At 47.2% G+C, this 262,720-nt stretch overlaps 11 protein-coding genes across 30 annotated transcripts; 7 read left to right on the forward strand and 4 right to left on the reverse strand.

Annotated features, from left to right (window-relative positions):
• Positions 1 to 1,101: 1,101 nt before the first annotated feature.
• Positions 1,102 to 61,974, reverse strand: STX1B (syntaxin 1B). Its single transcript, XM_083472225.1, has 10 exons — positions 61,626 to 61,974; positions 21,201 to 21,275; positions 16,585 to 16,684; positions 16,278 to 16,352; positions 15,146 to 15,219; positions 14,597 to 14,705; positions 10,713 to 10,786; positions 9,721 to 9,858; positions 8,180 to 8,290; positions 1,102 to 5,296 (listed from the first exon to the last, which is right to left on the reverse strand). The coding sequence occupies exons 1-10, from the start codon at positions 61,653 to 61,655 to the stop codon at positions 5,216 to 5,218; spliced, it is 867 nt and encodes a 288-aa protein (XP_083328351.1). The 5' UTR covers positions 61,656 to 61,974; the 3' UTR covers positions 1,102 to 5,215.
• Positions 61,975 to 77,981: 16,007 nt separating this feature from the next.
• STX4 (syntaxin 4) lies at positions 77,982 to 95,159 on the forward strand. 2 transcript variants are annotated; one of them, XM_083470807.1, is made up of 11 exons: positions 77,982 to 78,113; positions 85,029 to 85,139; positions 86,314 to 86,413; positions 87,965 to 88,039; positions 88,227 to 88,297; positions 88,391 to 88,499; positions 91,601 to 91,677; positions 91,766 to 91,903; positions 92,579 to 92,689; positions 93,100 to 93,235; positions 93,694 to 95,159. In XM_083470807.1, exons 1-10 carry the CDS (start codon positions 78,084 to 78,086, stop codon positions 93,181 to 93,183), a joined length of 906 nt encoding a protein of 301 aa, XP_083326933.1. In that variant the 5' UTR covers positions 77,982 to 78,083; the 3' UTR covers positions 93,184 to 93,235; positions 93,694 to 95,159. The 2 variants fall into 2 exon arrangements, with proteins under 2 accessions (XP_083326933.1, XP_083326934.1); XM_083470808.1 differs by lacking the exon at positions 77,982 to 78,113 and adding an exon at positions 81,830 to 81,866.
• A 2,621-nt stretch (positions 95,160 to 97,780) lies between these two features.
• PRF1 (perforin 1) lies at positions 97,781 to 103,833 on the reverse strand. Of its 2 annotated transcripts, none has more exons than XM_083472199.1 (3): positions 102,992 to 103,833; positions 100,092 to 100,661; positions 97,781 to 99,070 (listed from the first exon to the last, which is right to left on the reverse strand). In XM_083472199.1, the coding sequence occupies exons 2-3, from the start codon at positions 100,637 to 100,639 to the stop codon at positions 97,951 to 97,953; spliced, it is 1,668 nt and encodes a 555-aa protein (XP_083328325.1). In that variant the 5' UTR covers positions 100,640 to 100,661; positions 102,992 to 103,833; the 3' UTR covers positions 97,781 to 97,950. The 2 variants fall into 2 exon arrangements, with proteins under 2 accessions (XP_083328325.1, XP_083328326.1); XM_083472200.1 differs by lacking the exon at positions 102,992 to 103,833 and adding an exon at positions 101,446 to 101,521.
• A 3,539-nt stretch (positions 103,834 to 107,372) lies between these two features.
• On the reverse strand, positions 107,373 to 113,701 carry ZNF668 (zinc finger protein 668). Its single transcript, XM_083470773.1, has 2 exons — positions 113,400 to 113,701; positions 107,373 to 109,308 (listed from the first exon to the last, which is right to left on the reverse strand). The coding sequence occupies exons 1-2, from the start codon at positions 113,445 to 113,447 to the stop codon at positions 107,521 to 107,523; spliced, it is 1,836 nt and encodes a 611-aa protein (XP_083326899.1). The 5' UTR covers positions 113,448 to 113,701; the 3' UTR covers positions 107,373 to 107,520.
• Positions 113,702 to 113,816: 115 nt separating this feature from the next.
• Positions 113,817 to 130,640, forward strand: ZNF646 (zinc finger protein 646). The gene is made up of 2 exons (XM_083470731.1): positions 113,817 to 115,770; positions 120,000 to 130,640. Exon 2 carries the CDS (start codon positions 120,129 to 120,131, stop codon positions 125,079 to 125,081), a length of 4,953 nt encoding a protein of 1,650 aa, XP_083326857.1. The 5' UTR covers positions 113,817 to 115,770; positions 120,000 to 120,128; the 3' UTR covers positions 125,082 to 130,640.
• Positions 130,641 to 131,785: 1,145 nt separating this feature from the next.
• On the reverse strand, positions 131,786 to 150,053 carry PRSS53 (serine protease 53). Its single transcript, XM_083470768.1, has 10 exons — positions 149,812 to 150,053; positions 143,635 to 143,661; positions 142,707 to 142,875; positions 140,945 to 141,225; positions 139,723 to 139,889; positions 138,268 to 138,484; positions 137,896 to 138,046; positions 136,876 to 137,135; positions 135,258 to 135,415; positions 131,786 to 132,952 (listed from the first exon to the last, which is right to left on the reverse strand). The coding sequence occupies exons 1-10, from the start codon at positions 150,032 to 150,034 to the stop codon at positions 132,707 to 132,709; spliced, it is 1,899 nt and encodes a 632-aa protein (XP_083326894.1). The 5' UTR covers positions 150,035 to 150,053; the 3' UTR covers positions 131,786 to 132,706.
• A 3,619-nt stretch (positions 150,054 to 153,672) lies between these two features.
• Positions 153,673 to 179,069, forward strand: LOC310691174 (uncharacterized protein; the record flags this gene model as incomplete). Of its 8 annotated transcripts, none has more annotated exons than XM_083470823.1 (6): positions 153,673 to 153,910; positions 160,083 to 160,250; positions 162,622 to 162,800; positions 165,113 to 165,241; positions 166,185 to 166,256; positions 174,578 to 176,101. In XM_083470823.1, the coding sequence occupies exons 1-5, from the start codon at positions 153,776 to 153,778 to the stop codon at positions 166,204 to 166,206; spliced, it is 633 nt and encodes a 210-aa protein (XP_083326949.1). In that variant the 5' UTR covers positions 153,673 to 153,775. The 8 variants fall into 8 exon arrangements, 5 of the variants coding, with proteins under 5 accessions (XP_083326949.1, XP_083326950.1, XP_083326951.1 ...); XM_083470824.1 differs by having other exon boundaries at positions 174,971 to 176,101; XR_014518366.1 differs by lacking the exons at positions 162,622 to 162,800; positions 165,113 to 165,241 and adding an exon at positions 157,256 to 157,337 and having other exon boundaries at positions 160,083 to 160,368; positions 174,971 to 176,101.
• A 130-nt stretch (positions 179,070 to 179,199) lies between these two features.
• On the forward strand, positions 179,200 to 183,303 carry VKORC1 (vitamin K epoxide reductase complex subunit 1; the record flags this gene model as incomplete). Its single annotated transcript, XM_083470842.1, has 3 exons — positions 179,200 to 179,369; positions 180,152 to 180,261; positions 181,104 to 183,303. 3 exons carry the CDS (start codon positions 179,200 to 179,202, stop codon positions 181,331 to 181,333), a joined length of 510 nt encoding a protein of 169 aa, XP_083326968.1. The 3' UTR covers positions 181,334 to 183,303.
• Positions 183,304 to 186,256: 2,953 nt separating this feature from the next.
• On the forward strand, positions 186,257 to 210,080 carry BCKDK (branched chain keto acid dehydrogenase kinase). Of its 4 annotated transcripts, none has more exons than XM_083470784.1 (13): positions 186,257 to 186,387; positions 193,234 to 193,300; positions 196,666 to 196,881; positions 198,631 to 198,699; positions 199,714 to 199,824; positions 201,079 to 201,126; positions 202,015 to 202,134; positions 203,763 to 203,861; positions 204,308 to 204,381; positions 206,006 to 206,134; positions 207,423 to 207,512; positions 207,789 to 207,950; positions 208,998 to 210,080. In XM_083470784.1, the coding sequence occupies exons 3-13, from the start codon at positions 196,684 to 196,686 to the stop codon at positions 209,140 to 209,142; spliced, it is 1,245 nt and encodes a 414-aa protein (XP_083326910.1). In that variant the 5' UTR covers positions 186,257 to 186,387; positions 193,234 to 193,300; positions 196,666 to 196,683; the 3' UTR covers positions 209,143 to 210,080. The 4 variants fall into 4 exon arrangements, with proteins under 4 accessions (XP_083326910.1, XP_083326912.1, XP_083326911.1 ...); XM_083470786.1 differs by lacking the exon at positions 186,257 to 186,387 and adding an exon at positions 186,594 to 186,688; XM_083470785.1 differs by lacking the exon at positions 186,257 to 186,387 and adding an exon at positions 189,477 to 190,293.
• A 3,805-nt stretch (positions 210,081 to 213,885) lies between these two features.
• LOC310691129 (interferon-induced very large GTPase 1-like) lies at positions 213,886 to 242,069 on the forward strand. 6 transcript variants are annotated; one of them, XM_083470719.1, is made up of 9 exons: positions 213,886 to 214,180; positions 216,696 to 217,114; positions 218,543 to 219,157; positions 220,171 to 220,315; positions 232,520 to 232,815; positions 234,426 to 234,491; positions 235,324 to 235,395; positions 235,790 to 235,861; positions 236,877 to 242,069. In XM_083470719.1, exons 2-9 carry the CDS (start codon positions 216,814 to 216,816, stop codon positions 241,583 to 241,585), a joined length of 6,276 nt encoding a protein of 2,091 aa, XP_083326845.1. In that variant the 5' UTR covers positions 213,886 to 214,180; positions 216,696 to 216,813; the 3' UTR covers positions 241,586 to 242,069. The 6 variants fall into 6 exon arrangements, with proteins under 6 accessions (XP_083326845.1, XP_083326846.1, XP_083326848.1 ...); XM_083470720.1 differs by lacking the exon at positions 235,790 to 235,861; XM_083470722.1 differs by lacking the exons at positions 216,696 to 217,114; positions 218,543 to 219,157; positions 220,171 to 220,315 and having other exon boundaries at positions 213,889 to 214,180.
• A 3,525-nt stretch (positions 242,070 to 245,594) lies between these two features.
• Positions 245,595 to 261,544, forward strand: LOC310691146 (receptor-interacting serine/threonine-protein kinase 2-like). Of its 3 annotated transcripts, none has more exons than XM_083470766.1 (14): positions 245,595 to 246,540; positions 247,108 to 247,404; positions 247,768 to 247,921; positions 248,690 to 248,980; positions 249,345 to 249,653; positions 251,210 to 251,357; positions 252,205 to 252,411; positions 253,720 to 254,044; positions 255,738 to 255,889; positions 256,375 to 256,424; positions 257,234 to 257,404; positions 257,852 to 257,941; positions 259,655 to 259,808; positions 260,737 to 261,544. In XM_083470766.1, the coding sequence occupies exons 4-14, from the start codon at positions 248,884 to 248,886 to the stop codon at positions 261,014 to 261,016; spliced, it is 1,983 nt and encodes a 660-aa protein (XP_083326892.1). In that variant the 5' UTR covers positions 245,595 to 246,540; positions 247,108 to 247,404; positions 247,768 to 247,921; positions 248,690 to 248,883; the 3' UTR covers positions 261,017 to 261,544. The 3 variants fall into 3 exon arrangements, with proteins under 3 accessions (XP_083326892.1, XP_083326893.1, XP_083326891.1); XM_083470765.1 differs by having other exon boundaries at positions 245,596 to 246,540; positions 251,207 to 251,357; XM_083470767.1 differs by lacking the exon at positions 257,852 to 257,941 and having other exon boundaries at positions 251,207 to 251,357.
• Positions 261,545 to 262,720: the final 1,176 nt, after the last annotated feature.

Here is a 262,720-nt window from a genome sequence, read left to right on the forward strand (position 1 = left end):
GGGGTAGCCCATGAAAGGTTGTTGGTGGGGGGCTTTGTGCTTCCCTGACCTCTGTCCCTCACAATCTAGGGAGACCATCAAATGTAGAGTCCACTTCACTTTACACCATGGGAAACGGAAGACGCTTCCAGCGAAGAACAGGTCCATATGGACCTTGCCATCTTTGATAACTGGTGTGTTGAGGAATTCCTCAACACGCCAGGAATTCCACACTGAGAACAGGAGCACAAGAAAGAAAGAAGTGCCCTTTTGTCGGCCCAAATGACCCAGCCGAAAAGGAGGCTGCCCAGTGCATCTCTGTATGCTCACTACTCGGGCTTTGTCAAATCAACCAGGAATGGGGCATTTCTGCTGAGTCTCTGCATTGGGAGGGACTGGATGATGCAATGACGGTCAAGACAGAGACTTAGTAAACTGGCTTCCGCTCAAAGGAGGCAGAACAGGGATTTATGCAAAAACACTGGGTTGGGGTGGGGAACACTTCTTACACGCTCTCAAACATCTCAGACGTAAGAATGCTCCCGAACTTTGAAAAACACTGCCCTACATGTTCCTAGAGAAATGTTACATTCTGGAGAAATTTTTTTTCATGCTATTCTTTTAAAAAATAATACTACTATTTCCCCCCCAGAATGGTAACTCCACAACACAATCTACTCATAATATTATAATTGGATCGTTGGTACTCACTCCAGGTAATTCCAGATCTACAAAAGCCTACCAAGAAGCAGCTAATGTTCTACTACAAAATCTAATCATTGGGTGTGCTTTTTCTCTCTCTTCTTCTCCTTTTAAATAGAGATGCCATTTAAAGGAGCAAACGTCAACCGAGTGCTCCTGAAAAGGATGCATAGTTTGGGTGCTAAGGTTGCTGGCGGAGTTTGCATTGCTCGTTTTATTTTCTCGGAAAGGCAGAAAGCTATTTCACTAAACTCGACACAGGGGCACAGTATTACCTTACTCCGGAATACTGCACCACCTTTGGTAAGTGGGTTCTTAAATACTGCAGCACATTTGGCAAGGGTCAGAGTGTGGCTTCTTCTAATCGCATCAGGTGCTGTTGTTGTTTTCTGCTAAGGATACAGCATCGTTAGGATACTCTAGCAATGGAGTACTGTTACACAGGGGCGTGCATTTTAACACAAATAGGCCAATGGGATAATAATACTTTGCCAGTTTTTAAGAGCTGGGTAATGCGACTGTAGCATGGCCAAAGTATGTTTTCAGGGCGATCAGTACCTTAGCACTGCTTCTTATTTCACAGGCACTGATACAACCGACAGCTAAGCTATACACTGTGCATAATTAGTTCTGTGCATGGAGTTTTGATATGGATATGCCTTTGCTTTTGCATTCAGGTGGGTTTGGGCTTTGGGTCTCTTTCCGCATGAGCGACGCTTTGTGCATGCAGAAATTGACCTAAAGATCCTCCCAGGACTTCCGTCTTCCTAGCCTGCGGTAGGTTCTCGTGCTGGTCTTCATGCACAGAAGGCAGAGCGAGGGATCACCTCTCGTTTATGGCAGCCAGCGAGATCCCACAGCAGCCTAGCTGCTCGGTGTAGATAATGGAAGGTCACGAAAGATGATCACTGGGTCAAGGCAATGCGGCTGAGGGAACAGGGCAGAGGAATCAAAACAAGTAAAAAAAGCAACAATCCAGATCCAAAGGCTGTGATCCCAAGTACATGTACCTGAAAGCAAGAACCGCTTCACACATTCAGCAGAACCATGTGGTAAAGCACTTTGCGTGCCAAGCTGGGCTGTGGGTGGGGGGCAACTGGAGTTTTCAGCGCTCCAAAACTTCTTGCCAAAGAGAAAACAAGAATGTTTCAGGGAGACAGCTAGGTTGACTCTTTACGAGGATTCCGGACTTGAGAAGAAGGGTTTGTTATCAAACACACAACCCCCTATCTCTAATTTGAAATGGTCCAATGAAAGCTTTCCCTCCTGATTCTGCTGAAATGTAGAGACTGCCCTTAAGAGCCACTATAGGCGGGGGAACAACACACTCCGCAAATGTCTCAGAAAAACCAAGGCATCCCTTTTTTTTTCTCATGAGAGAATGGCAGCCATTTTGGGTGCCATGGTCTCGCACAATTTTGCGCCATGATTTCCCCCTGAAAAGAAAGCACAATCTCAGCGGCAACCCAAAATGCAAGGTTTTGGCCACCATGCCCAAAGAAAGCACAGGGGGCGGGGGGGGGATCATGGTGCGAGATCACGACGCCCAAAATGGCGGCCATTCTCTCACAAAAAAATATGGGAAGATGGGTGTCCTTGTTTTGCCTTCAAGGTGTTGGAAGGTATGGGCCAAATGATGTTGCATGGAATGCTATCAAATGCCTGCTGTATGAATTAAGCCTGTTCTAGCTGATGCATTTGGGATCACCCTTCAAGGGAACCAATTGCCATATAAGTAAGTCTACACTACTGGAGCATCAGCTGACAACTTTAGTATAGTTGAGGCTATTTTCTTCTATTTTGCTACTGATGGTAGCAACAACCTTACTATTTTATTTTATTTTAGTTCCACGTTGAGCTGCAGGGAAGAAACCCTGACAGTCCTTCTCCATCAAGTCTGGAAAACTGGAATGTTATTAGAAAAATGAACAAGCCTTCTACTGTTGCCCGTGCCCCTTTCGTTAACGGCTGATTTCTGGCAGTGGATTACTAAGACAGGCGTCTCCATTTCTGATTCGAAATCGCTCAGAGCTGAACTGCATGTTCAAAACCACCACATCCAGCAAGACCCCCCTGGAGCCATACCATCCATGTCAGCATGCAAGTGAGGGGGCTAGGTTCTAGAAGGTTCTCCTCCTGTCAGAATCTCTCTGAAAACAGAACACGAGCACACCCAGGAGGAGATGAGGTTAAGCTGAAACCTATAAACTAGTTTTCCACTGGCAGGGAGAGTTCTTTGGGTTTTGTTTTTTAAATGAAGAAGAATTCAAAATGTGAGAACTCCCCTGCAGTCTGACATGGTACACTCTGCATTTTGTGGGACATTTCTAAACAAGCACTGCAGCCCCGAAGGTGGCATTTTTGGCCAACGAAGGGCCAAGGCAGATGCGACATTAGTCATGTGGCAAGCCATGGCGTGGATGATATTTGAAAATAAACATAAATACTCACTGGACCAAATAAGGACTGTGGCAATGGTTTTGAGTGGATCTGCCCTGCTCCCCACGTGTCTGCAGTGGGAGGGAAGCACCCACTGGTTATGGGCTTTCGTCCCACTGCAGAGAGCAGGCCTTCAAGACACCTGATTCCAGTGGAGATGGTGGCAGCAGCAAATGGTTAAAGCTCCTACTCCACAGCCCCGATCATCCTCCGACACCCCCCTTCCTACTAATAGCTATTTATGATTTTTTAAAACATCATGCACACCAGGACAAAGTGTACGGCTAACGTCACCTCTAGTTGTGGTCCTAATTCGAAGCCCAGAAGAGCGTTGTTTGCTCTGGTTTTCTTTTATTGCCAGATACAAATGAACGGAATTAATAATCCAGTCCTATGTGCAATTAATAATCCAGTCCTATGTGGGAGAATGGCAGAGTGGCTGGTCACAGTCATGAGCTAGCAGTAGTTCAGAATTCTATTTTCTGGTGCATGTTGAAACAGGGCGACTGGACGCCACAGTCTCTGTTTTCTAGTCTTGGGTACATTCGCATCACAAGCTTTGAGGTAAGAGAGGAGCAAAATCTGCGGCTTTCCTGACGGCTCGACGTGGGAGCATTCCCTTTCCTAGCGCCCCTAAAGCAGATTCCTGGCTGCTGCAAATATTGCTTGATAATACTGTGCTGATATGTGAGCTTTGACACGTTGCTTGCTCCCCGCTGATATGGCAATCTTTTAAAAAGGCGGTCGTTATCAACGCACCAATTTAACGTGGCCGTAGTCCACACTGAGTCTCTTTGGAAGCTAGAGCAGCAGGAACTTTTGGATGCAACGATTCGATTTACTGCTACCCAAGTGACCTGGAGCGCCATGATAATCCTTGAAATCTGAGGGGCTGATCCAGTTAGTCTCTTACACATGCTGCCAGGCATGGGCAGCTCTCTGACAGCGGCAAGGGATGGGGTTGGGGCCTGAGGCAGGAAAGTTCTGCCTGTGGAGCCACACACAAGGTGGGGAAGACGGACGGACAAGGAAGAAGATGCAGCAGATGAACAGATTGTGCCCTGAGAATTGACTCAATTTTTCCAGGTACCTAAGAATGAAAACTTCAGGGTTGTTGTTGTTGTTGTTTGTGTGTCTCTGTGTCTTTTGGAATACAGTCAAACTTAATCCATTCTGGGAGTCGAAACGGTTCAAAACCCAAGGTGCGGCTTCTGATTGGCTGCAGGAGTTCCTGCAGCCAATCGGAAGCTGTGGAAGCCACGACGGACGTTCGGCTTCTGAAAAGCATTTGCAAACCGGAACACTCACTTCTGGGTTTGCGGCGTTCAGGAGCCAAAATGTCCGAGTACCAAGGCGTTCGAGAACCAAGGCACGACTGTACTTGCAACGAATGCTACTTTTGGAAACGCCTGTTTTCCCCAAGGTTTCCCATTGCCAGATATGAAAAGGGAGTGTCTGTCAGTTGCGCAAGGTGTACCGTTCACCATTCCCTTTCTACAGGCAATGAGGGGGAACCTGAACACAGACCCTACCCCTGCGTGCAACAGAGTATGTTCCAAACAGCTGTGCGCTAGATCGCGGCCCTCGCTAGTGCCTAGTACTCCAGCATTAATGCTTCCACCTATTTCCCCCCCTCTCCCTTTCAGGTATCTCTCCTGTCCTAGCACTTTAAACAACGGCCCGTTTAGAGATGACTGCCCGATTCGTGGCCGGGTCCTTTCCCACGCTGAGACGGGAAAAGAGCTCCACGAACCATTTCTTCCCTCAGGGTTAACCATTGATATGAAGGGGGAAATCGCCGGGGTGGGCAGGAATTACACGTTTTGGACCATGGTGGAGGGGAGGGGGAGAAGAGGTGCGGTTACGAGACACCCGGTTGAGGCCCAGAATCTCTGGAAATTCTGGGCAGAACCCTGGTGTCCAGCAAATGAGTAAAAATGGATGAGAAAGATGATGCTGAACAACAAACTTAGATTTGCTGACCCGATAAAGTTGTTTTTATCTATAGGTAGCTGGAACATGTGCTGTTATATCCACTGCATGTACAATTTTTAAATTATTATTATAATATTATTATTATTTTTTTTGCTTTAATTTACAACCCAAGCGTGCCCCCAATGGAGGAGGCCAGTACTATACCGAGAACCACACAACAAATTATAATCATAATTTTCTTCTACATTACCCAAGAAAATCCATGGAGCAATACGGAAAAGGAGAGAGAGGAGGGAGGGGAGGAAAGAAAGACAAACGAGCATTAGTAACAGGCTGTGGTAGGCCAGGCGTTGAGTCTCAAACTGTGGGCCGCCATGTTGTGCACTCCTGCACAGTACACAATCGAAGCAACACATTTCCAGCAAGATTCGAGTGGCTGTGATGCAAGGGAAGCCCAGGAACTGACTGGTGGCTGTAGACCCACCAAACCAGCCTTCCCTGACCTGTCATCCTCCAACTGTTTTGGACTACAACATCCAGGCTGGCTGTGGCTGATGGGAGTTGTAGTCCGAAATCATCAGGTTCGGAAAGGCCTACACCAGGCCATGCATGTGAGTTTGAGTGGCAGCCACCAGAGAATGGACCAGGGCAGAGCTATCCATCACAAATGGTGTTTGATATCACCAACCAACACAGCAACCAAGAAGTAGACTCCCTCCCTCCCTTCCTCTCTTTGAATGCCTCCTCAAAATATTTAATTTCCATCTTGGCCTTTGGCCATCCTGACTGTGGCGCAATGGGTCAGTGCATCTGGCTATTAACCAGAAGGTTGGTGGTTCGCGCCCACCCAAGGATGGCTGTGGACAGGATTCCTGCATTGCAAGGAGTTGGACTAGATGACCCTCAGGGTCCCTTCGAGCTCTATGACTATCCCCTTTGTCCTCATTCCCAACCACCATCAGGTTTTCAGTACTTGCCACTGCGTTCCTCCATAGGCCAGCCTCCCTTCTCTCTGCACTTGTCAGCTTCCCCCTTGCCTATTTTAGAATGAAAGTTCGTTCCCACCTCTCAGGCTCTGTAAGATGCCATCAAGGCTGATGGCTTGGTATCAGACATGGGCCTGGGGAGGGTGGGGAAGATCTGGCTGGTGAGCAAATTCCTTATCTCCCTCACTCTGCATAGGACAAGTTTTATGGGTGGGTGGGGCTGCCCACCTGTCAATCACCTGATATAACAATGATGTCAGCTGACCTCTTTTGACACACATGGTCTGAAACCAAGGTGTGCAAACAAAGGCTGTGATTGCTGGGGTTTGCAAAGCGTCACCAACACAGCTAGGCAAGCCTTGGCGATTGGCCGGTTGGTACCTCCAATCTCAACACTGCCTGCTACCCCCGTTTTCTGACTTTGTTGTCTAAAACATCTGGAGAGTCGCAGGTTGTGATCCACAGGCTGACATTTCTGATAAATGTGTGATTTAGCATGAATATGCAGATTTTAATCAAGGGCTCATTGCAAGAGCCCTTGTTGATAGCTTTATTGTAAAAGGACCATATTCATAGATTCCTTTAAAAACAACCTTAATCCCTGTTCTGTCCCTATGATAATTGTTAACTGTTTTAATTCTCCGGTGTCTGTGTGCATAAAATTTGATTGCAAATAAAAACTCCTGCAAGGAAGGTCAATCAAGTTGCAGGACGCAAGGGAGAGGACTTTCCTAATGCTGGCCACAAATTTATGAAACTCTTCACCTGTTTATACATGACCAGCCCTTTCTATTTAGGTTTCTAAATTTGCTTTTTCTTCTTGTAAAAAAAAACTTACTCATTCCAACATGCGTTTCCTTGATGATTTCAGGTTGATGCTGTGGAAATGTATTTTTAAATCTTTCGGCCGAGAGCTATAATAAGCTCTTAACTGCTGTCAGTTTGTGGTGTTTAAAATAGTTGCTCGATTTTATAAACAGTTATGCTATGTACTGTCAGATGACTTGCAAGAGAGGCAACCTAACAATATTATAAGGAATAAATAAGGAACAGAGGGGAAAGAAAGCCATTTGTTTCAGTTACCACAGGGGTGGGGAAGCTATAGAAATTTAATTTTAAAAAACCAAATAAATAAATTTCAGGCTGAAGGCCACATTTCCTCATGGACAGGCTTCTGGGGGCCACCCGTCAGCAGTGGGAGGGGCTAGAGGCAGAAGTGGGAGGAGCAAGACCTACAACTCTTACCTGTCTACAATCGCCTACATGCCATAAGCCAAAGTTTTCTACACAACATGGACACACAACTCACTCCATCGAGGGAAGCAAGAAACAATTGTCACAGTTCAATGACACATTCCAGGCTGGCAGAAGCAGTCAAGGAGAGAGTGGTGCATGGTGAGTGAGGGGCATGGGTGGCCTTGCGAGACTCCTGAGGGCCAGGGCAGATAGGCCTGGAGGGAATTCTCCACCCCTGAGTCACCATCATTTCCATTTAAAAGGGTTTCGGTTAGTATGGCTGTGAAACTCTTCCTTCTGAAGCGTTGGAGTCAGAGGAGATAGTACCAAAAGAGAAGAAGAAAAGGTCTGGTTCCAAGTAAGGCAGTTTCACTTAGGTTCAAAATTATAGTCATACCTTGGAAGTCGAATGGAATCCATTCTGGAAGTCCATTCGACTTCCAAAACCAAATTGCGGCTTCTGATTGGTTGCAGGAAGCTCCTGCAGCCAATCAGAAGCTGTGGAAGCCCCATCAGATGTTTGGGTTCCAAAAGAATGTTCGAAAACCGAAACAGTCACTTCTGGGTTTGTGGCGTTTAGGAGCCAAAAAGTCCGAGTTCCAGGGAGTTTGGGATCCAAGGTACGACTGTATGTGGCAAATATGCCACAGAAGCCACCGTGCCCACTTTATTTTTCGCTCCCAAAGAATGTGGAATCCATAGATAATTTCCTAATTGTGGAGATTTTCTCTTAGATCTCCCCTTCTTCTGAACTCGGCTTGACTCCTCAGTTTTACGATCTCAGCCCTGCCTTCTCCAACGCATTTTACTCATTCCAGGTTCCTGACTGCCTCTTGCGCCTAGAGGGGAACATTAGCCCCTCTCTGCCTTCCTTGCCCCGTGTCCCAACCGCTCCTACTTACCCTACGAGCCTTGCTCTGGTATTTTACAGCTTTCTTGGTGTCAGAGACGGCTCTTTCCACGTAATCAACGGAGTGCTCGACATTGTATTCAATGCGGTCAATCATCTCCCCCTGAAATGGTAGAAAGCGGCGGCTTGTGAAGGTAAGGCGAGTTAATTCAGTCAGCGGCTATGGCTGATAATCTGATCATCCTGACTCTTTCCTCCAAGGTTAACATATCCACAACAACCCTGCGAGGCTCAGGACAACAACTAGCCAGAAACAATTCAATGGGTTTTTATGGCTCCATGGGTTTTGAACCCAAGTCTTTCATGTGAAGTACTCCACACACAAAATAACTCCCACAAAATAACTTGAGCAAAGGGATACAAACATGAAATCCTAGTTGGGGGCAGGGGGGGGGGTTGGCTGTCAGAGCTCAGCTTGGAAAATGTGCTTCTGAACATGTACAAAGTTTTCTTTCTTAGCAAAGAGGAGCCACTCACCTGAGAATACAGGGCAAGGTGTGTGTGTGTGTGTGTGTGTGTGTGTGTGTGAGAGAGAGAGAGAGAGAGAGAGAGAGAGAGAGAGAGAGAGAGAAGTTTCCAGGTAACTGAGCCCTGAGACTTCTCATTTTAGAATTTTAGAATTACAGATACTGAAGCTATTATACTGAATCACCGAGATCCCTCTGCACTGACTTCTGAGGGGTGTGTGTGATGAAGTCTGTAGTCCCCAATGAAACTATTTTATTTATTTACTTATAAGCAAGACCTAGAACTGCTGTGTGGAGTGCTCCTGTTCAAGATTCCAGATTTTTATTTTTGCCTTTTTTATTATCACTGCCAGCCATTTTGCTTCCCATGGACGAGCCTCATATGGAGACCCCAGAAACACAGGTGGGTCAATGCTGGAGAATGTACCGGGGTCCTAAGCCATGCAGGGTGTTAAAGGTAAGGAATAGGACGTAATTTTATAGCCTTAGCCTCAACCGGTGATAACCACCTCGGGGTCTTACTTTCAAGTAAGTCCTTGTATTTAGTCCAGACGATAAGTAGAGCTTTCCTGACAATATGGTTTTTAAACAGTTTGTGAGACTTTGCCTTGTCGTACCAGAGATATGCATGCCACCCAAAAGCATTGCTAAACCCTTCCAGATCTAGGACATCAGTGTTTTCTAGCAGGAACCAATCTTTCATCCAGCAGAGAGATGCAGCTTCATAATACAGTCTTAGATCCGGCAGGGCAAACCCCCCTCTTTCTTTTGCATCTGTTAAAATCTTAAATTTTATTCGGGGCTTTTTGCCCTGCCAGACAAACTTCGTGATATCTCTCTGCCACTTTCCAAAACATTCCACTCTGTCCACAATCTGAAGGGTTTGAAACAAAAACAGCATTCTTGGCAATACATTCATTTTTACTGCAGCAATTCTTCCTGACAAGGTAAGTTTCAATCTTGACCAAATTTCCAAATCCTCTCCGTTGTCTCGCTGCTGCGTTGTGAACTGACTGACTCACACAGCGTCTTCAAGGACAGCTCCACATTGACCCTGCGGCCGTACCTGGCTCTCCACCAACATAGCCATGTCCACAAACATGTCATGAAGCTCCCGGATGCTGGTTTCCAGTTTGATAATCTCGTTGTGCCGGGTTTCGATCTCGTTCAGGGCCTGCTTCGTCATCTGTGAGTCCATTTTGATCTGAAGGAAACAACACGAGTCAAGACGAAAGAAAGACAGACAGACAGACAGGCAGACAGAATTCTGCACTAAGGAAAACTCCTGCGCTCCAATGTCCCCACAACCCTCTGGGGAAGCCTCCATCCCACATTTTGAATAAACAATGTAAATTGACAAGCAGTGATACAGATTGAAAGGCAGAACCACATAGACTTGTTAAATGTGGCTGTTGTCCTAAGAACCACAGCTTCTGTTGTTGTTGTTGTTGTTAAAAGTTGTATACCACCCTATACCTGTAGGTCTCAGGGTGGTTCACAACATAAAGTTACAATATAAAAGCACAAAATACATGATAGAAATAATTAAAACAATTAACAGTACTATAATGTATACAAACTAATAAAAAGTACACTCCCAACAAAAGCCCCTAAATACCCCAGTACACAAATACAAATACAAAGTAACATATAACATTTGAAAACAATTTAAAAGAACCCCATCCCCAAATAAAACAGCACCCACCCAAGTTACAGCCCCATCCCTGTTAGAACAATGGACCAAAGAGGTTAAGAGGAGGAACCCGGAGAGCCTGCTTCTTATATGTTAAGAAATGTTGGCAAACTTCTATTCCCTATGACTATGAAGGGAAGCAGGGAAGAACAGGGCATTGTAATATCAGTGGTTGGGGTTTCAGCATCCTGCCTGACATTCTGCCCCTCCTTGAACCTGCTTACTTCATTCCCAGTCCGACCCACAAATTCCAAGGACCCGCAGCGCAGTTTCCTAGCAGAGCACCCCAACCTTGTCTTTTCCTAAGCTTGGAACCACAAGACAGCCATGTCTGACATGCTTGTGAGTGCTTCTGGGATACGTACGTCATCGGTGAAGATTGCCAGCTTTCCGCTCTCCAGCATGTCTTCTAGCTCCTCGTTAGTTGTTGTCCTGCCAGCTGCAAAAAGGGAAGACCGGAGCCATGATGAATTGCCACACTTTATAATACAGTCCCCACCTGCGGCATCACTTTATCGCTTCAACAAAGCATTCGCACCCTGGCCTCCCAATGAGGAAACTGGCATATTATTTGTTTTGATCTCCTTGTTTCCAGTTCATGTAAAAGTGAGCAGGCTCCTGTCCACCAGTGAAGCGTGCAACTACCGGCAAGAGGGTGGCAGGAGAATATGCTTTTAGGACAGCCCAGTGGTGTAGCGTGGGTTGCTAGCGCTGGGGTTGCGTGGAAGGGAGGGAAACGGACTGAGTACGGATGTGCATTCAACTGCCTAATGGTGTCCGTGTCACTCAGGAGATCGCAGTCTCAGAGATAAGAAAAGAAGAGTCGCTCTGTTGTCTGGAGAGGTCACTTCCTGGTTTGCATGGAGAAGCTGTTTTCAACAGAGCCCAGCGATGGAAGCAGGAAGCTGCATCAGACCTTCCACGTATCTTTATTTTCCAGGGACAGTCCCGGATTTACAGAAGCCGTCCCAGTTTCTGATTTGACCCCAGAATGTTCCTATTTTCATCAGAGAAATGTTGAAGGGTATGGACTTATGCAATCCCCGAGCCAAGGAGATAAGTAGCTGTGCAACCTTTAGAAAACATCTGAAAGCAGCCCTCTATCGGGACGTTTTTAGGGCAACCCAGTTAGATGGATGAAGTATAGATAATGAAATAATAATAATAATAATAATAATAATTGAATAGGATGAAAGCACCTAGCTATAGACAGCAGCTCTGCCTTTAAAAAACCCACAGTGGCTACTTGCCCCTTTGAGGCAAAGGCAGCTGCTACAAAAAAACAGCCGCAACAAAGTATAACTGAGGATGGGTTGGTGTGTGGCAGCTCCTCGCACTTCAGTGTTCACGCCTGCTCGGGGTTGTCGGGCGAGCCCAGCCCCCTGATCTCAGATAATAAGAGGCCAGCGGCCATCACAAGGCAGTGAGGAAAAGCTACTCTGCACATGCTCGGTAACACTCTCATCTTCATCATGGAGACCAAAGCTATCAGTGGCTACTATATGTTCTGCCTCCACTGTTGGAGGCAAGATACCTCAGAATGCTAGTTGTCAGGAATCGCAAGTGTGGAGAGTTGTCCTCAGGCCCTACCATAGGGTAAAGGTAAAGGGACCCCTGACCATTAGGTCCAGTCGTGGCCGACTCTGGGGTTGCGGCGCTCATCTCGCTTTATTGGCCAAGGGAGCCACCGTACAGCTTCCGGGTCATGTGGCCAGCATGACTAAGTCGCTTCTGGCAAACCAGAGCAGCGCACGGAAATGCTGTTTACCTTCCCGCCGGAGCGGTACCTATTTATCTACTTTGCACTTTGACATGCTTTGAACTGCTAGGTTGGCAGGAGCAGGGACTGAGCAACGGGAGCTCACCCCGTCATGGGGATTTGAACCGCCGACCTTCTGATCGGCAAGTCCTAGGCTCTGTGATTTAACCCATAGCTCCACCCGTGTCCCAACATAAGGTAGGGTTGCAATATTCCAAAAAGTGAATATCCGGACAGAAAAGTTGTTGAGCTTTTTTTTTTGCCGTACGTCCAGATTTTTCTGGACATTTTGCCAAGATCCCAAAGGACCAGAGGGAAGTGTTTGGCCGCTCGGATGCTACTAGCCCAGAGATGAAACGAAGAGATAACCCCGACCAGAGAAGAATGGCAAATCAAGTTGATGGAATATGCTGAAATGGCAAAACTTAACCGGGAAGCTCGGGAATCAAGAAGACAAGAAATTTTAAAAAGAATGGGAAATGTTTATAATGTATATACAAAATCATTGTAAACAGGTCAAAGCATTAGCAGGATTTTAAAGACACATGTAATGTAACAGAACGTATAGATAATTTAGGAAGATGAAAAATGGGAGAAGTATTGATATGCAGTTGAAAATAGAATCAATAGGATGGGATGAGGGGGCGGAGTCAGGAGATTCAGAGTAATCTTGATAATTAGTAGATTGGGAATTGTTTTTCTTGTATGTTTATATTTTGGAAAAACCAAATAAAAATTTGTTTCAGGGAGAGAAGGAGGGGGGCAGGCCTTTGGCCTTATCCTCAGGACTCTTCTTATGTCCTTATCGTTAACGTCATATATTTCAGCTCTTTCCTCACTAGTTACTGGATGAATGCAATTGTAGGATCACAGAACTGCAAATAATCCCTGACGGAAAGCTACCCGACATGAAGGAGAGTCCTCCACCTTCCTAGATCGCTGGAGAGTTCAATATTTAGGGGAAAACGTACCTAACAGGCCAGACCTAAGGAGGGAAGGCAGGAAATACCGTATTTTTCCTTCTATAACGTGCAGATTTTTTCTCCTAAAAAGTAAGGGGAAATGTCTATGCGTGTTATTGAGCGAATGTGTGGTCCCTGGAGCCGACTGGCCCGAGTGCATCACACATTTTCTTTGAGGGTCGTCTTCGTTGCGGTCAGCAGAAGCCAGGGAAGTGCTTGCTAGGAGGTTTGGCCACTCTGATCGCTTGATTGTGTGTGCACTGAGACTGTGTGTTTGCTAGTGTGTGTGCTTTGTGAGTGTGTGGTTGCCTGTGTGTTTGTTCGCTAGCGTGGGTGCTTGGAGGGAGTGAGAGAGAGAGTGACTGACTGCTGCATCTTCTCCTGCAATTTGCCTTTTAAGAGATTGGAAGCAGCGGGGCAGTAAAAACCACCTCCGAAAGCCCCATTTTCCCCTTCTAAGGCTGCAGCTCGGCTTCGGGAGCCCTGAACCCCTGCCATGTTCTTGAGGGATCTTTGAGGTTTTCCCTTTAGCTTTAACCCAGCCCCCTTATTTTATCAGTTTATCTTCATTCTCGGTGTGGTAAACTGATTGCAGGCAGCCACACGTGTGTTCGAGCCTCCCGAGAGAGAAAGCTGTTGCTTTCCTGCATTCTGCCTCAGGGTCTTACTGCCCACCCTCTTCTGTTTCGTTACTGTGTTTGCTCAAACGGAACAAAGAGCAGAGAAAAACCCTCCCCTCCAGGCAAGCAGAGGGGAAAGCAGAGCGCCCTTCCTTCTAATTCCTCTCCGCGCTCCGGTGCTGCTGCTGCGTCTAGGGACTCGCAGGCAACATGCAGGTGGGGGAGAGAGAGAGAGAGAGCTGGCTGGCTTGGGTGGGTGGGTGGGGGAACTTTTGCCTTCCTTTCCTCCCTCTGGTAAAATCCCTCTCCTGCATTCTTAGCCAGCTGCTTCTCCGCACACCCCTCTTGGTGCTCCTTGTCCCTTCTGTTTTTCCTTCCCTCCCCACTTAAAATGTGGTTACAAAGCACAGATCCACATGGTTCCTCAGGATCTTTGCATTGGGTCACCCCAAATTCACCATCAGATCACATAGCAATGATCTGATGCAAAAACAGGGCTACAATGGTGCAAAAACGTGGTTACAAAGCATGGATCCACATGGATCCTCAGGATCTTTGCATTGGGTCACCCCAAATTCACCATCAGATCACATAGCATATCCATGGCTACAGCCTGCACCAAAAAAAATCACGCACCCACTGTTGCCTGGGGCTGCAATGATGCAAAAATGTGGTTACAAAGCACAGATCCACATGGATTCTCAGGATTTTCGCATTGGGCTACCCCAAACTCACCGTCAAATCACATGTCTGTGGCCACAGCATGGAGCACAAAAATGATACATCCACTGTTTCATTCAGAATTTTTTTTTCTTGTTTTCCTCCTCTAAAAACTATGTGCGTGTTATGGTCAGGTGCGTGTTATCGAGTGAAAAATACGGTATATACAAGAGAGAGAATTAACGTACTTATCTCCAGCTGCCTCTGGATACGGTCCTTGCATCGGTCTCGATATTTGGACTGGGTTGTGTTGTATTCCGTCATCACCTCCACGAACTTGCGGGAAAGGGTCGAGTGCTAGGCAGTGAAATGGGAAGTCAGTCATGTTGGGGCAGAGAGGAAGTCACCAAAGAGAGCGGGCCGTACCCCTCATTCCCTCCACTCCCCTGTTTCAATTTAAGACCCATACCTATTGATCACAGACCTTTGGAATGGTGCGTGGGGGGGGGAGGGGAAATTGTTACACAAATGAGCTAAAGCTTCTGGCTGGCTACTGTGAGAACAGAATGCTGGCCTGGATGGGCCATTGGCCTGATCCTGCAGGTCTCCCCCCAGGGTTTAGATGCATGGATTTAAAAACAATTTGGTCAGCTAAATGGGCGCCCCCAATTAACCAGAAAGTTTTTAAAAAAACAAAGCATGCAATTTATTTTAAATATAGGTACTTTGGGGATGAGGGTGGGGGAAGAAGAAGGAGAAATAAGGCAAAATCCAATATATGTGACGAAGACAAGTACCTGCGTTTTCCGGATTCGCAAGTCAGCCGAGGATCGGTTCTGCACCTCTTCCTGCTCAATTCCCTGCTCAATCGCTGTAGAGAGGACAAGGGCAAAGAGATCAGGGCAGCTTTAGCAGAGAATGAAGAACTGTCTGGGTCAGAGCCTGGAGTTTCTGGGTTCTTCTGCTGCTGCCTCTAGTGGTGAGCTGCCAAGTTGCAGGTTCAAAGCTACCTAAGGGCTAGGACAGGAGCCGGCAACCTAAGGCCCATGGGCCACAAGCGGCCCATGGAGGTCGTTTAACCGACCCATGGACCCCCACCGCCCGCTCGGTCAGCTCCTGTGCACCACGCGAAAACAGCACGGAGCAGAGCAGGGACCACCTTCTGGAATGCTGTCCGGCTTCCCATTGGCTTGCGATGGTTTGACCTCTTTTCTGTTTTAACAGTACAAATTCTACAAACGCCCTCCATATCTCCTCAGAATCATTTCTCCTGCATATTCCCTGACCTACTCTATTCCGAACTTAAAAATGGAAAGCGTAATGCTGGTGGTCGACAAAAGAGGTTTAAAGATTGTCTCAAGGCAAATCTGTAGTATAAACCCTGACAATTGGGAAACACTGGCCTGCAAGCGCTCCAGTTGGAGAACAGCCTTTACCAAAGGTGTCATGGGCTTTGAAGACACTCGAACTCAAGACGCAAGGGAGAAACGTGCTAAGAGGAAGGCACAGTTTGCAAATCCACACCTTGATCAACTCCCGCCCAGAAACCAATGTACCCACTGTGGAAGGACGTGTGGGTCCAGAATTGGCCTCCACAGTTACTTACGGACTCATTGTTAAAACCGTGTTTAAGGAAGACAATCTTACTCGGCTACGAGTGATCGCCAAAGATGAAAGAAAAAGAAGAATGGCATGTGTTAATTAATAGCTATATCCCACACCTCTTTATACCATTCTTCTATTATATATTCTGCTTGCCCCTTCCACTTCTTGGCTATAATAATTCGTGCAGCTGTCAATAAGTTTGTGAGCAAGTCCTCCATAGCCTGCGAACCTTCCACTCCATTGTAAATGGGTTACAATGCTACCTCTGGACTTTTGGTCATATAGATATATAATAACTCTATGTTGGGGAGACCCAGCTCTTACCTTTCAACTTGGAGCGCACCTTGTTGGCAGTCTTCTTGATGTCAGCTGTGAGATCCTCCAGTTCCTGCTTGGTCTCTGCAAGGAAAATGCAAAAATAAATAAATGGAGGGAGTGTTTTGACAGCAGACCCGGGAGATGATTGAACTGTGTCCGTTCCCCCACATGCATTGTTTGCCTTCATCCTTGCGCAGGATCTAGAGAGAGAGCCTTGCGCACCCATCTTGGGCAAAATCACGTGTGGCACGGGGCGTGTGCAAGCGCCAGGGGACAGCATCACTAGACGTGGGCCTCTGGGTGTTCCACTCACTCTCATCTGGGTTGGGGGCAGCCAAGATGGCACTGTGCTGCTTCTTCACCAGTTCCACATCTTCCGAGAGTTTCTCAATGCAGCCGCGGATCTCCTCCACCTGGGGAAAGACAGGGAGGCAAGAAGCGAGCATGGGACCTCTCTCCTGTTGCGGTTCCTTGAATGCCCACCACTAAGTAATTGATACGGTGACCCAGGGCTGCCACGGTCAATATGGGTCCTCTGTGCTGCATTTAGCCAATCGTGGAGCCACAGAACTCTTAAGGTTGGAGGAGATTCCATGAAGGAGCCACAGAGGCGGGAAAAGGAGAGGGCGATACACAGGCCTTGTTTCCACATTCCGCCTGAATGTTGCCATGTGCAGAGCGAGAGCATCAGGCAGGAGGGGAAGGCACCTCTGGCACCATCAATGCCCTGATCAACTTAGGTCCAGGGTACCTCAGGGACTGCTTGAACCCTATATCTCAGCTCAACCACTGAGATCATCTGCAGTAGTGTCAATGGTTGTTCCCTGAGTTGGTGAGGCTTATTTCACAACAAGGAACTGAGATTTTGGTGCCATAGGGCCAGGATCGTGGAATAATCTGCCAATACAGTGGGCAACTTCTGCTTAATTTTTTAAAATAATTAATAATATAACTGTCCATAATATTTAACTGATTTAAAGTTTTTTTTAAAAAAATGCTCTTTATTGCATTGTTTTATGTAAAACCGCTCTGATTTTTTAAATTAATGAACAACAGTATATAAATATTTTTTATAAATGAATAAAAACAAATATTTCTTTGCACTGACAGTTTTGCTACAGTTCACTGAGACTATGATCTCTTTGTCAGACCGTAATACAATAACATGCAATATAAAAGATAAACAAATCAGCCAATTAAAAAAGCAATAGGAATATTTAATGCAGACATGTCACAGAGCAGCTGAATGAAGCTTGGGGACTTCTGGCGGTCCATGAACTACAGTTTGGGAAACTCTGACTTAAATGTTCCCTAAATACCTTTTTGTCGGTCTGATAGAGTAGTTTTCCTCAGTTAAATGACTGTAAGGCCTCAGCATGGCCACCAGGGAGCACTGTGCTGAAGAAAGGAGTTGAAATACGGGGCCCGGAGGCAAACTACCAGGAGACGCTCTCCAAGGTCCTGAAATCTGCAGCCGACTCGCCCACGACAGACAATAGCTTTGCTGGCGCCCCTCAATCAAGCATCACAAATCCTGGGGCCCCCCTGCTTCCCTCATGCAGCGGAATCACAGTGTCAGGTTCTATGGAACAGCTTCATATTCCTCAGGGTCCCTTCCAAGTCGACACTTCTGTGATTCTATGTTGGAACAGAGTGCAGCTTTCGAACTCAGGTCTGCCTCAGTCGTGTATAAAGAGGGGTGTGAACTAAGAGGATTTGTAGGACATATGGAGTTCATGGGTATAAGAATACCCACCCATTGTTTAACTCCCCCAGAGTTTCTCCCCCTGTGGTCTTTTCCTCCCGCACAGATCTACTTACAGAGCTAGAGCACAGCTGAGGGAAAATGACTTCATAAATGAGGTATCAGGAAGGCAGCCACCAGTTTAGCAGCTCTCTTTGGGGGAAGCTGCCAGTCTAAGCAGGAGTCGGCCAGGCCCAGGTCTTAAATAGATGGGTCTTCCACTATCATATGTAACCTGAGTCCAAATGTCCACAAATTGATCCAGTGTGGTGTAGTGGTTAGAGGCTCAGACTAGGACCTGGGAGGCCAGGGTTCGAATCACCACTCTGCCATGCAGCTCGCTGGGTGACCTCGGGCCAGTCACTGCCTGTCAGCCTAATCTATCTCTCAGGGTTGTTGTGGGGATTAAATGAGGGGGGGGGGACACACATGTACACCGCCTGGAGCTGACTGGAGAGAAAAGGGGGGCCACAAAAGCAATAAATAAGATTGGATCGTTAATTACGGGTCTCACTGGTAACTAACTCCCTGATGAGTGCTGAGGCTGATAAGAATCCAGGCACCCACCGGAAAAGACTGCAAGAATGTTTACAATCTTGGGTCAAAGCTACGCAACAACATTTGCTAATTTTGCATGAAATGATGCAATCTGTATGCTTTATTTGAGAGAGGGAGGGTGAGTGGGCTGTAGGTGGTTTTTTATTTTTAATAGAACTTGGAATTCAAAGGAAAGAGAGGCAAGAGCTGTCTGAGGCATGGATTTCCTGCAAGCAGCCACAGCACGCTGCGGAATTGCTTCAGAGAAACGGCAAGATTTCTCCGGGGTGTAGTGCGATGATCTCAGCCATGAGTTGCGACTTGTGAACAAGACCCAACAAGCGAGCGTGGATTTCACAGTTGTGGGTGGCTGCCATCCCAGTGGCATCTCTCTGCCTCCCCCCCTCCAATCCTTCCACCTCTGACGCCTGCGCATCGCAGAGGCTGCATAGAATCATTAACAAGATGCACTTGCATACTAAAAGCCATGCTGCTTGAATATTAATGCGCTCCGCTCTCGTGCAGATCCCAGGCACGTGTCGAAGCAGGAGTTAATTCAGGGCATGGGGGCTCGTAGGCTCCGTCTCCTATGCAAAAGCAGTCTGCGAAGAAGTGGGAAGGAGAGGACCTGGAACAAGGGTGGCCACCTTCTCTAATCCTGGCAGCCATTTGGTTTCCGCACAGCGGTCTGGGAGCTGGAAGTATGTATTGCTGCACAAAACCGACCTCTTTACGGGTTCTCAGACTCTATAATGAAGCAAGAGCTCTCCAGCGTGAAAGGACCTCATTGTTCAGAGGCAAATAGGCTCAGGCACGGCTGAGGAATGACGTACCAAACCCAAAACAAGAGGAAACATTAAACTGTAGAATCTCTCCCTCCCTCCCTCCCTCACACAGACACCCCTTTCAAAAACTATTTCTTTCCCTTATGCTTTGAAACCCAGGGTTGTATCCAATGCTACTCAAGAGTAGACCCATTGAAATGCATAAACACAACTAACTGAGGTTCGTTAATTTCAGTAAGTCTACTCTGAGCATAGGAGCCAACTCCGAGGGGCCGAGGTCCCTTTGGCCCTCCCAATAAAATATCTGAGGGGACCAGGGCCCCCCAAAATTGATGGGCCATTCAAATAGTGACACATCTTGTGATTGATTATGCAGGTCAGGGCTTACCTCCCCCCCAATATTTTATTCAAGTTGGCACCCCTGAATCTGAGGAAATTTAAGTTGGAGATAACCCCTAGATGGTCGCCAGCTGGTCTCCTTAAATCTGTGTCTGCCCTGATCATTAAATAATGTGTTTTGAGTGAGGGGGTTTAGTTTTCAGAGGGGGTGTAAGCTTCCCTGCTCACCGTTGACTCCCTTGTGGTCTGTCTCTTTGATCAAGGGGGAAATGCTTCAGACGAGGGGCTGGGGGGAAGAAGAAGCAGGCAAGGGGGGAGGTTTAGCTCCCCTCCCCTCATTCCCCCTCTTTTGCTTTTGTGTGAGAGAGAGATTGGGTGAAGCCTAGGTTTAAAGAGGCTGCTATCGTGCCCTTTACAGACCTCAGATAACTTGTTTTTTAAAAGAAATAAATGTGTTTGCTGATTGCCTCATGAACGAGACAACAGTATTTACTAGTATAGTCGTACCTTGGTTGATGAACGACTTGCGAGTCAAACGTTTTGGCTCCTAAAGGCCCCAAACCCAAACATGAGTGTTCCAGTTTGCAAACGTTCTTTTGGAACCCAAACATCTGGCGCAGCTTCCTGCAGCCAATTGGAAGCCACACCTTGGTTTCCGAACATTTCAGAAGTCGAATGGACTTCCAGAACAGGTTCTGTTTGGCTTCCAAGGTACGACTGTAGTAGACATCAAGTGTTAAAACAAGTGACAAGTATAGCCTGCAATATGCCAAATCAGCCACCCCAGTGCCATCCAGATGTTCTGTACTACAACTCCCATTAGTCCTGGACATGATGGGAGTTGTAGTTCAGAAAAACTGGAGGGTACCGGGTTTGCAAAGGCTAGCCTATAGAGCCATGGATTCTTAAGCTATATTTCAGTGCAACCTCCCTTAGGCATGGCTCAAGAAGTTAAGCTTCTACAGAAAGGGGAGAGGGACCCTTTGCCCTCCAGATGTTGTTGGGCTTCATTTCTCATCAGTCCAGGCCAGCACAGCCAAAGGGCAAGGATGATGGGAACTGTAGTCCAGCATCATCTGGAGTTGCCACAGGTTCTCTGCCACTGGTCAAGATCTCATGACTGTTGAGATAAGCTTCAAAATATATGGGCAAAACCTGGGGAGATGTCAGAAGCCGGAAAGGAGTATGATTACTCAAGGGGTAGGACTTGGTACAATATGTAGTGCAGCCTTCACCCCTCCGAGTGTCTTCCAGTTGCTTTGGACTACAACTCCCATCAGCCCCAGCCCTTATGGGAGTTGTAGTCCAAAAAAGCAGGAAGGCACCAGGTTGGCGAACGCTGTTGTAATTCAAGCAGAGCACCAGACAAATGAGAGCAGAACAACAGACCAAAGAAGAGCCCACACCAAGGTTCATGCCAGGGATGGGGGACCTGCAGCCTTCCAGATGTTAGACCACAACTCTCAGCATCCCTGACCACTGACCATGCTGCTGTGACACCTTCAAGGCTGTTCTTCCTCTTACCTGTTCGAAGAACTCATCCATGAAATGGTCCCGGTCCACGTGCACCACCTCTTCCTCATCGTCGCTGTCTTTGGCCTGCCCAAGAGACAACATTTCCACAGGTTAGGACACCCTCCTGGCTCTGTCCTCAAAGATACCCTCATGCTCTCCTCTTCTGTGTGTTTCCAAGCACACATATCATGTAGCCAATTGCCATTTTTTCACTACACAGTGAAAAGTGGGAGGGGGAACCATTTGGGGGAAAGCAGCAAGCTTTTAACCTTTCCCAATTGCCCCTTCTCCCCTATTTAAGCAGATGCACACAGACACTTAGCAGACTCCCCCAACCAGTATTTCAGGCCCTTGTTTCTGTTGCAAATATCCATATTCCTTCCTAGGCCTCATTCTTTCCCACCCTCTTTCTCTCTGATTTGCCTCTTGCATTTACTTCTTGATTCTTTATCTGTATTTCGGTAGAGCAGAGCAGCAGTTTCGTCCTAGCCCATACGGCATCATAAAAAGTAAAGATGCTTGGGATGAATCCCCTCTTCCTAGCCCAAGAAAGAGATGTTGCCAACCATCAGAAAGGAAGAATTAGATAGCCCTGGTTTCTGAAAGGCGCCATTGCTATGAATCTCGTAACACGAAATCGCCGTCCTCAGCAGAAAACAAGCCAAGAAAACATGATTGAAAGGGCAAGTGTGAGCCTTCACACTTCACACCCTTCAGCAATAGTTTGTTAGGGAGAAAGGGAATGACCAGGGGAGCCAGGAAAATGCCATATATTCAGTGAGAAGGAAGAGATGGAGGAGTGTTTGTGGTTGCTACATGCTTTGGGTTCATTCCACCTCGTTTTTAATTCTGAGGCTCAGCCCTGGAATAAGCGAAGCAATAATGAAGAGTTTACTGTAGCTGACCACATGCAGAGACGTCTGCTTTGCTATGGGTTAACCACAACCAGCCCCTATTCATTTATTTAAGAAATATTGCTAACCACCCTTCGTCAACTGATTCCTGTGGAATATACAAAAGTGTGGATAAGGTCCCTAGACATCTGGGATTAAAAACAGGGTGATTGGGGAACATAGAACACGCTCCCACTAGGCAAACTTGAAATGTCACAACTCACATTTTAAAAATTAAGAACTGTCTAAAACCCCAAGAGGGAGAAGTAACAGATTAATCTTCTCAAACTGGCAATGAAATCCAGGAATCTTGCCTTCTTGCTCTAAGAAGCTACACCCATTTCCGGCTCCTAGAGCTGAGGAGAAAACTTGAGGGCCTGTTTTCTAGAAATGCAAGCAGTTTCCTTTTGGATCTACAAGGAAAACCCAGGAGACCCAGCTCCCCACACTTCCATCCCACAAGGCCTCATTTCCGTTCCAGAGCGAAGAGTCGGGTTAGAGAACCCAAAAGAAATACCACAAACAGTTGCCTAATGCGGGGGGGGGGGGGCGATGACTATTTGTGGACTAGGCAGGCCCAGCCTCCAAGGTTCCTTTTAATTGTGTGGTCATGATGACTTGTGTTCATGATGGCATGGGGTGGTTATTCACAATCTCACTTTCATGGCTGGTTTGCAGGTGCAACAGTTTGAGGGCATACATATTGCTTTGTTTCCGGTCTCATAACTTCCTCCTGAAATCCCGCAACGTTTTATTATACCGCTATATTCCGGGAAGTGTGTGTTTGTTATGTCCTGCTTTGCCCCTCCAAATCATGACAATGTGACAGCTCCCAGCAAAGACTAAGGTAAAGGTAAAGGGACCCCTGACCATTAGGTCCAGTTGTGGCCGACTCTGGGGTTGTGGCGCTCATCTCACTTTATTGGCCGAGGGAGCTGGCATACAGCTTCCGGGTCATGTGGCCAACATGACTAAACCGCTTCTGGCAAACCAGAGCAGTGCACGGAAACGCCATTTACCTTCCCGCCGGAGCGGTACCTATTCATCTACTTGATCTTTTTGGCATGCTTTTGAACTACTAGGTTGGCAGGAGCAGGGACCGAGCAACAGGAGCTCACCCTGTCAAGGAGATTCGAACTGCCGACCTTCTGATTGTCAAGTCCTAGGCTCTGTGGTTTAACCCACAGCGCCACCTGCATCCCCCCAGCAAAGACTACAGGACCACTAATGAATGTATCCTGCCACATGCCATTGATGCATGAGTTGTTCATTGGTGATGAATGGTCCAAACACCAGTCTGCTTCATTAGTGGTCTAGCAAAGACCCCCCAGCAAAGACTACAGGACCACTAATGAAGTGGACTGGTGTTTGGACCGCCGGGTATAAATTCACCACCAATGAACAACTCATGCATCAATGGCATGTGGCAGGATACATTTGCAACACACACACACACACACACACACACCAGTCTGGAGGGGCTTTGGATGATCTGAGGGCATCTTCGGGTTGAACATTTCCACATGAGAAAGAAAGAAAAAACCCCTCACACAGAAAACTTCCTTATCAACGAAATCTAGACAATAGCCTTTCTTAACAGCTGGCTTTCTAGGAGCAGAGCATTTCAGGTTTTTTTAGTTTAGGAAAGAAAGTCAATCATGGGTGCTCCACGTAAAGTCCATGTGAACGGCAGCTTAGAACTAAGAGTTAAATTGTGGTCTGTCTGTCCGTCTCCCCCACCCTTACCTCCCATTCCATATCCCATAGTTCCTTGTAGCAGTTGTCAAGGCCAAAAAAAGCCCTGCCTTCTCAGCCGAGATGCCACATTTCTTCTTATATAAGTGCAACCCCCCAAAACTCGATTTAACCTGAGGCGACAAGTCAGAGGGAGATGGGCTCAGCCACTTGGAAGGCAGCACACACACACACACCGGTTCCCTGCCACTTGCGCTGCTCCACAAGGCAGGAGAAAGCTGGCGATCAGGGCAGCGGGGAAGGAATAGCGATGGAGAAGGCTCTCTGGCCTGGCACCACGGGGAAAGGAATTGGAGAGAGGGATTTGGAGGGAGAAGCTGTGTTTTGGACCAGTGCCTGGCTCCGTCTCCTGGAGGGCAGTTTGTGACGAAGCTCTCTCATCGCATTCTCCTTTCGTCCAAGGTCACAGCTAAGCGAGCTGGAACAGTGACATAATAACACATGCACACAAACAGCCGCTTGCGCTTCCAGTGTGCTGGGAACACGTGTGCACACAGAGACCGGGCGGGGTGGCTTGGGGGCAGCGCCACATCACCTCGGCAGACTATCCGATTCCTTTTCTCCTTCCAGGAAAACCATCATCCCCAAAATAACCAGCCTGGTCACGGAGGACAAAATAAAATATATAAATAAGAATAATAACCCTCGCCTCTTCCCTCCCCTCTCCTTTCTTTCCGCAGTAGAAGGTTCTGTGATGGTTTTAAAGGGTTGGTTTTCCTCAGAAGATGCAACACCGGCCCACGGATGTCAAACCAATCGTGGTCCCTTCTCATATCCCATTCCTCCCCCCCCCCAACTTCTGAGTAAGGGGCAGGCGGGGGCAGGGGGCGGGAAGGAACACGCACAAACAGAGAGAGGTGGCGTTGTGGCGGGATTGGTGCTTGTCTGCTTGTCTGCGGGCCACAGGGAGAATATTTTCCCTTTCCCACTTCTAAATCCATTTAAAGAGTAACAGCTGCCCACCTCATCCTCTCAACTAGGAATGTAAAGAGTGACAGCAAAGCACTGGCAACATTGCCCACTGATTATTAACATTTTCTTCTATGGTCATGAGGGCTAGCAGCTTTTTAAGAAGGAGCAGAAGGAAAAGAAGTCAGAATCACAGCAGGTCCACTGGGGAAATACTACAGGGGAGGTTAGGAGACCACAGTGGGTAAGCATGTTACCGAAACGCTGCTAAAGTTTAATTTTACTTCACATTTATTTACTTTTCTGCAACTGTAGATCCCCAAGGCGGCTGGAGAGGGCCTTCTCGGTGGCTGCTCCCAGACTTTGAAACTCCCTCCCTAGAGAAGTTAGACTTTTAATGAAAGGGCTAGTGCCGTGCTGTTTTTATTGTGATTATCTGTATGTTTTAAATAGATCATATATAGTGTGTGTGTTGACTTTATTAGTGTTTAAATTATTTTTAATTATTCCCCCTCTGTTTAGCTGTTTTTATTTTATCTGTAAGATGCCTTGAGCCCATGTAAAGGAAAAAGACAGGGAATATAATATAATATAATATAATATAATATAATATAATATAATATAATTACTAAACATAGGGTTTCATAATAATAATGCACAGGGTTTGAAACCATCCCCTATCCAGGCATGACTAGACCTATTTAGTTTCAGCAAGGTTGCTGTATCATGTGCCTTTACCTCATAGTCCAAGTACAACCAATCACCTCTCCTTTTGTCCTCTTTTATTTGAATATAAGGATTCTATAGTGAGCCTATTGGCTCCTCTAGCCATCTTCCTGTTGGACCATGTGGCTGGATGCTGGGCGCATGACTGGCTCCTCTCCAGAGCCATTTGCATTGATGTTCTGTGTCATTCCTGGCTGGCTCAGGCAATTAACCTACCTTAGCTTTGGATGCTTGGCACCCCCATATATTCTCAAACGCTGCTCAGGTTGCTAATTTGCATGACGAAAGGAGACGCAGGCCAAGGTCATCTCCTGGCAAGAATGGGCAAAGGGTCCTATCAGGCCAGGCAAATGGTTCGTCCCTCTGCAATAGTGGCAAGATCTGGATGATTCAGAAGCAGCCACAGGGCACTTCAGAGGCAATCTTGATTCAGAAGGCAGGCTCAAAGTTTGGGAACATTCTGCTCCCTCTGTTTTCAAGGAGTCCTAGGCATGTCGATGGGGGGAAAGATACCCAAGCGATGGAAGGAATGGAATCTATTTATTTAGCCATCACAGCTGTAACCCTGTTTAATTCCAAAACTGGTCCTGCGCTGAGGCTACGTTGTGATTTAGAATGTCATAACCATAGAGTTGGAAGGGACCCTGAGAGTCATCTAGTCCAACCCCTAAGGAAAGAGAGTCTACAGCCTCCCAAGGGAGACTGTTCCATGCAGTGGCGTAGCGTGGGTTGTCAGCACCCGGGGCAAGGCAAGTAATTTGTGCCCCCTAACCCGTGGATTTGCACCCCTAACCCGTGGGTTTGCCTCCCCTAACCCGTGGATTTGCGCCCCCTAACCCTAACCCCCAGATGTTGCGCCCGGTGCGGCCGGCCACCCCTGCACCCCCCACGCTACGCCACTGGTTCCATGGTCAAACACCTCTTACTGTCAGAAAGTTCTTCCTGATGTTTAGTCAGAATCTCCTTTCTTGTAACTTGAAGCCATGGATTCAAGTCCTACCCTCCAGAGCAGGAAGAAACAAGCTCGTTCCCTCTTCCATGTGGCAGCCCTTGAGATATTTGAAGACGACTTGCCCAAGGTGACCCAGTGAGCAAAGGATTCAAACCTAGGTCTCCTCTGAATGAAGGAGACGCTCAGAAGGACTCAGCTTTTGTTGGTGCCTGCAGCTAACAGACATATATATTTATCTGTTACATACTCAGCAGGGCTTAGCACAGGGCTACCTAAGCATTTTCCCATCCAGGCCTGCGGAAGCCAAGACTTGCTCAGGTGTGTGTGTGGGGGTGTTTTAATGTGCCTTTAGAGTCCGTATTCTTTGCTAGGCATGTCTTTGAGGGTCATCGTACATTTAAACGGACGTCAAGGTTATCAAAAGCTTAAAAGGCAGGCAGGAAAATATCACTGTAAACCAGACTATAAAGATAAGCATACACACATCAAAAACAGGACCTGGAGGTGAAAAGTCAGATCCCTAGCAAGATCAGACCTCCTCACCAGAACGAAGGAATGATTTAGCCTTTTATATTGCTTGTCTGCAGGCTACTCAGATTTGATTGGCAGTCCTCCACCCTCTACCAGGTCTCTTGCAAGCCTGCGTTCACAGCAGATTGGGCGACTGCTTCCCCTTGCTTAAAAGATCAGGATTCTCATAGGCTGGCCCTTCCAGCGTGATTGGCTGCTTCTGATACCTTTGTTTGCATGCCTGAAAAGCTCACACCACCAGCCTCCTTCAAGTGTGATTGGCTCTTTGGCCATCAGGCTCGCTCTATCCAGAGTGACTAAGCTGCTTTCTAGCCAATGAGATTGCAGTAGCAGAGGGCAGAGACCAGATTGGCTGCAAAGCTGGCCAAAATGGGTTTCATCAACTTAAACATATATATTATGGGGTAAGGTTGTGTGTGTGTATCCGACTTCCCATCTGAGGTTTGAACAATGACACTACAGGTAAAAAGGTCAACAGGTGAAGCTTTTCTTCTTCATCACCTGCACTTATTGGGAGTCACCTGTCATGCAGCTGTTCAAAATGGTGGCAACACTAAAGTCGTCCCACCCCAGATCCATAACTTTTTTTATGAAAGACAAGATTTATACGCTGGTAGGGAGTGTCTCTCATCTGCTCAGGATACGGATGAAAAATAAGAACGCAAGCTTCAGAGGCTCTCTGTCTGCATAAATATCATTCCAGAGAGTGATAAGGGTGCAGGATTCTGTCCCTGTTCAGCCTTAGTGGGGGTTGCTGGATTCAAAACCAAACCAAACAGGGCTTTTTCTAGAAACCAGAGGTTACAATCAGGGAAACCAGGGCTCTTGGTTTCTTTGTGCGATGGCAAATTCTCAGAAAGCAGGGGGAAGGGTTAAGAGGGGGAAGCTGAGCTGTGAGCCAGTGATCTACCCTCCCCATCTCTCTTATTTAAGCGCGGTCTGGTTTGTTAAGAGGCAGAATGGCTAGGAGCCAGGGCACCAGGTTTAGAGCCTCAGCTGGAAGGACTGGAGTCCAATAAAATCAACAAGAAGGGGGGGGGAGAGCTCCCCTGAGTTCCGGCAAACAACCCTCAAATACAGAGCGACACCAGCAGACGTGGAATCTGGCGAGATTATTATAATGAACATTATTCTTGAACACACACACACACAGAGCGCAGACTACTGGCAAGTGCCACGTTCAGCGTCCCCGGCTTCCACTCCGCTCCCCTGGCCGAGGAAAACACGGCGCAACAGCGTCAAAATAATGGGCTAAAAAAAGACACAGCTGCCCAAATACAGAGCCACTTAGTTTAATGGCTTACGCATGCATCCTTCCCAGCCTCTCCCCGTGGGCCTAACTCGTCCCTCACCCTCTGGCCTTCACAGGTCTCGCTGCTTGCTCCCCTTCCTGCAACTGCAAAGGCATTCAAGGGATTTGTTGCCCACCGATGAAAGGCCTCTTGCTGTCCACACTTGGCCTCTTTTTGTAACCCTCCCCCCTTGTTTGCAGTCATAAGGAACGTGAGGAGACTGCAATCGGAGCAGGGCTTTGCTTTCCCCAAACCGCACATTTGGGCTTCTAGATAAATAAGTAAATCTCCCCCCACCCCCCACAGCCATTTAGACAGGCAGAATAGCCTCATTAAGGCAGGGCTACAGTGCAGCAAAGGGGGTGGCGCGTTCTCCTGACAGGTTTCCTGACAGCAAGTGCACATAACTATTTTTATTTTGGGTTTTTTTAAAAAAAGAGAGAGAGAGACAGAGAGAGAAAGAGCAAAAGATGCAAAGTGATGAGAACAACAGTGGAATGAGAAATGGGAATGGGTGGCGGTGGTAGGAGGCGGAGATTGCGCTCTAGCCAAGAGGTTGAGAAATGAGTTTGGCTGCTTGCGACAGAGGAGCTTGCACCTGTCTCCATCGCTTGTTCCTGGACCGCAGTGACACCTTCCTGTGACCTCCTGGAGGCAGGCAGGCACAGAGGCTACGTGCCTGGTTCCGTCGGCCACCAAAGTACCTCAGTCAAGGTGAGGGAGAAACTTTCACAAAAATAGACTGCTCTAAGGCCACTGCAAACCACCAAGAGGCAAGCCCATTTCAGTTTGATCTGAAATGGCTGCAGGGATTGGGTCTCAAGGCCACCAGCGTCTGAATGGAAGATTTCCTGGAAACCACAGGGTTCTATGATGGATGGAAGGAAGGTAAGATGTAAGGGTAAGGAAATTAGTAAATGAGTAAATTTCTGGACCCAAGGTGGAAAAATCTAACTGGCACCCTGCAGGGGAGGGGTGGTGGTCAGCAGTCCCTCCAAGTGCCCTATTTTCCATGGACAGTCTCAGATTTACACAAGCCACCCCGGTTTCTGATTTGATCCCTGAATGTCCCACTTTTCCTTAAAAAGGTAAAGGTACCCCTGCCCATACGGGCCAGTCGTGTCCGACTCTAGGGTTGTGCACCCATCTCACTTAAGAGGCCGAGGGCCAGCGCTGTCCGGAGACACTTCCGGGTCACGTGGCCAGCGTGACGAAGCTGCTCTGGCGAGCCGGCACCAGCGCAGCACACGGAAACGCCGTTTACCTTCCCGCTAGAAAGCGGTACCTATTTATCTACTTGCACTTTAGGGGTGCTTTCGAACTGCTAGGTGGGCAGGAGCTGGGACCGAAGACGGGAGCTCACCCCGCCGTGGGGATTCGAACCGCCAACCATGCGATCGGCAAGCCCTAGGTGCTGAGGTTTTACCCACAGCGCTTAGGACGTCCCTATTTTCATTGGAGAAATGTTGGAGGCAACATCTTTGTTTTCATCAAAGAAATGTTGGAGGGTATGGAACAGCCAGAGATTTGCCTGTCTTTAATGGAACATAGGCAGCTGCCTTATGACAAGTGAGATCATTGGTTCATCTAGTTCAGTGCTGTCTACACTGACTGGCAGTGGGACTCCAAAGTTTCAGGCAGAAGTCTCTCCCAGTCCTAGGCCTTTCTCCAGGCAAAGAAGAGCTTTGGCCCTTCCACAACAGTGTCCCAAAGCAGGAAGTTGAAGCTACTCATGATAAGACCTGGTGCCCACTGGTAAAGTCTACTCTCAATGCTAGAAAACAGTTCCTGTTATACAGCTGACTGTTTAGCCATTTAAAAACAAAGAAGCCTTCCTGCCTTCCTTCCTTCCACCCACTTTCAAACTGTCTTTTAGGATAGTTAGGGGTTTTTCAGTGTGGGAGTTTTTGCAGTCAAAGCTAACAATGCACATCTATGCTAGTTAGTATGTGAAGGGGTTAAAGACCACAGAGTTCTAAACTACTAGATTAGACTGTGATGTCACATCCCCTCTTTTCCAAGGGGAGAGGAAGTAAGGGATGTTTCCTGCTCAGCTCTCTCTCTCTCTCTCTCTCTCTCTCTCTCCCTCCCTCCCTCCCTCCCCCATTTGAACCATGTAAGCTGAGCAGACACATGAGATGGGTGTGCTCCATGCCCAGACTCCATGTTTGAAGATACTTTCTGTATTTCGCAACCAATAATACCTGGCCTGTGTTGTTTCAGCTGCAGCATTGAACAATGCATGAGATCTGTAAGTAAAGCATTTAAACTTACTTAAGTTTGTGGTCTATTCACTCCAAGAGAGGTAGAGGGAACACATTTTAAGAGCTTAATACTGGGACATTTTGACATCTAGCAACCTATATTTCCCACACGTTGCAAACACCGCAAAGAACAGTGTTTTAAACTCTGCTGGGGGCTGTTTCGGCTAAAGGGGAGTCAGGCCCTGAACATACTTTTTTGAATTCAGGCAGTTAGCCATTTTTTTTCATAGTTCCCCACACATGTGGGACTTCAGGATTAACTGGTTTTCTCCATTTATTTCCCAACATTCAGGAGTGCACCAGAATTTCCTCAATGAGCGGATCAGCAAGATCCCTGAAAGACACATTGCATGGACAATCACACTGGGGGGGGGGAATATTTTTGCTATGTTTTGGAATAATAAAACACAGGGTAATCTTCAGCCATGTGCTCTTTTAAGAATGTTAGACAGTGTGGAATGAGATAAAGATGATAAGCTTGGTTCTTATGAGGAATTATATGATTACATAGAATTAATTTGTATGTACTTGCTAATTTTGATGTAAGCAACACAACAGAAGCCATCCTGCAGGAGCTAACCCTGTAATATGCTTGAGATTTCTTTGCACTGTTTCAGTGTCCTACAGAAAGCGGTTTCTGGAAAGGCAAAGGACTCCCCAAAGTCTGAAAGTTGCTGCTTAAACAAAAAGGAGGTGGAACTTGCCTAGGAATATACTATGAAGGCGATACTGAGGAGACTGTGTTATAAAGAAATTATTTAGCCATCTCTTGCCAACCAGCATCAGGTCAAAAGGTGATGAAGTGGTGTTTTTCTCCTCTGGGTTATATTGAGGCATTTACCTTTTATTGCATAGTGTCCCCTTTGATCGCTGTTCTCTGTGAGGGCATTTCTGGAGATGTGACCCATTTGTGTGTGGTGGGGGGAGATTTCCGCTTTAGCCACTGTCCTCCCAGATACGTTATCATGCATTGCCAGTTTTCTGCAAGCAACCCCATGTGGGATCTGATATAACACTAGATCAAAGCAGCTCTTGTGGCAAGATTGCGCATGCCAGAGTGCGTGGCAGCGCACTTGCGGAGCGTGCAGTCACACGCTTCCCCTTCGCATGTCCCTTCAAAAAGAACAGGGCTGTGTCTGGGTGCGAGATGGGGCATTCGGAGATGGTGCAGTTGCAGAAAAGACCCGTTTTTGTTCTTCTCAAAATGGCAGCATAACAACAGGAGAGGGGGAATTGGGTGTGTTTTGGCAGTTGTTCCTCGTATCCACCGGTGTGTCCAGTGCTTGATATCCAAAGTGAGAGGTTCTGGGGCGCAAGCCTAGATTGGGTGTGATACCCTTTAACCCAGAAGCCTTCCAGATAACCCCAGATGCATGTAGAGCTAGATGGGCTAGGTGGCACTACAGTGGTACCTTGGGTTACAGACGCTTCAGGTTACAGACTCCGCTAACCCAGAAATAGTGCCTCAGGTTAAGAACTTTGCTTCAGGATAAGAACAGAAATCGCGTGGCGGTGGTGCGGGAGGCCCCATTAGCTAAAGTGGTACCTCAGGTTAAGAACAGCTTCAGGTTAAGAACGGACCTCCATAACGAATTAAGTTCTTAACCCGAGGTACCACTGTATTTCATTCTAGCAAAATGTCTGGTAAAAGGCAGTGTGTATGGATATGCGGCCACAAAGACAAATGTTGAGCAAGCAAGCAAATGCTAATCATTCTGTACCTCTGTATATACCCCTTTGTTATTGTTGTTGTTGTATTTATACCCAGTGCTTTTTTTCATTTAAAAATTGTTTAGGGGTACTCTCATTTTGACTCTAGAAAACCACCATTTTGTAGTTCAAATTGGGGGGGGGGTACAGTAATTGGGCAAAAGTACAAAGATTCAGAAACTGTTTAGGGGTCTACGTCCCCCCAGAAAAAAATACAGGGCTACGTCCCCCCAATACAGGGCTGCCTTCAGATGTCTTCTAAAAGTCAGATAGTTGTTTATTTCCTTGACATCTGAAGAGAGGGTCTGCCACAGGGTGGGTGCCACTACAGAGAAGGCCCTCTGCCAGGTTCCCTTTAACCTCACTTCTCGCAGTGAGGGAACTGCCAGAAGGACCTCGGCACTGGACCTCAGTGTCCAGGCTGAACGGGGGGGGGGGGGGGCGAGGAGAGATGCTCCTTCTCAACCCTTTGCTTCCAGGCCCATTAAACCACAGCAGATTTTGCCCCTGGGTTGCTAGACATTCAAATAGGTGTGAGGGGAGGACGGGGATTGGGTGAACAGCTACTGACGTCCCAAAGGCACAATGGATTCCTAAAGTTGTGGCATTTCCCAGTATAGTTCCTAGGAGAAAAGGGTACTGAGAGGTAAGAGGAGAGAATTCCCACTCGGGTGGAAGATTATTTGTTATTATTTATTACATTTATACCGTACCTTTCCTCAAGGTAGCACACATGCTTCTCTTCCTCCCCATTTCATCTCCACAACAACCGTGTGGGGTAGGTTAGGCTGAGGGGCCGTGGCTGGCTCCAGGTCACTCACTGAGCTTAATGCAGGGACTTGAGCCCTCATCTCCTAGTTTCTAGACCAGCACTAACCACTAGACCTCACTGGCTCTGGTTGCCACAGCCCCTAACATCATTTGCCACTATGGTTGCCAGGTCAGGAGCATCCCAGACCCTGAGATTTCAGGGCCAAACCAGCCCCTAGTGATGTCACATGGGGGGGTGTCCTGGTGACGGAGGTTAATTGGGAGAGGGGAGCAGAGGAAGGCAGACAGCCCACTCCCCAGAGTTTCTACGCTATTATGTGCAGCCAGCTCCTGTTGGGCTGCAGCTTGCAAGCTGCATGTATTATTATTATTATTATTATTATTATTATTATTATTATTATTATACCTCTTGCCCTGGAGACTTCAGCTCAGACCTGGAGGTCTGGCAACCCTTTCTGTCACCTGCCTCTCCTTCCCAGCTTCCAGTGGTAACTCTCCAACCCATACCGACAGGCAGGCAGACTTGCAGGGAGGTGCAGGACATTACGCTTGCAATTAATCATAACTAATAACATTTTTTCTTGTTTCCTGACAGAGTCCAAGCACAGATAACTTGGTTGCAGATATTTATATATATCCTGGTTTCACATAAACCATGAGAGAGAGAGAGAGAGAGAGAGAGAGAGAGAGAGAGAGATCTAGCATTCTTAAGCCAGCACTTCAGAGCCCCACGTCACCTCTCACCCCACTGCAGCCCAGCCTCCCGCCTGCAGCCCATAAACCACCCTGGCTGACATGAGTTATAGCATTTGCTGGAAATTGGAAGAAAAAAAGAACCAGGGAGCGAACGAGAGACACGGCGAGCAAAGCCCACGTCCGTCTCCACCACTCACACAATCATTCCTGCATTGCAGCTGTTTTTGGGGAAGGGAAATGCAGGTATTGGAGCCCTAGGAATACATCCACGCCCCGTGCAAATACGGGCTCCCCCTATATTGCGAGAGGAGGAACCTCTGATCTGACTAGCTCAGGGGGGAGGGAGGGAGGGAGGAATCCCAACAGAATGCTTAATCTTTAGGATGCAGGTGGAGGAAAGTAAGGGAGAGGAGGAGACCATCAGACTCAGTAGGGTGTGTGTGTGTTTGTGTGTGTGTGTGTGTGTGTGTGTGTGTGTGTGTTCATGGGGCTGCGGAGACAAAGGAGTATTTATGGGGACAGGTTTGGGCAGAGAGATATTTGCTAGGAGACTGATGGATAGATGGAGCTGGAGACAGACAGGGATGAGAGAGATGAATAAATGAGCTGGCAAGCAATATTTCAACAATGCCGAGAAAGAAGGGGGTAGCGCCAGGGAGAACAATTGCGGGTGGCTGCAGTCCTAAACACACTTGCTACTGAAGAAACCCCACAGAACGCAGCAGGGCACAAGTGACTCCTGCAGCAAAATGTTGCAGTGTGGCAAGCTCCCTGTCAGAATTCCAGCCGGCCATGCCCTCCTGTGGGAGATTCCATTCCGTACCCCACCCTGGTTTTCTGTACCATTTCATGCCCACGGAGCATGCCCAGACTTCACTGAGCTGTGTGCGTGTTTGTGTTAAGGCAGCCTTCACAAACTTGGTGACCTCCAAATGTTCCAGGCCCTGGTAGCTGAGGCTGATGGGAATTGTAGTCCAGAACATGTGGAGAGTACCAGTCGGATGAAAACCACCCTTATGGGTTTTATTCTCGAAGCTTTCTGTAGCGCTGGAAACTTCAGGGATCCCCCCCCCCACCCCAATTGTGCTAAGCCCCTTTGGTGTGAATGGCGCCATTTTGACAGCAAAGGGGATCCACGCTCAGAGAACCTTTGCTATTAATATATAAGACAGGAAGGGTAGGATTGGTGCACCTAAGTGAGATGCGAGAGACCCCCTTCTTGCTGAACCTCAGACTCATGACAAAGGCGCCTTTATTCCAGAAGGCATTTTAAGGTCATGTTTGGGTTTCTGTTTTCATTTTAGGATAATGTTGTTGGTTTATTCTGCGTGGTTTATTTTATGCACACAGCACAGAAATGCAAATGATGGAACACAGGATTGTATATAACGGCAGAGGGATGAATGGAAGGAGAGCAGGTGAGGGGAAGGACAGATAGACGTGTATGTACAAAACAGAAGTGATTGACAACAACAACAACAACAATATATCCCAAAGGAGCCCAGGGTCAAACAATAAGTGATAAAACAATAAAAGCAACTGAAAAACACATCTTAAACTGAGCCACAGCTTTTGTCGAGAGCTTAATCGTGGCTCCACAATTGTTTCTAAAGTCAGGAGTCAGCCCTGAATATTCATGTTCTCATAAAGAGGAAAAATTCTCTGAGCATGGGCAGAGGGCCTTCTTCTTATGACCAGACCTTGCTGGGGCCCCTCAGTCTTAACAGTATCACTTCCAGGCATCCTTGAACCCTGGTTCCCCTTTCTTTGTTGGGGGAAGGAAGCATCCTATATACAGTGGTACCTCAGGTTACATACGCTTCAGGTTACATACGCTTCAGGTTACAGACTCCACTAACCCAGAAATAGTGCTTCAGGTTAAGAACTTTGCTTTAGGATGAGAACAGAAATTGTGCACTTGCGGCGCGACGGCAGCAGGAGGCTTCAGGTTAAGAACAGTTTGTTAAGAACGGACCTCTGGAACGAATTAAGTACTTAACCCCAGGTACCACTGCATTTATATTTTGATGTTAGCCGCCCTGAGCCAGGTTCTGGCCTGGGAAGACGGGTGGCGGAATGACCGATGAATGCAGGAACTGGGGTCTGAGCAGTAAAGCAAGAGTTTTTAAAGGGAAACGGAGGGGCACATTTGGCCACTTCAGGAAGGAAGATAACTTCGGTCACACTTGCCATTAACCACTGGAAAGCCTGTTGGTCTAAGTCAGTGCCCATTTTCTACCATATTTGATCAGACTGGAATCAAGAATTGTTCTCTCTCTCCCCCCCCCCCCTTCCAACAAATCAGAACTTCATTTTAAAAAATTCCATATAATCAGCGCTGTCACTGAGAAGAATCTGTAGTGGTTGAATCAACAGAACTGGCAAATTTGCCCAAGAAAAGTAAATCAGCATATCACTTGCAATCAATTCAGTATGGTTATCAGCTCAATCGTAAACAGAAGTCACAACTCACGGGGGCCATTTTCGCCTTCGCTATTTCATTCATTGGGCAGGGAAGCCCAAGTACCACACAGCTTTCAAAAACAAACGCATCTGCTCCCAAGTCCAACCACTTAAAATTTACCATCGCTGAATAATCGGGTGGGGGGCAGTTTTAATCAACTAAAGCAGGAGTTGATTAATCTGCCAATTAAGCAGAGTAAAGCTTGAATCCCCAGAGATAATGCTATTATACGCAGCTCTCCAGAGGAAGCTTCCACAGCCTCTCTTTCTCTCTGAAACAACCATTATTATGGAAAAAAATGTCTGTTCTGGTGTTCTGAAATATTATTTCCCAGTCATCTTGCCTTGCCTTTCAAGGGGAGAAAGCTCTTCCTCTCCCCAGACACCCAGAGGGTATCAAATCTAGTCCCCTATGGAAGGTTGTCTAGAGAGCAAAGAGTTATTAGAGGGCAGTGGAGAACCAGGGGAAAAGGGGGAATCAGATTTCAATTTCATTTTCAAGACACCTGGGTAAAAGAATCTATTTCAACGGGAGATCAACAGAAGGACTTTGTCAACGTATTTTGCAATTTACAAACCTGGAATGCATTGCTGATTTTCATTTGAAATGCACCCACCTATCTTTGGTATGTTTGCTGCTCAAAGCAGGGCTAATGGCATACTAAAAAATGCATTGTATTGTAGCTACACTGCCCTATTAGGAATGGTAGAACATTGGCTCCGTGGTGAACAATATGCTTCACATGCAGAAGGCTGCAGGTTCAATCCCTGATCTCTTCGATTCGAAATACTTGCAAGCAGAAGGGCTGAGAAAGGCACATTTCTAAAACTCTGGAGAGCCACTGCCAGTCAAGATTAGATAGTAGTGGGCTCGATGACTCAGCATGAAGCAAACGTCATCTGCACACCTCCCTGGCCCTGATGAGTCTTAGTCACTTGGAGTGGTCATTGATGGGCCGTTAGGCTGCTGAAAAAGCTACTTTGAAATATGACTCACACCCACCTGCCTGAGCACGGGCTGGAAACAATTTGGGTTAAAGTGGGCACAGGAGACACCTGGATTTGAGCAGAGTGAGGATGGAGGTGGTTGGCAAAACTGCTAGAAGGTATCTAGAGGGGGAAAGCCAGTTCTGAGACTTCGGGGGACCTTCGGTGATGATCTCTCAGTGAACAAGCAAGCCTGTGTGCTTTGCCCCACCCCCCTGCACACCTGTAATACCTGGTCAACACGTACATTTAAAATCAATAGCTTTAGCCGATGGATCTCAAACCCTTGGCATGTTAGGGACTCTGCACGTGCTGTAGAGGGAAGTGAGGAGCATATGGGCTCGTCCACCTGGGAAAGTAGCCCATCTAGGAGAAGGGAAGCTCTGATCCTAAACCTCTGCTGCCTTGTGGGATATCTTCAGGAGAAGAAAAGTCTCAGGAGTAAACCCTACAAAAATCAGGAGTGGAGTCCCTAAGATGGTTGGATGGTGCCTTGTATAATAATAATAATAATAATAATAATAATAATAATAATAATAATAATAATTTTTATTATTTGTACCCCGCCCATCTGGCTGGGTTTCCCCAGCCACTCTGGGTGGCTTCCAACAAGGTTTAAAAATACATCAAAATGTCACACATTAAAAACTTCCCTGAACAGGGCTGCCTTCAGATGTCTTCTAAATGTCAGGCAGTTGTTTATCTCTTTGACATCTGATGGGAGGGCGTTGGACGGTGCCTTGTATGCCTCCTTCTGTCCATTCCAGCAGTCAAGCTGGTGCCAAACCTATTGCTCTGGGCTGCTTTGGGCCACATCAGCGAGACTGGTGGGAGAGGGTCATTTGGGCAGCCCAGGACCTCCATACACACTGCCCATGCTTGTACCCCAGACAGGTCACTTCAGTGCTGCTAAGGACTTCAACCCTGGAGGCACACTCCATTGTCTCTAGAGACAAACAGATGCCAACAGAGATGCTAGGTCAGGTGTAGGGAACCTTTGGCCCTCCAGTTGTTGATGAGCTGCCACTCCCATGAGTGGCCAACAGCCAGGGACAATGGGAGTTGCAGTTCAGCAACATCTGGAGGGCCAAAAGATTCCTGCACTAGGTTGCATCCAATGTAGACTCACTGAAAGGAATGGATGTGACTAACAAGGCCATTAATTTTAATGGATGTACTTTGGATACAACCCACTATAAGTTTCATAATCTTCTCCAAAAGAGCCTAATTTTGTAAAGGCTGTTCCAGACATTCTACCACTTTTGGGCAGTGGAAGCACATGTCTCTGAGTCAGCCTGTCCAGGAAGTGGCCTCCTAGCTTTTTCCCTTGAAGGGGCTACAATCCAGATATTTAACTGATCATGCAGGAGGCCTCGATGGAGTTTGGATTTGGATTTGATATCCCGCTTTATCACTCCCCTTAAGGAGTCTCAAAGCGGCTAACAAGCTCCTTTCCCTTCCTCCCCCACAACAAACACTCTGTGAGGTGAGTGGGGCTGAGAGACTTCAGAGAAGTGTGACTGGCCCAAGGTCACCCAGCAGCTGCAGGTGGAGGAGCAGGGAATTGAACCTGGTTCACCAGATTACAAATCTACCGCTCTTAACCACTACACCACACTGGCTGTCAAGGCCATCTCTCGATGGCTAGGAGGGTGTTTTTCCAGTTCTGATTGGTTTGCCAGCTACAGCCCCTTTGTGACAGAAATGACTCTGCCACTGTAGTCCATGCTCTGGTTACTTCCATATTGGTTTACTGCAAGGCACTCTACATGGGGCTTCCCTTGAATATAACTCAAAACTTCAATTGGTCCCAATTAAGCAGCCAGATTACTAGCTGGGTTTCCATTTAGATCACATATAACCCCTGTTTTAAAACAGCCACATTCCTTGCCAGTTTGTTTCTGGGCCCATTCAAGGTGTTAATGTGAATATTTTAAAGTCCTAAGGCATGCATAAGCAAACTCGGCCCTCCAGATGTTCTGGAACTACAACTCCCATTATTCCTAGCTAACAGGACCAGTGGTCAGGGATGGTGGGAATAGTAGTCTCGAAACATCTGGAGGGCTGAGTTTGCCTATGCTTGTCCTAAGGACTCTGGCCCCAAATATCTGTAAGACTGCCTCCTTCCCTACAGACCCTCTCAGGTGCTAAGGTCAACAGAGGGGTTCCTATTGGTGGTTCAGAAACTTGGGTGGCAGAAGCCTGGGAGAGGGCATTCTCTGCGACTAGCCCCTAAGCTGTTGAGCTCCCCACCTGCAGAGGTGGATCTAGTACAGGCATAGGCAAACGCGGCCCTCCAGATGTTTTGGGACTACAATTCCCATCATCCCTGACAACTGGCCATAGGGATCATGGGAGCTGTAGTCCCAAAACATCTGGAGGGCCGAGTTTATGTATGCCTGATCTAGTAACTTCATTATACAATTTTCAGTGAATATTGAAGACACACCGCTTTACACTGGTCTTCAACACCTGAGATGCATATATATTTTAGTGATTGTATTATTCAGGTGTCTGTATAGGGAGCCAGTGTGGTGTAGTGGTTAAGAGTGGTAGTCTTTTAATCTGGGGAACCGGGTTCGCGTCTCCGCTCCTCCACATGCAGCTGCTGGGTGACCTTGGGCCAGTCACACTTCTCTGAAGTCTCTCAGCCCCACTCACCCCACAGAGTGTTTGTTGTGGGGGAGGAAGGGAAAGGAGAATGTTAGCCGCTTTGAGACTCCTTTGGGTAGTGATAAAGCGGAATATCAAATCCAAACTCCTCTTCTTCAGGATTTTAAGTTTTTAACGTTGTTTTAAATGTTGCTTTTTCAGTGGTTATGACCTGCTATGAGACCTCAGAGAGAAGGACAGGTAGGTAACTAACTAACTAACTAACTAACTAACTAATAAATAAATTACAGCCAGTCACCCAGTATCACCAAAGGGTTATGTGTTACCACTGTTAATTCCCATGTTTCAAGGACTGAGCCCTAGAATGGATGCCTTCTCTCTCTCTCTTTCTCTCTCTCTCTCTCTCTCTTACACACACACACACATTGATATTTCCTTGTTAATCAGTTCAAATTGTTGTGCTCATAAATTCTTACAATAACAAACAAACAAATATTTACAATCTAAAGAAACCCAATACGTTAAAAAACTAAGAGGAGAAAGGAAGGGAAAAAGAGGAAGCAAATATTCAAGTCCATTTGCGTTCTTGATGATAAACATTGCAGCAGAGCTGGCTCTTACAAATAAAGACATGTTGCGTGTAAGACTGCCAGAAAAATAAGGTTCTTTTGCTTTCAGGCCAGTTGCCAGAAAGGGGGCTAGGCCATTTTCCTCTTTTCTCAGTTGCGATTTGATTATATATCAAAAATACCAGATCGCCTCAGGAGGTGGGAAATCACTTTGTATTGCCCTTGCTATGTATAAGAAAAGGATGCTGTGAGTCAACAACAGAGTCAGAGAAATAATGGTACAAGAGCAACAGACTTTGCTTCCTGCTCACATCTTAATATTGCCATTTGAGTGGCAGGATAGAATCATAGAATCGTTGGAAGAGACCCCAAGGGTCATCTAGTCCAACTTCCTGCAATGCAGGAATCACAACTAGATCATACATGACAGATGGCCACCCAACCTCTGCTTAAAAACCTCCAAGGGAGTTCGCCACCGCTTGCGGGAGTCTATTCCACTGTCAAACAGCTCTTACTGTCAGAAAGTTCTTCCTGGTGTTTAGTTGGAATCTCCTTTCTTGTAACATGAATCGATTGGTCCTAACCTCTGAAGCAGAAGTAAACAAGCTTGCTCCATCCTCCAGATGTTTGAAGATGGCTATCATTGAAAGATGGAGGACACAAGGAGAAGGGGACGACAGAGGACAAGATGGTTGGACAGTGTTCTCGAAGTGAGCAGCATGAGTTTGACCAAACTGCGGGAGGCAGTGGAAGACAGGAGTGCCTGGCGTGATCTGGTTCATGGGGTCACGAAGCGTCGGACACGACTAAACAACTAAACAACAACAACAATCCTCTCATTCTCCTTTTTTTACAGGCTAAACATAGTTCCCTCAACCATTCCTCATAAAGCTTGGTTTCCACATCTTTGATCATCTTGGTCGCTCCCCTCTGCACACATTCCAGCTTATCAATATTCTTCTTAAATTGTAGTGCTCAGAACTGGACACAGTTGTAGTCTGACCAAGACAGTAGAAAGCGGGACTATTACTCCTTTGGATCAGGACACTAGACTTGACACAGCCCAGCCTAGAATAGCATTCACTTTTTTTGCTACTATATCACAGTTGACTCATGTCACACTACTAAGACTCCTAGATCCTTTTCACGTGTACTAATGGCAAGCCATGGGTCCCCATCTTATATTTGTGCCATTAGTTCTTCCTACCTAAGTGTAGAACCTGGCATTTGTGTCAATTAACATTCTTTTTGTTAATTTTGGCCCAGTTCTCCAATCTGTTAAGATCATCTTGAATCCCAATTCAAGCAGTGGCTACCTATCCTAGCTTGGTGTCATCTGCAAATCCCCTCAATACCTTCATCCAAGTTGTTGAACAATGAAGGCCCAGGACTGAATCCAGCGACACCCCACATTTTCACTTTTCCCCCAGGATGATAAGGAACCGTTAGTGAGCGCTCTCTGGGTTTGGTTAGTCAACCAGCTGCAAATCCACCTAACAGTTATCTCATCCAGCCCACATTTTACCAGCTTCTCCACAAGAATACCATGGGGGACTTTACTGAAATCAAGATACACTACATCCACAGCATTCCCCTGATCCACCAAGCTTGTAACTCTTTCAAAAAAAGAAATGAGACTTGTCTGGCATGACTTGTTTTTGAGAAATCGAAGCATCCTTTTCTAAGTGCTCATAGACCCATTGTTTAATTATCTGTTCTAGGACCTTTCCTGGTCAGGACAGAAATTTGAGATACTCCACACCTGGCATTATTTGCCAGGTTCACCAGTTGCCACCCAAACGCGCACCGCGTTTGAATGGAAACCAGGAGTGCTGATGAAACGGCACTGGGGTTGGGAACTCTTGGAATCCATCCTGTAGAACATGGTTTGAAAGCTTGCACCCTGTTCCAGGAACACCTAGTGGTCAAGATTGGTTACACTGACTGGACTGATGGCATAACTTGATATAAAGATCAGTTCATACAGGCAAGAAGGCCCCCACCATTCTTGGGTACTTGTTTGCATGGCTGGAGGTATCTCAGCAGAGGCAGATGATCGTTGTCAGGTATGCCTACCAATTGCAAGATTCCTAAGTTACACTACCAGTCTTTTATTGCTGTTGTATGGAATAACACATGAACCTGACCTTTGAAGCATCTGTAAGTAACCCATTTTTAACATACTACACGTGGGCTCTCTTCGTATGCTAAAGGAAGTGAGGAACTTTGGAAGCAACTTAGAAAGGGATATTTAAATGTCTAGCAGCCCCTATTTACACATTTTACTTTGCTGACTGTTTTGTGATTTTAAATCTCTGCTGGGGGACTCTCACTAAAGAGTACTTGCCCCAAACCTGGATCTAGGCACCCGGGGATTTTTCCTTTTATTCTACCATGTCTTTTTCTTTTTCTTTTACCAAATTAAACCAACAAATAATTGGTCCACCTAGCTCAATATTGTCTACACTGATTGGCAGTGGCTCTACAAGTTTCCAGGGCTGGAGACTGTCCAATCCCTACCTGGAGATGCTGGGGATTGAACCTGAGACCTTCTCTGTGCAAGGCAGATGCTCAGTCACTGAGCTACAGCCCTTCCTCAAAGAGGGATCATGCAGAGATGTGCCCTAAGCATAGTTGTGGTTGGGAAAGTGCCGTGTTATAGAAAGTCTTGTACTTTAAGTTCAGGTCATAGCCCTTATTCCAGTTCTGCTGTTAAACAACACCTAGAAAGGCTTTAAACACACACACACAAACACACAGAGGGAGGGAGAGAGTGCAACATACAGGTGGATGTGTCTTGATATTGTACCTAATTTCTTTCTTTTTTTAAAAGAAAGACGTGTCAGGGCTCCGGCTTGACCTAGAAGCTGCATTCCCAAATCCCAGGTGCACAATGGGCAGATGTAGTTACTCGGCTGCAAGGGAGGGAGGGAGGGAAAGGGGGGTGATCTGTATGCCTGCATTCCCTTCTTGAATATTATTCTGTGTGTTCCTTGGCATTTGACCTTTTGTTTCTGGGTCTGACAGGAATCAGGCTCAAATTAAATCCTTTCCTTTATCACTAGGAATTCAGAGAAGGTGCGGATCTATCTATCTATCTATCTATCTATCTATCTATCTATCTATCTATCTATCATCTATCTATCTTTCTATATCTCACCCAGTGAGATAGATAGATGGAGTATGAGATTGGCCTGTAAGCACCACAAGTGGTGTCCAGAGAATACCTCAGGCTGAATCCGTTGTCACCACCAATTATAAAGGTGTCTTAGCCAACAGGTGCCGGGAAAGTCCTTTGCCTCTGAGGGCATGCCAACAACATGGAACTAACATAGCCTTCACCAACTGGGTGCCCTCCACATGTTTCATACTACAACTCCCATTAGCTCTAGCCAGTTGGACACTAGAGGGACAAATCATCTGACTGTATATTGGGGAGGGAAAGGGAATCTTCTTATGTTCAAAGGGGCAAAGTTGCCTTTGGCTCCCAATCCCATTTTTAAAGGCATTTTAGGCCACAGCCTACGATTTCCAGAAAGCAGAGCTTTGCAGATCACAGCAGCTCATTACTTTAGGTAACCCCATCTCTCTGTCTCTTTAGAAATGGTCACATGAGAGACGGGCCTTTCCACAAAGATCCAGATTTCTCTAAACACACAAGGCAACACAGAGACCGACAGATAGGGGTTTTATATAATTCTGCCTCTCCGGCTAGCTCTATTGTTTGGAGCACGCAGTGACAGCGCTATCACCGGTTATATAAAAATCTATCTGCCTCTACGGCTCTCTTACCCAGATAGCAGGCTGAGATTTCTCTCTCTTTCTCCCTGTGTGTGGGTTCCTCAACCAGCTTCTCCTCCCCCCCACCCCTCGGAAAAACATTGCAAATTCTATGCAGTTGCACCTCCAGACTCCTATCGACAAAAATAAGTCTCCACCACCACTACCCCACATACAATCCACATTCTTATTTTAGGAAGCGTGATCCTAAATCCCAGATAAAGTCCCTGAATCCTAGATGAAGCTAGACTGTAAGCAGTACAATGACGTCTTTAGGATGCCATAAAGGGCAGCAGAGTAGAAGGGGTGACCCAGGGAGACTGGATCCACCAGGAAAGCCCCCTGCTCTTGCATAGATCTCATTCATTTCAACAAGTCTTGGGCAGGAGAACTTCCATGGTGGATCGTGTCCCCGAGACAGGATTTAAAGCCTCAATGAGGGGAGGAAAGAGATTTCAGGCAGGGGAAGGCAACAAAGGTGAAGATTTGAATTGCAAAATAAACAAACTGATAGATACCCATGACCCACTGCATTTTAAGAGTGTTTGGCACGGCTATAATAAAAATCCGAGACAGGGATGCTGCTGCAGAATAATCACATTGTATGGTCTAAAACAGGTGTGGCCAATGTGCTGCCCTCCATAAGGTGTTGGGTTATAACACCCATCAGCCCCAGCCAACATGGCCAACGTTGGCTAAAACATGGCTAGGAGGAATCAGTGGCATACTGTGGGTTGCCAGTGCCCAGGGCCACACAGAGGGGATGAGTGGGAGGGAGGGAAACAGACATAGAGTACATATTCAATAGCCTAATGGCGTCTGTGTCAACAAGGAGATCGCAGCTTGCAGAGATAAAAGAAAAAGAGTTGTTCTGTTGTCTGGAGAGGTCACTTCCAGGCTCGCATGGAGAAGCCGTGATACATGTGAGTTACCTTTGCATTCACATTCATGTCAAAGTTTTATTACCTTTTAGAGCAGGGCTGGGCAACCTGTGGCTCCCCACATGCTGCAGGACTCCCATCAGTCCCTACCAGCACAGCCAATCATTAGGAGTGATGGGAGTTGTAGTCCATCAGTATCTGGAGGGCCAGAGGTTCCCCATCCCTCTTTCAGAGAAATGTTTATGTAACAGATGTAAATGAGTGAAGGACCAAAGAGAGGTAACTTGAAGTCTTTACAGCTACACATTTCTGTTTCCGCCTTCCTCAGCAGCACAGTCTGGATTTTGAAATCCCAAATAGAAAAGGTGGAAGCTGAAACATTTAACTGAAGTCTATCTCTCTGTCATTTATTTGCATATATTAATATTTAGTATTTGTCCTTCAAGGATCCAGGGGCTACTTGTTTGCAGTGCTATTTAGCTGCTTTCAAGATCCATGTGCTTCTTCTCCCAGGGCTTTCTTCCTGCCCTCTACAGTGGTGCCTCGCAAGACGAAAAGAATCCGTTCTGTGATTCTCTTCGTCTAGCGGTTTTTTCCTCTTGCGAAGCAAGCCCATTGACGGATTAGCGCTATTAACGCTATTAGAGGCTTTTAGCAGCTTATCTGCTGATCGGATCAGCTGATAAGCGGCTTAGCGGCTTAGAAAAGGGGGGAGGGGAAAAAACCAGCAGGAACTCGCAAGACATTGTCGTCTTGCGAAGCAAGCCCATGGGAGATTCGTTTTGCGAAGCACCTCCAAAACAGAAAACTCTTTCGTCTAGCGAGTTTTCCGTCTTGCGAGGCATTCGTCTTGCGGGGCACCACTGTATATGGGGCTGCCTTTGACATGCATTCGGAAGATGCCATTGGTCTGAAATGCAGCAGCCAGACTTGCAGCTGGGTGTTACTACACATTCTGATATTCTTCCATCTTGGCATTGGTTATCGATTCATTTTGGAGCACAATTCAAAGTGTTGGTTTTGAGCTTTTAAAGGCCTAAAGGAGGCCATGCAATTGGGATGACCAAAGCTCTAAATCAGGGGTCACCAACCTAAGGCCCATGGGCCGGAAGTGGCCTGTGGAGGTCGTTTGATCAGCCCACGAGCCACCCCCAAACTGAGCCATGCGCTGCACTAAACCGGCGCAGCGCAGCCCAGGGACTCGCTTCCGCGGTGCCGGAAATCGCATCTGCTCAACGCAGACACCGGAAATTGCGGGTGTGGGCACAATCCAGCCCATGGAGGGATCTCAGCGGGACCAATCCAGCCCAGGCAAGATAAACCTTGCTGACCCCTGCTCTAAATCATGGTGGTGATTAAGGCTCTAAATGGGGATGCCTAAATAACTGCCTCATCCTACCTGCAGTTACCTGTACGCTCAGGTCGACACCTGAGCCACGATCTCCTGCCCTCAGTGGGCGCATCGTAGCAGCATGAACATGGGATTCCTCCCCAATGGAAGTGTCTCTCACTGAACAGGGAGCCATTTTCAGTGCGCAAGGAACCACAAAGACATCGGGGGGAGGGGTACGAAGGTTTTTGTGGCCACTCGATTTTATGCCAGTGTTTGAAACAGTAATTCCTAAAATGGCAGGGTTTTGTTTTAGATGCTGATATTTCACGCTGGTACCCATCTCTTGATGAAAGTGCCATGGGTTCTAGCACAAAATGGCTGTCATGGGCAACAGAGAAAGAGGTGACAGTACCCCGTACCGTCACAAATATATGTCCAAATTTTGCGTTTCTGAAAGGGAACCTTAGCACCCACCACAACACTGGCTTTGGTGGGTCCTTAAAACCCACTCCCATTCCTAAGGTAAGGTATAGCATGCCCCCTAAAATTGCCTGGGAACTTCAGTGACTGATCGTTTCCTTGAATAATGATCTCAAGCACTGAATGGGAAACAAAAAAGGGGGTATCAGCAGGGGCCCCCAAAGCTTGCAGAAGTCTTCTAAAAAAAATATTTACGAACAACCTAAGGAAGACTGTGCATGCTGAGTGTGTGTGGCACTGGGGGAGGGATACAAGGAAACTCAGGGGAATGGAGTATCCTGGAAGAGAACGTGGTTGGCTCAATGGAACCCCGAACAGGAGCATTTTGCAGTGCAAGGCTCCTCCACGCTACTACAGTACACAGTTGTTTTTTTCACCTGTTGAGGCCCTCCTGCCGCCCCAATGTCTGGAGGGCACCACACTGGCTACTCCTGGGCTACAGGTTTCATGCCTGGATCCACCCCTGGTGCGGGGGCAGGGGGAAAGGGAAAAGTCCCTGCATGTGGAGATATAGCCTGCCAGCGAGAAGGCTAGACTGAGCATTTCTCCTTTCAGTACTAATTTTCTGCATGCGGGGAGAATTTCAAGGCAAGGGAATGTTCCAACGTACAGCGTCCTGCCGCGTGGACTGGCAAAGCCTGGCAAAAACATCCCCGTTTCATATCACTGCCACGTAGGAACTGGGCCTTGGTAAGAAAGGCTCGTATAACTGGCCACATGGAAATTTAATACAGTACATTAATTATTTTAAAATTTAAAAAGATTCACAGGTTCTTAGCAAGGAAAGATGAGCTCCTTTCCTTGAATACCCCCCACCCAAAAAACAACAACGATGCCATCCCTTGCCATTCCTTTTTCTTTTTTCCACTCTTTCTTTTAAAAGCATTTTAATTTGAATTATCGTTTTCTCATTTCTGTCTGCAGACCAGGTTGAGGGAGACCTGTGTCTCTTTTTGCAACCTCTCGAGGCTGGTCTGGGAGCAGTGGGGTGAAGAGTGAAAGAAGTACAATTATATTTAAAATGTCATGATGGCGCCTTGTTTTTGTAACTTCCTTCACTGTAACACAACCTAAGTTTCTCTCTCTCTCTCTCTCTGTGTGTGTGTGTGTGTGTGTGGGGAGGGAGGGAGGGAGGGAGAGAGAGGGAGAGGGAGAGGTAGAGAGAGAGAGAGAGAGTTTAAGGAGACAGGCAAAAAAGGAAAGCACATAGACCCAGCATTTTTGCTTCCTAGCTGAAGAGACAGGCTTGGGTGGAAAGACCGCAGTGTGTGCCCCGAAGGCACAGAAACCATAAAAAGAAATAAAAGCAGCCTTTGCGCTGGCTTTTCCAGTCTCCTCTGCTGGAACAAGACGAAGAGAGTGCAGTGTGTCTCTCCTTTCCCTTAAGAATAGGAAGCTCCCAATTTCGCTGACAGGCTGGACAGATGCCACCTTATAAAGGTAGACATGAGGACAGGGCAGGATAGGATAGATAAAAAACGATTGGGCTACATTGAAGGAGAGGCAGAGGAGAAGAGGAAGGAAGGTGAAAGGAAGCAGTAGGATGGGCAAGATTATACGCAGGGTCTTCCCTGCTAGATTCCTCTGCTGAGGGAAATGCTGGGATTATGCAACCTGCATTAATTATGCAAATGTGCTCATTTTGCATAATTTATCTTCCTCCTCCTCCTCCATGGCCTCAGTTATGCAAGGGCATGGAAACTCCTCTCCTCGACCTGAGCTTCCTCAAGTTGGCTGCCCTTGCTGACTTCCCCTGTTGATCTTTCTGGAGTGGCATGGCATATCTTGCTTCTAAACCCCTGAGCCTCCTGTAGATCAGAAGGTCAGCGGTTCGAATCCCCGTGACAGGGTGAGCTCCATTGCTCTGTCCCAGCTCCTGCCAACCCAGCAGTTTGAAAGCACGCCAGCGCAAGTAGATAAATAGGTACCACTGCGGCAGGAAGGTAAATGGCATTTCCATGTGCTCTGGCTTCTGTCACGGTGTTCCGTTGCTCCAGAAGCTGTTTAGTCATGCTGGCTACGTGACCTGGAAAGCTGTCTGCAGACAAACACCGGCTCCCTCGGCCTGAAAGCGAGGTGAGCGTCGCAACCCCATAGTTGCCTTTGACTGGACTTAATCATCCAGGGGTCCTTTACCTTTACCTTACTTCTCACACAGTTCCATCACACAGAAGGTACCCATGGTGTGGCTCCTTCCCACAGTTGCACTGCCTCAGCTCCCAGAAAGAGGGGCAGTGGCTTGGGGAGAAGCCAGTTTTATGAACTGCTCATATGTAACCTGGTTGTTTCAACACAATTGAGGCCGGAGGTTTCCTACATTACAGAGGTAGCACAGGAACACCACACATACAGCAATAGCTTCAGCACCACTGAGGAAATGCCCTCAGACATCACCCAGCATTGCCCCCGAACTTCCAGATCTGTTTCTGCAACCCTACGAACTATGAAACTGCTTGTTTGAAACATGGACACTTGGATTCAAGGACGCTGAACTCAGCCTTTGATGTGTAGTAGGTCTTCAAGTAAGCTGGAAAGCTCAAGTCACTAGAGCAAGAGACTCTTCATCTCACGGTTGTGAGTTTGAGCCTCACGTTGGGCAAAAGATTCCTGCGTTGCAGGGGTTTGGACCTCATGGTCCCTTCCAACTCTACAATTCTGTGATTCTGAAGAAGAAGAAGAAGAGTTTGGATTTGATACCCCGCCTTTCACTCCCCTTCAGGAGTCTCAAAGCGGCTAACATTCTCCTTTCCCTTCCTCCCCCACAACAAACACTCTGTGAGGTGAGTGGGGCTGAGAGACTTCAGAGAAGTGTGACTGGCCCAAGGTCACCCAGCAGCTGCATGTGGAGGAGCGGAGACACGAACCCGGTTCACCAGATTATGAGACTACCGCTCTTAACCACTACACCACACTGGCTCTCTGTAAAAAGAGATGGAGCAACTCTGTAAAAGATGGAGCAACTTCTTGGAAGGTTCTCCAGTATAATTCAAAATCTCACAGGGAAATGCTTCGCTGCTGCTGGAGAGAGCTTCCAAACAAGGCAGAACACTGGAACTGCAGAGGGAGAGACCTGGGATCAGCCTTGATCTTTGTGGGGTGATCATAGGGCTCAACCAGACTTCCAGCGCTTTCCCCCAGGAAAACACAATCTTTACCGCTGAATCAGAGCAAATGTCCATTGGGTTTTCTGTGGACTGATGTTTGCTCTGATCCAGCACCAAAGAATGGGATTTCCCGAGGGAAAGCAGTAGGGCAATTGGAAAAGTGCTTGGACTGGAGCCTAGAAAGCATGGCATAAGCGGAAATGTGGAAGTGCCCCAGGCCTGCCACTGTCTCTCAGCTGGTCCCCTACCTCACAGGATTGCAAAGACGAAACAGGGACGAGGGGGCACACCCTGAACTTTTTGGGAGGGCGGCGTATCAATGAAATAAATCAAAACTACAACTAAGTAGTAGCTCGGAGCTACAAGATGAGTCATTCCGTTTGCTTAAGGCAAATAGCGCCTCTGATATCTGGCAGTGTTTCCTTCTACCAGCCAAGTATTCCAGTCCTCAGTCTGGAAAGCTGTCCTTCCCCCAACCCCCACCAGCCCCAACACACACACACACACACACACACACACACACACACACACACACCAGACACCACAACTGTAGACCTCTAAGGCTAGCAGAGGCTCGGCAGTCCTCACAACACATTCTGGTTGCATAACTTGCCACGCTGAATCTTTTCGATGTTTGGTGGGGAATAGCTGAATGGGAGGGCAGAGGGATTGGACAAGTTTGTAAGCAATGCTCTTGAGGGCTAGAAACTTGACTGGAATGCATTTTTTTTAATGTGCTAAATTGCACATAAACTACAGAATTAGCACATATAAGCAGAAGTTCCAAAGAGGAAGCCATGTTAGTCTCTTGCAGCAAAAACGGCATAATTTAGTGGCACCTTAAGCCTAAGAAAATGACTATGGCATGATATATTTGTTAAGTCTTTAAGGTGCTTTGAGGTTCTTTGTTGTTTCTCTACACACAGGAAAGCTGCAGGCGCTTAGCATGGCTTCAGACACTACACAAAAGTCTAGAAAGATGGTGCCTAGTTATCTGTGCAGCTAGGTTTAGGCTACGGCCACTTTCTTAAACACAGTGGGACTTACATCAGTGTAGACATGCCTAGGATCCCACTGCTAACTGCTTCAAGGTAACCAGCCAGAGAGCTTTGATTAAAATTCTGCCCCTCCTGGAAGTGCTTGCAGATATGACTGAAGTAGGCCCAGGAGGCCTGGAAATTAAAGCAAACTAGACAGAATGAACTCATGACCACTTTAACGTCTCGTGTTGTTTAAGTGAGTCTTGTGACAATTCGAGCCAGCTGCCTGATCTAAGACCTCAGAGGAAAGGCAGAAGGAAGGCAAATGTGGGGATGGAAATATCGAAAGTATGGAATGCGCAACATGGTTATACAAATAGCACACACTACCACCCTTAAAAACAATAACAACAGCACCCTCCTTTCCTAGTCTTCTCTAGATCACAAGCAGGGTTGCGTGTCTATGTGTATACCTGCCACTGCATTGCTCTAATATGTCATTGGGTGCTTGGTACAGCATTGGGGGGGGGGGGGATAGCTTCCATTAGAAAGGAAATATTGGTTCTAGTCCTTAAGTGGCATCAGGCTTCAGACTGTAAGGGTGATAGTCCAGAAACCAGGAGGAGAGGAAGAGACTACGTAGATAGATGTTTCATAACCAGTGGAGGGACACAAATTCATGTGGAACTTGAAAACAGAAGTCCATTGTCATCATTCTGACATAGTGCAAAATTCATCTTTTCTCGGGGCCCAGTATGGCTGGGGTATGACAGCTCAGGGTCCTTTCTCTAGGAGAGATGACCACGAGGCCAAATCTGCCCCTCCCCCCCAAAAAACCCCACAAGTTAATTTGGTTCCTTGGAAGCTTAACCAAATTTTGATCAGGGCTTGGCAAAACACTGCCCAACACTTCAAGCAGACATGGCCTGAAGGCAGTTGGGTCCTGCAGCTTTGGTGAAGCTAAGCAGATGGGGGCAAGTCAGTGCCAGAATGGGAACCCAATAGAGGTTGGCCATACAAATAAGGCAAATAAGCTTCCAGGATATCTCAAGGACCACCTAATCCCTTATATCCCCGATCATTGAGCCATGCATTTCGTATTATGGGTCCATTTTTACAGAATTCTCTTCCAGTTGAGGTCAGACCGGGCCCCTCACTACTGAACTTCCAGTGCCTACTGATACCCCCAGCAGGCATTTTTATTAAAAGTTTGATTTTATAGTTTTAACTGATTTTTATTCTTTGTATTGTATCTTTGTAAACCGCTTAGAGACTGTGGTAGTTAAGCAGTACAGTGGTACCTCTGGTTATGAACTTAATTTGTTCCGGAGGTCCGTTCTTAACCAGCAACCGTTCTTAACCTGAGGTACCACTTTAGCTAATGAGGCCTCCCGCTGCCGCCGGTGCGTGATTTCTGTTCTCATCCTGAGGTAAAGTTCTTAGCCCGAGGTACTACTTCCAGGTTAGCAGAGTCTGTAACCCGAAGTGTTTGTAACCTGAGGTGTTTGTAACCCGAGGTACCACTGTATATAAATCAATTCAAGAAGGAAATTGATACAACAAATAAAACTTCCTAGCTGGCAAAATTATTTCACTAGCCTGTTGAGGGCTGGGGCAGAAAAGGGATGGAGGGGGGCTATGTCTATGCTGCACCTGGAAGATGGGGCCTCCCGTCTCTAGAAGCCCAGTTGGTTTCTAGATGGGGTCCAGGATGGATGTGTGTTCCATCCTTTTCTGACAGTCCACTCTCCAATTCCTGGACTCCTTCGGGTACTAGGTGAGTATTTAAATGCAAGGCTGCTGTACATTGCTGAAAGTTCCATCACGGACAAAAGATGGGATATAAATGTAACAAACTGGTGGAAAACAATTGTCAAAGTTGGTTCTGTGAACCTGCCTTGAACCTAGTCAACCATTTAGCACAGTCCTGACTAAGTGTGAAAGTCTTTATCAGTTTCAATTCTGTTTCTCACATTTCCAACCTTAAACTTTTCTTTTAAAAAAAATCAAATTACTCCAGAAAAAGACTCATGAAAATTCCTCGTCATTTCAGAATCTCTCCTAACACACTCAATTTTGTATGTAGTACACAGACTCTTGATCATCTTGGTCACCCTCCTCTTCACACATTTCAGCTTGTCAATATCCTTACTAAATTGTGAGGCCCAGAACTGGAGACGGTACTCCAGCTGTGATCTGACCAAGGCAAAACTGTTAGTGAGCACTCTTTGGGTTCAGTCAGTCAACCAGCTACAAATCCACCTAGCAGTTATCTCATCCAGTCCACATTTTACCAACTTCTCTGAAAGAATATCAAGGGGGGAATTTGTCAAAAATCTTATTGAAATCAAGATACACTACATCCACAGCATTCCTCTGATCCACCAAGCTTGATACTCTATCAAAAAAAGAAATGAGATCCAACTGGCATGACTTGTTTTTTGAGAAACTCATGCTGCATCTTCGTAATCACAGCAACCTTGTCTAAGTGCTCGCAGACCAACTGTTTAGTTATCTGTTACAGGAATTTTCCTGGTATTGATGTCAAGTTCACCGATTGGAAGTTCCCTGGATCTTCTTTTTGCCCCTTTTTGAACATGGGGACAACATTTGAAGAAGAAGAGGAGTTTGGATTTGATATCCCGCTTTATCATTTACCCGAAGGAGTCTCAAAGCGGCTAATATTCTCCTTTCCCTTCCTCCCCCCCAACAAACACTCTTTGAGGTCAGTGGGGCTGAGAGACTTCAGAGAAGTGTGACTGGCCCAAGGTCACCCAGCAGCTGCATGTGGAGGAGCGGGGACGCGAACCCGGTTCACCAGATTATGAGTTTACCGCTCTTAACCACTACACCACACTGGCTCCAGTCCACAGGACTCTGAGATTACATCCACAAGCTCGTTTAGTACCCTTGGGTGCAGATCATCAGGCCCTGGAAATTTGAATTCATTTAAAGTAAGTGTTCCCCTACCACTTCTTTCCTATCTTGGACTGCATCTTCCTCCTTGCATTGTTTATTCTGTTATTACCAGGTGGGGTAAACAGAGAAAGAATAGCTGCTTTACCGCAGCTCCGGTTCCAAGAAATACAAATACCCCACACTTATAACATTTAATCTTGTTTGCATGTAGGGTGATTGCATGTGTGTATAAGTGGCTGGTTTTCAGGTTAAAATCCCCCCTGCCACACTCTGAAGCACACACACACACACACACACAAAATATAGGACTCTGGCTAATGACACAACACCTAGAAGTGTTTTTTGTATGAACTGGACAAATGCTCAGTAGTAGGAACAGCTGAATGAATCAACAGGCAGGATAACACAGCAGTCACCAACTTTTTCTGAACTGGGGGCATCACATTTAAGCCAAAGTAACAACAACACAAGACACACTTTTGTTTTATGCATTTTTTTATCCTCCCACCAGCCTCTCCCATGGGTGCTTCTCCTCACTGGCTTTTCTTTCTCTATCCCCTCTTCTTGTTTTATTTCTCTGTTGCCCCCCACAACTTTATCCTTTCATCTTTTTCTTCTTCAAAATCTTTATTAGAGAGAAAGAGAGAATAGGATGATGGTGATGCCCCAATTGTGACCCACCTGAGGTCAAGGCCCACCATTTGACGACTAATGAGAGAGCACCAACAGCTGTAAGTCTACCTTTTCTCTATGGATACACAGCAAAGGCCCAGTGTGTCGGATCAGGTTTGTCGCCATACTGGTGGTCACTTGTGCGAAGGGGACTTTAGATGACTAGGAAGTCACCAGCTTAGATGGCTTTAAGAGGGGATGAGACAACTTCATAGGGGATGAAGACTATCAGTGACTACTAGTCATGATAGCTACACCTACCTTGAGGTTCTGAGGTAAAGTTCAACTGAATGTAACTAGTAGGAGCAAAAACACAAGTGGACTATTGACCTCAAGTCCTCTTTGGGGGCTTCCAGAGATACCTGGTGGCTGGCCACCGTGGGACTTGATGGACTCTTGGTCTGGTCCGGCAGGTCTTTTTGTCATTTGTTGGGCTAGTAACTTGTGTGTACGAAACTGCAGGGCTGTGATCGATGGATTTAACTGTAGATGGATCTCACTGAAGGTTTAGCCCTAGATCCTGCCTGGTCTCAGGCCTAGAACATGGAAAGAGTTAACAAAGAAGTTGATGCTTTCTCCCCCTACTACAACTAGCTCTCTGCAAGTCTGGGGTTAGCGATAAGGGCTTCCAAAGTTGCAGCTTTCTTCCCCAAAGTGGGTCCTTCCAACCTAAGTCACCTCTCTCTGACATAACAGCTCTTACTGGAATAACCTAAGACGTTCTGCAACAGTCAAGCAGAGGGGTTCTTGAGATGTTGCCATTCCTTGTAAAGTTTACAGAAAGCAGGGGGCGTCAAATGATGTGTGAGGAGTTCAGTTCTGCTTAGGTGCTATCTCCCCCCACAAGTCAAATCTGACAGGCAGGTGGGATGGCCCACTTGTCAATCACTTGACATCAGGTGACAGACAGGTGGGTAGCGTCAAAATTGGGTGGAGGAGGAAGATAAAGAACTGGCCCACAGGGCCAAAAATGTCCCCCACCCCTGTTGTAAACTCTTCCTCTCCTCACTCCCTGTAACAAGATCCCCAGCCCAGCAACCCTTCTTAGCACCAAGTCCTCCTCACCTTTTCCCCATAGCAAGAAAAATCAAGCATCGCTCAAGCCTACGCATCTCTCAAGCCTTCTTTCCTCCTAGCTGGAAAGTGGAACAGCTAATCTGGTGCATGTCCTTCCTTAAGGCACATCTGTACAGCAAATTTACATGGTTTTTAAATCAGCAGGAGCGCTGTGGGTTCTCCTTCCTTGTGCCCACAAAACAGCTCTGGAAACTGTAGCTTTTGTGAAGTGCTGAGAACACGCCGTTGTCCACCTCTTAACACACTGCATCTCCCAACATTATGCCGACCTGCTTTCAGTTTGTACGGCAGTTGCGCCGTTAAGAAGTGTGATCCTAAGAATATTTACTAAGAAGCAGATTCCCACTGGGCTCAATGTTTTAGGATTGCACTTTTGAGCTCGCTCCGAATGGTGCCTTTGAGGATGTGAGGGTTTCACGAAAACGTCTCTTCTGCCCTTGAGTTGAGGGTGAAAGAGACAGACAGAGGGAAGCGAGAGCAATCATATCTCCCCACCTTAACTCTACAACATGCAACTTAGTATAGCAAACTGAGCAGTATATTTCACATCCCGCAAAGGCTCTGCTGCATTTAGCCTTTCTCAGTTCAAGCCTTTCTCAGTTCAAGACTTCCAAACCTCAGTAAAGTAGAAACTGTGAAGTGTAGTAGGGGGGTGGGGAGAACACCTCTGGGCTTGGACTGGTGGGACCGAGTTCAAATCCTCCCCTTGGATTTTTTTTTAAAGTACCAGTCAAGAAGAATTAAGGAATTATAGCGCATTGTGCTGTGATCTCAACAATCGTTACAACAACCCTGTAAGGAAAGCCAATATTATTATCTCCATATAGTATAAGGGTGGCTGGAGGGTGAGTGGCTTGCTTAAGACTGTCAAGTAAATTCATGACAGAGGTGAGCTCTCATTTTAGATGCCGAAGAACACATGAATACACACACACACAGAGATATGCTTATGTCCTACCCTGTACACGCTATTCAGCTGTTAAGCCAAATGCACAAAACAAACCTCAAGCAATTACAGGGAGAACTTCCATGTCCCCTGTCCCTTTATATGGGAACAAATAGTTATGTACTAACTCATTGCTGTGGCTTACATCTTACCTCTGGTTCATCAAAGCTACTAGTCCTCATTTTAACAGCTCAGCCAGAACACCCTAGAGATTAGCAATCTGCTGTATGAACCGGGAGGCCAGGATTCCAATATGGGAGGTGGCAATGGTGAACTTTTTTCACCAGCTTCAGCTGGCAAGCTAGCCATGGCCATTCCCTTCTAAGTCAGACCTTGCCACAGCCATTCATGCCCAAGGAACAAGACCACTGTAATAATACGTCATATGTGGGACTGCCTTTAAAAAAATATTTGGAAACTTCAGCTGGTGCGAAAAAAATGCCTCTGCCAGCTTATTGAACAGAGCTGGCCAGTTGCAGCCTGTAATATTAATCTAATATTATCCACCTGCCTGTTTGTTTCCAGGCTCAGTTGTAGATACAGTACAGGTACTGTACTGGCTTTGATTTTTAAAGCCCCAACCAGCTTGGGACCTGGGCTGCTTAAAGGACCACTTTTGTCTGCATACATGCGTTCCGTTCAGCATCCGAGGCCTTGCTCTGGTACTGCTTTCAGAGGAAGTTTCACATGCACCAATCAGGGATTGTGCCTTTTTGGTAGTGGTGCCACATTTATAGAACACCCCCCCCCCGGCAATATCCCAGGCTGCATCCTTTTAGACAGCAGGTAAAAAAACCTGCCTTTAAAAAAGAATGTTATCTGGCTAGCCTATCCCCACCATGCGGCTATAGACTAATAATCATTAATGCTACTGTGATTGGTTTCTCTCTCCCCCCCCCCCCTTTGTTGAGTCGGGACTTCGCTCTTTTATTGCCGCCTGTTTACTATTTATTTATTAATTTGCACAGTGAGTTGCTTTTGTGTTTTTAATTGCAGGCTGCTTTTGAGTTCACAATCAGTCAAGAAAAGTGGGGTATAAATTGATTTCACGTAAAAGAGGCACAAAGAACCGTATTCCGCCGCTGACTCCTTATGCTCCCCTTCTCATTTGTCTCAGTTCTGAACATCTTCACCTGCAGTCAGGCCCTCTTTGCCCCCTCCCTCCATGCCTTTCTCCCAAATCTTCTGCTATGCTCCAGAATAACCCCCCTGGCTCTCCTCCTCTTCAAGTCCTTCAACAGAATCTCAGCTTACCTGTGTCTCCACCTGCCGCCTGAGTTCTCTCAGCCTCCTCAAGCCTCATATTTCAGCCCCTCCAGCCCTGTCCTGCCCGTTTAATGCACACACAGCCAGCCCCTCTGGATATGCTCCCTGAACACGGCCGGCAATTAATAAACTGTTCGGACGGAGGGAGCTGTGTCTGTGGAGTCTGTTTTATGGGCCTCTAGGGAATCAAATGCAGAATCGGGAGGGGTGTCCATCCTTCCTCTCTGGCCCCAGCCGCTATCAGCTCCCATTCATTACAATCCAACCCATTTTAAGTACAACCAGCCTGTCTCACAACTCCTTCTTCAGAGACACTCCAGAGTCTGAACCTGAGCATCTTTTAAGGAGTATTGAAGACCTTTCCTCCTCCTCCTTAAAAAACAAAACCCAAACAAACAAACCAAAAGCAAATCTCAGTTTGGCTTTTAATTGGCTGGGGTCCGCTGTGTGCGGTGTAAAGGAGGGAGGGAGGGAAGTTCAGCAGCGGGTTAGACTTCCCCATTTGATTTGTTTCACTGTGATGTTTCCCCCCTGCTGGAGACTGGATGGGTTTAAACAGCGAAGAGATAAACAAATAGGCTTGAGACAACGGGGCCACAGTCCCTCGCCTGTGCGCCTCCGGTGCATATCATCATTGCAAAGCAATCTTGCCCTTCTCTATGTCTGTGTGGGCTTATTAACCCGGCTCTAGACTGCAGGATTTTGCAAAGCTTGCAACAACACCCCCCCCCCACACACACACTCCAACACACTGCCTCGGGGCTGCGGGTTCCTCGCCCCCATCAAGATCGACTGCCGCCGCCGCCACCACACTTGGTGTCGATGCCAGCACCACCATCCTGCTCCTTCCTGCCAACACACCTGCTTTTATAATCTCCCCCACATCTCTCTTTATTGTGTGCCTATCTTCTCTTCTGCTGCATTCAGCAAGTAACACTATCAACACTGGGGTGGGGTGAGGGGGGGGGGGAGAGAGAGCAGCAAGAGAGAGAGAGAGACACGCTCAGAGAGACACAGACACATACATACAAGCCTTTGGCTCCTGCAGCAAAACCGTCTCCTCCATCATACCCCCCCCCCCAAACGCACAATGCGCCAACGATAAAGCAAATGCCATTTTCTCCCTTGCCTGGGCAGGAGGATAGGAAGCGATGCTGGAACCCAGTCTCTCTCCCCCCACTGGCAAAGAATTTTTTTTTGCAGGGGGCATCGGGAGGGGGGGGGGAAGAGAGATGGAGATGGAGATGGCATTTTTAAAGAAATCTGTCTTGAGCCGATCTGATGGGGCACATCACCAGCATCCTGTATAAGCAGCCACTAAAGCTATTCCCAGATCGGGAGCCTGCACAATTTTTCAACAATTTTTCTATCTGGTCCGTCGTCGCCCCCCCCCCCCGGTAATCCATGCAGAATAAAGGGGAGGCAGAGGGGAGGAGCTGCTGAATAAATATATATATGTTAAAACACACACTCTTTCTCTCTTTCACATACACATACAGGCACAGATTCCTTTACTGTCACTGCATCTGCTCCCCCCCATTGTTTAAAAGGGAATAGCTCGATTTTGTTGCTACTGCAGATGGAAGCATATGGAATGGTGATTATAACCGTTTTCTCTCTGCTCCACTCGGATAAGAAAAACAGAAACTGAGGTTGGGGTTGGAGGGGGGGGGGAGAGAGAAATCCTCCCAACGCTTGAAAAGGTCACTGAATTATTTCTTCGGGGTTGCAATTCAATTGTGGAATTGGGATGGAAGGAGATGGCTGAATTTCTGTTCTCTGTCGCTGGGTGATAGTGTCACATATTCCTTCCGCAAAGATGATTTGGCCAAGGAGCCCCTTATCCTGCTTCCCACAAATGCACACAAGCCATTGGGGAGAAAGGGGTCCAGAGAGGATGTGCAACTCCAGCAATTCCAACCTTTGCACACACACAAACATAATGTTTGTTCTGTCGGAGAAGGGTGAGCGTTGAAAACCCAGAGAGATGAATATGTAACAAAAGCCCTGTCCCTATACACATAGGGACGCGCACACCGTGATATTCTGTCACACACAGAGAGATACTAAAAAGCGCACATTTCCTCGTTTTCACACAAAAGACCCTGAAACTGTCCAGAAAAGCAACAACAGCACAGGTGCTAAAATTGAACAGACCGGACCATGTAACATCAGGAACTGTTTAAAAAAAAAAGTAAATCTCATTTGGAGGAGAGAAGGAGATGGCGAGTTTGTTGTGATTCTTGTTTTGGTCCAAATAAAACAAAACGGATCTTGTTTTATTTTTGCCAGATCGCGGACAATCCCAACTTAAAAAAGAACTACGAGAAATTAGATGGATGTGAGAAAAGTAGATCACTCCAATTCCATCAGCCCACTTGGCATAGCGAGATCACAGAAAGCCTCTTCCTTACTTCTTGTTGCTTTACATACAGACTGAAAACATTTTGTATGAATGACTCCATCCCCTTGTGGGGTGGGGGACGGGAGGGAGGGAAAGGAGCGGAGTGGGGGGAGGGAGGGAGGGAGAGAGGAGCCAAAGATTTGCTGTGTGTCTCCAGGCTTAAATGGAAATGAGAGTCACATCCTATCTCAGCAAACCAGAAAACGGATGGGGGGGGAGGCAGGTTGGAGCACAGCAGTTCGTGTGTAAGGGGCGGTCTTAGAAAAAGTGGAGGAGGGGGTTCTTAGAAATTATTTCGGTGATCTCCCCTTAGACCCCTCTCTTAACATATCGATGCGTGAGTGCTTTGTGCTAATCAAGGAATTGACATTAACACACCGGGCTATAAAACACGCATGCACCCCACAACACTTCTTTGCCTCCCAATGCCTCTTCACTTGAGACAGAATCTGTCACATCCAATTTGGCTCAACCTTCAGCCATCCCCCACCCTCCCCCCCACCCCAAAAATGCAAAGAGGTGAAAGGAGAAAAACCATCCATCACAGTCCTTCTCCCAACAAGCTGGTGGAAGCGGGAGGGGGGAGAAAGTTCCTCCTCCTCCTCCCCTTCTCCCCCCCCAGCCACCCCCTCCATTCTCACACTTCCTGAAATATTTGACGCCTTGAGGGCTATTCCTTTCTCTCCAACCCACCCCCCTTCCTCTTTGGGGAGGGGAGGAATGGGATGACCTATAAAAATTGACTGTGTCTTCCCACACACAAATTTCTGTAGACATACACTGGCTAGGATAAGAGACTTAAAATGAGATATTTAAACACCCTCTCCCCTGACTCGGAAAGAAAATCGCCTTAATATACGCACGGACATGTACATTAACAGAATGCATTCCCCAATTCCTCCCCATACTTCTGGGGGAATGGAACAACCTCACAAAACCTTCTCCCCGCTCCCCCACATTCAGATACATGGCTGTGTAATTCTTCGCTGGAGAGATTTCAACCCTCTTGACATGCAACCAGGCAGCCTTTTCCCTTGTCTTGCAGAGAGACGAGCCCCTCTTCTCCCCATGCCAAGTCCAACCCTCCCCCATCTTGGAAACCTGAGACATCCTTCTCGACAGATCCCGCAGTGGATCGCTTCTCTCCCCCCCTCCTCAATAATCTGACCGCCACCTTCTCTTCCCCCCCCCGCGCGCTCAAAAAACACACACACACCACAATTTAGATATACAGAGTGTTCCTCCTACCATTAAATCCTTGCCTATTAGTGACTGCTGAATAAAATAATTGTTATGTGCCATTTGGAGAGTTGGAGGAAGGGAATATAAGAAATACATCTCCCCACTTGCCTCTCTACAGGGTTGGGGGCTGGGTGGCGGGGAGACAGAGACAAGGCCCCCAGGCATTAAATCAAGGTTGTGGGAGGGTGGGGGAAGGGAAGACAGAAAATTTCATCTTACACTTCTCAACTCCTGGGTGCGATCCTTCATTGCGCTTGCTTCCTGGCGAGGCTGTGGGTCCTCAGTGGGTCTTCTCCCCCACCCTCCGTGTGGCTCAACAGACAGACACGGTGGCTGGCGAAGACCCCTCTTCTTTGGGGTGGAGGAGGAGGAGGAGGAGGGCGGGAAGGAAGGTTACTGGTAATTGCAGTAATGGATAAACTGAGCCTTCCCTGCTCAGCCAAGCTGGGAGGAGGAAGATGCTCTAAGGATGGAGAGAGGTTGGTGCTGATGCAGCAGAGCAGGGTGGGAAGATGCAGGAGAGGGAGAGAGAGGGAGAGAGAGAGATGCGGGGAGGGGAGGGGGGAGCAGAGCAGGGAAGCTGAGCATGCTCGCTGCACCCCCTCCCACCCGAGGGGCCATGGGAGTTGTAGTCTGCCAGAGAGAGGGGGCATCCTAGGCGAGGGCTGCTTTCTAAGGCGGTAGGCACCGCATCACCTATAAGATCGCGCGGCCTGGGCTCTACATTAATTCTTCTGCAATAGCTGCTGCCTCCTGGGGAATTCACTTGAGATTGCGAAGCACAGATTTATTTCCTGAGGCAGAGCGGCAAGCGGGTGGGGGGACTGGGGAGACGACAAGGGATGGTCTGGGAGCAGCTGAGGTTGCTGCAGTACTACTGAAGATAAGCAGGCATATAACCAGGCGGAAAATGGGATGGGAGATCACGGGAGCCACATACAGAAGTGGGATGTAAGTAATATGAACACACAGAGAGATGACTTCCCCTTTAATAACTTCCAGAGGGATGATACCCTCGTTCTTCTGCAGCTGCTGAAGTGGAGTCTATGAAAGTGCATGCCAGAACACATTTCTTAGTCTCCGAGGGGCTATTGGACTCTTTGTGGTTTCCTCCCCTTTAACATCACATTCTGCTGCTCATAACCAGGGCCGGTCCTACTATTGGGCAGTGTGAGGTGGCTGTCTCAGGCAGCAAGTTGTCTGAAAAGGAAGTTATGGCCGTTATTTTATTTTTACCGCTAGATGGGGAGGGGGAAAAGTGCTTGTGGGATTTTGTGTCTCGGATGCCAAAAAAAAGGTAAAGGACCCCTGGATAGTTAAGTCCAGTCAAAGGCGACTGTGGGGTTGCGGCGCTCATCTCGCTTTCAGGCCGAGGAAGCCAGTGTTTGTCCACAGACAGCTTTCTGGGTCATGAGGCCAGCATGACTAAGCCGCTTCTAGTGCAACGGAAACCAGAGCGCACGGAAACACTGTTTGCCTTCCCGCCACCTATTTATCTACTTGCACTGGTGTGCTTTCGAACTGCTAGGTTGGCAGAAGCTGGGACAGAGCAACAGGAGCTCACTCCGTCACAGGGATTCGAACTGCCAACCTTCTGATCAGCAAGCCCAAGAGGCTCAGTGGTTTAGACCATAGCACCACCCACCCAAATTATAATAATTGGTCTCGGATGTGATGCCAGCCCTGCTCACAACCAGGGTGGATAAAGAGTGAGTGATAAGGAATGGTCAGTTCTTTCAACATGGACTTATGGGAGGGATTCCGAACCATTTCTGACGGCAGTGTTGGCCACCAACTTGGATGGTGTTAAAAGAGGATCTGTCCAATTCACGGAGGACAAATGCTATCAGTGGCTGCTAGCCCTGATGGCTCCAGCTCTGCCTCCATGGTCAGAGGCAGTGATGCTGCTGAATACCATTTTCTGGGAACCGCAGGAGTCTTGCTTGTGGGCTTCCCAAGGGTAGCTGGTTAGCTGCCGTGAGAACAGAATGCTGAACTAGATGGGCGGCTCTAGAAAGGCTCTTTTTATGTTCTTTATGTTTTTACATGGGGAGGGGAGGCCAGTTATTCTGGGTTAATTAATACAGAGCACAAGGCTGTGATCTGTATGTGGCATCCTCCTCCATACTCACAACCGCTCATGCTGATTTGAACTTCACTCACAAGCGTAGTGTAGGAAAACACAGCCCACCCTTTAGCCACTGAGGCTGTGGATGCAACCAAGTAGAGGCTTTTAAGCTTTGCTTTTGGTGGGGCCTTGGACATCCCTCCAAAGCTTATTAGGGAATTCCTCGATCGGGAGATCAATGGCAGGCAAGCTTCCCAGAAGGACAGATTGCCCGATCCTACCAGCGTTCACCTCCAAATGAGCTTGTTCCAGGGCACAGGGCTTCTGGGCACATGCTCAGTTTCCACAAGAAGCTGGTGATGGCCAACGAATCTTGTGAAAGCCACCCATGAAAGGTGGTGGATTGTTCCAGTGTGCAGTGACCCCCACAAATTCACACAACTTCCTCAGTGGACAGGTTGGCGAAGAGATGCTTCGCTGAAGCTAGAAAGTCTGAAAAACATAGCAGAATGATTAAAAGGCTGATTGGGTCACGCTGTGGCCTCTAGATTATGTGCCCAGTAATTGTTTCAGGCTCGTTATTTGTGTGTCTAAAAGGGGTGTGGGTTTGTGTATGGGGCACCATATAGTGACTGACACAGATCAAAAATCCCCCAACTGTGAACATGAGCCACATGCTAAAGGGGTTGGGGAACAATCCTGTCATTTTTAATGAACCTGATTATGAGTAGAAAGGTGTGTTTAAAGCATGCTGGTGATTAACTAGGTCTACAGCCGCACTGTACATTTTAAAGCACTATTGAACCACTTTAAGTGTCATGGCTTCCCATGAAGAATTCTGGGAACTGTACTTAAGGGTGCTCAGAGTAAAGTTCCCAGAGTTTCTGGGGAATGTAAACTGATTGCCAAACCACTCTGGAAACAGTAGCTATTTGAGAGGAATATGCAGTCTCCTAACATCCCTCAGGACCCTTAACAAACTGCAGTTCCCAGAATTCTTTGGGTGTAACCCTGAGTGCTTTCAGTGACCTAGATAGCCCTAAGTACAAGCCCAGTGATGGGAGTGTTTTCTAAGCATTTGTCACGGTTTCCTGTTTCAGTGTGGGAACGCCTTTAAAAAAATCAGTAACGTCACCATACACACGGCAGCTCCGCAGAGACAGATGTTCTGGGCCAGTTCATCCATCTGACAGACAGGGCATCAGCCGCAGGCTCTGGACGGCATGCCCAGCTGCCCAAGAGGCCCGATGCCAAGCATAGCAGCAACTTAAAAGTCTAGGGCCAATTTTGCACCTATATTAGACTGACTGCCCCCCCCCCGGCGTGACAGCCTATGGCAGCACTTTTGTCAAGAGCCAGGCATTGCGAAAGGGACATGCTTCTGCTAATGAACACATTTCTGTTGCTCAGGGGCAGCCGGGAGCAGAAAGCAACGATGGGTTCACTGCCATCGGAAGGAACAGGTAGTCTTCGACGGCGATCAAAACTAAGCCTGAGCCAAATGCATTTTGCTCTCACCTCCCTCTGTTGGCTCCATGTGTCAAATTTTTGATCAGCATCCCAGATGTTTTGGAGTACAGCTGTGCTGGCTGAGGCACTCCAGAACATCTGGAAGACACCAGATGGGGGGAGACTGTTGTAGACAGTGTGTTAGAGTCCTGTCCATTGGCTTCTTCTTCTTCTTCTTCTGTAAAGAGCCGTGCATAACTGACAGCATGACATTAACAATAATAAATTTTGGAAAGGGCTAGTTGGGCTGCCAGCTCCTGTCCATAACATATATAACAAGACAGAGCCTTTATTAATAATTACAACCAGGGCCTATGTGTATTTGGCAGGGGCACAGCACAGGCTGACATGTGGGTACAGAAGTCTGCATTCTGAGAGTCTCGACTTTTTAAAAAGAGGGGGAACCCAGCAAGTTTCTAGCCATTAAGGATAGAAAGGTTTGTAGCGTGCAGGCAGTGTCTGGTGAAAAACGCAAAAAAGATGTTGGGGGCAGAATGTCAATAGGTTACATTCCTTTTCTTGTGACTAACAGAAACAAAGCATATTTTCCTAAATAAGTGTGGTAGGTTTAGGGTTGGGGCAGAACTCGGTTAAGCTTTGAAAGGAGGTTTTTTTTTTTAAGAATCATGTTTGCTGTCGCTGTTAACATTGTCAACATCGCAAAGCATAGAATATGCTGAGCAGCCCTGGCTATAGCTGGATGGAAGACCATGATTAAAGCTGGCGACGTACACCACTAGAACTATGCGGGAAATGCCATATAAAGCTACCTATTAGTAGCTGATAAGGCTGTCGATGTCTACAAGTCATTATGGCTGGGCTGGGCCTCCAGGATCGGAGGCGGTGATGCTTCTGAATATGTCACTAGAAACTGCAGGAAGGAAGGGGGCTCTTGTGTTCGGATTCTGTTTGCCAGTTTCCTGCAGGCATCCGGCTGGCCAGTGTGAGAACAGGATGCTGGCCTAGAGGGGCCACTGGTCTGATCCAGCAGAATCTTCTAATGGGATGTGGGTTGTTGACATCCAATCCCCTTTTAAAATGTGCTGAGGTAGGGTTATTGGGTTGTTTTTATTATTTTGATTATGTATTTTGTATTTTTCTATTGTAATTTTTATCTTGTGAATTGCCCTGAGACCTGAAGGTATAGGGCAGTATACAAATTTAATTAATTAATTAATAAGAAGAAGAAGAAGAGTTTGGATTTGATATCCCGCCTTTCACTCCCTTTAAGGAGTCTCAAAGCGGCTAACATTCTCCTTTCCCTTCTTCCCCCACAACAAACACTCTGTGAGGTGAGTGGGGCTGAGAGACTTCAAAGGAGTGTGACTGGCCCAAGGTCACCCAGCAGCTGCATATGGAGGAGCGGAGACGCGAACCCGGTTCCCCAGATTACGAGACTACCGCTCTTAACCACTACACCACACTGGCTCCCATAATGTTCTATAATGTTCTATAATGGGAGCGGGTGGTGTCTACAAGGACAGCAGTTGTCTTAGGCTGCACCAATCAGGCAGTGTGGAGCATGATTCGGACTTAAGACTGAGAAAACAGGAGTTCATATCCTTCACTCTGTCATTTAAGCTCATCGGGTGACCAGCCCACTATCTCTCAGCCTTACCTAATTTATAGCATTGCAAATGAGCAACAAAACAAAACAGAGCTCCCCTTGGAATTATGGAGGAATAATAATAATAATAATGAAATAAAAATCACTCAACTGGGCTACATTTGGTCTCTTCTGTCCCACCAGGGGTAAGGGGGGGGAGAGAGCTGGTATGGAGGCTGTGGCAATAGGGTTAAGCTTTCCACTACTTTGGAGAACAGATCTAGGCTGGGGGGGGGGGTGTCCCAATGATCTCTCTCCCCCTCCTCAAAGTAGTAAGCACGGACTAGGTCAGGTATACACAGAGCAGCCAAGTGAGGCAATGAAGTGGAAGAGCGAGACAGAAGAACATACCGCACCTCTTCGAGTGGCAGATGGCTGACCGCATTTCCAGATGCTCCTCCTTGCATGTAGAAAGCCAGCACAGAAAGGCTGAGAGCTGGGGCTTGACTTTTTCCTCCACGCTATGCTTGTTTTCTGTCTGCAGGGAGGATTTGTATGTGGTCAAGCACGTGAAGCTAGAATCCATCACCTAAGAAAACCCTGTAGCTGCATCGAGTCAAAGGCCCCATCTTCGTTCAGCATCTTGTTCTCTCATAGTGTCCAATTGGATGCCCAGGGGAATTCCGGAAGCAGTACCCGAGTGCAGCAGCACTGCCCCAGTTGTGATTCCCAGCCAATAGTGCAGTTATAGATGGAAGAAGCAAGCTCAGTGGGAAAGCATCTGTCTCATGTACACGAGGTCCCAGGCTCGATCCTGGCATCAGATGATACCCAGCTCTACCTCTCTTTCAAATCAGAACCAGTGAAGGCGGTGAAGGTCCTGTGTGAGTGTCTGGAGGCAGTTGGAGGATGGATGGCAGCTAACAGATTGAGGTTGAATCCTGACAAGACAGAAGTACTTTTTGGGGGGACAGGAGGCGGGCAGATGTGGGGATTCCCTGGTCCTGAATGGGGTAAATGTGCCTCTGAAGGACCAGGTGCGCAGCCTGGGAGTCATTCTGGACTCACAGATGTCCATGGAGGTGCAGGTTAATTCTGTGTCCAGGGCAGCTGTTTACCAGCTCCATCTGGTATGCAGGCTGAGACCCAACTGCCCGTGGACTGTCTCACCAGAGTGGTGCATGCTCTAGTTATCTCTCGCTTGGACTACTGCAATGCAATGCGCTCTCTGTGGGGCTACCTTTGAAGGTGACCCAGAAACTACAACTAATCCAGAATGCAACAGCTACACTGGTGACTGGGAGCGGCCGCCAAGACCATATAACACTGGTCTTGAAAGACCTACACTGGCTCTCAGCACGTTTCTGAGCACAATTCAAAGTGTTGGTGCTGACCTTTAAAGCCCTAAACGGCCTCGGCCCAGTATACCTGAAGGAGCGTCTCCACCTCCATCGTTCTGCCCGGACACTGAGGTCCAGTGCCAAGGGCCTTCTGGCGGTTCCCTCACTGCGAGAAGCCAAGTTACAGGGAACCAGGCAGAGGGCCTTCTCGGTAGTGGCACCCGCCTTGTGGAACGCCCTCCCACCAGATGTCAAAGAGAAAAACAACTCCCAGACTTTTAGAAGACATCTGAAGGCAGCCCTGTTTAGGGAAGCTTTTAATGTTTAATAGGTTATTGTATTTTAGTGTTCTGTTGGAAGCCGCCCAGAGTGGCTGGGGAAACCCAGCCAGATGGGCGGGGTATAAATAAATTATTATTATTATTATTATTATTATTATTATTATTATTATTATTATTATTATTATTATATCATCTCCATGTAAGGCTGGGGAAAATGTTTGCCAGTGTGGGCAATACAGAACTCGAAATGACCAATGGTCTGAGCCAGCAGATTCCTGTATCCCATCTCTGACGTCTTCATGGAGCTATAATCACTGCCTTATACATATGGAAGTATATACAGAACCCAGCATATTCCATAATGCCACTGTAATATGCATTTGAGCATATACAGAGCCTGGGGGGGGCGTGTATGTGTGACAGAATTCGGAAGTGCTTTCCGGTCCACCCAAGCACGTTTTGCCAGCATACCAGGGGATTTGTGCTGCTGGTTATGCGCTGCCTGCGAGCCTACTCGGTACGATGATGTTCCCTGGTCAATGCGTGCGCCTGCCTTGGATGCGTCCCCGCTGCATGACAGAATGCAGTGTTGCGAGGGATAAGGATCAGCCAGACGCAGCAATGGAGAATAAGAAGGTGAAGTTTATTGCCAGGCAATAAGGACCCAGTTGGAATCTCTTCCAAAGAACTGGGACCCCGATTGACAGAAATACAGGGGTCTTTATACCTGAGCAAATCACAGCAAATCATAGATCATAAGACAATCATGAAGGACTCATAACTTGGTCAGCAAAATATCAGCCAATCAGCAAGCAGTTGTCACGCTCCTAGCTACTGGTATAGCACTGGTCCAGCACAGGGTTCAAGTTCCGCTTTCCAATGCTCCCAGTGACGCTCAGTCTAACCTTTCCCCTAGTTATGACAGGACAGGGAGCTTGGACATTTTGTGGTTTTGCTCTTCCTGTTCTGTGGATTAATTTAGCCTGTTCCTGATGGGGAATTTGTACCAGAATCTCTGATTCATGTCTTGTCCGGGGTTCACAGATGTTTCTAGGGGAAAGGTCGGTTCCTACTTGCTGTTCCAAGCAGTTTGCATTTTTAGCTAAGGCACAGCTTCCCTTTTGATTCAAGTGGATTTATAAAATACTGTAATCCTTGATTCGTGTAAGCATATATATTGAATATATTGATTATTGATAACTGGTTATATGAATAGTGTAGGGGTAGCCCTTCCTTCCTTGCCTCAGCAGCACTGCCCCCTGCTGGGCACAACAACAACAAAAATGCAATCGAAGCGAACGAGCTTGTTACAACATGAGATCGTGCAGCTGTGAAATTGGGGGTGGGGGAGAAGGCCGCTGGTTGCACAGTTGTGCGCACAGGCGTGCGAACGGGAGCGCGACATAACAAAGGGGTCGTGTGTAAAAACAAGGCGGCAAATTGGGAAAGGGGGAGGCTGGAGAAAGACTTAACTGGGCGGCTTTCTCCGCGGGATCAGCTCCAGAATCTATTTTCAGCAGGTGGAAGGGAGGGCAATAGCCGCACTTGATTGAGAAACAGATCCTCGGGAGAGGGGGAAGTGATGGATTGGACTTACAATCTTCCAGATCCTACCTGATGTGTGGAATCACCAGCTCTACCATTTTTACAGGGTAGTTTATTTTTTGCATGTTCTGTAAAGAAGTGGCAAGGATAATGTCCAAGGCGAATGCAAAAGAACCGCATAATTTATATGTAGAGGAATAACAACTTCTATGTTCTAAGTTGTACTTGGGTCTTATATACTGTACAATAGATAGGTTGACAAAGACAGGTTTGTTTTTTTTTTAAAAAAAAAGATCTTCAAAAGATAATTAATGTCATCAGTTTCAATGGCCCAGTTCAGACATAATCGTAAATCATGGTTTCCCATTACCTGAACAAGCCATGGTGAACCCTGGGTTCACACATTCACATCTCCTCTCACCTCCTTCTACATGCCGGAAATTAAGAGATTAATTTCTGCTTACAGTTTTCAACAGATCACAGTTCCTGTTCAGAGCAGAAGTGTGGTCCGCTTAAACTCTAATTACTAAGAACAAACTAGGATCGGACAGGGAGGGATTGGTCCTTTAAGAATCCAGCAGGAGACAGGCAGAGCCTGGAAGAGACACAGGCTTGAAAAGGCTCAGTCTGCTCTCAAACTTCGGCTGTGGATACACCATACATTTCCAGCACATTTACAAACGCACACACCAAATCATGGGAACTGTAGTTTGATAAGGGTCCTTGGAATTTCAGCAGTGTAAGAGGTAAACTACAGTTCCCATGATTCTTTGGGGCGGGGAAATGTGCTTTAAATGTATGGCTTGCATGCAGCCATTGTCAAAGCCCATCGCTTTCTTGGAGCTATCCGTGGTCCTGCAGAACTCCTGACCTGCCTTGGCCCATGGGAGCTGGCATAAGACCACCATGTAATACGAAGGGATGATGGGAGTTGTAGTCCAAAAAAACAGCTGGAGACCCAAGTTTGGAAAACCCTGGACTAGGTGATCCTCAGGGTCCGTTCCAACTCTACAATTCTATGATTTCTATTATTTCTGTCCCTCTGGGCTCCACCCAATTGCTTGAAATTAGGCAAATGGCTGCAGGAGGTCCTTCAGTCATAGGCTGCCGATAGCTACGTACTTGGGATCAGGAACTGTTCTCCACTTGGCTAGGCTTCTTCCCTGCCCTGCTGCACCCCTACCCACCCCAGCAGCCAACTCATAGCTGTGTGGAGGGAGCAGCGAACAGGAATCAAGGACTACACCAATAGCCCACTTAGGTCTTGCCCATTTCAGCAAAATGACCCACAATCCTTTAATTCCAGTCCTATAGCCTGCCTTCCGCCTCCCCTTTCCCATGTCTTTTACAGACCAGCCCCTCCCTATGTTGCACTTGTCTCTTTCCTGAACCTGATTTGCTTGGATCCGACCCACACAAACACTTCTTCAGATATCAAGCCCCGAATCCTTTTTTCTTGGGGTATGACATTCTTTGTAATCCACAGGGCTGTAATTTAAAACAAAGGAAATCTATAAATAAAGTGTTGGAGAAAACAACAACAAGCATCTTTGCCTAGAGCTGGGTGGGAGGTGCATGTCACACAGGCTAGGAGAACCCAGCAGGGTGCAGTCACTGCAGAGCAGCCTTGCTAGGAAGTCCACCAAGGTCACCGGTCTACCAGAATTTTTTGTAGCCTGCTATCCCCACACACTTGTGTTATAGATTCGCGGCACATCAGTGGCTTGGAAGAAGATGGGGAGGGGGAAGCTCTCAGCTATCTTCCAGTTTGCAAAATCTCCATAGCCAGACAAGTGCCTGTTTGCAGTGCTAGAGAGCTCTTGGGTTGAAATCTATCCACATAAGCTACCTAACTAGGTTGTTAGGAGGATAAAATGGAGTCTACACTCGCCCCCACTTCCATCAAGCTCCACCCCTTAAGCACAGGCACTGTCACTCTTGGCACTAACTAAATGCCACTAGGGGGTTCCGTGCATACCACACCAAGCTCTACCCACTGACAGACACTGCCTCTTAGCTCCCCTCAGCTGAGTTCCTAGTTCTAAGCCACAGGAGAGTGACCCAGCACCCCTCACCCTGCGTTCCTTAAGGAATCCATGTGTGCTTCATGTGCTCCATGTGTGCTGGGATCCATGTGTGCTTCATGGCAAATGCATCCCACAAACTACCTAAAAAAGAACATTTGACATCTCAGCTCCTGTTACTTTTGAAATTATGTTTTCGGCTTCCGCAAGCAGGACGCCGAGTTTGGAAACTTATGGTGGCAGCATGTCCCTGTACTGTTCTCAGTCCACAAAGCTGGTCCAAAGAAACATGCACAAATCTCTTGCAGAGTTCAAATCTGGTGATTTCGAAGCATGTCTTACATTTTTCCACTTTGTATGTGTGTGTGTTGGGGAGACTGGATCACGATTCCAAGTCTGCTGGGAGTCGAGCACTTTCAGGCCTACCCTAGTTGGCAGGAAGATTCCACTGCCGAGCAAAAAACGTGTCACAGCTCCCAACTTGCCAGGAATAGTTTCCTGAAAATGAAACAGCACGCAGGGCTTGGCGCCAGAAATGCATAACTTATGCAGAGGGACTGCAGTCGGACACCGGAAGGAGGTCGCCCCCCCCGTTGGACAACAAGATCAGTCGGCCTCAGGCATCAGATTTGGGGGTGGGTGGGAGTGGGGGTGGGAATAAAGGTGTTTCACAGGTAACAATAAGGGCAATACTGAACTGTCAAATATTTTTTTAAAAAATAAATAGAATATTAAACACATGGCAGGATCTGATTTCCTCATATTATTTTGATCTACACCAGTAGGGTGCCTCCTGGTTTTGGTGAGGATAACTAATAAAAAGGGAACAGAGAAATGGTGTGCAGTTGAGTGTAAGGATGTCTGATTTTTCACTTCAGTGTTTTCTTTGAAATGTCGAATGTTGAATTCTTCTTTTTTAAAGCACATGCTGAATCTGCCTATTAGGTAATCCAGCACCGCTTATAGGGCACGACCTTCAACCAGGTACAAAGGTTCTCCTATGCAAGCACTACTAAAGTGAACCAGAACATAAGAACACAAGAGCCCTGCAGGAACAGGTCCATGCGCCAACTACTCCAGCATCCTGCTCTCACAGCAGCCAACCAGAGGCTTATGGGAAACCTGAAGGCAGGACCTGAGTGGAACAGCAACTCTCCTCACCCCTTCCTTGTGCTCTCTAGCAACTTGAACCTGTACAAGAGCATCACAGCTTGTTCCACTAATGCTCACATAACGAAACTTCCCAGTGGGGTGTCGCCCTCCAACAATTTTGTGAGAGCAGGGGTACAACCTGGTACTTTTCACCCCATGGATGGAAATATATTGGCTGTCTCTTAGTGCAGACCCAGGTCATCGAGCCTGAGCTTCCGCAGCTGCAGCCTGCCATGATTGGCAAGATTGGCAGCAACAGCAGCTGACAGGTTCCTATCCTTAAGTTGTATTTTATTCCCTTGTTAATTATGCTGTTTTAAATGTGCACTTTATATTTGACTTCCTTTAGCAATCTTTTCTTTCGACGTGTTTGATATAATTGTCGTTGTTAACTGTGATAAATGTTGCACGTTCTGTAGTTGACCTCGTCTGTGATGTTTTATTCTGAAATCTTTAAGATAATTTTTTAGTTCCCTGTTAATTGTGTTGCTTTGAATGTATAGTTTGACTTTCTACAGTAATTTTTTTATTCCGGGTTGTTTAATTTGAGGTTTTCATGTGCTCTAAACCGCTTTGAGATTGCTTTCTGAAAAATATAAAGCGGTATCGAAATGAAATGAATAATAATAATAATAATCTCACCAACACCAACACACACTAACAAAAGCTAGAGCCAGACATAAGCCGCCATGCAGCTGTGTCACACCATTTCCCCCATTTTAACAGTACAAGTACATGTGCATTTGCTCAGAAAGTATTCCCATTGTGTTCAATGGGACTTTCTCATTTATGTGTTTAGGACTGCAACCTTAGTAGACATTGGGTCCCTTACTGCAGGAGACAGTTCCTCCTATCCTGCCTCTCTGAACCACACTAATTCCCCCCCCCCACACACACACACCTCCTCCGCCTTGGCTGCAGGGATCAGTTCATCCCTGTTCCCGTCACGGAGCTTTGCAACCTCCTGAGTCACCGGCTGCGCTATTGACACAGACAGCCAGGGCAAGCTGCCAAGGCAGCCAGCAAGGGGACTGGCCTGACGCACGGTGGCTCCAGCTCCGTCGGTCCTCCAAGCAACAACAAGCCAAAGCCCCTCCACCTGCAAAGCAGCAAAAACAACAACACCCCACCCACAATCTACCAAGCCCTTTCACACAGAGAGAGACCCCAGTAAACCTAGACATTACCACAAAAATGAAAGCATCTCGGCTCACTCCCCTGATAGAAAGGATAGGAGGTTTGCCTCTCTACGGAGTCTGTTTCCTTGCGATATGAAAGGGAGGGAGCTCTGGAGACTCTGCTTATTTACAAATCTATAAGCAGACCCCCACCCCCCAACAGCAGGCAGAACAACTGCTCATCTTGCAGCAGATTTTCAAAGAGGAATAGTTGCAGTGCAAATACATGCAGACACTCCAAGGCTATGGCACACACCCCAGGTGTTTGCTAGAACTCATAAAGCTCCTGGTTTCTCCATCTGCCCAAAGTCAAACTGCTTATTTTTTTGGCCCATGTCCCAGCACCAAGAGAACACTCTTCTTAGATCCCACACTGCAGGTAGACTGCTAATTAAGGAAACATCGCCTAGTCATTAGTTCTCGTTGAAGAAATAGCAGCTGATCCTCCTGGATCATCAGCTCAATGAAAGGAGGCAAACCTATCTCTGGTTTATTTAAAACGGAAAGGAGGACAGTGCCACTTTTAAGAGCAGCATAGATGAAGAAATTTCAGCCGATACAGATTTTATAAGCCTAGCTTGATAAACCTGCACCTGTCAGTATGTATGCCACACAGCTAGCCAAAGGACAATGAACCTTTGTGTTTCTTTACACCTGCTCACCCTCTTTACTGATGAGCACGGGGAAGGGCCATGGCTCAGCGCTACGGCATTCTCTTTGCAGGAAGAAGGTCCCAGCTCCAATCTCCAACTTCTTTAGGTAAGGCTAGGTATGTACCCTGTTTGAAACCCTGGAGAGCCACTGCTAGCCAGTGTAGACAATGGTGAACTAGATGGACCAATGGCCTTACTTAATATAAGGGATCAGCCTTTTTACAAGAAGCTGGCATAAAACAAACTGATGTAAATTAAGCTGGTGCAAAGTACAGCAGATCCATTCAGGAGCAGGGCTATTTCTGACTGAGCTGGCGCAAGCCTGACAGAGGGAAAATGAGGCTTTAAAAGAGTGTTTGGGTGACACCACCCTTTTTTGCTGGCTTAACTTACGCTGGGTTGCCAAGCCAACACGTTTAGGACCCAGCCTATGTCACCACTCTGGTTCCGCCACCCAACGCCCCTTTTCCAGGGCTTATGCCAGTTTAAGATATGCCAGACTTTGGCTGAGCCAGGTATCTCCAGCTGAGCCAAGGATGACGAGCTATGCTGGTGTAGCCCAGTTGTGCTGGGAACCTCCCAGCTCAGCCAGAGATCCACTGGATCCTAACCCTACTCAACCCAGTGGATATCGCTATAGGATTGCTCTTAAGGCAGTCATCCCCAAACTCGGCCCTCCAGCTGTTTTGGGACTACAACTCCCATCATCCCTAGGTAACAGGACCAGTGGTCAGGGATGATGGGAAATGTAGTCCCAAAACAGCTGGAGGGCCGAGTTTGGGGATGCCTGTCTTAAGGCAACACCACTGATTCTACAACAGAAAACAATTAATTCAAAATGAAACATACAAATCTGCCATGGCAAACAAATCTGAGTCAGGGTTACAAGTCCTGCAGATATTAAATCCCAAAATTAAATAGGGTTTATTTTATGGAATACCTGTACACTTTACTGAAGTGCAGAAGCCAATATAAATTGACATTGGACTATAGAAGCACGCTATGCCCAGGGCTGTTCTGAAGACTCCCACAAATTATTTCATTAACCTGAAGGTTGTGCAAGCTGCTCTGAAAAATATCTGAAGGGTAGATGTAACTCTGTTACTAATGAAGCACACTCTGTAAGAAGGGATCTGGTGTATCAAACCCAAGGTCCATTTACATCTACTCCATCTTTTATCCCACAGTGGCCAACCAGATGCAGCTGGTAGTCAATGTAGTACTATCTCAGAGCATAAAGGTTGCACATATTCAATAGGGAATATTCTCTCATATTTTTAATACTAATCTATTCCAATCTTTCAGAGCATAATTAACAAGTGATTCTGCTATTTACTACCATTGCCACAGGAAACCCTGGTGTTCATTTTACAGCTTACGTTCTAAAAGGAGAATTTCGGGACACATCTTGACACTGTCCATTCTTCCCTCTCCTGAATCTACTGCAAGGCCAACCAGTTTCATTCACTGGGTGATCCCAAGTTCTAACATTACAGCAGCAGGAGAAAAGCTTCTTTCTAGCTGCATCCTCTACAGTATGCACCACTTAATAAGTGTTTTTTAAAAATATTTCTTACTTTTAATCATCTTTTTTTCTTAAACTAAAAGCCTCAATGTGTTTAGGCTTTCCTCAAAAGCAAAGTGCCCTGATCATTTTGGGTGCCCTTTTCAGGTCTACAATGTCCTTTTGGAGATGGGATGAACAGAACATACATTATTAGTAATTTATAGTACATTGACAGGAAAATGAACAAAGCAACTTTCTTCCAAATTACCAATGGAGACAAAGAGTTGCCAACTTTTTTTCTGGCAAAGGTTCATGTAGTAGCTTTGACAGCCAGAAATTCAGTGGGCAAAGATTTATTTCCCATTACAGCCCCTGCATTTTGGGCTTCACCAGCTGAATTTTTGTGAACTAAAGATGGTGGACGTGGTGGTGGATTAAACCACAGAGCCTAGGACTTGTCGATCAGAAGGTCAGCGGTTCGAATCCCCGCGACGGGGTGAGCTCCCGTTGCTCCGTCCCTGCTCCTGCCAACCTAGCATTTCAGAAGCACGTCAAAGTGCAAGTAATAATAATAATAATTTTTATTTATACCCTGCCCTCCCCAGCCAAGGCCGGGCTCAGGGCGGCTTACAAGCAATAATAAAAACAAGTTGAATGATTACAACTTAAAAACCAAATTAAAATACATTAAAATAATGAAACATTAAAATGTAGCCTCATCGCAGGAGGAGAAGGAAAAGGAAAAAGAGAGGGAGGGAATCAAATTGGCTCCAAGCCAAAGGCCAGGTGGAACAACTCAGTCTTACAGGCCCTGCAGGGATAAATAGGTACCGTTCCAGCGGGAAGAGAAACAGCGTTTCCATGCGCTGCTCTGGTTCACCAGAAGCGGCTTAGTCATGCTGGCCACGTGACCCAGAAGCTGTACGCCGGCTCCCTCGGCCAATAAAGCGAGATGAGCGCTGCAACCCCAGAATCGGCCATGACTGGGCCTAATGGTCAGGGGTTCCTTTACCTTTAAAGGTGGTGGTGTGTGAGGAAAGTCTAGCATTTTCCATAGGTGAGAAGGGGAACCTGTTGCCTATTGGCCCGTTTTAATTCATTTAAAATTTGTGCGAAATTTAAATAGTCTGTATCCCAAAACTGGCGGTTACATTAAAAACAAATTCGGAGCTGCACATTCCAAATCATTTCCACACGACACTGCTTTTTTAGCAAAGGACTACTGTATTAATTGAGCATTGGCCAGAATTAGTGGGACACTCTACGCATACATGTAGCTCTATGGTTCTCAATGACAGCCGATGTCCAGCCGATGAAAAACGACATCCGGTAGAGGCAGAAGAACTTCCGGCAGCGGCCATATTGAAGTCATTATGGACATTCATTATGGGCGTCCCAAGTCGCCGCCTCCTCCTGTTGCTTTTTTTAAAAAAAATAAAAATCCTCCGCTGTAATGATTCCGAATGACAGAAAAAAGCGGGTCCCGGGTAGACTCTGTAATAGCAATAAACATACTAAATCAATCCCTGGTGTCTGCCTTCCTCTTCCGTTGCTTCTCCACTAGCTGAGGGGTTGAGGTTGAAAACCGCCGTGCCGAGCGGCGGGGCCAGAAGGCGCATGCGCAGTACGAGCTAGGTGGCGACAGAGCGTGTTTCTCTCTCTCCCCCCCTTCTTTTTGCCTCTCAAGCAACCTACCCGCGAGGAAGAAAGAGGCGGGGGAGGGGGAGGCGGCGGCGAAGGAAGAGGAGGAGGAGGGACCTCCAGCGCGCGTGCGCAGTCTCCTCCTGCCCCTCCATTCTGATTCCCCCCCTCCTCCCCCGCGCCACTTCGTCCCCGGGAGTGCGAAAAAGAAAAAAAAGGAGGGGGAAGCAGCTATGAGGGACCGAACGGACGAGATCAGAGGGGTGAGATTCCTCGCGCGGCTGGCCACGCCCACAACGGTCGCCTTTGCTCCTCCCCTTTCCGTGCCGCCTTTGCGCCTCACGCTCTCCCCCCGCGCGCCGCTTTCCCCTCGCCTTTTATAGGCTGTTCGTTCTCTCTGCCTCCTCGTCCTCCCCTCCCCCCCGCAGTCCCTTTTGCTCTTCTCATCCCCCCTAAACCTCATCCCAAATTTTAGGTCTCCTAAACCTCACCCCAAATTTGGCCCCTCGACCTCTGAAGGCCGATTTCCACCTCCCCTCACTGACCCCGACGGCATCGAGGGGCCCCATTGCTCCCCCCCCCCGCAGGGTGTCAGGTGCGCACCTCCCCCACCCCAAAAACACAGCCAGGAGTTGCCATTTTCGTTTCTGTTATTCGCTGTCTGGATTTCATAAATTTCAAACTTCCCCACCCCTTGACAGTCAAAAGCTTTCCTTTCCAAATGCGCGTTTTCCTCTCAGGCTCCTGTGGGGGGCGCTGTTTTCCGTCCCTCCCGTTATCATGGTCTCCCACTTTCCTACTCGCCACTCCCAACCCCCAGCCCAGTTCTGGGTTTGATTATCTGCTCTCTTCATCCCTGTATCCTCCTCCTGCTGCCTCCGGTTATTTCCCCTTCTCTGTCACCCTCATTATTCCATCCACTCTTTGGGTTGCCCTCCTGAGAGTATCCTCATCTCTGCCCTCCCTTTTCCATAGTCTGCCTCCCAGCATTTTTATATTTCTTCCCCGCACCCCATTTGTCCTCACACTGTGCTCCTTTCGTCCCCCATATTCACGTAACACTCCCTTGTTCCTTCTTGCATTGGTTCCCTCTTCACTCATCTTCTCATTTGCTCTCTTCATAGGCTTTCTCTTAGCTACTACTCCACCCCAATGTTTTAGTGGAAACACCATGGAAAGGAGTTGGGGTAGAACACATTAGGGCCCCAGGAATTTCCAGAGATCAAAAGAAGTTGGAGATGTTAACTCATTTGGGCAAGGCAATATTGCACACCAAAGCGATACCCAGCCCCAAATAACGCCACTGGATGTTGCATTGGTCTGTCGTCTTGGGAGGCAGCAACTGGTGGTGGATAGTGCCAGACTTTTGGTTGGGAAAATGTGTACAATCCAACTCAGCCATGCATCTTACCAGGTGACCTTAGGTCGTCAACTCTCAGCCTTTCGGACCTCATAGGATCATTGTGGCTGTTGCCCTGATATCTTTGGAGGAAGGGTAGGATAGAAATATAAAAGAACCAGAATATAACTGATGATACATTAGGACAGTGTTTCCCAACCGGTGTTCCGCGGCACAGTAGTGTGCCGTGAGATGTTGCCTGGTGTGCCGCGGCGGCGGCGGCTGCTACTGCAAAGCAGGGAGAGAAGGAGGCGGCGGCGGCGGCGGGGAGCCGGGCAGGGAAGTTGCTGCTGGGGATGAAGAGGCGGCGGCAGCGGGAGGCGGACTTCTCTCCCTCTCTGGTGCTGCTGCTGTGAGGCGCTTGCCAGCCCACCGGCCCCTCCTGAGCGGGATATGGGTGGGCGGACGGGGTGGGTGGGGGAGAGGCGCCGGGCCCGCCTCGTGCCCTGACAGGAGCTGCCGCTGCGCCCGCCGGCGCCCTTGACGCGGCGCCCCTCATGCCGCCTCGAGAGGCGTTGGGGGGCAGCGAGACTCTGCCGGGCCCCGCCCCTCACTCTGCGCTCGGCTTCAGGGCTGTCTTGCGAGGGGGCGGCGGGAAAAGGCTCTGAGGAGAACCTCGCTCGCTGTCCCGCGTCGCTTTTCCTCACGTCGTTTCCCCTTTCCCTTGAGGGGACGGGGAGGTGAAGGGAGCCCGCCTTCCTCCTCGCACGTGGCGAGTCGTCGGTGGAGGTAGAGAAACCACGCACATTAGATATTCATAATAATAATAATGGTTTGAAATTTAAGACCCCCCCCCAAGGAAAAGGCACTTTCTTGCCCTGCCCGTGGACCAGGAGGTCGCGGCGGGCGAGGCCTTCAGCAGCGGGGCCCTTATTTGCACTGCCAGCCTGACCTTCACCCTCTTACATATAGAGAGGAAAGGAGACACGGAGGTGCAAAGGCTTGCGGGGCAGAAGTAAGCCCCGCTGAGTTCATCAGGGGTGCCAATGTGAATACAGTATGATATTGGGGGGGGGGAGGCAAGTAAACCCCGCCCTGCATAGTTGATCACATTGGCAATGCCCATCAACTGGGGGACTGGCCCCCTCAAATGTTTTATTGGGGGACCTGAAGCAGTGGCGTAGCGTGGGGGTGCAGGGGGGCCGGGCGCAACATCTTGGGGGGGGCGCGCTCGCACTCGAGTGCTAAAATCCACGGGTTAGGGGGCACAAATTATTTGCCTTGCCCCGGGTGCTGACAACCCACGCTACGCCACTGGTCATCGGCTCCGGTTGTTGCCTTTCTCCGCCGAGGTCGGTGGACCTTGCGCCCGGTGGACATGAGCCAACAGTGTGACGCGGCAGCTAAAAAAGCCAATGCAATTCTGGGCTGCATCAATAGGAGTATAGCATCTAGATCAAGGGAAGTAATAGTGCCACTGTATTCTGCTCTGGTCAGACCTCACCTGGAGTACTGTGTCCAGTTCTGGGCACCACAATTCAAGAAGGATACTGACAAACTGGAACGTGTCCAGAGGAGGGCAACCAAAATGATCAAAGGCCTGGAAACGATGCCTTATGAGGAACGGCTAAGGGAGCTGGGCATGTTTAGCCTGGAGAAGAGGAGGTTAAGGGGTGATATGATAGCCATGTTCAAATATATAAAAGGATGTCACATAGAGGAGGGAGAAAGGTTGTTTTCTGCTGCTCCAGAGAAGCGGACACGGAGCAATGGATCCAAACTACAAGAAAGAAGATTCCACCTAAACATTAGGAAGAACTTCCTGACAGTAAGAGCTGTTTGACAGTGGAATTTGCTGCCAAGGAGTGTGGTGGAGTCTCCTATGAGAGCCAGTGTGGTGTAGTGGTTAAGAGCGGTAGTCACGTAATCTGGGAAACCGGGTTCGTGTCTCCGCTCCTCCACATGCAGCTGCTGGGTGACCTTGGGCCAGTCACACTTCTGTGAAGTCTCTCAGCCCCACTCACCTCACAGAGTGTTTGTTGTGGGGGAGGAAGGGAAAGGAGAATGTTAGCCGCTTTGAGACTCCTGAAGGGGAGTGAAAGGCGGGATATCAAATCCAAACTCTTCTTCCTCTTCTTCTTCCTACTTTGGAGGTCTTTAAGCAGAGGCTTGACAACCATATGTCAGGAGTGCTCTGATGGTGTTTCCTGCTTGGCAGGGGGTTGGACTCGATGGCCCTTGTGGTCTCTTCCAACTCTATGATTCTATGATTCTATGACCCCGAGCCTAGGCTTCCTTCCCGCACCCCGCTTTCCGAAGACCGCACACCAGTTGGGCCAGTACATATTCCCCTCCCGTGACTGGAGCGGAATAGCCCTTTCTCTTCTTCCCCAACCCTTGTCGTTGGAGGAGTCCCTCAGTCCCTCGCTTTGCTGCCTCCTCCCCCCCACCCCCAAAGCTTGGAGGTTCCCCGGCAAAGGGGAGGGGAAAAAATTGAAAGTTACACTTTCGTGCGTCCCTCCCGGCGTGACGCTGCGCGCTGACGTCACGGGGCTGTAATGGTGGTGTGCCTCGAGATTTTTTTCATCAAACAAGTGTGCCTTTGCCCAAAAAAGGTTGGGAAACACTGCATTAGGAAGTTACATTTGGGACTCACTTGTTACAAGATTCCAAAATGGTAAGTGGTTTGAGAGGGAGAGATAGAGGGACCAAGTTTGATTCTGTCTCAGGGTTTGAACAGTGTTTGCAGATGGCTTAATGCAAAAGTCACCTTCCACTTAGTTATGCATTACATTTAAGATGCTTTTCGGTGTCAGCAAACAACACTATGGCTGTATTCCCGTTGCCTTTCTTGTCCTCCAGAATGCTTCAGCTCCAGTGTATAAACATGAAATTTCTAGGCTTTGCTTTGTTAAGATTTCAGTATCTCTGCCCTGACTGTTCGTCCCTTTGTCTCTCCATCTTTATCAGTAGCAAGAAAATACAGATTTAGGAAACATATTACTGACTTCTCATGTCAGTTTCAGATGTTTGTCGTTCTTACTAGAAAGGAAACCAGGGTGGTTTCACACTAATATACAAAATAGCTGCTAGTTTTGTTTTTTCCTTTCAAGTCCGTTGTCAAATTTGACACAGGAAGGGAGTGAGCTGGCACATCTGCACCATGCACAATGGTATATTCCAATTAAGCAGGGGCTGAATCATAATCTGTGGTTAAAGTTTAATTGGCTAAAGCTTGCAGCCCTAATTAAAGAGTAGTAATGTTCCTACTACCTATATAGATTACCTTGATAAAGAAGATTGTTGGCCTTTGAAAGCTTATGCCACAATTAAAATGAATTAGTTTTAAAGATGCCACCATAGTTCTTCTGGAGTCATCTACTTTTTGGAATATATAGTTGGTTCTTTTCATAACAGTTCTGTTTGGGAAAGTGTCTCACAAGCAGGGTTATCTTTATTCTTTTTTTAAAAAAGCAAACTAAATGGAATTCTGCACAAAGGTAATTCAAATGACAATGCTGTCACTGCCTTGTAACTACAGTGCAGCATTAGAAAGAGCTTCAGCCAGCATGGATCTCTAGCACAGGAAAGTGCACATTTGCATAAATATTTTGCATGAAATAGAGGGACATGGAATTATGGAGGGTGCTGAAGCCTTGTCCCCAGCTGCTAGAAACTTTGATCAACCATTGTTTGGCTATTGACATTTCACCTGGTGTTGAACATGTACATTCAAGCATTTCTTATCAACCATGAGAGCTAGAAACTAGCTAGTGATGTTGCGCTTTTAAAGTTTATTCAAATGAAAGGTTTTTTGGAACTGGATTCTATACCCTAGGTCACATTCTTGAGGTTTGATTTGCTCCCACAGAACCCTGGCCTATATGCATATTACTAATAAGACCTGTGTTGTGCATCTTCTCAACTGGGGGCAAAAGTTGCCATTGCTACTTACACAAAGAAATTTGAGGTCCAAGTGAGCTGGAGCAGAATTCAGCCAAAGTACACAGAGGCACATCCCAGCCCCGCTGGTTGAGGTTTTCATCCCAAATCCTTCATGAGTAGTACAGTGGTACTTCGGGTTACATACGCTTCAGGTTACATATGCTTCAGGTTATAGACTCTGCTAACCCAGAAATGGTACCTCGGGTTAAGAACTTTGCTTCAGGATGAGAACAGAAATCGTCTCCGGTGGCAGCAGGAGGCCCCATTAGCTAAAGTGGTGCTTCAGGTTAAGAACAGTTTCAGGTTAAGAACAGACCTCCGGAACAAATTAAGTACTTAACCTGAGGTAACACTGTATGTGTCATAGCAAATTTCCAATCTAGGAGCAAAACACTTTTTTTTTGTTATGTTGAATTAAAGACTGAGGCAAGAGTGTTCTCCAACAGAGGAAGCCCTCAGTGTCCAACTTGTTTTCCCAGTTACAGATTTTTCTCACTTTTGTACAAGATTACATGTTTAAAAATTGGTCAGATTTATTGTGCAGCAAAATGTAGTGACCAGGTTGGCATCCACACAGTGAAATGTGTGTTACATTATATGCAGTGTTTGAAACTCTCATTGTTCTAGGCCAGGGGTCGGCAACCCGCAGCTCTGGAGCCGCATGTGGCTCTTTTACACCTTTGCCGTGGCTCCGGGGCAGATACTAGCGAGGGGAGGCGCATTGTGCGCCCCGACACTCCCCACTGTGGCGGGCGCTGTACTGGCTGTGACGTCGCATGGGGGCGGTGCGTGCATTAGTCACGCACCGTCCCGACGTCACCTTCCCGCCCGCTGTCAGATCGGAGGGCAGTGGCGCGCATGCAGGTCTACGACTGCGAGGAGGAAGATGACGTCCCTGTTTTGGACCCCTGGTAGGCCAATGGTTTTGCGGCTCCCAGTTTTTTTTTCTTCGGAAACGGGTCCAAGTGGCTCTTTTTGTCTTAAAGGTTGCAGACCCCTGTTCTAGGCACATCTTGCGACAAGGAATTTCATTAGTGCAAGCAGTTTCTGAGCTCTGGGCGTAGTACTGCGCCTAAGATTTCAGATTAAAACTGCAGAGTGGAAGGAAAGGAGGACCTTTTTCTGCTTCCGCACTTCTAGCTACTCACTGGAGAAGAGTCTTAAGAATATTAAGGGGGTGGGCAGGAGAAGGACTAAGCCATGTGAAAAATGAACATAAAATTTTAGCTGCAGTTCACTCATATTCAGCTTTGTATCCTTGTTATAAAAAGTGCGCCTAGACATTCCGTTGTTGCACCCATAATCTAGGTTTAAGGTACCATTTAACTCCTAGCTTTCATATCTCAGTTTCTAACACTGGTTATATGTCTACAACGTTGTTATGCATCTCATCCAGCAATAGAAGCAGGTACCTGATCTACATGCCAGTTTTCCACATGCAGTTATGGGCAGATGAACATCCAGTGCCAATTGCACATCTTCTCACAGATGCCCATAGCTCTCAAAAGTTCTGTATTAGTCTAAGAGTACAACAGTGTGTGTTGATAGAGAATAGGGAGAAAAACAGAATACACAAGACTGTTCTTCACAGCTGACTGGTGCCAAGTCAGCCTTTTAAGCAACCATGGAATGTTAGATTCTATTCACTCTTAGAACATGTGTCTTCTGTACTATGCAAAAGGGAATGAAAAAATTGTTTGAAAATATTGGTTTTAAATTGTTAGCTGATTTGGAAGTTGATTTGGATAGAAATGTTTGTAAATGAATGAAAATGAATCTTGTCTAAGAGCAGTGTGGGATTTTTTGTCTGTGTTTCCCCCCCGTCATCTGCAACACGTGTGCAGTGAGTGCTTTGGTGCATCTGATCTCTTCCCTCTACATCTCTCTTTAACAGAAGGATGTCGACTCGGACTGTGAAGAGACTGAACTCGATACTCTGGTCCCACAGCCAGGATCAGCAAGACCCAATGGCTCTCCAGATCCAACTGACGAATTCTTCCGAACGGTACCACAATCTTTTCTTTCTAAGCATGTGCGGAGTTGACTTGAAAACTGTCTTCCTTTGTGTGTGTGTGCATTCCAAGGCGCTGTGTGCATTGGTGGGACACGCATAAGCCTGTCCCATCCCGCATCTACCAACGTCCCATCTACCAATGGCATCTATCAGCATGATCATCTTTGTTTTCACTATCCCATGGAAACTCTTCCACAATCACTTGACTTTTTTCTTGCTACAGTTGCTATTGCATGCTATTGGTTTGTTGCTATAATGTGTCAGAGGAGTTGGAGATCTTTTGGCTGCACATCTGAAGAACAATAAGACCGTGCTTACCTCCCTGTCCTCCTTTCCTTATGTTAAGCTCTGGAGACCATCCTCCCGCTTCCACCACCCAATGAGGTGAGGCAGGTGGCAACAGGAGAAAGAGAGAGCACCTTCGCTTTGGTGGTGCCCTGGCTGTGGAAGATTTGCCCATTGCCTGCCTTGTTCTCTTTCCAGTGCCAGACAAAAAACTTCTATTTTCCCAATCATTTAATAGTTTCATTCCCTCTGAAATTGGTTTTATGCTGAATTTCTGTGTTCTTTTTATATATCATGCAGTTTTAATGTTCCTGTTTTTATGAATAGTATTTTATTTTTAATGTGCTGTGAGCTGTATGGGAGGAAATGTTTTAAATAAAATAAGAGGAGATAATTTGAATTCTGGCATCCGTGAACAGTTTTTGGTAAGCTGAAGCTGCATCAGTATTGCCCGCACACAGTAGTGTTTTGGTGTGATTTCTTGAGGGTTCAAATCACGTGAGCATTTTCTAGAACCCTATGGAGCAGACACATTATGCTTTCTGCTTACGTAAATAGATCTAGTCAGCCAGTTCCCTGTGCTGGTGGCTTGTAGTTATACGCAGTGAGATATGAGTGGGTTTCATACTATGGAGATACCTCTTCATTGGCAACCCGCTGAATTGATGGAGATTTGGGGGTCATTGACAATGAAAAGGAAATGTGTTTCTTCTTCTTCTTCTGGGGTGTTATCATTAACCATCCCCAAAGAAAAGTGGAAAAGGGGAGGGTAGGAGACTGACAGCACTTCTATAACCGAATGTTGCTCCAAGATGAGGTCAGGGTTCAGCTGGTTAGAATTGGCTCCTTCTCATTGTATCATTTTTTATTGCCTTCTCAGACACGTGGGATCCGTGAAGCCTTGAAGACTCTGGGAAGCAAAGTAAAAGATCTAGAGAAACATCAAACTACCATTTTGGCCACACCCCTCCCTGAGGATAGTAAGTCTGTAGTGGGGGAATGCGGGTGGTGAAGCAGAAGATATGGGCTGGGGGAAAACTGGACAAAGTAGCTCTTGGAGGTAAGTGGCCAAGAAAAGTTGGCGAAAATAGTAAAATTTAGGGGCAGAGTTTAGTGGTATTTAAATTTCATGATTTAAAGTAGTGCATAATTAGAATTGCCTTGTTGCAAAGTGCACATTGCTGTTTACTCCTAGCAGCCTCATATCTTGCTTTTCTTATGAATTATAGTTTGAAAAGATTCTGTGTACCGTATTGATTCAAAATGAAATCCAGTTGTATCTAAACAAAAACCTGCTTCTTGGTTTCAATTGCCATCATGCAAAAATTGGTTATGATATTTTAAGAGGTGTCCAAATGCATAGAAATTAAGCAAATTTCCAAAATATAATTGATGTATACCCCCACCTTTGTTCTGTAGAACTCACGTTAATGTACATAGTATTCCTAGGCAGCCTCCAATCAAAGCACCGACCAGACTAGACCTGATTAGGTTTAGCAAGGATACTGCATTATGTGCCTTCAGGCCAAATTATGGATTGCGACAGTTTATACTGTTCCATCAGTGTGTGCATGAGCACAGTAGACAGATTCATGCTTCAAAGTTGCTTACAGCCTAAAATAGACAGCAAGGGAACAACAGTAGGATGGAAAGGCAGACAAGGGTAGGAAGGAGTGAATAGGGGCAAGTGCTATTCTGCATTGTTAAAAACTTGGTTAAATTAGGAATGAGGATTCGGATGGGTGGTTCAGCCGTCAGTTCCCAGTCAAAAGATGTAGCTGCACAGTGCCAATTGTTAGAACATTAGAAAACCGGGGGGTGGGGGGTGGGATTGAAATACATTGTAAGCAGCCTTGAGAACTTTGATTGGTTGGCAGAATAGAAATACTCTAAAGTAAATAAGAGGAAAAGCCAAAGTCCATGCACACAGGAGAAGGGGTGAGGAGAGAGTTGAATGAGCATGTTGTGCCAAGTTCACAGAAGAAGGGCCCTCTTGAAGAGGGCAGCAGGGGAAATGGGTGGAGTTGTTGGTGGGATATATTGAAGAACAAAAGCTGAAAGATAGCAGAGCAAGACCATGGATAGCTTTAAAAGTAAAGGCAAAGGTTTTGTTCTATATATACAGGTAGAATGGACTGGAAAGCCAGTGAAAGGATCAGAAGATAGGCATCAATGTGGTCAGAGAAACAGGATAAATGAGTAATATCGACAAAGGAGTTTTGCATTGAGGTGAGGAGACTTGAGGTTGTAGTTCAGGTGGAAGCATGGCGCTTTAGCCAAAGCAATATGGAGAAACAGCCATTTTTGCAGTGTTCTTCAAGAAGAAATGATTTGGCCTAGCAGTGGATTGAATGCGGGCAGAGCAACTGTAGTCCGTGTTCCCTTCAGTTGACCAAATGGCCTGCGGGAAAGGGATGTGGCAAAGAAGCACCTACATACATAACACCTTAGCAAAAGCCACATGCAGATGTCATCTAATTCTTCTCTGGCACAATCCCAGCTGTTGACTTTTTAACCTTGGTGTTTTCTAGGCATGAAGCAAGACCTGCAAAAGCTACGTGAGGAAATCAAGGAGCTGGCAAAAGACATTCGGACCCGCCTGAAAAGTGAGTTTGGGAGGAGGATTGGGCCTTAATGCATAAAAGGGAAGAGTGCTGGATGTCGGACCTCCTAGCTTCTGCTCTCCAGCTTTGTCTGTGTGCTCATTGTACTGAAACCAGGAGGAGGCCTTCTCTCGGTCTCCAGTAGAAAGTGGCGTGGCTTGATTGCAGCCCTGTTTATTTTTTAATACAGAAATTGAGCCCAAGAAGGATGGGGAAGATGAGAACAAAAACTCCATCAACGTTCGAATGAAGAGAACCCAGGTCAGATGCGGCCCAGCTAGCTCGCTTGGGTGCTGGTGAGGAGGAGGAGGCCACAGAAGTGTCCTTAACCCTTTCTTTCCATTTCTGCCTCAGCATGGGATCCTGTCCCAACAGTTCTTGGACCTGATCAACCAGTGCAATGCAACGCAGTCTGACTACCGAGACAAGAATCTGGAGCGCATCAGGAGACAGCTGCAGATCAGTGAGTGTCTGCTCTTTCTTCCCACTGGCTCCAGAGATAACTGCATTTCAGTGCCAAATCAGGTGCCAGGTTCCTACTTACTAGAAAAGTCATGGTGCCAGCCCTAAGGTAGCTGGGAAGATTGTGATTTGCCCAAAGTCATCTGGGTTGCCTGGTGGCTAAGATGAGTATCCTAAGCTTGGACATGGTGCCCTATTCTTATCACAATGCTGCTGTTAGAGATGTCCCAGAAACGCATGAGCTGTTGTGTTTGTGATGCTGGTCAGGGACACGTGGGTTTTATTTCTTTGCAATCTCTCTGTATAAGTGGATTCTGGCAGTTTTGTTGATTTTGTTTATAAAGCAAGTTCCTAGATCTTAGGAAGTGGGCATTGAAAACATGTAACATTTCCACTGGTCAGATGATGTGTCTTTAAGGCCTGTTCTTTACACTATCTTTCCATCGGCTAGCAGAAGTGGAAAACATGCAAAATAAACAAGCATGCAAACTTGATTTGCATTGCACATTTTAGATGCAGAGTCATTTTACAGAGCAGGGGATACGTTACATTGGCTTTAAAAAGAGAAAGCCTGTGACCATGGCACAGGCAACTTCCAAGCTCATAGCTGCTGTTTTTTGCACACATTCTTTCCCATCCATGCAAGTGTGTGTTCAGGCCCGTGCTCCTGAGAAAGACAAGCGGAACTGAGCAGTTCAAGGATACAGCTGCAGTGATTCCTAGCATGGCGAAGTCTGCCCAAGTTGTCTTATCAGAGTGACTTCAGGCTGTAGCCAGATGAGGCTTTCATTTTTCCTCCTGTGTGTTTGCAGGCATGTCTCTGGCCCAAAGGCAAGCTATAGCTCTTTATGCTTTGGAGAAAATGACTATGCATATTGGTCTTGAGAGCACTTTTTTGTGGAGCCTAGGCTCAGCTACCACGCTGCACGGGGACTATTAAAATTTCCAAAACTTGGGACACAGGGCAGGGGAGCACTGGCAACATTACTAGTTTGGGGGAAGTTGAGAACACTGGTGGTCTTTGCGAGGAGGAGATTTGTCCCATTTCCTCCCTTCTGTGACTAATTTCAGGTACAGGGTTAACAAAGCAGCGGACAAACACCTGCCGGTAATGAGATGCGTTGTAGGTTGTGAATTGGGAAGGCATTGGGCCCAGAAGAGGAGGGTAGATAAGATGCGCATTTTAAAAAAATCAGTACTAGAAGACCTGGTTTTGCTAAAGTCTGGCTGTCTTCCAACAGGCAAGTTTTTCTTCCTGAAGCAGTTTCAAAGGTATCCTGTTGTGGGGGTGGGGGGTGGGGAAGGGTTAGTACAACCCTGGCTCCTAACTGAACCCTCCACCTCGCAGGTATTGTAAAATCTTGAAAGCCCTTTTGCTTTCAAACTGTTTTATATATATATATATATAAAGCTTCAGTGACATGCTGCTACTTGTACGTGGGCCAAGTCATCTTCCTGTGGAGACGGATAGCGTCTGTCTGTTGTCCTCTAAAGGAAGATGACCTTGAAAGGCAGAAGAGTTGGAAGGGTAAGCTGCACAAAGCACGCTTGGCCTGGGGTTTCACAGCCAAATGAGGGGAGGGAATGGGAGGAAGGTTTTTCAGCATTCCTTTCATTTCAGATAGGCCAGATCACACAAACCAGAACGTTGTCTGAAATTCCTGATGTAAAGGCTCTCCTAGTCTCCAACAGCAAATAAAGATGGTTTGTCAAGAAATATCCTTTAATCCAGCTGCCCCATCCTTCAGATGAATTTGAAAGCTAAAGAGGTACCAATTGTGCAGAGTGCTGAATAGGAGTAGGGGCAGCTGGAAGATCCCCATTCTGAAATCCCTCACAGGAGTGTGTGTGATGCTAAGATTTAATAACAATCTTCAGGAAAGCGTGAGCTGTATCAGGGATCCCCCTTAACAATTTTCTAGCGAATGTGCACCAAAGGCACCACTAATATTTAAGCAGGGCTTGAAACAAACTCTGAAGAGCTGGGTCCTCGCTACCAGCCCTGTGGAAGGAGGTGTGAAGGCGGTGTGGGAAGAAGTGTGAACTCTTACCCTGGAAGCCCCCAAGCCTGCCCTACTCCAGTATTCTGCCTGCAGAGAGTAGGCTGTTTCATATTTCACCATAAAACTGTCTGCATCTCACTGTAGAGGAGGAAAGCTTGCAAATATGTGAACAGTTTGCAGAAAAGCTTAGGAGCTAGAGAGGCACTTTTAGGACAGCTTTTAATAACTGGTCAGTGACGGCCCATCACTCAGCATCAGCCCAATCCCTCCTTGTAAAGTCTAGATTTTGGTTTGGTCCTCACCATCAGTGTCTATGGTGTCTCATTTCATCTATACTCGACTTTAACATAAAGCTGAGGCAAAAATCTAAATATAGAGGGGGAAAGGGAAGAGAAGATACCAAACTGTCTAACAAGATTAGTGTTTTTCCAGAGCTCCACAAAACCTTGGAAGCTTTATTTTTATTTATAAATGTATATTCTCTTTCTACTGAATCATATCCACAGTGGGTTTTGTTAAAGTTGCGTTAATCTTTTAGTTCAGGATTGCGCTAAGCCTGCAATCCTGTATACATTTACCTGGGAATAAGCCCCACCGAGCTCACTGGGAATTATTTCTGAGCCAGCATGCATAGGATTGCACTGTAAAAAATGAAGGAAGATTTAATGCTTTTTAGGCCTGTTGATGTGGAATCAGTTCCCCGAAGGTAAAAAGTTTTGAAAACCTCCTCAGTAACCTAGAATAAAGCAAAGCAAATATTTAAACCACCATTGAAGAATGCAGCATGTTGGAGTTTAGAAGCACAAAATGTCAAGCCCCTGACAGTAGACTTCAGGCAGAGAGCTTCACTTCCCTTCAGCTAGGCAGTACATCATGATAGAAGGCTTAGTGGCACCACAGCCAAGTAACAGGCATAGTGGTGCTGTGTGGCCCTTGAGTTCCGATTTTGGAGGTGTGTGGGATTTAGTGCCTTTAGGCAGGAGGGGTAGTGGAAGGGTTCAAGGTAGGCTGCCGAGAGTGAGGGAGTCTGGCTTTGCTTCTTATTTTGGGCAGGAAACCTTGCTTTGGTGCTGAGCCTGCTTTCTTCATTCCCCTTCAGCTAACAGCGGGGCAGTTTCCGATGAAGAGCTGGACCAGATGCTGGAGAGTGGTCAGACGGAGGTGTTTGTTTCCAATGTGAGTACCAGAAGGCGAGGCCTTGGGAGAGCATCAGCTAGAAAAGGGGCCCTCGGCTAACTTATCCGGCCGCACTTGCTCCCCGCAGATCATGAAGGACACGCAAGTGACAAAGCAGGCTCTGAACGAAATCGAGACACGGCACAGTGAAATCCTCAAGCTGGAGCGCAGCATCCAGGAACTCCACGAAATGTTCCTGTACCTGGCCACTGAAGTGGAGCTGCAGGTATGGCAGTGGGGGAGGAGAAAGAAGGTACTTGGGATCCAGGTGCTCTTGGGAATACAGGAAGCTGCCTTAAGCCAAGTTAGACCATTGGTCCAACTAGCTCGGCGTTCTCTGCACTGACTGGCAACAGACACATGTCGTTCCCAGCCCTACCGGAAGATACAGGTGCTGTCTGCAGGCACCGAGTCCTTCCTCATTCTTCCTTCCCTGGTGGGAAGGGGTCAACTCACAATTCCATCTTGTTTCTGCTTTGGCTTCTTACCAGCCTTCAAGCTCCTTTCCGTCACTCCTCTTGCCAAATACACTTCCCATCCGTGCCTCCTAGGAGTTTTTACACAGATTTAATATGGGCTTAGTTATTATGATGAGGTTGCTAGAATTTGAGGTGTGCTCACCTTTGTTTTTTTCCTGGCCTGTACTGGATGATTTCTTATGTACTCTCACTGTTTTGTTTGACCTTGTTCTCTCTCTCTATCCCTAGTGGCCCCATGCAGACCCAGACCCACCTCTTACCTACCCAGGGGAAGCTTCTTTGCCCCCCTCACATATTTTCCCTGGCCACCCGCCCTTGCCCCAGCGCTAGTTGTCTGTTGTCTCTTCTCCCCACCCCACCCCTCTCCCATTCAACTCAGAGGTTTCTTCATACCTCACCCCCACCCCTTTGACTGCATTTAGGGAGAGATGATTGACAGGATAGAGAAGAACATCCTGGATTCAGAGGACTACGTCAAGAAAGGGCAGGTCCACCTCCATATGGCTCAAGAGAACCAAAAGAAAGCTCGCAAGGTAAATTGACTGTGTTCACTGGAGAAATTTGGGTTGTATCTCCTTTAAAATGAATAGACCTCATTTGTATCATGCTTACATGCAACTGTTCTGTGCAAATGGCAAAAGTTGGCAACCTGGGAACATCTGCTTTGACTTAAGGAGGGAGAGCACTTGCAAGCCTTTATTGTTCCAAATAGATGTTTGAGATGATGGGCAATGCCTGATGAAATCTCGGAAGAAGGGAGGGGAGGAGGCTTGTTGAGCAAGGCTTCCCGTGACCAAAGTGTTTTGGTGCTTTGTCAGAGTGCCTTGTTCTTCCTCCCTGTGGCTAGCAGATGAACGAAAAATATAGCAGGAGCTGAGACCTCTCTCCCTGGCCATCTGCCTTAACACCTTTTTTGCCTGTTCTCTGCTTTGGGGCTCTGCAGAAGAAGTTCATGATTGCCATCTGCCTGACAGTCACGGTGCTCATCATCATCGTCATCATTGGTGTATCCATTGCAGTTGGCTAGGAGGGCTCCCAGTTCTGCCTCTCCCTTCGTGCTGCGTTGCTGGAGCCCGATGGTGCGTATAGGGGACAAAGATGCGAGGAACGGTTGCACGTTTGAGGGCAGAGGCATGGTCAATATCTGGGCTTCTAGAGGCTCATGCTCAGAGGTGCCTTATCTCATGCCAAGGCAGGTTCTTCCCTCTGGGTTACAACAGGCTTGATGCAGTTCCAGTGCACTTTTGCAACAGTCTCTTGCTGCTGTTATACATGGGTGGGCCGTAGTCATTTCCAGCTCTTTCTGACCTGGTCTGCGCCACATGACAGAGCTAGAGGTGCTGCCTGCAACTAGTGATGGCTGAGGAATAAGTCACTGCATTTCAAATGCCTTATGCCTCTTGCAATGGCACCTAGACAGGCTAGGTAGGAGGAGGGAGTGGTGGGAGAGCTATTTTGCTAGGTGAAGGGCTTCAGTTGGGAACTGCAGTGAAGAGTTCTTTCCTTTCTTGTGAATTTTGGAATTTTCCCTCCTCAGGGCTCCATCTCTGGCTTCATCATGGTTCTGGAACGTCTGCCCTCTCCTGGGAGGCCTTTGCACTGATAGATGGCTGGAGGAGATGCATCCTGCCTTTCGCCCAGTCCTGAAAGCACATGCTGCCTATGGCTGCCTCCTTTCCTGTTGCCCAGAAACAAGAAGCCCCTGATTTCCCTGCATCCAAAACCGTTTCCAGATGCCTGTAACTCTCAAGATCTATTCTAGAGCAAAGTCTCTGCTGCGTTTATTTTGGACTTCCTAGTTTGTTTTGTTTCGTGGCTTGCGTTTGGGTCCTGTGTTTCTCCCCCAATGCATTCTGTGGCCTTGACCCACAAGCAAATGGTCAGTTCCTGTCTTGGCCTCCTCCTTAACAGTATCCTTCCTTGCAATGAATTCTAGATGGCTCCTCATCTTGAGGAACCCCAATTCTCCCATTCTGATCATGACAGCTGTGAGTTTTCCTTACCCTTTTTGTAGTTCCTGCCTTCTAAAATCTCCTCTGCCTGTCGTAGTTCTTTATCATGCATCTTGCTACAAGCCATGTCAGTTTTTTAAAGCTTTCCCCCTTATCACACAGTATATTGTACATCTTTACAAGGATATTGTACAGAACTTGGTGGTGATATGTCTGGTCTTTCATACCCACAAACTCAACACTGTTAGATGTGCCTATGAGGGAAGCAGCATGCAGCTCTGTTACTTTTTTCTAACCTACTGCCTTCATCCTGACCTTGTTTGTTGGATTTTTAGAGGCCTCTAGTAAGTACATGGGGCCTGTTTCAGCTGAAGCAAAGGGCAGCAAGCCAAGACCTCCGGGTTCACATGGCTAAAATGCCTTCTATTGGTTTCTACCAAGCTGTTTGCCTTCTGCTTTCAGTTTTAAAGTTGACATTTTTTCCATGCCTCCTTCATCTGTGTGGCCCTCCTCCCAGCCGCCAGGTCCCTGGTGCCTTAGGGGTTGTTTGCCCTTCTGAGCCCTGTGTATTATCTTAATCTTTTCTTTGGGTCTCTCTTCTCTCTTTGTACAATGAAATGAGAGATAATCCCAGTGCCAACCTTAAAAAGTATTGGGACAAAACCACACAAACAATATTTTTTGCTCCCTCAGGAAACCCGATCACAGGCCTTGACTTAGCCACCTGGAAAACTTGCCCAAGGGGCTAGGGGGGATCCAGATCTTGAAAGGAGGGTTATAGGAAGGAGTAGGAGTCAGAGCCCCTTGGGTTTGTCTGTCTGCAAATCTAGCTGAATTGGGTTGGGAAATCATGGAGAAAATGGAAGCCAGGACCTTTTGGCCTTGTTCCTGAAAATTTGATATTTTTCTACTTTGGAAAAAGAGGACTTGTCCAGATCAAAGCATTTAGCAAACTGTTCCAGTTGCCTTGGAGATTGAATGTAAAGAAAAGAAAAGCAGCCTGCCTCAAATTATTTTGTAATATAAAAATAAAAGCACTTTCTAGAATGTCTGCAAAGGTGTGGTTTCATTGTTGTCCCCAATGCGAGAAGCTCCTTCCCACCATTCTGTCAGTCTTGGATGCTGTGGGAATAACTTGGCAAGGAGTAAGAGTTACGCTTGCATGTACGCTTGAAACCTTTAGATTTATTAATGCGTCACATATTCCAGGCCTTAGCTGTGAAGTTGTGGAACTTCTGAGACCCTGGAACAAGTTAATTCCAGTTTGACACCTCTCTGCTTGTTTTCATTTTAGCTGTTGTCTCACAGAAGAAGCCATAGTTTCAGTAGTGATTCATTGCCACCCCCCTGCTTCTCTTGTAAATGGTAGCCGGCTATGAGTGTGCTTTGCTCCTGGGGCACAGGCAGGAGAGGATACTTCGAGGGATCTTTCTTGAAGAGGGGTCTCAAACTGCATTTTAAAGTATCGCCCCAAGGTACAAGTTTAAATGCCTCTTCCCAATGTAATTCAAGAGCCATTGTAGAGAGCAGCTGTTTTACACTGCTGTGTTCCCCAGAAAGCACCTTGAGCGTGAAGGGAAGATAAACACAGCTAGATACAATCTGCGAAGGAGCCTTGGTTGTGTTTCCTCTTCTCATTTTTACATGCTCACAATGGGAAACACCAGGTTCTACACAGAGGACCCCTCGGACCCAGCAAAGCAATATCACCTTAGTTGCTAACAAACACTTCTTGGCTGAGAAAGATTGAATCCAATTCAATTCTGAGATAGGGTAGGGAGGAACTTGATGAAAGCATATTCCCCGAACCAGTAATGAAAAGGAACAAAGCAATTTTTTTTCCTCCTGTGCTACTGAGAAGTGTGTTACTTGGCTTCTAACCATAGCTTTTTTTTCTGGAGGTACACATACCCCTAAACATTTTGTGAATCTAGGTTTGGCCTCATTGAGGGGGAGTATTTCAATACGAGTAGGAAAATGAGAGTACCCCTAAACATTTTTTTAGAAAGAAAAAAAAAGCACTGCTTCTTAACTACTGCTCCTTATGTGGATGGGTTGAGGGGAGAGCTCTTAATAGAAATAGCTTGGACTTTATGTTGGCCAGTAGGGGGCACCATGTCCTTTTTCTTAACTAAATCAAGGAAGGATATATATATATATATATATATATATATATATATATATATATATATATATAGGCTTACAAAGAAATTGTCTTTTATTTGGTGCCCTAAAAGAACTTTGAGTTCAGTCATTCTCTGTAAAGTGTAGCATTGGACATAAGCATCCTGAGAACTTCAGCATTTACACACACAGAGACCTGCAAGTTTCAGCCCTGCAAGTTCTAAATGATCACATATTTTAAAAAGGCAATAAGCAGAACAAATTGTCTGTGTAGCGTCCCCTGCGTCCAAGGTCTTGTAACAGAAGCATAGAGAGAAAATCTGGTCTGAGGAGAGACGCTTGAGTCTCCCGTAAGCTTCTTCCTCTCCCCACCCCCCACCCCCACCCCACTGCCCTCCCAATTACTTTAAGGTTTCTTTCTACTTGTTTCTTCCGTGGTAAGCTCTGACGTATATTGCTTTTTGCCTCTCTTGCCACTTCCTGCCTCAGCCTCTTACTGAAGACTGTGGTGTGGGGGGCTAAATTGTGATGTGGACCGTGTGGTCTTTTTGACATTTGTGGCTGAATATTTGGTACAGCAATTTCAAAGAAGATGTAACATGCTTTTCCAGTTGAGATGTAATGTGCTTTCTCGTCAGTCTAATCACTTTTATAACGTAAAATATTGTGTGTGAGAGAGACAGAGAGAGAGGTTTGCTGTTCTGCCAAGCATATAAACTAGCCCAGAGACTTATCCCTGTCCCGAAGCAGCTCAAATCACCTTCATTTTGCAGAACATATTCTGCGCTTGCCAATCATTGCTGGTTCTAACTCCAGATAGGACTGACTGGTGATAACTCTCTAGTTTTTAAGTGATCATTTGGGTTGTGTGGAATGTGTTAATTGAAGATCTGGCCTCTTTCCAAAGGGCTTTAATGCAGTGCCATTCACTAACGACTCACTTGCCAAAAGAAAAGTGTCTTGCTAAAGAAGTGGCCCTAAGATGATGCCACTTAATCTGCCACCCATCCAAACACGTATTTCGTAAGGGAGCATTTGAGTACATTAAGTCCTAATGACACTTTATAGGTTGTATTCCCCTCACCTTTAGTCCTGTTCCATTAATTCATACACATGCAATAGTGAGAAGGTGCAAGCCTCCCTCCCACCCCAAAGAAACCCATACCAACCTTTTCAATCTTTGCATTTCCTGTCCTATACAGTATCTGTATGTCCCATCTGTTTGCGGGGGGTGCTGGGGACTGGCAAATGGCCAGAAGCGTCCATCATTAGGAATATCTTATATTTCAGGGGTATACGTGACACCCTCTCCAAAAATTGGCTCTGGCTTGGCTGACCTTGTGAGGTATTCTTGTAATTATCTTAACTCATGAGTAGGCCCATTGAAGTTAATATGACACTCCTGGGCTCGTTCATTTCAGTGGGTCTTCTCTGAGCAGAACTAGCTATGGATACAACTCAAAACCTGGAATTTGGTGATTTGAATGTTAGCAAGTGAGAAGAAAGACAGATTGTGTTTTAGAGATAAGTAGCACATGCAGAAACAACTAATAATAATAAATTTATTATTTGTACCCTGTCCATCTGACTGGGTTGCTTCCAGCATATACAAAAACATAATAAAACATTGAACATTAAAAAACCGGGGTCCTCTAAGCTTGAGGGAGAAATCCATTGGGCCCACCATCTCAAGGAGCCCTTTGCTTGACGGGGTCCACTTAGCCATTCCATTGCAACAAGTCACCTACATAGTTCGGCTTCTGAGGGACGTAATCCAAGCAGTAGGGACCTCCTAGAAAGGGACCGCACTCCAAGTGGTATTGGAATTCCAGGCTCCCATGATTAAGGTAACATATTTTATTTTGCGGCTTCCCAGCTTGCAGGGGTTCGTCGCACGACCCCAGCAGGTCGTCATCCCATCTGTTGTCTTCGTCCCAGACCTGTACCCGCAACTTGCTGGTCTCCCCCAAGACTTGGATGTTCCCCACATCCAAGTGGACCTTCCATTCTGGGTTGTCATTGTTCCATATGGTGGGAGTGCGCATCTCCCTGCCGTTGTAGAAGACCTTGACGAAGGCGTCAGTCCGTGACCAGTAGTCTCCCCACAAGTTCCTGGCACGCACAATTGTCACCTTCAGCTTGCCCAGGCCTCGCGCCCGCGAGCAGCACATAGCGTTGGTGGTGCCGTCACTGGCGCAGACACACGAGCAGGCGTCCCGGGCGCTCCGCCGTGTCCCTGGTGGGCAGGGCTGGGAGCAGTTCCTCCACAGCGCCCGTTCTCTCACGTACTCACTCACCGCCTGCCGCAAACCCTCTCTCTTGGGGTCTCCCTTGGTCACCAAGGTGTGGATGGGCACCAGGGAGTAGGAGACCAAACCAGGGACGGATTTGAGGCTTTCCAACCAGTCCTTGAAGGGCTCTGTGCTCTGCCCGTCGCAGAAGAGCACGTCCGCCTGGCTGTTCCCGCCCACAATCTCCGTCTGCCGCTCACTGTACGTCTGGTGGAAAGAGCCCTTGAAATTCCTCTTCTTCTTCAGCTCCTCACACTTCTGGAAGGCGGCTTCCATCTTGACTTTGCCGAGGCTGGCGGCGGCCTCCAGGCTAAGGCAATCCTTGACCTCGTCCGTGGTCGCCCCGTCCAGCGTTGCCTCGCACACCCGCACAGCCGTCACGTCCCTCACGCGGCCCCCCAAGTGAATCTGTTGTATGAAATGGGTCCCGTAGGTTTGGATCAGCTGGCGGTATTCCAGCCGGGAGTCAGGCTGGTACTTTTTGGGAAGGGTCTTCACGGCGTATTTGAAATGGCTGCTCTGCGGCAAGTGATGCCCAAGGCGGAAGCTGCAGGGAAAAGAAGGAGGTTATTCGGGGAGCTCCCAGGCAGTCACTGTTTTCCGGTGGGCACTGATGGATTGATCTGGAATTCTTGTGGAACAAAACCATTCCCCCCTCTCCCTGCTCACAAATTGGACAAATAGGAGTGTGGGGTAGCAGTTTCTGAAATGTGGCTTCTTAATTTGATTGGCCTGCTTCCAGGCCATGCAGTCGACCCCTCCCACACATAAGGCAAGGTGAGAAGACTGCCTTAGGTGGCAGGATCCACAGGGCCAGCAGATCCAGCTTCCAAGAAACACATCACTTATAGTTGCGGCAGCGATGGTTGCAAAGGGCTGGATCTGCTGCCTCCTCCAGATGCTACTTCTACAGGGGTCTCTTGGTGAACAGGAGGTGCTGCTGGTCTTTTCCCACCCCAGGGAGGAAATGGTGGGTGCTGCCCTTTGAGATCTCCTGGGCTCTGCACATGGGCATAGCCAAGGGGGGGGCAGGGAGGGGCAGCTGCCCCCCAATCAATAAAAATACATAGCAAACTGAGGTTCACCCCATAACAAAAATCCTGGCTACACCCCTGGCTCTGCACCCATCCGGCTTGATTCAGAGCAGGCCCTTTTCCCCAAAGACCTTTGATTCCCACTTCCAGGACTTATTTTCAGCCAGAGCTCACTGGAGCTCATCTCTGGCACCTTTCAGGTGAGTGCCGTTTCCAAGGGAAAAGTTCATGGTGAGCTCCGGCACCACTTTTTCTAGAAAGACAGCACTGTCCACTTCCGCCATTGGGTAAATGATTTGATTCCCTCCCTTGTTCCCAATGTGGATCTTCACTCACCCCAAATGGAGGGGTGTCGTTTTGTGGTTTGCCTCGGGTGCTGAAACGTCTCGGGCTGGCGCTGCCTCCCAGATCTACATTTCCCGGCGCCCTTAACAAATCAGCACAAAAAGCCAGCTACGGCCCTTCGGCCTTTCTCCCTGTCTGCCCCCAAGCCATTCCTCTACCCTGCCTTCCCCCATTCCCTGCCTTCGTCACCTGTAGTGGGAGCAGGAGACCTCATGGCTCGCAAAACTGTACTTGTCCTGAGAGCTCTTCTCCCGGCTGAATTCGGCCATCTTGGAGTGGGATCCTGCCAGAGCCACCTGGGCCAGGGCCTGGGGCTTCACCTCCACCTCCAGCCCTGCCTTCCAGTCGTTCTTCACGTCGGATCCTTCTGCAAGGACCAGAGAGATGCCAGACTCCTGCACGGAGGAATGCACGCTCCTTTGGCACGAGGTTTTGGCTTCCCAGTCGACGGCAGCCACCGGGAGCCTCTGGCGCGGCTTCCCCTCCAGCAGGGGGTTCTGGCACAAGGTGCAGCTCCCGTCCGGCCTCTGCCACTGGTTCATATCCAGGACCTTTGCCCCTTTCTTCTCCAGAGTGGTGATGTCGATGCCCTCGCCGGCCAAGCTGTGCCCAGGGACGAAGTCCTTGTGTTCCAGGCATTCATCCTCCGTGGCCTTGTGGCATTGTGGGGAGACGCCGAGGAAGAGGAGGAAGAGGAAGAGGAGAGGCACAGAGGACGCAGGGCTCGCTTTCAGCATGGCCGCCCTCTGGGAAGACACCCTGCAACGAGAAAGGAACTGATAACTCGGATCATCCTGGGATGCGGTGCATGCTTGAAGTTAGTCCATTGCAATGTGGGAAGGAGTGATTCTGAGGAAGGGCTTTGAGGCACTGGCTGCAAACTCACTACCAGGCTAAGTTCAGGGATTTAGTGGACAAAAACCCTATACAATGGGGGACCGGTATACCTGATTTCACCCATAATATACCCAACCAGTCACTGCACTCTGCAGATACCGTCTCATCAGGAGATCTGCTCTGTGTGCTCTCAGAATCAGACACTTCGTGTGGCAGCGTTGCCCTTTGGAACTCCTCGCTACTGCCTATCAGGCAAAATCTATGGTCTTGTCAGTGCCTATTAAACAGCTTCATTTTCCAACTTTCAAGTGCAGAAACTTTCACCCTGTTTCTGCATTCCATCTACATCTGTATTAAACTTCCTCGCACGTGTCCTTCTTGTGCTTCACGAGGGTGTATATGAGAAGTGGTTTGTGTGAAGTTGGAGCCAGTGTGGTGTTGTGGTTTGAGCGCTGGACAAGGAGCAAAAAACCCGAGTTTGAATCCCCACTCAGCCACGAAGCTCGACCTTGGGGAGGTCTTGATCTCTCTGCCTACCCTACCTCACAGGGTTCTTGAGAGGATGACCTGGGGAGAGGGAGAACCATACAAATGTAATAAAATAACTAAACAATAGGTGATCAACCTGTGGCCCTTGAGGTGTTGTTGGACTCCACATCCCATCAGTCCTGGCTATTTTTCTGGAAAAAGAGGTGCCACAACTCACCATAAACGCCTTCCTTGTTCTCTTAGAATGGCAATGGCGCCCACCTGAGAGATGCCGGAACTGAGTTCCAGCGGGTTCCCACTGGAAAAAAAGCCCTGTATATATATACCACTGTAGAGTAATTGGGGCAATACCCCCTTTCTGCAGCTCAGCAACTTCACAACCCTCTTTTCCTTAGGATGCAAAACCTCTCGGCTAAAGTGTTTTTGGGGGGTGGGGGTGGGCAGAGTCCTCAAAGTTCTTAGTTGCAATAAATGCTTGGAACCAGACTTTGCTGGATTTGGCAAAAAGTGCCACAATCCAGGCCAGGCCAGTTTTTCTGTGATAGGAGACCCCTGTCAGAGGAGCCGTCCCAGTCGTTAACTTGACAAAAGGCAGGAAGAGCAGTCATTGAGAGGAACGAAAGGTGTGGGTGTGATGTCACAAGGTTTTGGGGCCTTTGGCAGGAGGCTTGGAATAGCTGGGAACAAAGGCCAGAGCAAATTTGACCGGAGATGCATTGGACTCCTGCACTGCACTGCTGTGGGGAACAAGCCCCTCTTGAGATGACCGTGCTGTAAGATCTGGACTCTCTCCACGAGGACTGGAGGTGTAAATAGGTGAATAAATTATATTTCTTAAAACTGCGACAGCCTCCGCTATACCTTGATTCTCAATGGAACACAGACCAGAATATTGCCACAGCTCAGCAGGGACTGGAGGTGGCTTCCAACTTTGGCAAGAAAAGTTTCTTGAATTTGATTGCTGAAATGTGTACGTTTGCCAGACTCTGGGACTGAGAATCTTCTTGTGTCTAGATGCTACAAGCTACTTGGAGTTTAGGATTGGAGCTGTAAGTGGGCAGCACACTCATATGAGGTTTAGGAGAGGCTCGGAGAGAATGCAGGCTGCCTTTACACTCTGAGTAAACCACAAAGGGGCACGTTGAAGAAGCCATTGCTTGAGTGCATCCCAGGTTCCCTCCAATTTGGGATTGCAGGAGTAAAAAAGCGGGGCGGCGGCAGCAACTACCGGAAACTAGGGCTGTTGTGTTGCAGTGGGGCAATGAAGGGGACATGAGAGGCTTTTCTTGGGCACACCCCACACCCTCCAACATTTCCCCAATGAAAATAGGGACGTCCCATTCCATAATGACAATTCTACTAGTTATACCCCACACATCTTACTGGGTTTCCCCAGCCACTCTGGGCAGCTTCCAACATAGGTAAAAACAGAATAAAACATTTTTAAAAACTTCCCTATACAGGATTGCCTTCATGATTGCTTGGGGGTCGGGTAACTCCAAACCCTTCAAAAAAATTCCAGTGAGAATAGGGACATCCCACCATACCATCCAACAGTTCTCCAATGAAAATAGGGACATCCTAAGGAAAAGCGGGACATTCTAGGATCAAATCAGAAACCAGGACGGTTTCTCTAAATCAGGGGTGTCCCTGGAAAATAGGGACACCTGGGGGGCCTGCACTCCCCAGGTCAAGCAGTCAACAAATAATGGAGGCTACTGATCCAACTTCCTTTCTTCTAATATCCACCCACAAATACCTACCTTCAGAAGGAGAAGGAAAGTCAGCGTGTTGGCTGGTGGGTCTGTGTGTTGCTCGACTGGGGCTGGCGTCTGCGCGCGCATGTATCTGTCTCCCAGAGACAGGATGTCACAGTTCAGAAAGAGGAAAAAGAAACCTAACCTCAGATGTGACAAGAGTTATTGATCACGAGGCGGCTGAGAATAGGAGAGCAGGTGGGATTCTGAGGTCGACACTCATCACAAGCCGTTGTGTGTGGGTTGGGAGGCGGGTTGGTTGCTAAAGGAACATTGCAAGTTGGGGGAGAAGGACATCAACATTTACACCTCTGCTAATTTATTTATTCTTATTTGTTGCATTGCTTTTGTCTCATCCTCATTTTAAGCAGCTCTGGGTGTCTGCACCACCTCGTTCTCCCCAACAGCAGCCCTGTGAAATAGGCTAGGCTGAGAGAGAACATGAATGGCTCAAACTCACCTCATGCCCAAGTGGGGATTTTAAACTTTGGTCTCTCTTGAGTCCTGTTCTGATAAACACTAGCCACAGAAAATGTGAGAGAGAACAAAATGCCTTGCAAAAATGACTGTGTCTGCTCACCTTGGGGCTCTTTCTAGTCACCACAGGCAAACAGCTATTTTCAAGGCTGAATTGAACATTTCTGGGTACATTTCCCTGACCATAGGACAGAGGGAGGAAAGGAGAGAAGTGATGTAGCCCACAGTCAACAGTTTCTGCTTTGCATGCAAAAGTTCCCAGGTTCAGGTTTTTAATGTTTGATGTTATATTATGTATTTATATGTATTGGGAGCAGCCCAGAGGGGCTGAGGCAACCCAGCTAGATATGTGGGGAATAATAATAATAATAAATAAATAATAATAATAGTTGTTGTTGTTGTTTTGCTCAAGAGGCATACTGAAGGGGGCAACCTAAATCTCAATTGGGGCCACCCAAGCCTCTTGTTCTGGCCTCTATATCTCTTTTTAGGCCACCACCCCTCTCTCCAGGCCGCCGCCGCCGCCACCCCAGCCCTGTGTGGCTGTATACATAAACTAACCTATGACAGAAAGTGGGAGGGGTGTTTGTTGCTCACTTTTATCCCAGGCCCCACCCAGTACTGGGACATGGCCCTCAGGAGGTTGCCCAGAAGGGAATGTGGCTCTTGGGATGCAAGTTTCCTAGCCAATGGAAAACATTATACTTGATCAGACTGCAGCAGCAAACACCAGCATTTTATATTATCCTTTTAGCTGGAGTTGCTGGGGATTAAGCACGACAGGGAAGCTGCCTCTTACTGGTCCACTTTGCTTAGTATTGTCAACAGGGAAGCTCTTTGGGGATGCCCAAGGTTGAATCTTGGAGCTTCTGTCTGCAAGGACTGAGCTCTGCTGAGGCAAAAGACAACCTTGCCAGGTCATTCTGCAGGAGAGAGAAATGTCCTGGTGTTGTTGGACTACAACTCCCATCATCCTTCACCCTGGGCCATGCAGGTGGGGACTGAAGGTATCCAATGGCAGCTGGAGGGCTGCACCCTGTCGCAGCCTCCTGGGTGCAGAGCAGGGGCAGCCAGGGTCCCCCAATGTCCCACTGGCCCCAACGAGCATAGCCAATGATCTGGGGTGATGGGAGTTGTAGTCCATAGCATCTGGAGGGGGCTACATTGGCCACCTCTGGCCCAAAGAGTTGAGGGTTTGGAACGGAGGTCGGGGCCCTGGAACTCCTAAATCTCATCTGCCTTTCTACAGGCAAAGGCTACACACCTTTAATATCTGCTAAGACTAAGGGACGCGGGTGGCGCTGTGGGTTAAACCACAGAGCCTAGGACTTGCTGATCAGGTCGGCGGTTCAAATCCCCGCAATGGGGTGAGCTCCTGTTGCTCGGTCCCTGCTCCTGCCAACCTAACAGTTCGAAAGCACGTCAAAGTGCAAGTAGATAAATAGGTACCAGCAGGAAGGTAAACGGCGTTTCTGTGTGCTGCTCTGGTTTGCCAGGAGCAGCTTAGTCATGCTGGCCACTTGACCCAGAAGCTGTACGCCGGCTCCCTCGGCCTTTATAGCGACATAAGCGCCGCAACCCGAGTCGGCCACGACTGGACCTAATGGTCCAGGGGTCCCTTTACCTTTAAGACTAAGTGAACATTCAACAAACGGAGCTGCTCCTACCGCAGAGAAGTATTGCTGGGGGAAGTGGACAGGCACATATTTTGTATGGAGTTCTGTCCCACATTCAGTGGGGAGCTGCTGCCTGTCAAAGCAGAGACTGGTTAGACTGACAGAGCATGTGCTTGGCACGCAGAAGGCTCTGGGTTCAATCCCTGGCAGCTCCAGGATGCGCTAGAAGAAACATCTTCGTCCAAAATCCCCAAAATCTGCTGCCAGTTAGTGTAGACAGTACTGACTTAGATGCACCAATGGTCTGCCTCGGCCTAAGGCAGGACTCAAAGACCCGGCAGCTTTGCCTGCTAAATTTCTGTCTGCTGTGCAGCTGAAAAGGCACAGGACCTCTAGTGAAAACGAAACACCCTAATCTCATCCTGATCTGGGTTGGCCAAACATCACGAGTGAGAGGCCCCAACCACCGGCCCTGCCATGGGAAGACCATCGCTTTTGACACCTCCTGCCACAGAAAAGATGTTAGCAAGCCATTTCACGACTTGACTGCAGGAACCCTGGACCACCAGCCACGCACAGCTGTTCAAGGATGACACACACCAGGGACGTGAAGCCCAGGAGACACACGGTCTTTGACTACAGGGTCAGGCCTTAATATGTTTGAGGGGTTTTTGTGTGTGTTTTTTAATATTCTGTTGGAAGCTGCCCAGAGTGTCTGGGGGAACCCAGTCAGATGGGAGACAGATAAATAATAAAATTATTATTCTTATTAACGCCACGACCGCCTGTGAGCAAGAGGCTGCAGGATGTGTTCCACCAGCCAGAGCCACTAACTTCAGACAAGTTAACATGCCCCCGACATACATGAAAAAAGTTGCCCGCCCCCACGCTGCTCTAGCCAGGGCCTAGCACCCACCTCTCACACACTGCCTGCCCACTTCCTTCCCGCCAATGCATTGTGTGTGTACATTTTGTACAAGCTGTGTGTGTAATTGTTGCTGTCTCCAGCTTCCTTGCCTAAGGCCCCCCTGCCCTTAAGGCCCCCCTGCCCTCGCGTGCTCTCTTCCTCGCCGCTCTCTGTGCGATGTTTAAACCCCAAACAAACTGACAAATTCCCCTTCCCCCAGACAAGCGGCCCAGCAAACTGCTTTGTTCCATGAGCAGCTGAGCATTCTGAGCTGTCACAGCAGCCCAGCCAATCAGCAGCAGAGGCTTCGCAGTAACAAGGGCTACGCAATATGGATGGCCGAAGATTGCTGTGCTCCCTGGAAAGGTTTGTAGCAGCCGGCAGGAAAGGAGCAGGACATCTGAATTCCACCCTCAGCTCTGGAAGAGGAGCCAGATTCAGTAGGTGAGGCCAGGGGAGTAAAAAGACTTTGGGGTCCTGTTACCCCATGACCACAACTCGCAAGTCTTATAGGATTGAGCACTTTCTCCACCCACTTTTTTTTAATAAAAAAACCCACAAGGCTTTTATTTGATCTGTTCAGACAGCATGATCCGGATTGAGTAGAGTTAATTGTCCTGGGAGTTGATAGGGCGGGGGGAGGTTCCTTGCATTCTCCCCCCACCCACTCCCCTAATTTAACTCCACCCCCGCAAAAAAACCTCCACAGTGTCAATAAACCAATGGATTGCCACAGATGCGAACACAACCTGACAGCAGGATGGGTCTGCAGGGGGCAGAAGCACACGCACAGACGCAAAGAATATGGACTCCTATTGGTGTGTGTGAGGGGGTGTCCGTGTTTTAAAAGCTCATCCACACACCCCAACCTGCCCAGGCACGTCGTTGATGCTCCACCAGGTAGGCAAATGTCTGATGCTGGAGGAAGGGGCGGGGCTAGTGAGGGAGCTTAAAGCCACACCGACTTAAGAGGCAAGACTTACGAAGCGCCCAAAGCCAAGCCTGCTTCTACAAGGAGAAGAGCTGGAGGAGCAAGAGCTGTACTCCAAAGGGGAGGCGTCAAAGGAGTGTCAACCACACAGCCTTATGAGGAAGGAGGGAAAGAAGGGGAAGGGGAGGGAAGGAGGGAGGGAGGAGGGAAGGAAGGAAGGAAGGAAGGAAGGAAGGAAGGAAGGAAGGAAGGAAGGAAGGAAGCAGTGGCGTAGCGTGGGGGTGCAGGGGGGGCCGGCCGCACCGGGCGCAACATCTGGGGGTTAGGGTTAGGGGGCGCAAATCCACGGGTTAGGGGGCGCAAATTACTTGCCTTGCCCCGGGTGCTGACAACCCACGCTACGCCACTGGAAGGAAGGAAGGGAAGGGAAGGGAAGGGAAGGGAAGGGAAGGGAAGGGAAGGGAAGGGAAGGGAAGGGAAGGGAAGGGAAGGGAAGGGAGGACAGACTATGGGGTTCATAAAGGCATGCCACCATGGTATGGGAAGGCCATGATTCTGGCAAGCCAAGCTGCCCAGTCACACGTCAGGAAAGAAGAGACTGCACTTAGGAAGGTTCAGTGAGAGCCTCCGGAAGACAGTCTGAGGGAGAATCCTTGTCTGTCTCCATCCCGTCGTCATCATGATGAGGGTGGATGTGGGCGGGGAGCAGCTGCTCGTAGGTCGTGATGGTGGCGGTCACCACGGTCTCGTCGGGGCTCCTGTTTTCGGTGGCCGCGTGCGTCTTGAGGTGCTTGCGCAGGTCGGAGGCGCCCAGGAAGGCCTTGGGGCACTGGGGGCAGGCGTGAGGGCGGACCCCAGAGTGGATGCGCTCGTGCTTGCGCAGCCCAGCCCGGTCCGAGAACCCCTTGCCGCACTCGGGGCAGGGGAACGGGCGCAGGGAAGGGTGGAGCAGCCGCTCGTGGCGCCGCAGCTCCTGAGCGGAGCCAAAGGCCTCGCCGCACTCCCCGCAAGCAGGCATCACCGTGGCGACCACAATGGCCGCCTGGTCTGTGGCGAGGAGGTCCTGGCTGGCGAGGGGGGCGGGCTTGTCGCCGGCCTCGTTGCCGTGGGTGCGCTCGTGCTTCCTGAGGCTGGATGAGACCACGAAGGCCTTCCCGCAGCGGCCGCACTTGAAGGGCCTCTCCCCGGAGTGGACGCGGTAGTGCTTGGTGAGGCTGGCGCGCTCGGCGAACCTCTTGCCGCACTCGCCGCACTGGTGGGGCCGCTGCCCCGAGTGCACCAGCAGGTGGCGCTTGAGGTCCCACGAGGCTACGAAGCTCTTGTCGCACTGGGGGCACTTGTGGGGCCTCTCGCCCGTGTGGATGCGCTGGTGCATGGCCAGGTCGGCCGGCTGGCGGAAGGCCTTGCCGCACTTGTCGCAGGCATAGGGCTTGAGGCCCTGGTGCGCCCGCTGGTGCCGCCGGAAGCTGGAGGGGTCGCTGAACATGCGCCCGCACTGCGGGCACAGGAAGGGCTTCTCCCCGGAGTGTGTGCGCTGGTGGCTCTGGAAGGAGGAGAGCTGCGTGAAGCCCTTGCTGCACAGGTTGCAGCGGTAGGGCTTGTGGGCCGCGTGGATGCGCTGGTGGCAGGCCAGCGACGACGAGCGCGAGAAGGCCTTGCCGCAGTCCTGGCACAGGAAGGGCCGCTCGCCTGTGTGCGAGCGCTCGTGGTTCTTCAGGTCCTTGAGCTCGGCGTAGGTCTTGTGGCACGCCTGGCACTGGTAGGGGCGCAGCCCGGCGTGGGTGCGGCGGTGCTTGCGGAAAACCGAGGGATCTGCAAAGCTCTTGCCGCACTCGCCGCACAAGTAGGGCTTCTCGCCCGTGTGGGAGCGCTGGTGGATCTTCAGCTTGGAGAGCGTGCCATAGCCCTTGTGGCACTGCTGGCAGCGGAAGGGGAGGTCCCCCGTGTGGCGGGCCATGTGCACCCGCAGGCAGACCGGCTGCATGAAGGCCTTGCCGCACTCATGGCACACAAAGGGCTTCTCGCCGCTGTGGCTGCGCCCGTGGTTGCGTAGCTCGGGCGCCGTCTTGTAGGCCTTGGCGCACAGCTGGCACTGGAAGGGGCGCTCCGTCTGGTGGCTGAGCTGGTGCTTGCGGAGCTGCCCGCGGTCGGGGAACTCCTTCCTGCAGCTGGGGCACGACAGCTTGCCGGCCAGGCCGGCACCGGCCGCGTGGGACTTCAGGTGGCGCTGCACGCGGGGCGCATTAGGAAAGGTCTTGCTGCACGTCAGGCACTTGTAGCGCCGGCCGGATTGGATGTAGCCGGGCTCTTCCTCCTCATCGTCCTCCAGCTTCACCTCCACCTCTGGCTCCTCCTCCTCCACAGCCTCCGCCATTTTGGGAGAGGTCTCTGCCTGAAACAAAACAAGCAGAAGGAAGCTAAAAGTTGGGAGGCAGCAATGCTTCCGAATATTTGTTTGTTGGTTTGATTTGTACACTGCCCTTCCTTCATAGATCTCAGGGTGGTTGGCAACATAAGAATACAAGATAAAAACACAAGAAACATTGTAAAAACCAAGAACAAAAAAACCCACAAGCCAATAAACCGCCCTGCGCTAAGCCCATCTAAAAGAGTAAAGGATGTCAATGTGCCAAAGGCCTGCTTGAAGAGGAATGTTTTCACCTGGCACCTAAATGAAGGTGCCAGGCGAGCCTCCCTGGGGAGAGCATTCCACAGACGGGGAGCCACTGCAGAAAAGGCCCATTCTTGTATTGCCACTCTACAGACCTCTCGAGGAGGAGGCACATGAAGAAGGGCCTGAGACAATGACCACAGGAACCAGGTTGGTTCATATGGAGCGAGGCGGTCTCATCTCCTGAAGTATGACCGCTGAATTCTGCACCAGCTGAAGTTTCCAAGCCGTCTTCAGAGCCTTCAGAGTATGTATACAGTAGGTACGTCTTCAGAGTATGTATAACACATTGCAGAACCTCAAGGTTACCAGAGCATAGACAAGAATAGTTGGGTTGTCCCTGTCTGGGTTGGGGCACAGCTGGGCCACCAGCCTAAGCTGATGGAAGGCACTCCAGGCCATTGAGGCCGCCTGAGCCTCAAATGACAGCAAAGGATCCAGGATTACCCCCAAGCTGAATACCAGTTGCTGGAAACCACAGGAGCGGGGAGTGTTATTGTGCTCACATTCTGGTCCCAGGTTTCCCCCAGGTATCTGGTTGGCTGGATTAGACGGGCCATCGGCCTGATCCTGCAGGACTCTTCTTCAACACTGTGCTCCCACAACCATGAAGAAGAGCCCAGCTGAATCATGCTTACCTAGTCCAGTCCTTCCTAGTTCTCACGGTGGCCAACCAGATGCCTGCAAAGGGGACTTGAGAGCAACAGGAACTCTCCCCACTTGCAATTCCCAAGAAGCAACCGACAGCTGCCCGCATAAAGGGTTCTGCCAATCTCTTCATGAGGTCTAGTGGCCTGTTGGTGCTAGCTCCTTCACTAACACCGCAGCATCACCCACAGGCCCTAAGTGATGGGGAGGTGGGCCTAGAGCAGGCATAGCCAACCTTCGGCCCTCCTGATGTTTTGGACTACAATTCCCATCATCCCTGACCACTGGTCCTGCTAGCTAGGGATCATGGGAGTTGTAGGCCAAAACATCTGGAGGGCTAAAGGTTGCCTATGCCTGGCCTAGAGTCATCCTTCCCTCTTCTAGTCACAAGGCAGCAACTGCTTGAGAGATAGATGCGGAAAAAGAAGAGCCACAAGTTCTGGGTTGTAGAGAAGAAATATAGTGCAAGCAAACTGAGTCAGGGCTCATCAGCACTCAGCCCTTAAATAATCATTGGTACGGCTGGGGGGTTGATTGCCCAACCTCAAGGGGTGAGATTTGCCATAGAAGAGGGACTGCATGGAGGCAGGGGGAAATCCCGAGTGCTGCTGTAAATGAATTAAAGATTTGTGGTCTAAGGCTGGAAGGGTAAAACTCATCAACCAAACAAAAATAAATTGAATGCATCCAGTAAAAACCAGACAATAATAAGCATGTAGGTGGAAGATATTTATTCCATGGAGCTAAATGGCACAGCATTTTTTTTTGGGGGGGGGGGGAATAACATATATTCTGTTTAATATATATGCAAGTTGTTTGTGTTGTGAGTGGGACCTATAGCTGCTGGTGTCACTGGGGCCTGGGCTCCGAGAACCACGGTTATCTATGAACCTAGGAAGGAAAAGGGTTTTGGAATGCAGAAATTCCCTTAGCGCAAGAGAGACTCTGCTCTGCAGGCAGTTTGCAAGGCGCATGCAACTAAACACAACCACCACCACCAAAATTCTCCCTGCCTTATGCAGAATAGTTGCAAAATGGCTATCTGGGGTACAGGGACCCATATTAGTCCCCCAGGAGGGAAGGAAAAGGACAGCTGGTAGGAACAGAGTTCAAAATCCAGACAGGAGAGTATGTTTGGGGTGGGGAAGGGGTGGAAATGATACGTTTCTCTGCTCAACAAAGACAGATCGTGGAGGAATTTTGCTTGCCTCCCCCAGAGCCGGGATGGTGCTCTTTGCAAAATGGCTGGATTAAGATCTGGGGATGGGGGCAGGGAGAGGAGAAAGGGAGGGGAAAACAGCTAAAATGCATCTTTATGGAAGATGGAAGAACAATTCCAGACGAAAATAAAAAAATAATCATAAGCACCATCCACAATTCTCTTTCCGGTGGAGTTCCTGGGATTTGCAAAGGCAATCAGAGATGTATACACAGGAAGAATTCTATTCCCTTTGTATGGGCTGAAGTCCTGGGATGTAAAATGGCTGTCTCTAAGACCCCAGCGAGGGAAAGGCAACAAAGGTTTGCAAACCATGGAGAGGAGTTTGCAGAGGAGAGAGACTGGCTGGACAATAGAATCTGCAAGAGAACGTCTTTCCCCTCTCCCCAGGGCATAATCTGAGCTAAGGAACCCACTTCAAAGGTTGGTACAAAGAGTGCCTCTGAGCACATCTGGAATGCCCATTTCACACTACAGGACCACAGCCAGCCTTCCTACATCTGGGAGCAGAAGTGAAGCTTTCCTAGGCAGAAGGTACAGGCTTCTCATCCGAAGAGTCAAGGCACCTGTCCTTTCGTACAAAAAATAGCTGCCGCTCAATGCCTAAACCCTCAAAATAAAGGTTTGACGTGGAAGCAAAAGAAATGCATTATGTAAATTGACCTGAATCTAGGGAAGAAAGCTAGATGCTTCCTAGATTACAGATTTGAGGGAGGCTGGAGAGACAAACACTTCGAAGTTGCAGTGATCTATTTGGAACCCAATTTGAAGCGGAGACGATCTGATTCAGCATAAATCCAGAATGTCTCTATTTACCAAAATAATTCCTATTTCTGAGTCCCTATTCCCTGGTTAAAAACTGTTTGCGGGAAGGGAAGGGGGAGAAGAGGAGAGTGGGGTCTCTAGAAGATAAAGCTTCAAATTGGGTAGGTGGGGGGGGGGGCTATGGCTATATTTGCATGTACACAACTTTGCTTACATCCCCATCACCACCTACGGAGGTCGTCATTACAGTGCAATGTACTTGGGGATTGCCGCTATTCCATATACTAATGTAAGCACTGTGAGATTAAACGATATTTTGAAACACCCACAAGGGTTTGTCCCTCCTTTTAACGTGAACTACTCTCTTATGCTCATATGGAAATCGTCCGGCAAAAGATTCTCTCCGTGTTCATCTGTAAAATGCGGGATGGAGGGGTTCTAGTTAAGAAAACAAAACCTTCGGAGAGCTAGAGCTGCCCATCCATCTACTTTTTTTTATTATAGCAAAATGCTCTCGCAGATGGATAGATCTGTTACAGAAACTGCTCTCCTAAAAGACAGCCTTTGCAAAGGAATTCCCACCTCCCTGGCGTAATATAGATTCCAGCAACAAAGGGGACGTCTGGGCGTTTGCGCGTCTGCCGGGAGAGCAATTGCTAGCAGATGTTTGCCGCTGGATGCTCGGGGGGCCAGGAGAGCAACCCAGAGACGCACAAAAGGTTTGCTCCGGCCGAAGAGCCTCCCTTGCAAAATGGCTGTCTCTAGGACCGAGGGACCAACAAACAAAAAGAGGAGGAGGAGGGAGGAGGAGAAGCCCGCATCTCCCTTGCTTCCCCGCTCCCCACACAAAGCAAAAGGCTCTCAGCCCCCCACCCCACCCCCCAGGCCCCCTCTCAGGCTCCGCGATGCCCGGGCAGGTCCCGGCAGCGCCTGGCACCCGAGCCAGAAACGCATCTCCGGAGACTCCCCGGCAAAATGGCTGTCTTTAGGACCAGGGGAGGTGGCCGCCTGGGCGCAAGGAGGGGGAGCAGGGTCCAGCGCCAGGCGATGCACCAGGACCGATCTGCTTTTTATTTATTATTTTTTATCGTTTTTAAAAATGCATTATTAAATAGAAAGAAGACATTAAGTCAAGGCCAAGGAAGGCTGCCCCAGCCGGGATTTCTTGCTCTCTCCTTACCTGCTCTCTCCTTTGTCTATTCGCTCTCTCCTTCGTCTGCGGCTCCATCGGGAGGAGGAGAAAAAGGAGGAGCGCTAGGACCCCGGAGGAAACGGAGGCAGAAAGGGGAGGACCGCGGGGGGGGGCAGGAATTGCTACTTAGCCCAAGTCCCGTTGACTACGCCGGGCAGGGATTCGGCTCCCATCTCTGCTTCAGCCTAAATCAAATAATTGCATTTTATATCCAGGGCGGAGGCCTTTTAAGCAGCTTCGTTGGATTGCAAGGGACGGGGCGGGGTGGTAGAGCGGACAGGAAGTGTGGCATGGCCAAGGATGCAGTGGGGAAGGGATTCGGAGTTGCACAGGGTCGGAAGTGTGGCATCGGAAAGCGGGGCGAAGTTTCGTGACGGACAGGAAGTGTGGCGGGGAAGGGTTTGGTCGTTACACCGAGCGTAGTGTGGCGTTTCCCGGTAACTTTTGACCCCGCTCCTTTTATAAAAAGAAAGTCCCTGGTTCCAATTTTGGGGTCGTTCTGCTTTTCAGTTGCGTTGGCCGGAGACGCATCCTGGAATGGCAAGGGGTGTAATGGGGATGAGATTTGCTGCGGTTGTAATGCGGTCTTCTCTATGGCTTCGGAAGCACGGAACTAAATATACGTTCCGAGTGGAACTGTTGTTGTTGGGACCTGTATCTCTGTAACACACCACATGAGGCGACCACAGGGAAACCTGAAAGGCACGAGCGGGAAACTTTCTGTAAAATCGAAGCCACCCTTTGTGTCCGCGTTCTCTTCTCCAGAAGCAACGGCGACGCTCTTCTATCGGAATCTCTATGGCGAACGAAACCGCTCTATACTTTGCACTGCAAGAGCGGAAACCGCCGTTGAAACTTGGACAGGAAGTTCCGGTTAGGTCTCATAGAGATGCCAAAAGTGCAGAGCCGTACGCTGCATCCGTTCTAATGTAACGACGAGCTAATTTCCAGCGCAGAGTTTGAAAATAGTTTTCACCCGGAGATGCCGAGATCTACAGCGACGCCACTCAGTGCCTACAGAAGACCAATAGCTTGCCGTAGCTCCTTTTTTTTTTTTTTGCTTACCCGATTATCACTCCGTCATTTTTTTCATATATTTTTTTTGCGCGCGTGCCAAGTTCTGAAGGGGGAAGACTTTGGGCGTTACACCTCTCCTCTTCACCGCAGGCGGCAGAAACTCGCCGGAAGTGGAGCCCCATCTTTATTGGCGGGGGGAGAGCTTTGGCGGGTGCACATTTCCTGTTTCCTAGCAACAAAAGGAAGTATTTGTTGTTGCCCCAGTCTCTGTGACTTCTTCAAATCCAAATCCTCGGCTCTCAAGGAAGGTGGTTTTCTGGAGTGCCGGCCCCTTCGAGTGAGGCGCCTCGGGGAGAAGTAGGGGGCGCCTGAAGGGCCAGCTTTTGCTCTTGGGGACTCCAGAGGGGCTGGGCAGCAGCAGGAGTTCCCCTCCCACGTTCCACTTCTCCTCGCTTGCCTCGAGCAAACTCGCCCATCGCCCCTTGGGAAGACGAGGAAGAGAACTTGTGTGCGTCTGTCTTCCAGGCAACTACGTGGGGCGTCTCTTCTACCTCATGGCTGGATCCTGAGTGGAGTTCTTCTGCTTGCCCCCTACAGCTGGAAGAAGAAGAGCTGGCACCCCAGATGCTCAGCCTGCACCCAGAAACCCCGGGGGTTTGCTGTCTTCTCCCTTTCCTGAAGTATAATTGCTGACCACTGCCTCTCCCCGCCACCTCGCAGGTCCAGCCTCCCTGGGAGCTTTCATCCGTCATGCCTGTCCTGGTCCTGGAGTACAGACAGATGCTAGCTGCTCTCCGCTGACTCCTGGGTGGTCTAGGTGTCAAATCTCCCCCACAAAATGCTGCCTCTCTGCTGGAGCGTGTGGTTTGAACTCTTATGAAACAATGTTTTGATATCTCCACCTGGGGACCTGCAGTACTTGAAACTACCTGATGTGAAGAGCCTGAGATTTCCATCTGTACTTTTAAGTTTGGTATTCAGACCCATTGTGAATCTGGAATCTCTACTTGAACATAACATTTTGAGGTCTGAATACTAGTCCCTGTACGCTCAAGGTACTTGTTCCGTTAATCTGTCCTGAACTGAAAATCAGACTCTCCTGCATCCTGAAGATCTGTACATTTCCCTTTCCTTATGGAAAATCCAAGCAATATATTTAGTGGCTTAAACCATGTGAAACTACCTGTCCCAATTTAGAAAAGTTACTTCCCACTCTTGTATTATTTTTATTTTAAGCACAGTTCAACATGCCAGTCTCCTGGACTTTATACCCTGCCTTCTGTTTACTGCTCATGTTAGAGAAGTGCGGTGCTCAGCTGGGATGCTCAGTGTGATCTGAGAGGTAAGAAAGCAACCTTCTTTGTAAATGTGTCTGGAGTCCTACACTTTAACCTTTGTGTGACCTATCCTTGTTTTTGCAAAAACAGCTTATCTGTTTGTGCAGTCTGCAGAAAGGTATGTTTAAAAGGCAGTTTTTGGCTGGACGTGCTTTACTGCACCCCTAGGTAAAATCTCCCATCTTCACCATTCTGCTTTCATAGGTATGGAAAACACCTAGCACATTGCTCAGCCTCACTCCTTTCCTAAGAGAGATGGGGATAGAGTCCTGGATTCCCAAGGCCTGTTTGTTTGGATCCATTATAGTTCTGTTATGTGAAGACAGGAAGGCCAGATCCTAACCTCCTCTGCCCCACATGAGCCCCTAACAGGTCACTCATTAGGTGACAAATTCAAAGGAAATAGTTGGAGTAGCCTGGCTTGTAAGCCGTGCAAAGGAAGATTTGCTGTCCAGCTTCAATCAGGACATGGCTGCAAAGGGAAAATGTTCCTTTGATTTCTTGGCTTGAATTTCCCTTGCCTGACGTCATGTCAGACCTTGGAATGTGGTTTGCCCAAAGCAATCTGGAAGGCCAGCCTCTGTGGCCAGGAGCCTAATTAGGAGATTTCTCCCTATTGTGGAATTCCAAGGTAGTCTGTCTCTGTACCTGAAGGCTCCACATAGCTCTTTCACAGCTAAAAGCTATTGCTACCCTTTTCTCTGTGAATACATCCAGGCTTCCTCTTCTTTCTTCTTCCAAAAATGTCTAGGTAAGTTTCTCTCTCTACATAGAATCATAGAAGTAGAGTTGGAAGGGAAGTCCCAACTCGCTGCAATGCAGGAATATGCAGCTAGGCCCATATGGGGATCAAACCCACAACCTTGGCATTATCAGCACCACAATTTAAGCAACTGAGCTGACTGCGGCAGTGGGTTTCATCAGGTGGCAATGGCTGCCTTTGGATAGCATGGTAGAAATCCTCTCGGTCAACTCCTGCCTGCAACTGTCCCGACCCTTTATTAACTGGATGGGAGGCGAGCTAAAGAATTTCCATCATGTGAAACAAATGCTCCTTTCAGCCACCTCCCTGTCACAATAGCCAGTGGTTGTACACCTCTACCCGCCCCGGTTTGGTTGTGAGGATGAGATCGAGACATGAAATGATTGAGTGAGTGAGTACACCTATGCCTTGCCTTTCCATAAAAGATGTCCATAGCACCTTTCACTTCTGTTTTTCAGAAAACTATAGTTTAGTGTTTTGTCTGAATTCTAAACTGTGGTTACCCATGGCCTGAAGCTGTTCCCCCCCCCAAACAAATCATAGTTAAATTAACCCACATTTTGGGGGGGGGCTTTGACAGTGCAACAAGCTTTGATTAATGAAAATTAAAAGTGAGAGTTTGCAAACTCCTCCTTGTGACCGTGTTAGACAAATGAGCGACAAGGGAGTGCAAGAGACCTATGTTCTGTCACAGTAAACCATGCTTTACAATGACATCCAAGTGCAGCCAACGTGTAAAGAATAGGAGTTTCAGAAACTAGAGTTTCAGGAATCCTGAAATGGAACACTTTTCTCAAGCAACTGGTAATCAATGGTGTACTGCCTTCAAATATAAAGGCTTCATTCATTTTAATAATAAATAAAAGTCCAAAGCTTTGCTTTCAGGATGCTGAATTCTGCTCTTTGTATAACTTTCCGTAACTGGAATGTGAAGTTACAGTAGCCTGATAAAGAAAGCCACAAAATTTGCCATTTTAAAAAATTAGCCTGCATTTCTGTATACTATATACTGTGGGACCTTCGTTCTCAAATGGCTTAGTTGCCAAACAAATGGGCTCTTGGACGCCGCAAACCCGGAAGTGAGTGTTCCGGTTTGCAAACGTTTTTCGGAAGCCGAACGTCTGGTGCGGCTTCCACTTAAGTGCAGGAAGCTCCTGCAGCCAATTGGAAACTCTGCCTTGGTTTTAGAACAGTTTCGGGAGTCAAACAGACTCATGGAACAGATTAGGTTCTAGAACTAAGGTACTACTGTATTATAAACTGCCCTGTGATCCTCAGATGAAGAGCGGTATAGAAATTTAATTAACTAAATTTCCACACTGGCCACAGAAGACCCCCTTCTTTATGACTATCATGGAAAGTAGTCTGTTACCAGGTTTGGTTAAAAAAAAAGAGAAGCCTTTTAAGTAAACAGGCTAATAAAGGTGGAAGGGGGTGGTTGGTTCACCATCCCCACCCTTTGCCACCCTGTGATGTTTCTGTGCTGCTTATGGAGGCAAAGACTTTCTGTCCCCTATGGTGTCCTCTGTTTCCTCTAGCAGCGTCCTTCCTCCCCTGTAAGAAAATAAATGTTAAATAAAAGGTATATTTGCAGACCTAGACCCATATGAAGAGCCTTGCTGGACCATCTATTCTTCTTCTTGTTGTTATTACCTGCTCTTCACCAGCAGGTCCCATTGGCAGGTTACAACAATTTAAAATTCAGTTATTAATAACAGCTAAAACAAATTCCAGCCACAGGAATAGGGTGGGTCCTGAAAAACACGCATCTCAGGTGTCAAAGGCCAGGGCAAAGAGGTGTGTCTTAGCTTTTGCCTGCAGCTATATAGCACACGTGCATCTCTGTCGGGGAGGGAGTTCCACATCTAGTCCAGCATCCTGTTCTCTCACAGTGGCCGACCAGATGGCTAAGGGAATTTGTATATTCATAGCACCAGAAGGCAAAGTTCTTCGGAAATTTTGAGCCACACCAATGCTGGGTTTGAGGGGACCCTGAGAAAAGTACCCATTAGTGGGCTGCCCTGGAAGCCATTTAAGTTTCCCAATGGTCGCTAGGAGTGCTGTTATGGGTGGACATACTGGGAACTCAAAGTGGGGGCTCGAAGATTAATATTAATTTTTTTAATGGGAGACCCAGAGCAGTCTTATCAGTTGCCTGAGGACATTGGGTGCTGATATCAGCCCTGGCCAAAGTGAGTCTTACACTGAGGCATGAAACACTTGTGTTTCTTAAGCTGTCTCATTGAGTCTGACCATTGGCCTGCCTGCCTAGGCACATAGTCTACCCCAGTGGTGTCTGCTCTGATTGGCAGCTACTCTCTGGGATCTTGGGATATCTTTCCCTATACTGTTGGATCCTTAAACAAACAAACAAAATCCACAAAACTGGAGCCACTGGGGAAATCTTCTGCTTTGAAAGAGTACTTCTGCAGGTACCACAGAGCTATGGCCCCTCGCCGTCTATGTAGACCAGACATGGGCAGCTTGAACCCACCCAGATGTTTTGAAGTCCATCTCCCCTCAACCCCATCCAATGGGCAGGGAGAATGGGAGTTGTCCAATGACATCTAGAGGACCACAGGCTCCCAGTCCCTGGTGTAGACTATTCCAACCTTCCCCAACCTGGTGCCCCTCCAGAGTTTTGGGGGATGACAGCTTCCATCAGCACCAGAGAGCAAATCGGAGGGCCAAGACATGTTTCCCAGGCAAATCCCAGAAGCATGTACTATAAGGCATCGACTTGTGCTACTAACTCCCAGGGCAAGGGGATGGGAGGAATCATCTAGGCCAGAGGTTTTCAACCTTTTTGAGTCCATGGCTCCCTTGACGAACTACATCCTTTCTGCAGCACCCCTGTTGGGCTCAGGAGCCCAGTTATATCACCCCTTGCCTATAAAGCTGAGAGCCTCTCACCCTTTTTCGAAGACCTTCCCTTGTGAATTGTTCCCTCAGCCTCCTCTCCTCCCCTCTCCTTGGGAGTCCTCTGGGCAGCTGCAGCTGCTGCCCCTGGTCTCTGAGCTGCCTCCCCTGCCCGTCAACCGCCCACTTGTCCGTCCATTCCCAACAGCAAGAGCTGGTGGACTGGCTGGCTGGGCTTTCTCACCCGTTTCCTTGCTTACTCTGAGGCTACCTCAGCTCCCAGCAACCAGCACCCCCTGGCCAGCACCAGAGGCACCATTCACCTGGGGAGCTTGTAGCCAGGGCTGCCGCAAAATACAGCTTTGCAAGCCTTTCAGAGCCAGAGATACGAGAGGGCATCAGAGGAGGGTCGGACAGAGGCCAGTGTTGCTTGTGGCACCCCTGACCATCCTTCAAGGCACCCCAGGGTGCCACGGCACACAGGTTGAAAACCACCGATCTAGTTTGATGTAGGCATATATGATCTGCAGGATATGTTCTATTTTCCCACTTTTCCGGTTGCAATGAACCTCAACCAGGTTTTCTCATTCTGTCCTTGCCTTGTATCCGTAGGTTTCGGCTTCTGAGCGCTTGGAGGAAAACGGGACCTCGAGACCACACTATGGGACCGTGCTGCGCCCCAGAGCACCCAGGGCTTCCGCTTTAAAGAAGTGGGCAGGGCACCACCTTCTTATGTGAGCAATGGCTGAGGGGGACGCCGCCCTGACCTGCGAGCCGCCCGCCAGCGGGCAGGAGGAGCGTCCATACAAGTGCAAGCAGTGCCCGCGGAGCTACCGCCACGCCGGCAGCCTGGTGAACCACCGGCGCACCCACGAGGTGGGCCTCTTCTGCTGCCTGCTGTGCCACAAGGACTTCTCCAACCCCATGGCTCTCAAGAGCCACCTGCGCACCCACACCGAGGAGAAGCGCTACAAGTGCCGGGACTGTGGGCGCAGCTTCCGGGCCTTCGCCCAGCTTACCGGCCACCACTGCCTGGCTCGTGTCGCCCGGGACCAGGAGGGGGAAGAGGGCTGCAACGGCGGGAGCTACGCCTTCCAGAGGGGCCAGGACACATCTTCGTCGGACGCCGATACTTTTCCCGGGATGGAAGGCAGCAGCGGGAGCTTGCTGAGCAACCTAGAGAAGTACATCGCCGAGTCGGTGGTGCCGGCTGACTTTTCTCAGCTGGAGTTCCCTGTCCGGGGGGAACAGGAGGCAGAGGAGCCACTCCCGATGGAGGAGGAGGAGGAAGAGGCAGGGCTCCAGGCCGCTGCTGCAGACGAGCGCCGCTTCAAGTGCAACCAGTGCGACAAAGCCTACAAGCACGCTGGCAGCCTGACCAACCACAAGCAGAGCCACACGCTGGGCGTGTACCAGTGCGGCATGTGCCACAAGGAGTTCTCCAACCTCATGGCTCTCAAGAGCCACACTCGCCTCCACTCGGAGTACCGGCCCTACAAGTGCCGCTTCTGCCACAAGGCCTTCCGGCTCCCCTCCGAACTGCTGAGCCACCAGAAAGCCCACGACGAGGACCCGAGCCAGGCGGTGGGCCTGCCGGCCTGGGAAGGCTCGGAGCAGGGCGTGTGGGAGGAGGACTCCATAGAGACCTCAGCAAAGCTGGACATCTACCAGCCTCCGCCGGCAGGAACACCCTTTGGAGACAGTGTCCCCTGCAGCCTGAAAGACGCTTCCAAAGCAGGGGGCGGCGAGCGCTGCAACCCAGACGGGGAGCTTTGTGTCCGCTGTGGTGGGGCTTTTGCCAACGATGAGGAGCTGAAGGGGCACAGCTGCCTCTATCCGGAGGAAGCGGACGAAGAAGAGGAGGAGGAAGGCAGCAGTCCATTGCTACCGGCACCCGGCTCCAATGGAGCCTGGGAAGCGAGCTTGAAAGGGGAGGACGGCTATGCCGCGTTCGAGGAGCGGCCCTTCCGCTGCGGGGATTGTGGCAGGACTTACCGGCACGCGGGAAGCCTCATCAATCACAAGAAGAGCCACCAAACCGGGGTGTACAGCTGCACCGTCTGCTCGAAGCAGCTGTACAACTTGGCCGCCTTGAAAAACCACTTGCGGGTCCACCTCAAGTCCAAGCTTGGTTCGTCGGCTCCGGAAGAGGCCTCCCAGCACGCGGCTGGCCTCTCAGGCCCACCGAGAATGGAAAACAGCCCTGGGGACTCCGGGGACTGCCATCCACAGCCGCCAGAAGCCTGGAGAGGAGCCTCCTGTCCAAAGGAAGAGGAGGAAAGAGGCGCTGGAGATGAAGAGCGGCCGTACCGGTGCACAGACTGCGGGAGGAGTTACCGGCACCGCGGCAGCCTTGTGAACCACCGCCACACCCACCAGACCGGGATCTTCCAGTGCTCCATCTGCCCCAAGCAGTACTCCAACCTCATGGCGCTCCGGAACCACGTCCGCGTGCATCTGCGGGCAGCCCGCCTGCGCGGCCGGGAGCAAGGGGGTGGCTTGACATGCAGCAGCTGTGGGGAGAGCTTCGAGGAGGAGGCTGAGTTCCAGCTCCATCAGCTGCGCCACCTACCGTGTACGGAAGACATAGAGGTGGCGGCGATCCCCAGACTGGGGATCTTTCTCCCACAGGAAGCTGATCTCCTCCATGCTATCAGGCAGGATGTGGAAGCTCTGGAGAACGGGACGGCTGTTGTCGAGGACGTCCTGCCTTCCTCTGAGATGGCGCATGCCTGCCCTCAGTGTGGGATGACCTTTGCCAGCGTGGACGGACTGCAGAACCACACCCTCCAGCACAGGAGCGAAGGGGAGTGGTCCAAAGGGACGGCCGAGAGGCCTGAGTCGCCCATTCAGCGGCTCTACGGGTGCGATCAGTGCGGCAAGTCGTACCGGCACTCAGGGAGCCTCATCAACCACAAGCAGACTCACCAGACAGGCGACTTCAGCTGCTCGCTTTGCGGGAAGCACTTCCAGAATGTCGCCTCCCTGAAGAGCCACTTGCGTGGGCATCAGAGGCCTCGGAGGGGACCATTGGGGGTTACCATGGCTACGAACGAGGAGGAGGATGCCGAAGATGCAGCCACTGTGCCTGGGGCATTGTTCTCAGGCGACGAGTTCCAGGACACCTACAGCATTCTAGAAGAAGGCGCTGCCGTGAACGGCTGGCCGTCCCAATCGGAAGCCACCTCGCCATTGCCTGGCGACGTTGAGGTGCTCCCCTACCTCTGTGAGCAGTGTGGGCTCAGCTTCAACCAGGTGAGCAGCTTGATGAGTCATAAGGAAACCCACCAGCTTGGCATCTACCAGTGCTCCCTCTGCCCCAAGGAGTATCCCAGTCTTCTGGCTTTGAAAAACCACTTCCACGGTCACACCAAAGCCACAGCGTCTGGCTGGGGCAGCCCGGGTGGGGATGGCAGCACTGAAGAGCAGCCCTTTCTCTGCAGCCTCTGTGGCATGATCTTCCCCAGCGAGGAGGACCTTGAGTGCCATCACAGCCTCCTGCACGAAGAGGACGAACACCAGGGGGAGGAGCAGGAGGCGGTGCTCGAAAGGGAGGCGGGCGAACGGCTGGACAAGGCAGGCAACCAGGAAGAGGAGCAGCTCCTCTCTCACATCTGTGGCTATTGCGGCCAGACGTTTGACGATATGGCCAGCTTGGAAGAACACAGCGAGGGGCACCAGGAGGAGAAGGCCGCCGCCTTGGCTGACACTTCGATCCAGCTCCGACGAGCCCCGCGCCTGGAGGAGGAACAGGAGCCTCCGCCCCCAACAGAAGCACCGGCTACTGCCGTTGAACCCCTGGACAGCCGGCCTTACGCCTGCGGTCAGTGCGGCAAAACTTACCGACACGGCGGCAGCTTGGTCAATCACAAGAAGATCCACCAGATTGGAGATTACCAGTGTGGCTTCTGCTGCCGGCAGTACCCCAATCTGTCTGCCTACCGGAACCACCTCCGGAACCACCCAAGATGTAAGCTGAACGGCAGCGTGCCGGAACTCCGGCAACCAGACCCTGCTGGAGCAGGGGGCCCGCCTGTTGGTTGCGAGGCACCGAAGGAGGAGTCCCTTGACGGGAGAGCTGCGGTGCAGCAAAAGGGGGAAGATCTGCCAAACACTTCCTCCTCCCCTCTCCCATCTCCCATTGTGGAGGAAAAATCAGGACAGGAAGCGTTGGCTGCTGGCCAGTCTGAGGAGAGAGATGTCTGCGGGGAGGCCTGTGAGGGACTAGCTGGCCTGGAGGCCCACCGGGCTCTGCATTTTGACCAAGAGATTGGAAAAGTGGAGGGAGAAGAAAACGGCGGTCCGTCTGCTGAAGAGGAGGGCTCCCCTTTGGAGCGCCCCTTCCAGTGTGACGTTTGCGAGCGGAGCTACAAGCACGCAGGCAGCCTGATCAACCACAAACAGACACACAAGACCGGTCTGTTCCATTGCGGCGTCTGCCAGAAGCAGTTCTTCAACCTCATGGCCCTCAAGAACCACAACCGCACCCACTTCGAAACCAAACGCTACCGCTGCCCCGAGTGCCCCAAGGCCTTCCGGCTCCAGAAGCAGCTGGCCAGCCACCAGCGCGTCCACCGCGATCGGAAGCGGGACCTCTCCTCCTCCCACTCTCCCCGGAGGTCCGCTCACGCCAAGCGGACGGGCAAGGGGGCCAATCCAGCCCACTCTCTCAGCAGCGCTGCCAAGCACCGCCCGGACCCTGAAGAGCGCCCCTACCGGTGTGAGGAGTGTGGGCGCACGTACCGCCACGCGGGGAGCCTGCTCAACCACCAGAAGAGCCACAAGACGGGGCACTTTGCTTGCTCGCTGTGCAGCAAGGCCTACCCCAACCTCATGTCCCTCAAGAACCACCAGCGCATCCACTACGAAGTGAAACGCCATCGGTGCCCGGATTGCGGCAAGGCCTTCAAGTGGCAGCGGCAGCTTCTGCGGCATCAGCGCAGGCCTCACCCGTGCGGCCAGAGCGCTCCAGGGCAAGAGCGAGAGGGGAGCATGGCCGCTCCCCAAAGGGAGCAGGGGGGCAGCGGCCCAGGGGAGACCCCTCTGGGCTCTTTCCAGTGCCAGACGTGCCCCAAGCACTTCCCCAACCGTGCCGCTCTGAGGAACCACAGCCGTGTCCACGCAAAGAAACGCTTCCAGTGTTCCGAGTGCGGCAAGCCTTACCGAGCGTCTCGGAGCCTCAAGCGCCACCTGAGGAGACACCAGTCCGAGGCGGTGGCGGATGTCGCTGAAGAGAAAGCGGCCGATCCCTCGTCTTCCTCCTCCTGTTGTGCAGAAGCAGCAGCCGGCCAGCCGCCGGACGAGCGGCCCTACAAGTGCAACAGTTGCGAGCGGACGTACCGCCACGCCGGCAGCCTCCTCAACCACAAGAAGGCGCACGCCACCGGCCTCTACCGCTGCCCCACCTGCCAGAAGGAGTTCCACAACCTCCTGGCCCTCAAGAATCACCTCCACGTCCACACGGACAAGAGGCGCCACCGCTGCCCCCGCTGCGGCAAAGCCTTCCGGACCGCCCGCCGCTTAGCCGCCCACGCCAAGGCTCACGGCGGCCTCAAGGAGGAAGGGCCTTTCTCCTGCACCGTCTGCTCCAAGGGGTTCTCCCATCAGCTCAGCTTCCGGCAACACCTGCTGTCGCATGCCAAGGATGGCGGGTACCCTGCTGCTAGGGGCAGTGCTCCGGGGGACGTGAGCTGAGGGCGGGCAGCCCGTGTGGGGACCACGTGTGCCAAGGATGGTAGGGCAGGGACCTCCAGCTGCAGGGAAATTTGAAAGGCTGGGTGGGGAGCCATACCCCTGGGATCAGTTTTCCATGCATTGGGGAGGGGGGAAGGAAGAGGGTCAGGGATACCCAGTGGGTGAAAATATGGAGGAAATTGGGTGCACGACCCCCCATTCTCTGCAGAACACCAGGATCCAAAGACACTGAGGGGTGGGGCAAAATTTCAATGGAATGTTGTATTGAGCACTCCAACGACGCCTCTTTCGTGTCACTTGGAAATGCTCCCCTCCAGCAACCTGTACCTTCGTAAGCTTGGATCCCATTTTGAGAACTGAATTTTAGCTCCCCTCGGAACCTTTCAGGCATGTGCTTAAACCCCATACTGATTTGAGTTTTCAAACTGTTTTTTATACTTCTAAAATCCATTTTGAAAGTCAGATGAGTTAGCAAGTTTGTGTTTAAGCCGCGTATGGTATTTAAAGTCCTGGGTTTTTAAATAAAAACAAAAGTAGAATCAAAAACGTACTGTCCTAAACAAACAAACAAATGGGGGGGGGGGAGGTGAGCTCAGTTTTAGTTGCTGAATGAGTACAAACAAGCATCCTTGGTGTGGAGTAACTTTGGATTACTACTACCTCCTTAACTGGAAAATTGTATACGTTTTCTTGGTGCGAAAGAGAGTTTTTACAACTTGTCCAAATTTGTAGGCTTTGACGTCTTTTCGAAGCAGGCTCTGGAGAAAAGTCACTAAAAGATTATTGTGTTGATTACTAGAATGGATTCCTAGAGGTGATTGACTTAAAGCTTTGAGTTTAGGTGAGGAAACTAAGGTCACATGCACAGGATATACATGTAAAGCACATGTAATTCACACGGCTTCCCCTGAAGAATCCCAGGAGCGGTAGTTTGCCCTCCCAGAGCTGCAACTCCCAGCATCTTTAGCAAACTACATTTCCCAGGGTTCTCTGAGGAAACGATGTGCACTAAAAGTGTACTCAACGTACAGTCTGGATGTTGACCTTAATCTTTGCAAAATTGGACCTGGGACCTGGAACGGTCTCCCCACACAGGCCCTAGTGGAACCAGCGGGAGCACGGTAAACAAATGTCCGTAATCAATTGGACAGGTTACTTCTGGTCCTAACCCTCAGGAAAAAGAAAGGTTTTGCAGGTACCACCACCTCTCTGTGTGTATTTCCTCTAAAACCACCTCCTCCCCAGAGGTACAGGGATCATCCGATCTGTAGAGGTCTCTACAGATGTGTAGTTCTAAGGCACCTCTGCACCAGAGGAAGGAAGAGAAGGCCCCAAATGCAGGAACGAAAGCGGGAGCCAGAGGAGGAGACCTCACAGAGGTGCCAAGATGACAGCTCATTGCCCAATGCTCCTTTGAGCATCACAGCTCTCCTTTAGGGGCGATTCTGAGGGCCAAACTAAATGTGGCATTTATTAGGTGGTTTGGCATGGCACTGTTCATTTGTCTTTCACCTGCTGATGCACTGGCGGGTGGCGGGGTCAAGCCAGATCAGACTGGGGGGGGGGGGGGGGAGAGTGGCTTTAACCTTCTGTTCTACCTGCGAACTCCAGCAGGATCTCCTGTGCCCTTTGGCCATGTTTATTGCAGTGGGAAGGAACACGCCCCCTGTGCAGTTAAAAGAAAAGGAGTCGTGCAGTGCCGCCACTAAACGTCACGTTGGGTTTGGTTCTGACTCAGTCCTTGTTCCGAGATGCATGGAGGAAGTGAATCAGGATCAAACTGCACATCACACAGGGCGCATCTTTGCATTCAGCGTGCAGCTATGTGGGGCAGGGAGCTGATAGCAGTTAGGATGGCGGCAGGTGCAGAGGGGCGATTTAGCCCTCTCCCTCCCCAGAAGATGGGAAACTCCCTTTTGCAGGGGCAGCTGGTGTCTTTGGAGAGGAAGGGAGGCCCAACAGCAGGTGACAATGACAGGCAGAGCCAGCATATTCATCTCCTTGCAGAGTTTTATAATGGCAAAACAAGCCGAAAGAAGGAGGCAGGCAGAAAGCGGGCAGGTGAGGGTTGGCCGAGGGCACATTGAGCTTGATGGGGCAGCGCCCTGCTTGCATGAGTGGACCAGCCTCCACTGATTGACGTCAGTGGAGTGAGAAGTCTCCTTCCATGCCTGCTAGGCTCTTAGTAATTATCAGCCCCTTTTCCCACCTGAAGGTATTCTTTAAATAACCCTAGATGTTAATAATTGCATCTGGTTTGGATGCTTGAGGAGACTCAGGATGCCTCGGGCACTCGATTGTCTCCTGCACCCCTCCTGAGGTCTCCTCTCCTTTCCTTCCTCCTACCCTGGCACGACGTTTATGGCGCTTTGGCAAGTGATACATGCAGTTCTTCAGCTCTGTGCTGGCTGAAGCAAGCCCTTTGACGAAGCTCGGGTGTGTGCCTTGAGGGAAGCAGGGGCTTCTCTCTCTCAAAAACTTCCAGTATGTTTTCCCGGCTTGATCTCTTCAACCTATCTTTTAAATTTTATTAATGAGATATTTTGGTTCTCCACAAGGCTCTAAGCAGATACCGGGCAAGACACCCGGTAGATCCCTGTTGGGGCTGCAAATAAAGAATTGGAGGTTTGAAACCTTCCGCATTTGAACTCTTCCTGGCTTCTCAAAAACTAGCACATCGCGCTAAACCTTTCTCCGCAATGTGCTAGTTCCCCAAATACAGCAAGGTTTTTAATAAAGCAAACAAAGCATGCTCCCACCCCTTCCTCAGTCCAAAGTGGTACCTTCCTAACTGGGCCCTAGCTGGCTGTAATGCTTGGATGGATTCCTACTCGCACGATCTAAAACTTGTAAAAGGGGTGGCCATGTTTGTAGTGATAGGCTAGGGGCAGGGGATGGGGAATCCTTTCCGAAGAACCTTTCAAGCTATTTTTGAAACAAGCGGACTAGAAACTTGACTGCTGCATCTTTCCTCTTCTGTTGTGGGGGGTTGGCTGGCGTGGGCGAAGGGCTCACTGCTGTTCTGTGGCCAGTCTCCACGCTTTCCGCATCCAGGCAGAATTTCTCAGCCTGCCACAGATGAACCTGTGCGCGGTGCAAGGGGTCCGAGCGAAAGCCACCCAGGTTCTTCAGCGGTTCGGTTCAGAGAAAGAGTAGTCATTTTTAAGTAGCTGAGAATTCTCTATTGTGATGAACGTTTTATAGAATTTCTAACATAGTTGGGTAATATTTTTTATTGGGGAGGGAGGGACATATATATGTGTTTGTTTATTTTGTTATATCCCCCCCTCTCAGTTTTTTATTTTTATGACACACTCAGATGTACTAAACAGACCTGTTTTATGCTGCTGTTTTCAACAACTGACATTCTGGCTTTTGGTCAGCCAAAACCTTTATGGAATTAAAATAATTTTGTTCTGATTTCTTATGTTTTGAAATGTTTCCCCCACCCGCTTCTCTTTCTCCTTAATCCAGTTCTCTAAATAATCACCATTCAGTATATTACTTAACATGCACTTCACTGTGAACGTTGCTGGGATTTCATTTTTTTTTTAAGGGCGGGCGGGGACAAAACATTTAAAACATAAGAAGCCATTTCCCTTTCCTCACCTGCTCTAATGTACTAGTTCTCACTGCCCTTCCAGAGACGGAGCAACATCCCAGGACTCTAGATCCCTCGTAGGACCTCTCCCTGCCCCCAAACACCTTGCCCAGTACTGTAATAGGAAGGAATCAATTTTCGTAGGGTACTTGGCGCCACCTGGTGGCCATATCTGATCTGTGAAACACTTAAAACTGCAAATAAATTGTTCTTGGTTTCTAAAAAGAAGCGTTTCCTCTCACTCTCACTCTGATTTGCTGTCTTCCTCAAACCAACTAGATGCTTTTAAAAGAACAAGGAGAAAGCCTGCAGGTTTGACCCTGAAAGACCTGCATTCACAAGGTCTCCACATAGCAGTGGGTGGGCATAAAATAGCTCAGATAAAAGGGCTGGCGGGGGGGGGGGCTGCACAGGGTGGATCCAAGCAAATCTGCTGGTGGGTACTCACTGCTTCACACAGGATTTGTCCTCAGGCCCAGGTGGAAGCCAGATCCTGCACACTGCCGTGCAACACGTGCTGATTGCGGCTGATGGGAGTTCCAGTCATAGAATCATAGAATTGCAGAGCTGGAAGGTGTCGTGGTCTAGTCTATGGGCGATTGAAATCTCGGCTGAGGACATCGGGACCGGGGGCAAGATGGCGGGGTGGGAGCAGGAACGAGAGTCCAGAAGCCAGGGGTCCGAGGGTCGAAAAGCAAGGAGTCACAAAGTCAAGGGTCCGAGGATCAGGAAGCAAGAAGCCAAACGCAGCAAGGCAGGAAATGAGTTGCTGTGGCAAAGAGCCAAAGGGAAATGCTGACCTTATATCCCTTCCCGGCTCTTGCCACCAGGTGCAGTGAGTTACCAATCGGCCTCACCTGTGCGGCCGCACCTTGCCTCTCCAGAACAAACTTAGAAAGGCCCCAGTCCTGCGAAGCCCTACTGGTCACAGGGCCTGGCTCCTGCACACACTCCTGACAGAAGGGAATCTGAGGGTCATCTAGTCCAGCCCCCTGCTGTGCAGAAATAGGCAGCTGTCCCTAACGGGGTTTGAGCATGCAACCTTGGCATTATCAGCACCGCGCTCTAACCAACTGAGCTATCCAGTCGAAAACATACGGAGGGCACCAGGATGGCAATGGTTGCCCAAGTTAGCACACACAAGCCGCTTGCCTCAGGCAACATATTTTAATCTGGGGGGTTTTTTCACAACCCATCAGTGCACAGCCCAGGCCTATTAAGAAACCACTTCTGGCAAGTTTAGTGGAATTTATTGGAAGGGGTGACACAATAGAGGTGTACAAAATGTTCTTAGCTCCTGCAACATACTGTATAGCGATGGTGAGCTTTTTGGATGACTTTGAAAGAGGATTATTCAAATTAATGGGGATAAGACTATCAATAGCTACAAGCTCTTAAATTTAATAGTAATGCATTAATGATAACAGCCATGAAAGCTATGTTATGGATTCTTGAGGTGGAGGAGGGCTCTGATTTTTGCTTTTCTGGCACAGACAACTACAGCGCTTGGATTTTCAAAAATATTTATTTCCCCCTTTCCCACACAATTGTTCAATGCGTTGCCGAAAAACACCAAAATATAACAATGTACAACATCTGGTTGATCAAGTATAAATATATATAAAAACACAGCAGCATTAAAACCATATTAAAAAGTTCAAAAACGATTGTAAGATGAAATAGCATGCCTTCCAGAATAGAAAAAAAATCAGCAGTAGTGTAAAAACAGTGTTGGATCTTCCCCAGGAGAGAATTTGACAACTGCAGTGTTGCCAGTGAAACGTTGCTGTGCCTGGTACCTCCCAGTTGAAAGGTTCAAATCTGTTCTGAGCAGAAATGCCTGCGTTCTCTGCTTAGGCATAGAAATGGAAGAGTGGATCTCTCGAAAATGTTCCACACCTTCAAATAATTTATTTTGTACAATGAAGTATTAAGATAAATACACACACACAGCCACACGCATTCATCTCTGTCAATTGTACGATTACCAAATTCAGTCTCTTAGCCAGTCTACACTAAAGGGTTTCTGAGATACTAAAACACCGTCTCTTTGGGAAGGAAGTATGTACATTTGATTATGCTATAGGTGAATGACCACTGAGAGTACTCTTTCCACCTGAGCTAGAAATCTGAAATTGGTTTAGTAGTGTCACGCCATATGTATGGATGATTTAAATAAATAGAATAAAACACCCTGATTATTAGGAAAAACCGATAAGAGGTGCTGCATATCCCCTGCCCTGCCACTCTGCTAGAATTCCCTTTGCAAAGGTGGGCAGCAGTTCAGCAGAGAACAAGGAAAACCACCTGTGCAAAGGAATGTTGGCCTGTTGCCTTCTCATACTACTCATACTCTGCCTTCTGAAAAAGGCAGCTACGCTTGTAGATTAGAAGCTGGATTTCATCACATAAATAAAGTTTCCAGACCATAAATAAAGTTTCCAGACCCAACCTGTTACGATGCTAATTCAGATTCACTCCAGCCCAGGACATGGTCTTGAGTTTGGCCCTGTGAGTCTGTCCCCCCCCCCCCCCCTGAAGCAGACAGTTATGGAAGTGGCAGTTTCTGGCCTTGCTCTGAGGGTCCTCATATACCTGCCTCATTTTATCCTTCGCAACACACCTGTGAGGTAGGTTGAAAGGTAGCAGGAGGGGGGCTTGTCCAAGGCCAGTCTTAATGTCTGGCCTCTTGGTTCCAATTATGCAGTCTAGGAAAGGAGAGGGGAAATATCCTGAGAAGCAATGGCATCTTGCTATATTCTGCCCGCCTCCATTTTGCCCAGCAGGGCAGGGCTCTTAGTGTTATTTTGCAGGGCTGGCATCAGGTGTGATGGGTGTCGTCCCGTCCCCCCCGACAAACCAAAATGCAGCCCCCTGGATTGTTCTGAGATAGGAACAAAGAACTGTCCGTCTGGTAGCTGGAATGAGCCCGCCTCCCCAGACTCTGCTGTGTGGTGGCAGCCAGCAATGCTCTCAGATCATTTCTTGAGTGGGAGGCAGAACCAGAGGCGGACGAGAAGGGATGCCACCAAGTTTTTCATTCAGCCAAGCTTGGCCTGTTCCGTGTCCAGTTTTGTCCTTTCTTCTTTGTCTTATTAAACACGGCTGGATCCTGAAAAAAAGGGAAGCAGCCTAAGTTTATTTACTCCTATGGCTTCAGGAGATGGGATTTATAAAGAGGAAGGCAATGGATTGTATCCTAGGCCAGCCCTACTCACTGAAGTCCATGGGTGTGGGTTCATTGCTTTCAATGGGTCTACTCTGAGTAGGATTTGGCTGGAAACAATCCAGTGCCTTTCATACTCTAGGTGTGGGGAATCTGGAAAGAATGCCAGGGTGGCTTAGACTGTGAGCTCTTTAGGGGACAGAAAGAAATATTGAAGGCATGCTTTGAGTGCAGGGGATAGGATGGGGTGCAAATGTAGGGCTGCCATCCTTATAAAAGGGCTGCCATCCTTATAGAAGTGGCCAGGCAGGCAGAAATTTGGCTGGGGAAGCTTTCCTCTGTTGCTAAACCTCCAGCTTTAGCTCTTGCAGGTTGCAGAGAGAGAGAGAGAGAGAGAGAGGGAGGGAGGGAGGGAGGGAGGGAGAGGGAGGGAGAGAGAGAGAAGGCTCTCGCTCTGCTGAGAGATGAGCAGCCTTTGGCTTTTCTTCTCATCTGCCAACCAGCGCTAGCCATTGTATTGGGCTATCTGTTTAATAACCAATTTCTCTTCCTGGGGCACTCTGAGAATGGTGGCTCTTTGAGAGGAATAGGGGGTCTCCTAAAAATCTCTAAGCAGCACCCTTAACAACCGACAGTTCCCAGTCCATGATTGTTAAAGTGGTGTAACAGCACTTTAAATGTCTTGTGCCGATGTCCTCTTGATGATAAGGTGAATCAGTGCATTCATGGGTGGCAGGTTACATTCAGAGATTAGTACTGCTTCTGAGACAGGGATGCATGCCCATGGATTCTGAACTGTACTGAAAGGTCCCTGTTGATTCTGTGAACTGCCACCCCCCCCCCCAAGGATATTCAAGATTACTGCTCCTTACTTGAAAAAACCACATGCATGCAGGTTTCTGTGTCATTGACCACTGGAATAGGAGGCTTCTGCACATCATAGTAAGCAGACCAGGACAGTTGCATGATCCACTCCTGAAAGCTACTGACTGATGTGTAAACACCTGGACGGACCACAGTCCCACAGCCCTTTCCAAAGCTGGAGATGCCCGCCAAGAACCACGTCCCATTCTCGTTGCAAACCAGAGGGTCACCGATACTATCCTAGAGGTCAAAGAACGAAAATATTAACATAGCAGTCCAACAGGAGCCAAAATACAGAGCAGGATGCCATCCAAATCAGACGTGTGTGTGTGCTTTTAGATTTTTACTGGATATTCTTAATTGGTTTTAATGTAAGTCACTTCGGGTCACTCTGGGGGAAAAGTTAATAACAAACAGAGTGAGTGAGTGAGTGAGTGAGTGAGTGAGTGAGTGAGTGAACTGGGGTAGTCAACATGGTGCGCTCCCAAAGTTGTTGGACACCACCTTGGTCCAGTATACCTCAAGGAGCGTCTCCACCCCCATCGTTCTGCCCGGACACTGAGGTCCAGCACCGAGGGCCTTCTGGCGGTTCCCTCACTGCAAGAAGCCAAGTTACAGGGTATGACCAAAATACTTAAAGTTGGAATTGAATATTTGAGATTTATAAGATGAAAATGGAAGCAAGGTAACAAATTGCTGTATTTAACTATATGACTGAGAACGCAGGAGAGGGTGACGTGAGGAAGTCCAAAGATTATGAAAATATGATTTATGAACATTTGTAAATTTTTTTCCTTATCTTTTACTCTTATTCTTTTTATTCTTACTTTTTCTTATAATCTTACTTTGAATTTCTCTGTCTCTTATATGTTTGATGTTATTTTTGTTGTTTAAAATTGCAATAAATATTTTATAAAAAAAAAAAGAAGCCAAGTTACAGGGAACCAGGCAGAGGGCCTTCTCGGTAGTGGCACCCGCCCTGCGGAACAACCTCCCTTCAGATGTCAAAGAGAAAAACAACTACCAGACTTTTAGAAGACATCTGAAGGCAGCCCTGTTTAGGGAAGCTTTTAATGTTTAATAGACTATTGTATTTTAATATTCTGTTGGAAGCCACCCAGAGTGGCTGGGGAAACCCAGCCAGATGGGCGGGGTATAAATAATAAATTATAATTATCATCATCATCTCCCCAGCCAGCATGGCTAATAGAAATGATGGGAGTTGGAGTTCAACAACATCTGGATGGCATCATGTTGCCTATCCCTCAGTAAAAGGAAGGACTCAGAAGCAGAAACATGGGGTCACATTTCCTAGTCTCCAAAGGGAACACTGCCATGGATGAAAGATGGGTAACAACCAGGAGTCCCTGCTTTTAATCTGGGCTCCTAATTCCTGCTCACTGAATAGGAGTCTACCAGATGGTATTTAAATATGTTGTGTGAAAGGAGGGGGGAAGGGGGGAAATGACAGAAAGCACCAGTTAGTTTCTCAGCGGGACTTCTCAAATATCTAAAAAAAACCACATTTGGCACTTCCAAATTTGCAGCTGTGCGCAACTAGAGAATAAGCATTTCAGCACCACACCAAGTATGGACAGCTCCATGGGCTGAAAGATCCTTCACTGGCCAGCTAAACGCTTTCTCATTTTTGTGTGCGAGTTTCCACAGGGAAATTCTGCTGCGTGAGCCCTACTGGAACAATATTTGGGCAAGGGATGTAAGAGTAAAGCAATGGATTGCCTCCTCTGCTAGTCCTACTTGTTGAAGAAATGCCTTAGTGTTATATAGAAACACCGGGTTTACTTGGCTGTGTGTTTAAGGTACAGCCATGCATCTGTAGTTCAGAATACCTGTTTTGTTGTTGTGTTGTTGGGAGTGATGGAAGTCAGAACCCTGCAATTAAAAAAAGGGCAAACCACCTGCCTTGGAGAGCCTAGTTTAATTCACCTCCTTAGAGTAAGGTTACCAGATGTCCCTGTTTCCCGGGGAAGGTCCCTGGATTTACAAATCAGTCCCCATACAAAATCCATTGAAGTTGAAAAGTGTCCCTGGATTCATTGAAAAAAACCTTACCTTAGAGGAGCGGTTCTCAACCTGTGGGTCCCCAAATGTTGTTGGACTGCAACTCCCATCATCCCTGAGCTCTGGCCTTGCTAGCTAGGGGTGATGGGAGTTGTAGTTCAACAACATCTGGGGACCCACATGTTGAGAAAGGCTGCCATAGAAGGAGGATGTTGCAACTCATGTGATTACTACATGGAAACAGGGTATACATAGGGCTGAATCAGAGTGCTGTAAAACTGCTGCAAAACTGCCATCCGAGCAGTTCTGCCACAAAGCACTCTGCCATAAAGCACTGCTGCTGATGACGCATGCAGGAAGACACAACAGGGACCATCCTGGCAGTCTGTGCCATGAGCTCAGTGGAAGGGGGAGGTGATATTTAGTACCCAAAATGTGGGATAATTTGGCTATAACCGACCATATTCCCCACCCATCTGTTTCGAACATCCTTTCAGCACAAGAGGTGTTGACCTCCCCTTACCTGGCAGCGCATGTTGCTTTTACTGGGCGTGGCACACATCATCTGAGAGGTGATGGGGATCTCTTTCCCCACGTCGCTGGTCTTGTTATAGATGCAGTTGCATTCCTTGGGGCCAAGGAGTTTGACCTCCACGCTGCCCGGAAAACTCAAATTGCCATCTAGATAAAGATGGAAAGATCATGAGTTGGTAAGCCGTGCCAGGGATGATGATGATGATGATGATGATGATGATGATATATATTTATACCCTGCCCATCTGGCTGAGCTTCCCCAGCCACTCTGGGTGGCTTCATACAAAATATTAAAATACCGTAATACATCAAGCATTAAAAGCTTCCCTAAAAAGTCTGGTAGTTGTTGTTCTCTTTGACATCTGGTGGGAGGGTGTTCCACAGGGCGGGCATCACTACCGAGAAGGCCCTCTGCCTGGTTCCCTATAACTTGGCTTCTCGCAGGGAGGGAACCGCCAGAAGGCCCTCGGTGCTGGACCTCAGTGTCTGGGCAGAACAATGGGGGTGGAGACGCTCCTTCATGTATTAAAGGTCACCACCAACACTTTGAATTGTGCTTGGAAATGTGCTGGGAGCCAATGTAGGTCTTTTAAGACCGGTGTTATGTGGTCTCAGTAGCCGCTCCCAGTCACCAGTCCCACCTCCCTAAGACTGTGGCGCTTTCCCCCCATCTGTTTAATCCTGGAAGAATCTAAGGAATCTAAGAGGGACCCTAAGGCCCAGGGCTCAGAATGCAGCCCTCCAGTCCTCTCCCGTCAGGCCCGCAAGGGACTCTCCCCCAAGCCACACCTCCTCACTAGCCCAGCTTTGCATATTCATGCCTGCCTAGAATGCACACTGGAACTCAGACGGTGCTTCTTGCCTGCCTGGATGAAGAGTCCAGTGGGATGCGTGAACGTGTGCAGAAGCAACCCTTAATGCACAGGGGCAAAATAAACATTTGTTCCTCTGCTCATTTTAGCTTCTGGCCCTGCCCAACACCCACATGTGGCTTCTGGAAGAGAGAGAAGGTGGTCCTTTCTGGCAGAAAAGGATTCCCCACCCATGCAGAGGGCCTTCTCAGTAGTGGCGCCCGCCCTGTGGAACGCCCTCCCATCAGATGTCAAGGAAATAAACACCTATCTGACTCAGGGGTCAGCAACCTTTTTCAGCTGTGGGCCGGTCCACCGTCCCTCAGACCACGTGGTGGGCCGGACTATATATTTTTTTTTGGGGGGGGGGAGAATGAATGAATTCGTATGCCCCACAATAACACAGAGATGCATTTTAAATAAAAGGACACATTCTACTCCTGTAAAAACACGCTGATTCCCGGACCGTCCGTGGGCCGGATTGAGAAGGCGATTGGGCCCATGGGCCTTAGGTTGCCTACCCCTGATCTGACTTTTAGAAGACATCTGAAGGCAGCCCTGTTTAGGGAAACTTTTAATGTTTGATGTTTTATTGCTTTTTTGTTACTATTATTAATATTCTGTTGGGAGCCGACCAGAGTGGCTGGGGAAACCCAGCCAGATGGGCGGGGTATGTATAAATAAATAAATAATAAATAAATAAATAAATAAATAAGATAATCTTGCACAGTCGCACCATGCTCCTCCCCGACATACCGATTCTCCGTCCGCGGGTCCAGCAGGTGGAGCCAAAGGGGAACTGGTGGTTGGCGTACGGGGCGCAGATGGCCCGAATTCTGTCATTGAACACCACAGGCTGGGACAGCTTGGCCATCGCAATGTCGTGACCTTCCTTCGCCTCCACATAGGCACCGTGGAGTTCGATCTGCTGGATGGCCCTCTTCTCCTGCCATGTCTGCTTGCCCTCTTCCCGCTGCTCACCCAGCAGCACCTCCCAGCCCTCGGGTTCCTGGAGCCTGACAAACAGGAGACAGGAGGAATTGAAGCATGCATTTGGGTTGCAGAATTTTCATGGACTTGGTTGGCCTTGATATGTTTTGCACACACCAAGACAGGTCCAGGAGGCCGCAGTCAGGAATTAGGGGAGCCAGGACTCCTGAGTGTAATAATACTACTTAAGAAATGCAGAGCAATTTAGAATGCATGAAGCACTTCACAAATATTATCTTGTGAATGCTAACAACAGTCCTGTGAGGTAACCCCCCCTCACCCGCATGCCACACATGAGATGCAGGAGCTTGCCTAAGGCCACCTACCTAATGCACCCAGCAGAGGAGAGATTTCACCTGGGGATGCCCTGATTCATAATTCTTAGCTTCTACACTGCATCTACACGCCCTCAGTCACTGAGCTCTCAAGACAGACCAAATACTGTCTATATGACTAAGTGGGATTAACTTCCTGCACTCTGCAGCCAGAATATGCATGCCTTTTTCCCACTGGGAGGCCTGCTGTGTACCTTTAACAGTTGGGCATTGGGCAGAAATTCAACAACTGAAATTGACTGGAGAAAGCTTCACCTGTGGAGATTTTTCTGGCTGTTACCAAAAGATACAGCAGCCAAAAATGAAGGCATCTTCTCCTGAAGGTTATAGAAGCTGCTGCAGGAGAAGATGCCATCAACAAGAATCCAAAGTAGGCTGGCATGACACAGGATGTCACATTCTCCTGCCCAGAGACCACCAGGAAAACTTTGCCCATGCAATCTCCACTCACCCAATGAAGCACTGCGCAGAGGTGATGACCCAGTCCTCAGCGATCAAGGTGGCTCCACAGACGTGCTGACCCTTGTGCCGGAGGCTCACGTACCAGGGCCAGAGACCCTCTGCCCCTCTGCCAGGCCTGTCCGCTTTCATCACCCCGCAGCCTGGAAACCGGTGCAGAGGAAAACATGGTGTCAGAAGAACATAAGAAGAATCTTATGCTTTCAGCTGTTGCTAGGCTACAGCTCCCACCATCCCTGACCAGGAGCCACGCTGGCTTGGGCTGATGGGAATTGGAGACCCAGCAATACCTGAAGGGCCACAGACTCCCCAACCCATGCTGTGAAGCCATATATTTGCAGCAATCCTAGGTAAAGACCCATACCTGTGCACATGTACTTGTCAGTGGTATTGGGCCGGGGTTCGGGCTGGCTGGCGAAGGTGGCATCTTCGACATAACGCTTGATCCAGTCGGCGTAGAAAGCAGTGTCGGTCAGGACAGTGGGGCCAAAGAACTGTCTGCAGCCCATGGAGAAACTCAAGATCCCTGCCTGGAACCAATAGCCATCCTCCATGCAGACCAGAGGGCCACCTGAATCGCCCTGGGGTGGAAAGAGGAGCTTTGTAACATAGGGGTGCATAATGTTTTGTTGCTATGCTGGCTGCTGGTTTCACTAACGAATGGCCTGGGGGGGGGGGGTTGGCTGATTTTTCGCCAGTGGCAGCTAATGGATAGAATTGGGCTCCTGTGATCTTTTCTGTGAACCGCCCTGAGACCTCCGAGTATAGGGCAGTATAGAAATAATAAATAATAACAACAACAACAACAACAACAACAACAATAATAATTGTCAATTAGCCGGACATGGCAAAGACAATCACTAGTCTTCACTGCTCTACCCTCAAAAGGGGAAAAAAATAGAGTTGTATCCAATGCTAAACGGATTAGACCCATTGAAACAAATGGACCCAAGGACATCGTGTTCATTCATTTCAATGGTCTACTCTAAGTAAGACTAGCATGGCCTCCAGCCCCACTCAGATGTAAGTCCTTTTCAATTCCATGGCATTTACTCCCAGATATATGGGGTGGAGGATTGCAACCTAAAACTGGTCGCTCTCACTCTGGCACAATCATACTTGGGAAAATGGGGAATGCGCAATGGTGTTGTGCGTGTCAGGGAGAAAGTGCCCAAACTTTTAAGATTTAAGGAAGATCCTTTGCATTCTTGACTTGAATCTAACCTGAATCTTACCCCCTCCCTGTTCCTACGCCAAGAAAACCAAATCTTTCAAACAGTGTACATTTCCCAAGTGTAGGCTGCAAACCCTAAACATGCCATCCTGGGCGTAAGGCCCACAAAATCAACTGTGCCAACCTGCTGCCCTCCAGACATTGTTGGATCAGCGACAGCCAGCATGGCCAATGGGCCAAGGATTATCAGAGCTGAAGCCCAGCAACCCTTATTGAGAGCCACAGGTTCCCCATCCCTGAAATAATACTTGTGTCTGCATATAAATGCATGGGGATTTGCTGTTGCACCTGCTTTCTTGATTTATCTATGCTAGCCAATGTGGTGCTGGAGAGGTGGAGACTTATACCATGCCCTGAAGCAGCAGCACCCCTTCACTACTGGAAGCCTTGCTGAGCTGCCAGATGGCTTCTGAATGTTTCTCCAGCCATTACTCACAAACTCCTATTTGCATGTCCGTAAGGGCTATGAACTTGCTTGAAACGTGAAGCATTTAGGCCTGATCTAGCAAGGCAGGGCCTATCTTGTTGGGAAGCACAGTTCCACCCACATCCTTCCTTTGACAGTTTCGCTCATCTTTTGCTGACCTTGCAAGGACCCCTCTTGCGGTCAGGAGTCATGGCACAGACCATGCCGGGCCGAGCTGGGCTGACGATCCTCCTGTTGCGTAGGTTGCTGTAGATGCAGTTGCAGGTGTCGCTGGTCAGCAGGTCTACGGTCATCTCCTGGAGGTTCATGGGTTTCGGCAGGGTGACTGGAGGGGAGCATGGGGCGCAGTTAGAATATTATTAGGTGGTCCCAGGCAGCTGGGCAGAAGATGCTTGGAACAACCCCTGATCATGTTGGTTGGCCCCTAATCACAGGTCCCTCACACACACACACACACTGCCAAAGATCTGATGAAACCACCATCTGGTCTTATACAGAGGCAGACCATGGCTCCTTCTGTCTCAGTATTGTCCACACTGACTGGCAGCAGCTGTCCAGGGATTTTCCCAGGGGACATTCCCAGCCCTACTGGGAGATGCAATAGATTGAACCTGGGACCTTTCGCATGTGAATCAGATGCTCTGCTGCTGAACTATGGCCCTTCCCACAAGGCCTGGTGATGCCAGCACCTGAATTATGAATGCAAAAAGCTACCTGCCCTATGTAGAACCCTTAGTCCACCTAGGCTAGTATTGCTTCCTCTGACTGGCAGTGGCTTTCAAAGATGGGCCCTTTTCCATCACCAGGCAGTCTAGGGATGGAAGAATCTGTCATTTCTCTGTTCTCTCAGCTTCTTATTTCCACAGTCTTAAATTCGCTTCTCTACATTTCTGCAGCAATTTGTGAATTTCCCCTTTTAAAAATCCTCCTGAAAATTCTTCAGCATCTCAGTGTGAATTTATCCTAACACACAGATTTTTATATGCAGTTTTGTCTAATTTTTTGCAAGCAATTTCTCCTAACACCGTGCACTTTTGCACATTCTTTTCACCAATATATTCCCGTTTTATTGCACACCCCCCCAAAGACACACATTTTGGTTAAGGTTCTATGGTTGCGCAACCACATTGCAAAGTCTGGATAAGCATACGTTTCAAAGGCTGGCTGCGGTTTCGGTTCATGTACAGTTTCGGAAAGCATGGATTTGATAAATGTGAGCTGAATCGAACTCCTTCTCCCCGGCCTACGTGCTGCCTGATCCTTTTAAGCAGAGCTGGCAGGGGCCGAACCTGGAACCTTCTGCACCCACAGCTCAACCACAGAAGCAAGACCCACATGCTCCTCCCCCTCTGACCAGAGAGACCCCCGTTCCTCACTCACCGTTATTGGCAACTTCTCCCCAGCCGCTCAGCCAGCACTGCGTCCCGAAGGCAAAGCGGTGGTTGGCATACGGCAGGCAGATGGGAGCGATGTCCCGGCTGTAGCTCACAGGCTCGCTGAGGCGCACCAGCGCGATGTCATCGCCTTTATCGTAATTGACGTAGTCCTTGTGAGGGATGATGTCGGAGACGTTGCGTTCCAGCCCCCTTTGAGACCTGCCTGTCAGTCTCACGCGGCCCAGCACCACTTTCCAGTCAGATGCGCAGATTTTGATTCCCAGCCTGGAGGAAAAGAGAAAGGACTGTGTTTGAGAATCTCTCACAGCGCACTCTTGAATCTGCAGAATGGGCGCATGGGCCCCTTGCTTGCTTTGTTCATGAGCTGATGCGATGACCCAGTCTCTTTTCATCTCAACTTCTGCCATGTGTTGTAACTTGGAAGCTCCAGCGGAGGTTTAAATCTCACCTCAGCTGCAAGTTAATAAGGGAAGAGCCATGGCTCAGAGGCAGAACACGGGGTCTGCGTGCAAAAGGGCCCAGTTTCAAACCTTGGCATTTCCAAGTAGGTCTGGAAAAGACTCCCTGGCTGAAACCTTGGGGAGAGGTGCTGGAACTCACCACAAACACCTCCTTAAAGGTAAAGGGGCCCCTAACCATTAGGTCGAGTCATGGCCGACTCTGGGGTTGCAGCGCTCATCTCGCTTTATTGGCCGAGGGACCCAGCTTCTGGGTCATGTGGCCAGCATGATTAAGCCGCTTCTGGCGAACCAGAGCAGTGCACGGAAATGCCGTTTACCTTCCCGCCGGAGCGGTACCTGTTTATCTACTTGCACTTTGACGTGCTTTCAAACTGCTAGGTTGGCAGGAGCTGGGACTGAGCAACGGGAGCTCACCCCATCGCAGGGATTCAAACCGCCAACCTTCTGATCAACAAGTCCTAGGCTCTGTGGTTTAACCCACAGCGCCCCCTTAGTTCTCTTATAATGGCAATGGCGTCCACCTGAGGTGTGCTGGAACTGAGTTCCGGCTGGAAAAAAGCCCTGCTTCTTACTTTCCTTAATGAGGGAGCCTCAGCAATTCCCCTCTCTCTGTTTCAGCTTCCCATCCATGTTGTGGGGATATTACAACGCCTTAAATGTATTTGTATGTAGCAATAACCTCGCTTTGGATACGGTAGCTTAAAACCATGGAAAGCACTGATAATGATGACAGATCTATAAATATTAGGGTTGCCGTGTTTTGTCAATCAGTTTGTTTAATAGGCTAAAACTGTTATTTTTTTAAAAAAAGAATACTGCAGGGTGTTTCAATGAAGGCACTTTTTAAAGCAATCAAAACATTTTTGTTTTGTTTGTTTTCTAACACAAGTACAGTCATATCTTGGATCCTGAATGCCTTGCGACTCAAAAGTTTTGGCTCCTGAATGCCACAAATCTGGAAGTGAGTGTTTCAGTTTGCGAACGTTCTTTGGAACCCGAACGTCTGACGCGGCTTACACGGCTTCCGATGGAGTGCAGGAAGCTCCTGCAGCCAATCGGAAGCTGTGCCTTGGTTGTCAAACATTTTCGGAAGTCGGACAGACTTCTGGAATGGATTCCGTGCGACAACCAAGGTACGGCTGTACTTGGAAAAATTGCAGGTGGTTACAGACTCCCTCCAATCGGAGACAGAAGGGTAAAAATGCCTCTTCAGAGAAGATGCTGGATGCCTTTTAGGATGCAATTCCCGTGGGTACCAAGAGGGGGCACTCCGTCTTGACTTACTCATAGAAGCAGTGGGCCGCAGTCAGGACCCATCTCTCGTTAATGAGGCTTCCGCCACAAAAGTGCTCTCCGCGGTACTGGAGGCTGACTTGCCACGGCCACTCGCCACGCTGGGCATTCAGTCCACCTGCTATCCGGATAACGGGCTTTTGAATGCCACATTTTAGTGCTGGGGGGGAAGCAGAGAGCAAGGTGACTCAGACACACCATATAGACATACCTGTCGTGACAGCAGATCTATAGCTAGCGACTCACAATGCAACCCTACGCATGAATTAGCCAGAGGTTAAGTCCCACTGCATTAAGTGAAGCTTGGTCCTTAGTAAGAGCATTTAGAATAGCAGTTTTAAGTGGATCTTATAGCTGTTGCCTCTTCTCAGGGAATAATGTTTATGTGAAGATTCCCTGACAAAGAACCATCCCTCCCATCACTTCTCAAACTACAGCGCCTAGGGTTCTTTTGGAGAACTGAAAGTGGTACAAGTTTGCATGGCAGATTTGCCCTTTTGCACATTGTTTATAATCCATCTTTTTTGCAAAACCATTGGTCCAACCAACAGGAGTTGTGCGGCCCCCAGGCCTGAGGTTTCCCAACCCTGTTCTAACCCCCTTAGTCAACTTCCTGAATAGCTCTGAAGCCACACAGAAGTGTGACTCCCTTTGCTCAGATTCATCTCTTGTGAATCATTTAAGATATTTTCAGCCCGTTATGTAATCAAATTGCCAAATAAGAAGGACAAGTTTCATCTCTCCAGAGCTGCTGATTGCAAGCTCCTTCGGACAACCACCTGTTGTCTTTCTTTTCTTCTGAGACTCTAAAAAACATATTATGATCTTTAACAGGGCTAGTTACAGTGGAATTTTAAAACAAATAAAATAAAAAAGAACAGAACAGAATAAGGAAAAGTTCTAAGTTCAGGGCACATACCTTGGGCAGATGATCCTTGCTGAAGACCTGGTGGAAAGAGAGAAATGGTTGAGTTTTTTATGTTTCTCCCCTGCGCTCCATCACTGTCCATTATGCAAAGCCAGTGAGAATGCAGGGCAGCCTTTGCAAATCTGGTGATTTCCAGATGTTTCAGCTTGCAATTCCCATCAGAACCAGCTAGCACAGCTGATGAGGATGATGGGAGTGGTAATCCGAAACTCCAGCAGGGCAGGGAGAGACACTATTCTTTTAAAAGCAGGTTTCTGCTTTTTGTGGTTTTTCATGAATATTTTTATTTCACTCCCAGGCATGGATCTGGCCTGGATCCCATTTGCTGGTGCCTTGTCCACTTAGCTTTGTCCACCTGATCACTAACTGGCAGCTGAATGAGTGAGTTTATTCCAACGGCCGTCAAGGCAACATGAATGCTGATAAGCCACAAGGTCCACTCATCTGTTAGCCAGCCGTCAGAAGGGCTACACATTTTTGCAACTGTCAGTTTCCAGTATCTTGCAATGTTAGCGGATGGGCTGCAATTTCACAAGACTGATTCTGCAAGAGAAGACTTCCTGACCTTTCCTAAAACATCCATGGGGGAACTGGCTCTTTGCTTTGGCTTTCCAATCCTTCAGCTGCCCTCTTTAGTGGCATTCATGTTAAATAAGGGGTAGGCACCCCTCTTTACAAAATACAGTTTTCTGTCTGGAAGAGCTACCAGAGGACTATCCCCTGTTGAAAGGTGCCCTCTGATTGAGGGCTGTCCAGTCCAAGTCTGCTTTAAAGACAAGGAACCATCAAAAGGGAGATCAGGAGCCTTGAAGTTGCCCAACAACACTTAAGAACACCTGGTCACCAGACTGAGCAAGCACACAAAGACGTATCTGTCACCAAGATACAACAAGTAATTATTTCTAAACGTGAATACAAATTACCACATGCAAATTCAATGCAGATTGGTTCCCCCCTCCCCCTTTAGCGCAAGGCATAACTGGCCTCTAACAGCCACAAATGATCTGCAGCAATTAGCAATATTTGTCTTCATCCATTATTTTGCCACCCTGCTCCCTTAACATCTCAGCCACTACTGAGCTTCTTTCTGCACAGGGGCCCACCGAGCCAGGCAGAAGCCCTCAAGAGCTGAGATGGAGAACTTGTGACTCTTCGGGTATTGCAGGAGTCCAGCTCCCTCCATCTCTGACCATTGGCCATGCTGGCTGTGGCTGATGGGACCTGGGAGTCCAACCACACACCTGGAGGACCACAGGCTCCCCATCCCTGCTTAGAAATTCTTCCAGGCCTGGTGGGACCTGCATGATGGTTTCCATCACAGCTTCCTTCTCACGCTTTGCTACTTCAATGGCGGGAACAGTCCTAGAAATGAGTGACAGTCCATGCAGTCCATGCCTGCGTCTCCTCTGGTCTCTAAAGCTGTTGAAGAGCCAGGAGACTGTGGCTGATGAGATTATGACAGTCCTTATCTCATTCCCAGTGCACTGTTTCCTGGCCCTTCATGAGTCAGATGCACTCTCATGAGAGAAAGCAAAGCTCTCTAGCAAACAGTGACTCAGCCAGCGCCTATCGCCCAGGGTCAATTCCCTGAAGCAACACTGTGCCCGGTCGAAATTTTTCCCCAGGAAAGAGGAAACGGCAATCTCCCTCCAATTTTGAATGAGCAGTGTTTGTTTCTGTAGTTTGCCACATAACACAAGGTCAACATCCTTCACCCAGATTAGGACCATTTCCTGGTTTTTTAATCCAGGCTGGTTGACGCATGTAGTTAAATGAGATCTGATATGGTACAGTGGATTGCTCTTTGCTTGTGAGGAGCCGGGGTCAAGTGTGCTTTTAAAATACTTTCCCATATGCCTTTGTTTTTAAAGCCAACATCCCCTCTGCAGGTTAAAATTTAGCGGCTGAGGGAGGCAGGTTCCATCTAGCCTACTCCACACCCTGCTATGCTTGATTTCCCTTTGCAGGGCATTTGGATTTTTTAATTTATTTTTTAACTATTCCCCCTATCTAGAACTTCAAGTGGCACCTTTTCGCTCCCTCCAGACTACCACCATTTTGCAGGAGGGAATCAAGTGCATCCTGTAGCTTTAGGTTTGACAATTCCAGGAGTGAAAGGTCTCTCTTGACTTAGCCCAGGCTTCCTCAACCTCAGCCCTCCAGGTGTTTTGAGACTACAGTTGCCAGCATCCTTGACCACTGGTCCTGCTAGCTAGGGATCATGGGAGTTGTAGGCCAAAAACATCTGGATGGCCGAGGTTGAGGAAGCCTGACTTAGCCTATCACTATAACACATTTAAAAACAACAACACACACAACTGTGATGAGAAAATGCACTGACAAGTGTGGGATCAACGATTGATTAATGGGAAGATGCGCAAGCAAATAATGATGACTGCCAATTTTGTGCGAGTGTTTCCCAATTTTATTTAAATTTTGCTGGCAAGGGACACCTGCAGCAGCTGCCTGGAACTGAACTGGATCTGAGCAGGCCTGGGAAGACCGCCCAAGAGTGAGGTAAACAACACTTCTCCTCTGCCGAATTGTTTTGTACAGCTGTGTGCCAGGCGTTTCCTTGGAATGGAGGAGGGAAGAGGCAAGGAAAGAAAGGAAAGAAGCCACCCTGTTCCTTATCACAACAATTTGGAACACAGCTATTTATAATGTACCAGCTTATCATAATTAGGCTTTGCACAAGAGGCCAGATTGTTGGCGCCTTTAGCCCCACCTCAGCTCTCATTCTGTTCTTGGGAACTGAGATTGCTACGAGTACCCAGTGACTTCAAAGGAACACTTTGATCCACCACAGAAATCAAGGGGATCTAGGAACTATTCTCTCTATCTGCACACCATACATCTAAAGCACCTCCACAAAAGAATCCTGGGAATTGTAGTTTATCCCCACTGAGCTGTATTTCCCAGTACCCTGAACAAAATACCGGTCCCAGGACTCTTGGGGGGGGGGGGAGAGTAATGCACTTTAAATGTCTGGTGCACAGGGGATCTGGGGGCCAGGGCAAAAGACCTGGGGTTTAGGCCTCCTGGGCAACAATGCCCCTGCTCTCTGTGCAAGGCAACCTTTGACTTTTGAGCTGAAATATTAAAATACCGAGAGCCCTTTTAATCTAATACCAGATTTGGGTGGAGAATGATGATATGGAAGTGTACAGGGATGGTGCTTTTTTATCTTAGCTGCAGGTTTGACCTCTGGAATTTAAAAACAGGTTATACAGCTAGCAAACTGTGTGTGTCTGTGTTTGAGATCCTTCTTGGTTACCTGACCTTTCCCAGGGAGAAAGGCTGGACTTTAAAAAAAACAGGGTTGACCACATTATTTTGGCATAAAGCCACATGTTATCTACTTGGGATTGTTCTCATCTTCAGACATTTTCCAACAAATAGCTTCTGGGGCTTTGAGGGGCAAAGGAGAACTTCATGCAGAGAAAGAGGAGGCTGGGTGACCAGTCTTGCATCAACTGACCTGGATGAGGCCGAGATCTTGTTTTTCCTGACATGGGTTCTGTGGTTTTAATGACTCCATGGTAGGCCAAAATTCAACAGGGAACAAACTTCCCCAAACTCTGTGCAGGGAGATGTTGAACATGCCCATGACACAGCTTTTAAAGGCAAAGTGTGGCCACCCCAACAGTATCAATAGCCAGGAATGAAAAATCTGTGGGCCTCCAACAACATCTAGAAAGGTCACAGGTTCATCACCTGCAATTGCCAGGCCAAAATGAGGTGGCACAGCCTGACTCCCTCCTTTGGCAATCCTCACAGAACTCTAGCCCAATGGTTGCCATTAATCTGATTGGAATTAATTTTATAATGAAATGATTTTAGAATGTTGTATCATTTTACTATTGTTAGCCGCTCTGAGCCCGGCTTCAGCTGGGGAGGGTGGGATATAAATAAAATTTATTTTTATTATTATTATTATTATTATTATTATTATTATTATTCCATCTTGTCTTCATATATACCCAACGAACCAACTAACCAACTAGTCCTTAGTCACACTGAGATCCCACTGAAATCAATGTGAGAAGTTTGTCATGATTTTAATCTTTAGCTGGAAGCCGCCCAGAGTGGCTAGGGAAACCCAGCCAGATGGGCGGGGTATAAATAAATGATGATGATGATGAGTAACTGAATGGCCATCCTTGACCAAAGGAGCTTCAAAGGGGAAACTCCAGCAGGAAGCTGCTGAATTGCAACTTATCAACAAGTTCGATCCTATCTGAGTCTCAGTAGAGGCAATAGTTCCCTGTCCTACTACAGATGTTAAATTGCTTAGTAATGCGAAGATGGCAGTGTTATCACCAGTTACAACTCTTAAGAAGGACAGCTGTGCTTATTTCATGTACATTTTAGCTCTAGCTGACATATTTCACAGGCTGTGTCCTTTTTGCACTCCATTGCCATTTAACTCCTGTTTCTACGCCCCCATGTTCTACGCCCCTATGTGTATAAACTTTCATGGCCCTCGGCTATCTAACAGACTTCGACATATTTCCTTTTTACTGAGGATTACGGTCCATGCATCTGTTGAAGTCAGGTGTAGCTCGTGAAAGCTTACAATTCTTTTATTTTTATTTAATAGTTATCCTGCCCTTCATCCAAAGATCTCAGGGTGGTTCACAGCAATAAGCAATAACTAGAAAGATGCTTGGTTGCTTTAAACTTCTGTTGCTTTCAGTGGCATCTCACCCCTCATGTCTGGGACTGGGGCAGCAGCCCCTGCCCAAATTGAAGACTGCAGGTTCCCCCCATCACTGTGCCTCCATGCTGGAGAAAGCTTTATCGGCCAAATCTCTTCATTTCAGGCAAAGCAGCTCTGATGAGTGGCTTGTTGCAGCTATTGCCACCAGTGGCTTAGATGCCAGCACTTTGGTGGAAGTGCAAGGAATAATGAAGGAAGGCTTGCTGCACAGCTGTCACAAGGAGCAGGAGACCAGTCACAATAAGGGAAGTGCAATCCAACCTCCCCCCAACCCCCAATCTTTGTCTTCCTCAGCCCTTTGCCTTAAGTTCATCTATGAATCAGAGGAGGGGAAAGCTCCTCACCGCCACCACAACCACCACAACCTCCACCACCATTGCTACCATTGTCCCACTTACGTTGCAACACAGTGAATGGAGGAAGTCTTTCCTTCCTCAAAACCTCTGCAGAGTTGCCAATAATAATTATTTTTTTGTAAAAAATAACTCCTCTCCATGCCTTGTGCCATTAACAGCAGATTGAGCGACAGCAGCGGTGAGGGAATCATTTCCAGCCCGAGGGCCACCTTCCCTCACTGGCAGCCTTCCAAGGGCCACAGGTGATTACTTTTGTACAGCAGGGTCCGCTCCAGCCACACACAAACCAGAGGTTTCTATACCGCCTTGCTGCGCCATCCTCTACCCAAGCAAAAGCATTTAAGGAAGGCACACAGCAGGGCTGCTGAGAGGTGTAGCCAGCTGTGAGGTGGCCCAAGGGCCACATGGAGAGGTCTGGAGGGCTGCATTCGGCCCCCTAAGTCCGAGTTTCTCCCCTCCTGACCTGTAGTATGGTTAGGAAACCAGTAGCCCTCCAGATATTGTGCTCCAGTTCTCGTCAGCTCCAGCCAGCGTGGATTGCCCAGTGGCGTAGCGTGGGGGGTGCAGGGGGGGCCGGCCGCACCGGGCGCAACATCTGGGGGTTAGGGGGCGCAAATCCACGGGTTAGGGGGCGCAAATTACTTGCCTTGCCCCGGGTGCTGATAACCCACGCTACGCCACTGGGATTGCCAACCACCTTAGGTATTGTATCTGCTTACCTTCCCATTCATTCATCATGCCTATATCTTGCCCATCATCTGCCTGCCTATTTAAAGCAGGGCAGCGCTTCTTATCTCTCGCCAGGCTTGCAGCAAAAACAACAGAATGTCTCGTGACACTGAAAGTACTTAAGGATTTATTGTGGGAGCAGCTATTCCTGGGACTACTGCCCACTTTCAGCCCGCTGGTTTCCATCCTGGGCTGAGCATCCTTCCCTGTGGTGCCCTGCTGCCCTTTTCATCCCTCCGTCCTCGGAGGCACTTATCCTGCCATCCCGTTCTGCCCACCCCAACAAGCCTGCCTATGTGCCCGTCTGTGTGCACCATTCCGTTCTCGCCCACACGCCAGAGGCTGTGCCCAGGAACTCACCCGTCAGGACCAACAGCAAAAGCAGCCCAGCGCTGGCAGAGCTTCTTGTCTGTCCTCTCATCTTTGCAGATCTTCTCGTCGTATCTGCCCGCTCCCTGCACGTTCTGGGATTTATATGCGCCATGGGGCCCTTGCAGGAGGAGGCAGTCTGGGTCTCCCCGCCCCACCACACCTCATTAGTCTTGCACAATGTGGCATTTCTCTGCGTGTGTAAGAAGCACATTTAGTCATCTTTATTTCCCTGGAACTCTCTATACTTTTAGCAGCATATTGATAGCACTGGTCTTGCTGACCTGACTGAAAGAGGAAAACAAACTGATGACAGTCTCAGTGGCTGAATGGTGGTTTGGCAAGAGATAGGTTTCTTTTTTCACGTGGAAAAGGCTAAGACACTAACAAGAGAAGCGTTACTGACATGCATTGTCCGTTTATTGTAATAATCAATCATTATTATTAGAATCGATAATAATAAATGTTTGTTAAATTCAGTGCTACGGCAACAACAAAACCATCATCAACAGTTGTTGTTGTTACTATTAATTCTCAGAACATTGGCAATTTACAAATAACTAAGCATTTCTTCAATAAAAAAAAATATTTTTATTTAAAGATTTTCCATAAGTAGGAAGAGTACATTCAATGTCTCTGTTTTCAAATCATACAGCTCAATTACAGTCCTTCTGAGACATTTTTTGCTGTAGGCAATGTGGGGTTGAGGGGGAGTGAGAAGGGAGAAAATAGAGAAAGAGAAAAATAGGAGGGAGTGCAGGCCTCTCTGTTGTTCTTTGCTTCTCACTTTCTGAGTGAGCAGCTTGTGAACACAAGACCAGTTCAGTTCTGTCTACACTGAGTAGCAGGAGCTGTTGAATACTTCAGAGGGGTCTCTTGAAGTTGTCGGGGCTGGAGCCTGGGTCCTTCAGCAAGCAAAGGAGATGCTCTACTTACTACCACCCATGCCTAACTTAAGTTCATTTATATCAGTGACTTCAAGTATGAAGTCAGCCGCAGCCCAATATACCAGAAGGAGCGTCTCCACCCACATCGGCAGCCTGGACACTGAGGTCCAGCTCTGAGGGACTACTGGTGGTTCCCTCCCTGCGAGAAGTGAAGTTACAGGGAACCAGGCAGAGGGCCTTCTCGGTAGTGGCGCCTGCCCTATGGAATGCCCTCCCATCAGATGTCAAGGAAATAAGCAACTATTTGACTTTTAGAAGACATCTGAAGGCAACCTTGTTTAGGGAAGTTTTTAATGTTTGATGGCTTTATCATGTTTTTAATATACTGTTGAGAGCCGCCCAGAGTGGCTGGGGAATGCGAGATTGGCTCCATTATTATCAAATAATGGAGGTTTTCAAGTTGGACAGGAAAATTGGCTTCCAGGTGGAAAAATCAAAATTAGAAACAGAACTGATAGAACCCAATACTAAGAATTTGTCAAGAATGTATAACTTGCTGTTGAAATGGAATACACAAGATGAAACAGTGAAATCAGCTATGATAAAGTGGGCACAAGATATTGGCCATAACATTATGTTTGCTGACTGGGAACAGTTGTGGAACACCGGTATGAAATTTACGGCATGTAATGCCCTAAAGGAAAATATTATGAAAATGATCTATAGGTGGTATATGACCCCAGTCAAGCTTGCAAAAATTTACCACTTGTCTGACAATAAATGTTGGAAATGTAAAGAAATTGAAGGTACTTTTTTCACCTTTGGTGGACGTGCCCAAGGATTAAGGCTTTCTGGGAAATGATATATAATGAAATGAAAAAGGTATTTAAATATACCTTCCCTAAGAAACCAGAGGCCTTTCTCCTGGGCATTGTCGGCCAGTCAGTGCAAAAGAAAGACAGAACATTTTTTATGTATGCTACAACAGCGGCAAGAATACTCATCGCAAAGTATTGGAAGACACAGGATCTACCCACCTTGGAAGAATGGCAGATGAAGGTGATAGACTATATGGGACTAGCAGAAATGACTGGCAGAATCCGAGACCAGGGAAGAGAGACGGCGGAAGAAGATTGGAAGAAATTTAACAACTATCTTAAGAAATACTGTAAAATTTATGAATTTTAGAATAATGTGGTTTTTAAAATCAAATGGAGTACAGCTGTAAAGATTAAGTGAAAGGAAAGTAAGGATGATAATTAGATAAAAGTAAGGGTGAGGATTTGCTGAACTAAATTTTTGAAATGGGAATGCAGAAAGGGGAGGTATGAGGAGGTCGGTGAAATAAGTTTTAAGAAAATAAGGTATTGAAATTATACTTGTTCTTTTTTATGTTATTTTTGTTTGTGTTTGTGTGTATTGATATGTTTGCTATAATTTGTAAAATCCTAATAAATATTTATAAAAAACAACAACAGAGTGGCTGGGGAAACCCAGCCAGATGGGCAGGGTATAAATAATAAATTATTACTATTATTATTATGACTTCATCAGATGCCACCTGTAATAAAGAAATCACTTTAAAACCTGACACATCATGGCAGGTTATAAGAAGGATAAAGCACCAATAAAACATTGAAACAAAACAGCAACAATAAAGCACCATATTAACATACAGAATGAAATTAGAAAATAATAAGTATTTGCCAGCTTCTGGAAACATATAACAGAAGATGACAGGAACAGAGAGCCGGAGAGAGTATTCCAGAAATGGGATTTCACCACAGAAAGAGCCCTGTTCTCTATTCCCCATCAACTGGATTGCACAAAATCCCAAACATTGTGTGGGATAGTTAGGTATGTAATATGTAAGTGAACATAATCTGTATGCTGTGCTCCATCATTCATATGCTCTGCAATGGTGAAGACCTTGCAGCTGGGAAGCACCAGCTTTCTATCAAATCCTGGCAGTGGTGGGGTTGTTTTTGTGCCATAACAAAACTTCCAGACAGATGGAGACACGTGAGGAGGGGCTGCCGTGGGACTGAGGAAGCTGCCCTCATGCCACAGAGAGGCAGGGGTGCTTCTGGCTGCCATTGGTGGAACAGCTGAGACCAGGGGCCAATGGGCTTATCTGGAACTATCAGTTTGGCTCACTGGCCAGGGATGATGGAAGCCGAGGTCCAGCAACACTTGGAGTGGAACAGCTTCTCCATCCTTGGGCTAGGAAATGACAGCTGAGACAAGGCAGAGTGAGCTGCCCAGAGGAATGTGGGGAAGAGAAGGCCAGACACAAAAGTCGGAGACATAAAGGAAAAAGAATGAGAATGGGCAGAAGGAAAGGGGTGTGGGTGGTCAGGAGAGAAGGGAGCAGGCTTTGATTTCAGAAAACAAACCAGTTCTTTGGCTCAGCCTTTCCCAACCTGGCGGGGTTGGACTCCGACACCCATTGGCCCCTGCTTGAATGGCCAGTAGCAAGGGATGATGGGGACTGTAGTCCAAAGACATCAGGAGGCCACTGGTTGGGGGACGTTGCTTTACCGAAGGGCTTTTTGCCCTGATAGAATGCTTTATTCCTAATATGGACCTGGGCACCGCTGGCATAGTTCATGCCAGGGTTCATCAGGCCTCAAAAGCAGGCGGCAAGTCAAAGTTCGCTAGGATCAAACACGTAAGGAGCGTAGTCACCTTTCAGCCAAGGCCTCTCCCTTGTGATATATCATTTATTTATGTCATTTTCTTTATCATACATGCCGATTGCATGCGTGTTTGAACTCCCCCTTCGCCTCAGGAGGTCACGAGGAGGCAAGATTCCCAGCTGAATTTGCATTTCGCCTGCCAGGCTAGATGGTATCGCCAGATCCATCCATTTGAGACTGAGCGGCGGCTGTCAATTAAGGCAACTTGACTGGGATTTGGGCAAGGAGAGGGAGGAACCCCACGTGCATGAGTAGGATGAGGACTATGTGAATTGTTCCCCAGGGGCAAAGGAGACGAGGAAAATGCCTGCCTTGGCTTGCAGAGCCCCTGGGAATTCTGCGCATACAGCATGAGGCAAGAGCAGCCGAATGCGAAAGCCAGAGATCACCATGCAGCTGAGATACGAAACGGAGAGATTGACCCTCAGCAGGCAGAAGGTCCCAGGTTTGAGTCCTGGCATCTCTAGGCAGGGGCTGGGAATGCCATCCCAGCCTGAAACTCAGGTGAGTCACTGCCAGTCAGAGCAGGCTGTACTGAGCTAGATGGATTGTATGTCTGACTTTGCATGGCAGCTTCCTATGCCTCCATTTCTGGTGGCCTTCGGGAAAAGCTGAAGTTCCCAACTAGATCAATGAAATCTGCAGGTTCCATGTTCATCTCTACCTAGTTCCATCCTTATTTCAGACGTCACGATCACAATTTCAGACATCATGACGTACATCGCAATGTCTAGCGGTGATTTTTTGCGAGGTTGAAAACCAGATGATCGCCCAGCCCTAGTTCCTGTTTACTGCTGATGGAGGGATACTGAGATCAAACAGAGGATGCTCAGGTCCAGCCTTTGAGAATGAGAGATTCCAGTTTGGGGGCTGTCTATCAAGCTTCATCTCAGGGTAATAATGTCATTACACTCCAGGAGATTGATGGGCGGGGTTGTGTGCGTGTGAAGCCTGTCATAGTTGCTAGGCAACCATAGGGTGTGCTCCCATAATCAGATTTTGGGATAGCCCCATGTGCTAGAAGTAACTGCAGGTCCGTCTTGGTGATCCAGGATAATCTGGCTTGGGTGTTGTGGATCAATACAGTCCAGTGTGTCCTTCGGTGTCCACAGAATCATATAGCTCCACCCACAATTTTAGTTCTGCTACTAGAAGTGTTAGATGCAGAGCCAAAAACATAAATGAATAAAGCCAGGGGTGCCATTTTTGTTGTTCATGTGCAGATGCAATATGTGATAAATGCACTTCATTCCACCACATGGGGCTGCATGAGAGGCAGCATGCAGAGAGTAGGGTGTGTGGGGGTGTGTGAAATCAGAGGTTTATAATTTTATCCATCCCTTACTCATCTCTCCCCCGCTAAACTAAACAGCCTCCAAACTTCCCCATCTCTCCTCCTAGGCAAAGAGCTCTCACCCCCTTGTCATTGTCAATTGCTATTTTTCTATGTCCTGACCTTTTACAATATTTGTTTTGAGATGGGGTGGCCACCACAAAATTGTAGAGTTGAAAGGGACCACAAGAATCTCCTAGTAGAACCTCCTGCCGTACAGGAATCTTTTGCCCAACATTGTTGTTGCAAAGCATCTGGTTATTAAGGGGCAACATCCAAATCCTTTATGTTTTATTTGAGGGATTGCTGGGTCCAATCAAGACCAGAGAATGACAAAAGGGGAGGTGCAACTGATTGACGTGACTGAGACTACCTTCTAAAAGAGAGCCCCTTCATCACAGTTTGAGTGACAGCAAGTTGCAGGTGGTCACATTTATCTCCATGCTGTGAAAAGTCTTACTTGCTGAATTGTTCTTATTTACCCTCTGTTAGAGACGCGGGTGGCACTGTGGGTTAAACCACAGAGCCTAGGACTTGCCGATCAGAAGGTCGGCGATTCGAATCCCCAAGACGGGGTGAGCTCCCATTGCTCGGTCCCTACTCCTGCCAACCTAGCAGTTCGAAAGCACGTCAAAGTGCAAGTAGATAAATAGGTATCGCTCCTGCAGGAAGGTAAACAGCATTTCCGTGCGCTGCTCTGGTTTGCCAGAAGCGGCTTAGTCATGCTGGCCACATGACCCGGAAGCTGTATACCGGCTCCCTCGGCCAATAAAACGAGATGAGCGCTGCAACCCCAGAATCGGCCATGACTGGACCTAATGGTCAGGGGTCCCTTTACCTTTACCCTCTGTTAAAGGGTCATATATTAGGCCAAAGGACTTTTGGACGTGGGTAGTCACTTCTCTAAAATGTGGCAGACCTGTGGAGCCTAGTTCAAAAAAGGTCTAGGTTTCTGGCTTCCCTTTTTCTTTCTGTGGAAGAGAGCTGGGTAAGTTCTTGCTAACTTCCAGGGAATAGGGTGGAGCAAGGCTACAAAGGTTTGGGTGTTGTTAATGGCGTGGTGGGGTATTCTCAAACAAGCTCCTAATATTGCACATGCAAGCACACACCCACCCAAAACCTCCTTCTTTCCTTCCCGCAGTATTTCCTTTTGAGAGTTCAAATAATAAATGGGTGGGGTAGTCTTTTCATGAGTAGTTTTTGAAAGCAGGTATGTGTGTAAAAAGTATATGTATTTCCGCAGCTGTTTGGACAGCTCCTTTTATTTTCTGCAACTAAGAGGACTAGAGGCTTGAGACTGTCTGATGTTTACAAAGATCATGTCGAATACGAATGTGTGTCCTTGGGTGGGAACAGATTTGCATTTTTGACACAGAAAGTAAGATTGGGCCCTTTGCTGTAGGACCCTGGTGTTACACTGCAGAACAGAATATGCTTCAAAGAAGTGAGTCAGGGAGAGAAGGAGATAGACCTGGAAGGTGTCAGTAGCCTTATTCTTAATATCTTCTGTGTAGCATCTAGCTGTAGCTGGTGCTTAATTTCTTATGTTAAGCGTTTTCCCCCTTATGTGCAACTGATATTCCCAGCATACATTTAAAGTATATTCAATATACAATTGATGCATGTGACTTCCCCCAAAGAATCCTGGGAAGCATAGTTTAATGGTGCTAGAAATAGTAGCTCTGTGTGGGGGGGGGGGGACTACAGACCTCAGAATTCTTTGGGGAAGTCTTGGGTTTTAAATGTCCTGCTCTGTATCCCTAGGGGCTGCCAACTTTCTTTTTTGCAAAGCCCCTGTGCCTCCAATAATGGCTGTGTAACATGCAGAAAAGGGGACGCGGTGGCGCTGTGGGTTAAACCACAGAGCCTAGGACTTGCCGATCAGAAGGTCGGCGTTTCGAATCCCTGCGACGGGGTGAGCTCCCGTTGCTCAGTCCCTGCTCCTGCCAACCTAGTAGTTCGAAAGCACGTCAAAGTGCAAGTAGATAAATAGGTACCACTCCGGTGGGAAGGTAAACGGCGTTTCTGTGCGCTGCTCTGGTTTGCCAGAAGCGGCTTAGTCATCCTGGCCACATGACCCGGAAGCTGTACGCCGGCTCCCTCGGCCAGTAAAGTGAGATGAGCGCCGCAACCCCAGAGTCGGCCACGACTGGATTTTATGGTCAGGGGTCCCTTTACCTTTAACATGCAGAAGTTCAGCAGATGAAGCTTTTCCTTGCACACAGATTCATTCCCTAGATTTCCTGCTGTTCATGCAGCATTTTAGGGTATATATGAGGAGCCATGTCAGCACAGAAGTTGGCTTCCTTCGGGGAAACACAATGTTTACAGACATAAAACAGTCCTTATTTGTTAAAGGTATGAGCAGCAATGAGTTAGCTTGAGGTAAGCTAGCTTACTTGTGAAGGAAAGGGCGGAAATGTTTACGGAGCTAAAACAACAATTATTTGTTTTTGGATCATGTGAATGAGCTATACACACACAGAATTTAGGGATGTGCTTTATTTCCTTCAAAGGATCCCTTCCAGCTAACTGGCCATGGCAGAGTCAGAATAACAGGCTGGCAAGTGGTTCTGGAAGCTTCTCAAGGACTCACAGGTACAGTGACAGATGGCCCCTACCTTCCCCTCAAGCCACAGAGGTGGTTCTTCATTATCGCCGGGAAGATAATTGCCAAGGCAATCACAAAACAGAATCTTCTTATATAACAAACTAGCAGCAGCCCACGGTTTGGCTAGTGAATTCCAAAACACACACACACCCATCAATGCACGCTGCCTCTCGCAACTATTAATCTTTGTCCCCATCTCCATATTAGTTCCTTCCTTCTCCAAGGGAGAGGAATGGAATAAACAGAACCACCGCTCTTGTGGAGGAGTGTCTGCCAGCCATAGAGATGGGGAACCTGTGGCCCTCCAGATATTGCTGGTGGACCACAACTCCCATCAGCCTCTGCCAGGTCCAACCAATGGTCAACAGCACCTGGAATGCCACAGTTTGTTTCCCCAGCCCTAGCGCACTGGCTGTGGGCTTCTTTGTAAGGGAAGGAAGAACAGATGGAAGCCACCAATGTGCAAAGCAAAACCTGCTCTTCTCTCCTGTCCACTCCCTTGCCTGCCTCGTTCTCTCTCTCTGTATTGTTCTTCTGATACATTCATTGTTCATGGCAAGACCTGTCCCTCACAAGACAATCTGAGCTACTGCAAGTAGATTGGGTCATGTAATACAGAGCTGAGTTGCTGCTACTTTTTCTGGAGAGAAGTTCTGTGCTAGGCCAAAAACAAGCAGGTGAAGCTGACTTGTTGAATTTCTGCCTGTTGTGCAAAACACAGGACCACTGTGGGGGAGTGGTGACTCCATGTTTTGTGCTGCTTTGCCTGAGAAAGCTTCCCCCCAATATTGCACCATCCATGCAGGCACCTGCTATTCCTGGCTACCAAGCATTTTTCCCTTGGGTCAAACACCAAAAACAGAGTGTTTGTTGTGGGGGAGGAAGGGAAAGGAGATTGTTAGCCGCTTTGAGACTCCTGAAGGGGAGTGAAAGGCGGGATATCAAATCCAAACTCTTCTTCTTCTTCTTCTTCTTGATGGTCAAAACCATGGGTAGGCAAACTAAGGCCCAGGGGCTGGATCCAGCCCAATCACCTTCTAAATCCAGCCTGTGGATGGTCTGGGAATCAGCGTGTTTTTACATGAGTAGAATGTGTCCTTTTATTTAAAATGTGTCTTTGGGTTATTTGTGGGGCATAGGAATTCGTTCATTTTTTTCTGCTTCAAAATATAGTCCAGCCCCCCACAAGGTCGGAGGGACAGTGGACCAGCCCTCTGCTGAAAAAGTTTGCTGACCCCTGGTCAAAACCCTAAGAAGTCCCGGAAAGGAGCTATATAGAACAGCCACACTTGTGGATAGTGGTGCAGAATTTGTAGAATTGTTGTCCAGTTAAATACATCTTAGTTTCTTGATCTTACAGATCACGGGGGGGGGGCTAACCTTTTTTAGTCCAGGGATGTTGTGATGGGGGCAGCCACACATCCATGATTCATGCGCCAGTAGCAGTGAGTACAGCCAACGCATATGTTTATACACGAACACTCGCCACACCTACAACAGGCGCATAACAGACACGCAGACTCAGCGCTCTCACTCGCACACAATTTTGGCAAGCACCATTTCGGTGGTGCTTGGAAATGCTGTCTTTAAAAGAGCAGGCGGAGGGCTTTATGTCTGATCTAGGGTACCTGCCGTTAAAGGGAGGAGATAAAGCCCTCTGCTTGTTCTTTAAGAGCCAGGTGTTTAAAGAGCAGGTGGAGTGCTTCATCTTCAGATCATGAGATAAAGGAATGGGAGTTGGCAGCCACGTCTGGCCCATGTTACAGATTGTGAAGATTTATCATCACCTCCAAATTTATTAGGTTGACATATAACTGAATCAGTGGTTCTGAAGCAATGCTAGGAAGCATCCACTCTCTGATTTTTAGATCCATTTCCCTTCAAGCACCATCTGAGAAGAGGTACAGTGGTACCTCTGGTTATGAACTTAATTAGTTCTGGAGGTCCATTCTTAACCTGAAACTGTTCTTAACCTGAAGCACCACTCTAGCTAATGGGGCCTCCTGCTGCCACTGCACCGCCGCCGCATGATTTCTGTTCTCATCCTGAAGCAAAGTTCTTAACCCGAGGTACTATTTCTGGGTTAGCGGAGTCTGTAACCTGAAGTGTATGTAACCTGAAGCGTATGTAACCCGAGGTACCACTGTATTCCTAATAATAATAATAATAATAATAATAATAATAATAATAATAATATATTATTTATACCCCAACCACTCTGGACGGCTTCCAACACAATATTAAAAACACAATAAAACATCAAACATTAAAAACTTCCCTAAACAGGGTTGCCTTCAAATGTCTTCTAAAAGTCAGGTAGTTGTTTATCTCTTTGACATCTGATGGGAGGGTGTTCCATAAGCTGGGCGCCACTACCGAGAAGGCCCTCTGCCTGGTTCCCTGTAACCTCACTTCTCGCAGGGAGGGAACCGCCAGAAGGCCCTCGGTGCTGGACCTCAGTGTCCAAGCTGAAAGATGGGGGTGGAGTTGCTCCTTCAGGTATACTGGGCTGAGGCCATTTAGGGCTTTAAAAGTCAGCACCAACACTTTGAATTATGCTCCTGCTCATACAGGAAACTGGTGTTTATTTATTAAATTTCTATACCACCCTTCATCCAAGGACCACAGAGTGGTTTACAATATCTTGATGTTGCACATTAGGGTTTCTCAGGAGAAAACGGGGTGAGAGGTGCCAAAGCAGACTAATAGCAGCATGCCTGTTTCTTCTCCAGGGCAGCCACCGGTGCCTCCACCCATGGCCTTTGAGACAATCCAGTGAAAAACTCATTGGCTTCCTTCAAAGAGCACCTGATATAATCTTAGTTGATGCGGCCTCCCAGAACTTGATCTCCGAGAGTGATTATGAAGCTCTGGATAAGATGCAAAACCCGAAGGAGAAGGTATGAAAACTCCTAGTGAAGATCCAGATCAAAGGGGAGCAGAGTTGCCAGCAGTTCTTGGAAGGCATAAGGAGCCTCTTTCCAAATTTGCCTCTGGACTTACGGCCTCCAGCAAGCAGTGAGTAAACGCTCAGCAACACTCTCAGTTTTCTGGAATTTGCTTCTCCAGATCTCCTGGTTCAGTGTGTCCTTCACAAAGCTCCACATCCACTCAGGGTTAGTGAACATTTTATAGCCAGCAGGCCGTACCCTGGGTTCCTTTGCCCAAGCAGGGCACTCTGACAGGTGGGTGGGGCTAGCCACCTATCAATCACCTGACATCACCATGGCATCAGATGCCTCATTCCCCCCCCCCTTTGTCATGTAGCTTGAGCTCAAGTGCAGCATCTACCAAGCAGGTGATAGATGCTGACCTCAAGCCCTGCTTTCAGCAAGGATTGGTTGTGCTGCAGAGTTATGGCAAATTCCATAGCACAGCTGATCCCACAGCCTTGCTATCACTGATGATCAGCTGATTGGTGGTGACCACAAATATCCCTTGGCAAGGAACGATCAGGAACATACTCTAAGCTACCCCCCCCTCCACCTTTTTTTGCAGTCAGATTTCTTCTCTACCTGCCCACTCCTGATATCTCATCTGACGTCAGATGTGGGGGAAGTGGGTGTGGTTTGGGGCAAATGGTCTTACAAGTCAAATTGGTGCCTGTGTCTAAGCCTAATAAGGCATGCAGGAAGGTGGTTCCCCAACCCTGCTTTAACAGAACCAGGATGGTTTGAGTTGCCCAATCTGTCTGTCTCCTCTACAGTGAAAATGAAAAATTCAGTGCCAAGATTTTTGCAGGATGCCTGTGGCTTTGCTTATACCACCTGATTATTATAACAACTATTAATTATGAGTGCTGCACCTTAACTCCACACTGTTTTATGACCTTGTAAAAGCTATCCTTGCAACACGCTTATGAGTGTAGGCCACTATTATCCCCATTTCAAAGACAGGGCAACTGAGACTGAGAGACTTACTAGTACCTGGTGAGTTCAGCATTTAGGTGCAGTCATGCTTAATCCGAGCCAGGCTGAGCCCCAGGAGAAAAACTCAGCCAGGCCACACTTGAGGGAGGGAGCAAGAAGGCAGAGTGTGGCCTGGGCATTAGCAGAAAAGGGCCACTGAGGAATTGCAATCAGTCTTCATGCATCCAGAATTGGAGGGAACAGCCTTTGGGTCAAAGGTGTGCTTGAGTCCTGGGACCCAAACTTGATGTGCATATTAATTCATAATTTTTGCTTGAAAAGTATACTTTTTAACTGTTGTTTTATTCATTTTGCTTTTTATCAACCTGTTCTTAACATTTATTTTTATTGACAGTCTTAATGTATGCTTTTTAGTCTTTGTAAACTGCTTAGAGGCTTCACTTGCAGAGAAACAAATGAACAAAACAAGTAATTAGCAGCAGTTTTCTGCCTTGCAGGGGTCAGCAAACTTTTTCAGCAGGGGGCCGGTCCACTGTCCCTCAGGCCTTGTGGGGGGCTGGACTATATTTGGGGGGGATGAATGAATTCCTACGCCCCACAAATAACCCAGAGATGCATTTTAAATAAAAGGGCACTGTAATGGTTCTAGGGGTTGCTCTTGCGTAAGCAGGTGCTTATCTCCCTGGCTGGGTGCAAACACCTGGCTGGGCTGCCAAAGTGAACCTCTTCTGTCCGGGCAGCCACTCACCTGTGGCTGACTCAGTCGCTGGCAGAATCCGTGAGTGGGCGTTTCTTAAACTTCTTCCAGCAAAGAAGCTCTTTGACGCCTAGTCTCCGCCTACCCTCTCTGCGCGAAAGCCTTCTGCGCAGGGAGGGCATGGGCAATGGAGGACCCCTACTCTCCCCGCTGGTCCCAGGCAAGGAGTCATGGGACTGCCTCGCCACTTCCCCCACCTGCCCCCCTTCTCCACTGGTGCTACGCTGATTCTCTTCCCCATAAGATGGGCTGCTTCTCCCGATCCCTGGACGCTCTCTGGAATCCCTCTGACTTTTGCGCTCCCCCTCCAGTACTGATGGCAGTTCCCTGACAAGCACATTCTACTCATGTAAAAACATGCTGATTCCCAGACCGTCCGCAGGCTGGATTTAGAAGGCGATTGGGCCAGATCCGGCCCCCGGGGCCTTAGTTTGCCTACCCATGCTTTAAGGCAAGCAGCAGATTTTAGAGCTGGGGGAACCTGTGACCCACCCTATCTGACCCTGGAGATTCTGGAGGAAATGGGAGCGAGGTGTGTCTGGTGTACGTAAGCACTAGGAACAAATTTCCCAAAATCTCATATACCCCTTGGGCTGGTAGCATTGGGTAATTTAATCTAGTTCCTCTGCGTTTTGATTTCTCCAGGGCAGCTGTTTTCCTTTCTTTCTGGTGACTCAGCACGGCAAGAAGCAGCAGCGCAAACAGAAATTTTCCGTTTTGAACCCAGTGACACAAATATGCTTCCTATTTTGCGTGCAATGTGAAAGTATTGCTCAGCACTCCATTGTCCCCATAGCAGCACTGCTGCATGTTGTTTCTTTTGGGTGAGTAAGCATGTTGCACAGGAGACTTGTGGTGTCAGTAATATTATTTACAAATATGGAATAGTGGGACCAACATGTCTCCTACTGCTGGCAAGGAAGCCACTACCCTGGGTCCCAATGCAAGAGCATTATTCCCTGCTACCCTCATGTGCCTTCATCTGAACTTGCATGTCTGGCTGGCTCCAAATTTGAAGTGCCATCTTCTATATATATTTATTTTTTCATTTAGTTCAATTTATTTTTAGTCATTTCTTGAGTGCGTAGTAATTTCGGTCCTTGCATTGATAATAGTGTTTAGTTCATTCATATGATCAGGCAGGAGGCAACTTTGTTCAAAACAGAAAATTATGATGGAAAAAGAACAATGAACTACAGTTATGCCAGGGAATGAATTCATGCTTGTTTATCCCAGGAAGCAAAACACCCAGATTGGAACAAAATGAAATGACAACATTGCACCTGGCTAGTTGATTTTGGGTAGCTTGTTTCCAGAGAGCTTGAAAAAAAGATGTAAGAAATTCATCTCTGTCATGAGGTCTAGAATATTCTTTTTAAAAAGTAATAAACATTGAGCGTCCTCCCCCCCCCCCACACACAAAAACAACAACCCAGAGCAGAGTGATTACATGTGGGGGCTCTTGCTGCTTCTTCTGGAATGAATATACTTAAGGAAATTAATAACATTTTATACAGTGCTATGAATTAGATATTTACATACTAACGTAAGTACAAAAGTCAGCTTTCTGCCCTAAGGAGTTTATAAACTAAATACTGGCAGAAGAAGAGATGACAAGAGAGAGGAAGGTGAGCAAATTCAATTTCATCATGCACTTCCAGGGTTAAGCATACTTTGGGATGTTTAAATAAAGCAGAAAGGATCTGACCTCTCCAGTGTGTGTTACAATGACCCCAGCAGAACCAGCTTCCCCTTGATACATTTGAGCAACACTTGCATTTCTAGTTGCCACTGATGAAATATTTGTGATATTCTTTCCTCTGAAATGTCATCATTTTGAACAATGGACCCAATTTGTCATCTTTGGGGTTTTTTCTCTTTTGCATAATACTGAATTGCTTAAGATATATTTTCTTATTTTCACTTTTAGACCATTTTTTTTTTTGTTCCAAATTGTTGTTTTCAGCTTTCCCTGCTTTTTGTCATCGACGGCAGGATATGGAACTTCCTTTATTGCAACTTATTCATCGACATTCAGGGAAGCGCCAAAATTTCTGCAAGTCCAGGGGCATCCTCTACCTTTCCCACTTCCCCTCTTTCAGCAACAACTTTGGACTACTTAATTTGGCCCTTCCTTGCTTTGGCCCCAGGTCTGCTTCTCCATGGGAGGTCTAGTGTTTCTTAAGGAATGCCAACCAAAATTCCCTGGAAGAGATCGTGATAATGTGGGAAGAAGCAAAGAGAAATGCCCTTCTCTGCTTTATTCTCAACATTTTATGTCTTAATGTTAAGTCTGAATTGAGCTGGAGAGGAGAATAAATAAATTCTGTTCACCAATGTGCTAGCTCAAGGATGGGGAACCTGTACTCTTCAATAGGTTTCTGGGCTACAATTCCTATTACCCCCCTCACCATTAGCCAGTGGGAGTTGGAGTGCATTTCAGAATCTGCCTTGCGTGCATCTTAATTTCACAAATACACTAATGAGGTGTGAACTGATAGAGACTAACCAGGAACAAGAAGCTGGGGCGGTAGTAGATAATGAAGACATCAACTGACTGTGTAGAAGCAGTGGAAAAGGCAAATTCCGTGCCATGGAAGATTAGGAAAGAAACTGAAAATAAAACTGTATGCCATCATACAAATCTAGTATATGACCACATTAGGAATAGTGTGTACAGTTTGGTTGCCTTGCCTCAAAAAGGGTATTGTAGACTTAGAAAAGGTTCAGAAGAGGGCAACCAAAATGATGGAGGGGATGGAACAATTCCCCTATCAGGAAAGGTAGCATGATATGGGACTTCTTCACCTAGGGCTGTCCACACTTCTGCTTGTCCTGTGCAGAGAAAGCACGGATCCAGGTGGTTTTCTCCATGCCCCACTCCTTTCCCCAAGAAGCCCTGCTCTTTAGCTTTAAATCAGAGCAAGCATAAGTCCAGAGAAAACCCAAATTGTGTGTGTTTGTGTGCTCACATGCTTGTGAGGAAGAGGGGGGGAGAGAGAGAGAGAGAGAGAGAGAGAGAGAGAGAGAGAGAGAGAGAGAGAGAACGCTTTTCAACCTTGAGAGGATGAACAACTGCATAGGAGCCTGAGCCGTAAAATTTTATAGTTGTTAATTCTGAAGGTCTTTCTGTTAGCTTGCTCTACTCCTACAGCGTACCCAGACCAACAGATAAGTTGTTCCCCAGACACTTTGGAAAAGAATGGGCCAGGAATTCCAATCAATGTGCTGTTTTCTATGCTGAGTGGCAGCAAAGACTCAGAAGGTATGTCCTGTAGTGTACCAGTAACTATTGACAAATGCTAATTAAGGGTTAGGTCTACACTTCCGCTTGACCCGTGCCTAGAAAGCATCGGTCCAAGTGATTTTCCACTTGACCTGCAGTTTCTAGGCACAGGTCTCAGCAATTTCCCCCTTGCGCCACTCCTTTCCCAAGAGAAAACCTGCCATTAAGAGCTAAATCAGAGCAAACATCAACCCAGAGAAAACTCCAATTGTCGTTTGCTCTGACTGAGCACTAAAGAGCGGTTTTCCCTGGGGAGGAAGCAGCAGGACAAAAGGATGTGTGGATGAGTCCTTGCTCTTTACTGATGTTCCAGAACTGTTTGCAACCCTTTGTAATGTCTAAATATAAGCCACAACACTGCCTTCATTCTTCTCAGAAGCCTCAAGGTCTAGGAACATCCATTAAAATGAAAATACTGAAGCTTCTCAGACCATTTGGTCCACATACAATACTGGTTTATAGTGCAACAAGGAACAGCATTTATTCTGATTCATCCTATGAAAAAGCACTCACACACCCCTCAGTTTCTTAACTTAACATGCTTTGTGATGAATGATGTGGAGCTCCTCATTACCTTAGGGCCTGCTTAAGCTTTTGCCCATCTGCTTTTTCTACCTCTCCAACTATCCTGAAAAACAAAGCCTAAACCCCAAGGTTCCTTTCTATCAAAACATATTTTTGCTTTCCTCACAATAGCTCAATAGTTAAACATTCCCCAACTGAACCTTCCCCTCTTAGCACATTCTGGAATATCGCAGCCCCCTAGTTTTGGTTGGGGAAGGGAGGGTGTCACGGATATTCAAACACAGACACACTAATTTCTTCAGACGTGTAATCCGTCCCTTATCCTGAATGTGGCTTGGAAGAATGGGGGATACTTATTTTCTGCTTAACAGTCTTTTGTTTCTGTGTTTACATACAGAATCGTCAAATATATCGAGTGAGCAAGATCTTGATATGGAAGTGACAAAGATGGAGCAAGGCATTTTGAATGGTAAGAAATTCTCTGGAAACAAGGTTAAGAACATAAGAAGAACCCTGGCAGATTAGACCAAGGGCTTACTTTGTCCAGCATCCAGTTTTCCCTCAAGTGGCCAAATCAGATGCCTTTAGGAAGCCCTTGAGCAGAATATGGGTGCAATAGGACTCTCCTGATCATGTTCCCCCAGCAACAGCTACTCAGAGGCATAGTTCTTCTCAGGACCAGATTTAGGTTTGATGAGGCCCTAAGCTACTGAAGGCAATAGGGCTCTTTATATGTCCAGTTGTCCTTTGTCAACAACAAATTGTCACTGTTTTTTGTGTTGAATATATGCTATATGGTAATTTATGGACCTAATAGGTATCTAAAGCCATTTGCCACTGTTGCTGTATGTAGGTTTTATTTTATTTGTTTTTTATCTTATATTTTGGAAATGTACACCCAGGTTTTTTTCCCCTTTAATTTTTTTGGGGGCCCCCAAAAGAGTGGGGCCCTAAGCTATGGCTTGATCAGCTTATACGTAAATTCGGCACTGGTTCTTCTGAACCTGGTGGTAGCATATAGCAATGATGATTTAGTAGCGTTTCAATACTTTATCTTCACAGATATCTAATCCCCAGTAAAAGCCATATAAATTGGTGGCCATTATATTTAGTGGTAGCGCATTCCATTGTTTTTAACTCTGTGCTATATGAAAACATACTTCCATTTGTCAGTCCTCCTCACTCTTCTGTCCTGGAGGACTCCAGGCTTTTTAGCCTTACAAGAAAGGGAGAAAAACGTCTCTCTGCCTTTCTGCCCACTTCCTCCATACTGCGGTTGCTTCGGAATAAACTACTTTTCTATGAACAAAGGCAAGCAGTGTTACCCATCTCTGCAGGGGTTGTTCTGGAGTAAGTGCGTTGTTTCTGTACTACTTGCACGATCTTTATTTGAAAGATTACTTTTCCCCTTAAGAAGGAACATTCTGAGTGAAATTGCCTGGGGAAATAATCATTATTTCTAATGTCCCTATACAAGCTAGATTTCTAATGCCCCTAAGCAAACTAGATCCATCTGTTTTACAAGATGGGGGCCCAGCCCATGTCCTCATGCTTAGATTCTATGGGTAAAACTAGATACAGTGCTACCTCAGGTTACAGACGCTTCAGTTTACATATGCTTCAGGTTACAGACTCCACTAACCCAGAAATAGTACCTCAGGTTAAGAACTTTGCTTCAGGATGAGAAGAGAAATCACATGGCAGTGGCGTGGCGGCAGTGGGAGGCCCCATTAGCTAAAGTGGTACCTCAGGTTAAGAACAGTTTCAGGTTAAGAACGGACCTCCAGAACGAATTAAGTTCTTAACCCGAGATACCACTGTATTCCTATCCCCCCATAGCCCTGTTTGCACCTTCATACAGCAGGGATAAAGAGCCCTGAACAGGAAAATCTGAAGGTGGGTTCTTAGTGCGTTCAGCAGAATGCATGGAAAATACTCCTTCATAATGTCTGCCCAATGCATGAAGATCTGAGACTACAGTTAATGAAGATGTTCAGGGCAGGACTTGTCTGCGCAGATCAATCCTCTCTCAAAATGCCTCAATGCTGTTTGTGTTTCCCTCATATGGGGCATACTTACAGGGGAGAATTTACAAGCAGGGAGTAAATTCATCCCTCCAAAATCTAGGCTTACAGGAAGTGGGCAAAATGTCCCTAGTGAGTGGGGCATTTGCATACCAGAATATCCAGACCTGAGAGGGGTCTGTTTACTTCCCCTTTGGGGGAATCACCACAGCTCAGTGGTGGATGAGCTGCTTTGCTTGCACAAGGTCCCAGGGTCAACCTCCGGGTAGGGCTGGGAAGGTCGCTTGTCCAAAATCCTGGAGAGAGGCTGTCAGTCACCAAAGACAGCACTGAGCTTGGTGCGCCAGTGGCCTGAATTTGCGTAAGAGTTTCCTGTGGTTTAAGCAACTGCTCCCATCTTCCCTTTATCTCAAGAAATTGGGATTCTGAATGATCTGTGCACTGGGATAACATCTAGTTATAAGTGGACATGCAAGGGAATGGGGGGTGAAGGGAAAAGGCAGAGCAGTGTTGTAAACAAAATCTGCCCTTCTTCCCTTATGGAGTATCCAAGAGCCCATATAGAGTCCTTACACAGGTTCCCTATTGGTAGGAGAAAATAACAGAGGCCAACCAGAGAATATTGAGAAGCAAAGCAGCTAGTAAGCCTGATCTTTATTGATCTGTTGCAACAGGGTGCTGTGCTTACCCGTAGGAAAGGAGGAGGACCTAGAACAACAGTGTGCCTGCCCTTATATAGATATTTTAAATTCCCTGCCCTGAAGCTCAAGACCACCCCTCCATACATCATACATACATCACAGAAGGGGTGTAATCCAAGACCACCCCCCACAAACTTCATACCTACATCACCGAAAAGGCGGTCTACAACAGAAATTTGAGTGCTGTTGTTTGTCCTGTTTGGCTGGTTTTCTGATAATGCCTTATCTGATTGCCTCTCCTGGTAGTCTGCCCATTCCTCTGAAATGGTGATCACCCACTTCCTGAGACAATGGGAAAGTTCCCCCACCCCCTCCCTCCTTGCAGAGAAAACATTTGGTCAGTTTGGGAGTCCAAATGGTTTCAGGAAGGTCTTCCTGTGCAGCTCCAGACATTGGTACATTTATGAACATTTATCTCATATATATATATATATATATATATATATATATATATATATAACCTTAAAATTCTTATAACAGCAGGGAGATGGGTTTGAGCATGCCAGAGTGAAAAAATAAGGTTTTAAACAGGTCAATAGAAGGAGCCAAGCTGGAACGTCAGGGAGTATAATTGGTTTTTGGCTTGGCTCTTTAAACAGGCTGTCACTGACGGTGCAAACAAGACGTGTGCTTACTTAATCTTGTAAATATTAATATTGCTAAACAAGCCTTTTCCCTGACCCCCTGACTCTCATAAGGAGAGCATCTTATCAGGCAAGCTGCATGTTTGACCAAGTGTTTTCATGCTGGATACAGAGGAAGGAACTTCTTTCTCAATTAAGCTGCTGAGGACAGCATATTTCATGTTCTGACTGGATACAGTAGCTCATGAGACATGAGTAAAGGCAGTCATTATCTCTTGTAGGCTAGGTGCTTAAGGAAGCTCAAATTCCCCCCTTTTTGCTGCAAGAGTCTTAGGCATCCTTCCCCACTGCACACGTGTGTGTGTGTGTGTGTGTGTGTGTGTGTCCCATGCTGCACTGCTTCTGTTCATGTGCAAGTTGTCTTCTGCCCAAGCCTATGTTGTTTGTCTTGTTCTCTGCTGTGGCAAAATTATGTAACTTACATAATTAATTTCGCAAACAATATTGTTGTTTCGCTGTTCCACCCTTTCTACTTCAATACAAAGGAAACAATGTCAATGGGGGTGGGTAATCTATTCTGTATCAACAACAGCAAGTAGCTATCTTATTCACTAGATTGATCTTTGTCCTGGACATGGGACAAATTTGTGAACACCAGCAATTTCCACTCCTGTTTCCATTTTTGCAGGAGTTTTTCCAACATCCCAATGAGGAGAGGAGGAGTGGTGATGATGACACCCACCTTGAGTGGCGCAATGCCTATTGCCTGGCCTGTGTGCCCCCCCCCCCCAGATCACAGGGCCTGAGGCCATTGCCCCAGTTTGCCATACCTTAGGGACAGCACTGTCTTTGCTTCAGGTGAATGGAAGTGTGACGTTTGTACGGAGCCCCCGGTCGTCTCACGGACTATTGACCCGTACACCACTAATCTGCTGCCACCAACCAGGTCCTCCCCGGTAAAATCACTTCAGCCTCAGTCAGGTTCTCAATTAATAAAGAAGAGTGTGTTTTATTTCAGACACAAACAAATTTTTACGGCATTCCAAACGTTGTTACTCTTTACTTTCTTAGTCTTATTTTCCTCTCTCTATCTCTTCTACCTCCCCTCACTCAAGAACCCACTAACTGTCTCTCTATTTCCAACTGCCTGCCAACTGCTTCTCCAACTGCCTTTCCCAACCAACCAACCACCAACAACTCCCAACAACTAACTCAATCCTTGCGCTAAGCCCTTTTATACACAGGTAGGCTCCACCTCCGGCTTTCCTATTGGTCTATATTTTTAACCCTATCTCTCCCACCATTCAAGCATTTTCTAAACGAACGGGCAAACGCCACAGGAAGCAAGAGAAGAACATAATAGATTACAAATCCTATTGAGCTGTGAAATCCCCCCCAAAGCAAATAGGCACAGGGCCCCCACACTATACCACCCTCCCAATCTGAATCAAGGCCTTGTGCTGGTTCCCCGCCCCAAAAAATCTCCTCTTCTGCACTAACCAGCACCTTCTTGTGGGGAAATAGGAAGGGCAGGGAAATAAATTTTGGCAGAATCTGGTACGGTGCTTAGATCCAAATCAGGAGCACATCAGCAGGGAGGACCCTGTGCCTCTTCTTCTTTTAAAATAAAAGTGGCAGTCTTAAAGCACGTGTATTTATAAGCATGTTTGGTGTAATTCAGTGTTTCCCAACCTTTTTTGGGCAAAGGCACACTTGTTTCATGAAAAACATCTCGAGGCACACCACCATTACAGCCCCGTGACGTCAGCGCGCAGCGTCACGCCGGGAGGGACATGAATTGCTAGCAAATTACATAATCACCTCCTTGAGGGCTGGCTCATCTTCTCCGAAGGCAGAACCCCATTAATTAACAGCACAGACTCACACCATAGCCAAGACGAGGGGGGAAAACCTCAGTCATGCACAGTCATGCACATGTGGGGGCTAAATGAGGACGAAGACCGGGCAGAGAGCAGGGTTCAAATCACCCCACCTGGCCAGGACAATCCCTGGGTGCTCCCTTGGGCCACTCGCCTGACCCACCTTGCAGGGCTGTTGTTGCGAGGATAACACGGGGAGAACCACGCGCGCCCCCGGGAGCTCCTTGGAGGAGAAAGCGGGCGATGAATGCAATGCACGAAATATATGAGAGGCGACCAGGTTTTGCAGGTGAGGGGCCCCCGCCAGCCTCCGCTTCCAACACCCGGCGCAACGACGCCGAAGTTTCCCCCCGGGCTCGGCTCGGGGAGCAGCGCTGCTCCCCCCGGCTCCCCTTCGCCCTCCCGGCTCTCTCTGCCGCCCACTGGGGACCCCCCTCACCTGCCAAGTCCGGAGCGCCGGTGGAAGTTGCATGCATGCATGCAGGGCACCGCGTTGCCATTGCATTGCACTGCACTCCATGCAACGCCTGCACGCATGCATTGCCTTGCACGCCCGCCAAGGGGTCTCCCCGCGGTCCGATGCGTCCCCTCCGGCGCGGATGCAGCATTGCAAAAATAACACACACACCCCGACGCAGCCCTACCTGGGGGGCAGCCTCCGCCTCCGCCGCTCCGCCTCCGCGGGGATCCCCGGGCTCCATCCTGCCGCCCGATCTCCGTGGGGGCGCAGGCAGGCTGCGCGGGGTCTGCGCGGAAGAGCCCCTGCCCGCCCAGCCGCCGCCGCTGCGCTCATTCCATGGCCGGGAGAAGAGTGCTTCAAACAAAACGCCCGGCCCGCCAGGCCACGCTGGGAAACGTAGTTCGCGCACCCTGCGCAGGCGCGGAGCCCAAGGGCGAGGGGACTACGGATCCCGGCAGCCCCTGCACCGGGGACGGAGGGGGAGAGGCCGGGTGCAGGGATGGAGGGACGGGTGGGCGAGCGAGTGAGTGAGTGGCAGCCGCCAAGCCTTGGCCGAGAGCCAGGAAGGGCCTCCCCGGAGGAGGAGGAGGGAGGCGCAGAGCGGGAGGGAGGGAGGGAACCCCAGGGGTCATCTAGTGACGGCGCCCCAATCGAAAATTTGACTTTAAAAAAAAAAATCTTTCGAATTTTTTAATTTTTCCCGCAGCACACCAGGCAACATCTCGCGGCACACTAGTGTGCCGCGGAACAGTGGTTGGGAAACACTGGTGTAATTTATAGTTCAGTCCATTTTCTTCAGATATTTCCCTCCTTGTCAACCTCTAGTCACCAGCTCTGGATTGTGGGGAAGAGTAAAATAATGAGACATCCATTTTTTTGTGTGGCTTTTCATAGGATAGTAATAATGGAAGTTGACAGCTTGTTTTTTACCTCAGGGACCCATCTTGGTTGGGGATGAGCTGCTGCTTCAGGCTTCACCCTTCCTGTCAAGTAACAGTCCAAACTTTTCCGAACATTTAAATTGACAAATGGTATATATTTTGTGGATTGAAGAAAAAGCTTGTGTACATGAACAGAAAACACCTCTTAAAATTTGAAGGTGCCACAATAATAGTTTTTTGCTTTGAGGGGCTTGTGGTGGTTCATTCAGGGGAAAGGATTATGATACCCATAATTGTTTACATAAAGGAGACATGTTCCTCCCCCCCCCCCAAAAAAAAACCCCCTGCATTTTATTTTGCTGTTAAGAACTCCTGGGTTTGTGAGGGAGCCAAGGAGCCACAAAAGGGCAAAATCCCACTTCTTCTGAACAGTGAGTTCCAGGGACAGCAGTAACTGGGTTTTGGGATTCCACTGGCAGAGAGAGCATTGAAAACTCCCACCATTTTGCTTTGTTTGCAGGTATACAGGTAGAGGCGCAGGCAAACAGGTGCTTTGCCAGGCAGCAGGTCCACTCTGCCACTAGGGATGAAGGAGGAATCCATTTTAAATGGATTTACGCACAAAATCCAGTGGTTCTGATCCAGTTTGGCCACATTGGACAGCCTCTTGCATCAAGTGCTTACTGGGGTTCTTTTTTTTAAAAAAAGCTACCTTTGACTAATTATATGCCAAACTATTTGGCTTGCAGAATACATGCCTTCTGCTCTTTTCTTTTGCCTTTTCCCGCATACAAATGCATTTATTTTCTCCTGACTATATTCCATGGCTATTGAGCATGTTCAATCCTCATTGGCCTGTGATAATTTTGGGGGGGTATTTTTCTTCTTTAAATTTATTCAGACTCTCTCACACACACACTTCCACAAACTTTAAGGGTCCTCTGAACAGGGTGGATTTGATTTAAGTCAGTAAGACTTGATTTAAATCTTTTTTTTTTTTTTTTACAGAAAGACTCATTCTTGCTGGTATAATCTTAATATTTACAACCAGATGAAGGTTTCATTTTTGGAATAATAAATTTTCAGAATAGTTTTTACAGTTATATCAAAAATTACTGATTTGGTTATACTATTAGAAATACATTGACTATTAGAAATACATAGAAATACATAATTATGAAATTATTGTGAGGTTTAATAAGTTAACTGTTTATATTTGGACAACTTTTCTGCTGTACTTTGTTGGAAGGAGAAAAATAATCATTTCCTTAACAATTTATTTAACTAAAACAATAACATTATAGCATATGTATCCATGTTTGTTAACTGATGTGGTTAAACGGGTTTTTTCAAAAAACAACAACACCTTAGACTGAGTTTCAGCACACATGAAAAACTGAAAATAAATCCTTATTTCCTGATGAATAGGCTTTGGACTATAATGTAACTTAAATAGAAAACTATCTTTAGAAAGATTTTCCGTCCAATATCATTTTATTTAAAAAATCCAATTTAAATTAAAAAAAATCTGATTTATTTTTTTAAATTATAAAATCATTGATTTGTATCCACCCTACCTCTGAAAATCCTGATACCTGATGTTGTTTCTCAGTGGCCTGTTTTGACTGCAAAGTTGTTGGCACTCAAGCATGCTATTAGAGGAATCAACGGGTTCACTCTATTAACAAGTGTTTGACATGCTAAGCTTGTGGGGAAATTCAGGATGCAAGTTCTAACTGTTCTTGTTGTACAGAGCACTGGCAAATCCACCCTTCTCAATGCCATGTTTGGACTGCAGTTTGCAGCCAGCAGCGGGTGATGTACATGAGGAGCAGCGGGTGATGTACATGAAGAGCATTCATGACACTCCTCAGAGTCACAGAGCATTTTCAGCAAGAACTTGGTTGTGATTTCATTCTGGTGATTGGCACAGAAGGTTTGAAAACCGCAGAATTGGCTAAGTTGGAGGACAGTTGCGAACATGACAATGAGCTGGCCACCCTGGTGATTGGGCTCAGTGACATAACAATATTTAACCTGAAATGAAATCTTGGATACAGGCACACCTGTTAGACCATAGGTAGGCAAACTAAGGCCCAGGGGCCAGATGCGGCCCAATCGCCTTCTAAATACGGCCGGTAGATGGTCCGGGAATCAGCGTGTTTTTACATGAGTAGAATATGTCCTTTTATTTAAAATGCATCCGTGGGTTATTTGTGGGGCATAGGAATTCGTTCATTTTTTTTCTTCCAAAATATAGTCCGGCCTCCCACAAGGTCTGAGGGACAGTGGACCGGCCCTCTGCTGAAAAAGTTTGCTGACCCCTGTGTTAGACCATTACAGGGAGGACATGGCAGTCTTGGAGAGAGGAATCCTATCCTCTGTGATAAAGAAAACAAGAGAGGCTCTGGAGATCTTGGCAAAACAAATGAGTTTGTCTGAATCCTTGGAGCATTGCTGCCATGAGATGAGTGAAGAACTTGCAGTTTCCAAGGACTCGTTGGATGTCATTTTGTTCAACAATAGTGCCGAGACTGAGCCTTTCTTAGCTAATGTACAGACCTATGTTCCTGAGATGATGGAAGGAATCCCTTCAGAGAAGTTTAAGATGAATGTTGAGATCATACTTTCAAACAATCTATTCAAGCCCCAGGATGAAATCTTGAAGCGGGTTTTTGGCTGTGGGAAGCACTGTCCGTTCTGCAAAGTCCCCTGTGAAGCTGGAGGTGGCAGTCACTAGGAACATTTTGCATCAATTCATTGGCCTCAAAGAGTAGGGAGGTACAGAAACCATGAAACTAGAAAGCTTGTATATTCCTTATGCTCCTCTGATGTCATCTCAAATGCCAGTTTCAGAAACAGGCACACAGGTGGAGAATGGCATCCATATATAAAAATATTGCCAGTATTATCCCAACTGGCGTATCCAGCCTGACGATAGCATCACAGTCTCAGACCACTAGGAGTTTGTGTTCACAGAGTTCAGTCAGCATTTTGCTCAAGCTTATCATGCTCTCCCTGCATATCTCCCTCAGGACTGGAAAAAAATAACCAAGGAGCAAGTGCTGGTGAGCATCCAAGAATAATTTAATATGAAATAATAGGTAACAGCTGCCGCCATTTTAATCTGATACCCAAGTGCCTGATTCGGTTATGGAATTATTGTTTTGTATATGCCGATTGATCATTAAGGATTTTTGTTTTTGTTTTTAAATTAAGGGTAAACAGGCAGAGCTATTGTACACTGCCAGGTACCCAGTACAGTGGTACCTCAGATTACAGACGCTTCAGGTTACAGACGCTTCAGGTTACAGACTCCACTAACCCAGAAATAGTACCTCGGGTTAAGAACTTTGCTTCAGGATGAGAACAGAAATCGTGCGGTGGCAGCATGGCGGCAGCAGGAGGCCCCATTAGCTAAAGTGGTGCCTCAGGTTAAGAACAGTTTCAGGTTAAGAACAGACCTCCAGAACGAATTAAGTTCTTAACCCGAGGTACCACTGTATAACAATTTGCTTCGCATCTGTATCCTACATGCAAGCCTTAAGTGCATTTAAAATCAACATAGAAAAATGTATGACAGGATGTAATGGATGTTTCCCTGTTCAGAACTGGTTCACAAAACATAGAGTCTGCCTTGCTTGTTCTTTTTGAGATACATATTTCTATGTATTCATACATTATTTCTTGATTTATAAAGCCTAGCCTACAATTTCCAGCTCGACAATGTTGTCATGTTGTCAAGCCATTGATTAAAGGGAATCATATCTCTGTTCTTCCAATTCATCAGTATTGGTCTCTTGGCTTTGAAATATTAGACAAATTCACAGAGGATAAGATGGCTTCCAGTGACGGTGGCTTACGTTCTACCTCCACCGTGGGAGGTGGGATGCCTCTGAACACCAGTTACTGGGAATCACAAGGAAGGAAGCAGTGTCCCTTCTGTTATGTGCCCTGTGGAGCTGGAAGGAGCAGTCAGACCACGCAAGCACTTTGCCAGCTCATCAACCTCAAGCGTCACAATTCATAAAACAAAAGAGCTCTGAGGTCATTTTGTGTGTTCACTTAAGTAATGTGGACATAGAGATGGACTGGCATCCCTATGAATGCAGTCAGAGGAGTAGCTGCTTCAACTTTTAAAGATGCAGGTTTACCTTAGACTGGTCTGTGCAAGTTAAGAAAGCAGTTCTGGAACAGGAAAACCTAGCATGTTTATCTTAACCTATCCATATCCGCCTGCTTGCAAAATTTTGGACTGCAATGGAAGTAATGATGAGTTTGTCTCAGGGTTTTTGGGAGGATGGCAAACAAAGGGAATGTGGAGTCCCAGCCAGTGGGCAAATCTTGAAGGATGAGGCCACTGTGGTTCGGACACAGTAGACATTTCAACCATAAGTGGTGTGGGGGGGGGAGCAACCAGTTTCTTTTTAAAATAAGATACTATAATGCTGTTAAAGCAATTGTTCACCATTTTTCTAAGAAGCTCAAGGCAGAAAATGTGGGTTTCTCCTCCTTATTCACACAACAACTCTCTGTGGTAGGTTAGTCTTCACAATCCTAGTCCAACATCACACTGATCACCAGCGTTGAAGCAATGATTCTTCAACATCAACTTCGTTGGACTGGTCATGTTGTACTTATGCCTGATGATCGTCTTCCAAAGCAACTACTCTATTCCGAACTTAAAAATGGAAAGCATAATGCTGGTGGTCAACAAAAGAGTTTTAAAGACTGTCTCAAGGCAAATCTAAAAAAATGTAGTATAAACACCGACAACTGGGAACCACTGGCCTGCGAGCGCTCCAGTTGGAGAACAGCCTTCACCAAAGGTGTCATGGGCTTTGAAGACACTCGAACTCAGAACGCAAGGGAGAAACGTACTAAGAGGAAGGCACGCTTGGCAAATCCACACTGTGATCAACTCCTGCCTGGGATCCAATGTCCCCACTGTGGAAGGACGTGTGGATCCAGAATTGGCCTCCACAGTCATTATGGACTCATTATTAAAACTGTGTTTATGGAAGACTATCTTACTCAGCTATGAGTGATCGATCAAAGAAGATAAAGGCTCTCTGAACTTGTGCAGTAAGAGGCTGCTGCTGCTGCTGGCAATCACAGAATCATTCCCATATGCACAGTCTATTTTATAATCAAGTATTAAACACACACACACAAATTTATCAGACTTTCTGCTACATATATTTTGGACCTAGTTCAACTTCCAAGTCTGTAGTGCTGTGGAAACAATTAATAGCAAATACAGAAGTTATTTTAAAAAGCAAATGCCTGCCTGAAGATGTCTGCCAGCCCTTGCTCCTGTCACTGATGGGGAAGATCTGGCTGTGGCTGTGGAGTGGTGAAAGAACTCTGTGCATGTTCATAGGTGTTCAGGGTTAAATTAAAGCAGGTCTGTAGCCAAAACATTTTGTGGTGAAAGGACCTGAGGTTGCACACAGGTGTGTGTGACAGAGAGAGAGGGTGTGTAGAATTAATACAGAGCAGCCAGAACCTAAGCACTAATATGTTTAAAGTTAAATATTAATAAAATACAATGTAATCTTTAAAAATCATTGAGAAATAAGTACCAGGTGTTTGTTCTCCTAGTGTTTTTGCCGTAGTCAGAACATTGGAAAGCAGGAACAGGTTTACTTCTTTCACAAGAGACCTTGGAAGAAAGTTGCAATGTGGATTGCTCCTGAAACACTATGGACTGCCATACACCCTTTTATGATACTCCATTCCAGTCCGTCCGTTCCCCCGATTTTCTGTAACCCCCACCCCCCAAAGTCAGCATCCCCTGTCCATGGAACATGCTCAGCAATCACTGAGCTATTTCTGGGGCTGTTTTCACCTTAGTTCCAAAACTTTTTGGGGAGCTGGCTGGCCAGATGATTTGGTGCAAACAATCCTCATGGCTCCCTGCTCCCAAACCTTGAAGGCCAAAATCCAACCTGTGAATTGGAGCCCCAAGCAGACTGGGAGCCAGTGAAGTTTGCAACCAGACTGTTTCTGGGCCCCATTCATGGGCAAAGCCAAGGGGCGGGGTGGGGAGAGGCAGCTGTCCCCGCCCCCATCTATAAAAATACATAGCTGAGATTCTGGGGGCCCCCCAACAAAAATCCTGGCTACGCCCATGGCCCCATTCAGAGTGATACAGTATACTCATTCTACCTGATTACAAATCTTGCAGCTGTGCTCTGAATTAAAAGGAAATTTCTGGAGCATCTTTTAGGCAATGTGTGTGCAGTAAATGTGTTGCAGAAGTCCAGGTAGGAAGGGGCATGGAGAAAAGGCAACTTATGACTGAGAGCCTTACTAGCCTTATTTTCCTAAGCCTTTTAATGCCTTGGCTCCAGATTAATTTTTATCTCGGCTATGGTTATAGTTTGTATTTTATTGCTTTTCAGTTACAAATGAATAAGTTACTTTGAAAAGGAGAAAATAGATTATTATGATTGATGGGCTATATAGTTTTTATGCTGCTTATACAGTATATTTAGCGATTAAGCCTGTACCACATTTCCCTGCACCTGCTGCCCTAATCCTGCTGAATAGGTTCACAGCAAGCATGCAGTGCCATTGCGCAACAGCAGTTGGATCGGGGCGTAAACTTTCCTGGATTGCAGGCGGCTGGAGGGCGTTGGACACGTAAACAGCACGACCACGTCGCCACGCGCCCTCCCCTCCCCCCCCCCACTGACTACAACTCCCGGCACGCCTTGCTGCCTTTCGTACCGCCCGCTGCTCGCTGAATGGAGGCTGTGCCTGATTGGCAGGATCGGTGCGCAATGAGGGTCGGTTCAAGTCTCCAGCGCCAGGCTGGAAGGGGCGCGCCGTCCAGCAAGAGGGAAGCGGCCCATTGCGCCTTTCGCTCGCGGCAGGATGGCGGTGCCCGGCTGGGAGCGCGCGGCTCGGCTCCTGCTCTGCGCGGCGGGGCTGGCGCTGTCTGCTTACGCTTTCCACGTGGAGACCTCGAAGGAGCGGGACGCCGCCTACCGGGCCATGTGCGACATCAGCGCAGCCGTCAGCTGCTCCCGCGTCTTCACTTCCAGGTGAATGAATTATTATGGGCACACACCCAGCTGCTCCAGCGCCCGGAGCCCCGGGGTGATCTCCTGCGATTTGCACCCTGGTGGCATCCGCCCGCCCCTGCGGCGCACAACCGGATCCCACGCGTGCTTGTATCCAAAAAGAGGTCCCGCTGGGATTTACTTCCGAGTAAGCGTGCGTGGGATTGCAGCCTGACCCTGTGCAATTGGCATGCTTACTCGGGACGAAATGCAAAGAGTTGAAATCTATCCCTACCACCCAGTGGATTCAAGACTATCCCTGCCCGTGTTGGGTTAAATTCCACTTCTTTTAGGAAAGTATTATTTGTCCTGGAGTTTTCTCAGTTCCGCTGAAAAGCTCCAATCGATCTTCTGAATCCTTTCCTGCTTGCAGCACAATTGAGAAAGGGGTCTCTTAACGGGTGGCAGGAGAGGAGGGGGGAAATTGTTAGCAGAAGTCACTGGTATGCTCGCCTAATCTTCTGTAAACAGCCAGGAAGGACGTCCCCAGGGTAACTGACCCTTTATTATTTGGCTGGAGAATGTGACTGAGGGGGATGACGTGTCCCTTATGTATGCTGGAGGTGACGCAGAATGGGCCTCCTGTGGTCTATAAAAGATCTGACATTGGTAAGATGCGTCTTTATATTGGCCCAGTTTGCCTTAGGCAGCCAACCAGACACTGTCATTGCATGATCTTAGACAATCCACAGTGTTCTATAAAGACTTAAGTATCATAATTACTGTTTATTGCTAACATTCTGCACCATCTCCTCCCATTACAGGTGGGGTCGTGGTTTTGGCTTGGTGGCCACGGTTCTGGGACCTCGTAGCGTGTTCAACCAGCCTAATAGCGTCTTTGGGATCGCTTTCTACACCCTGCAAATCCTTCTGGGTGAGTGACACATGCAGATGGATGCGTCAAAGAGAACACAGGTGTCCACACATGGATGCGGGTGTCGCTAACACAGCATCCAATCCAAACACTGGGCAGAGGAGAATCTAGCTGCCCATGTTTTCAACTTTGTATGTTACCAGGTGTGTTGTCCTCCCCTGACAACTACATCAGGTATTAGCAACATTTAGTAATTCGGGGCAGACCAGAGCTGTTGCACACTCCTGCTCTGTACTACCTCCAGTGTACTACCTCTGGATACAAGGTCAAGGCAGGGAAAGTGCTGTCGCAGTCAAGTTCTGCTTGTGGTCTTCCACGGCTGGCCAGTGAGAAAACAGAATGCTGGACTGAAATGGAGAGTGCTCAAAGAAGTGGAGCCAAAACAGGGCCACTGAGAAATAAGAGGAATGTGTAGAGGGGAACTTTGGGGGTGTGCAAGTGTACAAAAAAAATATATAATAATCTAAAGAATGCAAACTCTAGGGGCAGCCCCAAACAGAGAAGACCAAGCATGCTGAGTAGCTACAGAATGTGGGGGGGGGGGCGGACAGACGCTGAATGCGATGGGTGGAGAAAACGGAATGCTCTGCTCGGTGGGAGGAGCTAACTAGAACCCTGAACAAGAACATTAGGAGGGAGGATATACTGTAACGTTTTGTTGACATTCTCATGTGTGTGGTCAAAAACCTTTGTTGATTCACAGGTGGGGACTGGAAATCCAAAGTTGGGCTGGTCAGCTGAAAGGCTGGAGGCCGGTTTTAGCTTTCAATCCCATCTTGCCAGCATGATTTCCCCTTCTGCAGCTGAACACAAAAGTAACCCAGACCTCTTCATCCACACAGGCTTCTCCAACAGCGGCCTGGCGGCCATTGCTCTGCTGGGCTCTTCGGTCATCTCCATTGTTGGCTCGCTGTACCTGGCCTACATCCTGTTCTTTGTGCTCCACGACTTCTGCGTGGTCTGCATCAGCACCTACCTCCTCAACTTTGCCCTCCTCTTGCTCAACTACAAGCGCCTCGGCTACCTCAATCAGGCCTGGAAGCACCCCGTGGCCAAAGCCAAGAGGCAGTGAATGAAGGCGGCACCTCAGACTGGGAAGTCCTGCGAGGGTGAAGGTTTCCCAGGGGTTTCGCCTACCTCTGGTGTTTCCTTAAGCGCTTGTTTGGATCTGGACCAAATTCATTGCGCTTAGGTCCCATTGAAATTCAAGGCGAAAAGTTTGTCATTAGTCTTATGGACTCCAGTGGGAACTAAATGCAAGTAGCTTGGTCAGGATCCAACCTGTTAATCTGCTTCTATATCACCTGAATGCTCTTCCAGCTTGGAAAACGTCTTCCCAGAAATCGATGAGATCAGCATTCCACTTGTCCTGACCCTTCGGACTCCATTCAGATTAGCTCATGAACCTCCATTTTGGAACTTAAATGGATGCAGTTTTTGGTTGGGCTGACCTACAGATATGTAAATCAAGCCCTTTGTTCCTTTCCTTATTTCTTTTTAATACAAAACTTATTTTTATAGCTCTTTTTAGAAAAAAAATTGTATACAGAGCAATTTGTAAAATACAGCTATTCGTGATGACTTTAAAAAGCGTAGAGTTGAGAGCTGTTATGTCTCTTCTCAGTTGTAATAGAGTGCTTTTTTTCTGGGGATACTCAAGTAGAGTGCAGTACGGGGGCACTTCTCTCCCCCTATGTTTCAAAAGTGTGGCACTTACTGCAACAACTTCATGTTGAGTACCAGCACCATTTTTCCTTTTTGAAAAAGAGCACTGAATAGATACAAAATTGAGCAAAACCAGCTTGTGACTGGGCTTGGCTTAGTTACTGAAGCACAAACGAAAGCTCATCCTTTCTCACCATCATTAATAACAGCTACCTTTTGCATAACAGCAGGGCCCTTCTGTTAGGAAGGCTGAGGCAAGCCACAGATTGTGAGGTACCATTAAAAAGGTAGCAAACTGTAAATTATTTTCATTAGGATTGAAACCGCAAGGCCAAGGATGGCCCCTCAAGTTGTTTTTGGACTCTAGTTCCCACCCCCCACCCCCGGCCATGCTGGCTGGGGCTGATTGAGCCCAGCAACATCTGATGAGCACCACTACATGTTTACCATTATATTTGTACCACTACAGTGGGGTGGGAAATTTGGGTTTGCAGCCTTAGGTACCAAAAAAACTGGGTCTGGCAAAATATGGGTGAGCAGCCACTTTCCAGTTTGTTTTCTACAGGCTTCCAGCACAGCTGTCAATACCCATTTTCAGAGAAAGTGAGGCAGAGTAGACCTTAAAACATCTTTGTCCATTAGAATTACCTGGGGGGGGGGGGAACCATGCAGCTGACTTAAGCACCCTGCCCCCCCCCCCGAAGCCTGAGACTGCAACCCTCTTCAGTATCAGCCAGCAGCTGGTTGGGGCTGATGGAAGTTGTGGTCCAGAACATCTGGCAAACACCAGGTTGGCGATGGCTGGCATAGACTATAAAGTCGAAAGTGAATGACTTCCCGGTAATTTTTCCCCAATTTGAAATGGTGATTATATTTCTCTGTATGTACTCCCAGCCAACTGCAGGGGTCACTGTGTAGCCACCATTAACAGCCTGAAAATAAGCAAGAAATAGTTTTTTTGTATGAAGCACAATAGAGCCATCCAAGAAAGAAAACAGCTTGCCACCTAATGCAAGAAATCATGATTGATAATGAGAGTCTTGATTGATTCAATCCGCATAAAGTTACATATGAACAAAAACAAACACGACTTTTTCTTCTGAATGTACTTTGCTTTTGAGTGTTGTTGCGTCCGGTAGCATCTTAGAAGACGTGAGTCCTGTGCAAAACATAAAAGGATTTTTCCCCCCTAAGGTGCTGCCTTAAATAAGTGCTTGTATTAATAGGGTCCACCACACTGCTTTGTTTCCCAGATAATCAAGAGCACTGAGCAACCATCAGTCACAGGACATTTGGTTAAACTGACTGATCAATTTAAAATAGCAATCCTGGCAGAAAGAAAAACCTCTGTAACAATTTAAAAAATCTCTGGAGAAAGCAGCCTCTTGAATTCCTAGCTTTCATTTTTTTTTTTTTTGTGGGGCAGGGCAAGAGTGGTGGTACCTCATTTTTAATTTCAGGCTTTTCAGAAAAAGTTCATAAAGTCTTTAAAAGTGTATTTGCAGGGATAGACAGGGTCACGCAAATTCACCCATTAGATTATTACATTTTTAATATGACATTGATACCCTGCCTTTCCATATTCGTTTTTTATGAGAAGTTAGAGACCGCTTGCTCATTAAAAATACCCAAGTGGTGAATAAAATGCACAGATGTATAACAACCCTCAGTAAAACAGTATCATGCAACATATAAGATTCCTTCATTATGTCATCCACAGGCAAAACTGATAACAGTTTAGTTGACAGAAGCATTAAGTAGAAAAGTATTTGGTAGGCTTCTGAAAGAGAAAATGGAAGGTGCCTGATTGTCAGTAGAACATAATCCCACAAAGCTGCTGTGACCACAATGAAGGTTCTGTCACTGCAGTAATTGCCCTCATTGTCCTTGTCTATCACCAGGATGACATTTCAACTAAATTCTTCTTGAGTGTTTTTTTGCAACTCTTAGGCATGTCCTGAATTCACTTCATGTATGTACAGTGTGCACTGTGAACAGGGCAGCCTAGATTTGCCCCCTGGCTTGGCATGGAGCTCGAACAGCGCATTGGGAACCCACTGTCATTGGGCCCTGCACACATCTCTCCCAGCCTAATCCAATGGAAACTCTTCCAGCATCAAATCAGAAGATGAGCAAATTGCTGCTTTCTTGTAGAACTGGCTCGTTTCTTCCACAAAGTGTTCAGCCCCTAAGGAACGGTCTGGGATCGGCTCACTGGACTCTCAGCCTATGCATGGCTTCGCCAATAACAGGACATTCTACCTTACATGCAGCCTGTGGTTTAGAAAGGTTTCCCCTCCTCACAGGATCAAAACAATATTTCAGCCACAGCAGAAGCAACGCTTATAAGCTGGAAGCAAACATCCTGTTGTGCCACTGAATTTAACCACCTCTGATAAGAGTGTGCTTATGCTGCTCCTGTTCTAGATGCAGAAGTTTGTTTCTCAGCAGAGATGCATAGTCTTCAGAAGCATCTCTTTAAAGTCCTCCATTTTGAACAGCCCCTTCTTGATCTTCCCAGTGTTCTTCCAGGGGCTCTTCTGCCGTTTTAGAAATCTTGTCTTGCAACCTATTGGACTTTTGTAGCAATTGCCATGTCAAGACTGCTCACAACGTAACATCCAGTTATGGTTTCAAATTGGGAGGCTGTGTGTTGCATCTCAGGGGGTTGGACTGGATGACTCTCAGGGTCCCTTCCAACCCTACAATTCTATGATCGTTATACGCTTGCATCCCAAAGGATTGTGACTTCACAGCTGTGCCTACCATTCCTCTGATGGGACTTTTACAATGTCAACATTATTTCAGCCCCACTCTGTCAGTGTAACTTGTAGTCAACACCTGAGCTAGCTTATTGAGTAATTCCAGTGCTTTCTCTGATTCCCCAGCTTTGTCACCGAAGATACAGTAATGTAATACAAGGTCAGAGCCAACAGTGTTTCAAATATTACCAGCAATTCAGGCTGTGCCTCACTTTAGCCTTATTCTGTCTAAAATTCTAGACACACTTGTGAGTATGTTCCATTGAACTCAATGGGAAAGGGATGTAGCTCAGTGGGAGAACATCAGTTTTGCATGCTGAAGGTCGTAGCTTTAATCCCTGGAATCTCCAGGTAGGGCTTTGAAAGATTCCTTGCCTGAAACCTTGGGGAGCCACTACCAGCCTGTGTAAGCAGTACTATGCTAGATGGACCAAAGGGCTGACTATCCGATATAAGGCAGCTTCCTGTGTTCCAGTGTGACTCCTAAGTGCTTTTGTCTCCCAAACATGAAGGGAACTATAATTATTCTTTTAACCATCATCCCCATTCCTGCCATGTAGCCTTCTCTCACTTCACTGCTCACTGCTCATGAAATGTTTATGCTACAGTTAAGAGCTCAATCCTATATACATGTGGAAATTAGTTTCCACCTCCATGTCGTGGCAACCTGGCCATCCTTCGCAGAGACAGGCAAGCCAAAACCCATTTATTTATTTCTAACATTTATACCCCAAACGCCAGTGGCAATTGGCATAGGAATTCTGCATAGGTCAGGCTTAATTGTGTGTTGTTGTGGTATCTCATTTGTGAAATAAGTTCCTTGTTGTGGCACAATGCATGTCAGCCAAAATACTGCGCCAAAATTTAAATTATTTGACACGTCTTCTCTTGTACACATACTCTGGTTTGAATTTGATTCTTGTCAGAGGCTTCAGATGTGCACTTCGTAGTGGGGGACCAGTTTTCCGATGCACACATCTGATACATAAGCACACTCAAACCCTTGCACTATTATTTATTACTGATATTCCACCTTTCCTCCAAGAAGCTGGCATATACATGGCTCCCTCCAGACCCATTTTATCCCCACAACAACCCTGTGAGGCAGGTTAGGCTGAGAGACAGATGAGCCCAAGGTAACCCATTGAGCATCATGACTGAATGAGGATTTAAACCCTGGTCTCCCAGGCCCTCGTCCAACGTTTCTAACCACTACACCATGCTGCCATGACTGCATTATAAAGCTTACACCATAATAACATTGGTTGGTTTGAAGGGTGCTCCTCTTTAAACGCAGCAGTTAACCCGTGTCCCAAAAATGTGTTGAAAACGTCCACCTTATGCCCTCCCGTCTTTTAGCAGGAATTGTTTTCAGCTTGCCTTGTTCCCTGTTTTGCCTCACTGACGGACTGCATTTCCCATGAGGCGCTAACTTAAGCAAAAAAATTTCCCCAGCATAATTCCGCTTTATCGCGCAGGGGTTTCTGGGTATCGTAGTTTCGTCTGCGCACTGCAGGCATCCAGAGAGCGAGTTGACGAGACTACATTTCCCATGCTGCACTGCTCCCTTCCTCCGTCAGAGACTGCCTTGTCGTCAGTCCTCTTCCCCGCACCCAGCCACCCACCCCTAACGAGAAAGAGACAGCTGGTTCAGTCCGGTCCCCAAGTGCGGGAGCTGCTGCGGTGTTTGGAATTGGCGGTAAGGGATCCTCTGTGGAAAGTGCCATTGTGAACGCTGCCGGGGGGACGAGGCGGGGCGGAGGCTCGTGCGTTACAGTCTCTACCCCGAGGGTGGAGAACAGGATGCAAAACTGCTGGGTTTCTAGCAAGGAAGAAGCGGGTTAGGAGGGAGACGACTGGGAGGGAGCCGCGATTGTCATTGGGTTCCCTTCTCAGCATAGGGAGGAGCCTGGTGGGCTGGTAAATGGAGGTGGCGTTGGGGAGCCCGGATTCCTTGGATCTCCGGAAGGGAAGACAGCAGGAGGTTTTAGAGGAGACAGGTGGGGTTGGGGATCCCGGGTCCTCTTCAGTCAGGAGGGTTGCGCGTGCTTCTTTGAGTTTGGGGCGGGCCAGATTAGAGCAGGGGATGATGAGAGTTTAAACTCCTATAATCTATGGGGGAGGATTCTTGGGTAGATCTTTGGGTTAAGGACTCCTGGTTCCCCAATGTGTCTGATCCCCTGGAGTGGGTGGAAAATTTATGGGGCCAAAGTGCCAGGATTATTTTCCTGTGATCCATTCACCTCCGGTACCCTCTGTTACCGTATTTATTTTTTTACACCCCTGTTTCTCCCGTTCCCTGGTTTTCTTACCCCAAACCCCATGATGCTGCAGCAGCCACCACTGTTACTGCGAGCATTCAGATTGTAAGCTCATTGGGGCACTTTGTTGCTGCTGCTGATTGGCTTGCTCCATAAAGCACCATGCTCGGTGGTGGTGCTATAAACAGTTCCCCTAATGACAGGGATCTGGGATCTGCGTTGGATTGGAGCCTAGAGAATTGAAGTCATTGACTCCCAGCCCTGAGTCCAGTAGGTTAAAGCAAGGGGACTCCAGGGAGAAAAGTCTGCAGCTGCTGGCATGGGCTGGCTCTGTTCCTTCGTTCTTTGCCATTGAAACCAAGACCTAGGGCATTGCGATAGGCTGAGGCTGGCATCCAAGACGTTCTGTGTTGCTCCTTTCCCCTTAGCCTGCTGCGACCTGGGAATGTAAACACTGGACTTGGCAAGGGAGGGATAATTGTTCTAAAACTCTTGGCACGAGGCAGCAGTTCCTACAAATGAATGCTCAAAAAAGGCATAAAAATGAGGTGCGGTGGAAAGCCAATATTCAGGAAGGATCTACCCCCTGCGTCACTTTTCTTCGCAAAGGCAGAGAACTTCTCCTCTCTCTCTTTAGCTTATGTTCTATAATGTACCATGTTCCAATGGTATAAAATATTATGCTGAGAGGTGAAAGATAAATCTAGATAATATATAAAGAGCTTACAGCACCTAAGTACTTCAGATCCATTTGGAGAGTCTGGTAGTTTGAGAGAGTATGTTTCTAAAACAAAGACATTTTGTTAGATGCTTCAAATACCTCCTTTTTCTGACAGAAAGGCGGGAGATAAATATTTTGAATGAACAAGGAAGGAGTCTGGTGCATTGCTTTAAAGTTGTTGGGATTGGCAGTCAAAGTAGTTGAAGAGCCACTGAATTAATTCAGTGAGTTTTCAGTCTGTGTCTTGGAGAACCCTGGGGTTTACCGTACTTATCTGGGACTCCTCAGTGAGACAGTCGGTAAAAAGAAGATGAGGTCAGTGTGGCAGTGGATAATTTTTTTCAAGTAAAATCAAAGTACAGTTGCAAAAGCAAAAAAACTGCTGGGTGACTGTATGGTCTTGAAATTTGAAGAGAGTCAAAGATAGAGTAATACAAAAAGGATTAGAACTACCCAAATAATGTAGAAACTTATTTATGCATGCAACTAGAGTTGCAAGAATATTATTTGCCAAAAGTGGAAGGATGAAGAGGTCCTGACAAAATAAAGACTGGATACAGAAACTAATGGAGTATGCAGAAATGGCATAACTTACTGGAAGAATAAGAAATCAAGACAGCAAACTTTTTAGAAAGGAATGGAAGTGGCTTATTGAGTATTTGCAAACAAACTGTAAACATATCAAGACACTGGCAGGATTATTGTAAAAACCTGCAGTTTTAAATATATATACAGTATGAGATATATATGAGAATAGACAATTAAAAGAATAACTTAAGGCAATTTGGAGTATGCAGGAAAGAATGAAACTAAATGTAAGGAACCGCAGAAAAAGGGGGAAGGGAGTCAAAACTGAAAATGTTAAAACTTGGTTAAATAATTGTAATGTATATAAATGAAAATTATAATTTATTTATTTTTTAAAAAGAGACGGTTGGTAAAGACACATGGATTTCCCTGAAAGATACTTTGCCTAGGACAGCCGGCCTAAAATGTGCAGCCACATGACAATTCTGGGCATGCTCTCAACTCCTGAGGGACAGCAATGAGGCCTAACAGGCCTGGCGTTTGTGTTTCAAAATGTTGTCCCCTCTGGAATCCTCCACAGTACACAGAAGTCCTATAGCAGACACACAGAAGTTCTTTGACAGACAAGTGGAAATAAGTCCCCAGGAAACAGAAGCTTTGAAAGCCACTGATAGATGCCTTAGTTTTCAAGAAAGGTCTAAGGGATCTGGGGCCGAATCCCCCCTCCCCTGCTGAGTCTTGGAGAGATAGTATATCTTGGTCTCAGTTTACGGCAGTTAGAATAATAGAGCTGCGAAGATGAAAGACAGATAGGTTTTAAAACATTCTGCTTAAGTGAAAGTAATCACTAGTTAAATAATGACTAGCGTGTAAATAGCTCACCTTAATCTGTTAGTAAAGAGTAGCCTGTTAACCTTTTCTTTTAAATAACTGGCTGGTATAGCTAGGTGGCCAGAAGCAGATTTTGAAAATCAGGGATAGCTACTCAGCAGAAGGTGCCCTATGTAAGTAGGCTAGAATTATTCTAGGATAGATTGAGATGGGCTGGTTTTGGCCTCTTGTTTAAACTGAGATTTGAACCAGTAATTCAGAGCTAGCAGCCTCAGTCAGTGGCGTAGCGTGGGTTGTCAGCACCCGGGGCAAGGTAAGTAATTTGCGCCCCCTAACCCGTGGATTTGCGCCCCCTAACCCGTGGATTTGCGCCCCCTAACCCTAACCCCCAGATGTTGCGCCCGGCCGACCCCCCCTGCACCCCCCACGCTACGCCACTGGCCTCAGTGCCCCCACACTGTGACTTCAGTATCAAGCATTTAGTGACAATTAGTGACAGCTTTAGTTGTCAATATAATGCTTCCAGAAAAGTCTCTTTAAGTCCCTTATTGGGTAGAGAGAGTTGCCTTCCTGGAGTTCTTGTTGGTAGACGAATAATAAATCAGAATATTAGGATATTGCATATTGACTGAACACTTGAAAACAGGTTTGGGGGGAACCTGGTGTCCAGCTCTCCTCTGTTCCAGGGAGCGCTAGCGGCCATGGAATTGTTCCTTCTATTTGGACAGCTCACGATGACAAGTTAATTGAAAGTGAAACGTCGAGAGGGAGGCAGCTTCTTTTATAACGCGTGCGCTTCCTCTCTCTCCCCCCCCCCCCCCGCTTTCTTTTCCGAGCAAAATCTCTGTTGATTGGCTACCCAGTTTGTAGACAGACATCGCGGTGTGCATGCATGCGTGCATGAGTGCAGCGCGTGGTGAGATCCGCACGTCGCGATCTCGGGGCGTTCTTGAAGTTGTCTGCGCGTTCTGGAACCTGCAAGATCTCTGGCATCTCTCTTGTTTGCGCGGCGCTGCTCCGCTTCCTCCCCCGCCCTTGCAGCTTTCAGCTGCTTGGGGTGAAATGAGGTCGGAGCCGGGGGGCGGGGCCAGCCTGGCTGCTGTGCACGTGTACACTTGGCCCGGATTAAAAGAGGGCAGCGGCTGCTTCTCCTCCTCCTCCTTTTGCTCCTCCTCGTCTTTTTCTTCTTCTTTGTGGCGTTGCATCGCCCGTGGGATCCGGGGAGCGCCGTATGGAAAAGGACCCCGAACTGCTTGAGCAGGAGGTGGGTGCTTGGGTTCCGGAGACGACCCCCCCCGTGCTCCTTCCTCCCCTCCCCCGCGAATGAGTCCAGGCTTATGCTTCCTGGAGCCTGCAAGGCCTCCTCGCCCGACTTCCCGGAGCTAGAAATGGAACCCAGGTGTCCCGGGGCTCCCGGCTCCTCTTGTTTGAAGCCCCAGAGAACCCAGGAGTCCTGGCATCTTGTGGCCCAATTCCTTGGGCCGCTGTTTCCAAGCCGGCTTATGCAGCCTTCTCTCTCTCTTTCTGCCAACCCCTTTCCCTTCCTCTTTGCCACCAGCAAAAACAGCCCTTTATCCACCTGGCTCAACGCTGCCTGCGCTGTCTGCCAGCGGTTTTCAAGCAGGGGAGCTGCCCCCAGCTCTTGGTTGGAGATGCTGGGGATTTGAACCTGTGGCCTTGGAAAAAGTGGATGCCACAACACCTCCCCTCTGCGGTATTTCCATCGCAGGCTGCATGTGGTCCTTGGTTACACCCCCCCCCCGCCTTTCTGTTGTTTTCCCTGCAAATAAACATTCCCTGAGCATTAAAGGGTATCAGGCAGAAGAGGAGGCTGCAACCCTGTCATGCTAGCTTTCTATGTGCAGGGAGTTTGTTTGTATAGAGGAGGCCCCACAGTCGCTTGAAGGCTCAGATCCAGGTTGAGGACATCTGAGAGATCAGCCTAGGTTGGGGCAGGACTGTTCAGCAATGTTGCCTTCTCCCCTGCCCATCTTCCAACCTTGTTTCCCTGCTTGATTTTATGTATTATATATTATTCATCACACCACCCCAGTTTGATGGAAGTGCAACTCCACAACCTTATGTCTGCATTTTTCCTGGCATATTTCTCAAGAGCAATAAATCAGACTGGCATGGCCTGCGCTAAATGGGCACAGAAGGCATTTTTTGGTGGTATGGTAGCTCATGAAGGTGTATCTAGTGGTCGGAGCATGGAGAACTAATGCGTCAGTGTGGTGTAATGGTTAGAGTGTTGGACCAGGTTAGGGCATGGGAGACCAGGGTTCAATCACTCAGCCATGAAGATCACTAGGGTGACCTTGGGCCAGCTGCAGTCTGTCAGCCTGACCCACCTCAGAGGGTTGTTGTGAGAATAAAATGGGGGGGGGGGAGAAGCATGTTTGGTTCCTTGAACTGACTGGAGGAAATGCAGGCTTGAAATGTAGTAACAAATAACGTCTGGATGCCTGGGTAGCACAGGCTAGTGGTTACACAGTGAGGGAGCTGGAAGCAAAAACTCAGAGCTTCCCTGAGGAAGTAGAGAGTGAAGCCCAGAGACGCTTGCCTGGCACCTTCTCTGTAGTCATTTTGTCCTTTTAAATCTGTGGCCTTAATCTTTAATTTTTTTAGCCACCACTTGTATATTTGTACTTGTGTCGTGAACTAGTTTCAGGTCCCTCTATGCCGATATATTTTTATATGGAGTGTTATTGCTGTTTTATGGCTTGTGTTTTAAAACATGTTTACGTTTGTTGAGTGACTAAATAACAGAGTTACTGGGAAGCTGATTTAAATATTGTAAGTATATTCCCCTCAGTCTCTGTCAACCTCATGCAATCCTGCTGTTTTGGACTACAACTCCCATCAGCCCCAGCCAGTGCTGATGGGAGTTGTAGTCCAAAACAGTCAGAGAGCACCAGGTTGGCAAAGGATGAAGGAAGTAAATAAATCCAGAAGAAGGATGCCATGGATCCCTTGCTCCTGCCATCTTTCACTTACTCTTTCCAGGTCTGGGTCAACCGTGTAGCTTCTCCTGTGACAATCCTGACATCACACAAAAATTGTAGGCAGTTTCGTTGGTCCGTTAGTAGGAAAATTAAATCAGAAGCTATGATCAGGTATTATACTTGCTGACTACCACATTAGACCTAAAAAAAGGAAGGACCAGCTAAAATGTCACAAAGCAGTGAGCAAGTTTTCTAGGTGTTTCTTTCAGGATGGATGCTAATTGGAAGCCCAGAGTCTATTAAGTCCTACGGTGAAGTTCAGGAGGAACTGTGCAGATTTGATGAGATGAGTCTCTGCTAGGTGATAAATAGCCTCTGTTAGGTGCTAATGAATTTGTTGGTGATGATAGGTGTTTGCCACCGGTTTCCTGGGTCTGTTCTATGGATTGCTATTGTATGGCTTCTGCTGCAGTATATTGTTCGCTTTCTGATGTTTATGCTATGCTTAAAATTTTCCAAGTTGCTTAGAGATTCCTTTGTAGCAAGTAACTAATCAATTGAGTAAGTTAAGAATAGCCAAAAGAACAGACTTCAGGTTGTATCAAAGAAGGCATAATGGCTGTTCCTTCCCGCACCCCATTATTATTATTATTATTATTATTATTATTATTATTATTATTATTAATTAAATACAACATATTTCAGCTGCTTGTTTCTACCTCCATTACTAGGCAGATTAATTCTGCTCCTGGGGACCTGTGTAGAGAGAAATGTGTTTAGATTTGCAAAGCTGGGGGTTAATTTGCAGTGGTCCACTAGGTCAGGCATAGGGAGTTTAGGCATCTCTTATCAGACACCTCTTCACATCCACACCCCTTTCCCTAAGGCACACTCCTTACCAACCCCACTGCAAGTGTGTGTACATGAGAGTTTTGTATGGTCGAATTGTAGCGTATGGTAGAAAGGCATCCATTGTTCTTCCACCCACTTTTCCACCTGGAATGCAGTGGTGGTTCACAATGGAATTGGGCCAAAATAACTCTCCATTCCCACTGTAGGCCTTTGCAAGGTCTTGTTTTTATGGTTATTACTGTGGTTGGTTCTTGCCAGGATCAACTACCAGAAGCAGTCCTGTGTATAAAAAAATAAACCTTGTGAATCAGTTTGCTATCCCAACATTAAACGGCTCGAAAGCTTCTCTTCTGCAATCCACTGTCTTTATGATAACCGGATCTCTCCGCTGCTTCTATCCCTCCCAGATGGAAACGGAGCTATCTGCCCCTGTAGAACAAGGAAGCTGGCATAAGATAACCAAGTTTACTTGAGGTAAGTAGGGTCTCTGTGGGATCTCCTCCAGGTTTCCTTTGGTGTTTTAATGGGATATTATTTCATGTTTCTAAGAAGCTAATGTTTAAGCCTTGAGTTTAAAAAACAAGCTGTGAACCCAGGGATATTGGACTCTGTGGTGTTAAGCGAACAGGGAGAGGGCAGAGAAATATGTCTGTCTGTCACCCTGGGAGAGACGGTGCTGATTCAGTGTTTGGATGACGACAGGCCGGCTGTGGCAGACATGGCATTTGTGGCATGCTTGGAGCACGTGGCCTCATAATTGGAAGGCTTCTCAGAATGTTCCGGCATTCCATGTGGCTCTTAGCTGTCAGATGATTGGACGAAAGGGGAAACCGCCTCTTGGCGAGAGAAAGACGATCCTCTTCTTGCACACTTCCGCATTTGAAATCCATCTGGAGTTGTCAGAGCTGGGAGGACACTGTGTGTGTGTGTGTGTGTGTGTGTATCTCTAGATTCAGGTAGGTAGCCGTGTTGGTCTGACACAGTCGAAATATATAAAAAAATAAAATAAGGTCTAGTAGCACCTTAAAGACCAACTAAGTTTGTTCTTGGTATAAGCTTTCGTGCATGCATACTTCTTCAGATATTTCTGATGGTCCTAACAACCTCCCCACCTATTTTCCTGCCCTCATCTTGAAAGATAGCGGGGGACGACACATTAGATCTTTTAAATGAGCTAGAATCCCATTTTGGTGGCTTCACACACTTTGCGTTCACCCCCTCAGCAACTTGCACATGCGAATGGGAGCTGTCAAGAGTTAGAGTAGGCCTTCCAGATGTTGCTGAACTACAGAGGCATGGCTGATGGGAGTTGTAGTTTATCAACTTTAGGGAGGTTCCCCCACACCTCTCCTAGTGCCTCCTAGAGAGCCAGTGTGGTGTAGTGGTTAAGAGCGGTGGACTCGTAATCTGGTGAACCGGGTTCGCGTCCCCGCTCCTCCACATGCAGCTGCTGGGTGACCTTGGGCTAGTCACACTTCTCTGAAGTCTCTCAGCCCCACTCACCTCACAGAGTGTTTGTTGTGGGGGAGGAAGGGAAAGAAGATTGTTAGCCGCTTTGAGACTCCTTAGGATGGTGATAAAGCGGGATATCAAATCCAAACTCCTCCTCCTCCTTCTTCGGCAGCAGGTTTCATTTCACCTCCCTGCAGATGTAATGCTGTTTTCAGTAGAGCCAAGTTAAGTCCAGCCAGTCAAGTGTTTGGTAATGAAGCCGAGTTGTGGACTAGGCCTGTGTCTTCCCCCCGTTGGGCATGCATGAGAGATAGCAGTGCCCAGATCTGGGGGAAGCAGAAACGTCGCTGTAACTTGTAATCTTAGGATAAGGTTACCGTTTCCCAGTTTACAAATCAGTCCCCTGACAAAATCCACTGAATTCGACTGAAGTTGAAAAGTGTCCCCAGATTCATTTAAAAAAAACCTGGTAACCTTATCTTAGGAGTAAGTATTATTGCTAATGTGAGGGAAGGGGTGTGTGTGGATCCATGTCATTCAAGGAGCAAATTCATATTGGTTCTGGCGGCATGAACCCAGGCTTTGTATGCCCTTGGCTATCGGGCTGCCTTAACTTCCTACCCTGTTTATTATATATGCTATGACTTTCTTCTCTAACTTCCTCACTGTAATAACCATACATACAGCACATCTTTCTTGTTTGCCTCTTACCCTCCTGCAGCAACCCAGAAGCTGCTCATAATCTAGTGCCCTTGACTGGAAAGTTGGGCCCACATTTTTAGAGCATGGGGCAAACTTGCTGTGCCCCTGTTCACTTTGGTGGGGTGTTTTCAGGGCAGCTTCCCAGTGGATGAAGTCCAATGAGTCAGATTTATGCCGACTCATTTATAGATCTTTCTGACTTATGCCTACTTATTTATAGATCTACCTCTCTTTGCTTCGCTGGATGGCAGCCAAAGCTTGTCATGCGAGGCAGACTCTTGGCTGCCTCTATGGTCGTAAAGAGAGCCTACTGGATCAGGCCAATGGCCCATCTATACAGGCAACCTGTTCTCACAATGGCGGCTAATGGGAGACCAGCAGGCAGAAACCATTCTCACAAGAGCATTCTTCCTTCTTGTGGGTTCCAGCCACTGGTATTCTGAAGCATACTGCATCCGACTATGGAGTACAGTCGTACCTTGGTTGTCGAACGCCCTGGAACTTAGACATTTTGGCTCCCAAACAATCGAAACCTGGAAGTGACTGTTCCGGGTTTCCGAATGTTCTTTTGGAAGCCGAATGTCCAACAGGGCTTCCACAGCTTTTGATTGGCTGTAGGAGCTTCCTGCAGCCAATCAGAAGCCACGATTTGGAAGTCGAACAGACTTCTAGAATGGATTCCATTTGACTTCCAAGGTACGACTGTATAGCCAAAATGGCTAGTAGCTAAACATTTCAGGAAATACAAGCCATCAGGGTGTGGTGAGTGGGAGATGCCATAGGAATCTGAGAATTGCATCTCTGGGCAATTCAATTCCCAGAGATGGAAAGAAGATAAAGTCCCTACCAGAGAAGAATGGCAGATTAAGTTGATGGATTATTCTGAAATGGCTAAAATGACCGGAAGAATCAGAAATCAGAAAGACCAACATTATAATAAGGAATGGGAGAAATTTATAATTTATTTTAAAAACCATTGTAAACAGCTAAAATCGTTAGTAGGATTGGAATAACACTTGTAGTTTAATGGTGAATTTTTGGACATAATGGAGATGTAAAAGATTATCATAAAAGATGCAGGAGGAAATGATTAACAATAAGATCCACAAAGGGGAGGAGTGAAGTCCAGGGGGTTCTTTGGAATCTTGTTTTTGTGTTGTATGTTGGATATGTGATTGTAAAATTTTAATCTGAAAAACAAAATAAATATTTTTTTTAAAAAAAGGAATCTGAGAATTGACCTGGGTCAGATCAGTGCACTATTGAACTTAACAATTCTGACCTAAGCCAGATGTCTTCACAACTGGAGTGGAAATGCATTTGGAAACTTTCTGTCTCTGTGTCTGCCTCCCTCTCTCTTTCGCACAGAGTAAAGCTGTATTCATACGTGTGTTTGCAAGGTACACAACAGCCAAGGTACAACAGCTGGCAGGCCACAGGTTCCCCATCCCTGGCCTCGCGGGTGATCTATTTTAGCATGTTTGTTTTATGTGTATTTAGTAAATGTACCTTAAAGACCAAACAAGCCAGGAAATTGCCGAGCTTGCCTAATACTGCATTAGACATTTGGCATCTGTTCACCGTTACTAATGAACTTGCGAGGGGGAGGCTGGAAAATAAAACGCTGGAAAAGTTTATTCTTCTCTAATCCCCTAGCACTGCCTTGTCTATCTTTCCGCCTCCAGGTTCCTACGGAAGAGAGAATGATGTGGAAGACATTGCTGATGCTGGAGCTGGGGGGAGCAGGGGGTCGGGCTCCCTGTGCTCTCCCCTCCTTCCCCTCGGTCCTGCGGTACCGGTCCTCTTCAGCCATTGACCAGCACCACGAACTGGCCCGTGAGCGATCCAAGACCGTTACCTCCTTCTACAACCAGTCGGCCATTGACGTCGCGGCCGAGAAGGTGAGCGCAAACATGGCCGCTGAACATGCTGTGCACACAACAGAGGTGGCCGATGCTCCCGTTTCCTCAACCGCCGCCTCTCTGAGGGCAGGTTTTGCCTCGCCTTCCTAAAACTGTAGGCCAGGAGCCAGGAGCAGGTCTAGACTTTTCCACGCTTGTGCTCCTTGGCAGCAGAAGTTCTCCTCAAGAAAGGAGTGTTATATGAAGGACAGGTCTGAGCAGGTGGATTGCATTCCTTTGGTCTGGTTTCAGGCCTAGTGGAAAAACAGATGGCCTTCAGCAGCCTGAGAAGGCTGTTGGTTTTGGCATGGCTAGTGCTGTTTTAGTGCTCACGGGGCAAGATGAGACGTGAGGGATGGGTGTGTGCGTGTAGCAGAGAGTTCTCTGTGTTCATTTCCCCCCTCTGAAATCCCTCCAGCTATTGTTTTGAGCAGTATGATTCCTCAGCCTTTGGTCCCCGTTTTGCTAATCGCTACTGTTTAATGACTTCCCCTAACAACTTGGCAACGGCTCTGGAGAGGCAGTCCACAGTATGGGCTTTGGGGAGAAGAGAGGCCTAATCTTTTCACGGCCGTCTGGAGCCTGCCCTGGGGAGAATGCTGGTTAATTAAATAAACCACCTGCCTGCCATTATACAGAGGCCTGGCAGGAGAAGTTCCTGATATGTCTCCTCGCAGGAACACATCGCCTGCTTAGGTGTAGACAAACTTCTTTCTGAAGTTACTTGCATAGGACTGCTGCGTCCTTGTTTTAGGTGTGGGGTTGGAAAAGAGGTGTCCTCACATGTCTGGAGGAACCACTTGCCAGTGTTAATTGCACCCTTTCCTTCCTTCCTCCCACCTTGGGCTTCCATGCTTTTCTGCCAGGCAGAAATGCAACGGGTGCAGCTTTCCCCCCTCGTTGCAGCTCTGTCCTGGGGGAGTGCTGCACTTATACATCCTCGCAGCTCCTGAAAGTTGCCTGTGCAGTGCCAGAGATGGCAACCACCATTTGCTTGATAACAAAGCAGTTCCTGTTAATAAGAAAACCAGTTCCACGTATTTGCTTATGAAGCAGGTCCTTTTTATTTTACTCCTGGCTGCCATGGTAATGGTGGCAGTGAGCCGTACAGGGAACTGAAGCCTAGCGACTTAAGACCCAAATATCTGAAAGGCTGCATTTGTTCTTGTCTGATTGTATCGCTGTAACAGCTGCCCTGGGATCATGTGGTGAAGAGCTGGTAATAAATTTTAGAAAAGAATGAATGAATACTGGGAATCCTGCTCCCCAGTGATAAACAGTGTTTATGGTTGGTCTGTGAGGGCGAGAGGGAATTATAGAAGATTGGAAGGTTAGCCATTACAACCAGAGTCAGTTGTTTTTCTCAGCAGGAAGTAAGATGGGTCCAATTTCTAGTGCTCTCTGTTCAAGTGAGAGTGTATGGGATATGTGGGGAACATCTGGTTTTCCAGATGTTGCTGAACTATGGCTTCCATCATCCAGTTGGCTTCCTGGGCCTGATGGGAGTTGTAGTTCAGCAACATCTGGAGGGCCAAAAGTTGCCCATCTCTGGTGTGTGGAGAGGGCATCCTTAAGAAGCCATGAGCTCGGGGGGAAACTGCCCTTCGTACCACAGAAGAGGAAGGCATTAAGTAATGATAGAAGGTATTTTTGTGGCTGGCAATGCTCAATGCTGGCGCTGTTCTGCCTGACCTCACGAGGGCTCTCTGGAGCCTTTTTGGACACTTGTTTCCTCTTCTCTCTTCTCAGCCCTCTGTGAGGTTGACGCCAACCACCATGTTGTATTCTGGACGGTCCCAAGATGGGAGCCACCTGCTGGTAGGTGTGAGATTAATGTCTGTCCTCAAATCGTCAGAGCTACAGGTTGAATTTGGGACTCCTGGATACCAGCCCCATTCTTTCCCTTCACTACTCTTAATTGCTTAGGCCTTAGCATTGCATCATCGCCTTCTCATTTTCAACTCTGCAAAGTCCTGTCTTCTAGACTCACTTTCTATGGGCAGGATGTTAGTTTTGTAGTGCACATAACAAGGAATCCCACTATGCCCATTGGCAGAGGAATCCCTGTATCCCCATTGCTTCTCTGGGGACAGGAGGCTTCTTTCTAGGTCTGCTTTGTGTTTGCTTTTTGCTTCAGCCCAAGCAACTAGAAAGCCCGCAATATCTCCACGGCCAGTTTTGGCTCAGAGAAGGATCTCTACCCCCACTTCTCCAGGAGATGAAAATCTGTAGCTGCAGCAACACCATAACTCAGTAGCTGTTGTCTCCCTGAATGCCTTTAGGGGGGAAATCGGCTTGTAAGCTCTGCGCACTCCATTTTGAAGGAATGAGGGTTCCTTCACTGTAGACTTAATTGGGCCCAAACTACTTGAAGCTGCTCAGCTAATGTAATGCTGCCTGAAATGAAGACCACTGCATGAAACAGTCTCTTTGTGCCTGCCTGGCTGCACATAACCATATTGGTCGATTTGTGGCACTCTGGTGGCCTTAAGAGTCCAAAAGAACAGGGCCGGCCCTATCCTTAGGCAGAGTGAGATGGAACATAGATACTTAGGAACCTACCTTATACCAAGACAGGCCATTGGCCCATGTAGCTCAGTATTGTATTCTCTGCACCGATTGGCAGCAGCTCTGCAGGGTTTCAGGCAAGGCTCCCTCCCAGCCCTGCTTGGAGATGCCAGAGATTGAGCCTGACACCTTCTGCACGCGAAGCAAAGCCGCCTTACCCATCATTCTAATACAATCTGTATTGCAGGGCATGGGAGAGAACTCAGCTCCTCTCCTCCTTCTGGAAACTTCAACCCACTAACATGTCCTTGTGCTCTGTTACAGAAAAGCGCCCGCTACCTGCACCACGAACTCCCCGTCCGCATTGCTCATCGCATCAAAGGCTTTCGGAGTCTTCCCTTCATTATTGGGTGCAACCCCACCATCCTTCATGTGGTAGGTGCCTACCAGGAAAGCGCCTGAAACAGCCTCTGCCACAGCTGGCTGGGGCTGAAGGGAGTCCAGAACATCTGGAGGGCACCAGGTTGGCAGGGGCTGACCGAAAGAGCTGAAATAATAATAAATAAATAAATAAATAAATAAATAAATAAATAAATAAATAATAAAATTATTTGTACCCCGCCCATCAGGCTGAGTTCCCCCAGCCACTCTGGGCGGCTTCCAATCGAATGTTAAAAACAAAACAGCATTTAATATTAAAAACTTCCCAAAAGAGGGCTGCCTTCAGATGTCTTTTAAAGATAAGATAGCTGCTTATTTCCTTCACATCTGAAGGGAGGGTGTTCCACAGGGCGGGCGCCACTACTGAGAAGTAGTGATAACTGAGGGATAGTTTCGAAACCTCATAGAATTGCAGATTTGGAAGGGACCCTGAGGGTCATCCAGTCCAACCCCTTGCAATGCAGGGATCTTCACTGAAGCATCCAGGACTGAGGGCCTCTGCTTGAAAACCTCCAAGGGAAGGAGAGTCCACAACCTCCTGAGGGAGACCGTTCCACTATTGAACACCTCTTACCGTCAGAAAGTTCTTCCCGATGTTTAGTCAGAATCTCCTTTCTTGTAACTTGAAGCCTTTGGTTCAGGTTCCAACCTCTGGAGCAGGAGGAAACCAGTTTGCTCCATCCTCCGTGTGACAGGCCTTGAGGTACCAGGACAGCTGGCATTCAAATAACAGAAAATAAAAGTGCATAATCATGACCAGTTTTATCCTTTTACCATAGCATGCATCTTAGTTCTCTGCCTTGGAATTAATTGTTCACCAAGGTGGTTTAAAACAAATGGCAATAATGCAGAAGAGAATAAACATATATTCCACACAGATGACCCGGCAGCTTTTAGGCCTTTCCCCTCAATGGGTGGAGCCAAATGGAGCTTCCTTTCACCTCATCAGTCTTAGGGCACCTAGCAAAAGAGCGTAAGAACTGCTTGGCTGGTTCAGTCCAAGGGCCCATCTTTGCCTATGGGAAGCCTGCAAGCATACTGCCTCCACAGTGGAAATATGAATAGCCTTTCCCTTCATGGATTTGTCTAATCTGCTTTCGAAGCCACCCAGTGCACCATATAAATGCAAGATATTGCACCCCACCTCTGGCTTCTCAGAAGCTAGCAAGGGGATTCAGGGCCTTGGTGTCAAATTTGTTTTGTAGCCTGTGCCTCTCTCCTTGAGTCGCTACTGTCCTCTTCTTTCAGCACGAGCTTTACATCCGAGCGTTCCAGAAACTGAGCGAATTTCCCCCGGTAAGCATGTGCTTCGTCTTTGAATGCAGAAGTTGCTAAACATGTCCCGAGTCCTATTGAGTCGTCCACATTTAATAGAATAGCTGTGTGAATGTCAACCGGAGCGTACAGGGATGTTGACCTTGTTGTTTTCCCAAATGTATTTTACTGGTTTTGCACAATAAAGGCAATGGTAACAAACAAACGTAAACAGGCCTTGTGTATGTCATTTCTATAAACAAAGAGGCATGATGTTGTTTTCAGTTCGGGAAGTTCCTGTTTTTATTTATTCGTCAAAATGGCCTGCAGTGTTGTGTCAGGTGCTATTACGGAAGGGATGGGAAATCTCAGACCCAGAGACCAATGTGGCCCTCCAGGTCTCTCTATGTGGCCCTCTGCATTCTTCATAAGCCACACCCCTCAGTGGCCCTGTCCTTGAATGGTCATAATGCCTCTCGCTTGCCTGGGTAGAGAGATGTACACATAGGAAACTTTAGGGGTTGTGTGGCTGGACTGCCAGCTACTAGAGTCTAATCCAGGCATCACCAAACTCTGCCCTTTAGACGTTTTTGGGACTACAATCCCCATCATCCTTGACCACTGGTCCTGTTAGCTAGGGATGATGGGAGTTGTAGTCCCAAAACATCTGGAGGGCCGAGTTTGGGGATGTCTAGCCTAATCTGTTGCTCCACCCACCACTGGCACCTATTTCCAGAAGGTTACCCAGTCCTGAGGCTGAAAAAGGGTTCCCCATCCCTGCTCTGTAGGGTGATAAATAAGAGGCTGCTGGTTCTGGGGTGAGTGGGATGAAATGGCTGACTCCTGCCTGCTTCTGCTCACCTCCCTCCCCAAGTTCCATCCCTTTTTGATGCGCACTTTCCCTCTCCTCTCTCTCTCCTCTGCTTACAGATCAAGGACCAAGAGTCGGAGGCCCAGTATTGCAAACTGGTCCGGCAGCTCCTAGACGACCACAAGGATGTGGTGACGTTGCTGGCTGAGGGCTTACGGGAATGTCGGAAGCACATACAGGTACCGCTTTCCTGGTCCATTTGGGTAGCTTGGGTCGGATGTCTGCCGCTCAAGATCCCCACAACATGCTTGGGAGGATGAAAGACTTGGAAAAGTAGGGTTGGTGGGTTTGGGCAGGGCAACACTTCTGGGAAGAGGGTGGGTTTCGAAGAGAAGAGTGCAGACTCCTGAGATGTTTACCCAGGCCTGCTATAGATCCTCAGCCCAGCCTGGTCCTTGTCACTTCAGCACCTTCCAGGGTGGATAAAAATCAATGTTGTTGTTGTTTTAAATCAAAATTGATGGGGGGGTGTTTAATCATATTTTTATTATTTAAATTGGATTTTTAAAATAAAATGCTTATGGAGGAAAAATCTTTCTAAAGATAGTTTTCTGTTTAAGTTACATTGTAGTCCAAAGGGTATTCATCAGGAAATAAGGATTTGTTTTAAGTTTTTCATGTGTGCTAAAACTCAGTCTAAGGTGTGTGTTGTTTTTTTAAAAAAAACCTGTTTAACCACATCAGTTAACAAACATGGATACATATGCTATAATGTTATTGTTTTAGTTAAATAAATTGTTAAGGAAATGATTATTTTTCTCCTTGCAACAAAGTACAGCAGAAAAGTTGTTCAAATATAAACAGTTAATTCATTAAACCTCACAATAATTTCATATACAGATAGGTAGCCGTGTTGGTCTGCCATAGTCAAAACAAAAAAATTCCTTCCAGTAGCACCTTAAAGACCAACTAAGTTAGTTCTTGGTATGAGCTTTCGTGTGCAAGCACACTTCTTCAGATATCTGAAGAAGTGTGCTTGCACACGAAAGCTCATACCAAGAACTAACTTAGTTGGTCTTTAAGGTGCTACTGGAAGGAATTTTTTTGTTTTGAATAATTTCATAATTATCTGTCTATGTATTTCTAATACTATAACCAAATCAGTATTTTTTTGTATAACACTGAAAACGACTCTGAAAATTTATTGTTCCAAAAATGAAACCTTCATCTGGTTGTAAATATTAAGATTATACCAGCAAGAATGAGTCTTTCTTTAAAAAAAAAAGAAAAAAGATTTAAATCAAGTCTTACTGACTAGTGATTTAAATCATGATTTAAATTGTGATTTAAATCGATTTAATTTAAATCAAATCCACCCTGGCCCCTTCAGTGTCATCCTTCGAACTGCAGTTGATTTGCACTAAGCAGAGGATGTGGTAAGTGGTTAGTCTGTCTTCACATGTCACACACCCCCACCCCCACACACCCACCCGTGCATCTTCACGTGTCCCCTTCCCTCAGACTTTTTCCTGGACAGGTTTCAAACAGTGGTGTCCAAACTTTTTTCAAAGAGGGCCAGATTTGATGAAGTGAAGGGCCAACCAAAGTTGTTCACCATTTTTTAGGATTGAAGTTGCTGAGCTTTTTTATGATTTTACCCCAAAGCTGTAGAGGTGTTTTTTTACGGTTGAAGTTGCTGAGGGTTTTTTAGGATTTTACCCCAGGAAATAAACTGCCACAGGAGCCGGATTAAACCAGCCAGTGGGCCAGATTAGGCCCCTGAAACAGACTTTGGGCATGCCTGTATGGGGCAATCGCTTGTGAGGGCCGCTCTACAGATGGTGAGCTTTTCCTGTTCCTTTCTCAGGATGAGAAGCTGATCCGTTCTTTCCTGGACAAGACCCTCACCTCTCGCCTGGGCATCCGGATGTTGGCCATTCATCATCTTTCCTTGCATGAAGACAAGGTACAACTTTTCTTCTTACTTGAACGGGACATAGATTTCGTGAACAGCTGTGTGACCAGAGAGGGAGAGACCCAGAATTGATGCTTAACATTTGGTGTTCTCTGCATTTTCCATGCATGTGAATGTATGTAGCTGCCTTATAGCAACCCATACATAACACTGCCTCATCTAATGCTGTTTTTGCTCCTATAACCCACAACAGCTCTACGGGGCCTTGGGTAAGAGATTTTTCCCCTGGCCCTGTTTTCTAAGACATCTTTTGAGTAACTAGAGATGGCACAGATTGGACTGGAGGCTTTCTGCTTTCAAAACATGAAGGAAAATCATTAAGTGGTCTGCCCTCATCTGTTTTCCAGTGGTCCATGCAGGAGAAGTTTAGAAACCGTTATTCTAGGTCTTGATCCTATATTGAAATGTCATCCTCTCCTTCTCTCATCTTCCTGCAGCCAGACTTCGTTGGGATCATCTGCACTCGCTTGTCTCCAAAGAAAATAATTGAGAAATGGGTAGATTTTGCCAGGTACTCAGTTCTGTTGATTATTTCAAATCATCCTGTTATCATACTGGCTATGTGTGTACAGCAGTCTATGGCTCCCTCTCATGGCCATATTCTGTGGCTCCATCTTCCTCATTCTGCTGCATTTCTTTCTGACAGTTTAACTTTTTTCCCATTGCTTTTTTTTTTTAATGAAAGCCAATTAATTGTGGCAATAATGCAATGTAATAATCTTTTTTAAAAATAATAATATGGGTTTTCTATTTTTAATAGGATTTTTATTAAATTCTCTGTTTTACAATTTCAGATAAACATTTTACATACTTAAGATATCAATGACTTCCCTTCTTCTTTTTCCATGGTTCATTTTGCATATCTTATATCCCTGCATATTTTACAAAAACTATACCAATTGGTTTTCCATTATTGCATCCATCAAAACTTATTTACGCTGTCGAATTTATCTTAATGCTGCCAGCGTTTTCAGCTGTACACAATTATTTTCCATATATTTAATATACGTTTTCCAACCTTCTTTAAATGTATGTTCTTCTTCTCTTCTTCTATATGTTAAGCCTGCAAGCTGCGCATATTCTGTCAACTTAAGTTGCCAATCTTCTTTAGTTGGGACCTCGCTCATTTTCCATTTTTGGACTAACAAAACATGGGCTGCTGTTGTTGCATACAATAAGTAACCTTATTTTTTAATATTGGTTTTAAAAGTCACTTGAAACGTAAAATATGTAAATGAAATACAAATAGTCAGCTGTTAGGATTGCTAGGCAGGAAGCTTTGCTGTAGTTGCAAGAAAAAGTGGTAAAGCTCAGCATCCCACGTCAGTTGCCCTGATCCCTAAGGCCTTGTGCCTTTCCCCTCCTGCGTAATAATCTGGATTTAAGATGGGACTCACTGGGATGGAGGCCAAACAGATACAGTAAGAGAGCTGGGCCCTAGAAGCTCCCCAGGGTCATTTGTGAGTGCCAAGTTAGGCTCACATAGAGCATAGCCCTAAAGGTTTATGCCCCAACCTTCTTGAGTATTGAGATCTGCCACCCTCAAAAGTTCTTGGGTGGGAGGGGGCTATGGCCCAGGGGGGAGGGTTTTGGGGGTACAACTCTCTCTCCACGGAGTTGTATCTCCAGCATCTTCATTGTACAGCATTTGCCATATGACAAAGAGGCACATCTTAACTCTGGTATTTGAAACTGAGGGTATTATTGTTTCTTAGGACATACCTTTTTGGCTTAAATTGTAATGCTCAGATCCATTTGGGAACAGTTCACTTGTTTTTGTAACTGTAATGGGTTTGTCCTTTATATAACTATATTGTATTGTTGTGACCTTCTGGGGAGAGACAGGTAGGAAATCCCATTAAATCAGCCTTCCTCAACCTGTGGGTCCCCAGATGTTGTTGGACTACAACTCCCATCACCCCTAGCTAGCAAGGCCAGAGCTCAGGGATGATGCGAGTTGTAGTCCAACAACATCTGGGGACCCACAGGTTGAGATTAAATAAACACATGTAGGGCATAGGAATGGGGGTGGAGACTGTGTTTGGTGCCTGCAGCTCCATCAAATACAGCTTGCTCCCAGGGAAGCCACCAGCAGTGGAGCCTGCACTTAATCCTGTTTCCGTATTTCCTCGCAGGCGTTTGTGTGAGCACAAGTACGGGAATGCGCCTCGGGTGCGGATCAATGGCCACGTGGCTGCCCGCTTCCCTTTCATCCCGATGCCTCTTGACTACATCCTTCCAGAGCTGCTCAAGAATGCCATGAGGTGCGCTATTTATCCTCCTCTTTGTAGCCCAGGATGAGACGCAGGCTAGAATCTGCAAGGGAACTGGCTTTTGGGGCCTTCCACTGCCCCGAGATCTTTTGATAAGGTGGCATGTAAATGCCTATATGAATAATGAAATATAAAAGCCCATAGCACTGATTCACTCCCTTTTTTATAGGGCCAATCTGGTGCAAAGCCCTTCCTATCTCAAAAGTTGCTTATTCCATTTTGAAAGGAATAGATCAACCTTACTCTAGCTTGGTGTTCTCCAGATGTTGTTGGACTACAGCTCCCATCAGTCCTGGCTGGTGAGTCAGGGATGATGGGAGCTGTGTAGCCTGAAGGGCACTGGGTTGGGGTGGAATACATAAACACAGAGGGGCGAAACCATTGGCTTCAACCTTTGGTCCCTGGATGTTGTTGGACTACAACTCCCATCATCCCTGACCCAAAGTTGACAAACGCTGGCTTTAAAAAGTGACCATTTAGTGGGGTGGGAGAGCTGGAAACAGTACCAAGATATTTCACATCTGGCAGCCCTTTGCTTTCAGATAGTACATTATCTACTTGCACTTTGCCGTGCTTTTGAACTGCTAGGTTGGCAGGAGCAGGGACCAAGCAACGGGAGCTCACCCCGTCGCGGGGATTCGAACCGCCGACCTTCTGATCAGCAAGTCCTAGGCTCTGTGGTTTAACCCACAGCGTAGAAGAGTCTAAAAAGCCCAGGACACAAATTTTCACAGCCCTCTAGCAGCTAGGTGGCTCTTTTACCAGATGTAATGTACATCGGTACCTTGGGTTAAGAACTTAATTTGTTATGGAGGTTCATTCTTAACCTGAAACTGTTCTTAACCTGAGATACCACTTTAGCTAATGGGGCCTCCCGCTGCCGCATGATTTCTGTTCTCATTCTGAAGCAAAGTTCTTAACCCGAGGTACTATTTCTGGGTTAGTGGAGTCTGCAACCTGAAGTGTCTGTAACCTGAGGAACCACTGTATTTAGCATTAATTCTGGAAGCCTACACTCAATTCTGACCAAAGTCTCCTGACTCTTAACTGGGTGAAGGAATTTGCAGAGAGGAGAGGGGCTTGCGGCCAGTGGCTGCAGAAGTTAAGGAAGGCAGGATTTGGTGTGCTGATTGGAAGTACTCTACCAAATCTTTGGCAACAAGGATAGGTTTGCAAGACTTTGTGAATGGAGGAGAGCTTCATCCCAAGTGGGAAAGGGTGTAGGGGTCCTGCTTAGGTAGGACGCAGACTTACTCCCTTGCCATTCCCTTCCTTTCAGAGCCACGATGGAGTCTCACTTGGATACCCCTTATAATGTGCCAGACATCATCATCACCATTGCCAACAATGACATTGACCTGATCATACGGTACGGTTTGCTAGGGAAGCCTCTTCAGTTTCTCCCCTTTCCTAGAGGTTTTAGGCCACCATCCATTTCCGCCATCTTGGTGGGAACTTGGCAACAGCGGCCAAATACCAGGGGCCCTTGAAAATCTGGGGGGGGTCCTGCCGTTGAGGCGGACAGCTTGAGATGATCTTCATCTTGGTGGGGAGGGACGGGTGTTGGCAGGTGAAAAGGGACTAAAGCATATTGAGAACCGTAATGTGTGGCTCCTTAACGCCACGCTCCTCTTTCTCCCGGCAGGATTTCAGACCGAGGTGCCGGAATTCCTCATGACCACGTTGAGAAGGTGACAGATTACCACTTCACCACAGCAGAAGCGAGCGCCCAGGACCCCCGCATGAACACCCTCTTTGGGAACATGGTGGAAATGGGGAACAGCGCCCAGTCGGGACCCATGCATGGGTAAGAACAAAGGGAGGGCAGAAGGGGCAAATGGGATTTCCAGCAGCTGCTGCCCGAAGGGTGTTTTCTTAGGGGGGAAAGAATGATACATACCTGGGAAGAAAACTCCAGTCAATCTGCAGACATTATGAGTACTAAAAATAGAAACTGAAGGAGTACTTAAAGCACTTTCTACTTGCTGCTTCAGGTTCCTTTGAACCCGAACAGAAATGTAGTAAATAGATAAATACTTGTGGCACTAATTGGACCAGGTTTTCTTTCAAACTTCTTTCCACCTTGGGGGCTGGAGAACCTGGGGGCTTCCAAGGTGATACTGGGCTCCAACTCACATCAGGCATGATGAAGCATGGCCAATAGAAAAGGATAGTGGGATTTGTAGTCTAGGAACATCTGGGAGGCCATGGGTTCCCCATCGTTGACCTAGAAGCTTGCCATTTGAAGGAGGGGGAAAGGGAACGATAATGAGATTCTCAAAATGCAAAATTTAGTGTTTTTTACACACAGTGCAGCAGCAGATCACACAGGGCCCTGGCAAAAAAGAAGATGTATTATTAAAGACGGAATTGTACAGATTCAGAAGTTCAATTGTCACAAGATAATCTGGCCTTTTTGTAGCTTTCCTCAAGCAGCAGCTCTCCCTGAAATGTCCCCCCTTCCAAAAAACCATGGAATGAAATCTACGTGGACGAAGACTTAACTACGGTATAAATGTGTTGCAGAGTACAACCATACCTCGGGTTGAAGTAGCTTCGGGTTGAGCTCCACGGCAAACCGGAAGTAACGGAACGCTTTACTTCCGGGTTTCGCCGCATGCGCAGACACTCAAAATGACGTCGCACGCATGCGCGGAAGTGGCAAATTGCAACTCGCGCATAATGCAGGTTGAGTTCTGCTCTGGATGCGATCGGGGCTCCAGAACGGATCCCTTTCGCATCCAGAGGTACCACTATATTCCTTCCAGACCCCCTCCAGTCAACTGGACCTTGTTCTCCCTGTGAAATTGGCTATGGAACTAAGGACTCCTCTGTCTGTCCTGTCTCTCTCTAGGTTTGGATTTGGACTACCGACATCCCGTGCTTATGCCGAGTATCTGGGTGGCTCCCTGACCCTCCAGTCTATGCAGGGGATTGGCACCGATGTGTACCTGCGCCTCAAGCACATTGATGGCAAAGAGGAGAGCTTCCGCATCTAAAGATCCCCTCTCTCTCGTGTGGGCTGAACCTTCCTTGGCTGCAGGAGGAAGTTTCAGCACATGACACCAAACCTAATTTCCCATGGATCTGCTTGTTCTCCTATGGATTCCTACGAATGTGCTATGCTATCCTACTGAAGCTGAGAAAATAGTTGACGTAGTTTCCTTCTTCCTGTACAATTGCTGACGGGATGTCATCCACTTACTGCTGGTTATGCCAGTCCTTTTGGGATGGGTGGGCGTGCTCTGTGGTTAACCACAGACCTCTTGAATCCAGATCTACTGGGACAGCCTGTGGACATCGTTCATCCTCTCCCCTTTGAGAACTTCTAAAGCCGCTATACAACTGTTGTACACAGCCAGCTCATCCAGGCTCTTGTGCGGCCTAATTTTTCTCTGTTTCTTTTTGTGGATACAAAGATTGGGTGAGCCGGAAGCTTTTACTGTCGCATGTACTGATTCTCGTTTGGCCCTCTCGGGCCGTTCTCGAACTCACAGGAAAGACTTTCCTTGCAGCGCCCGGCACCAAAAGAAAATCCCCCTTCCTTCTGCCGGGGGAGGAGTTTCTATTGCACACTCTTTGGGGGAACCAAAAGCAAGACAGCAGTCTTCCGCCAGGGAAGGATTTCTCCGTTGCACAAGCACCAAAAACACCCCCCTCACCTTGAGAGGAAAAGACTTTCACCACACCAAGTTGGCACCTTTGCCGCAAATGGTGTGGGATTCCAGAACGTTCTTCCCCTTCGCTGCACAATGATGTATTATTTCCGTCCTCCCTGTCTCCACTCGATCTTCCCGTTACCATCAACATTTTTTAAAAAAAGAAAAAAAATCAGGCATCAGGACAAAGGGTTTCCCTCTGCCCTCATCACTGTGTTAGAGGGATTTTTATTTTATTTTTTGCTGTGATACTCCAATAAAAAAGTGCAAATTCCCAAGTCTAGCGAACACTCTGTAATCTCCATGGTCTAGCCTGTTTGCCTTGTTAATAAAGTAGGACTGAATATCCATCATATCTTGTATTTAACAGTGGTGGGAGAAATAATGCTGCAGACAGAGGATACGAAGGCAACGTATTCCTTTGCATAAACATGACCAGGGATAGCCAACTACTTCCAGGACGTAGAGAAGCAGAACACTTTGTTTCATAGCTGGAAGAGAGGAAGTTAAACTTCTGTGCATGGGCAAAGGCAGGATGTTTTTTTGGAGGGGAGAACCTCAAGTTATCCATGTATTTTTATTGATTTAAGGGGGACAGCTGCCCCCCCAGCTACACCCATGCCTCTTGTGTCTTTTTTCCAGCCCAGTCCAAGCTGAGAGCCTATTCTGCTCCACTAACTGATGACATCCCAGCTGGGGAGGGAGGGAGGGAGGGAGGGCTGTCTACTCAGTTCAACCTTCTGGAAGCATCTTTAGTCAAGCAAAGAGATATTTAACAGACTTGGCTGCGGCTATTAACAACGTGGCTGGTACAGCCACTTTTAGCAGTGTTTCCCCTATAGAATCCCTTATTGTGGATCTAAAACTAGGAGCTTGGAGGGAATTCCAAAGATGACATCTAGAATATATGTGTGTGTGTGTGTGTGTGTGTGTACACACACACACACACATGTGTACACACCCTTCTTTAAGAATACCATTTATTAACCATATCAATGATCAAATTGTTTGAAAATAGACTGTGGGAAATAAGCTGGGGCCTCAGCCCTGGGGAAGAAAAGGTACTGTATGTCATTGCTGGGATATAGTTCAACAGGCAAGTGGTCACAGGTGGACGATTGCAGACTGCCTCCCCATTAATCCCTTAATTAATCCCCATTAAGCACACTTTGGAGATGAGTAAAATGATGGCTGTCCATGCTGATCCTCCTTTTGCTGCTGCCTAGGAAGGGATGCGGGTGGCGCTGTGGGTTAAACCACGGAGCCTAGGACTTGCTGATCAGAAGGTCGGCGGTTCGAATCCCCACGACGGGGTGAGCTCCCGTTGCTCAGTCCCTGCTCCTGCCCACCTAGCAGTTCAAAAGCATGTCAAAGTGCAATAAGATAAATAGGTACCACTCCGGCGGGAAGGTAAGCGGCGTTTCCGTGCGCTGCTCTGGTTCACCAGAAGCGGCTTAGTCATGCTGGCCACATGATCCAGAAGCTGTACGCCGGCTCCCTCGGCCAATAAAGCGAGATGAGCGCCGCAACCCCAGAGACGGCCACGACTGGACCTAACGGTCAGGGGTCCCTTTACCTTTAGGAAGAATTAATCCTCTGCTGGCTATATATTGTTATGACTTTGGGGGGGGTAGGCTAAATGCCTGCCCCTTCTAATTCCTGGATGCAGCATGGATGCAAAGGCTGTAATAGCCAGTCAGCCTGGCAATGGCCCACAGCAGGAGTCCTTAAGGCAGAGTTTCCCAAACTGTGTGTTGTGACATGTTAGTGTGTCATGTGTCCATGCGCTCCTCCCGGGGCTGGAAAGGGGTTAGCTGAACCTCCGGTTTGCTAGTAAAAACTGAACTACTGTGTCACAAAATGATGCATGTCAAATAAGTGCGTCACCAACATGAAACGTTTGGAAAGCTCTGCCTGAAGGGAACTTGCCAGCCTCCCTCCCTGGATAGTTGGAAAGACAAAAGGTCAGAGTTGAGTGCCTCATCCCCAAAACATGAACCCTGGCCCAGAACTCCTGGAATCTTGCACCTCTCGGAGATTGGGGCGGCGTGCAACAGTATCTTCCCGCTGCTGCTTGTTCAACCTGGGAGGTGAGCTCTTGATCACCATGCCGACTCCAATGTTACTGCTGCTGATATCTGTGTGGAGCTGGCCTCAAGAAACTTGGCTTGCAAGTCCCATCCGTGCAGCGGTAGCTATGTCCAAACTAAACATTTTGCAGGTCCTCAAATTTGGGAGAAGGCTTGGCTCCGGACAATGCGAGAAGGGTTGGCTTCTCCAATTTTAAAGGTGTGGCTTGTATTCGGGCCAATATGGTACATTCACAGGGAAACATTAGCTCTCCTCTATCCCTGCTTGTTCCCTGCTCCTGCCAACCTAGCAGTTCGAAAGCACGTCAAAGTGCAAGTAAATAAATAGGTACTGCTCTGGCAGGAAGGTAAACAGCGTTTCTGTGTGCTGCTCTGGTTCGCCAGAAGCAGCTTAGTCATGCTGGCCACATGACTTGGAAGTTGTACGCCGGCTCCCAAGGCCAGTAAAGCAAGATGAGCACCGCAACCCCAGAGTTGTCTGCGACTGGACCTAATGGTCATGAGTCCCTTTACCGTTACAGTGCTACTGGACATTTTTTTATTTATTTTAATCACACAAGAGTTACTGGGGAGCATTCTAGAATTAAACACACAAAGTAAAGCATTTAGGCATTCCCAATTTTGGTAAATTAAATCATTAAATGGATCTCCTCTGGAGCAGGGAAGCATCCAGATGAATCCCAAATCTCCTGCTTGCCTACTTCAATCTATCCACCCACCCGCTATCCCAAGCACTGAGAGATGGAGGAGATGGGGGAGAAAACACCCCTTGAGTGCGTCCAGAGTTCGGCATAGCTGAGATATCCAATTCAGCAGCTTATCCCAAACGATATGTGAAAAGGATCTAGGAGTCTTGGTTGACCACAAACTTGACATGAGCCAACAGTGTGACGCGGCGGCTAAAAAAGCCAATGCAATTCTGGGCTGCATCAATAGGAGTATAGCATCTAGATCAAGGGAAGTAATAGTGCCACTGTATTCTGCTCTGGTCAGACCTCACCTGGAGTATTGTGTCCAGTTCTGGCCACTACAATTCAAGAAGGACACTGACAAACTGGAACGTGTCCAGAGGAGGGCAACCAAAATGGTCAAAGGCCTGGAAACGATGCCTTATGAGGAACGACTAAGGGAGCTGGGCATGTTTAGCCTGGAGAAGAGGAGGTTAAGGGGTGATATGATAGCCATGTTCAAATATATAAAAGGATGTCACATAGAGGAGGGAGAAAGGTTGTTTTCTGCTGCTCCAGAGAAGCGGACACGGAGCAATGGATCCAAACTACAAGAAAGAAGATTCCTAAACATTAGGAAGAACTTCCTGACAGTAAGAGCTGTTCGACAGTGGAATTTGCTGCCAAGGAGTGTGGTGGAGTCTCCTACTTTGGAGGTCTTTAAGCAGAGGCTTGACAACCATATGTCAGGAGTGCTCTGATGGTGTTTCCTGTTTGGCAGGGGGTTGGACTCGATGGCCCTTGTGGTCTCTTCCAACTCTATGGTTCTATGATTCTATGATTCTATAATATGCAGAGCAAAATGGAAATAAAACCCTATATCAGAACATTGGTCTAATTGTCCATGCACAAGTTAACACAGCAAAAAGCAGTTGCCACCTCTGGTGCTGTTGGCTTTGAGCAGCAGTTGTAGTTTGAGTGGGGTCAAGAGAGACAAAGAAGTTTGGAAACGGTGGCATTTTAAGCACCGGTGATCCAAGTGGGTTTGATTGACAGGTGACCATTGTTTATTTGGAGATCCAATGAAGGTCGGTGCATATCGTGCCAAATCCTGGCCAATGCATTAACCTTCATTCAAGGTTCTAATTTGCTCAGAAGGAACCAAGTGGAACCAGTAAGACCACAGAAATGGATTGTGACTGAAACAAATCACTCAGTTTATTGGGCTACAAGTACACTGGTATTATGAAAGATTGTGGAATTTGCAGATAGAAAATAAAACAAGATATACATAACATAACTACACTACATAACAGCAACTTACAGAAGATGAAATTTAAAGCAACTTAAAACAATTGGATATAATGTGTATAAACAACGGTATGAACTAATAAGTAACAATGACAAAGCAATCAGTCAGAGGCAATAGCACAATCTCCTCCCAGCTCCTCCCAGCCCATCTAGTCATAGAAACAGTTAAATGTGTTGCTTTTTTTTCTACCTTCAGTTTCGTTTCTTCTGTTCTCTAGAGGTGGGGTCGTTTACAGGAAAAGCGAAAGCGCAAAGCATAGAAACTTAACTCGCAGGGAACGAACGTAGGCACTGCGCTTTACATCTCACGTAAGTATATGCATTTAATTTTGATGATTTAGGTTGTCAGCTATAATTTTTACGAACCATATTCCTTAACCTCTGCTTGCAATAAACAGAAAAACATAGGTGGATTTTGTGTATGCTTGTGTGAAAGCAGATTAGCCGTCTTTCACGGCTAATAATTCAGAGGTACAAAGTCAGCTCTCAGATAAAAGCCAATTCGAAAGCTAAAACAAGTAGCAATTGCAAAAATACAAGTTACCGGTAGCATTAAATACTCTGATAAACAAGAAGCCTTGCTCCTCGAGATGCAAGAAAATCAATGAAATTTTGGAGGAAGGAAGGGGGTGTAAATTTAACAAACATATGTCAGTGCAATCCTAAATTAGCACAACAAACTTGAGAACACGACTATTTAATGTTCATCAGAGCATTGTGTTTTGGTGCTCCCAAGTTTTTGTACAACAGTTATGTGTACATAATAATAATAATAATTTATTATTTATAGCCCGCCCATCTGGCTGGGTTTTCCCAGTCACTCTGGGCAGCTTTCAACAGAATATTAAAATAAAACAGTCTATTAAACATTAAAAGCTTCCCTAAACATATACATTTTCAATTGCTTTTTATTGTCAACCCCCCCTTGTCAAATTAAGGTTGGATTCATTTTTGCACTGTAGTTGGGCTTCCTTTGAAGTTTGAACATTTTTATGGAAAACTTTAGATTTTCTGCTCCTTTAAAAGCAATCTTAAAGCTGTAGATAAGCTTTATATTTGGAATTGTTTTTAAAATAATTTATTATATTTCAGGATTGGCATATTATTTTGAATATATTATAAATAATGGCGATTCCCCCCCCCCCCGCCCCCAAAAAGCTTGCACACAATCTCTAAGCCTTGAATAACTGCCTAACAGGCAGATACCAACACATGCAGCTTCTCAATGCTGTGCTGGAAGAGCAGAACCTGTTGAATTTCTACCCATGACTTAGCTTCTAAAGGCACAGAACCCCCACCAGAAAGGAAGGTGGTAATGTTAATCTAATCGCGCTATTTGTAGGCTGTGTTGCAACTAATCTATACTGCTAGACAGTAACAACAGGCAAACCACTCATTTGTGAGGATATCCACTTAATCTATTGAAAGTGAATGCTCATTCATTCAGATTTCTTATATCCTGCTAGTGGCAGGCCCCATCTTGAATAAATAAATGCTCAGGATGGGGAAATAGTTCAATTAGCATTTCCTGGATCAGAAGAAGAAGAAAAGTCTTTATTTCCCTCAGCCACTAGCCATAGCAATGAAATAAAATGTACTGAAGATAGAGGTTTAAACGTTAACTATCGAAAATACATTTTGGAGGTTTACATCAGTAATAATAATAATTATAATAATTATAATTTTTATTTATACCCCGCCCTCCCCAGCCAAGGCTGGGCTCAGGGTGGCTAACAAGCAATAATAATAGCAAGTTGAATGAATACAACTTAAAAACAAGATTAAAATACAACAATTAAAATATTGAAACATTAAAATATTAAAATGCAGCCTCATCACAGGAGGAGAAAGAAAAAAGAAAGAGGGGGAGGAAATCAAATTGGCTCCAAGCCAAAGGCCAGGTGGAACAACTCTGTCTTACAGGCCCTATGGAAAGAAATCAGATCCTGCAGGGCCCTGGTCTTATGAGGCAGAGCGTTTCACCAGGCCGGAGCCAGTGTTGAAAAGGCCCTGGCTCTGGTTGAAGCTAATCTAACTTCCTTAGGGCCCAGGACCTCTAGGATGTTGCTATTTATGGACCTTGAGGCTCTCCGTGGGGCATACCGGGAGAGGCGGTCCCGTAGGTACGAGGGTCCTAGGCCATGAAGGGCTTTAAAGGTCAAAACCAGCACCTTAAATCTGACCCTGTACTCCACCAGGAGCCAGTGCAACTGGAAAAGCACTGGGTGAATATGCTCCCATGGCAGAGATCCCATGAGAAGCCTCTCTGCAGCATTTTGCACCTGCTGGAGTTTCTGGGACAGCTTCAAGGGCAGCCCCACATAGAGCGAATTACAGTAGTCAAGCCTGGAGGTGACCATCGCATGGATCACTGTAATCTAATAATAGAGCTTATTCTCATTGCCCCCGCTAAAAACATTGCAGTTTTCGCTGTCACCTGATCATCTTGATCTGCTCAAGGAAGGATACAGTAGCAATGGTTGAGTGGCCCAGCATAGACAATAATAGAGGGGTAGTAATAACCTCAAATCTTTATAAAGAGTGCAGGCCAGAAGCACATGAGTCACTGACTCAATACTGCCATCTCCACAGGCACATAACCATTTTCCTAGTGGAATTGTTTGAAATCGATCCTCTGGTACAGCCAAAGGCAGCGTATTCAGTCTTGCGAAAGTGAAAGCACGTCTGTATTTTGGAACTGTTACATTTTGCAAATAGGGTGTCAAAATGACTAGGTGGAAAATAATCATACCATGGACAAAAATTGTGGCCAGATGATTCTGTCGCTCGATATCATACAGGTGCTATCTCTGTTGAATTCCAGGTTTGGTGTCGGACATTTGGTGGATCAATTACTCCAAATCCTTAGAGAGCAATGCTGTTTATACAAAGACAGTGTGTGTTCATTCTTCAACAATTTTAGGGCTACCTGCCTGGAAGCCATGGCATTTTCTGGGAAAAACCCATCTGAAATTATATGGAGGGCCAGAAGGAAATTAGCAGAAGATCTTCTTCTAATCGACTCAGAGCTGATCTTGGATGTGGCAGATTCCCACCTGCTCCTCACACAGGGGGAGTTCTTCTCCCTGAGTGAAATAAAGGATCCACAAGCATTTGTGGAATGCTTGATTGAGTTAGTGTTGGGAAAAAGAGAATCAACTCAGGAACTGTTCTTGCACTGCCTGGAAAACCTGAGGCAAGCCTTCCCAAGCCTTCAGCCCATTTCTGAATATGTAGAAGATGGTGAGTAACACTTTTTAAAACCTGGAGGTGCTTTCTGTTTTTCCTAAGGGTTAAATTCTCACCTGCAGCAGCACCTAATTCTCTCTCTATGTCTTGAAGTCCTCTTGCGCCTTGAATTTCGTCCAAAGCTGTTAGTGCTGCTTTTGTGAACTTTCGTTTACATGATTATAAATTGGGGGGGGGGGCCTCCACACACCCTAGAAATTAATAAATGGTAGGATTTTGATTGAAAGGAGAAATACAAGTTGCAGAGGAATTCTTGAACTAATTTATGCAAAATGACCTGGCCAAGCTAGGGCCATTAAGAAACAATACAGGGGGATTGAGGGCCTTTGGCAATGCAAGAAAATTGTCCTTCCTTTCATCCCAGGTCAGGGATTTGGAAGGTTGCCAGGATAACTGTGTGTGGTTTGGCTTGGTTTTCAAGCTCAGTTATGGCAATGAGTTTCTCTGCCGGCTGGCCTGTGCTGGGAAAAAGGTAAGGGGAAGGCAAGCCTGATAGTTCTCCAGGACCTCTCAGATGCTTTGGATTTTGCTTCAACACAGGGTGGATTTGATTTAAATCAAATCGATTTAAATTACTAGTCAGTAAGACTTGATTTAAATCTTCTTTTTTTTCCAGAAAGACTCATTCTTGCTAGTATAATCTTAATATTTACAACCAGATGAAGGTTTCATTTTTGGAATAATAAATTTTCAGAGTAGTTTTTACAGTTATATCAAAAATTACTGATTTGGTTATACTATTAGAAATACATGGACAGATAATTACAAAATTATTTTGAGGTTTAATAAGTTAGCTGTTTATATTCGGATAACTTTTCTGCTGGAAGGAGAAAACTAATCATTTCCTTAGTAACAATTTTTAAAAATTATTTAACAAAAACAATAACATTATAGCATATGTATCCATGTTTGTTAACTGATGTGGTTAAACAACTTTTTTTAAAAACAACAACAACAACTTAAGAGTTTTAGCACACATGAAAAACTTAAAACAAATCCTTATTTCCTGATGAATAGCCTTTGGACTATAATGCAACTTAAACAGGAAACGATCTAAGAAAGATTTTTCCTCCAAAAGCATTTTATTTTAAAAATGAAATTTAAATTTAAAAATCTGATTTTTTTAAAAAAATATTTTTTTAAAAAAGCATTGGTTTTTATCTACACTGCTTCAACAGGAGTCATTGGGCATCACTTTCAGTTAATTGTAAAAGGAAGGAAATTGAATTTGTAATGACGAAGTATTGAGCCCCCCCCCCCAAAAAAAAATCTGACCTTTTCGTTTAGTTATTTATTTTTCAAAAAAAATTATTAGTATTTTACACAACAACAACACGAAAAATAACAATACACAACACACAAAAACCGACATTTGAAAAACTAAAAGTTATTTGTTTTGTTTTTTTAATCTGATTCTTTCAGATCACTTGAATCTCAGGAATGACCTTCAGGTCCCAGACTCTGTTGAATTCTCAGGGGAAAGAAGTGGATCCAAGAGCATGGATCTGGCTAGATCTGAAAACCAGGATGCTTCCCAGTCCCAAGAGGGCGTAGGAGAGGTTGAGACTATAGGTTTTCCTGTATCCTCAGAGGCAGGAAGTGGATCTCAGAGCCCAGATGATGCTGTTATGCTTCCAGGAAATGCAAGCAGCACTGAGGACCCAGATGCCAGTCTCCTGCTCTCCAGCAAAGAAAGAGAAGTCAAGACTCCAGATGCCCCGGATGTAGCTGAGAACCCCATTGCTGCTGCCATGTCCACAGAGAATGGAGATAGAGATGATGATCTAGAGAGCTCTTCATCTCCGTGGATAGGAAGTGGGGCTGAGAGCCCAAGTGCCCCTCCGTCTTCCAGCAAAGGAAGTGGAGCCAGCGATGGGAACTGTGGCAAATCCGAAGGAACAGGAAGTGGGGTGGAAATTCCTGGCATCTCTGCATCAAAGAGAGAAGAAGAGGGAGCCCAACAACTGAATTGCTCCAAGAGAAAAAGGACAAGCAGTTCTCCCACGAGAAGGGAGAGTTCTGATAACTCAAAAGGAGGTTTGTATCCACAATAAAGGCAACTCTGGATGGGATGAGTTGTTGCTCAGTAGGCCAAAGCCCCAGTTGTAATAAATCAAAGACTTCCCATAGCAAAAGTAAATTTTTAAGAAAGTCGCTTAAAACAACTGGATATCTAAATCTGACTCCAGTGTAGCATATATTTTGTGTGCAGCTTCCGTTTCCTTGCTGTAAACCACTTTAGTAGTGGTGTTTCGGGCACAAAAATCTGGGGAGTAACAATCATACAGCCAAATACGTACCTCTTCAAGGTAAAAGGACCCCTGACCATTAGGTCCAGTTGTGGCCGACTCTGGGGTTGCAGTGCTCATCTTGCTTTATTGGCCGAGGGAGCCGGTGTACAGCTTCTGGGTCATGTAGCCAGCATGACTAAGCCGCTTCTGGCAAACCAGAGCAGTGCACAGAAACGCCATTTACCTTCCTGCCAGAGCGGTACCTATTTATCTACTTGCATTTTGACGTGCTTTCGAACTGCTAGGTTGGCAGGAGCAGGGACCGAGCAACGGGAGCTCACCCCGTCACGGGGATTCGAACCGCCGGCCTTCTGATCGGCAAGTCCTAGGCACTGTGGTTTAACCCACAGCGCCATCTGCGTCCCTATATACTACTTAGAAGGAAAATAATTATATACACATGGATGTTTAATCTGTAGCACATCTACTGGCTGCAGAATCTTGGCTCTTGATGCAAAAACCTGGTATTAAGTTTCTTTTTTCCTTGACATTACTCAGGTATAGATAAACCATATTTTGATGACCGTGAAGACCCTGATTTCTGTGCGTTCATTAAAAAAAAAAGTATGCATAGTGCCAATTCTCATTTTCCAGTTTTTATCTAGGCACTTAACAGCTTGTAAGTGCATGAATATAAGGTTGGGGCCAGGGTCTGTGGGCCTGATCCTGACTCTCTCTACACATTCATCTTATGCAGAGCTCTAATTGTACAGGGTTACTGAAGATGTTTGTTGGTGCTTTCTTGATTTCTTGGCACAGCCTTCTTCCAAACCTCAGAGGATCTAGCCAGGATGCAGCTCATGAAAGCAACACCTGAATTAACCCCAGCTGAAAAGAAGTCCTATTCCCGGAAGACAAAAGGGAGTCTGGAGGAGGATGTTCCTAATGAAACAACCATCAAAGGGTAACGTCTATACTTAAATTATCATCAAGATTTTGATTTGTAAAAACAACATTATTGGGTGATTTATGGGTCCTCTAGAGCAGGCTTCCTCAACCTCAGCCCTCCAGATGTTTTGAGACTACAATTCCCATCATCCCTGACCACTGGTCCTGCTAGCTAGAGATGATGGGAGTTGTAGTCTCAAAACATCTGGAGGGCCGAGGTTGAGGAATCCTGCTCTAGAGAACTGCTGTTATCTTCCCTCTTTTTTTGGTTCTGTCTCCATTAAGGTTGTAAATTTATTAGAAGAAATAATAATCACAAGGGCGTTAAACAGCCACTTGATCTGCAGAAACAGGCACCATCAAACTTTTCTGGCATTGAGGGCAAGCTGGACCACTGGCTTGGTTTATTTTTTGCTAATTTGTCTGCTAATAAAGGGCTAGGAATAGGGCTGATTAAAAAAGTTGGCACTTTATTTTAGAATTCTGTTCACTGAATTATTCAATCACTTCAGTGTTGCTCTTGAAATATCTCTTACTCCTACATATGAGTACCTGAACTTTCCACTTTGGAGGCTCTGCTGTGTGTGTCACCAGCATCCTCTCCCAACTGGGGTGATGACTTTGCCTGTCTCTCCATCCTGCCTGTTATTTTTCTGGTCTGAAAAGATCCAGGGTCCTCTTAAGGTGGCTCTTGGTTAAGGGGAAGTGACTAAGCAGAGACTTGGTGTGGCATCCACTTTGAAATCAGTCTCAAGAGTAATCAAGAGTCTCTTGTTTTCTCCCCTTGAGGCTAAATGTGTACTGAACTTCTCTTACTTGCTTAGAAGGTGCAGATAAAATAGGAGGCTAGCAAAATCCAAGAAAAGAATGTCTTCCTTAATGTATCGGGGAGGGAGACAGAAGGAAGCAACTCATTCCAAAGTGAATTTAGGATGGGGGCGGGGAAGCTAGGCTCACAACCACCCTGTAAAGTAGGTTAGGCTGATGGGTTCATAGTTTAGTTGCTCTTTAACCTCAGGTAGTCATTCTTTCCCTAAAGAAGTTAACTGTAGCTGTGTACATAGCAAACATTCTCAATATATGACTAGATTTGGACCAGAGATCTTAGGATTTCTCCTATATCAGGGGTTCCCAAACTCTGGTCTGTGGATCGATTAGCAGTGGTTCACAACCTTCATTTAGATGGTCCATGGCATGTCCACAGGAAATGTTCATATTGATTTATAATAATGTTTTATTTATGTTTATGTTTTTTTGTAAACTGTTGTGATATTGTTGGCATTCATCCGTCTCAAAGGCCAATGGAGTGCACCTCTGGGGGTGAAGCCCAACTGTGTGTTAGCAGAACCAAAGTGACCTCCCCAGGGAATTACGTTACATCAGTATATAAATATATTTATTTTTTATTGGATTTATATACCGCCCTTCATCATAACATCCCAGGGCGGTTCGCAGAATATAGGATAGAACCAAGTAAACAAGTAAAACGAAACAGCAACACAATAACACTCCCCTTCCCACAGACACATTTAAAAGGCTGTAGAATATTAATCAGCCAAAGGCCTGGTTAATATAAATATTTTTATAAATAAAAGAGACAGTGTGGCATACAGGTCAGAGTCATAAATAAAGGAAATAAAAGAAACAATAAAATTTTGGGTTCATTTTATTTTCACTGGGTTAGAGGGTGGGGAGTTAAAAAACATTTTGACTCCTGCTAATGTTGGGAGAAAATGGCTGCCCGCTGCAGTGAGGTAAGCCAGGACTCAAGGCAGAAAGGAAGGCCTTAGGCCCTCCCTTTGGCACCATTTCCCCCTGTGTCAGTCTTCATTTCTTAGTACAGAAAGTATTGATCTGATGTGTAGAGATCTTTCCTGTTCTGATTAGTTCAGGAATGTTCTAGAAGGTTTATTTCTATGTGAGAGAAACAGGAAGGTTTCTGATGTGTTGGTTATTTCTGCTGGGAACTGTGTACAGCTGGTTTAAATTCATTCTGTTATGTTTCTGTCAAGGTTGAGCTGACTATAATAGTGAGGCCAGGAGGAGCCTGGCTCTCACTCTTATTTTCTCTTTCTTTGGTCTCATATTCTGTTCTGTATGCTTAGTGTTAAGGTTAAGTCTTATTATAAGTTTCTAAGTTTTATATCAAGTGCTGCTGTGACAGGTGCGTCGCCACTTTTCCCCCTCACACCACTGGGCCCACTCTCACTCAGATGAATTGCCCCCACGTCACTGAACAACCCTTTACCCAAAGGTATAAAAACCCCTTCCCTCACAAAATTCTAGCCCAGAGTATCCTCTGGAGGATTTTTGTGAGGGGGTAACTAGGAGTCTCAGACAGATTTTCTTTAAATAAACAATAAAAGATTTATTTAAGGCAAGATAGTATATAACACAAATGGATTAAACTTAGGTTACTTCAAGAATACAGTGCGATTTCACTTTAATTCATCCTCGGTTGTTTTTGTGTTATAGGTTCGGTTCCTTTATACAGTGATACTTTCTTTCAGTTATCCACCCCCTTTAACAGTCCTGCTCCTGAGGTACTTTAAGTACAGTCGTACCTCAGGTTAAGTACTTAATTCATTCCGGAGGTCCGTACTTGACCTGAAACTGTTTTTAACCTGAAGCACCACTTTAGCTAATGGGGCCTCCTGCTGCCGCCGGAGCACGATTTCTGTTCTCACCCTGAAGCAAAGTTCTTAACCTGAAGCACTATTTCTGGGTTAGTGGACTCTGTAACCTGAAGCGTATGTAACCTGAAGCGTATGTAACCTGAAGCGTATGTAACCTGAGGTACCACTGTAATAGACCAAAGGGCTCTCCGCACCCCCCTCCCTTCATTGGGTTTGGGAGCTTCTTTTTTTCCTAAGAAGAATTTCTCCCCTCCAGGCTAGATTTGAGTCCCAAGTAGGCTGTTTCTTGCCAGCTCCTACTTCTCCTGATTCAACCTCTACCTCCCAGTAAAATTCCTGTCTGTTCCTCCTATAGGACACCACTCTGTCCTTCATAATCCACTCAGAGTGGAAGCTGATTTTCCAGAACCAACGCTTTCTCTTATTCACTCTTTATACCTCAACCTGTCTCCTAACCTGCCCCCCTCAATTCCAACCCTCTTTCTCCCTTAACTCTGTAATAAACGAAAATCTGCCCTTATTCCCTTATGTGGGACACAAGAGCCCTTTTAGAGTCCTTTGCATGTTCTCCATCGGTCGGAGAATGTAACAGGCCAATCAGAGATTTTTGAGAAGCAAAACAGCTAGTAAGCCTGTTCTTTATTGAACTGTTGCAACAGGGTGCTCCCCTCACCCACAGGAAAGGAGGAAGAACCGAGAACAATGGTGTGCAAGGCCTTATAAAGACTTTTGAAATTGCCACCCTGTAGATCAAGACCACCCCCAGAAACATCATACATACATCACAGAATGGGTGTAGCTTAAAATCACCCCCCAGACACATCATACCTACATCACAGAAAGGGCAGGCTACAGCAGAAATCGGAGTGGTTTGTTTACCTCATAATCTGAGTGGGTTGTTTACCTCCTGTCTGGCAAGTTACCTGTTAATGCTTACTTGATTGATACCCTGGGGAGCCTGGCCAGTCTTTTGTAATGATAAATACTTAGTTCCTGAGCCAGGTCACAGGCTCACCCTATTCATACACAGACATACTCTTAAGACAGGATTTGTGAAGGAAAAGACAATGGGGAGGCTTTTCCATTTGACTTGGCAGAGAAAACACCTGGTCAGTTTGGGAGTCAAAATGGCTTCATGGCTGTTCTCCTGTGCTGCTACAGACATGTGGTTTATATATTTATGTACGTGTTTGCTTGGTACATTTATGAACCTTTATTATATACATAAGACCTTAATTTTTTATTTCAACTCCTAACCCTTTGACCAACTTGCTCCTCAAATCAAAATTTTAAACTCTCCCTCCTGGAACCACGGTCAATCACAGGCTGCCATTCATTAACCATTTGCTGGCAGGGAAAGGAAAGAAAAGAAACACTTGTTGATGCATCCTGTCCATCTGTTACGGTAAAATCTGGGTGCGTGAGGGCACAGCCACCCAGCTCGTCGGACAGAGTCCGCGGGTCCTTGCGGAGAAGAAAGGAGCTCAGCCGGACACAGGAGCAAAGTACAAAGATCCGAGTTTATTGCACAACAGGTTCAAAATGGTATTGAACCCCGAGTATGGGGTGACATGAACTTTTAAAAGTTCCCTCCATAATAATAATAATAATAATAAATTTTATTTATATCCCGCCCTCCCCAGCCGAAGCCGGGCTCAGGGCAGCTAACAACAATAAAACAGTACAAAAGTACAACATAAACAACATTCTAAAATCATTCATTATAAAAATGGGCCAGAGCTCTGCGAAGATTGCCGAGGGAGGGAGTCAGGCTGTGCCCTGGCCAAAGGCCTGGTGGAACAGCTCTGTCTTGCAGGCCCTGCGGAAGGATGTCAAGTCCCGCAGGGCCCTGGTCTCTTGTGACAGAGTGTTCCACCAGATCGGAGCCACAGCCGAAAAAGCCCTGGCTCTAGTTGAGGCCAGCCTAACTTCTCTGTGGCCTGGGACCTTCAAGAAGTTTTTATTTGAAGACCGTAGGTTTCTCTGTGGGGCATACCAGGAGAGGCGGTCCCGTAGGTACGAGGGTCCTAGGCCATATAGGGCTTTAAAGGTTAAAACCAGCACCTTAAACCTGATCCTGTACTCCACCGGGAGCCAGTGCAGCTGGTATAGCACCGGGTGAATGTGATCTCGCAGCGAAGACCCCGTAAGGAGTCTCGCTGCAGCATTCTGCACCCGCTGGAGTTTCTGGGTCAGTCTCAAGGGCAGCCCCACGTAGAGCGAGTTACAATAATCCAGTCTGGAGGTGACCGTCACGTGGATCACAGTGGCTAGGTCAGGGCGAGAGAGGTAAGGAGCCAACTGCTTAGCTTGGCGGAGATGGAAAAATGCCGCCTTTGTTATAGCTGCAATCTGCGCCTCCATGGAAAGGGAGGTGTCGAAGATTACACCCAAACTCTTAACGGACGGTGCTGGCACTAATTGCGCCCCCGCAAGAGATGGGAGTTGCCCCCCCAATCCCATATCGCCCCGTCCCAGCCACAGGACCTCTGTCTTCGAAGGATTTAGCTTCAACCGGCTCCCACGTAACCATCCAGCCACAGCTTCCAAACATCTGGTCAGTGTGTCTGGGGCCGAGTCAGGATGGCCATCCATCAACAGATAGAGTTGGGTGTCATCGGCATACTGATGACAACCCAGCCCAAAACTCCGAACAAGCTGGGCGAGGGGGCGCATAAAGATGTTGAAAAGCATCGGGGAGAGTATCGCACCCTGAGGTACTCCACACACCAAGGAGTGGCGCGATGACAATTCCCCCCCAAGCGCCACCCTCTGTCCCCGACCAGAGAGAAACGAGCGCAGCCATTGAAGGACTGTGCCCTGGATCCCCACGTCGGCAAGGCGGTGGTCCAGAAGTTTGTGATCGACCATGTCGAAAGCTGCTGATAGATCTAGAAGAATCAGCAGCCCCGACCCACCTCGATCCAGCTGTCTACGAAGGTCATCTGTTAGGGCGACCAGAGCCGTCTCGGTCCCATGACCAGCGCGGAAGCCGGACTGGAATGGATCCAGAGCCGATGTTTCATCCAGAAACCCACCAAGCTGTTCAGCAACCGCTCTCTCAATCACCTTACCCAGGAACGGAAGATTCGAAACCGGGCGGTAATTGGATAGATCTAAAGGATCTAATGATGTTTTCTTTAAGAGCGGGCGCACCACTGCCTCCTTCAGTTCCCCTGGGAATGTCCCCGTGCCAAGGGACAAATTGATGATATCCCCCAGGGGGCCCCGCACCTCGTCTGGACACGCTCTAATCAGCCATGACGGGCACGGGTCAAGAGGACAGGTGGTGGGCTTTCCAGCTCGGAGGAGTCTGTCCACATCAGCTGGGGATATCTGGTCAAAGTGGTCCAATACTGGACCCGAGGACAGTCGAGGGGCCTCCAGTTCCTTTATTGTATCCAAATTGGCAGGGAGGTCATGGCGGAGCGACAAGACCTTCTCCGCAAAAAAGCTCGCAAATGCCTCACAGCCGTGTGTCAATTTGTTATTTAAATTTGGCTGTCCCTCAAGGGACGTTAAAGACCTGATTATACTAAATAATTGCGCTGGGCGAGAGCTAGCGGATGCAATGGAGGCCGAGAAGTATGACTTCTTAGCAGCCTTCACCGCCATCTCGTAGGTTTTCATAAAAGCCCTATAAGATGTTCTTGAGGCTCCGTCACGGGCACCCCGCCATACTCGCTCTAGCCGTCTGAGGTCCCGCTTCATTTTCCGGAGCTCCTCGGTAAACCAGGGAGCCCGGTTTCTGCGGGGTCGCAGAGGGCGCTTAGGTGCGATCTCATCGATGGATGCCAGGAGCTGGGCATTCCAGCCCTCAACAAGCTCAGTCAATGAGTCGCCAGGGGGAGCAAGGTCCCGCAAGGCTTGGCGGAATTTCTCAGGGTCCATCAGCCTCTGCGGGCGAGCCCAAATTAGCTCGCCACCTAAGCAGGGTGGGGGTGGAAAGTCAATCCTGGCTTTCAGAGCGTAGTGATCAGACCATGGCACCTTCATCGAAGGAGACATGATCACATCTATACCGACGCCAAAGATCAAATCCAGCGTGTGGCCTGCTTGATGTGTGGGGCCCGAAACAAACTGGGAGAGCCCTAGTGTCGCCATGGAAGACACCAGGTCCAGAGCCTGTGAGGAGGGAGTGGCATCAGCATGGATGTTGAAGTCCCCCAATACCAATAGGTTAGGGAACTCCAAGGCCCAGCCGGCCACCGCCTCCAATAGGCCTGACAGGGTGGCTGCTGGTGCGCTAGGTGGCCGGTACACCAGCCAGTCAGCCAAGCTCTCCTCGGAGCCCCACACTAGGCCAACACATTCGATGCCGGGGATCGATGGCGATGGTAGAGCCCTGAAAGGACAATTTTCCCGGATTAATAATGCCACCCCTCCCCCCCAGCCCACAGTCCACGACTGGTGGAGGACAGAGAAACCCGGGGGCGCCATCTCTCGTAAGGTAACTGTTGCCCCTACGCGCACCCAGGTCTCCGTCACACAAGCCAGGTCGACCCCCTGCGAGATAAAGAAATCTCGCAGGGTGGCGGTTTTATTGCCTATAGACCTGGCATTGCACAGCACCAGTGACGGAGGTGAGTAATCCTTGCTCACCCTACCCTCGTCCCTCGGGATGGGGCGCAGATTGGAAAGGGTACGAGCGTATCCATATCTCGATCCCCTTCGCCTGTAACATCTGCCCCCACCGCCATACCTCCCTCGCCTCTCCACGGTAGCAATCCCAGGCCTCATAGTGGCCTCCATTGATGGCAATTAATATTATTCTTTCGCAGCCTAAACCAATAAGACCTTAAAACAATAAAAACAAAAAACAAAAACAACCCAGAAAACAATAAAACAATACAAACAAAAACTGCAAAAATTACAAATTCATCAAAATCTAACAAATTCCCCAGCCCACCCAAACATCCATCCCACCCCCATATATAAAATCGAAAGGGAAATATTAAAAAACAAAAACAAAACAAAACATGTTAAAAAGAGCTCTGCACTCCTCCGGGTCCTCCTGGGCAGTAGCAGCATCAATGGCAACAACCATCCTTGTGAGGCCCCACCCTGGGCCAGATAGTAAGTGGCAGGAGCAGTCCTTGTGAGGCCTGTCAGGCCCTCCCTAGGCCAGGTGGTAAGTGGCAAGAAGGAGCAGGGCCCTCAGGCACTCACGCAGGAGAGTCTTCCTGGGCAGCAGAGCAGTCCTTGTGAGGCCTGTCAGGCCCTCCCTAGGCCAGGTGGTAAGTGGCAAGAAGGAGCAGGGCCCTCAGGCACTCACGCAGGAAAGTCTTCCTGGGCAGCAGAGCAGTCCTTGTGAGGCCTGTCAGGCCCTCCCTAGGCCAGGTGGTAAGTGGCAAGAAGGAGCAGGGCACTCACGCAGGAGAGTCTTCCTGGGCAGCAGAGCAGTCCTTGTGAGGCCCCAGGCCCCGCCCCAAGCCAGATGGTAAGTGGCAAGAGCAGGGCCCTCAGGCACTCACCACAGGGAAGTCTTCCTGGGCAGCAGAGCAGTCCTTATAACCCAGAATACAGTGCAGGAAACGTCATGAATACATTATGGGAAGGTCATGTTTCGTGAATTACATCATGAATACATTTGAAACGTCATGAATAGATTATGGAAGGGGTGGGATTACATTCATTACCATTTCGGATGAGGGAGGGGGAATATGCGGAGGAAGAAATATACATAGATAAACATTTATTGAGTACCGGTGGTGGCAAGACAATGGGTCAGAGATATGCATCGTCTGCCACCTAATATTGCCTAGAGGAAGGATTTGGCGAAACGATCTGACAGGATTAGGAAGTTCCTGCGTACGTGATCCGCCGCTTCGGGGATTATGGAAGTAGGGACAGCATCATGGAGTCCAGGGGGAACTGAGTTGAATGACACCGAGAGCAAGAAAATCGGAACTACGGCTGATTTTATATCAATTTCCAAAGATTTCTATTATCTCTAACCCATTCCGTACTGTAGGGAGAAAGCAGAGGCAAGGTGGATACATTGTAACAAGGTTTTGACAAGCGGATACAGAATGGATACATTGTAACTGGATTTTGACAGTTTTACGAGGTTCCTGGTTTCGGATCCATTGTTCTCACCGTGGGGGGCCGTCAGCAGCTTGTCAGGGGTGAAATGAGGCGTGCAGGAGCTCCCTGAGCTAGCTCCTGCAGGGCGAATGCATGGATGTGATTGGCTAAAGCGCGGCCATAGGAATAAGCGGAGAAGAGAAACACTCGGTCTACTCGTTCTAAGTATGGAGCGCAGATAGGCATAGGAAAAGATAGGGAATATATGTATATTCAAGCTTATTTCGCTCGGAAAAGGGTCTGGGAAAAGTGTGGTGCTTGTGCAACGGTGAAGGGGGCTTGAGGGTGGGTGTGCGGTGGCACCCTCGAGGTCATCGCCTCGGACAGTCAAGAAGAAGGGGGGAAATAGGCACCCCCCCCGGTCCGTATCACCATCAAAACCAACTTTTCCATCACAGCTGCAACTGGATTTTTATGGACTGTGCCAATCCTGAATGTATTGGATTTGTGACCATTATGCTCATTTGCCTTCAGTAGCAGTAAAGCTCTGCTGGATGAAGTACAATTGCCTCTGGTCTATTTTTTGGGAACTCTGCTGTACGTGTTTAGATTTCTCTCCCCCTTCCATGAGTGACAGTCAGTACCCAGCCCAACATTCTTAAGAACATAGACTATTAACTTAAAAATGGATTAGATGGTTTAATATGTAGTAGTGTTGACTTCCATGGCAACACTAGGGCTCTCCCAGTTTGTTTTGGGCCCCACTCATCAAGCAGGCCACACGCTGGATCTGATCTTTGGGGCTGGCATAGATGTGATCATGCTCCCCGCTGTGAAAGTGCCATGGTCTGATCACTACGCTTTAAAAGCCAAGATTGACTTCCCGCTCCTCACCAGCTTGGGTGGCGAACCTATTTGGGCTCATCCGCGAAAACTGATGGATCCTGATAGATTCCGACAAGCCTTGCGGAACCCTGCTCCTCCTGGCGACTCATTAGATGACCTTGTTGAGGACTGGAATAACCGGCTCTTGGCAGCCATTGATGAGATCGCGCCTAAGCGCCCTCTGCGACCCCGTCGAAACCGGGCCCCTTGGTTTACTGAGGAGCTCTGGAAAATGAAGCGGGATCTCAGACGGCTAGAGCGAGTATGGCGACGGACTCGTGACGGAGCCTCAAGAACATCTTATAGGACGCTTATGAAAGCCTATGAGATGGCTATGAAAGCTGCTAAGAAATCTTACTTTGCAGCTTCCATTGCATCCGCTAGCTCTCGCCCGGCACAACTTTTTAGAATAATTAGGTCAATAACATCCTTAGGAGGACAACCAAATTTAAGCACAAATTCGACCCACAGCTGTGAGGCATTCGCGAGCTTTTTTGCGGAGAAAGTCCTGTTGCTCCGCCGTGACCTCCCTGCCAATTTAGATACAGTGACTGAACTGGAGACCCCTCGACTGACTTCAGGTCCAGTGTTGGACCATTTTGATCGGATACTCCCTACTGATGTGGATAGATTCCTCCAAGTTGGTAGGCCCACCACCTGCCTCCTTGATCCGTGCCCGTCTTGGCTGATTAGGGAGTGTCCAGATGTTGCGCGGACCCCCCTGGTTGAAATTATCAATTTGTCCCTTGACACGGGGACATTCCCAGGGGAACTGAAGGAAGCAGTGGTGCGTCCACTCTTAAAGAAAACTTCATTAGATCCCTTAGACCTATCCAATTACCGCCCAGTTTCAAATCTTCCATACCTGGGTAAGGTAATTGAGAGAGCGGTTGCTGAACAGCTTGGTAGGTTTCTGGGGGAAACATCGGCATTAGATCCATTTCAGTCCGGTTTCCGTCCTGGTTTTGGGACGGAGACGGCTCTGGTTGCCCTAACAGATGATATCCGTAGACAACTGGATCGAGGCGGGTCAGGACTGCTGATCCTTTTAGATTTGTCAGCAGCCTTTGACATGGTTGATCATGATCTTCTGGACCATCGCCTTGCAGACGTGGGGATACAGGGCATAGCCCGTAACTGGTTGTGCTCCTTTATCTCTGGTCAGGGACAGAGGGTGGCACTAGGGAGGGAAATGTCATCACGCCACTCCTTGATGTGTGGAGTGCCGCAGGGCGCAATTCTCTCCCCAATGCTTTTTAACATCTTTATGCGCCCCCTTGCCCAGATTATCCGGAGCTTTGGGCTGGGCTGTCATCAATATGCTGATGACACTCAGCTCTATCTGCTGATGGATGGCCACACCAACTCGGCCCCTTACACACTGACCAGATGCTTGGAAGCTGTGACTGGATGGTTTCGTGGGAGCCGATTGAAACTAAATCCTTCGAAGACAGAGGTCCTATGGCTAGGTCGGGATAGCATGGGGATGAGGGACCAACTCCCTTCTCTTGCGGGGGCCCAATTAGTGCCATTGCCTTCCGTTAAGAGTTTAGGTGTAATCCTTGACGCCTCCCTTTCCATGGAGGCGCAAGTCACAGCAACAGCCAAGGCGACATTTTTCCACCTTCGCCGCATCAAGCAGTTGGTCCCTTACCTTTCCCGCCCCGACCTGGCCACAGTGATCCATGCGACAGTCATCTCCAGGCTTGACTACTGTAATTCGCTCTACGCGGGGCTGCCCTTGAAGCTGTCCCAGAAACTCCAGCGGGTACAGAATGCTGCAGCGAGGCTCCTCACGGGGTCTCTGCCATGGGAGCATATTCATCCAGTGCTTTTCAAGCTGCACTGGCTCCCGGTGGAGTATAGGGTCAGATTTAAGGTGCTGCTTTTGACCTTTAAAGCCCTTCACGGCCTAGGACCCTCGTACCTACGGGACCGCCTCGCCTGGTATGCCCCACGGAGAGCCTCAAGGTCCATAAATAACAACACCCTAGTGGTCCCAGGCCCTAAGGAAGTTAGATTGGCTTCAACCAGAGCCAGGGCCTTTTCAGCACTGGCCCCAACTTGGTGGAACGCTCTGTCTCATGAGACCAGGGCCCTGCAGGATCTGATTTCTTTCCGCAGGGCCTGTAAGACAGAGTTGTTCCGCCTGGCCTTTGGATTGGAGCCAATTTGATTCCCTCCCCCCCCTTTTTCTTTTCTTTTCCTTCTCCTGCAATGAGGCTTCATTTTAATATTTTAATGTTCCATTATTTTAATGTTGTATTTTATTTTTGTTTTTAAGTTGTAATCACTCATCTTGTTTTTATTATTGCTTGTAAGCCGCTCTGAGCCCGGCCTTGGCTGGGGAGGGCGGGGTATAAATAAAAAATTGTTATTATTATTATTATTATTATTAGTAGATACCCATGATGATAACATCATTCCGAACCATGAGCGCAGATTCACTAGCAGCTAGGCAGACAGTTTGCCAGATCAGGCTGCAGTCCTCCCAATCCCACTTCCCTGTGAAGGAAGAGCCATTGAATGCAATAAGATTTCATTCTGTGCAGAGACTGTGAGCATTGGATTGTTCGTTAATCAGCATGCATGAGTGAAAAGAGTTATTTACTAGTTCTAATGTTTGTTTCCCTTTTTCCATTAATCAATAAAATACATTTTTTCTACCACAGATCAATGGATTCAGTGATGGTCTCTGGTGGTGAGATAATCCGCAAGGCGAGAAAACAATTAATTGAAATCCTCCAGAAGGACCTAGAACTTATTCTAGACGAGTTATTCTCCCAGTCCCTTATCACAGAGGAAGAATATGAGGCCTTAGACAAAACCGAGGAGGATTCCAAGAAGAAAATTCGGAAACTGCTGATAATGATACAGAAAATGGGAGAAATAGCCTGTGGCAAGTTCCTGGAATGTTTAGAAATTGCATGTCCAGGTTCAAATCAGGTTCTGCAAAATTCAATACGTGGTGAGTCTGAATAAAACTTTTTTTAAAAAAAATGTTTTATTACATTTATTATATAAATATTACGTACATTCCAAAAAAAAGAATAGTTACACAAATGCTACGAGTTCCTGAATGCCAAAATGCTACTAATAATAGGATGAAAAATACAAAAATTAAGAAAATGATACATATTGAAAAGAAAAAAAGAGAGAGAATTTTTTTTTAAGTCAAAAGGAAAATAGAAAAGGTTGACTTCCTTTGACCCACTATACAGTTTATATGATCTCATATATTTAGTTGTCTGTAATCATTTTGCATTAATGGAGATACTGTTTATTTACCTGTGGAATCTTTAGTCTAGATTAAGCCAGTTATAATTTTGGGAATCGACTTTCTTCATGTAATTTGCAAAGACATCCCATTCTCTCCTGATTTTATCACTTGGTTGGTTTCTTACCGTTTCTGTTAATTTTGCCAGTTCGAGGTATCCTCTTAATTTTAAAAACCATTCTTCTTTTTGAACAAAGCATTTTTCATCAGTTTCCTTTTCTGAGATCCTTAGGGAAGAGAGATGCCTTGCTGTGTGTTTTCCCAAATATGATCTATGAGATGGTGGAGCAGCACCTCTTAAGTACCGTATATACTCGAGTATAAGCCGACCCGCATATAAGCCGAGGCACCTAATTTTAGCACAAAAAACTGGGGGAAATGTATTGACTCGAGTATAAGCCAGTTCACCACACCACAAACCTGGTGGTGGTGGCAGCGGCGGAGGAATAACAAGCAGCCCAACAGGGCTACTTTCAGGCTGCTCGTTCCTCCGCCGCCACCAGCGGCAAAGGCGGAGAAGGAGGAAGGAGCAGCCCGAAAGGACCCCACTCAAGTATAAGCCGAGGGGGGCTTTTTCAGCATAAAAAATGTGCTGAAAAAATCAGCTTATACTAGAGTATATACGGTAATTCCTTTTTGCAATTCTTCAGTGGTTCAGTGAGCAAAGCACAAAGTATTCTCTCAACTTACCGGGAACTGTTATGTTCTGTAAAATCAGTGCTCATTGGTCTGTGTTTTGTTTTGGAGCAGGGTTACCCCTTTATTTCTTAAAAAAAACCTTTTTTGTTTCTCCCCAGGCAGAATAATTTCTCTGTCTTGTAACCCTGTTTGGGCTACCTAGCCTTTGCATTCACTAGTTGAGTTTGCTGTTAGACAGGAGAGATCATTCAGCAGGTGGAATCCCATGGATATTAGTAATCAGTAATGTCTTCATTTTACATTTTTGTTTTAACCACATGTCCCAAAGGCAGATGAACTGGGGGGGGGGGGGAGACTTTCTCACCACCCCAGCTCCAGCAGGGAAATTAGGAAACAGCCGTGGCTAGTGTATTCTTTAAAAGAGGTGGTAAGAAGAGACTTGGATTTTCTGTTTTACCTTATCAGGTCTCATATTTGCATGGACAGCTTATGCATTCAGACGGCCATTGTAGTTCTACATCCACATTCCCAGTTAATGGTATACCAACAAGTGGCTTGTTGTGGTTTGCTTTAGAATATTTGTCAGCATGGCTTTTTGGACCAGGAATCATAGAACTGTGCTGTTGGAAGGGAACTAATATAGCTTATATTTTTCTCCCTAGAGCGTTTGCCTCCAGAGGAGAAGAGCCCAAGAGTATTGGGAGAGAGAGAAGAAGCAGTTCCCAAAGGTATCTCCTTTCGTGATCGGGGGTGGTGGTGGTGGAAACATTTGGTTGTTACTGGTTTCTTCAAAATAGGTCCTGCTGATCCCCTGGTCTAATTCTTCTTTCTTGCTTAGCCTTTCCATTAGCAAGCCGGGCAGGATGGGGCAGACTGGGCTCTGCTGAAGGGAGGAAGATTCCTCCTACCTCTGATGAAGTTTGGATAACCGTCTCCAGACCATTCATTTAAAGTGTATGGCTCCCCCCAAAGTATCCTGGGAACTATAGTTTATTAAGGGTGATGGGAGGGGGTAAAATACAAATCCCAGGGTTCTCTGGGGGAAGCCATGGCTGCTAAAGCAGTATAGATAGGCTTTAAATGTATGCTATGGATGTGACTTTCAAATCTCCTTTCCCATCCAGACTTGTAGCAGAGTAGGAAGCTAGTTGATTGGATTCGTGAGAAGCACTTTAGTTAAGCAATCTTCCTGGTAAATCCCCTTTTGTTCCCTCTTAAATACAACAATAACACAACAGTCTTCTTTGAAAGTACAGTGGACGCTTGGGTTGTGAACATGATCCATGCGGGATGCACATCCGCAACCCGCAGTGTTCGCAACCTGCAGCGGCGCGTCTGCGCATGCACGGGTTGCGATTCGGCGCGTCTGCGCATGCGCGACCACCAAAACCCAGAAGTAACCCATTCCGGTACTTCCAAGTTTTGGCGGGTCCATAAGTGCACAACCTTGAAGCGTCTGTAACCCAAGGTATGACACTAATGATAAGGCTTACTCATTGTACAATAGCAAATGTTCAGAATGTTTACCTGATTTTGCTATTTCAACTTGTTTGTTTCTAGGTCGCTCAGTCGGTGAAGAGGAAGGTGAAATTCAGAAACACCAACAAGAAGAGAAGATGGATCTTGGAATAGGTAATCCCACCTAATCAATGGTGTAATGAAAGTGAGGGTTGCAGTTCAGGGATATTTTTTTCCAGAGCAGGAGCAATGATATGATCTGCTGGAGAAGTACATGGGTAGCTGAGGAGCTCCTGAAGTACAGAATTTACTAGTGTACCTTTGCTCCTCCTCACTGCTGCTGTGTGGTCTCATGTGCTGTTATGAATATTGGTCAAGCCTCCAGCAAGGTCTATCCTATTGTTGGTCCCTTAATAGGAACATGGCTTTTAAGTGGTGATTTTTATCCCAGAATGTAGCTTTTGTTGTTAAACCACTTTGAGATGTTTCACAGGAAATATATAAATAGGTTGCCACATTGGGGAAGGCAGGTTTAGATAGTTGTCCTAACGTGAATTTCTGTCTCTAGGTTGTCCAAGTCAAGAGAAAGAAGATGATGTTCAGGAAGAATCAGAGGAAGAGAATCAACATTCCACCACAGGTAATCCCTCCTAATCATCATCGCAGTGGAAAGTGAATGCAGGGTGTGTTGGAGAGTGAGTTTTGGAAGAGAGATCTTACGCTCTCGTAGCAGAATTAAGTAGAATGGTGATTGCTCCAACCACATTAAAACTGCATTATATTTACTTCTACCCTCAACCACCTTTAAACAAACATTCTCCCGCAAAAAATAGGCTAAAATAAATCACATACATTTAGCCATCCAGTGGGTGCCCAGGGAAGCAGAGGTGGCCAAGTCAGGCAGGCAGGGGCGGCCGCTGACTATACACCTCCAGCCTCGTGGGCGGGGAGAGGCCCGGGTTGCCCAGGTGGCACGCTTGCAGGTGGGCGAGGAGGCAGCGAGGGGGAGATGGGGCACACGGGAAGGCAGAGTCCTTAGTTTGGGGATGCCTGTCCTGTATGATGACCTGTCAGAAGAGAGATAGGGAAAATGTGTTCTTGTAAATTCTTCTCAATCTTTCAATACCATCTACCATAGTATCTTTCCAGAGTGGCTGTCCAAGCTAGGAGTGGGTTGCACTGCTTTGTGGTGATGTTAGGGGGTGCTCTTCAGCTCCATGGAACCATCAATGTGGAGTTCCTCGGGGTTCAATTTTATCTCCTTTGCTGTTTAGCATCTGCATGAAACCACCGAGTAGGACCATCCTGGAACAGTTCAGGACCATAATACCTCTCCCCATACAAAGCGACCGAGATCCTGCAATCATCCTCTTGTGCCTCCTCCATGAGAGATCTGGAGGGAGGCAACACGAGAACGGGCCTTTTCTGCTATGGCTCCCCGCTTGTGGAATTCTCTTCCTAGGGAGGCTTGCCTGGTGCCTTTGTTACATATCTTTAGGCTCCGGGCAAAAACATTTTTCTTCTCTCAGGCCTTTCACTGATTAAACAATCTATGGCCTTTTAAATGGGGGTGAGAGGGCAACTTTTTGTTTGTTATTATGGTATGTTGTTATGAATTTTAATATATTACTAAATACATTTCTCATTTTCTACAGAGAGAAGAAAAGCAGTTATGGATATTCTGTGCAAATTAAAGCTAGAAAAGCATAAAAGCAAAGCGCTCTCCCTCCAAGAAGTCCTGAAAATCAGATCGGGGAGCTTGAAGGAGTTCACACCTCAAACCCGGGAAGATTTGCCTTGGCATTTTCTGAGGAAGATATTGGCTCTGAATGTGACAGCCAGGAGCACCAGCTTCGAAGAAGTTGTTTCTGATGATCAAGTATTTAGAAGAAATGAGGGGATTGATAAGGACATTTTCTTGACTCTTGAAATGGGTGAGAGTCATTCTGTCAACCCCCTTGATGTCCTTTGTGCTGTTCTGCTTTGCTCTGACAGTTTCCTCCAACAGGAGATCTTCTTCAAAATGTCCATGTGTCAGTTTGCTCTGCCTTTGCTCCTCCCTCCCTTGGAGACTCCCAAATGCACCCTCATGCTCTGGGCCATGAGGGACATCGTGAAAATATGGAGGCCCCATTCCTTGGCTGAAAGCAGAGGCTTCAGGGAGGAGAGCCTGGTGTTGACATCCATGCCAACCATTTCCTTTGTGAGGATGGGGAGCTTGAGCTTCTCCAAGTCCAAACTGCTCAGTGAGTTCCTCAGCCCTGCCCAACAGCACCATGATTTCTTCTTCCACCGAGATATGGAGTGCGGAGACATCCCACGAGAAATTGCTGGTGGGCTTGTGGAGATTGCCTGGTATTTCCCAGGTGGGCAGAAAAGCTCAGATCTCTTTCCAGAGCCAATTGCAGTTGCAAATCTTCGTGGAGACATTGAATCACACTGGGTGCAGTTTAGCTTTTTAACACAGGTCTCCTCTGCCGTGTTCATATTTGCTGAAGCCATTGATGAAAGACAACATGACCTCTTGTCCTCGCTGAAGGGAACATCAACTCAGTTCTATTTCATCCTGGAACGTGACAGCAACAAATGCCACGAAGCTTTGGGTGTTTTAGATAAATTGGCTCCAATATTTAACCTCTGTAATTCAAACATACTAGTGCAATCTGCAAAGAGAAATAAGGCAGAGTTTGTGAGAAAGTTACGGTCAACTGTGAGAGGAATACTTAATTCTCAACCGATGTGTATGAGTGTACAAGGGATGTGTGCTGTGACATGTGAACTTTCGATTCAGGCAGATGTGGATGGCCAAGAATGTCAGAATGCCCTCCAATGTGCTGAAGGAATCACCGCAGACATAAAAGATGTAGCAAGGTACAAGCAAGAAATGCTGAGACTCCAGGGCGATCTCTGGAAAAACCTGGCCAAAGTGGAGAAAGAACTGTGCAGAATGAAAAGACAGGGGGACAAACCTTCAGAAAAATACAGGTCTGAACTGAAGGGCAAATGGCTGGAACTGCGTAAGCAGCAGAGTCAATGTGAACTCACCACTGGCTTGATGAAATTTGTTGATGCCATCAGTCATTTGAAGTCTGCAGAGAAGCACTACTTCCTGAAATGGATGAAGTTCAACCTGGATCATATTGCTAGAGAGAACCTTTCCAAGTTACGGGCTGAGTATAAAGAGAAATGCAAAACTTCAGGAGATGATGTCCAGAAGACTGCAGAAATTGACCGACTGATATCTTCCTCTTCCTTGGGAGTTGAGCACTTCATGCGTGAGCTGGGGCAGTTTTATGAGGCCGAATACTCCATGGTTATTGAGGGCAAAATAGCAAAACACAGAAGGCAGTTTGTTCATTTCCCAAGCATTGCAGCTGACCTAATGCTAGAAGGGTTTCCTCTTGAACTGATGGATGGAGATGCATCCAACATCCCCCTGCAGTGGATAACTGATGTTCTGACCGAGCTTCATAAGAAACTAAGAGGACGATCCAAAATTAAGGTGATAACCGTTCTGGGGGTGCAGAGCACTGGGAAATCGACCCTTCTGAACACCATGTTTGGCCTGCAGTTTGCTGTCAGCAGTGGGCGGTGCACACGAGGTGCCTTCATGACACTTCTTAACATCTCAGAGAATTTGGCTCAGGATCTTGGCTGTGACTTCGTCCTGGTGATAGACACAGAGGGCTTGAAAGCCCCTGAACTGGCCAAACTGGAAGACAGTTATCAGCATGACAATGAGTTGGCCACTCTAGTGATTGGGCTGAGCGACATCACCATCGTAAACATGGCCATGGAAAATGCTACCGAAATGAAGGACATCCTGCAAATTGTGACCCATGCCTTCCTCAGAATGGAAGAGATTGGGCAAAGTCCCAGCTGCCAGTTTGTTCATCAAAACGTCAGTGATGTTTCTGCATATGACCAAAACATGAGGGACAGGAAGCACCTTTTGGAACAGCTGAATGAAATGACCCAGGCTGCAGCAAAAATGGAAAATATTGGGAGGGATATCAAGTTCTCAGACATCATGGAATATAACCCAGAAACAAATAATTGGTACATCCCTGGTCTTTGGCATGGAGTCCCACCAATGGCCCCAGTCAACAGGGGGTATAGCGAAAAGGTCTTTGATTTAAAGAAGTGCCTTTTCAAATTCATAAGAGACCATGCACGTGACAGGCCTTCCAAGAATATTCTTGACTTCATTGAATGGGTGAAGAGCCTGTGGGATGCTGTAAAGCATGAGAACTTCATCTTTAGCTTCCAAAATAGTCTCATAGCTGAAGCATACAACAACCTCTCCATTAAATATTCTGAATGGGACAGGGATTTCCGCAGAGAGATGCACCTCTGGGTATCTGAGCAGGAAACTCTGATTCAGAATGTGTCACCTGATAAAATTGCTTTCAATAATTTGAAATGTGAACTTCAAAAGAAACTATCATGTGGAGAAGAGCAGATTTTGGAGAGTTTGAATAAATACTTCGGGAGCGAAGCAGCAAATCTGCATCTGGTAGAAAAGTACAAGGAAGATTTTGTCAGGAGTGCCAACAGCCTCAAGCGTGAACTTGAAAATTATTCTTCTAACAAACTGCGAGATGCCATTCAGATTAGAAAAGGTCTATACAAAATTGATGCTCTTCAAGCAGAATACAAGAAAGCAATTGAAGGAAAGGTTGACAGGCTGCTTGAAAAATGCAGAGGCAAAAAGCAGAAATTAAAAGAAAAAGAATTAGAAAGAGAGTTTAAAAAAATGTGGAGAGAAACACTGTTGGAAATACCACCCATTTCCTTAGAGAAACGTGACATATATGCAGAAGTTGAGTCATATCTGAGAAAGAATTCATACTCCCATTTGAAACTCTACACACAAAAATTAGCAGGAAAAAGAGGATTGTTAAGTTACAGAATACACACTTTTGAAATTAAAAATGACCATGTACAATCATCACTTTGGAAACGTTTATTTCATTTTAATTCTCAAATAGAGTATATGCATATAATAAAAGATTTTGCTAACTCTTTGTTGTGCAAATGCACATCATATATTGATGAAAAGCTCAATTCTAAAGGAGATTATGATGAAACCTACTGCATTGACCTTTTGTGTATGATCAGTGAGACGCTTCAACAACCTGATGTTCAAAATCTTCATACAACCCCTGGCTTTGAAGTGGACCTTAAGCTCCACATCCTGGGAGAAGCAGCTCATGCATTTCAAAGGAGACATGAAGAATTTGTTAAGGAAAATGATCCTCACATGCGCCTGGAAAAACTGAAACCCCACTATTTTGCAATTTTCAGAGATCTTTATCAGGAAAAAGATGCCCATCACATCCAAGCTAAAGATTTCTGTGAAATGTGTCTCCATCCTGCTATAGTGAATTATGTCAACAATAGACTTGGGGTGGAAATAGTGGACAACTTTCACAACAGTGAGCAGTCTATTGACTTTGGCTCTCGGAGTTTTTTCCAGTTTTCTATCCTGAAGGATCTGTTAAATGAATGGGATTTTGACCAATATGTTGAATACATCACAACCTATGAAAAGTTTGTCAAGAGTTGGATACTGAAAAAAATGGTGGATTACTATACAGAAAATGAGGATCTGAAGAATCTGGAGGAAAACGTTTTCTCTGCAATACTAGACAGAATTAGAAAAACATTGAACAAGCTGAGGCATCAAGGTGCTGAGACAATCTCAGAATTTGTGGAGGATTTTTCCCAAGAAATGCAGAAGGAGTTAGTCATTCCTAAGGATAGCTTAGTGGGGACACACATGAAACAGGCATTTGATCCTGGCCACTTTTTTGCTTTTGTTGAAAGCTTCCTTCCTAATTTGCAAGAACAAATATTAAGCAGATTTAGAGACTTGGATATTGAATCCAAACTCTCTGAACTGCCTGTGAAGCCCCAAGACGAAATCTTCAAGCAAATGTTTGGCTGTGGGAAGCAGTGTCCCTTCTGCTACACCCCCTGTGAAGCTGGAGGGAGCGCTCATCAGGAGCATTTTGCAACAATCCATCGACCTCAAGGATTTGGAAGATTCAGATATATAGATTCAGAAAAGCTGATATGTTCTCTGTGCTCCACCAGTGTGTCCACCAATCAAGTGTTCCGAAATCAGGACACAAATTATGAATGGCATCCATACAAAGAGTACCGTACGTATTATCCAGACTGGCGTATCCAACCTGATCCCAGTATCAAAGCTTCTGATTACTGGAAGTACATTTTCAAAATGTTCAATGATGACTTTGCCAGACAGTACAATGCTAAACCAGCTGATCTGCCAGAGGACTGGGGAAATATAACCAAAGAAGAGGCACTGCAGGCCTTAGAAGATAGATACAAATTGTAACCAACACCACCATCAGAATGCTTTTCTTAAAGACCTGGAAACAAAAGTGGTTTCAAACAAGTTTTTGCATTCACAGATTGCATCTAATTTTATTAAATGTATGCCATTTTTGTATGAAAATCTCAGATGTTATGTACAGCCGCCAAACATAATGTGACTCTGTGCATAATATGACAAGGTTGCATGTTGAAATTAGCAAAACAATGATGTGTTTTCATTTTTCAGATTATGGTAAAAGTGTAAACGCCTTGCGCTAAAGTAGTCCTAGTCAGTAGCCATACGCATTCCTAGTTGTCTATAACCGCTTAATTATATGATATATACCTTTTGGGGCAGTGAGAGACTTTTTTACTCTATAGCATTCAGGTATGTGATTGTACCCATGATTATTTGCTGCCCCCATATTTTGTAATTTACAGCCTAAAGCAGCACATATATTCTTTGTCTTTCTTTTCCAAGTGTAATAAACCAATCTTTCACTCTTTCCTGGTGTGACAAACTCTTTATTGGGTATGAGGGTTGAAGGTATTAATGCATTTTAATGAGTGCACACCCTGACTCTGTGCCAAAAGTTACATTCCTATTTTAGGTCCATGCTGGACAAACATGTGGGTTCAGACATGCACATTGTAACACACATCTGTGGGCAACTTTTAGGGCAACCTTTTTGCTGAAATGGTGCACAGCAATTGTTTAGACCTGGGGTTTGCAAACTGTGGTTGGTGAGCTTCATCCTGGAAGACCACTTGCAATCTGAATTCTATAGAATTCAAATGGGTAATACAATGAAGTACAATATAATAAAAGAAGCAATAAAACTAAAATATTAGCTATTTATATACTGATGTTTCCTCTGTGAAGTTCAAGGTGACATACATGGGTGTCCCCTTCCCATTTTATCCTCACAACAACCCTGTGAGGTAGGTTAGGCAGAGGGACGGTGGCTGACCCAGGGGACCCAGTGAGCCTCGTGACTGAGTAGGGAGTCGAGTCCTGGTCTCCTATGCGCCATTCCAATGCTCTAACCTTTACACCACAATGGTTCTCGGCACATACAGCATCTAGGGAAAAGGTAAAGGACCCCTGTACGGTTAAGTCCAGTCAAAGGCGACCATGAGGTGTGGTGCTCATCTCGCTTTCAGGCCGAGGGAACTGGTGTTTGTCCGCAAACAGCTTCCCAGGTCATGTGGCCAGCATGACGAAACCACTTCTGGCGCAACGGGACACCATGACAGAAACCAGAGCGCACAGAAACGCTGTTTACAGCATCTAGCACATCACAACTGCTGCAACAGGCATCAAGTGATTCACCAAGATCATCAGAAATTGTTAAATGGTCTGTGAGGGGGAAAAGTTGGAGAACCAGGGATTTAAAGCATACAACTTCTGACCTGCTCTCAGGAACAGGTGATTTCCCCACACAATTCTGAGCACTGCCACACCCTCAAAGCAGCTGGAGAGCATGATTTTGCACAAGGTGCAATCTTCTCAATCTGCGGAGAACTGATAAATTTGCAAAAGATCACAAAGGGTTTGTCTCAAGCTCTTAACCCATCTAGTTCTCTGATTTAACGATGACATCTGTGCTTGTTGTAGCCACAGCATCGGCATCCCTCATGGTACAAGGCTGCCTTTCTGTCTGATCGCCCTCCAGTGGCGTAGCGTGGGTTGTCAGCACCCGGGGCAAGGCAAGTAATTTGCGCCCCCTAACCCGTGGATTTTAGCACTTGAGTGCGAGCGCCCCCCCCCCCAGATGTTGCGCCTGGTGCGGCCGGCCCCCTTGCACCCCCCACGCTACGCCACTGGGAACAGCTAAGGGAGCTGGGCATGTTTAGCCTGGAGAAGAGGAGGTTAAGGGGTGATATGATAGCCATGTTCAAATATATAAAAGGATGTCATATAGAGGAGGGAGAAAGGTTGTTTTCTGCTGCTCCAGAGAAGCGGACACGGAGCAATGGATCCAAACTACAAGAAAGAAGATTCCACCTAAACATTAGGAAGAACTTCCTGACAGTAAGAGCTGTTCGACAGTGGAATTTGCTGCCAAGGAGTGTGGTGGAGTCTCCTACTTTGGAGGTCTTTAAGCAGAGGCTTGACAACCATATGTCAGGAGTGCTTGATGGTGTTTCCTGCTTGGCAGGGGGTTGGACTCGATGGCCCTTGTGGTCTATTCCAACTCTATGATTCTATGATTCTATGATTCTATGAGGCTGTGTCAGATAGGGTGGAAATTTCATCCTTTCTGTCCCTCACATGGGAAACCGAAAAACACCCTCTCAGAATTAACTAGGGACCATTCTCCCTGCAACCGCTTGGGTATCTGGTGGGCACCCAGTGAAATTATTTCCAACCACAAAGTCCAATACAAAGTATTTTTGTGGTAGGGAAGGAGTTTCAGCTTTGCCTTGTGGGCTGTTCCTCCAAGCTGTCTTTGCGGCGCGTAACAGCCTGGAAGAGAATCAGCGAGAGGATCTTTAGAATTCAGTGCAAATTGAATTTCACCGGAATAGCTCGGAGGTGCTGGCAGCCCTCTTCCCTCCCCCCCACCCCGCTTTTTCGTTTTCTAAACAAGTGATCGGACTCTTCCCCTCCCCTCAGCCCCATGAAATAAGTCCCCAGCGCGAAAAGAAATAATAATTTAAAAAAAAAAAGAAGATAACAAGGACGGGGTGTTTTCCAGAGCGAGGTGGAAGCCGCCCATCGCAAGGGCAGAATCTCTGCGGTGCGTAATTACGCGCGGCTTGGAGAGCTCTTTTCCCCCCATTACCCGGGCCCTAGCGGTGCCCGCGGCAAGGTGAGGTTCTCCCTCTCCGGCAGGCGCCTCTGCGTGCCTTCACCCCATTCTCCAGCCCCGCCACATCTGGGAACATCATTAAGGAGTCGCCTCTGCAGCTCAGGAAGTTTTCACACTTCACGTTTCATTTAACGCAGGTCTTCTCGGATTCCTTGGGAAAGGGAGAAGCAGGAGAGAAAGGGGAGAGGCGCTGGGCGCGGGTCAGGGGAGAGCGCCTGATTTGCAGCTGTTGGGCTTTCAAAGCCAAATAAAATGGCCAGTCTGCGGAGCGCAGCCGCAGCGGCGGTGGGGGGCGCGCGCGTGCTAGGGCGCAAGGCTGGCGGTGGCGGCGGGGAGCCCGGCGGAGGAAGGAACTTGTCCCTTCCCTCTGGACTCGCGCCCCCCGCAGATGTTGCGCCCGGTGCGGCCGGCACCCCTGGCACCCCCCACGCTACGCCACTGTCGCCCTCCACTGGTTCAAGTAACATTGCAAGAGCTGTTGCTTAACCCCCGACACAAACACCGGGAGATACAGTCTCCCAAGTACATACTGTAGGTTCCAGACCAGCCTTTGTCCACTTGGTGCCTTCCAGATGTGTTGGACCACAACTCCCATCAGCCACAACCAAAATCAAACTCAGTAAGTAAAGCCCTCAGGATTCTTCGAAGGAATTTGGGTGTCAATGTAAGAAATGTTTCCTGTTTTACCATTAAAAAAATTCCCCTGCCAGTGGCCATAGAAACAAAGTGGCAATGACAGTCCTGCAGCTCAGCCCAGCGTCCAGCAACTGGGTGGGAAGTGAGAAGAAAGCAGACCCTGCAAGTGTCCCTGTTTTCCAGGGACAGCCCTAAATTTACAGAATTCTGTCCCAGTTTCTGATTTGATCTGGGAATGTCCCGCTTTTCCTTAAAGGTAAAGGGACCCCTGACCATTAGGTCCAGTCATAATCGACTCTGGCGTTGCGGCGCTCATCTTGCTTTATTGGCCAAGGGAGCAGTGGCGTAGCGTGGGGGGTGCAGGGGGGGCCGGCCGCACCGGGCGCAACATCTGGGGGTTAGGGGGCGCAAATCCACGGGTTAGGGGGCGCAAATTACTTGCCTTGCCCCGGGTGCTGACAACCCACGCAACGCCACTGCAAGGGAGCCAGCGTACAATTTCCGGGTCATGTGGCCAGCATGACTAAGCCTCTTCTGGCGAACCAGAGCAGCGTACAGAAATGCTGTTTACCTTCCTGCCAGAGCGGTACCTATTTATCTACTTGCACTTTGAGGTGCTTTCAAACTGCTAGGTTGGCAGGAGCAGGGACCGAGCAACGGGAGCTCACTCCGTCGAGGGGATTTGAACCGCCGACCTGACTGGCAAGCCCTAGGCTCTGTGGTTTAACCCACAGTGCCACCCACGTCCTTAGTATGTCTCCATTTCCATCGGAGAAATGTCGGAGGGTATGGGAAAGTACAACAACCCTGCGATGTAGTCCGTGGTTTATACGACGGGGTTAGCCGCTGGGGGGCTAAGCCTGCTTTGGATTTCCAGGCTGCAACAAGAAGAAAGCCCGTCTCCTTCAACTCGCCGCCTCGCTGCCCAAATCCGCCGTTCCGCTTCCTGCTGCACCGGCTTGCCTGGTGGCCCGATTTCTTCCTCGGTTTACACCACTGCCACCCCGCTTCACTTTTATCCTTCCGGGACAGAGGGAGGGGGGAGGAGGGAACTGAAAGCGAAAGCGGATCCTTGCCTTTAGCAGACGGCGCTCCACCCGCCGCCTTTGGCCCACGGCGGGGTTTCAAGCTGCTGCCTTCTCTCCCCCTCCCCCCGCAGCCGTCGGGGGCAGGTTTAGCAGCGGAGCCGGACTTCTCTTTGCTCCCTTTCTCCTCGGGGAAGGAGAGAACGCGATGGCGGAGGAGAGGAAGAGGACCGTCCGCGACCGCCTGACGGACGCCCTGGAGGACTTGAAGGAGTACGATCTGAAGCAATTCAAGTTCCATCTGAACGCGCTCCCGGCCGAGGAGGGCTATAGTAGCATCCCCAAGGGGCGGCTGCAGAAGGCGGATCGCTTGGACCTGTGCCGCCTGCTGCTCGGCTACTACGCCGAGGATGGCGCTGTGGAGGTGACGCTCAAGGTTCTGGGATGCATCAACCGGAGAGACCTGCGGGAGAAGCTCCTGCGAGTCAAAGGCGGTGGTGGTAAGGAGAGGGGCGGGGGGGTCGCAGAAGCACAGTGGGCCGGGTGGGGGTCGTGGGGGGGGGGAAATCTGCTCTGGTGAGTCCAGATCATCTCGTCTGAAAGTGGGACAGGCTAAAAGCAGGAGAGTTTGGGGATTGTACCTGGCCCAGGTGTATCCCTCTTCCTTGCTGCAGGTGAAGGTGGATAAAAACTCCTAAGTCAACAGGCTTGCATAGGACTTAACCTTTCTTTCACTTCACCTACCAGATTAATTTTGTTCTATAATCTCCACATTTTTATTTTTATTAATAATTTTATTAACAGTTTTATTAAATACTTTAAAAAATAATTTTATTAACAATTTTATTAAATACTTTAAAAAAAATTTTATTAACAATTTTATTAAATACTTTTAAGAATAATTTTATTAAATACTTTTAAGAATACTTTTATTAATAATTTTATTTATAAGTTTTTTTCTTATGGATTATAATCCAGCAGTTCCTACAGGGGGAATTCTGTGCTGCTGTTTGGTTTTTTTAATCGGAGACCCTTTTCGATGTGAACTTTTCTTCTAATGTTCCCAGCCCTCCTCGATGGCTGCTTTGGTCTGAGGCAATGGCAGCGAGAAATCAGAAACATTGGTGGAAGAGCGCATCCTCCCTTTGAGAGAGATGTTGCTTCACTTCGTTCTTTGAGAGATCCTTCCTTCTCTCTCCGGCTCTTCACTTCATTTGACAGCTGTGGGATGGGAGACTTCAAGTTTGCATCGACCAGAACCAAAACAGTCAGTGGCAAAAGCATTACTAGAAGGAGGATGGTTGAAAATGGACAAGAAAGAGTAGAAGTTGAAGTTGACCAATCAAATACTTTAGCTATAAATGGTAAGAAGTGGTTTCTCCTTTTAAATAACTAGTTAGTAAATGCAGATGTTTAACATAAATGTTGAATGAACACCAATTTGAGCATTTCATTGGAACATTTTGGAAAGACTTCAAATGGCAGCTAAGGTAAAGTATTTATAAACAGCTCATTTGCACTAATGATACCAGTTTTCACGTTAATTGCCGGGGGATTAAGTTTTCCACCTGCTGAGATTATCTTTTTTTTCCCCCACTTCCTTTTTATATTACATGATTGCAGGTGAAAAGCAATCTTGTGTGGGCATTGGGCACTGAATTTGTTTTCTGTGAGTATCTACCTGCACAGTAAATATTCTTGAGTAAGGCTTTTTTTCCTATCAACAGGATCATCTGCAACCATCGGAGAGACAGAGGCCGTTGCCAGTTGCAAGAACTTAAAAATCAAGGTTACTGAAGTGTTGGATGGAGAGTTATCTCATTTGGTAGAGACAAAAGACAATATGGCAGGAAAGGTTTCGTCAGAAAAAAACACCAGGAGGTAATCTCAGTGCTTAAGCAATGGACGGTTCTTGTTGCCAAGAACCACACAACTTTATTGCGCTCCTTGCTCCATGCCACACTTACACCTCAGCTACCGCTGCAACACTGTCCCTCTCTGTTGGTGTTTTGTATTAAGTAGAATAAGGCGCAAGCTGAGTGTGAAATGGGAATTGGAGAAGAAATTATAGGAGATGGGTAAAAATACTTTGAGAGGCACGTGGAGGTGAGACAGAAAAGAAAATAGAAAAGAATAACTTTCTTCACTTAGAATCACTGGGCTATATTCAACTAAGTTCTACTCAGAGTAAACCTATTGTAATTTCCAAACCTAAATTAATTATATCCATGAGTTTCTATGGGCCTGTTTTGACCCATTGAGACTAGCGTTGGCTATAATAACCCTCTGGATCTGCAAATTCTGCCTAAAACGGGGACGCTGTCACAATACAGAGCAGATACCTATCTGATGGAAACTGAGCCGCAAGGAAAATGCAGCAGCAAATAATTTCGTCATTTTTGAAGCTGGAATAGATATAATGCCGGTAATAGCATGCTAATTACAGTGAATTCTGCCTCAATCTGCCGCTATTTAGTTGTTGGCATATCCCTGGGGATAGAAAGCTTGAGAAAGTGTAGGTTTCATGCTGACATCATGCCCTTTATCTCCAGCCAGCATCACACAGAGTTGTTGGTTTTGCAGTAGACTGAGACTGTTCCCCTTTCTGCCTAACTTTGACATTTCTTCTGCTTTGCCATTTTGTTGCAGAAGGAGTACAGTGGCGAAGACCACGCACAGCCGTCTTTTGGGCACCCTGGAGAACTTGGCAAATTACAATTTGAGGAAATTCAAGTACTATCTCAACTCACTCCCAATCAAGGAGGGCTACAGCAACATCCCCAGAGGGCGATTGGAGAAGGCAGATCCCATTGACCTGACCCAGCTGCTGCTTGGCTACTACAATGAGCATTATGCTGTGGAGGGTGGTCCTCACAGTGCTGAAATCCATCAACCAAAGAGATCTGGAGAGGAATCTTCTCGCTATCACAGAGAATGATGGTAAGGAGAGCGGAGTCCTGGGTGCACACTGAGCTGGGTGTGGGAAGTCTGAGAGGTGAAGGAAGACTATTCTTGGTAGTCCAGAGCATCTCATCTGAAAGAGGATCTTTCAGAGTTTCGGAGAAAGGAGGAGTTTTTGTTTCTTACCTGGTCCAGGTGCATCAGAACTCTTTATTACAATACACCAACAGCCTCTGATTCAGTATTTTTCATATTTGTTTTCCCCTCACCTCCCCCTTGATTTTGTTTCATAGTACCAGTGTAGGGGGGGAAATCCTAATTTTGGGAAGGATTTAATTTTTTTAGACCCACCTTAATGATGTCTATAGAGAGTGTTTTCATTATAATTTTTGTTGTTCCCCAGGCCACCTCGATGGCTGGTGTGGTCATGGACAATGGCAGTGTGGAAACAGAAATGGAGCCTCCTGTAGATTTCCTTCCTTTGGGAGGGATTTTCCTTCGCTTCGCCATTTGAGACAAGGGGGTCTTATTTCATTCTCTCTCACGCTCTCTGCATCATTTGATGCTCTTGGGGCAGGAGATTTCAAGTGTGTATCCACTTCAATCGAAATGGTTGATGGCAGAAAACGCATCAGAAAGAGAATGATTGAGAATGGACAAGAAAATGAAGAAGTTGAAGACATTGACCAATTAAACCCTTTGGCTATAACTGGTAAGACACAGTTCTACTTTTAAATAGCCAGTTATTCAGCACATGCCTTTGTCAGAAGTGTTCAGACTTAAAATGAGTCCTATTTGGAGTGTCTAGTAGGGACGTTTTTGAAAAAATTAAACACTTTCATTATATACGGCTTCCGTCAGCTGTTTGGAACAATTGGACAGAAGTGAAACATTTTTGTGCTAGGCCGCTGCACTTCTAATGTTTCTCATGGTGCATTTGTGGTTTGGACAGCTTAGCAGCACTATTTGTGCATACTTAAAAAGGTAAAGGGACCCCTGACCATTAGGTCCAGTCGTGACTGACTCTGGGGTTGCGGCGCTCATCTCACTTTACTGGCCGAGGGAGCCGGCGTACAGCTTCCAGGTCATGTGGCCAGCATGACTAAGCCACTTCTGGCGAACCAGAGCAGCACACAGAAACACCGTTTACCTTCCTGCTGGAGCGGTACCTATTTATCTACTTGCACTTTGATGTGCTTTTGAACTGCTAGGTTGGCAGGAGCTGGGACCGAGCAACGGGGGCTCACCTTGTCGTGGGGATTCAAACCGCCGACCTTCTGATTGGCAGGCCCTAGGCTCTGTGGTTTAACCCACAGCGCCACCTACTTACTTTGAGATAAATCTGCTCAGTTTAATGGGGCCTTCTCTCAAACGACTTTGGATAGGATGAAAGCCTTGCAAAAGTGTTTTCTGGTTTTTTTACAGAGATGTTTAAGGTCAAGTGTGTTCCTGAGGAAAAACATTATTCGATAAAGTGCTTAGGAAGGGCAATAGTCTTGAATTACAATGCTCTTTCTGGAATACTGTCACTTCCATAGCTCTCCCTGTATCCTTCCTTTCTTTTTGCTGCTTACTGGGCTCTGAGAAGGTTTTGCCTCCTTCCCAGAGGCTAGCAGGCAAGGCAGAAGACTAAAAAAAAAACCTCTCCACAGCGGGAAAGCCCGGGGGGGTGCAGGTGGGGGGAAGAATAAATAAACTGAGAGCAGGGAATGGCTGCTTCCCCCCCTTCCATTTATTTATCCCCCCACACACCTGCATAAGGTTGAGATCACATAAGTAAAGTGAGCATAAGTTGCAGACCTAATGTATGAAAATGAAAAGCAAAACCTAAAAAAGAAGAAGTGTATTTTGGGGATAGACAGTGGGCAGTGTTCAGTTGTGCTCCTTGCTGTACATATTTTGGGGGCTGTATAAAGCAATGAAGAGGGGGAACCTCATCAACTTTGCAGCCCTACAGACTCAAGTCCATTTAAGTCTACATTACAGCATAAAAGTTTACAACATGTGTTTAGTCAAAAGCAGAGTGTTCAGCCTCATAAGGAGACTTGAGTGTACTAAGTGTATATCCGAAACATATTAACCAGCTTACTCTAGCACACACCAGAAGTATGGAGAGATAGGCCATCGTTCAAGTAAGGCTGCAATCCTAACTCCTCTAACTTTAGAGGGAGGCCCACTGAATTCAGTAGGATCTACTTCTGAGCAGACCGGTTAGGATGGCACTGTAAGTCTGGTTTATCTCTGCACTCTCTCAATTTCTCTCAGGAGGGTCACCTGCAATCATGAGATTTCCAGAGGCAGCTGCAAATTTCCAGAATTTAAGAAATGAGTTCTCCCATGTGCTAGCAGGAGATGTACCTGTAATTGAAGAGGAAGATCTGGGGAGAGAAGATTCATCAGGAGGAGCCGCCGAAAGGTGATCTCTGTGCTTAAGCAATGAGTTAAAGAGTTGTCAATCATCACACCTTGTTAAAGACTATGCCTACAACAAAGCTGTAGCTCAGGCGTCTGCCATTCTCTCTCCTGGTGCTTTTGCACTGTGGAGAAAGTGGATAGACAAAATGCAGTTCTTAATTTGGGCTTGTATAGCACCCTCAGTACGCATGATAATTTACGGAGGCCAAGAGGGACTTACAATCTATAATTTAATACATGTGGCATAGCTGGGATGGGAGAGTATGGAATAAGAATGTGCATCCATTTCATTTAAACCTTTTTAAGGTTATTTACAGCAGGGCATGCCGACTGCCATAATCTTTGTGGGAAAGATGGATTTTTCAGGTGGGATTTGAAGGGGCAACCCAGGGAAATTTGAGTGTCGGTAGAGATGTCAGGAGAGATAAAAGGGCATCTTCAGACAACCGATTTTGTGGAGCTTACTGTCACAGAATGTGGCAAAGGCCATTAGCTTATCTTAACATTAAGATGATGGCCATCCAATGGGATAGGCTCATTCATTTGCAACAAGCTGCTAGCCATGATGGTTTAGCTTTGCGGTGACAGCATATCGCCAAATACCAGGGAAGAATGCTGTGAAAGTGCATCATCTGCTAGAGCTTCCTGCTGGCATTTAGGTGGCTACTGGTGGCAACAAGATGGTAGACCTCTTTGGCTTGAGTAGAGTTGCTAAATTGAGGAGGGATTTGAACTCAGGTTTCCCCTGCTCCAACTCACTAGTCTACCCGGCACATCACACACTTGTTTTCATGCTATATCTTAACATATGTAAATGGTCTTCTCTCCTCTCCTTCACCCTCCTTAAGATCTGCTTTGTGCACAAGTCAGAATGGAGTGACCTCGTTCGGGGCACATGCTCCTTCAAAAAGGATGCCTGGTCTGGAGATGTTCCACGAGAGGATCCCCCAGAACTGCTTGGAGAACTTGCAACACATCGGCAGAGGGGGCTTTGGAACCGTCTTCCGAGCTCAGCACAAAGAAAAGGGGATTGTGGCGGTGAAGATTTTCCACCGGTAAAGCTGGTGGTTGGGTGTGTGGTTGAGGGTGGAATTATTATTAGAATTAGAATTAAAATTAGAATTAGAATTTATATACTGCCCTATACCTAGAGGTCTCAGGGTGGTTCACATAAAAGATCACAATATATAAAGTCAAAGTAAAAACAATAACCCAGTAATACCCCCCAAAAGAGCTGCATTTTAAAAGGGTACAGGATGTCGATCAGGTCAACCAAAGGGCTGGTTAGAAAGGAATGTTTTTACCTGGTGCCTAAAGGTATATAATGAAGGCACCCACCAGGTGAACTTCCCTGGGGAGAGCATTCCACAGACGGATTGTTGCCACCCTCCGGATCTCTCGAGGAGGAGGCACATGAAGAAGGGCATCTGAAGATGATCTCAGGGTCCGGGTAGGTTCATATGGAAAGAGGCGGGCCTTGAGGTATTGCGGTCCTGAGCTGTTAAAGGTTTTATAGGTCAAAACCAGCACTTTGAATTGGGCCCAGAAATGAATAGGTAGCCAAGTGCAGTCGGACGAGGATTGGTTTAATAAGCTCAAACCGTTTTGCTCCGGTGAGCAACCTGGCCTCTGAATTCTGCACTTGCTGAAGTATCTGAACCGTCTTCAGAGGCAGCCCTACATATAGCACATTGCAGTAGTCTAACCTTGAATTGGTTATACAGATGTGGTAGGGCCTCTATCTTGCACCCACAAGGTCCCAAATCCCAGACTCTCTGCCTTCAGCAATGCGGCAAAGAATTTTAAGGGCTTGGGAATGTATGTTGTGACTTCTTTGGATGGTACCAGGTTGTTTCCTGGATCCTTCAAAGGAAACCCCAAGGGCAGGCCAAATTAGACTGCTGACATCTTGGTTCCATGTTCAGAATTTTGTAGCTAATGCTCCTTATTCATGCAGTTCATGGAGGAAGAGCTGTCTGTCTAGGTCAGGCCGGGAGAGAGCCCTACCTGAGACCTTGGAAGAGCCATTGCTAGTCAGTGTAGACTGGCCTTCACGAACCCTGGTTCCCTCCAGATGTTGGCTGCAACTGATAAGAATTTTAGTCCAAAAAATCTGGTGGGAAATGGGTTGGTGAAGGCTGGTCTCGGCTGTACTGAGTTAAGTGGACCATTGATCTGACTTGATGTGAGACAGCTTTCCATATCTCCTCCCAACCTACTCAGACCAGCTCTTGACAGACTCAGGAGCTCTTGAGACCTTCTGATTAGGCAATCCCATCTTGGGTTCATCATTCAATGAGTCCATGTCTCAACATGGTAACTTTTCCTTCGACCCTCACCATGGACTCTCTTTCACCCTCCAGCACCAATGCACCCAGTGGAAATGTGTCCTGCATCCGACAGCAAGCCCTGACTGAAGCCCGCTTCATGGATGAGGCATCTTTCGCCCCCATCCCTCGTCTTTATGGTCTCTACGAAAAGGGAAATGAAGTGGGCCTAGTGATGGAGTATGTGGAGAACGGCAACTTGTCTGGCTTGCTGTCCAGTGCCTTGCCCTGGCCCCTGCGAATCCGCATCCTCTACCAGGTAGCCCTGGGGATAGACTTCCTGCACTGCCTCCATCCTCCGCGGTTCCACCTGGATCTCAAGCCCAGCAACATCCTGCTGGATGAAGTTCTGAATGTGAAGGTGAGCCATACTCTCCCTCTCTCTTTTTAATTGGGACCAGTCAATGTCAGTGCTCCCTTTCTGCTTCTGGGAAAGTTTTTCTCTATCGGCTGAGTGACTCCAGGCGACCATGTCATGGAGCGCTTGTAAGTTGCTGAGATTCTGAAATGTGTTCTTGGTTGTAAGCAGGCCTCTTGAGCTTCCTGCTAACTCCTCCTGAAGCAAGTCCGCACCAGACCATGTGCTCTTGCAGCTTGCATGTTCACGGTGCCGTTGCAAATGACCGCATCCATCGTACAATGGATCCAAATTCCTAACAGTTGTTGGAAGCTTGCAATATTCAGCAAAAAAAAATGGCAAGATTCTTTGCCATTGAAATGTAGCCTTCATACTTTGGAATACTTAAACACTCATTTGAATGTTTCTGGCATAACAAACACAAGTCCCATTAAAAACTGTGCCACTGCAGGGTCAGTCATAGCATCAGCCAATTCATGTTCCCTCTTCATGGACATTATTTGTGATTTCTCTGACGCAAACACCAGCAATCTCTACTTTCCACAGTGATGATGTTTCAGCCTCATGATACGCTCAACTTTTGTTCCTTACGCCACTTGCCTTAAAACAAAGAGAAATATTAGTATTAGAAGTATTAGAAATATTGCATATTATAAGTAAAAAAAAAAAAATGAGGCTGTGGCCTAGCAGAGTCTCATATCATTAAATGAAGGGTTTATGGTCATGATTGCAGGTGGTGGACTAGATGACTCTTGGGGTCCCTTCCAACTCTACAATTCTATGATATTTGCGGGGGTGTCATACTGATGTATATATTTTGCTCTAGGAGGTTTTGTTTGCTCAGAATCAAGTATACACCTCCAGAGTGAACACTACAGTGGTACCTCGGCTTAAGAACTTAATTCGTTCTGGAGGTCCGTTCTTAACCTGAAGCACCACTTTAGCTAATGGGGCCTCCTGCTGCCACCGTGCTGCCGGAGCACGATTTCTGTTCTCATCCTGAAGCAAAGTTCTTAACCTGAGGTACTATTTCTGGGTTAGCAGAGTCTGTAACCTGACGCGTATGCAACCTGAAGCGTCTGTAACCCGAGGTACCACTGTACATTAGTTCTGGTAAATGAGCCACCACAACTGCTAGAGGGCTGTGAAAATTTGTGTCCTGGGCTTTTAGGACTCGTCTACCCATGTACTATCTGAAACCAGAGTGGCACATTGGCTGCCAGATGTAAAAAAAATTCCAGCTCTCCCACCCAACTATTAGTCTTCTGATACTTTTCAATTATGTAATATAAAGTTTCTTTATGAGCGTCTTCTGCTTGGAGACCAGAATAGGGGATCCTGCACCCTTCTCCCCCAGTGATGAGAGTCTGCCTGCTGTGCAGAGCAGTGGTGCAAAACCCAGTTGCTTGTGGAGTGGCACCGTGGTTAGTAATCCTAAAGAGGACAAAGTGCAGGTAAGTCAATACCTTGGGAAGGAGCTGTCGCTCAGAGGCAGAGCACCTGCAGTTCAGTCGCCAGCATCTCCAGGTAGGATTGGCAATGTCCCTGTTCTGAAGCTCTGGACAGCTCCTGCTGCCAGTCAATGTGAACATGACTGGGCCAGATGGACCAATAGTCTGACCTGGCAGGAGGCAGCTTCCTATGTTGTCCCAGTTGGGAGTTCCCTTAACTGTTTTGCCTTGTTTCCCCCATTCAGGTGGCTGATTTTGGCTTGTCCAAGTTTGGGACGGCTCAGCGTTCCCCTCTCACCTCTGAAAGCACAGAAGTATCTGGCGGGACCCTCGAATACATGCCCCCCGAAGCCTTTGCCGAGTCCTACAAGCCAGACCCAGCCACAGATGTCTACAGGTGGACAGAAGTGTCTGCTGTGGGGCACAAGGGGGTTGGCGCAATTGCATGAGCACTATAGAATTGGGAAAAGGTTAGCATGACAGATGCTCAACTAGACGGGCCATTGGCTTGATCCAGAAAGGCTCTCCTTACGTCCCTGTCTTTGGAGCACATTGTGGGTCAGATACTCTTGCACAACCTGATGCCGTTGGGACTACAATTCCCATCAGCCCCAGCATGGAGCTTGTAGCATTTGTACTCTGGAGGGCACCAGATTGCTAAGGCTGCTTCTTGTGTGAATGAATGAAGGCAGTGAGGGTGACATTGGTTAACCTTCCTCTTGCGGCATTCCTTCTGCTGACTAACCTATAGTACAGGATAATGTAGAAGCCCCGGAGATGGGAAACGGCATGGGACCACTGATATTGCTGTCCCACAGGAAGAGGGAAGATCTCAGTTGAAGTTGGGAGGGGCTTTTAATCAACTTGCTTTTTTCTTTTCAGCTATGGGATCCTCATGTTCTCAGTGCTAACCGGCAAGGAACCGTATCCATGTGAGTTGTGCTCTTTCTGCCTATGGCTTATTTCTGCCTGTCTGAATTAGAGAGAATATGTATTCAATGCAGTTGTGCCCTGGGAAGCCAACACAAGAGAAAAATGGGCACTCTTCCAATGGCGTCTACAGCATCTTGTGGCAGGGAGTCAAGCACATACAGTGGTACCTCGGGTTACATATGCTTCAGGTTACATACGTTTCAGGTTACAGACTCTGCTAACCCAGAAATAGTACCTCGGGTTAAGAACTTTGCTTCAGGATGAGAGCAGAAATCGTGCTCTGGCAGCGCGGCAGCAGCAGGAGGCCCCATTAGCTAAAGTGGTGCTTCAGGTTAAGAACAGTTTCAGGTTAAGAACGGCCCTCCGGAACGAATTAGGTTCTTAACCCGAGGTACCACTGTACTGGGAAAAGAAGGCTTGTGCAATTAAAGTTGCCTTGAGGCCAGGGGAGGGGAACTGGATCTGGCTGGTGTGCCGGATTCTTATCTCTTATCCCCACCCCATGGCCCAAGTGGAACAAATGGGGTGGGGCTGCCAGCCTGTCAATCACCTGTGATCAGGTGGCCCATTTTTGCCCATGTGATCAGCTGGTGGTTGGAGCGTTCAAAGCACTGTGCATGGCAACATGCAGGCTCCAGCAATTAGCCAGTTGGTGGTTGCAATCCCCATTTGCTGCATCACCTATAGGACGGTGGGCCAAATAGTGAGGCCTGATGTGGCAAAGGTTTCTCACCCCTGCTTATGACACTGTCAAGCGATATGTCTTGGAAATGTTCTGTTGAATGCCTCAATATCCATTCCTGCTTAGCCAACCCTCAGAGAGACAACTCCATCTTCAGAATGCAAATCCAAGAGAATCAAAGGCCAAACACCCGGGAGCTGGAGGGGAAGATACACGAGGTGGAGAAACTGGAAAATCTGATCAGCCTAATGAAAAGGTGCTGGCAGAAAGAAAAGGCCCAAAGACCATCCTTCCAGGGTAAACGTGACCTCTTCTCACCTCTGCCCCTGACTATCAGTCCTTATTATTATTATTATTTTAAAGGTGCTAGACCTCAAGCCTCTTCAAAAGTTGAGTCTTCTGATTCAAAAGCCCTTCTTTAACCCCAGAACTTGTGAGACAAAAGAAATGCACTTCTGGAGGGGAAAGTGTTGTGGCAGATGGCACATTTTCAAAGGTCCTCTTGTTCATTAGATAAACCCAGGCACTGAAAACAGATTTTGGAGCTGAGCCCCGGTGACCCTGACTTAATGTCAGAAGTCAAAGCACACAAATGTGACTCCGTGAGTGAATTTATAAGTGCTTTGGGGCTTTCCTTGTGCCTGTGGGACTGACCCTAGTGCCATTTTGAATGCATAGAAAACCCTGTCAGAGCTGTGCGGGAAAAGTGTGTCGTTCTTTTGTTTACTTTTCAACTTTGCTCAGTCTGCAGCCAGGAGATGGAGGAAATCTATGCCTGCTACATGCCGCACATTGAGACTGCTGTTCGTGAAGTTCAGGATAGTTTGGCAAAAGGTAGTAAAACCATGTTACGTATCAGTTTTGTATTCTCTCTTTTTTTAAAAAAATGATATTTATTAAGGTTTCAAAGAAAAGAATTACATGAATTAAAAAAAGAAAAGAAGAAAAGAGAAAGACAAAAGAAAAAATAAAAAAATACAAAATACAAAAAAGGATAAAAAACACTTTAAAAAATACATCAGTCTTTCCATACCTTACATTCATTTCCTTGTTTCCCTGACCTCCTCATACCTCCCTTTTTTGTATTCCAATTCAGTTAGTTAATTCAGCAATTTCCCTCTTTGTTTTTATCTTAGTCCTTTAACATAATATATTATAACTTTGGATTCTCACCTGTTAACAATCCATTTTGACATACATCTTTATAACATTGCTGCTTAAACCACTTAACTTCATTCTGACATCATTCTAACATTCATTAATTTTGCAATATTTCTGTAAATAGTCTTTAAATTTCTTCCAATCTTCTTCCACCGACTCTTCTCCCTGGTCTCGGATTCTGCCAGTTATTTCCGCCAATGTATTCTCAACCATCCACTAGGTAGCAGTAATGTGCCAATAAATTTATCACGCCTTTCTGTTCCTCAAAGTGTAGGCCTGAGGTGCCTGGCAAGATTATTTTTTTTAAATGGAACAATTAAAAAAAAAAGATTACTGCAACAGAAAATAAGGAAACAAAAGAAGCTCAGGATAAATGGGGCCAACAGACCGTTGTGGTATAATGGTTAGAGTGTCGGACGAGGACCTAGGAGACCTGGGTTCAAATCTCTACTCAGCCATGAAGCTCACAGGGTGAGCTTGGGCCAGTCACAGACTGTCAGCCTAACCTACTTCATAGGGTTGTTTTGAGGATAAAATGGGGAGGAGGAGAACCACACCTTGAGCTCCTTGGTGGGATATAAATACAGTAGTAATAATAATAATAATAATAATAATATAATACCAATCTCAGTTCTGTGTACCAAAAGCACATTTGAACAGGACGATGTTAACTAGATGTCAACAGTGAAGGAGCCAAATGAGTTGAGCTAGGGAGTAATAACCAACATTGTGTGTGTGTGTGTGTGTGTGTGTGTGTGTGTGTGTGTGTGTTTGTAATAATATATTATAATATAATATAATATAATATAATATAATATAATATAATATAATATAATATAATTAATATAATATAATATTTATTAAATTTTCTGTTTTACAATTTAGAATATTCATCTAAACAACTTTTAAAATATCCAAAACTTCCCTTCTTCTCTTTCCATGGTTCATTTTGCATAACATAAATCCCTGCATATTTTATATAAACCAGACCATTCAGTATTCCATTATTCCATCCATCAAAACTTATTTACACTGTTGAATTTATCTTAATAAACATTTTCCAATCTTCTTTAAATGTATATTCTTCTTGTTCTCTTATTTTGTATGTTAGGTCCGCAAACTGCGCATATTCCATCAGTTTAAGTTGCCATTATTCTTTAGTTGGGACCTTGCTATTAGGTCCCAACTAATAACCAACATTTTGAATCAATCTCTTAACAACCACCATGGCTTTTGCTGTTGGTTCAGAGGGCAGAGAAGCCACTCTCCTCATAAACAGAGTCCCCACCGGCTGTTGCTGGTGAGCACGTAATTGGTCTGTTTCCCCAGGGCAGATATGCCATTGGGTTGATTAAATAAAGCTCTTTCTCTGCGTTTGATTTCTAGCAAAAGTCCTCCCTTTAAGGGTTGCTCAGGACCAGGCCGGACATCAGAGTGGAATAAAGCGCCCTTGGTCGGAAGTGGACTGTGCCATGCCCTGTACCATGGAGACAAAAGAGGATTCGGAGAGAGGCGCTTCTTCAAGAACAGCTACCAAAGGGTAATTTCTGTGCTCAAGTGATGAGCTGAGGCATTGCCCAGTATTGCCCAGTTTTTGCTGGAGGACCACGCTAGGGGCCATGTTTACACCAGGACTGGATGTCCACCTTCTTCTTCTGTTCTCTCTCAATACCAAATGTAACAATTCACTGATAAATGTATCTATGTACTGGCTCACCGGGAAAACTTCAGAAATGCATATAGACATGTGAGCTCAGCTACTCAGCAGCCCCTCTGCCTGAGTGATAATCCCTGGCATCCTGATACCTGAGTGCCAGACAGGTAGCCATTTCAGAAATGACAAACCCAGATGAAGACAAAAGGGTGTGATTAACTTGGTTGGGAAACAGGGAAATGTAAATATCTTTTTGTTACACTTGATGGGTGTTTGGTGGAGGGCAAGGAGAACCATGGGGCAGGGTCCAGGATGCTCAGATTACTGCCACCAGACCTCCCCTTTCATGATGAAACCATGATGTATGAGTGACGTAGTTTGGGGGGGGTGTAACATGGGGATTAGCAGCTAATAAAAGTTTGGGGGCTCTTTTGTTCTGGGCTTCCATCTTGTTCCACCTTGTGGCAGGTGGGAGTCCTATCGCGACAGTCTTCAATAAAGACCAAGCCTACTGGCTGCTGTTTTGCTCTGGTATTCCTGGCTGGTGTCCTTTTTTTTTGTCCAAGGGAGCCCTCAGATTTCTCCCCCCTCCCCCGTAACGTTGTGCTTGACATCAGGTGTGGGGAAGGCCAAGATGCAGCCACCTGCTGAAAGCAACACCTCTGTGTCTTTGCCTGTGTGGTTTGGATGATACAGGCTGCTGAAAGGGCAGTAAGATAATCTTATTGTGATTTCAGGTGATTGACAGGTGGGAGGCCCTGGAAAACAGATATATTTTGTGTGTGTTGTAATGTTGCTTCCCCTTGATTCTCAGCTCCATTTGTTTGGAATCTCTGCTTTCTGCTGAAAAGCCTGCTGATCGTATAAAGAAGTCTAAAGGGAAGTTAACGGAAGATTTTGCTCTTCAAAGAAACCGAGAGGCATTCCTGAATATAGCAGAAGAGAACCGTCTTCTCACGAAGGGCGAGTGTTTATGCCTGAGTCAGATGAATGATGCACAGGAGTTTGTGGAGAGCCTGGTCAACACGGTGCTGGAAAAAATAGATTTAATGCATAAGTTATTCCTCTACTGTCTGGAAGAGCTAAGGCAATGAGCTTGGAAAGATCTGCCTATTTCTGAATATTTAGAAAACGGTGGCTTATGCACTGATTGCTCTTTTTTAAAGAGCCCATTGAAGTCAGAGAGAAAGAATCCAAAGCACACAATTTTCTGCTGCTATCTTTTTTACTCCCAATGTGGAAAGCTTTCCATTTTTTAAAGAAAACATTACTTCTAAAGTAATGGATGCATAAGAAATGGGCACAGTGCCAACCAAACTGAGCAATTAGATTGGATAAAATGCCAATCAAATATAAAATCAAGGTTGGAATGAACCTTTCTCAGGAGACTATTTTATATTTGTTTCTCTGCCCCTTTTCATTCACCTTTTCAGTTTGCGCTTTCCTAGTTTTACCACCCCATCCCCCCTCCCTCCCCTAATGTTATGCTCTATACAGCACTAATATCGCACATGGAATGTTACTGATCTACAGAAAAGACTTGACGACCTGAAAAAAAGAGACAATGCACATACTTTTGTAAACTAAAATATATTTAATTAAAAAAAAATTTTTAAAGAAAAGTTTGCACTTTCCTGACAGGTGCCTTGAGCAACATCTCTTCTGGGGGACAAAGAGTGTTGGTAAAGTATTTTAGCTTGGGCTAAGTTAAGTTTGTTATTTGGGAGTGGGGAGTGTTGTATTTTCCCCCCAATGTCCCTAAATTCTGTATAGGGAAGTTTTAAATGTTTGATGTCTTACTGTGTTTTAATTTGTTAGAAGCCGCCCAGGGTAATCCCAGTCAGATGGGTGGCATAAACATAATAATAATAATAATAATAATAATAATAATAATAATAATAATAATAATGTCTTAATCTTACATCTTTTACTCCTGTTCAGTAACAGGGTTTATGCTATGCTACTATTTTAGTTTTCCTGGACCCTGACCAATAGTATTTGCAATCTGTTGGCAGACCACAATAAGTTAAAAAGAAGGTGGGTCACGTTTGCAGTAGCAACTAAAAAAAAAAAAAAGCCATAAATTTCTGAAGACTTTTGTCAAAAGACTATTTTCTGAAGACTTTTGTCTCACCAATTGTCCTAGGGACTCCACTCCGGAATTGTGTAGGATTTACTTCTTAGCCTTTTCTTCTCCTGAAGATGTCCTGCAAGGCAGTGGATATGGATTTTTCCTTGGGGTTTACTCCTGAAGCCTTTCTCAGAAATGAGTATAGCCCCAAAGCAGCGGAGGTTTAGGCCTAGTATCTTCCTTCTCCTAGCTACCTTCCCAGGTTGGGCTATGTTACGGAAAAATCTGGGTGCAGGGCTACTCTGCCACCCAGCTCGTCGGACTAGGTCCGCGGGTCCATGCGGAAGAAAATGAGCTCAGCCGGAAGCAGGAGCAAACTGCAGAAGATCCAAGTTTATTGCGCAACAGGTTCAAGGCGAGATTGAACAGCGAGAAAGGGGTGACATGAACTTTTGAAATTTCCCTCCATATCCCAGAATACAGTGCAAAATACATCCCAGTTACATCACGAATACATTAAGGAAAGGTTGGGTTACACAGATTAACATATGGAGGAGGGAGGGGGGAATATGCAGAGAGCTGGAGATATGGAGGAGGGAGGGGGGAATATGCAGAGCTGGAGATATGCGCAGATAAGCACATCCTGAGAAGACAATGGTCCATGTTTCATAGTCTGTCACCTGGCATCGCCCGGAGGAAGGGCTTGGCAGATGGAAATAAATGGATA

Source organism: Podarcis liolepis (genome assembly GCF_965112155.1).
Source record: "Podarcis liolepis genome assembly, chromosome: 13".
NCBI lineage: Eukaryota > Metazoa > Chordata > Lepidosauria > Squamata > Lacertidae > Podarcis > Podarcis liolepis.

What these genes read in the sequence shown, in the direction of transcription:
- STX4 (XM_083470807.1), top strand. Translation starts at nt 78,084, where the DNA reads ATGAGGGACCGAACGGACGAGATCAGAGGG. An exon ending in TTCGAATGAAGAGAACCCAG is followed by an intron (nt 88,298 to 88,390) that starts GTCAGATGCGGC and finishes TTTCTGCCTCAG; the next exon opens with CATGGGATCCTGTCCCAACA. An exon ending in CAGGAGACAGCTGCAGATCA is followed by an intron (nt 88,500 to 91,600) that starts GTGAGTGTCTGC and finishes ATTCCCCTTCAG; the next exon opens with CTAACAGCGGGGCAGTTTCC.
- STX1B (XM_083472225.1), bottom strand. Translation starts at nt 61,655, where the DNA reads ATGAAGGATCGCACCCAGGAGTTGAGAAGT. An exon ending in TGCCCCCAACCCAGATGAGA is followed by an intron (nt 16,353 to 16,584) that starts GTGAGTGGAACA and finishes TTTTCCTTGCAG; the next exon opens with AGACCAAGCAGGAACTGGAG. An exon ending in CTATGTTGGTGGAGAGCCAG is followed by an intron (nt 8,291 to 9,720) that starts GTACGGCCGCAG and finishes CTACCATTTCAG; the next exon opens with GGGGAGATGATTGACCGCAT.
- ZNF646 (XM_083470731.1), top strand. Translation starts at nt 120,129, where the DNA reads ATGGCTGAGGGGGACGCCGCCCTGACCTGCGAGCCGCCCGCCAGCGGG.
- LOC310691129 (XM_083470719.1), top strand. Translation starts at nt 216,814, where the DNA reads ATGGCATTTTCTGGGAAAAACCCATCTGAAATTATATGGAGGGCCAGA. An exon ending in TTCTGAATATGTAGAAGATG is followed by an intron (nt 217,115 to 218,542) that starts GTGAGTAACACT and finishes TGATTCTTTCAG; the next exon opens with ATCACTTGAATCTCAGGAAT. An exon ending in TCTGCAAAATTCAATACGTG is followed by an intron (nt 232,816 to 234,425) that starts GTGAGTCTGAAT and finishes TTTTCTCCCTAG; the next exon opens with AGCGTTTGCCTCCAGAGGAG.
- BCKDK (XM_083470784.1), top strand. Translation starts at nt 196,684, where the DNA reads ATGATGTGGAAGACATTGCTGATGCTGGAGCTGGGGGGAGCAGGGGGT. An exon ending in TTGACGTCGCGGCCGAGAAG is followed by an intron (nt 196,882 to 198,630) that starts GTGAGCGCAAAC and finishes CTCTCTTCTCAG; the next exon opens with CCCTCTGTGAGGTTGACGCC. An exon ending in AAATGGGTAGATTTTGCCAG is followed by an intron (nt 204,382 to 206,005) that starts GTACTCAGTTCT and finishes ATTTCCTCGCAG; the next exon opens with GCGTTTGTGTGAGCACAAGT.
- PRF1 (XM_083472199.1), bottom strand. Translation starts at nt 100,639, where the DNA reads ATGCTGAAAGCGAGCCCTGCGTCCTCTGTGCCTCTCCTCTTCCTCTTC. An exon ending in GTCTCCTGCTCCCACTACAG is followed by an intron (nt 99,071 to 100,091) that starts GTGACGAAGGCA and finishes TTTTCCCTGCAG; the next exon opens with CTTCCGCCTTGGGCATCACT.
- LOC310691146 (XM_083470765.1), top strand. Translation starts at nt 248,884, where the DNA reads ATGAGCATTATGCTGTGGAGGGTGGTCCTCACAGTGCTGAAATCCATC. An exon ending in CCAGCCACAGATGTCTACAG is followed by an intron (nt 255,890 to 256,374) that starts GTGGACAGAAGT and finishes TTTTCTTTTCAG; the next exon opens with CTATGGGATCCTCATGTTCT. An exon ending in TCAAGAACAGCTACCAAAGG is followed by an intron (nt 259,809 to 260,736) that starts GTAATTTCTGTG and finishes CTTGATTCTCAG; the next exon opens with CTCCATTTGTTTGGAATCTC.
- PRSS53 (XM_083470768.1), bottom strand. Translation starts at nt 150,034, where the DNA reads ATGTGCTTCTTACACACGCAGAGAAATGCCACATTGTGCAAGACTAAT. An exon ending in GACCCGCGGACGGAGAATCG is followed by an intron (nt 135,416 to 136,875) that starts GTATGTCGGGGA and finishes ATCTTTATCTAG; the next exon opens with ATGGCAATTTGAGTTTTCCG. An exon ending in AAAGCAACATGCGCTGCCAG is followed by an intron (nt 132,953 to 135,257) that starts GTAAGGGGAGGT and finishes TTTGACCTCTAG; the next exon opens with GATAGTATCGGTGACCCTCT.
- ZNF668 (XM_083470773.1), bottom strand. Translation starts at nt 113,447, where the DNA reads ATGGAGCCGCAGACGAAGGAGAGAGCGAATAGACAAAGGAGAGAGCAG. An exon ending in ATAGACAAAGGAGAGAGCAG is followed by an intron (nt 109,309 to 113,399) that starts GTAAGGAGAGAG and finishes GTTTTGTTTCAG; the next exon opens with GCAGAGACCTCTCCCAAAAT.